This window comes from Anomaloglossus baeobatrachus, chromosome 1 (genome assembly GCF_048569485.1).
Source record: "Anomaloglossus baeobatrachus isolate aAnoBae1 chromosome 1, aAnoBae1.hap1, whole genome shotgun sequence".
Lineage (NCBI taxonomy): Eukaryota > Metazoa > Chordata > Amphibia > Anura > Aromobatidae > Anomaloglossus > Anomaloglossus baeobatrachus.
This window is the reverse complement of record NC_134353.1, coordinates 476,459,803-476,748,160: the sequence shown is the minus strand read 5'-3', so window position 1 is coordinate 476,748,160 and position 288,358 is coordinate 476,459,803. Positions and strand designations below refer to the sequence as shown.

The 288,358-nt window shown below is 43.8% G+C and overlaps 1 protein-coding gene across 1 annotated transcript; it reads left to right on the top strand.

Annotated features, from left to right (window-relative positions):
- Nucleotides 1–67,482: 67,482 nt before the first annotated feature.
- On the top strand, nucleotides 67,483–273,781 carry KCNN1 (potassium calcium-activated channel subfamily N member 1). Its single transcript, XM_075314848.1, has 9 exons — nucleotides 67,483–67,896; nucleotides 85,718–86,167; nucleotides 138,012–138,107; nucleotides 167,335–167,753; nucleotides 233,480–233,621; nucleotides 233,790–233,900; nucleotides 236,481–236,608; nucleotides 247,733–247,802; nucleotides 270,591–273,781. The coding sequence occupies exons 1-9, from the start codon at nucleotides 67,867–67,869 to the stop codon at nucleotides 270,873–270,875; spliced, it is 1,731 nt and encodes a 576-aa protein (XP_075170963.1). The 5' UTR covers nucleotides 67,483–67,866; the 3' UTR covers nucleotides 270,876–273,781.
- Nucleotides 273,782–288,358: the final 14,577 nt, after the last annotated feature.

The window sequence follows — 288,358 nt, the reverse complement described above, 5'->3', positions numbered from 1 at the left end:
CTTGGTTCCCCTATCTAAGTTGCTGTCTTCATCAGAGTTGGTGCCTTTGTTTTTTCAACATGTTGTCCGTTTGCATGGTATTCCCGAAAACATTGTTTCTGACAGAGGGGTGCAGTTTGTATCCAGGTTTTGGAGGATTTTTTGCTCCAAATTGGGTGTTCAGCTGTCTTTCTCCTCGGCGTTTCATCCTCAGACCAACGGTCAGACTGAAAGGGCTAACCAGACCCTGGAGACCTATTTACGCTGTTTTGTTTCTGCGGATCAGGATGACTGGGTTTCGTTTTTGCCTTTGGCTGAATTTGCCCTTAACAATAGAGCTAGCTCTACCACGTTGGTGTCCCCCTTTTTCTGCAATTTTGGGTATCACCCTAGGTTCCTCCCAGGGCAGCTTGAGGCGTCTGACTGTCCGGGGGTGGATTCGGTGGTCAACAGAATGCAGCAGATTTGGGGGCAGGTAGTGGATAAATTGTTTCAGTCCCAAGAAACTGCCCAAAAGTTTGCCAACCGGCGTCGGACTGTTGGTCCCCGGTTTAAAGTAGGGGACATGGTGTGGTTGTCCTCTAAAAATATTCCTATGAGAGTTCCGTCTCCTAAATTTAAGCCCAGATTTATTGGACCTTATACGATTTCGGAGATTATTAATCCTGTATCTTTCCGTTTGACTCTGCCTGCGTCATTTAAGATTCACAATGTCTTCCATAAGTCCTTGTTGAAGAAACATGTGGAGCCAGCAGTTCCTGCAGCAGCGCCTCCTGACCCTGTTTTGGTACAAGGGGATCTGGAGTATGAGGTTGAAAACATTCTGGATTCCCATCGCAGTAGGCGTCAGCTTCAGTACCTTGTGAAATGGAAGGGTTATGGGCAGGAGGATAACTCTTGGGTTGTGGCTTCTGTCATTCATGCGGACAGGTTGGTTCGCGCCTTCCATCATGCTCATCCCGAGCGACCCGGTGGCGTGGGTGAGGGTTCGGTGACCCCTCCTCAAGGGGGGGTACTGTTGTTAATGTTAGTTATGTCTTGGCTGCTGGGAGGCTCCCTCTGGTGGCCAGGAAGGGTTTGGACAGAGACCAGGTGTGTTGTGCAGTGGGTGTTTCCTTTCCTAACTCTCTGCTTATTTAAGTCCTGGTCTGATTGCAGGCTGTTGCCGGATGTCAGTTGTTCTTTGTATCTCTAGCCTGCTTAATCCTGCTCTACACCACATCCACTCCAGATAACTTCTTGCTCTTTATTTATTGCCTGGTTCTTTTGCTTATCTGGGTTTGTCATTTGTTGTGGTTGGTTTCAGTTTATTTCCTTCCAGGGATTTTCCCCCTCAGTGGATTGTTGAGGAACTCCCTGCAGTTCTGTGTGGAGTATAGCTCCTTTGGGTCCATGTGTTTATGCTTCTTGAATTTGTTATAATTCTTGTTTTCTGTTCATTGGTATGACAAGGGCACCTGGTATAGGACGGAGTTCAGATCGAGCGATCTGAGGGCCTTTTTGTACTATCAGGAAGTTGGTATTTTGCAGCGTTTTTCTCTGGCTACCATCAGTCCCTTTCCTGTCCTTTCCTATTTTAGTCAGCGGGGGCCTCACCTTTTGCTAATCCTGTCATCTACCTGTGTATTGTGTTTTTCCTATATCATCGCAGTCTTTGAATGTGGGGGGCTTGCTATTCTTGTCTATTTTCTGAGGCAGAGAGTTATTCATCTTTCCTACCTTTAGGATAGTTAGTTCTCCGGCTGGGTTCGCGGTGCACAGGATGTTAGTTCACCCCTCGGCTACTTCTAGTTGTGATGGTTAGTAAGGGGATGGCGGCCAGATTAGTTGCCAATGCTCTTGTCACCTTTTTGCCAATGATTTGTGGTGGTCTTCCATGGTTCCGGATCATAACACTCTAGCCTGTCACCCAGTCTGGGGAAAAGGGCGTGGATTTGTGTGTGTGTTCTGGTGCTGTTTTACCGGCACTGGTCTTCCAGGTTATTTGTAGTACCCTGTGGCACCTGACACTCAGGGGCACCACAAATGCAGCCCTAGAACCACTGTCATGCAACATCAGAGCCGCTGTTATTACACTACTGCAATGCTAAAAACATAGTCAGTACATGAACACAGTGCCAGAACTACCTTCAATACATGAATACTGTGCCAGAAACACAACTGGTAGATAACTGCAGTGCCAGAGACACTGTCAGTACATCAATTCTGCACCAGTACCACCGTCAATACACAGATGCAGCAGCAGAAACACTGTCAATACATGCATGCAGACTCGAACACTGTTAGTACATGATACCAGCATCAAAATCAACCTTAAGTACATAAATACAGTGCCATAAACATCATTGGTACATTAATGCAGTGCAAGAAACACAGTAAGTACATGAATACAGCACCAGAAACACCATCAATACATGAATGCAGTGCCAGAAACACTGTCAGTACATCAATTCTGCACCAATATCACCGTCAGTACATAAATGCAGCAATAGAAACACCATCAATACATGAATTCAGCACTAGAACTACTGTCAGTACATGAAATCAGCATCAGAATCAACCTTAAGTACATAAATGCAGTGCCATAAACATCATTAGTACATTAATGCAGTGCCAGAAACACTTTAAGCACATGAACGCAGCACCATAAACACCATCAGTATATGAATGTAGTGCCAAAACACCATCATTACATTAATGCATTGCCAGAAACACTGTCAGTACATGAATGTGAATGCAACACCAGAACTATCGTCTATATATGATTGTAGCATCAAAATTAACCTTAAGTACATGAATGCAGTGCCATAAACATTATTAGTACATTAATGCAGAACCAGAAACACTTTAAGTACGTGAATGCAGCACCAGAAACACTGTCAGTACTTAAATGCAGTGATAGGAACACTGTCAGTACATGAATACAGCACCATAAACACTAGCAATACATGAATGCTGGACTAGAATCGCATCAGTACATGAAAGCTGCATCAGAACGACTTTCACTTCTTTAATGCAGTGTGAAACATAGTACATGAATGCAGTGCCATAACCACAGTCAATACATGAATGCAGCACCAAAACTAAGATCAGTATGTGAATGCAGAGCCAGAAACACCATCAGTACATTAATGCAGTGCCAGAAACACTGTCAGTACATGAATTCAGCACCAGAACTGTCTATTATACATGAAAGCAGCATCAAAATCAACCTTGAGTAGATGAATGTGGCATCAGAACCATGGTCAGTATGTGAATGCAGCACCAGAACCACCATCAGTACATAAATGAAGCACAAGAAACACTAGAAGAACATAAATACAGCAGTAGAACCAGCATCATTATATAAATAAATGAATACAGCACCAGAGCTACTATCACTAAATGAGTGCAACATCAAAACCATGAATGCAGTGCCAGAACAACTGTCAGCTGTTTTTGTGTCTTTTCCCTTACGGTTTTGTTTATCAACTGTCAGTACATGAATGCAGTGCTAAAACCAACAAAGTACATGAATACAGTGCCAGAAACATAATCAGTACATTAATGCAATGACAGAAAGTACAAGAATGCAGCACCAAAACCACCATCTGTACATGAATTCAGCACCAGAACCACTGTCAGTATATATATGAAGTGCTATAAACACCGTAAGAACATAAATGCAGCAGTAGAACCACCATCAGTACATAAATGCAGCATCAGAACCACCGTCAGTACACAATTGTAGTGCTAGAAACAGCATCAGTTCAATAATTCAGTGTCAGAAACACTGTAAGCACATAAATGCAGCACTAAAACTACAATGACTACATGATGCAGCCCCACACCATTGTCAGTAAAGCAGAGCCAGAAACACTGTCAGTACGTGAATGCAGCACCAGAATCAACAACAGTACATGAATGCAGTGCCAGAAACATTATCAGTACATGACTGCAACACCAAAAGCACTGTCAGTACATGAACGCAGCACCATAATCATTGTCAGTAAATGAATGCAGCACCAGAACCACCATCACTAACATAATTACTATCAATATAGACTCAGAACAACTGTCAGTACATGAATGCAATGTCAGAAACATCTTCAGTACATGAATACAGCCCTAGAATCATGGTTAGTACATGAAAGTAGTATCAGAACCATCGTCAATACATGAATGCAGCACCAGAACCAACATCAGTGCATGAATGCAATTCCAGAAATATCTTCAGTTCAGGAATGCAATGACTAAAACACTGTAAGTACATAAATTCAGTGCCAGAAAGTTTCTGAACATAAATTTAATGCCAAAAACACCATTAGTACATGAATACAGAGCTATAAATACCATCAGTATATGAATGTAGCACTAGAACCACTGTAGGTACATGATTGTAGCATGAGAACCACTGTCTATTACATGAATGCTGCACCAAACACTGTCAGTACATGAGTGCAGCACCAGAAACACCATCAGTACATGATTTCAAGGCCAGAAACATGGTAAGTACATGAATGCAGTGCCAGAAACACTTCATGTATATGAATGTAGCACTAGAAACACCTTCAGTTCAGGAATGGAGTGCGAAAAACATAATCGGTACATAAATGCAGTGCCAGAACCACCATCAGTAGATGAATACAGTACCAGAAACACAATTAATATATGAATGCAGTAGCAGAACCACCACTATCAGTACATGAATGCAATGCCAGAAACATGATCAGTAAATTAATGTAGTGCCAGAAACACTCTCAGTATATGAATGCAGCACCAGAACCACAATCAGTACATGAATGCAGCAGCAGAACCATCATCACTAAATGAATGCAGCACCAGAACCACTGTCAGCACATGAATACAACACCAGAAACACCATCAGTACATGAATTCTGCACTAAAACCACAGTCAGTATATGAATGCAGTATTAGAACCATCATCAGTACATGAATGCAATACCAGAACCAATGTCAATACATGAATACAGTGCCAAAAACACCATCAGTAAATGTCAAAATATGAATATAGTACCAGAAATGCAGTACATGTCAATACATGAATGCAGCAACAGAGACACTGTCAAGACATGCCTGCAACACTAGAACCACCATCAGTACATGAATACAGCACTAGACACACTATCGGTGCATTAATGCAGTGCCAGAAACTTAGACTGTACATAAATCTAGTGCCAGAACCACCATCAGTACATAATTACAGTTTCAGAAACATCGTCAGTACATAAATGCTGCACCATAACCAGCATCAGTACATGAATGCAGCACCAGAAACACCGTCAGTACATGAATGCAGCAATAGAACCTCCATCAGTACTTGAATAAAGCATCAGAACCACTGTCAGTAAAGAATGCAGCCCAAAACCACCATCAGTAAATGAGAGCTGCACCATAAACAAAATTGTTACATGAATACAGCATCAGAATCAGTATGTGAATGGAGCACCAGAACCACCTTCAGTACATGAATGCAGCACCAGAAACACCGTCAGTACATGAATGCAGCAATAGAACCTCCATCAGTACTTGAATAAAGCATCAGAACCACTGTCAGTACGTGAATGCAGCCCCAGAACCAACATCAGTACATGAATGCAGCACCAGAAGCAACATCAGTACAAGAATGCAGTGCAAGGTAAACCGTAAGTATATGAATGCATCACGAAACCACAATCAGTACATAAATGCAGTATTAGAATCACTGTCAGTACATGAATGCAGGAGTAGGAGCAGAACTACCATCAGTACATGAATGCAGTACCAGAAACACGGTAAGTACATGAATGCACCACTAATACCACTTTCAGTATATAAATGCAGCATCAGAACCACCGTCAGTGCATGAAACCAGTGGCATGTTGAGCATCAGTACTTGAATGTAGTGCCAGAAACAACATCATTACATGAATGCAGTGCCAGAAAACACTATAAGTACATGAATACAGAACCAGAACCTCTGTCAGTACATTAATAAAGCACCAGAAACACCATGAGTACATGAATATAGCAGCAGAAAAACTGTCAATGCATTACTGTAGTGCCAGAAATACCGTAAGTACATGAATGCAACACTAGAAACACTATCAGTACATGAATGCAGCACCAGAAATATAGTCAGTGCATGAGTGCAGTGCCAAAAGCATAGTCAGTACATAAATGAAATGCCAGAACCACAATCAGTACATTTAAACAGTGCCAGAAACACAGTCAATACATGAACACCGCACTAAAACCATCGCTAGTACATGAATGCAGTGTCAAAACCCCACCAGTTCATTAATGCAGCACCAAAAAAACATCAGTGCATGATGCAGACCTAGAAACACTGTCAGTATATGAATGAAGCACCAGAACCACATCAGTTCTGGAATGCAGCACCAGAAAAATTGCCAATAAATGAATGCAGCACCAGAAACACTATAAGTACTAATTTCAGCATCAGATCCACCGTAAGTATGTGAATGCAGTGCCAGAAACACTTGTAGTATATGAATGCAGCACTAGAATTTCTGTCAGTACATGAATTCAGCAACAGAACCACTGTTAATACATGAATGCAACATGAAAACCATTATCAGTACATGAATGCACCATCAGGATCACTGACAGTATGTAAATGCTATGCCAGAACCAGTGTCAGTTCATAAATTCAGTGCCAGAAACACCATCATTACTTGAGTGCAGTTGCAGAACAAATGTCAGTACATGAATGCAGTGCCAGAAACACTGCAAGTACATGAATAAAGCGCCAGACACATTGTCAGTACATGAATGCAGCACTATAAACACTGTAAATAGATGAATGTAGTGCAAGAAACACTGTCAGCACATAAATGTAGCACAGCCATCCATACATGTATACGTCAACCATCTTAGCACAGCAATACAGTTATAATGTCAGGTTAGTCCTAGTTAGAATTGTACTATATGACCATACAAATCCCAGTATGTCCTTAATAATGGTATGGAAAGACTTCGAGTTGTTAATCATTCGCTGGTACATACAGGAACCACAGTACTATAGGATCACAATTGCACATTTACATCCAGGAAACTTATAAGGGACATCTTCCCTGATTGGACACCATGATGAAATGTCATGCTTCAGACTTCCCTCCTCTCTATTTTCAGCAGCAGCTCTTGCCACGATGCCCTTAAGAATAATGTGTGATGTCGCAGTAACGAGGAACCTCTCCTTACCTGCATCCCGGCTGCTATGAGGAAGGAAGGAGGTGGGCGGGATGTTCCGGCCACTCATCTCCGCCCCTCCGCTTCTATTGGGCGGCCGCTCAGTTACGTCGCTGTGACGCCGCACGGACCGCCCCCTTAGAAAGGAGGCGGTTCGCCGGTCACAGCGACGTCGCCGGGCAGGTAAGTATGTGTGATGGGTCTGCGCGATGTTGTGCGGCATGGGCAGCGATTTGCCCGTGTCGCACAACAGATGGGGGCTGGTCCCCACGCTAGCGATATCGGGACCGATATCGCAGCGTGTAAAGTAGCCTTTAGTGTGCTTCTTGCAAAACATATTCCCTCCAGACCTCTCTATAATATCCCCCTACAATGCAGCTCTCTATAATATTTCTATAATATTCTGTTACGAGGGGGACCCGGGGAAGCGTGCCAAGATGGGAAATGGACTGCTTCCGCCGGTCAAGGTCCACTGTGCGGTGTAAGGGACCGCCGCTATGGTGGGTGAAGAGTGAGCGGGTTGCTGCTAGCGATCGTCTGGAAAGTCACAGATGATCTATGTACACCGATCTGCCCTAACCCGTGAGGGTTGTATGGCACAGATCTCACGGCTCGGTGTACCTGTTGCACGGGGAAGCACAGAGGTGCCCACGCACGTGTGCCAGTGGAAGTCACGAGAATATGGCACGAGGGTAGCACAGAGGTGCCCACGCATGTGTGCTTTCAATAACCAGGTGAGTCCAATGGAGACTTGAGGAGCTCACCTGGGACAGGAACACGGCCTGTTGACGGGGGTACTGCCGGAGCAGCAAGGCAGGAACACGGCCTGCAAACGAGGTACTGCCGGAGCAGCAAGGGCCAAGCCCACAAGAGACAGTAATGCCTGAGCAGTGGCGTGGCAGCACGCTGCCAGACATCCAAACATAGAAGGACGGTCGCGCGCCGCCATGATGGCAGGGGGAGCTTTTAAGGAGGTGCAGCTCCACCCGAGGGCGGGCGCGAGGCGGAGATGACGGACTTGACCCAATCAGGGTCCACGACGTCCCAGCCTGGCCAGTCAGGATTCACCACGTCACCAACCTTGTCATCAAGCCGTGTGACGTCAGTGAGCTTATCAGGACCCACCACGCATTGCACATGCTCACCCTCCTGCCTCTGGGAAATAGAGGCGGGATCCTCGGTCTCACAATGTGCAGAGATAACGGGAATCTCACTGCTTCCCTGAGCAGTAAACCTCTGCACATTGCGCAGCCTCGCTGAGCAGGAGAGTCTGCGGCAGGCCAGGAATGGGAGACCGCTTCTCTCCTTGTAACAGGAGAACCACTAGGTGTCACCCTTCTGCTGCCTCTCTGAGAAGGTATCTCCTGCACACTGCGCAGTCTGGCAGACCTTCGGCGCTGCTGAGCAGGAGTGCTCGCGGCAGGCAAGGAATGGGAGACTGCCTCAGTCCTTGCCTCAGGAGAGCCACGAGATGTAACAATATTCTGTCCCCCACACATACACACACTGCCCCTCTACAAATTATGCCCCCATGTTGTCCCTTCCCATATTTCCTCAACAATGCCTCTTTGCATAAAATCTCCCCCACTTAGGCTGGTTTAACACTACATTTATTTAACCCCTTCAGCCCCGGGGCACTTTCCGTTTTTGCGTTTTTGTTTTTTGCTCCCCTTCTTCCGAGAGCCGTAACTTTTTTATTTTTCCGTCAATCTTGCCATATGAGGGCTTGTTTTTTGCGGGACAAGTTGTACTTTTAAATGAAACCATAAGTTTTACCATATGGTGTACTGGAAAGCAGCAAAAAAATTCCAAGTGTGGAAAAATTGCAAAAAAAGTGTGATGGCACAATAGTTTTTGGGATGTTCTATTCACGGTGTTCACTATATGGTAAAACTGATGTGTGGGTATGATACCTGAGGTCGGTGCGAGTTTGTAGACACCAAACATGTATAGGTTTACTTGTATCTAAGGGGTTAAAAAAAATTCACAAGTTTGTCCAATAAAAGTGGCGCACGTTTTGCGCCATTTTCCGAAACACGTAGCGTTTTTATTTTTTGGGATCTGTGGCTCAGTGACGGCTTATTTTTTGCGTCTCGAGCTGATGTTTCTAATGGTAGCATTTTTGCGCAGATGCTACGTTTTGATCGCCTGTTATTGCATTTTGCGTAAAACTTGCGGCGACCAAAAAACGTAATTTTGGCGTTTGGAATTTTTTTGCCACTACGCCGTTTACCAATCAGATTAATTGATTTTATATTTTGATAGATCGGGCATTTCTGAACGCGGCGATACCAAATATGTGTATATTTATTTATTTTTTAACCCTTTAATTTTCAATGGGGAGAAAGGGGGGTGATTTGAACTTTTAGGTTTTTTTATTTTTTTTTAATTTTTTAAAACTTTTTTTTTACTTTTTTTATTTTATTTTACTAGTCCCCCTAGGGGGCTATAGCGATCAGCAATCCGATTGCTGATCGCTATCTGCTGATCACAGCTATTCCGCTGTAAACAGCAGAAATAGTCACTTTCTTTCTTCCTCTGCTCCGTGCCGAGGAAGAATGAAAGTGAAACTTCTTAGCACCAGGCGTCATCACATGACCCTGTGCTACGATGGCAACCACCGAACGTCACGTGATCACTCACGTGACGTCCGGAGGGGGCGGCGGTAAGAAAAAAAGATGGCCGCGCGCATATAGATCTCGCTGCCAGACTTTGGCAGCGAGATCTAAGGGGTTAATGTTCCGGGTGGAATGCGATTCCACTCGGAACATGTAGGCACACATGTCAGCTGTTGAAAACAGCTGATATGTGTGCCGATCCACGCCGCCTGCCCGCGGCAGGGGGCGGGGATTACCGGGACACGATCCATGACGGAAAGATCCGTCCATGGTCGTGAAGGGGTTAACATCCGTCCTTAACGTTATTTTAGCGGAAATACGGATCCTGCTTTTACAGCAAAAAATGTATGCAAACGCATCTGTTATTTTGCAGGATCCTGCACTGGATGTTTAGGGGCGGGCATTGGAGTCATGTGATCGGGAGTGAGGGGAACTAGACTGGGAGCCGGCTTCTGACAGCTGCAGACGCTCGTAACCAAGGTAAACATCGGGCTTGGATACCCGATATTTATCTTGGTTACGAGTGTCTGCAGCTGCTAGGAGCAGGGCTGCCTGCACACGTAACCAACGTAAACATCGGGTAACTAAGATAAGTGGTTACGCGATATTTACCTTGGTTACGAGTGTCCACAGCTCTCAGGTGGGAGAGAGAGGAAGGGGAGGAAGGGGGAAAGACATAGATAGAGAGCGAGAGGGTGAGGGAGGGAAGAGGAGAGAGAGACAGATCACGCGAGACTGGTTCTGGGCATGCTCAGTACTTTCTGGGCATGCTCAGTACAAAAGCAGGATCCTGTCTATCAGCATGCCAGCGTTCACCTGCGTTTGCGTGCTGTTTAGTCAGGATCCGGTGACTTGCAGTATTTGGACGCAGCTCAAAAACGCTACAAGTAGCGTTTTTGAAACATGTTAAGAAACTGCAAGTCACCGGATCCGCACTATAACGCACGCAAACGCAGGTGAACGCATGTTAACGCGAGTCCATTGCAAATGCATTGAAATGAAAACGCATTTGCACTGGATCCGCTTTTCCGCTAAAAAAACGTTATGGACGGATGTTAAATAAACGTAGTGTGAAACCAGCCTTACTCCTCTATGCTATGCCCCCATTTAAAATTATCCATAATGTTCCTATTTACCCCATTATGTGCTCTCCTAGTAACATATTTCTCCCTCGCTCTGCTCGTCATCTAAAATTATTATACATTTCATCTTCAGCTTCTCCTTGTTGAGCTTACCAGGGCCCAATGTGTCTGCTGCCTCTGTGACACCTCGAGCAGTATGATGATAGCAGCAGCATGCTTATCTCATCATGCTGCTGCACATCAGTGTCGGGGCTGATGGGCGCTCCTCTGCCCCAGTCATGGTGCCTAAGTGTTCAAACATATTTGTGTCTGAAAGACGCAAATAGGTTTTAATATAGGAAGAAGGATTCTCCTGCACATCTCTGTGGGTAACAACAGCATGCAGCCCATGGATTAAATGTTGTACGGGTTAGGAGGAGGTTTAAAGGTCTGGTGGCCCCCTTTTTAGTTTAAAGGTACCGTCACACTAAGAGATGCTCCAGCGATCCCACCAGCAACGTGACCTGGCAGGGATCGCTGGAGCGTCGCTACACGGGTTGCTGGTGAGCTGTCAAACAGGCAGATCTCACCAGCAACCAGCCCCCAAGCCAGCAGCAACGCGTGGAAGCGGTGCTGCGCTTGGTAACTAAGGTAAATATTGGGTAACCAACCCGATATTTACCTTGGTTACCAGCGCACACCGCTTAGCGCTGGCTCCCTACACTCCTAGCCAGAGTACACATCGGGTTAATTACCCGATGTGTAGTCTGGCTACGTGTGCAGGGAGCAGGGAGCCCGCACTGACAGCGTGAGAGCGGATGATGCTGGTAATGAAGGTAAATATTGGGTAACCAAGGAAAGGGCTTCTTGGTTAACTGATATTTACATTGGTTACCAGCGTCCGCAGAAGCCGGCTCCCTGCTCACTGCACATTCAGTTGTTGCTCTGTTGCTGTCACACACAGCGATGTGTGCTTCACAGCGGGAGAGCAACGACCAAAAAATGGTCCAGGACATTCAGCAACAACCGGCGACCTCACAGCAGGGGCCAGGTTGTTGCTGGATGTCACACACAGCAACATCGCTAACAACATCGCTGTTACGTCACAAAAGTTGTGCCTCAGCAGCGATGCTGCTAGCGATGTTGCTTAGTGTGACGTGGCCTTAAAACAACAACCCATCCAGCATTTACTCAGCTTGACAGATTGCCAATCCGTGCCTGTACTCGAGTGCAGTCCAATTTCCATGTACTCACAAAATGGAGAAATGTTCTCCATCTTCTCCTGCAGTGTGCTGCAATTCTCTCATACGAGAGAATCAGATCACATTAAGCTGACACTCTGAGCAAACTGGGATCAGAGTTAGATTGGAGTATCATTTGTATAATTTATCCAATTCTCTCGCATGAAAGAAAATACAGTCAGCCCTTATAATGATCCTGTCATGTCAATATGGACAAAATGTCACATTGTTACATCAGTTGACTGTTATGTCATCATGCCACTTTATAAGAAAAAATCAATGGAATTAGAGATTGGGCTGCGGAATGGAATGAAAAGAATCAGACAAAAACAAAATGAGACCGCTAATTATATTAGCAGTTTTGTTGGTTATACATTTCGAGTAAGTTGGGTTTCATAAAAATGTTTTGCCCCATTTACCTTGTATAGCCTCTCTGTTAGGGCTCTTGCACACGAGCGTATAACTCAGACTAGTGGAATGCAATAAAAAATCGCATTCCACTCGGACCAATGTTATTTTATGGGGCAGTTCTGATCTGCAATGTTTTCTCAGGTCAAATTGGACTGAAAAAAAAATTGCGGTTTGCTGAGACTGGCAGCGTGTCTTGGACCATGCACACCTATACAAGTTTATGGGTGCATGTGAAACATTGGACTGCACATGGATGACATCAGAAGTGCAGTGTGATATACAGAGACCGGCGATGGAGAAATTAATCTCTCCATCATCTTCGCACAAATGCTCCAATTCTTGCATGCGAGAGAATTGGAGCACAGTAGAATGACACTGCTCATGCTAGCAGCAGAGTTTGAGCAGAGTGTCATTAGCATATCACATCCGAAGCTCTTGCATCAGATGTCATACGCTTGTGTGACGCTGGCCTTAGGACTCACTCCCATTAGCGTATAAAGAATCTCTCTGATGCTCATCCTGAAAAGTGAAGCCAGTAGCATGCGTATGTGTCACGCTCCCCGGGTCCTCACCCCCGTTCCCCGGCTCACCTGCCACGCTCTCCGCTCCCCAGTCACCGGATTCCGTCCGTCCCAGGGCTCCGGGCCCCCGATCCCGGCGCCCGACAGCTTCCCTGGACCTGGCCGGCTCCCCTGCGTCCTCCTCGCAGCCTCCTTCCCTGGCTTCTGGCACCCGGGCGGCGCGCATGCGCATTAGGGCGCGCGCGCGGTCACTGACCCTTTCTTAAAGGGCCAGCGTCCATTAACAGGAAATGAGGTTGCACAGGTACAGGGTATATAAGGGGTCATTGTCCAAGGGGGCGGGGCCTGATCTTCGTGTTCCCTGAGCTAGGAGTCAGGTCTCCTGGTGTTACTGTGCTCGTACTCACCTATCTCTCTTTGTAGAGCCGTGCCTGCTTCGCCATCCAGTCTGCCGTGTCCTGATCCCCGCACGCTGTCCGTCTGCCATCTGACAGTCCGTACCATCCCGGATCCCTGCGGTGACCCGTCATCTTGCTCCAGAGGTTCCGGACCCCGCCTGATATCACCTCGGCCTCCGAACCTGAGCTACGTCACCAAGACCACCTTCTGTGACTCCGTGGTCCCTGGGACTCCTCCGCTGCCTTCACTTGCACGGACTGTTCTACTGCCCATCAGTGCTTCAGCTGCCGGACTCCCTACCACCATCTCAGAGAGTTCGGTCCAGTGGATCCACCTCCTGGGTCTGCCCGACCGCCCGGCCGTGACAGTAAGATCAGGCCATGGATCCCGCTGCAGCACTATTGGCCCTGCAAGAGGAACTCCAACGCCAGCGTGAAGTCCAGACCCGCATGCTGCAATTTATGACCTCCGTGGACACCCGCCTGTACACGTTACAAGCATCCATGACGCCTGCGGCACCCAGGTCCTCCAATGGACAATCCACGGCTCCCGCACCAGTGGCAGCCTCGTCGGGTGCTTCCCAACTCCGGTTGGCTTCACCACCTCGTTATTCTGGAGATCCCAAGACCTGCAGGGGCTTCATCAACCAATGTTCCCTTCATTTCACGCAGCTGCCACATCTATTCGCCTCCGACCAAGCCAAGGTCGCCTTTATAATGTCCCACCTAGAGGGCGAGGCACTGGCGTGGATGAACCCCTTGTGGGAGAAGGAGGACCCTGTGACCAAGAACCTTCGAGAGTTCCTGCAGGCCTTTCGCAGTACCTTTGACGAGCCGGGACGCGCCTCTGCGTCTGCTTCATCACTTCTCCGCCTACGTCAAGGAACACTGACGGTGGGCCAATACGCCATCCGTTTCCGCACTTTGGCTTCTGAACTCGGGTGGAATAATGAGGCCCTGACAGCCGCCTTCTGGGAGGGACTCTCGAGTCGCATCAAAGATGAGTTGGCGGGTCGTGACTTGCCCTCCACCCTAGATGCCCTGATTGCCCTGGCTACTCGAGTGGACATTCGTTTTCAGGAGCGCTCTAAAGAGCTGTCTCGTGAGAGACGACCGGTACGGCATTCCTCACCTCCCCAGAAGCCCTCCGCACCTCAGTCATCAACAGCTGGGATTCCCGTCCACGAGCCCATGCAGATTGACCGAGTACGACAGTCTGAACAGCGTCGAGCAGAGCGGCTCGCCAAGGGCCTCTGCTTTTACTGCGGAGAGGGCACACACCTGCTACGCGCCTGTCCAGAGAGGCCGGGAAACTCCAAAGCCTAGGGTTGGTAGGAGAGGCCACCCTAGGTGCTGGGACTCTCTCAGACCCGGTTATGTGGACTGTGCAAGTGTCAACGGGAGAGACACGGTTCACGGCTGAGGCATACCTCGATTCCGGGGCAGCAGGCAATTTCATTCAGCAGGCCACGGTGGACAAGTACCAGCTGCCTGTTACTCCACTTGACAAACCCCTCGTGATAGCCTCTGTGGATGGGAGACCCCTCTCTGATACCATCTCCTGGGTCACCAGACCGGTCGAACTACGTATCGGTGCCCTGCACACCGAGAACATCTCTCTCTACGTCCTTCCACACATGTCCCATCAAATCCTGCTGGGACTTCCCTGGTTGCGGACACACGAACCCTCAGTCAGCTGGGGTACTGGCGAAATCAACCGATGGGGCCCTTCTTGTCATGAGAAGTGTCTGAAGTCCATACCACACATCCGACGACCTCCGGTTCCAGAGAACCTACCGGAACTGCCCTCGGCCTATTGGTCCTTCGCAGACGTTTTCGACAAGAAGGAGTCTGAGGTACTTCCGCCACACCGTCCCTACGATTGTGCCATCGACCTGCTCCCAGGAACAACACCACCTCGAGGACGGATATATCCGTTGTCCCCAGCCGAAACCAGGGCCATGTCTACCTACATCACAGAGAGCCTGGCTAAGGGATTCATCCGGAGATCCTCCTCTCCTGCGGGAGCGGGCTTCTTCTTCGTTAAGAAGAAAGAGGGTGACCTACGCCCCTGCATCGACTACCGGGGTCTGAATCAGATCACCGTAAAGAACAAGTACCCTCTGCCGCTCATCCCCGAATTGTTCGACCGGCTCAGAGGAGCCCGTGTGTTCACCAAACTGGATCTTCGGGGTGCTTACAACCTAGTTCGTATCCGCTCTGGGGACGAATGGAAGACCGCGTTTAATACTCGCGATGGGCACTATGAATACTGCGTGATGCCCTTCGGCCTATGTAATGCACCAGCAGTCTTCCAAGAATTGGTGAACGACATCTTCCGGGACCTCCTCTACGTCTGTGTAGTAGTGTATCTGGATGACATCCTTATCTACTCTCCGGACCTCCAGACCCACAGAGAGAACGTCCAGCTGGTCCTACAACGACTGAGAGAGAATCGTCTATACGCCAAATATGAGAAGTGTGTCTTTGAGCAGTCTTCTCTCCCTTTCCTGGGATACATCATCTCGGGTACTGGACTGCAAATGGATCCTAAGAAGGTGTCCTCCATACTCAACTGGCCTCCCCCTTCTGGACTAAAGGCAATCCAACGGTTCCTGGGATTTGCCAACTACTACCGCCAGTTCATCCCTCACTTCTCTGCCCTGACTGCTCCTCTCTCCGCTTTGACCAAAAAGGAGGCTAATCCAAAGGACTGGTCACCTGCGGCCGACGCCGCGTTTTGCTCACTGAAGCGAGCATTTGCCTCCGCTCCTGTACTCCACCGTCCGGAGTTAAACCGCCAGTTCACCTTGGAGGTGGATGCCTCCTCCTCGGGAGCCGGAGCAGTGCTCATGCAAAAGTCCTCCTCCGGGAAGATGGTTACATGCGGTTTCTTCTCCAAGAGCTTCTCTGCACCTGAACGTAATTACACCATCGGTGACCGAGAACTATTGGCGGTCAAACTGGCTCTGGAGGAATGGCGCTACCTCCTGGAAGGAGCAGTGTACCCCGTGATTATCTACACGGACCACAAGAACCTGGAATACCTACGGTCCGCTCAGCGACTGAACCCACGGCAAGCCAGGTGGTCCTTATTCTTTGCCAGGTTCGACTTCCAGCTCCATTTCCGACCCGCAGACAAGAATGTACGTGCGGATGCCTTGTCTAGGTCTTTCATGCCCATGGAGCAGGAGGAAGAGACTACCCAGCCTATCATCCCTCCTAGCAAGATTATTCCGGTGGCCCCTGTCACCCTGGCCCAGATACCGCCCGGAAAGACCTATGTCTCTGAGACTGACAGGCAAAAGGTGTTACACTGGGGTCATGCCTCGAAAACAGCCGGTCATGCAGGCCAGAAGAGAACATGGGGTGCGATTGTACGCCATTATTGGTGGCCATCCCTTCGCACGGACGTCGCTGCTTTTGTCTCTGCCTGCTCCTCTTGTGCCAGGAACAAGACGCCCAAACACCTGCCCTATGGCCGTCTTCTGCCTCTGCCGATACCCACAATTCCGTGGCAACACATAGCGATGGATTTTATTACGGACTTGCCATTATCCTCTGGACACACAGTCATATGGGTCGTGGTGGACCGGTTCTCCAAAATGGCTCACTTCGTCCCTATGGCTGGACTGCCCTCTGCTCAGGAACTCGCGGAAGCCTATATACATCACATCTTCCGCTTGCATGGTTTCCCATCCCACATCGTGTCCGACCGAGGAACTCAGTTTACCTCCCGCTTCTGGAGGGCGCTCTGCAAACATCTGGGTGTGACTCTGGACTTTTCTTCTGCTTACCATCCTCAGTCTAATGGCCAAGTGGAGAGGGTCAATCAAATCTTGACCTCCTTCTTACGTCACTACGTCAACGCCCATCACGACGACTGGTCCACGCTTCTACCTTGGGCTGAATTCTCACATAACCACCACATCAGTGAGTCGTCCTCCAAATCTCCCTTCCATGTAGTTTACGGACTTCAACCCTCCGTCCCGTTGCCTATATCCCCTTCATCGGATGTTCCGGCTGCTGATACTGCAGTTCGTGACTTTGCTACCATTTGGGACTCTGTCAAAGCGTCCCTTGGGCGCGCTTCCCAGCGGATGAAGAAACACGCTGACAAGAGACGTCTGGATCCTCCGTGTTTCTCTCCTGGTGACCTGGTCTGGCTTGCTTCCCAGTACATCCGATTGAAGATACCTTCCTACAAGCTGGGTCCTCGCTACATCGGGCCGTTTAAGGTCCTCAGCAAGATCAATGAGGTATCCTACAAGCTACAGCTCCCGGCCACGATGAGGATACCCAACTCCTTCCACGTCTCTCTGCTCAAGCCGGTTGTCCTTGGTCCCTTCTCCGCTGCTGCCAGTCCGGCCCCTCCTCCTATTGCCGATGATGACATCTATGCGGTAAGGGATATCGTGGCCATGAAGACCGTACGAGGTCGACAGTTCTTCCTGGTGGACTGGGAAGGGTATGGTCCTGAGGATAGGTCTTGGGAGCCCAGGGAGAACGTGGGCACTCCTCTTATCCGTGCCTTCATGTCCCGGTTGCGGGGAGGGGGGCGTGGGGGGGGGGGGTACTGTCACGCTCCCCGGGTCCTCACCCCCGTTCCCCGGCTCACCTGCCACGCTCTCCGCTCCCCAGTCACCGGATTCCGTCCGTCCCAGGGCTCCGGGCCCCCGATCCCGGCGCCCGACAGCTTCCCTGGACCTGGCCGGCTCCCCTGCGTCCTCCTCGCAGCCTCCTTCCCTGGCTTCTGGCACCCGGGCGGCGCGCATGCGCATTAGGGCGCGCGCGCGGTCACTGACCCTTTCTTAAAGGGCCAGCGTCCATTAACAGGAAATGAGGTTGCACAGGTACAGGGTATATAAGGGGTCATTGTCCAAGGGGGCGGGGCCTGATCTTCGTGTTCCCTGAGCTAGGAGTCAGGTCTCCTGGTGTTACTGTGCTCGTACTCACCTATCTCTCTTTGTAGAGCCGTGCCTGCTTCGCCATCCAGTCTGCCGTGTCCTGATCCCCGCACGCTGTCCGTCTGCCATCTGACAGTCCGTACCATCCCGGATCCCTGCGGTGACCCGTCATCTTGCTCCAGAGGTTCCGGACCCCGCCTGATATCACCTCGGCCTCCGAACCTGAGCTACGTCACCAAGACCACCTTCTGTGACTCCGTGGTCCCTGGGACTCCTCCGCTGCCTTCACTTGCACGGACTGTTCTACTGCCCATCAGTGCTTCAGCTGCCGGACTCCCTACCACCATCTCAGAGAGTTCGGTCCAGTGGATCCACCTCCTGGGTCTGCCCGACCGCCCGGCCGTGACAGTATGCTATTCAGTATGTCATGCAAGTGCTATGCACATGCATGATACGTTTTTCAAAATTGGGGACCAAAGCCTGGGAATATTATTTCAGCAAAAAATATATGCGTTATTCCCATAAACAAATTTTATTAAGATATAGAAAAACACACCAGCAGTGTAAAAGATATTTTTTTGACCATCAGGTCACAATACACATGATACAATACAATATCAATTGAAGAATAGACATTAAATATTTAAAAGAGAAAGGTTACACATATAGGGGATCAAATCGAGGCTCAGGACTTAACTTTGAGACCATATTAGGGTTTATTCAGGCAGCGCCACATAATAAGGAGATGTAGAAGGTTTGCTGTCCATGAAAGTCCAGGTGAGTATATACCGATGCTCTCCAAGTGTCCCCTTAGTTTTTATATTAACAGGAGTGAGACATCAATTTCTTTAAATTAGCAGAAGTGAGCCATCAAATTCATCAAATTCATGGTAGATTTACAACAGTCTCCACCTCCAGGTGGAGACTGTTGTAAATCTACCATGAATTTGATGGCTCACTTCTGCTAATTTAAAGAAATTGATGTCTCACTCCTGTTAATATAAAAACTAAGGGGACACTTGGAGAGCATCGGTATATACTCACCTGGACTTTCATGGACAGCAAACCTACATCTCCTTATTATGTGGCGCTGCCTGAATAAACCCTAATATGGTCTCAAAGTTAAGTCCTGAGCCTCGATTTGATCCCCTATATGTGTAACCTTTCTCTTTTAAATATTTAATGTCTATTCTTCAATTGATATTGTATTGTATCATGTGTATTGTGACCTGATGGTCAAAAAAATCTCTTTTACACTGCTGGTGTGTTTTTCTATATCTTAATAAAATTTGTTTATGGGAATAACGCATATATTTTTTGCATCTCCTTATTATGATACGTTTCTCACCTAGCATATGCCACGTGCATGCAATGCATTTTTAACATCAGAATACTCTATGTCAAGTTAATTAATTAATTTTCACGAGGGGCCAAATGAGAGAATGTGACTGGTGAGGAGGGACAAACCAATAGGCTGAAATTAAGTCTGCTCAATACTAATGTTAACATTAATTAGAATTGGTATTTTATATTAATAGTAATTGTATCACGTAATATTGAGCAGAATTAGTAAGCTGACATCCCACTATTTACAGTATGAGGCCACATGTAGCCCCCTATATACAGCATAATTCCTCCCTACATACAGAATGAACCCCCACATAGGTCCCCTATATACAATATGAACCCCTACATAGACTTTCAATATACAGTATGAGCCCCCATATAGCCTCTCAATATACAGTATGAGCCCCCATATAGAACCTATATACAGTATGATCCCCCCACACAGCCTCTCTATATACCTTTTAAGCCCATACACAGCCAGCTATAGAAAGTGTGAACACCCACACAACCCCTTACATACCGTATGAGCCGCCTCACAGCCCCTACATACCGTATGAGCCCCTCACACAGCCGCCTATGTATAGTATGAACCCCATAAAGTTCCCCTATATACAGTATGAACCCCTACATAGACTTTCAATATACAGTATGAGCCCCCCATAGCCTCTCTATATACAGTATGATCCCCAATATAGATCCTATATCCAGTATGAGCCCCCCCACATTGCCTTTCTATATACCTTATAAGCCCATATACTGACAGCTATAGAAAGTGGAAGCAACCACACAGTCTCTTACATACTGTATGAGCCCCCACACAGACCCTACGTACTGTATGAGCCTGCATATAACTTCTCCTTGTACAGAGTCCCCACATAACCCCAATATATAGTATGAGCTCCAACATAACTTCTCTATATACAATGTGAGCCCCAACATAGCCACAGTGTGACCCTCCACAGAGCACTTCTCTATGTAAGGATGAGGACCTACGGTCGTGTGCCCCCCTGATCACACCCATGATCTTAATATAAGAGTGTAATATGTTTACTGTTTGGTATTGTATAAGTTGGGACATAGTATGAGTTACAATGACATTGTTGTAAAGTATAATATGTTAGCGGGTCATGGTGGTGTAAGCTGCAGTATAGGAACCAGCCACAAAAGGTCTATAGCTCCCCCTGGTTAGGATTAGATTTGCCTGGGTGAGTGAGGAGTTAAGCCTAGTCATACAGAGAGGGAGAGCAGAAAGTGAGCCGATATGGGAAGATGTTTTTCCTGTTCAGTCAGTGTGTATTGTACAGTGAGAAGAGTGGGAAGAACGCTGGTTAGGAGCAGAGAGAGCTAGTGAGCTGCTGGAAAGTATTAGGAAGCATGAACCAAGAGAAACATTAGTGGCAATAGAAGTGAATACCAAGCATGTAGGCAAGTAGTCTTAGGGCCGCTTTATACGCTATTACATCACTAAAGCGATGTCGTTGGGGTCACAGAATTTGTGACGCACATCCGGCCGCATTAGCGATGTCATTGCGTGTGACACCTATGAGCGATTTTGAATCGTTGCAAAAACGTTCAAAATCGCTAATCAGTGACATGGGGGTCCATTCCCAATTATCGTTGCAGCTGCAGGTACAATGTTGTTCGTCGTTCCTGCGGCATCACACATTGCTATGTGTGACACCGCAGGAACGAGGAACCTCACCTTACCTGCGTCCGCCTGCAATGAGGAAAGAAGGAGGTGGGCGGGATGTTACGTCCCGCTCATCTCTGCCTCTCCTCATCTATTGGCCGGCCGCTTAGTGATGTTGCGGTGACGCCGAACGCACCTCCTCCTTGAGGGAGGGATTGTTCGGCGGTCACAACGACGTCGCTGAACAGGTATGTGCGTGTGACGCTGCCGTAGCGATAATGTTCGCTACGGCAGCGATCACCACATATCGGCCGTACGATGGGGGCAGGTGCTATTGGCTCGATATCGCCAGCAAATGCCAGCTAGCGATGTCGCAGCGTGTAAAGCGGCCTTTAGGCAAGAAGTGAGGCTAGCATAAGCCAGGAAAATGAAAGTTGACCATGGAACAAAAGATATCTGCCTAGCCGGAAACATGGAAAGAAGGTATCAGCCCAAAGAGTGCTCTTTGCAAGGAATCACTATCTATGGTAGTGGGCTGGGGACACAGTGAAACACGTTGACCCATGGGTTCTCGTGCCATAGTGAGAGGACTAATCTAAGTGAAGTCAAGTGATAATGTGACGTCATCACATCAGTTGTGCCTCACGATAATTGGTGTAAGACAAAGCCAGCAGCACCATTTTCCACCAATGTGTTCATCACTGTCTGCATACTGAGGATGCAAATAGCAGAGACATTGGGAGACAGGCAACAGCGGTGGCAGAAGACTGGCTGTGGGAGAGGGCATGATGTAGCCCAGGGTCCACTGTTTTCAGTTCTTCTGCAATCTCGATCCACGGGCCAGACTGGAACAGCCATAGGGTCGGATGTGATCTGCAGGACGCACTTTGCCCAGCCCTCCTCTATGTACATTCTTGCTAGATGTCAAAAATAATAATGCAATCAAATCAAAACAATAGATAGATAGATAGATAGAAAGATAATGGATGGATAGATAGATATCACTTTCATGAGCGATGACATTCCTGAAATCATTGCTCATCAGAGTCGCTGGGTCTCCCGGAGAGCAGAGTGAGTCTGGAGTGGCTGTTGTTCAAAGCCTATGGAGCCTTGTTCTAAGGCTCCATAGTCTTTCATCTCCATAATTGAGGAAGGCCATGGGAACCACTGGACTATGTTGCAGTTAGTAACTTTGCTTTCTAATAAATAGTTGAATGAGGTACAGTCTCTTGTTTTAATTTCTCTCTTTCTCTTAAGGTTTCCTTCCCTGGAGTATGTTGAATCCTTTGTACTATGTCAGATGTGCATTATTTTTTATTCTCAAAAATTGATGAACCAGGGAAAGTGTTGGGGAGTGTTTTTTTCAAATAAAATATTTTTATTTGTATTTTTTTTTCTTTTGACTTATTGGGTTAGTAATACCTTACCAACATCATAGCTTGATGCCAGCTGACACTACACAGCTGACATCAATTCCAACTGCCAATACCCCGATTGCCACTGCACCAGGAAAATCGTGAAGAGCCAGGGCAAAGCTCTAGAATTAGGGTGGTTGCAGGCTGATATTTTTATGCTGGGAAGAACCCAATAACCATGGAACTTACCAGCCTGATATCAGCCTACATCTGTCTTCTTTACCTTTGTTGGTTATCAAAAATAGGGGGGACTCCACGTTGTTTTTAAAAATTATTTATTTATTAGGTTAACTCTCTTCCCGACCTTGGACATACAGGGTACGTCCTGACTGTCGGGTGGAGCCCAACAGATGATGTGCCCCTGCAATTGCTGCTGGGAGCTTGGCTTATCTGACAGCTGAGCCCCAGGATCTCACAACCAGAGATGGTCTCTGCACCATCCCTGGATGTTTAACCCCCAAATTCTGGGATAGATATCGATCGCAGTATTTATGGGATTAAGAGAGGGATTGAGCTTCCTCTCCCCTCTGATCGGTGCCCCCATGATGTTATCGTGAGGATTCGATCATTGTCACGGTGATCTCTGGGTCACCAAGTGATGGAAAGCGCCAGGGATCATGTCAGGAGCACGATTCTAGATGCTTCTGTTAGTGCAAAACTGGCAGTATTATGCATTGCACTGGTGGAACATTGCAATACATTATACCTGCAATCAGGGAAATAAAATGTAATGTCTCATATAGGGACTAAGTAAAAAGGTAAAACAAAAACTTAAAAAAATCCCTTCAGTGAACACTGTAAAAAGTAAAAATGAAGAACGCAACAAAAACTATGTCTTTTCATCAGACAGCTGATATAAAAGTGGAATTAAAAGCGATCAAAAAGTCACATATAAATAAAAATGGTACAGCTGAAAAAAAAAACCAAGCTGCCAGACAACTATATGAGCGAAAAAATAAAAAAGCTATAGCTCTCAGAGTGCACCAATGCAAAAAACTATTTTTTTTCTATAAAATAGTTTTTATGGTGTAAAAGCAGCAAACATTAAAAAAATATATAAATGAGGTATCACTGTAATTGCACTATGACTCGAAAAATAAAAGTCTCTTATCAGTTTTACAATATGTATAGAGAGGGGGTGTCCTACTATGCCAAGTAAAGGGGGCTTTACACGCTACGATATCGTTAATGTTTTATCGTCGGGGTCACGTTGTTAGTGACGCACATCCAGCGTCATTAACGATATCGCAGCGTGTGACACTGACCAGCGACCTTAAGCGACCTCAAAAATGGTGAAAATCGTTCACCATGGAGAGGTCGTCCCAAACTCAAAAATCGGTAAGGGTTGTTTATCCAGGTGGTTCATCGCTCATGCGGCAGCACGCATCGCTATGTGTGACACCGCAGGAGCGAGGAACGTCTCCTTACCTGCCGCCGGCCACAATGCGGAAGGAAGGAGGTGGGGGGGATGTTACGTCCTGCTCATCTCCGCCCCTCCGCTTTGATTGGCTGGCCGCTTAGTGACGTTGTGGTGTTGTCGCTGTGATGCCGAACGTCGCTCCCCCTTGATGGAGGGATTGTTCGGCAGTCACAGCGCCGCCGCCGACCAGGTAAGTATGTGTGACGCTGCCGTGGCGATAATGTTCGCTGCGGCAGCGATCACAAACAATCGCATGCGCGACAGGGGCAGGTACTTACACGCTCGCTATCGCTACAAATTGCTAGCGATATCGCTACCGTGTAAAGCCCCCTTAAGAGTAAATAAACGCTCCCCTACGCGCCTCGCTAAGGCTTCATAAGGGGGAAGAAAAGGTAAGTTACGCACCAGTTCCAGAACTTACCTTTTCTTCCACCTTATGAAGCCCTAGTGAGACGCGTAGGGGAGCATTTATTTTACTCTTAATTAGTACCTGATGGGTGAGCATCAGTATAGTTTTAGTGCACTCCAATCTATTGGAGTTATTTATATCCCTAATTATTTAAGCACTTGTGCACTTTACATAATGGCTTTTGTCCATGGGATGCACTTCCACATCTCTCTAGGTGAACTTATTTAGGTTTTTTGCATCAGTACTACTTTATTACCAACTTTAAAGGGAATTTTTGTGCCTTTTTCTTCTCCTCATAATCTATTTTCTGATCCCATGATATTTATAGATATTTTACATGTTACTTTTTGACCCCTCAGTATTTCTTGTTCCTAATAAAATTATTTTATATGCATGAAATATGATTTGGGCTCTCTTTATTATGTTGCATCACACTTTAAGTCCTTTCTTCCTTAAGGTTTTATTCCTATTTTGTGGGGCATGCCAACACAGCCTACTGAGAGCTGTCATAGTGTCCTTTTCCTCATGGATTTGTTTATTAAGCATACATATAGCATAACATAATATGACAATTCAGAAATCATAAGGAACAATCAACAATATTGCAAGGTTCAACAAGGTGCCCTTATGTTTGGACAACAATCCGTATATCCAGTGTATCAATATAATGTGTATCACTTGATATTAGAGATGGGCGGATTTGTAGATAACCAGGACAGGCAGGTCACTGTTGTCTTTTTTTTAAATCCGGATGCGGTCCGGAATCCGGCCCCCATATAAGTCTATGGGGGTCAGAATCCGTAGATTAAAAATGATGGTAGAAGGGATAGGAGAATGGGAGCAAGTGCACTGTACTTACCAAGGCTCCATCATGGCTGTATGCTGCTCTCAGGCCTTGCCTTCACTTCCTTGGCTGCTAATTACTGCTCATGCATATGCACTGCTTTCCCCATCCACGGATGCCTGATTGGTTGTAGCATGTCAGCTGACTGCAGCCAATCACAGGTGCCAGGACAGCCAGTGGGCGGGGAAAGCAGTGTAACGGAAGAATCCTGTACACTCTAGCATCTACCGTGAGCCTAGAATGTATGGGGTAATTCCAGGTATCATGTAATTTGTCATGTGATGGGGGGGCATGTTCAAAATGTAGCCCAATGTTTTGCAGACAAAATAAACATACTTTTTCTAAGTCCATGTGGGCATGGAGTTGTTTATAATAGAAGCAGGGGGAGGGGCTAAGCCCCCTCTTATATGATTATAGTGTACACAAGGATTATAGTGGACTCTTCACAGAGAAGTGCTGCACGTCTCATGAACCAGGAGGCCCAGGAAGAACAGATATGCTCATCCTGGACCTCCCTGTTCACGAATAGATGTGCAGCAATCCTCTGTGCAAGCCCTCCTTGCATGATTATAGTGGAGAGGAGTATTATAGTGCACTCCTCACAGGGGAGTGCTGCATATCTCATAAACCAGCAGGCTCAGGATGAACAGATCTGCTCATCCAATGCCTCGTGGTTCATGAATAGATGAGCAGCACAACTTTAACAGTGAAAATGCCAGTAGGGGGGTGCGGGCTGCACTCTCCGACCGGCACTGTCGGTGTTAAAGGGCTGGTGGGGTGCAGGGCATGGCCCTGTACTTTAAGCCAGAGTGCTTCAGGTCACCAGAGGTCAAACCGTGGGAATTCGGGTATGACCTCCAGTGAACTAAGTGACATCACTGCTGCCAGTCGGGTCCTTCTTGTCAGTGTTTCCCGGAACCTGGAGTGATAATACATGTTTTTGGTCTTTTCAGGCTCGAATGTAGCAAAGCCAGGACCTTCGTGGGACCTCGTGTAGATTACGTCAGACCAGCAGGGGTGTTTTTTGGGGTTAATAAAGTGGTGATGAAGGGTGTATTTCTGTATTTTATTCCAGATAAAGGATTTTTCTCGGTGTTTGTATATTTCTTTTTACTTATAGCATTAGTGATGGGGGGTCTCATAGACTCCCTCCCATCAATAACTTTATGCTTGATGACAGTTGTGTGCTGTTATTAACCCCTCATTACCCTGATTGCCAAAGCATTAGGGCAATCGAGAAGATCCAGGTAAACCACTGATTCTTGTAGCATCTAATGGATGCAACACTCTCAGACTGCTACAGGTTGCTATTTTTAGACTGGGGATCTAATAACCATAGGCGTCCCCAATCTGAGAATACCAGCTCCCAGCTGTCGGTCTTTATCATGCCTGGGTATCAAAATTGGGGGGGGGCTATATGCTATTTTTTTTAAATTAATTAAATAGTTGAAAAAAACCCCTCTCGAATGTGGTTCCTCTTATTTTGATACACAGCCTACATAAGTGCAGGGCTGCATCCTGTAGCTATATGCTTTATCTGTGCTGGGAATCATAATATGTGGGGACCCTGTGCCAATTGTTTTATTTATTTATTTATTTATTTTTATACCATGATACTGACTCTGCAGACAGTGCCTGTGAGTGGAAACAGTCAAACGCTGTCACACAGGCTGGGGGCATGTCTGACTGCAACCAATCACAGACACCAGGACAGCCGGTTGGCAGGTTAAAGCAGTGCACAGGATGAGCAATGATGAGCGGCCCATGGAGGCTGCAGGAGCCTCGGTAAGTATGAAGTGCTTGCTTCATTCTTATATTCCTTATTGTTTTTAATTTCTTGAGTGCCGGATCCAGATCAAACATGCGGAATCCCTGGCCCGGGTCTGTGGCGCCCCTGACCTGGTCAGGCACCACTGAGTAGTGCACCCATGCTGGGACAGTGCTTCCAGGTTATTCCAAAGTGCAGAATGAGGTGTGTACGCACCGACACATAGCAACTAGGTCTCCCAGACCTTTAGAGGGGACCCTTGGGTAGTCTCCAGAGGGGGCTAGCTTTCAAATCTCAGCAAGGGGTGTAGTGGAGGGGCTGGAAGCTAAGTTGCAGAGGCTGTAAGGAAAGTAGGAGGAGTGAGCCAGTCTGGGGGTGGAGTGCAGCAGTTGCTAAGGGAACGCACACGGACACCCGAGTGAGACCCTGCACGTGTAGTAGCTGTTAGCGGTGGAAAACAGTTACCAGAAAGTCAGCCAGAAAGACACCTGAAGAGAGGCCGGCGAGTACGGGAACTGCTGGTGACCAGGCACGCACGGGGAACAGGTCCCTAGAGTAGACGTCCATTTATTGATCTGCTAAACCTGTCGGTGAGGGGACTGGAGGTACCTCACCAACGATCTAGAGTCCGAACCTCAGCAGCAACAGGGGGACCCATAAGGAGACAGAGCCAGAAGCCATCTCACCTGGTCCACGCTGCCGGCAAACGGGCCAAAAAGGGGAGAAAAGGCAGTAGCCACTTCCCTGGATAGAACCCACGGTACTTCAAGTCAGGGGTTATCCAAAACAAGAAGTGCTAGGAAGGCGAGTTAATGGTTACCCTCAGATCGGCCTGAAGGAGTTCCTGGTTCCACCTTGTTTAATCTCACCATTGCCCGGGTACCTCACAAAACATCTAACAGTGAGTAAAAACAAGTTGAAAGACTTTCCGGACTGAGACTGAGTTATTCTGGGACCTGTTGTTCTACACACCTGAGCCCTGGGGCCAGCCTCACCCACAGGAGGCCACACAATCCAACTGCAGACTCCATCAGCCCCAGACGCTCGTTAAACCTGCAGTGGCAGTCACCCATAACCCTGACTGCAAACCGTGAGTGGCGTCACGACTCCTATACATACAAAACCGACATACCTGTTGCCAGAAATACCAAAGTGAAGACCCTGTGGCGTCCCTGAAGGTGGGGTGGTGTCCCTGTGGCGACTGCTGCAGGTGGGCTCCACAGGTCCACACCTTTGAAGCTACGCGGATCCGGATTTTTACAGTCCGGTTTCACCCATCACAACTTGAAATCACTCTATAGTACAGTACAAACACAAAGCCGGACAATATCACAATTAAAACTGATATATTAAAGCGCATAATGCATTCTATAGACTGTAGGGTGCATGGTATGGCATAAATGATAAATACTGACAAGGTATGCAATTGATAAAAAAGTTGAATCAAGTACATATGTGCTTGAATAAGCAATAATACAGTACCTAAATAGGTTAGGTGAGAAAAAGGTATGCAGTTCAGGGGTGCGTGCAAAAGCTTAGCTACTGGGGGGGCAGGGGGGGCAGAGGGGGCACCTGCACCAGGCCCATTACCAGGAGGGGCCCACCAGGAGCTACTGCCACCCAGGGCTAAAGTGTTAAGACACCAGTTTTTTGTTTTGTTTTAAATCCCCATTCCCCTTTGCTGGGCCAATTTGAAAGTCCGGCGATTTTTTTTTCAATGGGGAGGGCAGAGGGGCAATAATACATGAGCGCGCTGCAGAGGCAGGGAAGCTCTATCTGCTCCTGGCACAGATGGAAGAAAATACCTGCTAGATGTGCAGGACCTGCCTGCAATGACGTCATGCCCATGTGACCCCCGTGTGGGAGGAGCCAAAAGATAAAGGAGAAGCTGTAGCAGATGAGGGCACATGACAGGTAATGAGGGAAGAGGAGGACATGTGGGTGCAGGCTGTGACAGAGGGGTGCTAGCAGTGACAGAGAGAGGTAGACTGAGACAGAGGGGGACAGAGTGTGAGAGAGGGGGGGGAAGAGTGTGACAGAGGGGTGTACACTGTGACAGAGGGGGACAGAGTGTGAAAGAAGAGTGCAAAGTGTGACAGAGGGGTGCAGAGTGTGACAGAGGAGTGCAGAGTGTGACAGAGAGGTGCAGGCTGTGACAGAGGGGTGCAGGCTGTGACAGAGGGGTGCAGGCTGTGACAGAGGGGTGCAGGCTGGGACAGGGGGGTGACTAGTTCAGGCTCTGCCAGATGGGGTGCAAGCTGTAACAATGGGGTACAGGCTGTGACAGAAAGGGACAGACTGTGGCAGAGGGGTGCAGAGTGTGACAGAGTGTGACAGGGGGGCAAAGAGTGACAGGGGGGGTGCAAACTGTGATGAAAGGGGGCAGAGCATTAAAGAGAAGGGCAGAGTATGACAGAGAGGTCAAAACAGTGACAGAAGTGGTAGAGTATGACAGGGGTGCAGACTATTCCAGAGGGGTGCAGGGTATAACAGAGGGTGGCAGGCTGTGAAGAAAGGGGTAGGGTATGACAGAGGGGTGAAAATGGTAACAGAGGGGTGCAGAATATGCCAGAAGGATGCAGGGTGTGACAGAGGAGGTGCAGACTGTGAAGAGGAGGGGCAGGGTGTGACGGGAGGCAGAGTGTAACAGAGGGGGCAGGCTGTGACAGAGGGATTCAGGGTGTGACAGAGGAGGGCAGAGTGTGACAAAGGGGAGCAGAGTGTGACAAAGGGGGGCAGAGTATGAGAGAGGGGTGCAGAGTATGAGAGAGGGGTGCAGAGTGTGAAAGAGGAGGAAAGGCTGTGATAGAGGGGGAAGGCTGTGACAGAGGGGGCAGAGTGTGACAGAGGGGTGCAGGCTGTGGCAGAGGAGTGTACAGTGTGACAGGGGTGCAGAGTGTAACAGAGGAGTGCAGGCTGTGGAAGAGGGGAGCAGGCTGTGACAGAGGGGTGCAGAGTGTGACAGAGGAGTGCAGAATGTGACAGAGGAGTGCAGGGTATGACAGAGTGGTGCAGATTGTGACGGGATTGCAGGCTGTGATGGGGTGCAGGCTATGATGGGGTTGCAGGCTGTGATGGGGTGCAGGATGTGACAAAGCGGTGCAGGGTATGACAGAGGAGTGCAAAGTGTGGCAGAGGAGTGCAGGGTGTCACATAGGGGTGGTGCAGAATGTGACAGAGCGGTGCAGGCTGTGATGGGGGGTGCAGGCTGTGACAGAAGGGTGCAGGCTGTGTGGCATAGAGGGGCGCAGACTGTAACAGAGGGGTAAACATGGTTATCTGGTTAGGGGCCCATTCAGAAGATTTTCCCCCCAAGTCGAACACTTAGGTACGCCTCTGGCTGAGTGACACTCACTAACCTATATAGATACTGTATTATTGCATATTCAAGCACACCGGTACACACTCAGGACCAACATCTGTTATTGGAAATCTAGGGGGCTTCTATGTTAATGAAAGCCTCTGGAAAGCTGCTATGATTCCCCCTCAAAAACAAAACAGAACAAAAAAAAAAAAAAACAGAAAAATCTGCCTTCTCAAATCCAAATGCTCCCATCTCTTCTGAGCCCCAAAACATGTAAAAAACACAGCTAACATCTTAATGTTTGGCCTTATTGTACTGTGGAGAGCTCGCTTTATTTATGGGGTGCAGGTTTCCAGAAGCATAAGCTGAGCACAGTATACTGGATATGACAATGTATGGGCACTAAAATGAACTGGGCACTACAGGAGTCTATTTTCAAAAATGGGGTCACTTGTGGGGCAAATCCACTGTTTAGGCATCTCAGAAGCTTTGCCAATGTGACATGGCACCCACAAAAAATTGCAACTAAATATGAACTCAAATATGGCTCCTTCCCTTCTTCATTTTGTACTGTGCTTCAGGAGAATTTGCACAGCAAATTGTACAGTCCACTACCTCCTGTTACCCTAGTGAATTTGAAAAATTTGGGGCTAAAGTAACATTTTTGTGGTAAAAAAGGATGTTTTTATTTTCATATAGCTCAGTGTTATAAAATTCTGTGAAGACCCTGGGGGCTCAAGGTACTCACCAAACATCTAGATAAATTCCTTAAGGTGTCTAGTTTCCAAAATGGGGTCAATTTTGAGAGAGGTCCATTGTTTAGGCACATCAGGGGCTCTCCAAATGCGACATGGCATTTGACAATGATTTCAGCCAATTTGGAGTTGAAAAACGTCTAATGGCGCTGTTTCCCTTTTGAGCTCTGCCGTGCAATTAAATAGTAGATTTTCAGCACAACAAATTGTATGGTGCACTTTCTCCTGCTAACCTTGTTAAAATGAAATATTTGGGGTTCAAACAACACTTTTGGGGTAAAAATATATATTTTTTTATTTTCATGGCTCAACTTTATAACAGTCAGTGAAGCAGTTGGAGGTGCAAGGTGATCACCAAATATCTAGATAAATTCCTTAAAAGTTTCATTTCCAAAATGAGGTTATACATCAGGGGTTCTTCTAATGCAACATGGCATCCGTTATCCATTCCAAACAATTTTGATCTCAAAACTTCAAATGGCGCTCCTTCCCGTAAAAGCCCTGCTGTGCACCCAAACATTAGATTTACACCACAAAGGACATATTGATGTACTCAGGAAAAATTGCACAAGAAACTGGTTGGTGCGTTTTCTCTTGTTACCTTTGTGAAAATGAAAAATTTGGGGTTAAAGTAACATTTTTGTGGAAAAATATAAAATGTTCATGTTTTCCTTCCACATTGCTTTAGTTCCTGTAAAGCACCTAAAGGGTTAATAAACTTCTTGGATATGATTTTGAGCAGTGTGAGGGGTGCAGTTTTTAGAATGATGTTACTTTGGGTAGTTTCTTGCTCCCTCAAAGTGACTTCAAATGTGATGTGATCCATAAAAAAATGTTTTTGTAAATTTTGTTGGAAAAATTAGAAATTGGTGATGAACTTTGAACCCTTCAAAACTTCCTAACAAAAGCGACATCGCTAGCGATGTCGCTTGTGAAAGCACCCGCCCCCCGTCGTTTGTGCGTCATGGGCAAATCGCTGCCCGTGGCGCACAACATCGTTAGTCCCCGTCACACATACTTACCTTCCTAGCAACGTCGCTGTGGCCGGCGAACAGCCTTTTTTCTAAGCGACGTCACATGGCAGGCATCCAATAGAAGCGGAGGTGCAGAGAGCAGCCGCATGAAAGTCACGCCCACCTCATTGCCGGAGGACGCAGGTACGGTGCTGTTCGTCATTCCTGGGGTGTCACACATAGCGATGTGTGCTGCCTCAGGAACGACGAACAACCTGCATCCTAAATGAGCAACGACATTTGGGAAATGGACGACGTGTCAACAATCAACGATTTGGTGAGTATTTTGCATCGCTGGCGGTCGCTCGTACGTTGCAAACGAGGCCGGATGTGCATCACGAATTCCGTGACCCCAACGACATCTCATTAGCGATGTCGTTGCGTGTAACGGGGCCTTTGCTCTCTGGTTTAAGGATATAAAATTCAATCAAATTGCAAAATTTTCACCAAATTTTTGATATTTTCACAAATAAAAGCAAAAAATAGTGTTCTAAAATTTACCATTAACATGACGTACAATATGTCAGGAAAAAACAATCTCAGAATCACCGGGATCTGTTGAAGCGTTCCAGAGTTATGACCTATCAAAGTGACAGTGGTCAGAATTGAAAAAATTGATTCCAGCTGAGGAAAAACTTGTAGATGGACACTGCCTTTTTAAATAAAGTTGGTGTGACTGCAATCCAATTTTTTTATTGCAATCCAATTTTTTTATCGAATTACACTCGCTGTTTTTAATTGCAAGTGGGAGCGAGGCCTTACACTCTATTACTGGATGCAGAATGAATTAACTGAACTGAGAATCCATCAGTGAGCTCATACAGACTGCATGATGGGAGAATTGGTAAATTTTATGTCTTCTTTTTAGCCCCTCTCAATGATTTCTGATCACAGACCACAAAGTTAAATATGCAGTGAAACAAAGAGCCTGTAAAGGCCAAATAGTGCAAACTTTGTAATGAAACCCAAATCTGAAAAAGATATGTTTATGCTTAAGAATACTGAGAATTTAAAAAATAAGTATACAAATATGCGTGTGTGTGTGTGTATGTGTGTGTGTGTGTGTGTATGTGTGTGTGTGTGTATATATATATATATATATATATATATATATACACAGTCATATGAAAAAGTTTGGGCACCCCTATTAATGTTAACCTTTTTTCTTTATAACAATTTGGGTTTTTGCAACAGCTATTTCAGTTTCATATCTCTAATAACTGATAGACTCAGTAATATTTCTGGATTGAAATGAGGTTTATTGTACTAACAGAAAATGTGCAATCCGCATTTAAACAAAATTTGACCGGTGCAAAAGTATGGGCACCTCAACATAAAAGTGACATTAATATTTTGTAGATCCTCCTTTTGCAAAAATAACAGCCTCTAGTCGCTTCCTGTAGCTTTTAATGAGTTCCTGGATGAAGGTGTATTTGACCATTCCTGTTTACAAAACAATTCCAGTTCAGTTAAGTTTGATGGTCGCCGAGCATGGACGGCACGCTTTAAATCATCCCACAGATGTTCAATGATATTCAGGTCTGGGGACTGGGATGGCCATTCCAGAACATTGTAACTGTTCCTCTGCATGAATGCCTGAGTAGATTTGGAGCAGTGTTTTGGATCATTGTCTTGCTGAAATATCCATCCCCTGCGTAACTTCAAGTTCGTCACTGATTCTTGCACATTATTGTCAAGAATCTGCTGATACTGAGTTGAATCCATGCAACCATCAACTTTAACAAGATTCCCGGTGCCGGCATTGGCCACACAGCCCCAAAGCATGATGGAACCAAGTGCTTTTCTTGGAATGCCGGTTTTTTTGCCTCCATGTATAATGCCTTTTTTTATGACCAAACAACTCAATCTTTGTTTCATCAGTCCACAGGTCCTTCTTCCAAAATGTAACTGGCTTGTCCAAATGTGCTTTTGCATACCTCAGGCGATTCTGTTTGTGGTGTGCTTTCAGAAACGGCTTCTTTCGCATCACTCTCCCATACAGCTTCTCCTTGTGCAACATGCGCTGTATTGTTGACCGATGCACATTGACACCATCTGCAGCAAGATGAAGCTGCAGGTCTTTGGAGGTGGTCTGTGGATTGTCCTTGACTGTTCTCACCATTCTTCTTCTCTGCCTTTCTGATATTTCTCTTGGTCTGCCACTTCTGGGCTTAACAAGAACTGTACCTGTTTTCTTCCATTTCCTTACTATGTTCCTCACAGTGGAAACTGACAGTTTAAATCTCTGAGACAACTTTTTGTATCCTTCCCCTAACTACAACAACAACTATGTTGATTAATATTTGTTTTCAGATCATTTGAGAGTTGTTTTGAGGAGCCCATGATGCCAATCTTCATAGGAGATTTAAATAGGAGAACAACTTGCAAGTGGCCACCTTAAATACCTTTTCTCATGATTGGATACACCTGCCTATGAAGTTCAAAGCTCAATGAGGTTACAAAACCAATTTAGTGCTTTAGTAAGTCAGTAAAAAGTAGTTAGGAGTTTTCAAATCAAGAAATTGATAAGGGTGCCCATACTTTTGCACCGGTCATATTTTGTTTAAATGCAGATTGCACATTTTCTGTTAGTACAATAAACCTCATTTCAATCCAGAAATATTACTCAGTCCATCAGTTATTAGATATATGAAACTGAAATAGCTGTTGCAAAAAAACAAATTGTTATAAAGAAAAAAGGTTAACATTAATAGGGGTGCCCAAAATTTTTCATATGACTGTATATATACTAGATGGTGGCCCGATTCTAAAGCATCGGGTATTCTAGAATTTATAGAATTTATTGTGTAGCTAATGTTTGATTTTTGTTATATATATATAGATGTTGTTGTGTGTAGTTGCCAAGTGTTTGTGTAGGGCGCTGTAAATGTTCTGGGTGTTGTCTGGGTGTGGGGGGGTGTGAGAGCGGTGTTGTTTGTGTGTTGCATTGTGTGTTGCGTTGTTTGTGGAGCGCTGTGTGTCTGCAGCGTTGTGTGTGTGTGGTGCTGTGTGTGTTGCGCGGTTTGTGTGGGTGCGTGTGTGTGTTTTGGGGGAGGTATGTTTTGTGCAGTGTGTGTGTGTGTGTGTTGGAGGAGTCCTGGGGAGAGAGGAGTATAATAGGAGGAGTAGTCCTGGTGGGAGAGGAGTATAATAGGAGGAGTAGTCCTGGGGGGAGAGGAGTATAATAGGAGGAGTAGTCCTGGGGGGAGAGGAGTATAATAGGAGGAGTAGTCCTGGTGGGAGAGGAGTATAATAGGAGTAGTCCTGTAGAGAGAGGAGTATAACAGGAAGAGTAGTTCTGGGGAGAGAGGAGTATAATAGGAAGAGTAGTCCTGGGGAGAGAGGAGTATAATAGGAGGAGTAGTCCTGGGGAGAGAGAAGTATAATAGGAGGAGTAGTCTTGGAAGTGAGGAGTATAATAGGAAGAGTAGTCCTGGGGGGAGAGGAGTAGAATAGGAGCAGTAGTCCTGGGAAGAGAGGAGTATAATAGGAGGAGTAGTCCTGGATGTGAGGAGTAAAATAGGAGGAGTAGTCCTGGAAGTGAGGAGTATAATAGGAAGAGTAGTCCTGGGGGAAGAGGAGTATAATAGGAGGAGTAGTCCTGGATGTGAGGAGTATAATAGGAGGAGTAGTCCTGGGGAGAGAGGAGTATAATAGGAGGAGTAGTCCTGTGGAGAGAGGAGTATAATAGGAGGAGGAGTCCTGGGGGGAGAGGAGGATAATAGGAGGAGTAGTCCTGGGGAGAGAGGAGGATAATAGGAGGAGTAGTCCAGGGGGGAGAGGAGTATAATAGGAGGAGTAGTCCTGGAGATGAGGAGTCTAATAGGAGGAGTAGTCCTGGGGGAGAGGAGTCTAATAGGAGGAGTAGTCCTTGGGGGAGAGGAGTCTAAAAGGAGGAGTAGTCCTGGGGGGAGAGGAGTCTAATAGAAGGAGTAGTCCTGGGGGGAGAGGAGTATAATAGGATTATTAGTCCTATGGAGAGAGGAGGATAATAGGAGGAGTAGTCCTGTGGGGAGAGGAGGATAATAGGAGGAGTAGTCCTGGGGGGAGAGGAGTATAATAGGAGGAGTAGTCCTGGAGAGAGAGGAGTATAATAGGAGGAGTAGTCCTATGGAGAGATGGGGTCCTATGGGGTTTCCTCCCACACTCTAAAAACATACAGATAGGGAGTTTAGATTGTGAGCCCCAATGGGGACAGTGTTCCTGATGTATGTAAAGCACTGTGGAATATGTTAGCGCTATATAAAAATAAAGATTTGATTTGATTAATATATATACACACCACAGTTCAAAAGTTTGGGGTCACCCGGACAGTTTTGTCTTTTCCATGAAAGATCATACTTTTATTTATCAAATGAGTTGCATAATGAATACTTAATATAGTCCAGACATTGACGAGGTTAGAAATGATGATTTTTACTTGAAATAATAATTTTCTCCTTCAAACTTTGCTTTCGTCACAGAATGCTCCTTTGCAGCAATTACGGCTTTGCAGACCTTTGGCATTCTAGCTGTTAATTTGCTGTGGTAATCTGGAGATATTTCACCCCATGCTTCCAGAAGCCCCTCCCACAAGTTGGACTGGCTTGATGGGCACTGTTTGCGTACCATACGGTCAAGCTGCTCCCACAACAGCTCAATAGGGTTGAGATCTGGTGACTGGGATAGCCACTCCATTACAGAATACCAGCTGCCGGCTTCTTCCCTAAATAGTTCATGCATAATTTGGAGGTGTGCTTTGGGTCATTGTCCTGTTTTTAGGATGAAATTGGCTCCAATCAAGCGCTGTCCACAGGGTATGGCATGGGGTTGCAAAATGGCGTGATTGCCTTCCTTATTCAAATTCACTTTTACCTTGAACACATCTCCCACTTTACCAGCACCAAAGCAACCCCAGACCATCACATTACCTCCACCATACTTGACAGATGGAGTCAGGCACTCTTCCAGCATCTTTTCAGTTGTTCTGTGTCTCACAAATGTTCTTCTGTGTGATCCAAACAGCTCAAACTTCAATACTGTCCATAACACTTTTTTCCAGTCTTCCTCTGTTTAATGTCTGTGTTCTTTTGGCCATATTAATCTTTTCCTTTTATTAGCCAGTCTCAGATATGGCTTTTTCTTTGCCACTCTGCCCTGAAGGCCAGCATCCCGGAGTCGCCTCTTCACTGTAGACGTTGACACTGGTGTTTTGCGGGTACTATTTAATGAAGCTGACAGTTGAGGACCTGAGAGGCATCGATTTCTCAAACTAGAGACTCTAATGTACTTGTCTTGTTGCTCAGTTGTGCAGCGGGGCCTCCCATTTCTGTTTCTACTTTGATTTCAGCCTGTGTGTGCTCTCCTCTGAAGGGAGTAGTACACACCGTTGTAAGAAATCTGCAGTTTCTTGGCAATTTCTTGCATGGAATATCCTTCATTTCTAAGAACAAGAATAGACTGTTGAGGTTCACATACAAGTTCTATTTTTTCTGGTCATTTTGACAGTTTAATGGAACCAACAAATGTAATGCTCCAGATTCTCAACTAGCTCAAAGGAAGGTCAGTTTTATAGCTTCTCTAATCAGCAAAACTGTTTTCAGCTTTGCTAACTGTGACAAACTGCTAACCGTGGACAATCACAAAAAAATCCCATTAATCAGGAAAAAACAAAACTACAAGAGTAGTTGGAAACTAAGCTGACTGTAATCCCCTATCTATCGGACAACACTAGAAGTAGCAGTGGGATGTTCCTAACACACCTAGACACCTCATCACTGCCGGAGAAACTTGCTACACCTCAAAGATAGAAATGAGGAATCCTAACTTGCCTCAGAGCAGTCTCCAAAGGAATAGCAAGCCCTCAACATGTACTGACGGTGATGTAAGAAAACACAATACACAGATAGAAAATTTAGATTAGCAAAGGTGAGGCCCAACTTACTAGATACAACAGGACAGGACAGATAACTGATTGCGACCAGCAAAAAACCCTGCAAAAAATACCAAACTCCTGATAGAAAAAAAAGTACTAAGACCACACGGTCTTCCCTCAATATATAAGGTACTCTTGTGCCAGACACTTTAAACAGAACTGCAGATATAATGGGAAGAAACAAAATCACAGAAACAAATAATATTCTAAAGTGCAAATAATCCACACATGAACAGGGAGCAAGCTCCCTTTCTTGCTGGAGGAACTGCCCTGCTCACAAAAGCAGAGAGACAGATCTTTGTATACAAGAAACCAAACACAGAACAAAATGGAATAAGCAGAAGCACCCTTAAGTGCAATTCCAGCAATTAAGCACATAAACTAGCAAACTTATCTGGAGCAGATTCAGGCACAGAATAAATGGGAGAAACTGAAGGGAAAACTCCCAGACATCTTCAGAAGCAGCAGGAAACAGCAATCACCGGCGGCCACCAGGCAGAAACTGTTCTCTTAAATACACTAGGCTGACCTGCATTAGGACTTCCTGGATTCCTAATTAAGTCCAACACCTGTTTGAGTCACAGATTCAGACTCAGCTTCATTACCATTCCTGGCCACCAGAGGGAGCTCCACACCAGTACCCACTCGGATGACATGCACAACAGCTAACATACTTGCACAAGGGTTTTCAAGGGATTTCTAAACATCCAGTGGCCTTCTAACACAGTTAGCAAACATAAGGTACCATTAGAACACTGGAATGGTGTTTGTGTGAAATGGGCCTCTATATACCTATGTAGATATTGGATTAAAAACCAGATGTTCGCAGCTAGAATAGTCATTCACAACATTAACAATCAATAGAGTGTGTTTAATTTAATGTTAGCTTCATTGAAAAAAAGTAACCCTAAACTTTTGAACTGTAGTGTGTATATATATATATATATATATATATATATATATATATATATATATATATATATATACACTGCACATTGTGCTTTTCCTGTTTTATTTAAAACCGTTACCTGCAGTGATATATTTACTGTTGTAATATTTTTCATGCTTGTCTTCTGCTGCCATCTACTGGTCAGACCTTTTGGCTCCTCAGTTTCTTTTCGTACAGCCCATGGGAGTGTCTGCTGCTCCTCTTACATCACATCCTGGCATCCATGTTCCCAGTTAGCAGCCACAGATCGTGAGCATCACACCCCTTATTTGAGCTGCTAGAAGCAAAGTCTTCTGACCTTAGTGGCTCCAGAGACAAGCATCACAAGATAACCACAATGCTAGGTACTTGGACCACTGTACTCCTGCATGTCCTTAACCTTTGGAGAAAATAAACCACCATTGTTTCATCTCCTCATTCAAAGAATGTTCTTTATTTTCATGACTTTGAAAATTGTAGATTCACATTGAAGGCATCAAAACTATGAATTAACACATGTGGAATGAAATACTTAACAAAAAAGTGTGAAACAACTGAAAATATGTCTTAAATTCTAGGTTCTTCAAAGTAGCCACCTTTTGCTTTGATTACTGCTTTGCACACTATTGGCATTCTCTTGATGAGCTTCAAGAGGTGATCACCAGAAATAGTCTTCCAACAGTCTTGAAGGAGTTCCTTGAGATGCTTAACACTTGTTGGCCCTTTTGCCTTCACTCTGCGTTCCCGCTCACCCCAAACCATCTTGATTGAGTTCAGGTCTGGTGACTGTGGAGACCAGGTCATCTGGCATAGCACCACATCACTCTCCTTCTTAGTCAAATAGCCCTTACACAGCCTGGAGGTGTGTTTGGGGTCATTGTCCTGTTGAAAAATAAATGATCGTCCAACTAAACCCAAACCGGATGGAATAGCATGCCGCTGCAAGATGCTGTGGTAGCCATACTGGTTCAGTATGCCTTCAATTTTGAATAAATCTCCAACAGTGTCATCAGCAAAGCACCCCCAAACCATCACACCTTCTCCTCCTCCATGCTTCACGGTGGGAACCAGGCATGTAGAGTCCATCCGTTCACCTTTTTTGTGTCGCACAAAGACATGGTGGTTGGATCCAAAGATTTCAAATTTGGACTCATCAGACCAAAGCACAGATTTCCACTGGTCTAATGTCCATTCCTTGTGTTCTTTAGCCCAAACAAGTCTCTTCTGCTTGATGTCTGTCCTTAGCAGTGGTTTCCTAGCAGTTATTTTACCATGAGCACCTGCTGCACAAAGTCTCCTCTTAACAGTTGTTCTAGAGATATCTAGAACAGGCTAAACCTCTGTGTGGCATTGACCTGGTCTCTAGTCTGAGCTGCTGTTAACCTGCGATTTCTGAGGCTGGTGACTCGGATAAACGTATCCTCTGCAGCAGAGGTGACTCTTGGTCTTCCTTTCCTGGGGCGATCCTCATGTGAGCCAGTTTCTTTGTAGAGTTTGATGTTTTTTGCCACTGTACTTGGGGACACTTTCAAAGTTTTCCCAATTTTTCAGACTGACTCACTTTCATTTCTTGAAGTAATGATGGACACTTGTTTTTCTTTACTTATCTGCTTTTTTCTTGCCATAATACAAATTCTAACAATCTATTCAGTAGGACTATCAGTTGTGTATCCACCAGACTTCTACACAACACAACTGATGGTCCCAACCCCATTTATAAGGCAAGAAATCCCACTTATTAAACCTGACAGGGCACACCTGTGAAGTGAAAACCATTTCTGGTGACTACCTCTTGAAACTCATCAAGAGAATGCCAAGAGTGTGCAAAGCAGTAATCAAAGCAAAAGGTGGCTACTTTGAAGACCCTAGAATATAAAAATAGAATATATTTTCAGTTGTTTCACAATTTTTTGTTAAGCATTTTATTCCACATGTGTTAATTCATAGTTTTGATGCCTTCAATGTGAATCTATATAATAATATATACTATATACCGTATTTTTCGGACTGTAAGACGCACTGGACTATAAGACGCACCCTGGTTTTAGAGGAGGAAAATGGGAAAATAAAACTTTAAGCAAAAAATGTGGTCATGACACACTGATATGGGGCGAGGATCTGCTGCTGACACTGTTATGGGGGTAATGTCCCCAAATTCTCTACTAAGTTACCCCATCCTGGTAATGATCCTCCTACCTTGTATATGATCCTGCTATAAACCCCCATCCTGCTCATATACCCCCATCCTGCTCATATACCCCTATCCTGCTCATATACCAGCATCCTGCTCATATTCCCCCATCCTGCTCATATACTCCCATCCTGTTCGTATACCCCATCCTGTTCATATATCCCGATCCTATTGATATACCCCCATCCTATTGGTATACCCCCCATCCATCCTGCTCATATTCCCCCATCCATCCTGCTCATATACTCCCATCCTGTTCATATACCCCCATCCTGCTCATATACCCCCATCCTGTTCATATACCCCCATCCTGCTCATATACCCCCATCCTGTTCATATACCCCCATCCTGCTATATGCCCCCATCATGCTCATATACCATCCTGGTATATGGCCTGTATCCTATAGCACAGAGAAAAAAATAAACGTTTATACTCACCTTTTCCTCACTCCCTCCAGCACCGATCATCTTCCTCTCTGTGCCGCTGACCTGTGTGTGTGGAGCCGTTCCCCTGCTGCATCGCGATGTCTTCCTGTCTGTGCCGATCAGCTGATCAGCACAGATCAGCTGACCGGCACAGACAGGAAGACATCGCGTGCTTCAGGGGGACAGCTCCACACACGGGAACGGGTGAGTGTACTGATTCACTGCACCCCGCGCTGATGATGACGCGGGGGGGCAGTGAATACAGCCGCACATGATCACTCCAGGCTGTAATTGCCAGGGGCGATCATGCGGCCGGCTCTTTGCTATGCGCGCGTCCCCGCTCGTCCCCGCTCGTCCTCCCGCCCACCTGTCAGCGCCGGCTTCTGCACTGAGAAATGGGCGGGAGGATAGGCGTGCATATGTAATGAGCGGGCCCACGTGGTCACGAGCAGGCGCTGCTACAGCCAGCTCGTGCCCCCGATGACCCGCAGCACTCTCATTCCCGGCTGCAGCCCTATAGTCAGACCATAAGACGCACCCCCAACTTTCCCCCAACATTTGGGGGAAAAAAAGTGCGTCTTATGGTCCGAAAAATACGGTGTATATATATATATATATATATATATATATATATCAGCTCTGGCAAAAATTAAGAGACCACTGCAAAATGTTCAGTTTCTCTGATTTTTCTCTTTAAAGGTATATTTTTGAGTAAAATCTATATTGTTCTTTCATTCTATAAACTACTGACATGTCTCCAAATTTCCAAGCAATAAATGTATTTATTTTCTGAAAATGAAAAATGGTCAAAATAACAAAACAATGCATTGCTTTCAGACCTCAAATAATGTAAAGAAAACAAGGTCATAATCATTTAGAAACATCAATACTAATGTTTTAATTCAGGAAGAGTTCAGAAATCAATATTTATATCAATGGCGTTCAGGTCTGGAGATTGGGCTGGTCATGACAGGGTTTTGATGTGGTGGTCCTTTATTCACACATTGATTGACCTAGCTGTGTGGCATGGTGCATTGTCCTGCTGTAAAAAACAAGCCTCAGAGTTGGGGCACATTGCCTGAGCAGAAGGAAGCAACTGTTTTTCCAGGATAACCTTGTATGCGTCTTGATTCATACGTCCTTCGCAAAGGTTAATCTGCTCAATTCAAGCCTTGCTGAAGCATCCCCAGATCATCACCGATTCTGCACTAAATTTCACAGTGGGTGCAAGACACTGTGGCTTGTACGCCTCTCCAGGTCTCCGTCTAACCATTAGATGACCAGGTATTGGGCAAAGCTGAAAATTAGACTCATCAGAGAAGATTACCTAACCTTACTCCAGTTCTCTATGGTCCAATCCTTATGGTTTTTTGCAAACTTCAGCTTGGCTATCCTTTGCTTCTCATTGATGAAAGGCTTTTTTCTAGCTTTACATGACTTGAGCCCTGCTGTGCACTTCACCCCACCTGCCATTTGCCATTCCTTTTGTAGGTCACTTGATATCATCCTGCGGTTGCTGAGTGACATTTGAATAAGGTGACAATCATCCCGGTCAGTGGAGAATCATTTTTGACCTCTGCCAATCTGTAACTTTGTTGTCCCTAATGTCTGCTGCTTGACCTTGTTGTAATGTACTGGCGTCTTAGAAATTTTAAGGATGGAGGCAACATGATGGTCACTGTATCACTCTGCTAGTAAAGCCAGAATTGGGCCCTTTTTTTCCTCACTCAAGACTTTTCTTTTCAACTCCTTTGGCATGGTTAAAAGTTATTTTTTCATTCCAATTACTTTTGGGATATCACTAGCACTTGTTTTGCCATCCTGCTTGTCCTATTACAAGAGGATTGTGAAGACAACAGCAGTTTTTTTATACTTTCCCTCATTAAATAAGATTTTCTTCAGGTGATCACCTAATCAGAAGCACATTAAGTAGAATGAGGTGTACTCTGTGTGGAATGCAACTGACATTAGAATGGAATGGTTGTCAACATTGTGAGGTAGCACGGTCGGCTGCGCAGCAGAAGACACGGGATCCAGGCATTAAGGTTCACAGCACACGGTTTTAATGTCCAAACAAAAGTCCATAACACAATACATGTGCCTCTCCAGCAGAAAACTCAGGGAGTTCTGTTCACTCCCTCACACCCGGCACACCTGCCCTCGTTCCTGATTCTATTTAACCCTTCCTTCAGCCTGTAGGGAAACAGCATTAACCCTAGAGTGGATTTACTTTCTATCATGGAGTGAGCACAACCGGGGCGAGACATACCGGCCATCATAGATAACCCCGGTCACAGTCTCACATACCCCCCCCCTCAGTTCAAGCGTGCGGGGTTGAACTCCCGCCATCAAACACGGGCCGCGGGACAAGGCATCGGCGTTGCCCTGCAACCTACCGGCCCGGTGTTCAACCGTAAACCGGAAGTTTTGCAGAGAAAGGAACCACCGGGTAACCCGGGCATTCCGTTCCTTGGCGGACCTCATCCAGACCAGTGGAGAGTGATCCGTCACCAAGCGAAACTGCCGTCCCAGCAGGTAATAGCGTAGGGACTCCAAGGCCCACTTAATCGCCAGGCACTCCTTCTCCACTACGCTATAATTCCGCTCGGGAGGGGTGAGCTTCCTACTCAAGAAGGTGACGGGGTGTTCCTCCCCCTGAACCACCTGAGACAGCACTGCCCCCAGGCCGATTTCCGAGGCGTCAGTCTGTACTATGAACTCCTTCCGGAAATCAGGGTTGACCAGAACGGGCTGTCCGCACAGGACCTCCTTCAGGGCCCGGAAGGAGTCCTCGGCCTGCGGAGTCCAGCGCACCATGACGGACTTCTTGCCTTTGAGAAGGTCCGTCAAGGGGGCTGATAGTCCCGCAAAATCCTTTACAAACCTCCTGTAGTACCCCACGATACCCAGGAAGGCCCTAACCTGCTTCGTGGTCAGGGGTCTAGGCCACTTCTGGATCGCCTCAACCTTGTTAATTTGGGGCTTAATCACTCCTTGGCCTATCACGTAGCCCAAGTAGCGGGCTTCCGTGAGTCCCAATGCACATTTCTTGGGATTGGCTGTCAATCCGGCTGTTCGAAGCGCGTTCACCACCGCTTGTACCTGTTCCAAGTGGGTCTGCCAATCGGAGCTGTAAATAATGATGTCATCCAGGTACGCTGATGCATACGCCTGGTGGGGTTCCAGCACTAAGTCCATCAACCTCTGGAACGTGGCCGGAGCGCCATGTAACCCAAAAGGCAAGACAACATAGTGGAAGAGACCCTCCGGCGTAACAAAAGCGGTTTTCTCCTTGGCGGACTCCGTTAGTGGCACCTGCCAGTACCCTTTGGTCAGGTCGAGCGTGGTAAAATATCGCGCCTGTCCCAGCCTATCAATCAGCTCATCCACCCGGGGCATGGGGTAGAGATCGAACTTGGATATTTCGTTCAATCTCCTAAAGTCATTGCAGAACCTTAAGGAGCCATCGGGTTTTGGTATTAGGACAATCGGACTAGCCCATTCACTCCGGGATTTTTCGATGACCCCCAGGCGTAACATTGTCTTTACTTCCTCCGATATGGCTTGTCGTCGAGCCTCCGGTACCCGGTATGACTTCAGGCGTACCTTCAGGTGGGGCTCGGTGACAATATCATGTCGTATCAGACTGGTCCTACCGGGCAGCTCGGAGAAGACATCGGGGTTCTGCTGAACCAACCGTCTGGCCTCTCGCCTCTGTTGCTTGGTGAGGGCTTCTCCAATCCTTACTTCCGGTTCGTCCTCTCCGGAGGTCGCTGGAGCCGGATGTGAACGACCCGAAGAGGAGGGAGGTGGGGAAAAAACAGCCATCAGGCTTTCCCGTTCCTGCCAAGGTTTTAATAGGTTGACATGGTATATTTGTTCAGGTTTCCGCCTACCGGGCTGCAATACTTTATAGTTAACCACCCCTACTCTTTCCTTTATCTCGTAGGGGCCTTGCCACTGAGCCAGGAATTTGCTCTCCGCCGTGGGGATCAATACCAACACCCGATCCCCGGGTTTAAAGGTCCGCACGGTGGCTTGTCTATTGTAGCGGCCGCTTTGCGCGGCCTGAGCCTCCTGTAAATGCTCCTTCACAATTGGCATGACCGCGCTTATGCGGTTCTGCATACCCAAAATGTGTTCAATCACACTTTTATGGGGGGTGGGCTCTTGTTCCCATGTTTCCTTTGCCAGGTCCAACAATCCCCGGGGATGTCGCCCGTATAACAATTCAAAAGGCGAAAACCCCGTGGATGCCTGTGGCACCTCTCGTATGGCAAACATCAAATAGGGAAGCATCATATCCCAGTCTTTCCCGTCTTTTGAAATCACCCTTCTTAGCATGGTTTTCAGGGTTTTATTGAAACGCTCGACTAAACCGTCCGTTTGAGGATGATACACAGACGTACGCAACTGCTTGATCTGGAGTAGCCGGCATAGCTCTTTGGTCACTTTAAACATGAATGGGGTCCCCTGATCCGTAAGGATCTCCTTGGGCAATCCCACCCGGCAGAACACAGCAAACAACTCCCGAGCTATCAGCTTTGCTGCAGTATGTCTGAGAGGTATCGCCTCGGGATACCGGGTGGCATAGTCAACGATCACTAGGATGTGTTGGTGCCCTCGAGCGGACTTTACGAGGGGCCCCACCAGATCCATCCCTATCCGTTCAAAAGGGACTTCTATAATGGGTAACGGTACCAACGGACTGCGAAAATGGGTCAGGGGTGCAGTAAGCTGACACTCCGGGCAGGTTTCGCAGAACCGTTTTACCTCCCCAAAGACCCCGGGCCAATAGAACCTTTGCAATATTCGCTCCTGCGTTTTCTTGACCCCTAGGTGGCCACTCATCAGGTGTTTATGAGCCAAGTCGAGGACCCGCCGGCGATGCGGCTGGGGCACCACCAACTGTTCTACCCCTGCGCCCCGTATTTCATCTACCCGGTAGAGTAAATCCTGCTTAAGAGCGAAATGGGGGTACCTTACCTGGGCACCGGGCAGCTGTGCCACCCCGTCAACTACTGTCACCCGACTCCGGGCATGTATTAACGTAGGGTCCTGGAGTTGGGCTGTCCCAAACGTATCCGGGGACGCCTCCAACTCCGGGATGGGCTCGACCGTCTCAGCCTCTCCTGCCAATACCTCTAGGGGCGACCTATCGGGTTCACACTCTGTCCCTATCATGGTGACCCCTACGGCAGGTGTCCCGGATTCAGGATTGTAGGGCTCAGGTCCCGGACCGACCAATATCTGAGGGGACTTAGGGGGTCCCCTCCATAAAGTCCAAAAATAGGGCAGATCCCTTCCTAGGATCACGTCATAAGGAAGAGTGTTAAGAAGTCCCACCTCATGTTGCACCTGACCGCAAGGTGCTGTGATGGTGACAATCCCCGTGGGATAGTCGCGGCGGTCCCCATGTATGCAAACCACCCCCACGGTGCGTCCTGTGGCCTTTACTTTAGCTCTCAAGGTGGATCGCACAAGGGTCACTAAGCTTCCGGAATCCAACAATCCTGTAACCGGACATCCATTCACCTGTATTTGGCACAAGTGGGGCTCCGTCTCTGGGGAGACCAGGTCAGCGGTACACACCACCTGAGCATACATTGAACCCCGCCGGGTAACCCCACAATCCATGGGCTCCGTGGTGAATGGACACTGGGCTTCCATATGTCCCACCCGCTGGCACCGCCAACATCTAATGGGGACGGAAACCCCCTTGACGGGTTGTCGTTTAGGGTACAGAACCTTCCGGACCTCAGGAATGGCGGCCGCGGCCTCAGACGGGACGGTAGGGGACTCCTGTACCGTTGTCAGCGGTGGGTCCTTGGCCCTAGGCTTGGAGGGGCCGGACCGACGGGCGGTACGCAAAGTCTCAGTGTCCCGTATCAAGTCCTGCGTAGCCACATGCCGCTCTACCAGGGACACTAATTGGTCCAGGGTACTCGGGTCACCCTGTCCGACCCACCGTTGAACGGTGACGGGTAAAGTGCGCACAAAACGATCCACTACTACCCTTTCCACCATTTGCGCCGGGCTCAGAGTGTCAGGCTGCAACCACTTTTTTACAAGATGCAACAAGTCATAGGCCTGGGAGTGTACGGGTTTGGCTTCCTCATAGAACCACTGATTTACCCGCTGAGCCCGTACATAGGTATTCACCCCCAACCGAGCCAGTATTTCGGCTTTCAGGGTCACATAGTCAATGGCGTCCTCGGCACAGAGGTCCAGGTACGCTTTTTGGGGTTCCCCCGTCAGATAGGGCGACAATACCTCAGCCCACTGCGGGGTCGGCAGCTTTTCCCGCTCGGCCACCCGCTCAAACACCGCCAGGAACGCTTCCACATCATCACCCGGGGTCATCTTTTGCAACGCTTGTCTCACCGCTTTCCGGACGCTGCCGTCGTCACCCGGTCCCGGGGTTGTTGCTGCCGGTCCGGCACGGATCGACTTGGCCAGGAGAACCATCTGTTCTTGGTGCCTTTTTTCCTGCAATTGCAAGGCTTGCTGCTGACGTGCATTGGCCTGCTCCATCTGTTCTTGGTGCCTTTTGTCCTGCACTTGCAAGGATTGCTGCTGACGTGCATTGGCCTGATCCATCTGTTCTTGGAGTTTTTTTTCCTGCACTTGCAAGGATTGGAGCAGGTGTGCATTGGTCTGTTGTTGCTGTGCATTAGCCTGTTGCTGCTGTGCATTAGCCTGAGCCAAATGCTTTAGTATGTCCTCCATGGCGTCGCCGGGTTTGGGCTGTAGTATAGCCGCTCGAATCCAGGACATGCGCAGCTGGGTCACCAGGGATGGATGCTACACCTCACCGGCTGTCATGCCCGCCGATTCTCCACCATATGTGAGGTAGCACGGTCGGCTGCGCAGCAGAAGACACGGGATCCAGGCATTAAGGTTCACAGCACACGGTTTTAATGTCCAAACAAAAGTCCATAACACAATACATGTGCCTCTCCAGCAGAAAACTCAGGGAGTTCTGTTCACTCCCTCACACCCGGCACACCTGCCCTCGTTCCTGATTCTATTTAACCCTTCCTTCAGCCTGTAGGGAAACAGCATTAACCCTAGAGTGGATTTACTTTCTATCATGGAGTGAGCACAACCGGGGCGAGACATACCGGCCGTCATAGATAACCCCGGTCACAGTCTCACAACATGTAAAACTGCGCAGTGGTCTCTTATTTTTTGCCAAGTAAGATGTGGTATGTGTATGCCTAAAAAGACTGAGAACATAACTGATGCAGATAGATTATTTTGATATGTTATATGGAGTTCTGTAGGACATAGATGCATTGGTTGCATGGTTGTATTTTTCCACAGCAGATCCATCTTTATTGATCAATAGTAACAATCTCCTGCTGCAGTGCTATACAGCCACAGTGCACACATGCTGGCAGCTGCACACCCACTTACCAGGCATTTCATGCAGTGTGAACACCACATAGACCTGTTTTCATTACACGGATGAATGCATTTGGTTGGCTGCCTAGCCTATACATGTCTATGCGTAGAGTTTAACCCTCAACTGCCCAGAAGCTGTGGATCTGTGAAGCTATCAGCAAGCTTTACTGCTGCAGATCATGTGTGTAAGAGAAGTGCATTTTTCTCTATAAATTCTGGGTGGAGCATGTAGTACACAATTGACATAAGGCGTGATGAGGGTATTTGTGGTGTGAGCAGCCAATGAGAACCTGTCCACTGGAATCCAACATACCCCAAGAGGAGCAGCAAGTGAGCTGAGAGAGGATTCTGTACTAGCACAGGGCTATCTCACTGCAGAGCAGCTGCACAGCAGGGAGCTGGAAGTAGCCCTTCTTTAGGACCATTTAACACAGGGGTGGGGAACCTTTTTTCTGCCGCGGGACATTTGGGGGCCGCACAAATTTATTAACTTGAAAATTACCCTGCTGTGTTTAGTGAAATAACTTACACACTCCTACTGTGGAGACTGGATCTGCTTCTCGTTGGTGTGACTGTTATATTAAGCAATATTGACCTTGTTGCTTCTCACAACTGCTTTTCCAAGTTTGTGCTGGCTGGAAATTCTGTATATACATGCATATGGAAGACGCTGGGCACATATATATCACAGGAGATGTTGGGGTCATATACATCACAGGAGACGCTGGGAAATCAATACATCACAGAAGGGGCTAGGCACATATACATCACAGTAGACGCTGGGGCATATATGTCACAGGAGACGCTGGGGCATAAACATCACAGAAAACACTGGGGCATTAATACATCACAGGAACGGCTGGTGGCATCTATACATAACAGGAGGGGCTGGGATAATCTATACATCTCATGAGGGGCAGAGGCATATACATTACAGGAGGGGCTGTGGGCTTATACATCACAGGAGATGCTAGGCCATGTACGTCACATGAGACGCTGGGGCATCAATACATCACAATAGGGTTGGGGCATCTATACATCACAGGAGACGCTGGGGTATATACATCACAGGAAACGCTGGGGCATAGACATCACAGGAGATGAGGGGGCATACACATCGCCGGAGACACAGGGGCATATACATTACAGGAGACACTGGGGCATATACATCACAGGAGGAGCTGGGGCACATATATCTCAGGAGACATTGGGGCATATACTTCACAGGGGAGGGCTAGGAGGAAAATACATTACTGGGGAGGCTAGACATAGACATCACAGGAGATGTTGAGGGCATATACATCACTAGGGAGTGCTGGGAGGAATATACATCACTATTCAAGCTGGGGGCCATGGACATCACTTGGGGGGGGGGGCATAGATATCACTGCAGGGTATATACATTGCTGAGGAGGTCACAAACATCCCTGGAGACACTAGAAGGGCACATCCAGCCCTGGGGGCCATATACAGCCCTGAGGATTCTTTGGGGCACTGACAGCCCTGGGGAGGGCACAAACAGTCCTGGGGAGGCTAAAGCGAAGGGGTGCAAAGGCAGCTCTGAGGTATACAGACAGCCCTGGGGGTGCTAGGGGCACAGACAACCCTGTGAGCACAGACAGATCTGGTGATGCTGGGGCCACAGACAGCCCTGGTGATGCTGGGGGCACAGACAGCCCTAGGGAGGTTGGGAACATACACAGACCTGGGGATGCTGAGGAGCACAGACAAACGTGGGGATGCTGGGGGCAACAGATAAACCTGGGTGGGCACGGACAGCTCTGGGGTCACTGGGGGGGCACAAACAGACCTGGAGATGCTGGGGGGGCACAGACGGACCTGGTGGCACTGGGGCAGTGGCTCCTCTTTTTTGGAATGGGAGCGCATTGCGCATCTACCTTGCCCACAAAGAACGTCCTCACTCTCGGACTGGTCAGTGTGAGGACGTAATCCTCCAGTGTAAGCATTGCAGCATTTAGGATTGTCCTATATTTGTGTATTGTGGACTGTCCTTCAGAAGCACACACAGCACTCTACCTGAAATTTGTGTACTATGGACTGTCCTACAGGAGCACATAGCACTCTACTCAATATTTGTATATTGTGGACTGTCCTTCAGCAGCACATAGATATCTGTGTATTAGAAGCTGTCCTTCAGCAGTACACAGCACCCTACTTGGTATTTGTGTGCTGTGGACTGTCTTTCAACAGCACACAGCACTATGTCTAGTTTTTGTGTACTAGGAGCTGATTTTAGGGTACTGGGAGCACTCCTTCAGCATCACAAATCTCTGTCCTTCTTTTGTGTATCACATATCATTGTCCTACTCTCTACATTCTTCGAGCACTAGGTGCGGTCCTTCAGCAACATGTAGCATTATGTCCAAATTTTTTGTGTACTTGGAGCTGTCCTTTAGCAGTACACAGCACTCTATACTGTATGTTGTTTGTGTACAGGAAGCTGTCCTTCAGTTGTACACACCATTTTGTCTAGTTTTTGTATACACACAACACTTTTTATTTGAGCACTGGGAGCTGTCCTTCAACAACATGCAGTACCGTATCTATATTTTTTGTGCTGGGAGATGTCCTTCAGCAGTACACCACATTCTATCCGGATTTTGTGTACTGGGAGCTGTCTTTATGCAGCACAAAACTATCCAGTTTTTGCGTACGACGAGCTGTGCTTCAATGAAACACAGTACTGTATCCATTTTTGTGTACTGGAAGCTGTTGTACAGTAGTGCACAACACTGTTTTCTGTGTACTTGGAGCTGTCCTTCAACACCACACAGAACTCTATTCATTGTGTACAGGAAGCTGTCGTTCAGTTGCACACACCATTCTGTCTGTTTTTTGTATACTGGGATCTGTCCTTCAATAGCACACAAAACCTTATCTGTTTGTGCACTGGGAGCTGTCCTTCAGCAGTACAAAACATTCTATCCTGATTTTGTGTACTGGGCGCTGTCTTTTTGCAGCCCACAAAACCCTGTCTAGTTTTTGCGTACTGCAAGCTGTCCTTCAATTAAACACAATACTCAATTTGTTTTTATGTACTGGAAGCTGTCCTACAGCAGTACACAGCACTCTTTCCGTTCTCTGTGTACTTGGAGCTGTCTTTCAGTAGCACACAGTACTCTAGTTTTCGTGTACTGGGAGCTATCCTACAGCAGTACACAGCACTCTTTCCGTTTTCTGTGTACTTGGATCTGTCTTTCAGTAGCACACAGTACTCTAGTTTTCGTGTACTGGGAGCTATCTTACAGCAGTACACAGCACTCTTTCCGTTTTCTGTGTACTTGGAGCTGTCTTTCAGTAGCACACAGTACTCTAGTTTTCGTGTACTGGGAGCTATCCTACAGCAGTACACAGCACTCTTTCCGTTTTCTGTGTACTTGGAGCTGTCTTTCAGTAGCACACAGTACTCTAGTTTTCGTGTACTGGGAGCTGTCCTACTGCAGTACACAGCACTCTATCCGTTTTCTGTGTACTTGGAGCTGTCCTTCAGTCCTTCAGTAGCACACATCACTGTCTGGTTTTCTTGTACTGGAAGCTGTCTTATAGCAGCACTCTATCCGTTTTCTGTGTACTAGAAACTGTCCTACAGAAGTAAACAACACTCTATCCATTTTCTGTGTACTTGGAGCTGGCCTACAGTAGCACACCCCATGCTATACGTTGTTTGTGTACAGGAAGCTGTCCTTCAGTTGTACACACCACCATGGGCGTACCCAGCGAGGGGTGGGGGGACAGCTTCCCCCCACTAAAAGCAGGGCCACGCACCTATTATGACCTGTCTCTATCAGGTAGCGTGTGCGTCAGGCAACGTGGGTGGTGAGGAGAGGACAGGGCGGCATGGTGCATTGGCACCCGCCACCCACTAGTACCGTAAGGGCAGGCTAAACGCTGCTCCCGCAGCCGCTCCTAGTAGGAGCTGTAAAATCCCATGCTCAGTGCCTGCCGGCCGCTCTGCACTGCAAATCATCACTCTGCGTCCCCGTTGTGTCGAGTCCTGCAGTGCAGAGTGGCTGGCACAGTCACAAGCTGGGGAGACTGCTGGGAGGCTGAGCTGCTGCCACAAGTAAAAAAAAATGTAAATATTAAATCAGACAGTCTCAGGGTCTGGGGAGCTGTTGTATATGATGGGGGGGGGGGCTGAATATGGGAGCCCTATGGGGGGCCGTATATGAGATACAGCCCCCCATAGGGCTCCTATCATGTGAGCCCTATGGAGGGGATGTATATGATATGGGAGCCCAATGAGGGGCTGTATATGACATGGGAAGCCTATGGGAATGCTGTATATGAGATGAGAGTCCTATGGGGGGCTGTATATGAGATGGGAGTCCTATGGGGGGCTGTATATGAGATAGGAGCCCTATGGGGGGCTGTGTATGAGATGTGTTACGAGGGGGACCCGGGGAAGCGTGCCAAGATGGGAAATGGACTGCTTCCGCCGGTCAAGGTCCACTGTGCGGTGTAAGGGACCGCCGCTATGGTGGGTGAAGAGTGAGCGGGTTGCTGCTAGCGATCGTCTGGAATGTCACAGACGATCTATGTACACCGATCTGCCCTAACCCGTGAGGGTTGTATGGCACAGATCTCACGGCTCGGTGTACCTGTTGCACGGGGAAGCACAGAGGTGCCCACGCACGTGTGCCAGTGGAAGTCACGAGAATATGGCACGAGGGTAGCACAGAGGTGCCCACGCACGTGTGCTTTCAATAACCAGCTGAGTCCAAAGGAGACTTGAGGAGCTCACCTGGGACAGGAACACGGCCTGTTGACGGGGGTACTGCCGGAGCAGCAAGGCAGGAACACGGCCTGCAAACGAGGTACTGCCGGAGCAGCAAGGGCCAAGCCCACAAGAGACAGTAATGCCTGAGCAGTGGCGTGGCAGCACGCTGCCAGACATCCAAACATAGAAGGACGGTCGCGCGCCGCCATGATGGCAGGGGGAGCTTTTAAGGAGGTGCAGCTCCACCCGAGGGCGGGCGCGAGGCGGAGATGACGGACTTGACCCAATCAGGGTCCACGACGTCCCAGCCTGGCCAGTCAGGATTCACCACGTCACCAGCCTTGTCATCAAGCCGTGTGACGTCAGTGAGCGAATCAGGACCCACCACGCATTGCACATGCTCACCCTCCTGCCTCTGGGAAATAGAGGCGGGATCCTCGGTCTCACAATGTGCAGAGATAACGGGAATCTCACTGCTTCCCTGAGCAGTAAACCTCTGCACATTGCGCAGCCTCGCAGACCTTCGGGGCCGCTGAGCAGGAGAGTCTGCGGCAGGCCAGGAATGGGAGACCGCTTCACTCCTTGTAACAGGAGAACCACTAGGTGTCACCCTTCTGCTGCCTCTCTGAGCAGGTATCTCCTGCACACTGCGCAGTCTGGCAGACCTTCGGCGCTGCTGAGCAGGAATGCTCGTGGCAGGCAAGGAATGGGAGACTGCCTCAGTCCTTGCCTCAGGAGAGCCACGAGATGTAACAGAGATGTATATGAGAGACAGTTACTATTGAATGATCTTTTAGTACCCTTTGAAATGAAAAGACCTGGCTCAGAAGTACAATGGGAGAGGACAGACTGACTGGGTTGTGTTTGATTAGCGTCCATCAGAAATTCTTCAAGGAAAATCGGGACTGGATTGAAACAAAAGTTTTGAACACGTTCTTTGTGCACTGGGAGCTGTCCTTCAGCAACAGGCAGCACTATGTCCATATTTTTTTGTGCTGGAACCTGTCCTTCAGCAGTACACAACATTTTATCCGTTTTTTGTGTACTGGAAGCTGTCCAGCAGCACTCTATCCATTTTATGTGTACTAAAAACTGCCCTACAGCAGCACACAACAGTCTACTCGGTTTTTTGTGTACTTGGAGCTGTCCTTCAGCAGCACACAGCACTCTGTCCAGTTTTCGTGTACTGGAAGCTATCCTACAGCAGCACTTTATCCATTTTCTGTGTACTAGAAACTGTCCTATAGCAGCACACATTATACTATGCATTTTCTGTGTACAGAGCCTACAAGTAGTATTCAACCCCCTGCAGATTTAGCAGGTTTGATAAGATGCAAATAAGTTAGAGCCTGCAAACTTCAAACAAGAGCAGGATTTATTAACAGATGCATAAATCTTACAAACCAACAAGTTATGTTGCTCAGTTAAATTTTAATAAATTTTCAACATAAAAGTGTGGGTCAATTATTATTCAACCCCTAGGTTTAATATTTTGTGGAATAACCCTTGTTTGCAATTACAGCTAATAATCGTCTTTTATAAGACCTGATCAGGCCGGCATAGGTCTCTGGAGTTATCTTGGCCCACTCCTCCATGCAGATCTTCTCCAAGTTATCTAGGTTCTTTGGGTGTCTCATGTGGACTTTAATCTTGAGCTCCTTCCACAAGTTTTCAATTGGGTTAAGGTCAGGAGACTGACTAGGCCCCTGCAACACCTTGATTTTTTCCCTCTTGAACCAGGCCCTGGTTTTCTTGGCTGTGTGCTTTGGGTCATTGTCTTGTTGGAAGATGAAATGACAACCCATCTTAAGATCCTTGATGGTGGAGCGGAGGTTCTTGGCCAAAATCTCTAGGTAAGGTAGGCCGTGCTATCCATCTTCCCATGGATGCGGACCAGATGGCCAGGCCCCTTGGCTGAGAAACAGCCCCACAGCATGATGCTGCCACCACCATGCTTGACTGTAGGGATGGTATTCTTGGGGTCGTATGCAGTGCCATCCAGTCTCCAAACGTCACGTGTGTGGTTGGCACCAAAGATCTCGATCTTGGTCTCATCAGACCAGAGAACCTTGAACCAGTCTGTCTCAGAGTCCTCCAAGTGATCATGAGCAAACTGTAGACGAGCCTTGACATGACGCTTTGAAAGTAAAGGTACCTTACGGGCTCGTCTGGAACGGAGACCATTGCGGTGGAGTACGTTACTTATGGTATTGACTGAATCCAATGTCCCCACTGCCATGAGATCTTCCCGGAGCTCCTTCCTTGTTGTCCTTGGGTTAGCCTTGACTCTTCGGACAAGCATGGCCTCGGCACGGGTGGAAACTTTCAAAGGCTGTCCAGGCCGTGGAAGGCTAACAGTAGTTCCATAAGCCTTCCACTTCCGGATGATGCTCCCAACAGTGGAGACAGGTAGGCCCAACTCCTTGGAATGGGTTTTGTACCCCTTGCCAGCCTTATGACCCTCCACGATCTTGTCTCTGATGGTCTTGGAATGCTCCTTTGTCTTTCCCATGTTGACCAAGTATGAGTGCTGTTCACAAGTTTGGGGAGGGTCTTAATTAGTCAGAAAAGGCTGGAAAAAGAGATAATTAATCCAAACATGTGAAGCTCATTGTTCTTTGTGCCTGAAATACTTCTTAATACTTTAGGGGAACCAAAACAGAATTCTTGTGGTTTGAGGGGTTGAATAATAAATGACCCTCTGAATAAACTTTTCACAATTTAAAAAAAAAAAAAAAAAAAAAAAAAGAAATAACATTCTGTGCATTTCACACTTCCAGGCTGATCTACAGTCCAAATGTCACAATGCCAAGTTAATTCCGAATGTGTAAACCTGCTAAATCTGCAGGGGGTTGAATACTACTTGTAGGCACTGTACTTGGAGCTGTCCTTCAGCAGCACACAGCACTCTGTCTGTTTTTGTGTACTGGAAGTTGTCCTTCAGCAGCACACAGCACTCTATCCATTTTTGTGTACTTGGAGCTGTCCCTCAGCAGCTCACAGCACTCAGTCGGTTTTTATGCACTGCGATTTGTCCTTCAGTAGCACACAGCACTCTTTACGTTTTTTGTGTACTGGCAGCTGACCTTCAGCACCACACAGCACTCTATCCGTGTATTGTATACTGGATAATGTCCTTCAGTACTAAGCAGTAGCAAACAACTCTATATCCGTTTTTTGTGTACTGGGAGTTGTCCTTCAGCAGCACACAGCACTCTTTCTGTTTTTTGTGTACTGGGATCTGTCCTTCAGTAGCAAGTAACTCTGTTTTCTGTGTACTGGGAGCTGTCCTTCAGCAGCACACAGCACTCTGTCCATTTTTTGTGTACTGGGAGCTATCCTTCAGTAGCAAACAACTCTCTCTGTTTTCTGTGTACTGGGAGCTGTCCTTCAGTAGCACACAACTCTCTTTCTGTTTTCTGTGTACTGGGATCTGTCCCTCAGCAGCACACAGCACTCTTTCCATTTTTTTGTATACTGGGATCTGTCCTTCAGCAGCTCACAACTCTATCCGTTTTCTGTGTACTGAGAGCTGTCCTTCAGTAGCAAACAACTCTCTATCCGTTTTCTGTGTACTGGGAGCTGTTACACCTCGTGGCTCTCCTGTGGCAAGGAATGAGACAGTCTCCTTGCCTGCCACGAGCGCTCCTGCTCCGCAGCGCCGAAGGTCTGCCAGACTGCGCAGAGTGCAGGAGAAACCTCCTCAGAGAGGCAGCACAAGGGTGACACCTAGTGGTACTCCTGTTGCAAGAAATGAGGAGGTCTCCCATTCCTTGCCTGCCACAGCTCCTCCTGCTCAGCAGCCTCGAAGGTCTGTGAGGTTGCGCAATGTGCAGAGATTTGCTGCTCAGGGAAGCAGTGAGACTCCCGTTATCTCTACACATTGTGAGACCGAGGATCCCGCCTCTATTTCCCAGAGGCAGGAGGGTGAGCATGTGCTATGCTTGGTGGATCCTGATTCGCCCACTGACGTCACACGGCTTGATGACAAGGCTGGTGACGTGGTGAATCCTGACTGGCCAGGCTGGGATGTCGTGGATCCTGATTGGGTCAAGTCCGTCATCTCCGCCTCGCGCCCGCCCTTGGCTGGAGCTACACCTCCTTAAATGCTCCTCCTGCCATCATGGCGGCGCGCGACCGTCCTTCTATGTTTGGATGTCTGGCAGCGTGCTGCCACGCCACTGCTCAGGCATTATCTTCTTCTGTGGGCTTGGCCCTTGCTGCTTAGGCAGCACCTGGTTTGCAGGCCGTGTCCCTGCCTTGCTGCTCCGGCAGTAGCTCCTTCTACAGGCCGTGTTCCTGTCCCAGGTGAGCTCCTCGAGTCTCCACTGGACTCACCTGGTTATTGAAAGCACACGTGCGTGGGCACCTCTGTGCTACCCTCGTGCCATATTCTCGTGACTTCCACTGGCACACGTGCGTGGGCACCTCTGTGCTTCCCCGTGCAACAGGTACACCGAGCCGTGTGATCCCTGCCATACAACCCACACGGGTTAGGGCAGACCGGTGTACATAGATCGTCTGTGACATTCCAGACGATCGCTAGCAGCAACCCGCTCACTCTTCACCCACCATAGCAGCGGTCCCTTACACCGCACAGTGGACCTTGACCGGCGGAAGCTGTCCATTCCCCATCTTGGCACGCTTCCCCGGGTCCCCCTCGTAACATTACGGTCGCGCCAAAGGTCTGGCTATGGCTGAAGAGCAGCAGCAGTTGCTGCGTTATGTGCAGCAGTTGGAATCACGTTTGGCAGCAGTGGAGCAGTCTTCCTCCGACAAGACTGCTCTGACGACAGTCGCCACCCAGGCGGCTACCCAGGCTGTGCTATTGGGCGGAAGGTCTCCTCGCCTTGCGCTTCCAGAGCGCTTTAGCGGGGACAGCTCCGAGTGCCGTGGGTTTATAAACCAAGTTACCACCTACTTAGAGCTGTCCGCGACTCTTTACGCTACCGAGAAGGCGAAGGTAGCCTTCGTCCAGTCCCTGCTCACAGGGAGAGCGCTGAAGTGGTCCACGCCGTTGTGGGAGCGCGGAGATCGGGTGGTGAATAACTTAGCATCTTATCTTGGGGCCATGAGAATGGTGTTCCTCGGGCCTCAAGTCACCCACGACTCCGCGCTGCGCCTCCTACGACTTCGGCAAGGGTCCGCTTCAGTCGGGGACTTTGCCATACACTTTAGGACACTTGCCGCAGAGCTGGACTGGCCCGATAAGGTCCTTGTCCCTGTGTTCTGGGAGGGCCTGGCAGGGTTCGTCAAAGACGCACTGGCCACGCGTGAGGTGCCTGCTACTTTAGAGTCCTTGATTGTGGTTGCCTCTCGCATAGACATCCGCCAGGCGGAGCGGAGGCTCGAGGTCTCTTCTGCACCCACGTCCTCACGGCCTAAAAAGCGTCTGGCTCCCGTATTCCACCAGACAGGTCTCCCAGCCAGCTCTGTAGGCGACTCCGTGGAGTCAATGGAGGTGTCCAAAGCGGTCTCCTCTACCCCAGGTTCTCGGTTTGGTGTCATCTGCTTTTCCTGTGGGCAGAGGGGACACATAGCTACCCGATGTCCCAAACCGTCGGGAAAAGACAGCGTCTAGTTTCCATCAGAGGGGGGTTACTAGACGCTGCTTCTCCCTCTAGGTTGACTATCAGCGCCCAGTTGCAGTTTGGCACTACTCTCTTCTCTGCTCTGGCCTGCCTGGACTCAGGCGCTGATGGCAATTTCATTTCGACCTCCCTGGCAACCCGATACTCAGTTCCCCTGGTTCTCTTACCCAAGCCACTCAGGGTTCGGGTAGTCAACGGGTCCCTACTAGTCGATACCATCACCCAGATCACCATCCCTCTCAGGATGAAAGTACCACCAGGACACCATGAGCAGGTATCCTTCCTGGTGCTTCCAGGGGGGACGGATGAGATCCTACTGGGCCTCCCCTGGTTGAGACAGCATGCTCCTATACTCAACTGGGCAACAGGGGAGATCTCATCATGGGCAGGATCCTGTAGGGAGCACCTCGTGACTACCGAACCACCCGCTACCATTAGGTCGGTTGGGTCCTCAGGGAATACAGGGGAGCCAGGTTTACCGACACCTTATGAGGCCTACAGGGACGTCTTCTCCAAGAGGGCCGCAGATACCCTTCCTCCCCACCGGCCATACGATTGCCGAATAGACCTGAAGCCAGGCTCCGAGCCCCCTAGGGGCAGAGTGTATCCCCTCTCTGCTCCAGAGACGGAGGCTATGTCCAAATATATTCAGGACAGCCTGGCAAAAGGGTTCATTCGCAAGTCTATTTCACCGGCCGGTGCGGGGTTCTTCTTCGTGCAAAAGAAGGAAGGGGATCTACGCCCCTGTATCGATTACAGGGGATTAAATGCAATCACGATCAAAAACAAATACCCTTTGCCCCTCATTACGGAGTTATTTGATCGATTCCGCGGGGCAAAGATCTTCACGAAGCTGGATCTACGCGGGGCGTATAATCTAGTGCGAGTCCGAGAGGGCGATGAGTGGAAGACCGCCTTCAACACCAGGGACGGTCACTACGAGTATCTCGTAATGCCCTTCGGACTCTGCAATGCCCCCGCCGTATTTCAAGACTTTGTGAATGATGTTTTCCGGGATTTGTATCTTTCCGTGGTTGCATACCTGGATGATATCCTTATCTTCTCCCCCGATCTTGCCACCCATCGGAGGGATGTCATCCGAGTACTTAAGAGGCTCCACACTCATTCGTTATATGCTAAGCTAGAAAAGTGCGTTTTTGAACGTGAATCCTTGCCGTTCCTGGGGTATATCGTGTCCAGTCAGGGGTTAGCAATGGATCCGGGGAAGTTGGAGACAGTGATGAAATGGCCTGAGCCCCGCTCGCTGAAAGCGATCCAGCGATTCTTGGGGTTTATCAATTATTATCGCCAGTTCATTCCCAACTTCTCGACGGTGGCAGCACCCATCATTGCCCTTACCCGCAAGGGCGCTAATCCCAAAGCATGGACACGGGAAACGGTAGAGGCATTTCACACTCTCAAAACTTACTTCTCCAGAGCTCCCATCCTTCATCGTCCAGACATCTCCAAACCCTTTCTACTAGAGGTAGACGCCTCTTCGGTCGGTGCTGGTGCAGTCCTGTACCAGAAAGACGAACGAGGAAGGAAGCATCCTTGTTTCTTTTTCTCCAAAACCTTTTCTCCGGCCGAGAGGAACTACTCCATAGGGGATAGGGAGTTACTGGCGATGAAACTAGCATTCCAGGAATGGCGGCATCTCCTGGAGGGTGCGAAGCATCCATTTGAAGTATTTTCCGACCATAAAAATCTCACATACCTCCAGACAGCACAACGCCTGAACCCAAGGCAGGCCCGTTGGTCCTTGTTCTTCTCCCGGTTCCGCTTTATTATCCGCCACCTGGCCGGTGAGAAGAACGTACGGGCCGATGCCTTGTCACGTTGTATGGTTGTGTTGGAGGAGGACGAGGAGGAGCCTCGTCTTATACTACCCCCGGACAGCTTGAGGATGGTCACTCCCACTTCTTTGGACCAGGTGCCACCTGGCAAGACCCTCGTTCCCCCTGAACTACGGAATGAGGTGCTATCGTGGGCCCATGCCTCCAAGGTCGGGGGTCACTTTGGGGTCAAAAGGACCAGAGACCTTGTGACTAGGCACTATTGGTGGCCGAGACTACCCCAGGACATACAGGAGTATGTGGGAGCCTGTATGTCGTGTGCACGGAATAAGCCGTCCCGGCAGAGACCGGCAGGTCTTCTTCACCCACTGCCAGTGCCGGATCGTCCCTGGGAAGTGGTGGGAATGGACTTCCTGGGAGATCTGCCCAAGTCAGCAGGTCACAAGGTCGTATGGGTCATCACGGATCACTTCTCTAAAATGGTCCACTTGGTGCCTCTCCCACGACTCCCGACGTCACGTGCTCTCGCCACCTTATTCATTAGGCATGTATTTAGGCTGCATGGCATGCCTGACAAGGTGGTGAGCGACCGGGGTCCCCAGTTCGCGTCTCGCTTCTGGAGAGAGCTCTGTAAGCTCCTGCAGATAGAGCTGAACATCTCCTCCGCATACCATCCCGAGACCAATGGACTAGTGGAGAGGACCAATCAGACCTTGGTAACTTACCTCCGCCATTTTATCTCCGCGCACCACGACAACTGGGCTAACCTCCTTCCTTGGGCCGAATTTGCCATTAATAATTCGGTCCATGAATCCTCTGGTCAGACTCCGTTCCTGCTCAATAACGGACAACATCCCAGAATCCCGGTTCCGATGCCCATTACGTCACCCGATCCTAGAGTGGAGGATTAGGCGACCGAGGCCCGGGAGATCTGGGATAACACCCAAGAGGCCCTTAAGAGGGCTAAAGACCGGATGGTGACAACGGCTGATGAGCGCCGCCGCCCTGCACCATCCTTCGCCCCTGGTGACCTAGTGTGGCTGTCCTCTAAGAATGTTAACCTACGGGTACAGGCAGCCAAGTTCGCCCCTAGGTACCTGGGTCCGTTTAAAGTGCTAGAGCAGGTGAACCCGGTGGCATACCGACTCCAGCTCCCTCCACGCTGGGCTATAGCCAACACCTTTCACGTGTCCCTCCTGAAACCCGTACGACTTAATAAGTTCTCGGGGTCCCTGACGCCTCAAACTGACTCCCCGCCCGACGACTCTGAGGTGGCGAAGCTTGTGGAGACAAAAGTTATACGGGGCAGGAGGTACTACCTCGTGGAGTGGGTCGGCCGTGGTCCGGAGCATAGATCCTGGGAATTGGAGGATCATATCCACGCCCCGGGTTTGATAGCGGCCTTCGAGCACGGGCAGGGGGGGGGGCCTAGACGGGGGGGTAATGTTACACCTCGTGGCTCTCCTGTGGCAAGGAATGAGACAGTCTCCTTGCCTGCCACGAGCGCTCCTGCTCCGCAGCGCCGAAGGTCTGCCAGACTGCGCAGAGTGCAGGAGAAACCTCCTCAGAGAGGCAGCACAAGGGTGACACCTAGTGGTACTCCTGTTGCAAGAAATGAGGAGGTTTCCCATTCCTTGCCTGCCACAGCTCCTCCTGCTCAGCAGCCTCGAAGGTCTGTGAGGTTGCGCAATGTGCAGAGATTTGCTGCTCAGGGAAGCAGTGAGACTCCCGTTATCTCTACACATTGTGAGACCGAGGATCCCGCCTCTATTTCCCAGAGGCAGGAGGGTGAGCATGTGCTATGCTTGGTGGATCCTGATTCGCCCACTGACGTCACACGGCTTGATGACAAGGCTGGTGACGTGGTTAATCCTGACTGGCCAGGCTGGGATGTCGTGGATCCTGATTGGGTCAAGTCCGTCATCTCCGCCTCGCGCCCGCCCTTGGCTGGAGCTACACCTCCTTAAAAGCTCCTCCTGCCATCATGGCGGCGCGCAACCGTCCTTCTATGTTTGGATGTCTGGCAGCGTGCTGCCACGCCACTGCTCAGGCATTATCTTCTTCTGTGGGCTTGGCCCTTGCTGCTTAGGCAGCACCTGGTTTGCAGGCCGTGTCCCTGCCTTGCTGCTCCGGCAGTAGCTCCTTCTACAGGCCGTGTTCCTGTCCCAGGTGAGCTCCTCGAGTCTCCACTGGACTCACCTGGTTATTGAAAGCACACGTGCGTGGGCACCTCTGTGCTACCCTCGTGCCATATTGTCGTGACTTCCACTGGCACACGTGCGTGGGCACCTCTGTGCTTCCCCGTGCAACAGGTACACCGAGCCGTGTGATCCCTGCCATACAACCCACACGGGTTAGGGCAGACCGGTGTACATAGATCGTCTGTGACATTCCAGACGATCGCTAGCAGCAACCCGCTCACTCTTCACCCACCATAGCAGCGGTCCCTTACACCGCACAGTGGACCTTGACCGACGGAAGCTGTCCATTCCCCATCTTGGCACGCTTCCCCGGGTCCCCCTCGTAACAGGGAGCTATCCTTCAGTAGCAAACAACTCTCTCCGTTTTCTGTGTACTGGGAGCTGTCCTTCAGCAGCACGCAGCACTCTTTCCGTTTTTTTGTGTACTGGGAGCTGTCCTTCAATAGCAAACAACTCTCTATCCGTTTTCTGTGTACTGGGACCTGTCCTTCAGCAGCACACAGCAGTCTTTCCGTTTTTTGTGTACTGGGATCTGTCCTTCAGCAGCACACAGCACTCTTTCCGTTTTTTGTGTACTGGGAGCTATCCTTCAGTAGCAAACAACTCTCTATCCGTTTTCTGTGTACTGGGAGCTATCCTTCAGTAGCAAACAACTCTCTATCCGTTTTCTGTGTACTGGGAGCTGTCCTTCAGCAGCACACAGCTCTCTTTCCGTTTTTTTGTGTACTGGGAGCTATCCTTCAGTAGCAAACAACTCTCTCTGTTTTCTGTGTACTGGGAGCTGTCCTTCAGTAGCACACAACTCTCTTTCCGTTTTCTGTGTACTGGGATCTGTCCCTCAGCAGCACACAGCACTCTTTCCGTTTTTTTGTGTACTGGGATCTGTCCTTCAGCAGCACACAACTCTATCTGTTTTCTGTGTACTGGGAGCTGTCCTTCAGTAGCAAACAACTCTCTATCCGTTTTCTGTGTACTGGGAGCTATCCTTCAGTAGCAAACAACTCTCTATCCGTTTTCTGTGTACTGGGAGCTGTCCTTCAGCAGCACACATCACTCTTTCCGTTTTTTTGTGTACTGGGAGCTGTCCTTCAGTAGCAAACAACTCTATCCGTTTTCTGTGTACTGGGAGCTATCCTTCAGTAGCAAACAACTCTCTATCCGTTTTCTGTGTACTGGGAGCTGTCCTTCAGTAGCACACAACTCTCTTTCCGTTTTCTGTGTACTGGGAGCTATCCTTCAGTAGCAAACAACTCTCTATCCGTTTTCTGTGTACTGGGAGCTATCCTTCAGTAGCAAACAACTCTCTATCCGTTTTCTGTGTACTGGGAGCTGTCCTTCAGTAGCACACAACTCTCTTTCCGTTTTCTGTGTACTGGGAGCTATCCTTCAGTAGCAAACAACTCTCTATCCGTTTTCTGTGTACTGGGAGCTATCCTTCAGTAGCAAACAACTCTCTATCCGTTTTCTGTGTACTGGGAGCTATCCTTCAGTAGCAAACAACTCTCTATCCGTTTTCTGTGTACTGGGAGCTGTCCTTCAGCAGCACACAGCTCTCTTTCCGTTTTTTTGTGTACTGGGAGCTATCCTTCAGTAGCAAACAACTCTCTCTGTTTTCTGTGTACTGGGAGCTATCCTTCAGTAGCACACAACTCTCTTTCCGTTTTCTGTGTACTGGGATTTGTCCCTCAGCAGCACACAGCACTCTTTCCGTTTTTTTGTGTACTGGGATCTGTCCTTCAGCAGCACACAACTCTATCTGTTTTCTTTGTACTGGGAGCTGTTCTTCAGTAGCAAACAACTCTCTATCTGTTTTCTGTGTACTGGGAGCTATCCTTCAGTAGCAAACAACTCTCTATCCGTTTTCTGTGTACTGGGAGCTGTCCTTCAGCAGCACACATCACTCTTTCCGTTTTTTTGTGTACTGGGAGCTGTCCTTCAGTAGCAAACAACTCTCTATCCGTTTTCTGTGTACTGGGAGCCGTCCTTCAGCAGCACACAGCACTCTTTCCGTTTTTTGTGTACTGGGATCTGTCCTTCAGTAGCAAGTAACTCTCTATCCATTTTGTGTACTGGGAGCTGTCCTTCAGTAGCAAACAACTCTCTATCCGTTTTCTGTGTACTAGGAGCCGTCCTTCAGCAGCACACAGCACTCTGTCCGTTTTATGTGTACTGAGAGCTGTTCTTCAGCAGCACACGGCACTCTTTCCGTTTTTTGTGTACTGGGAGCTGTCCTTCAGTAGCAAACAACTCTCTATCCGTTTTCTGTGTACTGGGAGTTGTCCTTCAGCAGCACACAGCACTCTGTCCGTTTTATGTGTACTGAGAGCTGTCCTTCAGCAGCACACGGCACTCTTTCCGTTTTTTGTGTACTGGGAGCTATCCTTCAGTAGCACACAACTCTCTTTCCGTTTTCTGTGTACTGGGATCTGTCCCTCAGCAGCACACAGCACTCTTTCCGTTTTTTTGTGTACTGGGATCTGTCCTTCAGCAGCACACAACTCTATCTGTTTTCTGTGTACTGGGAGCTGTCCTTCAGTAGCAAACAACTCTCTATCCGTTTTCTGTGTACTGGGAGCTGTCCTTCAGCAGCACACATCACTCTTTCCGTTTTTTTGTGTACTGAGAGCTGTCCTTCAGTAGCACACAGCTCTCCATTTTCTGTGTACTGGGAGCTGTCCTTCAGCAGCACACAGCACTCTTTCCGTTTTCTGTGTACTGGGAGCTGTCCTTCAGTAGCACACAACTCTCTTTCCGTTTTCTGTGTACTGGGATCTGTCCTTCAGCAGCACACAGCACTCTTTCCGTTTTTTTGTGTACTGGGAGCTGTCCTTCAGTAGCAAACAACTCTCTATCCGTTTTCTGTGTACTGGGAGCTGTCCTTCAGCAGCACACAGCACTCTTTCCATTTTTTGTGTACTGGGAGCTATCCTTCAGTAGCAAACAACTCTCTATCCGTTTTCTGTGTACTGGGAGCTATCCTTCAGTAGCAAACAACTCTCTATCCGTTTTCTGTGTACTGGGAGCTATCCTTCAGTAGCAAACAACTCTCTATCCATTTTCTGTGTACTGGGAGCTGTCCTTCAGCAGCGCACAGCACTCTTTCCGTTTTTTTTGTGTACTGGGAGCTATCCTTCAGTAGCAAACAACTCTCTATCCGTTTTCTGTGTACTGGGAGCTATCCTTCAGCAGCACACAGCTCTCTTTCCGTTTTTTTGTGTACTGGGAGCTATCCTTCAGTAGCAAACAACTCTATCTGTTTTCTGTGTACTGGGAGCTGTCCTTCAGCAGCACACATCACTCTTTCCATTTTTTTGTGTACTGGGAGCTATCCTTCAGTAGCAAACAACTCTCTATCCGTTTTCTGTGTACTGGGAGCTATCCTTCAGTAGCAAACAACTCTCTATCCGTTTTCTGTGTACTGGGAGCTGTCCTTCAGTAGCAAACAACTCTCTATCCGTTTTCTGTGTACTGGGAGCCGTCCTTCAGCAGCACACAGCACTCTTTCCGTATTTTGTGTACTGGGATCTGTCCTTCAGTAGCAACTAACTCTCTATCCGTTTTCTGTGTACTAGGAGCCGTCCTTCAGCAGCACACAGCACTCTGTCCGTTTTATGTGTACTGAGAGCTGTTCTTCAGCAGCACACGGCACTCTTTCCGTTTTTTGTGTACTGGGATCTGTCCTTCAGCAGCACACAACAATTGATCCTATATGTGTGGGCACCGTACAGCATCCAGTCTTAAGTACAGTATATGTGCTAGGATCGAACCTCGCTGACAACACAGGCCAATCCATCCCAGTTTTTCTGCAGGTGCCAGTTGCTGTCTCTGCACCGCACCACATCTCTAAGTAGCTGTGTCTTATCTAAGCCTCTCAGTTGCCATTTCCACTAGTATAACGCCAACCTACAGCCTGAATGCATAAAACATGTGACAAATGTCTATGAGCATCTGCATACTGGAACATTTCACATAGCAGCAACGTGCTGTATTACCTGCAGTATCTAATCTGCAGGACTAGGGGGTGTCTACCAAAACCTCACATGATACCCAAGTAGCAGACCGTAGCCAGCCACAGCTGCGACCTCCCCACCCATGCCAGGCAGGCACGGCATGTCTGCAGCCAGGGCACCCTTTGCAGCCTTGCCCCACTGCAGGCTATAAAGGCATTGTGTGTGCCCCACTGGAAGGCTGTGTTACCCGTTTGGATTGCGGGGGGAGGGAGGGCTGGAGAGAAGAGACATTGCAGCAGTGACCAATCTACAAGACCAGGGTGGGCTCCTCGGCTGCGGCAGTGCGGCGAGCGCCAGGAAACTACTTCTCCCAATTCCTCGCCACATTCCCAGCACAATGAGGCAACAGAAGAAGGCAATGTGATCCCATTCCCAGCCCATGTCCTGGAAAATATCGGCTGGGTACTGCTATGCCAGAGAATTAACCCTATGTGGCTTGGTTTCCAGTTCGCAGCATGGGTAAGTGGGTGGATAGCAGGGCATCGGAATGCAATTTTTCCTGGAAGAAGGGGTTAAGTTGTGTATGATTGATGTAGCACATACATTGCTGCAGGGCCTATGTGGCATAAGGGGACACTAATTGTCCCATTGGGTATGGGAACTTGATAATTATGGAGTGGGGTCATGGGTGCCCCTGGCTGAGAGGGCATTTCATTCAGGAATACAGGTACTGTAGATTAGCACTGCTGTGTGCATGATTGAGGCTCCTAATTACAGAAATTGCCAACTGAGTGCAGAAATGTACATGCCTGGAAGAATGGATGTGCTAGAAGTATGACAAGGTGGAGGCAGGGTGCTAGGGATGTAGCAATGTAGGAGATGATGCCATTTCTGTGCCTGCATTAGTGGTATATGGTGTGTGCCAATGCAGCTAATGCAGTGCAGGAATGATGCGTTTGCTGTGTGATCTGAGCCTTGCCATTCTCTTTCATGTCTTAAGTTACTATGGCTGTAAGATATTCTATACATGTAATAAAGCTGAATGTTATCCATGGCTTCTTGACTTTGTGTGGCCAATAGTGGGGTTTACAGGTGCCACAACTGCAGGGTTTCTCCACTCAAGGATTTCTCCCTAGGGCTTCATGAGTAGATCATTACCTAGAGGACATGCAGTCAATAGAAAGGCTTCTGTCTGTAGTCAAAGAAGGATTTCTATGCTATTTGGTGCCATTGGGGTCTACGATTGTTGTACAGCTTCGCAACTTCTAGCTTATTACAGGTATTCTTACCCTGCCAATGTTATTCCATACATGCTCTGCTCCTATATCCATGCACTTACCATTGAATATGAGATTACTGAGTTTTTCTACCAGTGGATTGTACTTTCTTCTAACACTTTTTCCTTCTCCCTTGAGTGTTGATACCGTTTTATCTTATTTTGCGCCTGTTCTCATTCAGACATTTCATAGAATCATATTAGGCACATACACTTGTGTGTACAGCTTCTTACGGTATTGAAATGATGTCAAGATGCATTGCTGTTTTTTCTCTAATCCATCACAATCAACTGTGTCTTTTAGTATGCTACATATGGAAAGTGGCGAGGCTTTGGTAATAATATTTGGAGAAGGCGACATTGTATTATAAGGAAATGTTAAGGAATGCTTAACCTCAGAATGAATGTCTGGTGAGATCATAACAAAAGCAACTGCACCAACAACCACTATGAAGCAATCATCATGAAGCGTTATATGTAAACAGACCACAATATGACAAGCCGCTGTCATTGTGATCGAGCACTACATACTCATTTTATCAGTGTTACCCTGTAAATATAGTAAAGAATAAATACTTTTTTATATGAAATAAAAAACAAAACCAATAGTAATTCTAGGGAACCAATAATCTAATAAACAGGATCAAGTCTGACAATTCAGACAGATTTTGAAATCTCAGCTCTGCGTACAAATGTATAGATACTTTCCCTAAATATTTTGCCAATATGTTATGATTACTAATGAGAAGAATTGGTCATATGCCAGTTATACAACGAATAATACAATAAGGCTGAAACTTGGTAAAAAATATTAAAATAGAAAAGTGGAAATACTATTTTAAAAACCATAATTGACGGCTTGTTTCCTTTTTTATATTTATCCGGAGCATTGTTTTTTTTCCTTCTTTTATGCGTGTGCAGTATAGCCAGATACATTCAGCATAATAGCTTGGAAAAAATGTACCACTTGGATTTTAAATGGATACATTTTATTTACCTAGATGGAGTGTCTCATAATTAGGAACACTCAGTATGTGGCAAAAAATAAGTGGCACAACGCCCATAATTGATACATTTCTTAATGCAACACCAAGGTCCTTAGTTTAACGACGTCTTTTTGTTAGACTAACTTACATACATTTAATTACATGATCAGGACTAATGTTGGCTAAAAAGGTTGTCTTTACTATTGGCAGCCCAAAGGTTGCTAGCCAAATTCCTCCATCTCAGGAAACTATTTTCTTGTTACAGCTTAGGGGTATAGTCACGGCAAAACAACAATTTATTTTCCCAATGGTGGAAGAACACAACTTCCTATATTGTCATTATATATAGCTTTTCAGTTTTAATTCACTACACCTAAATGGACCCATGACAAAGCCATATAGCCAAAACTACACATTAGCCAGCAAACCTTTTTGTGGCATCTAGATGACCAGATAGTGATTCATTATTGCAGAGAATGTGTTTTTGCCATGCCTTCTCAGCTATAACAACCCAGCTGCCTAGCCATGTGAATGGCCCAGCCATGTCAGCGGCCCAGCCATGTCAACTGCCCAGCCATGTCAGCGGCCAACCATGTCAACTGTCCAGCCATGTCAACTGCCCAGCCATGTCAACTGCCCAGCCATGTGATTGGCCCAGCCATGTCAGTGGCCCAGCAATGTCAGAGGCTAACCATGGCAACTACCCAGCTATGTCAGCAACCCAGCCATGTCAAGTGCCCAGCCATGTTAACTGCACAGCCATGTCAACTGCCAAGCCATGTAAGTGGCCCAGCCATATCAGCTGCCCAGCCATGTCAGCTGCCCAGCCAGTTCAGTAGCCCAGCCATGTCAGCAGCCCAGCCATGTAAACTGCCCAGCCATGTCAGTGACCCAGCCATGTCAGCAACCCAGCCATGTCAGTTGTCCAGCCATGACAACTGCCCAGCCATGTCAGCAACCAAGCCATTCCTAAGCATTTAAAATGGTCCCTTAGTCTGGATAAGTAGGCTACACAATCATGTGGAAGGCTGCTGACTTGACAGATGTCCAGAAGGCAGTCATTGACACACTCTACAAGGAGGGTAAGCCACAAAAGGTCATTGCTAAAGAAATTGGCTGATCGCATAGTGCTATATCCAAGCATATTAATGGAAAGTTGAATGGAAGGAAAAATTGTGATAGAAAAAGGTGCACAAGCAACTGGGATAACCGCAGCCTTGATAGGATTGTTAAGAAAAGGCCATTCAAAAATTTGGGGGAGATTCACAAGGAGTGGACTGCTGCTGGACTCAGTGCTTCAAGAGCCACCACACACAGAAGTATCTAGGACATGGGCTACAATTGTCGCATTCCTGGTGTCAAGAAACTCAGGACCAATAGACAACTCCAGAAGAGTCTTACCTGGGCCAAAGAGAAAAAGAACTGGACTGTTCCTCAGTGGTCCAAGGTGTTGTTTTCAGATGAAAGTACATTTTGCATTTCCTTTGGAAATCAAGGTCCCAGAGTCTGGAGGAAGAATGGAGAGGCCACAATCCAAGCTGCTTGAGGTCTAGTGTGAAGTTTCCACAGTCAGTGATGGTTTGGGGAGCCATGTCATCTGCTGGTATAGGTCCACTGTGTTTAATCAAGACCAAAGTCAGCACAGCCATCTACCAGGAAGCACTTCATGCTTCCCTCTACCGACAAGCTTTTTGGAGATGGAAAGTTCATTTTCCAGCAGGACTTGGCACCTGTCCACACTGCCAAAAGTACCAATTCCTGGTTTAATAACCACAGTATCACTGTGCTTGATTGGCCAGCAAACTCGCCTGACCTAAACCCCATAGAGAATCTATGGGGTATTGTCAAGAGGAAGATGAGAGACACCAGACCCAACAATGCAGACGAGCTGAAGGCTGCTATCAAAGCACCCTGGGCTTCCATAACACTTCAGCAGTGCCACAGGCTGATCGCCTCCATGCCACGCTGCATTGATGTAGTAATTCATGCAAAAGGAGCCCCGACCAAGTATTGAGTGTGTTTACTGTACAACATTTTCAGTAGGCCAACATTTCTGAGTTTAGAATTTTTTCAGTTGTTCTTATACAATATTCTGAGATAATGAATTTTGGGTTTTCATTGGCTGTAAGCCATAATCATCAACATTAACAGAAAGAAACACTTGAAATAAATCTCTCTGTGTGGAATGACTCTATATAATATATGTGTTTCCCTTTTGTATTGAATTACTGAAATAAATGAACTTTTTGATGAAATTCAAATCTATTGAGATCCACCTGTATAAGACAAATAGTGGAACTAAAAAGAGAATGTATGTTCACAATATTTATGCCAGGCATCTCTATGAACACTGATAATACATCTTCCCTACCACTTTATGAACTAACAACAATTTTGACAGCCTTTGAGAGAAAGAAAATCCATTAAATACCTAAATACATATAAATTGATGTCTATATATCTATATATATATATATATATATATATATATATATATATATATATATATTTATTTATTTTTATACATATATATATATATATATATAAGTATTTGATACACTGCCAATTTTGCAAGCTTTCCCTCCTACAAAGAATGGAAAGGTCTGTCATCTTTATTGATATTGATGGTACACTTCATCAGTGACAGAATCCCCCCAAGATTATAGAAAACTCACATTGTATGATTTTTAAATAATTAATTTGTATTTTATTGCATAAAATAAGTATTTAATACAATAGAAAAACAGAACTTAATATTTGTTACAGAAACCTTTGTTTCAATTACAGAGGTTAAACATTTCCTGTAGTTCTTAACCAAGTTTGCACACACTGCAGCAGGGATTTTTGCCCACTCCTCCATGTAGATCTTCTCCAGATCTTTCAGGTTTCGGGGCTGTCTCTGGGCAACATTGATCTTCAGCTCCCTCCAAAGATTTGCTATTGGGTTCCAGTCTGGAGATTGGGTAGGCCACGCCAGGACCTTGAAATGCTTCTTACGGAGCCACTCCTCAGTTGCCCTAGCTGTTTGTTTTGGGTTATTGTAATGTTGGAAGACCCAGCCACGACTCATCTTCAATGCTCTTACTGATGGAATTTGGTTGTTGGCCAAAATCTCACTATACATGACCCCATCCATACTCCCTTCATACGATGCAGTCGTCCTGTCTCCTTTGCAGAAAAACATCCTCAAAGTATGACGTTTCACCCCCAAGCTTCAAGGGTGGGATGGTGTTCTTGGGGTTGTACTCATCCTTCTTCTTTCTCAAAACATGACAAGTGGAGTTGATTTCAAAATGTTCTATTTTGGCCTCATCTGACCACATGACCTTCTCCCATGGCTCTTCTGGATCATCCGAATGGTCATTTGTGAACGTCAAATGGGCCTGGACATGTGCTGGTGTGAGCAGAGAGACCTTGCATGCCCTGCAGGATTTTAATCAATGATGGCAAACTGTGTTACTAACGGTAATTCTTGAGACTGTGGTCCCAGCTTTCTTCAGGTCATTGACCAAATCCTCCTGTGTAGTTCTGGGCTGATTCCTGACCTTTCTTAGAATCATCCTTACCCCACGAGATGACATCTTGCAAATAGCCCCAGACTGAATAAGAGTGAGTCATCTTGTGTTTCTTCCATTTACTAATAATTACACCAACAGTTGTTCCCTTCTCTCCAAGCTGCTTGCCTATTGTGCTGTAGCCTATCTCAGCCTTGTGCAGGTCTACAACCTTGTCCCTACTGTCCTTAGACAGCTCTTTGGTCTTGGTCATGGTGGAGAGGTTGGAGTGTGATTGATTATGTGGACAGGTGTTTTTTTTATATAGGTAACAGGTTCAAACAGGTGCAATTAATACAGGTAATGAGTGCACAGCAGGAGGGCTTCTAAAAGAAAAAAATAACAGGCCTGTGAGAGTCAAAATTCTTGCTGGTTGATAGGTGATGAAATACTTATTTCATGCAATAAAATGCAAATTAATTAGATAAAAGTTGCAGACCTCTCCTTTCTTTTTAGGTGGGGGAAATTGGTATAATTTGCAGTGTATCAAATACTTCTGTAGGTTATTCTGCCATGTCTGCTTGCTTCAGGTACAGCCAAGATATAAAAAGAGGTTGATGGAACTTATAATGTTAGAAACGGTTTCCAACATATTCCAACTGCTCCAGAAATCCATTGCACTACAGTGAGAGATTTTTAGAAAGTTTTATTGGAAACTAAAAATGATTTTATAAGATAGTGAAACTGTATGAAACACATCAAATTCATCAAAATGGTACAAACACAAAATTATAAATATCACACAAATCCTTTGTCCACTTCAGACTTGTTGCATCTAATGGTTCCTATTGGCCACTTTGTTGTAGAACTATTTCCAGCAAAATTTGGGTGCAATTTTAAAAAATTGCCAATGGTATGGAACAATGTATGCAGAAAATCTCAGAACATCTTAATGACTTTGTCTATGCGTCCAGAATAAGAAAAAGACTGAGAAACAAAATGGCATTAATAGAATAAAAAAAATTAAAAAAAGAATAAAAAAAATAAATACAATACTAACATTCCTAAGTCATTTTGGATAATGTCCTATGCAAATTCACTCATGGATCTCTTTGCACATAGTAGATCATATCAATTTGTGGTAATAAAATGGTGTCAGTATGCTTAATTGCCCCAGATCCCAGACAAGGAGAGAGGCTATATCAACATCTGATTAAAACTTTTTTTGATTAAACATGTCAAATTTCTAAATGGAGATGAAAAAGCTAAAATGAATATATAATTCCCAAAAATCAACTAATATGTAGTATCACTTGTGCAACTGCCCAGGGGTCCAAGAAGTAAGGGGGCCACATCTACCTCCAAAGCAGGCGGAATTGTACACTATGGTGAGTTATAGAACTGTTTTTGCACAGGGGCCCTCTTCTGTCTGTGTCCGCCAGTGGCTCCACAGTTATTGTGTGCCCCATGCATATCAGATTCAGCAGTTTCCCATGACATGACATTTCTCTGCCAAAAGAGATGATATACATATTTGCTTCGTTTAGTACAGCATGTTTTTGCGCAGATCAGGAACATGAAGTTGCAAGTATTTGTGTAAGTCATCTGCTGTAAAAGAAAAGACAGCCGTGTGGAAAACGAAGGGCCCACGTAGAGCACAGTGACCTGCAGGGTGGAATTGGTTGACACGGTTAAATGCTCAAAACAAAATGCTCAGTAAGGCCCGTTTCACACATCCGGTATTTCGCTGGATTGCCGAATCCGGCACACTTCAGTACAGCGTAATACAGTACAATCGCATCGCGGTAACCTCCGGTCACATGCTGTCATGTGACCAGAGCATGTGACCTGAGCTTGCCGCAATGCCATTGTACAGTATTAACACTGTACTGGAGTGTGCCGGATCCGGCAATCCAGCAAAATGCTGGATGTGTGAAATGGCCCTAACACATATTCCTAACAGCATTTAAAGTGCACCAATCAGCAGGATTGTCCTATATAACCTAAAGCCAGTGCTATAGTTTCCCTATCATGATGATTCTATACACACCTTTAGTTGTCAGCTAGGATGTATAGGTTTTGAAACACAAGCAAGTAAAGTTTGTAAAATGAGCAGCTTTTTGATTGGCAGCAGCTGCTGATCAATTGATAGCTGGCGTGAGTATTCATAGTTATCACCTCCCCTGTTATTTATGCTAATTCTATTATACAATTGTTTTACTGTGACCAGAAGGACCTGTGCTGATGTCATACCCATTTGACTAGAAGGAGCGGGGTCTCAGCCAACATAGTTGTTAACAAGAAGCAACATTATTTTTCTGTTGGTTGAGGCCCCGCCCCTTCTGGTCACATGGGTATGACATCAGCACAGGTCCTTCTAGTGACAATAAAAAATTGTATAACAAAATTAGCATAAATAAATAACAGGGGGAGGGGATAACTATGAATACCCACCCCAGCTATCAGCTGGTGCAGCTGCTGTCATTCACACAGCTGCTCATTTTACAATTTTTAATTGCTTGTGTTTCAAAACCTATACATCCGAGCTGACCACTAAAGGTATGCAGCGTCGGACTGGCTACTGGAGGAATTTCCTGTAATACAAGTCCTGGATTCAGTTACCTGCATTGCACTCCGGATTTCTCACCTGAGCTCCGGAGTGCAGCCTAGACTGCACCGTGAGCGCCGAGTGATTGATTCCCCGGCGATTGCGGTTCAGTTCATGACAGCTGCAGACATCCTGGGCTAATCTCTGGTGCTCTCACCTGAACTCCGGAGATCAGCCCGGCCTGTCCGCAGCTGTTATGAACTGAACCGCAATCGCCGGGGGAATCAATCACTCGGTGCTCGCGGTGCAGTCCTGCAAACTCTGAGATCAGACCAGGCTGTAGCTGAGAGCTCTGGAGTGCAATGCAGGTAACTGATTCCAGGCCTGGCATTACTGGAGATTCCTCGGGTAGCCAGTCCGACGCTGAAGGTATGTATAGAATCAGCATGATAGTGCCAGTATAGCCCTGGTTTTAGGTTGTATAGGAAAATCCTGGTGATTGGTGTGCTTTAAATGTCTTTCTCTTGCACAAGATGTCAACTACTAACTCAGACTTACAAGTGAGACCGTGCAAGAAATATGTGTGCAGTCTTTATCTAGTGCCCTGATGTCAGTAACATTCAACTATTCAGTAAAGCAGTTGATTATTAATGTCTTCTCCTCATCTTTACATATTCATCTTTGAAACAGAAACTTAAAGTGTAACTGTCATTTTAATTTTTATATCATAAATGAATAATACACATAAAAATAAGACACTTTGTAATAGTTCTTATCAGAGAAATCTGCTTTTTTTTCTCTGCTAGAATTGATCAATTATCAAAATTCTCAATTCTGAGGTAAAATCTGTATTCAGTGAAGACTTTCCCATTACTGAGCTAGCTAATGGTTGCCATGGTAGCACAGAGTCATGTGATGACTCCTGTCGCTATCATGACTCACTTCCTGTTACAGCTGGCAGAGCAGCAGGTGTAACAGAAGACGAGCATTTCTGCTAATCTGAGCTATGCAACTCTGATGAGGAGACATGAATGAGCGATCAGACTGCTGATCTTTATAGTCACCTAAGGGGACTAGTAAAATAAAAAAAGTAAAAAAAAAGTTTTAAAAAATAAAAAAACCCCTAAAAGTTCAATTCACCCCCCATTTGCCCCATTGAAATGAAATAATTAAAAAACTAAAAAATATACACATTTGGTATCACCACATTCAGAAATGCCCGATCTATCAAAGTATACAATCAAGTAAACTGATCGTTTTTTGTTATTGCAAATTTTGTGCAAAATGCAATAACAGGCGATCAAAACATACTATCTGCACAAAAATGGTACTATTAAAAATGTCAGCTGAAGACGCAAAAAATAAGCCATCACTGAGCCCCAGATCCCAAAAAATGAGAACATTATGGGTTGCTGAAAATGGAGCAAAAAGTGCACCTCTTTTTTTGGACAAACTTATGAATTATTTTTAACCCCTTGGATAAAAGTAAACCTATACATGTTTAGTGTCTACAAACTCATACCGATCTGAGGCATCATACCAACACATCAATTTTAGCCTATATTGAACATGCTGAATAATATATCCCAAAAACAATCATTCAATCGCATTTTTGTTTCAATTTTTCTGCACTTGGATTTTATGTGCCATTTTTCAGTACACTATATGGTAAAACCTATGATTTCATTTAAAAGTACAACTCATCTTGCAGAAAACAAGCCATCATATGGCAAGCATGACGAAAAAATAAAAAAAGATACGGCTCTCGGAAGAAAGGGATCAAAAAACAAAAATGATAAATGGAAAATCGCTCGGGGGTTAAGGGGTTAATCTATTACAAAAATTGACACAATAATCCCAGGGTTTGTAAAAAAAAAAAGAAATTATTTTTGAATTAGCACATTTAGTAAATCAAGTTTTACAGTACAACCATACCTCCCAACTGTCACAGATTCAGCTGGACTGTCCCAATCTGAGGGCTCTCTCCCGCAGTCCTGTTGTTCTCCCGGGTTCTCCCCCTCAATGCAGTGATCACTGAGTAAATCATGTTTTACAGAACAACCATACCTCCCAACCGTCCCGCATTCAACGGGACTGTCCCGATTTGAGGGCTCTCTCCTCTCCACCCGCAGTGCAGTGAATAAATTAAATTCTCATCTGTATTGATTACCTAGGACACAACTAGAACTCATGAGCTCTCTGTCCATAGGCAGCAGCTCTACCACCACCAAGCCACTGCCTGTACTGAAAGGTATAGGAGGATTTGGTAATCTTGACCTGTATAACAGGCAGAAGAAGCCACAAGCAAGCTATTGACTTACATAGAGAGAGAGAGAGAGAAAGAGAGATAGATAGAGGGATAGATGGACAGATAGACAGAAAGAGGCATAGATGGAAAGATAGACAGATGGATAGAGGGATAGATGGACAGATAGATAGATAGAGAGATAGACAGATAGATAGATAGATAGATAGATACACTATGTGCAGAATTATTAGGCAAATGAGTATTTTGATCACATGATAATTTGTATACATGTTGTCATACTCCAAGCTGTATAGGCTTGAGAGCCATCTACCAATTAAGTAAATCAGGTGATGTACCTCTCTGTAATGAGGAGGGGTGCGGTGTAATGACATCAACACTCTATAAAAGGTGTGCTTAATTATTAGGCAACTTCCTTTCCCTTGGCAAAATGAGTTAGAAGAGAGATTTGACGGGCTCTGAAAAGTCCAAAATTGTGAGATTTCTTGCAGAGGGATGCAGCAATCTTGAAATTGCCAAACCTTTGAAGCGTGATCACTGAACAATCAAGCGTTTCATGGCAAATAGCCAACAGGGTCGCAAGAAGCGTGTTGGGCAAAAAAGGTGCAAAATAACTACCCATGAATTGAGGAAAATCAAGCTTGAAGCTGCCAAGATGCCATTTGCCACCAGTTTGGCCATATTTCAGAGCTGCAATGTTACGGGAGTATTAAAAAGCACAAGGTGTGCCATACTCAGGGACATGGCCAAGATAAGGAAGGCTGAAAAACGACCACCTTTGAACAAGAAACATAAGATAAAACATCAAGACTGGGCCAAGAAATATCTTAAGACTGATTTTTCAAAGGTTTTATGGACTGATGAAATGAATAAGAGTGACTCTTGATGGGCCAGATGGATGGGCCAGAGGCTGGATCAGTAAAGGGCAGAGAGCTCCACTCCGACTCAGACGCCAGCAAGGTGGAGGTGGGGTACTGGTATGGGCTGGTATCATCAAAGATGAACTTGTGGGACCTTTTCGGATTTGAGGATGGAGTGAAGCTCAACTTCCAGACCTACTGCCAGTTTCTGGAAGACAACTTCTGCAAGCAGTGGTACAGGAAGAAGTCAGTATTGTTTAAGAAAAACATGATTTTCATGCCGGACAATGCTCCATCACATTCATCCAACTACTCCACAGTGTGGCTGGCCAGTAAAGGTCTAAAAGATGAAAAAATAATGACATGGCCCCCTTGTTCACCTGATCTGAACCCCATAGGGAACCTGTGGTCCCTCATAAAATGTAATATCTACAGGGAAGGAAAACAGTACACCTCTCGGAACAGTGTCTGGGAGGCTGTGGTGGCTGCTGCATGCAATGTTGATCGTAAACAGATCATGCAACTGACATAATCTATGGATGGCAGGCTGTTGAGTGTCATCATAAAGAAAGGTGGCTATATTGGTCACTAATTGTTTTGGGTTTGTTTTTGCATATCAGAAATGTTTATTTCTAAATTTTGTGCAGTCATATTGGTTTACCTGGTGAAAATAAACAAGTGAGATGGAAATATGTTTGGTTTTTATTAAGTTGCCTAATAATGCTGCACAGTAATAGTTACCTGCACAAACAGATATCCTCCTAAGATAGCCAAATCTAAAAAAAACACTCCAACTTCCAAAAATATTAAGCTTTGATATTTATAAGTCTTTTGGGTTGATTGAGAACATAGTTGTTAATCAATAATAAAAAAATCCTCTAAAATACAACTTGCCTACACAGTGTGGGAGCTAATGTGTGGGACATTATACAGTTTGGGAGCTAAGGTAGGATTCACCATATGGAGGTAATGCGGAGGTCATTATACAGCTTTGGAGCTAATGTGGAGGCCATTATACAGTTTGGGGCCCACCTTGGGGGCCATCAAACAATGTGGGGGCCGTTATACAGTTTGAGGGCTACTGTGGGGGCCTTTATACAGTGTGGGCGCTACCGTGGGGGAATGCCATAAACTTTGGGGGTCATTATATAGTGTGGGGATAATTGTGGGGGCCAGTCATAAACTGTGGGGACTACTTTGCTAGTTCCATTATACACTGTGTGAGCTAATGTAAGGGCCAAGGTACAGTTTGGGGGTTACTGTGGGGACCATTAAACATTGTGTTGGCTACCAAGGGGCTATTATACAGTGTGTAATCCATAACGCTCTGTTTTGAGTGATCTGTGGGCCAATGATGCTGTGTATAGGGTAGCTGTGGATCCATTATACTGTGTAGAGGGAAGCTTTGGGTTTATCATACTGTGTATAGTGAGCTGTAAGCCCATTACTCTATTACTCTGTTTAGGGTAGCTGTGGTGCCATCATACTGTGTAGAGGGAAGCTGTGGGTTTATCATACTGTGTACAGGAGAGGTGTGGGCACATCATACTGTGCTTAGGTGAGCTGTGAGCCCATTACACTATGTATAGGGGAGCTGTGGTGCCATCATACTGTGTAGAGGGAAGCTGTGGGCTTATCATACTGTGTACAGGAGAGGCGTGGGCCCACTATACTGTGTATAAGGGAGTTGTGGGATGCCATCTATAAAGGCCCTTTAAACTGAGTTGAATGCCTGTCCCAACAAACAAACTGTAACACCACATTAAAGCAAAGACAACATCCTAAGGCTATGTGCGCACGTTGCATTTTTTCATTCATTTACGCAGCGTTTAAAACAGCAGTGTAAATACATGTGTTCTGCTTCCCCAGCAAAGTCTATGAAAAGTCAGCAAATTCCATGTGCATGTTGCTTTTTTAAACGCATCATTTTGGATGCCAAATATTTGACAAAATCGATGCATTTAAAAAAGCAACATGTCATTTCTTTTGTTCGTCTTGGTTGCATTTTCCACCCATTCAATCGATGTCAATGTCGATGTTGGTCTCTGTCTGTCTGTTGGTCGGTCTCTCTCTCTCTCTGTTGATGTCGGTCTCTCTCTGTCTGTTGATGTCAGTCTCTCTGTCTGTCGGTCGATCTCTCTCTCTCTCTGTCGATTTCAGTCTCTCTCTCTCTCTCTGTCGGTCGGTCTCGCTTTCTCTCTGTTGATGTCGGTCTCTGTCTGTCGATGTCAGTCTCTCTGTCTGTCGGTCGGTCTCTCTCTCTCTCTATGTCGATTTCAGTCTCTCTCTCTCTGTCAGTCGGTTGGTCTCTCTTTCTCTCTGTATGTCGGTCTCTCCCTCCTTCATACTGACCGATCACTGGCGCAGCGCTGCACAGCTGTCACACAGCTCCGGCAGCTTCTCTTGCTTTTGAAAATGCCCGCCGCTCATTATTCCATCTTGTATTTACTGCTTCCCCCACCCACCGGCGCCTATGATTGGTTGCATTCAGACGCGCCCCCATGCTGAGTGACAGCTGTGTCACTGCAACCAATCGCAGCTGCCGGTGGGCGTGTCTTTATGTGCAGTGAAATAAATAAACAATTAAAAAAAAACAACGTGTGGTCCCCCCCAAATTTTGATACCAGCCAAGATAAAGCCACAAGGCTGAAGGCTGGTATTCTCAGGATGTGGAGCCCCACGTTATGGGGAACCCCCCGAACTAAAAATATCAGCCAGCAGCTGCCCGGAATTGCCGCATCCATTAGATGCGACAATCCCGGGACTCTACCTGGCTCATCCCGAATTGCCCTGGTGCAGTTGCAATCGGGGTAATAAGGAGTTAATGGCAGCCCATTGCTGCCACTAAGTCCTAGGTTAATCATGGCAGGGAGACACCCCCCATGATTAACCTGTAAGTTAAAGAAAATAAACACATACACCCGAAAAAATCCTTTATTTGGAATAAAAGACAATAAAAGTCTTTCACAACTTTATTAATCCCCAAAGAGCCCTCCAGGTCAGACGTAATGCACACGAGGTCCCACGACGCTTTCAACTCTGCTACATTGGAAGCTGACAGCAAGCGGCCACAGACCACAACCGCTCTCTGTCAGCTCCACGCAACAACTGAAGTGAGTCGCGCTATCAGCGATGACGTCACTCAGGTTACCCGCGGTCACTGCTGGATCCTCCAACTGTGACAGCAAGTCGCCCGAGTGACTGAAGTGATCAGCGGTGCCATCACTCAGGTGATTTGCGGTCTTGGGTGGAGGACTCCAGCTGGCCGTGGGTAACCTAAGTGACGACACCGTTGATCGTGTGGCTCACTTCAGTCACTCACGGGATTTGCGGGCACTGGTTAGTCCTTCACCGGTGATTGCAAATCAGGCCCCGACACACAGACAGAGCCGAGCGATGGCAATGAAGTCAGGTGAAGTTCATCAGAGTTCATTCTCATTGCGCAGCTCTGTCTCGCAGCCAATCATGCTCTATGGGGATGTAGCAGAGCTGAGTGGGAATGCTCTGTCAAAAATGCATCCAAAATGTATTCAAAACGCATTCAAAATGCATCCAAATTGTATGTGTTTTGGATGCATTTGTTTTGTCAAACGCAGTGTTTACAGTTGTCAAAACGCTGCAGTTTATTTGTCAAGTCAGAACGCAGCGTGCGCACATAGCCTAAGTCATGATCCAGCCACCACACGAAATATATGGTCTCACTACTTTGCCTGGAGTGGTTGGTGACATAAATTTCAGGTATTTCAATGTGAGATGACCAATAAATACTATAAGAACTGCCAAGATAAGAAACTTATTCATATAGTGAGACCTGAGGCGGTGAAATCCAGAACGTAGCAGATCATGTGTAGACATTCAGTAGAGCAACTTAATTTCTAAATGAGCCAATATTTATATATATACATATATATATATATATATATATATATATATATATATATATATATATAATAATAAATAATAATAGTAATAATATATATATATATATATATATATATATATATATATATATATATATATATATGAAAGCTATTAAACATAATTTAATGGGATTATAAGACACAAAAAATCTTGACTGCTCAGTCCCAAAAACCATTCCTCTTTTTCTTTGTAATTTGTCTGCTATTACATCTTATATTGTACTCACACTTCTGTGTGTTCTGGTCCAAGTATGATGGACTAGCCATGGATCTCCTGCCATGAACTTGACTGCCCCATAGGCATGTATGAGGCTGTTAAGCTTGGCCAGAAAGCCACGACCATTACAATGCATACTCCGACCGTGACACATGAATGTGTGAATTTGGCATTAGGTGCAACTGAAAATGCTGCAATACAAAATAATAGATCAGAGTGACAATGCATCTGGAAAACAAAGTAGACCCTATTTTTTTATCTGTTAATGCAATGTTTTAGGGTGCTTTTTCTGCCACTAAACTGTTACTAAGTGTAACATTCAATTAGTTTGTTTTTTTAATGTGTTTTTTTTTTACTTTTGTCTTTTTTTGGGGGGGGGATGGACTAATGGTATATTTGTACAAAATGCAGCAGACCCTCTTTACACTGATCAAGATATACAGCCTATGTTATAGTCTTGGATAAAAGAGGTATAATCACATTTTTACTGGTTGCCATCAACATCAGTGGACAAACTTGTCCTAGGCCACATCCATAACAGCTAAATTGTGCTCTTATAATGAAATGGAACGGCTTGTTTTTCAGATTACTGTGAAATGTAAATGTTACTTCCCAGAATAAAAATTACCGTAACAAGATTTGTCCACAGATAGTCACAGAAGCCCATTGTAAGATATCTAGATTTATGATATATTATAATTGTAAAATTTTCTTTATTTTAATATAACCAAATACAGAAATTAGTATGATCTTAATCTTAAATAATATACAGAGGATTATAAACACCAATACAGATAACTATTAGGCTGAATTACTATTTTCTATTTCCATACCTAAAAGATCCACCGAGTACATGCATTCTCCCACAAATCACATCTATAACATCACTTGAAAAAGTCCAGGAGTCTGAAACACGTGGCCCTGAGGCAGTTTCATGCGGCCTGCAGGCACCATAGACACCTTGACGATTACGTCCCAGTCCAGAGGACCCCTACGCTAGCGCCTTATTTCAGTTGAATGTGCGTCCTTGGACGCATGTTCAATTGAAATGTATTGTCGGCGCCGTGCAGGGACAAGCCCTCAGCACAGCTATACCAATGCCAGCCGCATGCCAATCAGAGGCCAGCAGCTGATGTTGGACCAGGCTGGACACATCGCTACAAGATATTGGCCAAAATTACTATATGAAGCTAATTGTAAGACAATAATACTTACAAGAAAGGGATAAAATGTAAAAGACTGCATGATTTTTTTTTACCACTAAAAATGGTATTTTATATATCAACTAAAATAAACAAAAAAAGTGTACATTTGTTATCACATCTGTAATGACATGAGCTATAAAACTGAACCATAAATCATACCATGAATGCCATTTATAAAAAATAAAATAAACACGCCAATATTGTTCAAAAAAGTGATCAAAATGTGTATAGAAAACAAAATAGGTTATCATCATTTTGTCCTTCAAGGAATGCGGCCACCGCAAATTTTGTTTTTTTCTTTGTGTGGCCCATATACCCAGCCGAGGTTGAGACACCTGGTATAGTGGCTCTAAATTCTTTTACAGATGGCTAGAAAATATACCCTTTAGATTAGGCTAAGTTCACATTTCCGCTGTTTTGTATCAGTCACATGCATCGCTTGACGCATGTGACTGATGCGCTGTTCAACGCTGTACAACGGATGACAAAGAACAGAATTCTTTGTCGGATTCCGTTGTGTGTGGGGGGCGGAGTTCGGGAGGGGGGGGGGGAGTCGAGCGGGGCCGTGGCACTGAGGACGTCAGTGCCGCAGGGACTGCAGGACAGGTGAGTGTGTGTGTGAGTGTGTGAGAGTGTGAGAGTGTGTGAGTGTGTGTGTGTGTGTGTGTGTGTGTGTATACACATGCTGAATGCGGGAGGGGGCGGGGCCAGACGAGGGTGTCAGTGGCAGTGCTTGTCTGCATGGCTGGGGACAGGTGTGTGTGTGTGTGTGTGTACACACATGTGCGGAGTGTGGGAGGGGGCGGGGCTGAGCGGGGAGGTGTCGGCCTCCCTGCACACGTAACCAGACTAAATATCGGGTAGCAAAGCACCCGATGTTTACCTTGGTTACCCGATATTTACCTTGGTTACGGGCCTACACCGCTTAGCGCTGGCTCCTTGCACCGTAACCAGGGTAAATATCGGGTAACCAACCAAAGCTGGTGACGTGTGCAGGGAGCCAGAGAGCATGCACAGCAAAATCCGACGGATCACGCTGCTCAAAAAACGTTACATGCGTTCCTCCCGCCCGGCGGTCAGTCGTTCCATGACTTATCAGTCGGGCGGAGGGTGCAACGCAGCATCATCAGTCACAATCCGCTGCTCATACAAGTCTATGGGAGCAACGGAATCCGCTAAACAGATTCCGTTGTTTACAAGAGCAGTGGATTGTGACTGATACATTTTAGCGGAAATGTGAACTTACCCTTAGACATTATCTGGACTGATAAATGTGGTCCTGTGGCTTTTTAAGTTATTACAAAAACCCATGCGCTTTTTCTATAAAGTGTGGTGGGCTTCAGAGATTTACCACATTTATGCTATAACTTGATGTAAATGGCAAAAATATTCTACAGCCTATAGAACTTCCACTAAGATCTACCCACTTTTCATAGCACCAAATTTGTGACTTGCACTTAAAAATATAGGATAAATAGTAAAAACCTGACCACCACCAACTGTTATATGCAACTGCATTTATATTACCATCCATCTGTGACAAATTTATCTTTATATCTTTTCTATAGGGGAACGCTGACCTACAGCCCATCAGTCATGATGGTCCAAGAGCATCCTTCAGACAGTCCAACCGTTTTTCGGACATAGCCATGAACAGCTGCAGATACAACGGGGGGATCCCAAGACCCCTCAGCAGCCTGAGCTCCTCTAGGAGGAACCTTCACGAGACCGACCCAGAAACCCAGCCCCTTCAAACACTACACAGCCCAGGAATCGAAGTTGTAGTAAGCAAAAACGACCCAATTAAAGCATCTCACCGCAGCCTACGAGGAGACGACAGTAGCCAAGGAGGTCACAAGGGCCAAAAGAAGAACCAAAACGTGGGCTACAAGCTGGGTCACCGAAGAGCCCTGTTTGAGAAGAGGAAAAGGCTCAGTGACTACGCTCTCATATTTGGGATGTTTGGCATAGTGGTCATGGTCACAGAAACAGAGCTGTCCTGGGGGGTCTACACAAAGGTAATGATACACACTTTCTGCTGTTAAAAACTAAAACAAATTAATGCATAGGATTCCTTATTACTGGTTTATCGAATATTCATATAGGAAACATTGAATTCCTTTTTTGCACACATTGTGAAATATATATCAGCACTGTCTAACCTTCATCAGTGCAAACAGTCTTAAATATGCCTTATACAGCATAGTGCTTAATGATGATGGTAAATTTGGTTCATCTTTAGACTGTTAAATCTAAGTTTAAAACCAAGTTTTAATTGCAATATATTTGTAGCAGAAATTTGCACCAGAATTTCGATATTTTTAGTGCACATTGTTGCTTATTAAGTCACTATATCAGCCTGTGATGCAACAAGGGGATTTTAAGCAGGTGAATATGGCTTTACAGTAATTAGATTCATAGTGTTTAAGGTTGAAGGTAGACTTAGGTCCATTGAGTTCAACCCATAACCTAACATGTTGATCCAGAAGAAGGCACAAAACCCCATGGGGCAGACAGTGAGCGCCACCTTCCTGACTCAACAAACAGCAATCACACTAGTTCCCTGCATGAACGCCCCATCAGAGAATCTAGTGCATATAACCAGTAATATTATATTTTTCAAGATAAACATCCAGGCCTCTCTTAAATGTTAGTAGTTAATCACTCATTACAACATCATGTGGCAGAGAGTTCCATAATCTCACTGCTCTTACAGTAAAGAATCTGTAATCATGATTAAACCTCCTTTCCTCTAACTGAAGTAGATGCCCTCTTGTCCCTGTTAAAGGCCTTTGTGTAAAAAGATCATTAGAGAGAGCTCTGTACTGTTCCCTCATATATTTGTACAATGTAACAAGATCGCCCTAAGCCATCTTTTTTCCAACCTAAATAACCCCATATTTAATCACCTGTCTTTGTATTGCATTCCACCCATTCCTTTATTAACCTTGGTTGCTCTTCTCTGCACCTGCTCTAGTTCAGCTCAGGGCTGTGGAATTGGTAAGGCAAACCTCTGACTCCAACTCGACTCCTCAGTTTCCCTGATTCCGACTTCAACTCTGACTCCGACTCCAACCCTCTCATGCAGTTGAGAGCAGCAGTTTACATCCACTCTCTATAAATACACATCTGCATGTTTTTCTCACTATCTGACATGAAAGCAGAATAAACCTTTCCCATTTTAGGTCAATTAGGAATCAAAATTATTTATATTTACCAAGTGCCAGAATAATGAGACAGAGAATGTTTTAAAGCATTTTATTACTTTCTGTAAATTCAAAAGTTTCCATCCAGTTCATTAGTATTTGGTACCATTGCCCTTAAACTGTATGACTTGGGTCAAATGTTTTGAATATCCTTGCACAAGTTTTTCACAATAGGTGGTAGGAATTTCGGCCCATTCCTCCTGACATAACTGGTGTAACTGAGCCATGTTTGTAGATCGCCTTGCTCACATCTGACTTTTCAGTTATGCCCATAAATTTTCAATAGGATTGTGATTAGGGATGATCAAATACTTCGATTATTCGGCTTCGCGAATATTTTCCGAATACCTCGCCAGTATTCGACTATTCGATGCGCAATGTAAGTCTATGGGAAGCCCGAATAGTTCTCAGTAGTTGTTATTCGGGTTTCCCATAGATTTTCATTGCGCGTCAAATATTCGCGAATAATCGAATAGCGGCGAGGTATTCGGAAAATATTAGCGAAGCCGAATAATTGAAGTAGTCGATCATCCCTAATTGTGATACTAATATATAATATTTAATCACTTATATAGCGCTAATAATTAAATAGTGCTTTACATACATCAGCAATTGTCTCTTTGTGATGTCCACTCCAAAATATTGACTTTGTTATCCATAAGCCACTTTGTAACCAGTTTAGCAGTATGCTTTAAGTCATTGTCCATTTGGAAGGCCCATTTCCGCCCAAGCTTTAAGTTCTTGGCAGATGTCTTGAGATGTTGCTTCAGTATCACCACATAATCTTCTTTCCTCATGATGCCATCTATTTTGTGAAGTGCACCAGTCCCTCCTGTAGCAAGCAACCCCACAACATGATGCTGCCACCACATGTTTCAAATTTGGGATGGTGTTTTTAGGCTTCAAAGTTTCTCCGATTTTCCTCCAAATGTAGCGATGGTCATTATGGCCAAACAGTTGAATTTTAGTTTCATTAGACCACAGGACATGTCTTCAAAATTTAAGGTTTTTGTTCCTGTGTGCATTTACAAATGTTAATGTCGTTTTTAAGTTAATTTTGGAGTAATGGTTTCTTCCTGGCAGATTGGCCTTTTAGCCTATGATGATACAGTACTCATCTCACTGTGGATAATGACACAATTTTACCATCTTCCACCAGCATCTTCACAAGGTCTTTTGCTTTTGTTCTTGGGTTGATATGCACATGTCTGACCAAAGCACATTCATTTCTGGTACACAGAACTTGTCTCCTTCCTGAGCGGTATGATGGCTGGACATTCCCATCTTGTTTGTTCTTGCGTATAATTGTTTGTACAGATGAACAAGTCACCTTCAGTTATCTGGATATTGCATCTAAGAATGAACCAGACTTGTGCAAGTCCACAATTCTCTTCCTGAGATCTTGACTGATTTTTTTGACTTTCCCATTAAGTTATAGAAAGAAGCAGTGTGTTTCAGGTGTGCATTAAAATACATCCACAGGTGTGTCTAATTAACTGAAATGTTGCCAATAAATCAGAAGCTTCCAAAGACATGACATCATCATATGGGCTGTACCATATTGTTTAAAGGCATAGTACTCTTAGTGTATGTAAACTTTTGACTCTGCAGAAAGTAATAAAAATGCCTTACCCCCTTAACGACCCATGACATACTGGGTACGTCATGGATCGTGTATGGTTAATCCCCTCCCCATGCCGTGGGCAGGCTGCGGCGATCCGCGCACATATCAGCTGTTTTCAACAATTGACATGTGTGCCTTCTAATCACGGGTGGAATCGCTTCCACCTGCAACTATTAACCCCTTAGTTTTGGCAGCGAGATGTATATGCGTACCTCCATTATGCTGACTTACCCCGCCCCATCGGGAGTCACGTGACTTCCGGTGGTTGCCATGGTAGCACAGGGTCATGTGATGACGCCTGTAGCTAGCATGAGTCATTTACTCTCAATGCCGGAATACGGCATTGAAAATAAAGCAGCATATCTGCAGATCTTAGCTCTGTAGCTATGATCTGGAGATATGGCAGAGCGATCAGATTGCTGATCGCTATAGCCCCCTAGGGGGACTAGTAAAATAAAAAAAAAGTTAAACATTTTTTTAAAAAAAATCTAAAAGTTCAAATCACCCCCCTTTCACCCCATTGAAAATTAAAGGGTTAAAAAAAGAAAAAATATACACATATTTGGTATTGCCGCATTCAGAAATGCCCGATCTATCAAAATATAAAATCAATTAATCTGATTGGTAAATGGCATACCAGCAAAAATTTCCAAACGCCAAAATTACGTTTTTTAGTCGCCGCACATTTTGGGCAAAATGCAATAACAGACGATCAAAAATGGTACAGGTAAAAACGTCAGCTTGAGACACAAAAAATAAGCTGTCACTGAGCCATAGATCCCGAAAAATGAGAACGCTACGGGTTTCGGAAAATAGCGCAAAACGTGCGCCACTTTTTTTTGGACAAGCTTGCGAATTTTATTTTAACCCCTTAGATAAAAGTAAACCTATACATGTTTGGTGTCTACAAACTTGCACCGACCTCAGGCGTCACAACGACATATCAGTTTTACCATATAGTGAACACGGTGAATAAAATATCCCAAAAACTATTGTGCGATCACACTTTTTTTGCAATTTTTTCACACTTGGAAATTTTTTGCCGTTTTCCAGTACACTATATGGTAAAACTTATGGTTCCATTTAAAACTACAACTCACCCCGCAAAAAACAAGCCAAGATTGACGGAAAAATAAAAAAGTTACGGCTCTTGGAAGAAAGAGAGGGAAAAAACAAAACGGAAAAACGCAAAATGCTCTGGGGCTGAAGGGGTTAAAAGATTCTCTCTCTCATTATTCTGGCAGTTGGTAAATAGACATAATTTTAGTTCCTAATTGAACTAAAACGGTAAGGTTTATTCTGATTTCATGTCAGATAGTGAGAAAAACCTGCAGATGTTTCTTTATAGATAGTGTATGTAAATGTCTGGTTTCAACTGTACATGACTCAGGTTTGTGATAAATTTACTATAGTAAAATGGTGACATCACTACTTATATTATGTAGCTGAAGTGCAGCACAGATTCATCTCAACTATAAGCCATGAAGCTTTGATCAGGAATAGAACAGACATTTATTGGACACTTCATAACTTTCCCAAATTCCTATGAAAAAATATTTATCGCATACGGCATTAAACAGCTGTACCCAATTTATTATATATTTTAGGAGTCGGAGTCGGTACATTTCAAACCGACTCCACCAAAATGGACACTGACTCCGACTCCACAGCCCTGGTTCAGCTATGTCCTTTTTATACAATGGAGACCAAAATTGTACACAGTATTCTAAGGGGTACTTTACACACTACAACATCGCAAGCTGATGGTAGAGATGCCAAGCGTGATAGTCCCCGCCCCCGTCGCAGCTGCAATATCCTGTGATAGCTGCCGTAGCGAACATTATCGCTACGGCAGCTTCACATGCACTTACCTGCCCTGCGACGTCGCTCTGGCCGACGAACCGCCTCCTTCCTAAGGGGGCGGATCGTGCGGCGTCACAGTGACGTCACACGGCAGGTGGCCAATAGAAGCAGGGGGGGCGGAGATGAGCGGGACGTAAACATCCCGCTCGCCTCCTTCCTTCCTCATTGCAGCTGGGACGCAGGTAAGGCAATGTTCCTCGCTCCTGCGGCTTCACACACAGCGATGTGTGCTGCCACAGCAACGAGGAACAACATCGTATCATCGGTCCTTCCGAAATTATGGAAATGACCGACGCTACACCGATCATACGATTTCAACGCTTTTGCACTCGTTAATCGTAGTAAAAACGATTCACATACTCCGATGTTGACAGCGACACCTGATGTGCGTCACTTTCGATTTGACCCCACCGACATCGCACCTGCGATGTCGTATTGTGCAAAGTACCCCTAAGTGTGGTCGCACTAGAGACTTGTATAGGAGTAAAAACTATGTTCTTCTTATGAGCATCTTTGCCTCTTTTAATGCATGCCCTTATTTTATTAGCCTTGGCAGTAGCTGCCCGATACTGGTCAGTAAAATTGACTTCACTTACAAGTGTAATTCGTTCTGTGACCTAGTTTTTAACTCAATTTGCTCCTATGTCAAATTAAATTTCCCCATTAAAATTAATTATAATGCTATTAATCTGTTCCAGCTCCTACTTATGACCCCCACATCCTGGTATATGGCCCTAATCCTGATACTGTATATATGATTCCCCAACCTGGAACTTGGCCCCAATCCTGGTACGTATGATCCCCCATCATGGTACATGGCATTCCATCCTGGTACATGACCCTTATCGTAATACATGGCCCAAATCCTGGTATATATGATCTCAATCCTGGGACATGGCGCCCCATTCTAGCATATATGATCTCTCTTCCTCGTACGTATTCCCCCACCATGGTACATGGCCTACATAATTTTATATATGACCTATCATCCTGGTACACGGCACCCCATCCTGGTACATAGCCTCCATCCTGGTACATGGCCCCCATCACGCCGCACACTGATCAGCTGACTGCTCTCATATGCTGATCAACTCACCACTCTTAAACACTGATCAGTTGCCTGCATGAGATGAGGATGCTGCGCTGCATTGGATCAGAGGGAGGATGAATATAAGCTGCTACAGCTCATATCTTGAAAAATTCATAAGTTGGTGCATTCTTAAGAAATTGGGCAACACCTTTAAATTTCTTACTACATCTAAGTGGTGAGTCCATATTGTTGATGATGCTATATCGGTTTCAGAGTACAGTGAGCATTTCCATTTAATTGATTGAACACTTACAAAGAGGAAAAAATGGACTATTCTCAAATGATACCAAACTTTTAGCAATTCAGAAATAATTCCATAAAACTGAAAGAGGTTGTTTGGGTATTTTACAAAGCTAGGTCATCAATATTTGATTGGTCATTCAAAATCTGGCACCCCCACCTATCCGCTGTTCCCGATGCCAGCGACAGGCGCATGTGTTCAGTTGCATAGCTGCACTGCACATCTTTGTCAACTGTACAGTGGCCATGGCTAGGTAATGGACACCTGCCCCCTATTCCAATCAATAGAGATTCTAAACAAGTTTCCCATGTTTGTCAGTGCCAACCTGAAGCTGTGTAATCTGACAGAAGCAGCCACAATCAACTTAGAATGGCCATTGACTGAGTCAATGGACCAAGGGATTTCCATCCAGTCTCTCATGCTGGTATTTGCCAGGTCTGATGCTGTGTTATATCTTTAATCTGACAAGGGCAGGCACATTCAGCTTAGAACGTCCACTGACATTGATTCGTCACCTTGGAAGAAGCACAAATGACACGTATGTCTGGGTAAAAAAAGCCTCTTGGGTTGGTACTTCATATTAATTGGTATATGCACTTGTCACTTTGTTGTTTAGCATCTTGTTGGTCCTTTACGCTATACCTTATGCATTCAGCCAATGTTAAATTCAGTATATGGAACCAATGAGTGGCTTTAATATTTCTGTTATATGTACTGTGTTGCTTACAAGCCAACCCTCTGGTCCTCTTTTCTGTCTGTGACTTTTTCCATCTATCTATCTATCTATCTGTCTATTTTTATATATATATATATATATATATATATATGTGTACAGTATATGTTTGCTTAATACATTTTTTATGAATATATATCTGATAAAAATTATTTATCCTGATGAATGTTTAATTCATTGGTAAAGGAACTTTTTTTTTTTAGAGGGTATATAACTCCCGTGTATTAAGTGCTCACACAAGTCATTGGCATACCCTTCCAAATGTTCAGGGCTTGAACAGCACTCTAATATGTTAAGGTGCTCATGCCAAACCTCGACATGTATCTGTACCAACAGCAAACGTCAGTGGAAATACAGGTCAAACAAACTGAATTTCAACAGATCCAGGTCTTTCTTACATAAGACGATAAGCTGCTGCCAGAAGGGTATGGTGGCTTTTTTGTCTCTTCCAGTTAAAGGGAACCTGTGACATGTAAAAACGCTATTATCCTGCGGATAAGGCATTAATCTGACCGGATGAATTAATAGCTGACCGAATGAAATTAACTTTATTTCCCTGGCAGCGTTCAGGTTACAGTTGCGGCGCCGGCGAGGGTTCAGTCACTTCTCTGTGTATGGAGGATGGCGACTGTAATCATGCCCCATCACTGACTGACAGCCACTCTGCATTTGAACCTGCTGTCAATTAGTGCGGGGGTCACGGTTAAAGCTGTCGCTGTACATACACAGGGTGATGAATAAACTTACACCGGCGCTGCCCCCATGCATGGCTGAAACGTGAACGCTGCCTGAAGGACTAAAGTTCATTTCCTCCCAGCAGTGGGTTCAATGTGCAGGTGTCGGGTAGGTTTCAAGTGTATTAACCTGCAGATTAACCCCATATCTGCAGTTTAATAGTGTTTTTACACCTGACAGGTTCCCTTTAAGAAGATATGCTTTGTCAAGCTAAGCTTGCATATGTACGGCAGGCGTTGGGAAGGAGAACATTGGGCCAACAGCTCTTTTATAGGTACATTAAAAGTGAGAGGTCTTCGCTATATGTTTGCTGTTTTCTTTTCACTGCAATGATGCTTGTTACTTAGGAATAAACTTTGACAGTCTCATATGCACCCACTGTACAGTAGTCATCCTGAAGTGCATGACCAGTCTTAGGCTGAATGGTGTCCTGTCCAAAATTGACCTTGGGTGTCCCCACATGTTTGATGTTTTTCTCAGCTTCCCAGGACATATGCATGGGTCGAAGGCTATGTTTTATATCCTAGTAAAATTGATGTTGTTTTTCTCTGCCATGAAATGACCCTTCTCAGATATATTATGCAATAAATTCTGCTGTGAATGTGTCGTTGAATCTCCACCTCATGTACACATCAAATACAACATGTCTGAACCCACCTTTATATGGGTGTTCCCATCTCGTACATTTATGGCATTCAGTCATATGAAAAAGTTTGGGCACCCCTATTAATGTTAACCTTTTGTCTTTATAACAATTTGGGTTTTTGCAACAGCTATTTCAGTTTCATATATCTAATAACTGATGGACTGAGTAATATTTCTGGATTGAAATGAGGTTTATTGTACTAACAGAAAATGTGCAATCCGCATTTAAACAAAATTTGACCGGTGCAAAAGTATGGGCACCCTTATCAATTTCTTGATTTGAACACTCCAAACTACTTTTTACTGACTTACTAAAGCAGTAAATTGGTTTTGTAACCTCATTGAGCTTTGAACTTCATAGGCAGGTGTATCCAATCATGAGAAAAGGTATTTAAGGTGGCCACTTGCACGTTGTTCTCCTATTTGAAACTCCTATGAAGAGTGGCATCATGGGCTCCTCAAAACAACTCTGAAATGATCTGAAAATAAAGATTATTCAACATAGTTGTTCAGGGGAAGGATAAAATTGTCTCAGACTGTCAGTTTCCACTGTGAGGAACATAGTAAGGAAATGGAAGAACACAGGTACAGTTCTTGTTAAGCCCAGAAGTGGCAGGCCAAGAAAAATATCAGAAAAGCAGAGAAGAAGAATGGTGACAACAGTCAAGGACAATCCATAGACCACCTTCAAAGAACTGCAGCTTCATCTTGCTGCAGATGGTGTCAATGTGCATCGGTGAACAATACAGCTGTCACGCTCCCCGGGTCCCCTGCTCTGCTCCCCGGCTCACCTGCCACGCTCCCCGCTCTCCAGCCTCCATTGCCTGCCCTTCCCAGGCCTCCTGGTCCCCGCTCCCGACGCCCGTCGGCTTCCCAGCCCCAGCCTGGCTCTGCTGCTTCCTCCTCACCGCTTCCTGCTCTGGCTTCTGGCACCCGGGCCGCGCGCATGCGCATTAGGGCGCGCGCGCGGTCATTGACCCTTTCTTAAAGGGCTAGCGTCCACTGACAGGAAATGAAGCACACAGGTACAGGGTATAAAGGGGTTTAGTGTCCAAGTGGGCGGGGCCAGTTCTTCGTGTTTCCCAAGCTAGGAGTCAGGTCTCCTTGTGTTCCTGTGAGATACTCACCTCTCTCTCTTCTAGAGCCGATCCTGCCTTGCCATCCGGTCCTGCCGAATCCCGAACCCCGAACGCTGTCTATCTGCCATCCTGACAGTCCGTACCATCTCTGATCCCTGCGGTGACCCGTCATCTCGCTCCAACGGTTCCGGACTCCGCCTGACATCATCTCGGCTTCCGAACCTGAGCTCCGTCACCCGGACTACCATCAGTGACTCCGTGGTCCCAGGGACTTCTCCATTATACTCGTGTGCACGGACTGTCCTACTACCTGTAGTGCTCCAGCTACCGGACCCCTTACCATCATCAAGGAGTTCGGCCCAGTGGATCCACCTCCTGGGTCTGCCCGTCCACCTGGCCCTAACAGTAAGAACAGGCCATGGATCCCGCTGCAGCACTAGCAGCCTTACAGGAGGAACTCACACGCCAGCGTGAGACTCAGACCCGCATGCTGCAATTCATGTCTTCTGTGGACGCCCGCCTGAACACGCTACAAGCGTCAGTTACATCTTCAGCATCTCGGGCTTCCACTAGTCAATCCACGGCTCCAGCTCCCGTGGCAGCCTCTTCGGATGCTTCCAGACTTCGTTTGGCCTCACCACCCCGGTACGCCGGAGATCCCAAGACCTGCAGGGGATTCATAAACCAATGCTCCCTCCATTTCACGCAGCTGCCGCATTTGTTTGCCTCCGACCAAGCCAAGGTCGCCTTCATCATGTCCCATCTAGAGGGTGAGGCACTGGCGTGGATGAACCCCTTGTGGGAAAGGGAGGATCCGGTGACCACGAACATCCAGGAGTTCCTGCAGGCTTTTCGTGGCACCTTTGACGAGCCCGGACGCGCCTCCGCGTCTGCCTCATCTCTTCTCCGGTTACGTCAGGGGACTCTGACGGTGGGTCAATACGCCATCCGTTTTCGCACCTTGGCTTCGGAACTCGGGTGGAACAACGAGGCCCTAACCGCCGCCTTCTGGGAAGGACTCTCGGGTCGAATTAAAGATGAGCTGGCTGGTCGTGACGTACCGTCCACCCTGGATGCCCTGATTACCCTAGCGACTTGAGTGGACATTCGCTTTCAGGAGCGATCCAAAGAGGTGTCCCGTGAGAGACGTCCGGTACGGCATTCCTCTCCTCCACAGAAGCCCGCCGTACTCCAGTCAACGGCATCTGGTGTCTCCGTCCACGAGCCCATGCAGATCGACCGTGTGCGGCAGTCTGAACAACGTCGAGCAGAGCGGCTCGCCAAGGGCCTCTGCTTCTACTGCGGAGAGGGCACACACCTGCTACGCTCCTGTCCAGAGAGGCTGGGAAACTCCAAAGCCTAGGGTTGGTAGGAGAGGCCACCCTAGGTGCTGGGACTCTCTCAGACCCGGTTACATGGACTGTGCAAGTGACAACGGGAGAGACGCGGTTCACGGCTGAGGCGTACCTCGATTCTGGGGCAGCAGGCAATTTCATCCAGCAGGCCACGGTGGACAAGTACCAGGTGCCTGTTACTCCACTCGACAAACCCCTCGTGATAGCCTCTGTGGATGGGAGACCCATCTCTGACACCATCTCCTGGATCACCAGGCCGGTCGAACTGCGTATCGGTGCCCTGCACACCGAGAACATCGCTCTCTACGTCCTCCCACACATGTCCCACCAAATCCTGCTGGGACTTCCCTGGTTACGGACACACGAACCATCAGTCAGCTGGGGCACTGGTGAAATCACCCGATGGGGCTCTTCTTGCCATGAGAACTGTCTGAAGACCATACAACCCATCCGACGACCTCCGGTTCCAGAGTCCCTACCGGGACTGCCCTCGGCCTATTGGTCCTTCGCGGACGTCTTTGATAAAAAGGAGTCAGAGGTACTTCCGCCACATCGTCCTTACGATTGTGCCATCGACCTGCTCCCGGGAACTACACCACCTCGAGGACGGATATATCCACTGTCTCCAGCCGAAACAAGGGCCATGTCTACTTACATCACAGAGAGCCTGGCAAGGGGATTCATTCGGAGAGCCTCCTCTCCTGCTGGAGCAGGCTTCTTCTTCGTTAAGAAGAAAGAAGGCGACTTACGCCCATGCATAGACTACCGGGGATTGAACCAAATCACCGTGAAAAACAAGTACCCCCTGCCGCTCATCCCCGAATTGTTTGATCGGCTTAGAGGAGCTCGTGTGTTCACCAAGTTGGATCTTCGGGGTGCCTACAACCTGGTCCGCATCCGCTCTGGGGACGAATGGAAGACCGCGTTCAATACTCGCGATGGGCACTATAAATACTGCGTGATGCCCTTCGGCCTGTGTAACGCACCAGCAGTCTTTCAAGAATTGGTGAACGACGTTTTCCGGGACCTTCTCTACGTCTGTGTGGTGGTGTATCTGGATGATATCCTTGTCTTCTCTCCGGACCTCCAGACCCACAGAGAGAACGTGCAGCTGGTTCTACAAAGACTGAGAGAGAATCGTCTGTACGCCAAGTACGAGAAGTGTGTCTTTGAGCAGTCTTCTCTCCCCTTCCTGGGTTACCTCATCTCCGATACCGGACTGCAGATGGATCCAAAGAAGGTCTCCTCCATTCTCAACTGGCCTCCTCCTTCTGGACTGAAGGCAATCCAACGCTTTCTGGGATTCGCCAACTATTACCGCCAGTTCATCTCTCACTTCTCTGCTCTGACTGCTCCTCTCTCCGCCTTGACCAAGAAGGGGGCTAATCCAAAGGACTGGTCACCTGCGGCCGACGCCGCGTTTGGCTCTCTGAAGCGGGCATTTGCCTCCTCTCCTGTACTCCACCATCCGGAGTTAAACCGCCAGTTCACCTTGGAGGTGGATGCCTCCTCCTCGGGAGCCGGAGCAGTGCTCATGCAGAAGTCCTCCTCCGGGAAGATGGTGACTTGCGGTTTCTTCTCCAAGAGCTTCTCAGCGCCTGAATGCAACTACACCATCGGTGACCGAGAGCTATTGGCAGTCAAACTGGCTCTGGAGGAATGGCGCTACCTTCTGGAAGGAGCAGTGTACCCCGTTATTATTTACACGGACCACAAGAACCTGGAATACCTGCGGTCTGTTCAGCGACTGAACCCACGGCAAGCCAGGTGGTCCTTGTTCTTTGCCAGATTCGATTTCCAGCTCCATTTCCGACCCGCGGACAAGAATGTACGCGCTGATGCCTTGTCCAGGTCTTTCATGCCCATGGAGCAGGAGGAGGAGACATCCCAACTCATCATCTGTCCTAGTAAAATCATTCCGGTGGCCCCTGTCACCCTGGCCCAGATACCGCCCGGGAAGACCTATGTCTCTGAGACTGACAGGCAAAAAGTGTTACACTGGGGCCATGCCTCGAAAACAGCCGGTCATGCTGGTCAGAAGAGAACTTGGAGTGCGATTGTACGTCATTACTGGTGGCCATCCCTTCGCACGGACGTCGCCTCTTTTGTCTCTGCCTGCTCCTCTTGTGCCAGGAACAAGACGCCCAAACACCTGCCATATGGCCGTCTTCTGCCTCTGCCTATACCCTCAGTTCCGTGGCAACACATTGCGATGGACTTTCTTACGGACTTGCCATTGTCCTCCGGACACACAGTCATATGGGTCGTGGTGGATCGGTTCTCTAAAATGGCTCATTTCGTCCCTATGGCTGGACTGCCCTCTGCCCAGGAACTCGCGGACGCCTATATACATCACATCTTCCGCTTGCATGGCTTTCCATCACACATTGTGTCCGACAGAGGAACTCAGTTCACCTCCCGCTTCTGGAGGGCTCTCTGCAAACATCTGGGAGTGACTCTGGACTTTTCTTCAGCCTATCATCCTCAGTCGAACGGCCAAGTGGAACGGGTCAATCAGATATTGACCTCCTTCTTACGTCACTACGTCAACGCCCATCATGACGACTGGTCCACGCTTCTTCCTTGGGCTGAATTCTCCCATAATCACCACGTCAGTGAGTCCTCCTCCAGCTCTCCCTTCCATGTCGTTTACGGACTTCAGCCTACTGTCCCATTGCCTGTATCCTCTTCCTCGGATGTCCCTGCTGCTGATGCTGTAGCCCGTGACTTCACAACCATTTGGGACTCGGTTAAGGCGTCCCTTGCACGTGCCTCCCTGCGGATGAAGAGACACGCAGACAAGAGACGTCTGGACCCTCCGTGTTTCTCTCCAGGAGATCTGGTCTGGCTTGCTTCCAAGTACGTCCGATTGAAGCTACCATCCTACAAGCTGGGTCCTCGCTACATCGGGCCGTTTAAAGTCCTCAGCAAGATCAATGAGGTCTCCTACAAGCTACAGCTCCCGGCCACGATGAGGATACCCAATTCCTTCCACGTCTCCCTGCTCAAGCCGGTTGTCCTTGGTCCCTTCTCCGCTGCTGCCAGTTCGGCTCCTCCTCCTATTGCCGATGACGACAACTATGCGGTAAGGGATATCGTGGCCATGAAGACCGTACGGGGTCGACAGTTCTTCCTGGTGGACTGGGCAGGGTATGGTCCTGAGGATAGGTCCTGGGAGCCCCGGGAGAATGTGGGCACTCCTCTGATCCGTGCCTTCCTGTCCCGGTTGCGGGGAGGGGGGCGTGGGGGGTACTGTCACGCTCCCCGGGTCCCCTGCTCTGCTCCCCGGCTCACCTGCCACGCTCCCCGCTCTCCAGCCTCCATTGCCTGCCCTTCCCAGGCCTCCTGGTCCCCGCTCCCGGCGCCCGTCGGCTTCCCAGCCCCAGCCCGGCTCTGCTGCTTCCTCCTCACCGCTTCCTGCTCTGGCTTCTGGCACCCGGGCCGCGCGCATGCGCATTAGGGCGCGCGCGCGGTCATTGACCCTTTCTTAAAGGGCCAGCATCCACTGACAGGAAATGAAGCACACAGGTACAGGGTATAAAGGGGTTTAGTGTCCAAGTGGGCGGGGCCAGTTCTTTGTGTTTCCCAAGCTAGGAGTCAGGTCTCCTTGTGTTCCTGTGAGATACTCACCTCTCTCTCTTCTAGAGCCGATCCTGCTTTGCCATCCGGTCCTGCCGAATCGAACGCTGTCTATCTGCCATCCTGACAGTCCGTACCATCTCTGATCCCTGCGGTGACCCGTCATCTCGCTCCAACGGTTCCGGACTCCGCCTGACATCATCTCGGCTTCCGAACCTGAGCTCCGTCACCCGGACTACCATCAGTGACTCCGTGGTCCCAGGGACTTCTCCATTATACTCGTGTGCACGGACTGTCCTGCTACCTGTAGTGCTCCAGCTACCGGACCCCTTACTATCATCAAGGAGTTCGGCCCAGTGGATCCACCTCCTGGGTCTGCCCGTCCACCTGGCCCTAACAACAGCGCACGTTGCACAAGGAGAAGCTGTATGGGAGAGTGATGCGAAATAAGCCGTTTCTGCAAGCACGCAACAAACAGAGTCGCCTGAGGTATGCAAAAGCACATTTGGACAAGCCAGTTACATTTTGGAAGAAGGTCCTGTGGACTGATGAAACAAAGATTGAGTTGTTTGGTCATACAAAAAGGCGTTATGCATGAAGGCAAAAAAACACGGCATTCCAAGAAAAGCACTTGCTAGCCACAGTAAAATTTGGTGGAGGTTCCATCATGCTTTTGGGCTGTGTGGCCAATGCCGGCACCGGGAATCTTGTTAAAGTTGAGGGTCGCATGGATTCAACTCAGTATCAGCATATTCTTGACAATAATGTGCAAGAATCAGTGTCGAAGTTGAAGTTATGCAGGGGATGGATATTTCAGCAAGACAATGATCCAAAACACCGCTCCAAATCTACTCAGGCATTCATGCAGAGGAACCAATACAATGTTCTGGAATGGCCATCCCAGTGCCCAGACCTGAATATAATTGAAAATCTGTGGGATGATTTGAAGCGTGCTGTCCATGCTCGGCGACCATCAAACTTAACTGAACTGGAATTGTTTTGTTAACAGGAATGGTCAAATATATCTTCATCCGGGATCCAGGAACTCATTAGAAGCTACAGGAAGCGACTAGAGGCTGTTATTTTTGAAAAAGGAGGATCTACAAAATATTAATGTCACTTTTATGTTGTGGTGCCCATACTTTTGCACCGGTCAAATTTTGTTTAAATGCAGATTACACATTTTCTGTTAGTACAATAAACCTCATTTCAATCCAGAAATATTACTCAGTCCATCAGTTCTAAGATATATGAAACTGAAATAGCTGTTGCAAAACCCCAAATTGTTATAAAGAAAAAAAGGTTAACATTAATAGGGGTGCCCAAACTTTTTCATATGACTGTATCATCAGGATATGACATAAATGTATCTTATTATCCTATCCATCTAAAAAGACTGGGACAAACTATTATGCCATGCTATGTGGGAAGGGTTGGTAGAAACCAGAGGAAGAAAGGAGTTAGATACAACTATTGTTCCCGCGCCCTCTAGAGGTGTAGCATCTCCAGCAGTTAGGGGTCCACATTCACGTCAGTGCAGTTCCTATGTCTCATATGCTTGTAAATTTCTAAATCATCATATCAGTTCAGTTGCAAAGAATTTTCATCGATTTTAGAATTCGAGAAGGAAATGTTGCGATATTTTCAATGTGAGCAAAAGATACATAAATTATTTATAAGCTTATCCAGTGTAGAATAAGCATATTGTATACAGAAAGCGTATTCCCAAAGCAATCCACTCACCACAGAAAGCCAATGCGATCAACACCTACCAGATTTCGGATTATAAAACATCTGACATAGAATGTAGAATAGTATGATATGAGATATTCTGCTTACTGGTGGTGCCGGAGTAAAGACTTAGAACATTTGGAAACAAATAATTAAAAGAGTAAACACTGGTCATCATTTAAAAAAAGAAAATTGGACAAAAATCTTTTTAATTAATAATTTTAAATAATAATTTGTGCATCTAATGAGATAGTTATTACATTCTGAAACTACAATATAACATATACTGAGCTTTTATAACAGATGGGAAAATAGATTACATACATGCATTACAAAACACTTGTAATAAAGTAATCAAAGTAAATCGGAATTAAATTGATAATAAAAAAATTATACATTATATTTACTTTATATTATTAGGTGCTGTTTTGCTATAACATGCCTGATAAAGAGATCTAAGTTGTCTCGAAAACTAGCTTTTTAGCTATTTTTGTTAGCCTCTTATAAGATATCATATTGGATCTGTAAGACTGTTTCTTTGAATTAAAGGCATTAAATTATTTTTAACTGACTTGACTTCAACTGTCAGGCTCTTGACCCCTACATCATGCTGTTTTCAGATTGAATAGGAAAAATCTACTGATAGATTGGCTTTAAGGATATTACCATGACACCAGCAACTGCAACACTGAAGAGTTTTTGCCCTGTTTATAAGGGAGGGAGTTTGACTATTGGAATTTTCTGGATTAATCAGAATTAATTTTTTTTACATAAAGTAGTAGTGTCATCAATTGTTGCATGGATTGTGTACATGGGATGATTCAAAACTTGTCCATGATAGCCATTCAGCTCTAACGATCATCTATGGGCCGTTCTGGAAAAACAAGTCCAATCCATAGAGGCTCCACTTCACAGCACACAAGACTTAAAGAATCTATTGCTGACATCTTGGAGCCAGGTACATTTTAAGAGGTCTTGTGGAGTCTGCTCCCCTAAAGGAGGCTTTACACGCAACAATATCACTAACGATATGTCGTCGGGGTCATGGAATTCGTGACGCTCATCTGGCGTCTTTAGCGACGTCGTTGCATGTGACACCTATGAGCGAGTGTTAACGATCAGAAATAATCACCTAATCGTTGATCGTTGACACGTCATTAATTTCCCAAATATCGTTCCTTGTTCTGGACGCAGGTTGTTCGTCGTTCCTGAGGCAGCACACATCGCTACGTGTGATGCCCCGGGAACGACGAACAACAGCCTTCCTGCATCCTGCAACGAGACCGGGATAGATATTACCCCTGAAAAGTGGTGTAATACCCTGTGGCGCCTGAAGCCCAGGGGCGCCACAATAAGAAGTCAAAAAGCACAACTCATTCTGAATATTGACAGAAAAAGCCAAAATTGGATTGTGTTCTACTGCTGTACTAGTGTTAAAGCAGATTGAAAATGGGAGTGGGTCTTGGTGTATGAATAATAAGTAAAATATTCAAGTAAGATAGGGAGGTGCTAAATCTGCATAGTCAGTGTAATGTGATTGAGAATTAATTGATCGGTGCCAGTTTAATTCCATATTTCCTAATTTTGTTGGTAAAGAAAAATCCTAATGATAGGCCTGCATTTCACAGTGAGGGAACCATTTTTTATGTATTTTATTTTATACAAATCAACTTTCTAACTCACAAAGTATCCTTGTTGCAAACAATTTACTTGTTTGAACATTTGTTTGTCATAGTAGTCCTTTAACAAACCTGTACATGCCACCCTAATATAGTGGCCTATTGATGGTGCTCACTTTTGGGATGCAAAACTGACAAGTTTACCTTGTTCTGTTCTTTTTTCCAAGTATCGGGAGTACAATTCTGGTTTTTTTTATGGTTATGATGGTGTGAATTTGTGGGTTATGTACCATTTTGTGTGGGTTAATGTTTAGGCGTGGTTCACTGTCCATTATTTGTATTGCTTGTGTGTACATTGTATTGTCTGCAGGGTTACAACTCCTTGAAGCGCTTCTGTCCCTAGGTGTGGGGGGATGGGGCCTAGGATTCACCTACTGTAAACTCTCTGCTTACCTGGGGGATTTGTCAGTCTGTTTGAGAACTTGAAGAGAGAAGGACGAAGATTGAACCTCTGGGCTGAAGGTGTGGCTTCTCAGAGAGACCTGGACATTTGTTTATCGCTTTCTGGATTATATTCATATTTCTGGACTAATTTTACCCTCTGTGTGGTGGATTATCTTGTGGACCGTTTGATTTGCTTGGAATAAATGCTTATTGGATTGTACAGCCATCTCTCGCTCTGTTAATTGTGTGATATGGGAGAAGGACCCCGTCACAATAACATACACATTATATTTTTTTTAATACATATTTTTTTAGACCAATTTATTAACCGAACATCCCAGGACTATATACTGCAGGCTGTTGCTGTATTTTAATTTCCAGGAATGAACCTACATGTACCTACTTTCAATGTAGCATTTTGGGCTACATTGCATTTTTGCATAATGGAGGGGCTAATTTGAAAAGTAAATAAAAAAGTAAGAGTTTTACATCTGTTTTAATATTCAAATTTAACAACTTTATACGCCAGAACAATACTGCTAGCGTTTGCTGCAACTTACTTTCCATACATGTACCTACCTAGTAACATAGTACTTTCCATTTTTTGAGCAGTGGGGAATAACTTAAAAAAAATATATATAATTAACAAGAAAAATGTAAAGCAAAAAAGAAATTATGGTTTTTCAACTATTTTCAACCGTAAGAGACACAAGAATACTGGTGGCTGTTTCCACAAATTACTTTCCGTGGCTGTACATACCTAGTAACATGGTATTTTAAGGTTACATATGTTGCATATTGGCAATGGTAATAGCTAAAAAATAAATAAATAATACAAAAAGTTAAGGTTTTACAACTTTTTTAGGCACTGAATTTAAAAAGAGAGCTGGACAGCTGATACCTGCTGCCTGGTCCATGGGCAGCATATATCAGACACTGGCAGCATGATTTCCGCAATATATTTTTAACTTTGAAACGTTGCGGCCTCTCAGAGAAAATCATATTTTATAAGACGATGGGGATGAGGCACACAAGAGACTAGTCAGACAGTGAGATCCCTGGAGGTTTCACCCCGCCCGCTGCCAGTGACTAACAGGTCTCTTCTTGCCTGCATGTATAGGGAGGGACCTGTCACTCGAGGGCATCAAGTAGGAGAGAAACTGCTGAAGACCCATCTGTCTAACTAGTCTCTCATTTGGCTTGGTCCACGGAAGCTTTTAAACTATATTTTTCTTTGAAATTCTGCTTTTTAAAGATTAACATACAGTATATGGCTGAAATCATACAGCCAGTGTCTGATACATACTGCCTGTGGATTGGACACCATATATCAGCTGTAAGGTTCCCTTTAACAACTGTACGTGCCACAACAATACCGGTAGCCATTGCCATTTATTATGCGTGTACTTAACAAACAACTTGTGGCTTGTGACAAATTTTGGTAAAGGACTTAACAGTTATTCTTATGGCCAAGATGTATGTTAAACCAAAGTGTGGCACTAGCAATGGACATGGTACTGTGAGAGAGAACTACTCACACCACATTAAAAAATGACGTTGCTAGCAACAGTGCCACTGGCCCTTCTGTCAGCAACTGACCCAGCCATAATAGGAAGAAACCCAGGTCACAATTGGCATACTTTGTCTTTGGAAGGTACTGTATATGAGTGAGGAGGAAGCAGAGAGTGAAATGGAATATATGAAACATTGTTGATCTTAGCCATTGGAGGATGATGTAGTATCTTACAGGGACACCATCAGCCTGAGTCAATGTTCATCCTCCACCACTATAACACTTAATATTGTAAAAAGCGGAATAACCATTCCGTCAATGATCCGTATTTCTGTTCTACCTCTTAGTTCACAAACCCACAGCACTTCAGGGGTTAAGGAAGATACCAGCCCAGAACAATATCTTCCACTGGATTTATTGGAAGAGATAAACAGTCAGCTTTTGTTCTAAGAAGATATGGCGCCAGAAGAAATGGACGACTTAATTGTATTGTATTGTTATTTTGTTTGATAACTGAAGAGAAGTTAGCAGTTGTTTAATGTCAGACCGACCAGAGCACTATTGTCTGTAAAATGTGGATTGCCTCAGCACTTTTGACTACATAATGCAGAGGAAAATTATGCAGTCAGATTAAACTAGCAGCCAATGAGAGAACAGCTTTCTACCACCTGTCCTGTAGGAAACAGTACCCTGAAATGAGAACTGAGGGGTATAAAAAGGGCCTTGTTCCTGTCAAATTTTTATTCTACAGGACAGCCTACAATCCACGGTTCAAGCTGGACCATCACAGAACTGCTTCTCTTAATTCAATCTTCAGGACTTCAGCCTAGGATTCACTGTTCCAACTGGAGGATCACAGAACTGCTTCACCGCTCTACGCTGAGCCCACAAATTTGCTTGAAGAACCCAGGTTTGAACAATTCAGTTTCCCGGCCAGATATCTTGCTTTGTTTAAACAGCTTCATAAGCTTGCCGCTATCTCCTCTAAGCGAGTGCCCACCAAAAGCGGGGTGCTGTTGGCTGAGATAGTTGGCTCTGGAAGTGCTGAAGACACAAAGATTCTATTTCCTGGATATCCAGTGGAAGGGTGAGACTTGATCACTAGAGATGAGCGAACCCGGGTTTCAGTGTTCGTACCAAACACAGACTTTACAAAAAAATAGAGTTTAGGTGCTTTATGTATGAACACCACTCAAGCGAGCATTGCTGTGCTTGGGTACACTCGGTGCTTAACCCAGAGTGAGCCGCTTGCAGAGTTTTAATGGCTCGCACTGGGAATAACAACAGTGTGATCAGATGTAATGTGCACCACCCCTAAAAAAAATGGAAAAATCCTGCCCATTCTCCCTTGAAAGTGATCTGTTTATGGCTAGCTGCATGTGGGCGAAGACCCGAACTGCCCAATTAGAGACTTTTATTGGGGTACAGGTCAAGTCTGGGTCCCAAACCGAACTTTACCCAAAGTCCAGCTGCACCCACGAAACCGAACTTCCACAGATCCGCTCATCTCTATTTGTCACTTTGACCATTTTGTGTTCTTGCTGGGAATGTATGATATGTTTTTGCCTGTTGGTGAACCAATAAAGTCTTATCAATGTGGGGTTCCCTCACCGTGTTATCTGAGTAGTGTTCTGCCCACAGGCAAGGAGTGCAGGTGTTCAGTGGGATGAGCCCTGGTCAGTGTGGTCTTTTTGATGACAGCCTGGCCAGTGGACAAGAGCACCGACTGACCCTTGTGTCTCCACAGTGGGCATAGAGTTCATGCAATTTCCCACACACAGAGGCAACAGTCTGCCGAATTCCGGGATTTCGATGATTCTGTGTGAGAGAGACCTGGGAACCAAGCAGGTGTGCCGAGTAGGTAATGTTGTCAGTTGAGCTGGATGTTGGTCTGGTGACGTCCAGCTACAAGATCCTATAGGGCATAATCTGCTCATTCTGTGGTCACCTTTGGAGCAGGTGATGCTGCACATGCTGTTGTTAGAGGAGACTCATTGGCGCCTTTAAAGTCGGCTGGTAGTGGCAAGTTGTATGTGTCGGCTTCCACATTGCTGCCAAATGACTTATTCAGCATTCTGCAGGCACTGCAAGAGAAAAATAATCTGTATATCTCCCAGCTTTCACAGACTAGAAACTATTACTCTGCATCAGCACTTGAAGCCGCATCACCTCCTAATTTTGGAAAAGCAAGACGTCTACCAATTGGAACAAACATCAAGTTGTCTTCTTCTTCATCTTTCTATCAGCCAGGCCATAGCGTCATGTATTACTTCATCAGTGTCATCAACTCTTTCATCATTATCATCCACCACTACTGCTTTCTGTACTCCGAGTACACCTCCTCCTCTTTGCTCCAGCAACTATCCATTCCTTTATTGTGTATTGAAGAAACAGGTGTATGTATACAACCATTCTCTGGTTTGACAAATAAAGTCTCATCTCTGCTGGTGGTCCAATACATTTGCTGCCATACAATTATGTGGAGATGGCTGGCTTTCGAGAAATTATGGCGTGGTCTCAACCTCGCTGGAAAATACCCATATATATATTTTTTTCTTTTAGAAAGGGGTACCTGCTCTCTGCTCCCACAGGAGAACATAAACCACTCACTCAACTCTATGAGCTCCAAAGTGCACTGAACCTGGAGCAGGAAATATGGGCAAAGACAATACGTGAGATTCATGGCTCACTGAGTGAATGTTTGTAGTGGCAGTGATGCACCACCGCAACTGAGAGATGTGGTGAAGCCTCTACTCTTGGAGCTATGTCTGTTTCCACAACCAGGTGGTATCGATGTTATTCTTTTTGCTATTGCAAGGTAAAGTGTTGCCAAGTGGTTTTAGATTCAGTGACTGAGTGACAAATGCGACAGGCGAGTTGCTGTTGTGGATCAAGTGGCAACTCTCATGCTGCCTGGCTTCCCTTGAACAACAGCTGGCAATATGGTCATTAGCAACAATGTCGGAAACATTCTGGCTGCTCTGTGGACGGGCAAGTTGCATGGCCCATGTCCTAAATGTAATAATGGAACATTTCTTTCACAAATATACCTGCTTGAGAATGGGGTGGCTAAGACCTGAAAGGTGTCAGCTCAATTCAACCATTCTTATGTAGCAAAGCATTCCCTACTGATTTTGCAAAAACAAAATGGTCTGCCACAGCACTGCCTGATTTCCGACTTAACAACCAAATGGACTTTGATGCTGTATATGATGGAGTTATTGTATAAGCAGTGTAAAGTGGTAACAGACTATATCGTTCAGCAGCCAAACTGGCTTGTAGGTTGCTTTGTGATTTGCCATTGACAGCTGTTTTGCATTCCCTTTGGGATACCTATCCTTTCTTTTCAGATATCTGTGGTTCATATACTGTACATATGGTAATCATTTCTTATCCTAGGCTGCAATATTGGGTGAGTATATATTTTTTGCATTTTCTGTATCCTCTCATATAATACACTCACAGCAATAGCCAGTTTAGGGTGAACTTTCATCAAAATATCAGACCTCATTGCCATGGTTTTATCCATGTGTGTGAATTTCCTGTTATTTTAATATTTACTATATATGCTAATAAAAAATTATTTAGCTATATACGTGTGACACACCCGCACCGGGGCCTGGGGGTTACTCGTTACCGGGGCATGGTTCCGTTTCTGGGACACTGCGGTGCCAAGTCCTGGCTCCCTAACCCCGGCGGTGTCAGTACAAGTAGGGATGATGATGGGGATAGTAGTTTGTGACGCCACCTGTGGTATGTGGCAAGTTAGGTTCCACCGCTGCTAGATGAGGATCTCTGCGACAGATGGTGACGCAGCTTGGTTGGTATAGCTCCCCACAGGCAGAGCTGAGCCCCAGAGTGGATGGGGGTAGTAGTAGGTGATTGATGGAGTGACTTAACGTTGGGGTGCAGGACTGAGGATGCCGGTAGTGACTGGACAACACAAGGGCCGTAGTTTCCTTTACCTTTTACTTGGTAGTTGGTGGTACAGGCCCGGAAGACTGATCCAGCAGGTAACAGAAGTCCGGTCAGCCTGGAAGCAATTGAGGGGATTCACTTAGCCAGGAGGGTTGTAGGCCTTCTTGCTTGCGCTGTAATGTGTGTGTCCCTGCGGCGGCTTGAAGCTACGCTGAGACCCTCTTCTTTATGTTGGTTCTGGTTCTCACCCGTATGGCAGGCAGCGCGCATCCTTTACTGGTGCCGCTTCTTCTATCACAGCTCCTGGCTCTAGTATGCTGCTGTGCGCCAGGCACTCTGTGGGCCAGAAGACCTGTAGTCTCCTGCCTTTCGGATTCTGCTATGGGGACTTCAGTACCCACGTAGCCCTCGGACTTTGATGTCCGGTTCTATGCACTCGGCCCTGAGGGAGTTATGGCGCAGCTGTCTTCTTAGCGACCGTCGTCTCTCAACTCCTGACTTGTTGTGATCTGTTAGTTTCACTTTCATGTGTCTGTGTGTTTCTAACTCCTCCTCCAGGCCAGGATGCATAGGGAAGCTCCCCTCAAACCGGGTTCTCGAGCGCCCCCTTCTGGTCTGGAGTAGGAAGTGTTGAGTGCTAATGTACCTAGCATGGGAGACCTCCCTTTTGCTTACAGGCATAGCATCACCCCCTGTGAGGAGGGCAATATTACTGTGGCAACCGGACCACTGGGGTGCCACACGTGCTATATGTTTAATTTGTACGTTTTATATATTTTCTCAGATGCATAGCTATTGTTATCAGTTTGTTTGGTGTTAATAAATTAGGCCTATAATAAATAGCAGAGGTAGCAGCAAAAGCTATTAACATGATGGACCAGGTTTTTGTCCGCCATTTATAAAACCTGACTGGTTTTGTTGTACCTGGACTGTATCTGTCACAATGTGAATGCGGGATAGCAAGGGACAGGGGGCTCCTATATTGTCCCTCATGTTAGGGGATGCTAGGCTATCCCGAATCTCTGAATTAACCCTAATGGTAGAGATGCCGGAATCCGGTGCCTTACTATTCTCCTGACCAGAACTAAATTGTTCCCCCCAGGGAAGGAAGGGGAAGGAATGTGATGGCAACACAGATAAAGACAGACAGGAAAAAACAAAACTCAGTCACTCTGCAAGCTCACAGGAACTAAGGAGAAAAGCAAGAGAATGAAGACAGCAACAAAAGGACAGCAAGGGTTAACACCACAACCACTCACAGCAATAATGCACTACAACAAAAAGTAAGTCTGGATCACAATACCTCACCAGACCAGTATAGAATAGCTATAGCTGGCATTAATTATTAGAATAGTCTAGCCAGCATGTATAGGAGGGGAGTAAACATAACTGACTCTCCCACAGCATGTAAGCAAAGAGATTAACAAGCATCCCAGCAGAGATTAACTCTTGCTAGTGTGGCGCCCCTAAGTGTCAGGTGCCACAGAGTACTACATCTAACCCCGGATTCCTGGAAGACCAGTGCCAGTAAAAACCACACACACACACAAATCCACACCCTTTTCCCCAGACTAGATAACAGGCTAGAGACGGGTTTAATGAATGGCTACCTATTGGTTGGGACTCATCCAATTCACTAGTCAGACACCTGGAAGGAGGAGGGGCTAGTTAGAGCAGTTGATGGACGACAGACATCTTGTCAGAGACACAGACAGTCAGACAGTCAGTCAGACAGTTGGTCAGAAGTTGACGTACGGAGAGAAAGTGTTAAGTGGCTCGCTGGGCTAAAGGAATATGATTGCCAGGGAGAGTACGGTGTGAGTACTCACTGGACCGAGCACCGGCGGGGTGCAGAGCCCTAGTTCAGGAAGACGCTTCAAACTCACCTGATAAATCTGCTCGGTGAGGGAATCATCACGATTCCTCACCAACGTTAGTGTCCGGGTGTGATACCAATGTGATATGACTGAAAGAATGTGTGATTAGATAGGCATAATCATAATCATAAAAGATAGGAGTGATCCCAGATATTATTTGACCTATCAATAATTCAGTATCAAAAAGATGTCCTTTGGAGGGCCAATATGATGACCAAAGAATACATGTCTTGAAGCAGTTTTCAAGATAAAGGAAGTAACATTCACAGTTCCACTTGCCGGAAACTTGTGGTTAGCTTAAAGACAGGTTTAAGGAAGCTTGCATATGAAATTTACGGCTCATTGCAATATTTCACTAACACAATGGTCAACTGTGGTCGGCCAGTTGACCACTGGCTAAATGTGCAGGAAATGTGCAGGAAGCTACTGGTGCCCACAGCAGCTTGTGGTCAAGTTACATGAACATGACTCAGCTGTCATATGCTGGTGACCATGTAAACCCAACCTACAATATTTTCCTATAAAAAATACACCGAACTCACTTAATGTTGAGGGAAAAACCTTCCAGGACATTGAAGTGTACGTACGCACTGTTCCTGTGATGCCATGCCAAGATGCCATGTTGATTCCTTATCATTAACTTGAGTTCCCTCCGATGTGAAAGGATTGCTACAACATAACGGTAATGTTGATGCATATTTCTGTTATTGTATAAGTTTCTATGACTATAGTTCTTATGCCTATGTACCATTGACTATATATATATTCATGTGCTATTAAAATAAATAGTATCTTGCTATAAAGAATATTAGTATTCGTGCCTGATTAGGATATCAGTGAGCGCTTCGTAAGTACGGGCTTTCAGCCCCCTTCTTAGTAGAATTTAGCAAGACATAAATTGGCGCAGTCAGCAGGATTACTTCTATAAGCAGTAATTAAACTAATTTTTGTAATTTGGAAATTAAAAACATATATTTGGCAAATTTCCAGATATTTTTCAATCTTTTTGCATAGTGTCAAAATGTTCAGAAAACGTAAGGATAATGTTAAGGAGGTTGTTGTGGAGATCCAGAGCTGGATTGAGGCTCCCTACAATCTTATAGCACATGAATTGGTCAATTGTGGATTGGCAGAACAATGGCAGAATAAGCTTAAGGGTTGTGTACCTACTGATGTTGTGAATGTACTCAGTGGTGCCCCTGTGAAAACAGGTGATGTAGTGTCTTGTGGATTGGTAGAACAATGGCAGGACAAGCTTAAGGGTAGTGAAGCTACTGATGTTGTGAATGTACTCAGTGGTGCCCCTGTGAAAGCAGGTGATGTAGTGTCTTTAGCACGGCGCAAACAATGGCAGGATAAGCTTAAGGGTAGTGAAGCTACTGATGTTGTGAATGTATTCGGTAGTGTCCCTGTGAAAGCAGGTGATGTAGTGTCTTTAGCACGGCACAAACAATGGCAGGATAAGCTTAAGGGTAGTGAAGCTACTGATGCTGTGAATGTATTCGGTAGTGTCCCTGTGAAAACAGGTGATGTAGTGTCTTTAGGACGGCGCATCTGGATTTTGGCAAGTGCATATCGCGAGATGCATGAGCGTAATCTAAAGATGCAGAAGAAAAGTTCCCAGATGGAACAAAAGATGATAGAATTAGGTTGCCTGAAAACAGTTCTGGAATGTAATACCAGACTGTTGAAGGATAAATTGGAACATTATCAGAATGTGGCACAAAAAGCTGCCATAAAAATTGCTCAAAATAAGTATAAGAAAAGAAGAGGAAAGGTAAATAAAATCCAAATTGCTCAAAATAAGTACAAGAAAAGAAGAGGAAAGGTAAATAAAACCAAAGTACATAAAAGTATCGTCTCAGCTTCTATAAACTGGGATCCCGATACTTGGGATGGGGATGTGTGGGATTCATCTTCATCATCTGATGAGGAGGATTACCATAAAGGGAAGATTCAGGCTAATCCTGTGAGGAGGCGCCTAGAGAGGACAGAGAATGAGATCATCCGGGAACATGTCCGGGATGGTCAGGGGAATCTGCAATATGACGAAGATGGTAATGCCATCATAAATGAGAGAACGATTCCTCATGTAAAAAATCGAGTAACCATTGAAGATTACTCTCAAGGAGAAGTTGATAGCATTTTAACACAGTTTAGACAAAAACCAGGAGAAGGAGAAATTCCCTGGTTGGTCAGGGTGCACGATCTCGGAGGAGGTGGAGTGCACTTTGACGCCGGAGACGTGGCAAAATTTGTCACCATGTCTCAGGACCCAGTAATTCAGAGATCAATAAAAAATTATTTTGTTGATCATAATGAGCATGGTACTCAAAACTTAATCATGATCTTAGCCCATGCTTTTCTGGACAAATACCCATCAGAAGCAGACTTTCCTATCAATGATAAACCTTGGTATACCTTAAAAGATGGTATGGAAAGGCTGAAGGAAGAAGCAATGAGGAATGCTCTTCCTCTTTTGGGAATGGATGATGATTATCTCCAGTACCCATTGACAGCCAGCATAAGAAATAGGCTGCTTAAACATGCTCCTCCAGCATACAAAACAGTTATTTTAACCTTAACTGTAGCGCTGACTGGAGAATCAATCGGTGTAGTTCTAGGGAGGATGAGGGAGTTACAGGATATGGGACAGTGGGATAAATCATCCCCTGGAGGCCATGTTGGTAACAGTAAGCTAAACAATCCTGATTGGAACATGTTCCAGGCTTTGCTTAAAGCCGGGATCAATATGGAAAGGATTGATGGAAAGGAGACAGGAGAATTATGGAAGTTGTACAAACAGAAAGTTCTATCCACAAAGAAAGTGACCACTACAAATGTGGAAGGGGGTTCAAAAACCCCCAAGGTAAAGAAATCAGAGGGAAAAGGGGAAAACCCCCCAAAGAATGTGTCTTGGGAAGATTTTCAGTCAGTTTATCCATGGGAAGAACTGGCTGCAGCCGTGGCCACAAAGGTCACGGAAGGAAGGGCTAATACACAGACTGAAGTCTGTGTAAATGAAAGTTCAGAAGGAAATGATTTACCATAGGTAGCCAGCCAAGCCCCCCTATTGATAAAAAGGGACGAACGTCCCTACGTCAATCTTAGCATACATTGTAAAGGGGGAAATGTTCAAAGAGTCCCAGCTTTGATTGACACGGGGGCGGAGGCTACTTTAATTCATGGAAACCCAGAAAAAATAAAAGGACCTCGAGTAAAAATTGCTGGACTAGGTGGTCAAGTGATCACCGGGGTTCAGACACAGGTAGCTTTGAAGATAGGTAATTTACCTATCAAGCAGTATACGGTGCTGGTAGTACCTATACCAGAATATATTTTGGGAATTGATATCCTAAAATGGATGACTCTTAATCTAACCAAAGGAAAATTCTCCTTTGGGGTTATGTCTTGTCATAAGGAAATGCAGATCTCACATTATATCAATGATATAATGATACAAGGACAAGATGAGCAAAGTGTGAAAGATCAATTGACAAAACTGGTTGCTCATATGTGGAGTAAAGGATGGGAAATCAGTGATGCCAAGGTTCAAGGACCGTCTCAGGTGGTAACATTTCTAGGGATTCAGTGGAACAAGGTGCACAGAGAGATCTTGCCCAATGCCAGACAGAAAATTATTAATTTTCCGGTCCCTAAATCCAAACAGGAGACTCAGTCTTATATTGGATTGTTTGATTTTTGGAGACAACATATCCCTCATTTGGGACAAATGTTGGCTCATTTGTACAAAGTAACGAGGAAAAAATATGAGTTCCAATGGGGAGAGGAACAGCAAAATGTGTTTGAGATGGTCAGGGAAGTGTGGCAAGACATTGAAGGGATTATTCAATCTACCAAGACCACTGTATTTCATGTCGATGCTCATGTCCCTACTAACTCACTTGAACGTTTGTTTAATTCAGAAGCAGATAAAGCAGCAGCCATCAGACAAGTCAGTCCAACAGTTGACAAGGCAAGGTACAGCTGTTTGGGCACACCAGAAAGAGCGACACCTTATTCCGCAGGTTTAGACCTCAGTACATTGGAAACTGTCGTGGTACCCCCAGGTAAGGTAAAACCAATTTCAACAGGATTGGGTTGCCATATACCAAAGGATCATTATGGTCAAATAGCCACTAGTTCTAGTTTAGTGTTAAAAGGAGCCATAGTGGTGGGAGGGGTAATAGAGGCAGATTATCAGGGAGAAATCAAGGTACTGATGCTAAATTTTGGAAATGAACCTTTGATATTGATGAAACACCAGAGGGTGGCTCAGGTGTTGATAATTCTAATAAACTTGTCTGAAATAAGAGAAGGAACTGCCCCGGCAGAATTAACAATACGGGGTACTAAAGGTTTTGGATCCTCTAATATTAAAAATGCAGGAGCAAAAATATGGATTCAAAACCTCCAAGGACCGCCCTCAGAGACAGAGGTAATAGCGGTCGGAAAAGATCGTACTCTCCTGATAATGAGACCAGGAGTGGAGAAGTGGGAATATGTCCCACAAGAAAAATGTTATTTACGAGAATAATAGTGTATCTTTATTTGCAGAAGGTGTGGTAAATAAGCGGAATCCATGGTATCGGTTACTGGGAAGAGCTCGATAGTGATGAGATGGAGAAATTCCTGTGTTTGATGTTTGCCTCTCTGGTCGTTGGATGGACAAGTCTACATCAGGAGGAACCTGTGGCGAATGAATTTCTGATGCACCATCACATTTTCAACACACAGATTGCTGGATCTGTACACATTCTTCGGTTAGAGCCACCAGTATCCCTTATCTGGATGTCCCGGTATCGATGGAGGAAATCTTAAAGTAGACAAGTTGTTCTGATCATCTTGCTGATAAAGACACTCGAACTGTTCGTCTATAGAATACTACAGTACCCATTTCCATAGTGGGATGGATCAATCTTCCATGGTGGCAAGGCAATTTGAATGCAACAGTCACCAATTTGCAATATCTGGCTTTTAAGGGAGGAATTTGGGTACTAAGATATAAGACTGGACTGACTAACCTGGGATTCATCCCTATGGGGAATATAAAAATAAGTTTTGGGACAGCTATAAATACTGTAGATGCTTTTAAACCCAGCTTAGTGGAAAGGACAATTCATGATATGTTATGGCCTTATGCCAATATGTTCATAAATGGGACTAGTGAAACTTGTAGTAACATATCGGGATATGTAATGTGTAATGATTCCTTTAAATATCAAGCAAATGCCAAAACACATGATGTTCAAGGGAGCTTTTCAGATAATATTGCTTTTAGTTTTAATATACATAGTAGTGAAAGTGATTATATTTGTGATTCAACGTTTATCCAAACAAACCAAGAAATCAAAATCTGTGGCAAAGTCAATGTTAGTGTCCTATTAAAAGTGATATTTCTTGGTCATGGTATGGTATATTCCGAGTGATCTTCTTCTAGTGGAATACTGATGATGGAAAATAATCCCTGGGATCAAGGACCGATTGTGATACCAATGTGATATGACTGAAAGAATGTGTGATTAGATAAGCATAATCATAATCATAAAAGATAGGAGTGATCCCAGATATTATTTGACCTATCAATAATTCAGTATCAAAAAGATGTCCTTTGGAGGGCCAATATGATGACCAAAGAATACATGTCTTGAAGCAGTTTTCAAGATAAAGGAAGTAACATTCACAGTTCCACTTGCCGGAAACTTGTGGTTAGCTTAAAGACAGGTTTAAGGAAGCTTGCATATGAAATTTACGGCTCATTGCAATATTTCACTAACACAATGGTCAACTGTGGTCGGCCAGTTGACCACTGGCTAAATGTGCAGGAAATGTGCAGGAAGCTACTGGTGCCCACAGCAGCTTGTGGTCAAGTTACATGAACATGACTCAGCTGTCATATGCTGGTGACCATGTAAACCCAACCTACAATATTTTCCTATAAAAAATACACCGAACTCACTTAATGTTGAGGGAAAAACCTTCCAGGACATTGAAGTGTACGTACGCACTGTTCCTGTGATGCCATGCCAAGATGCCATGTTGATTCCTTATCATTAACTTGAGTTCCCTCCGATGTGAAAGGATTGCTACAACATAACGGTAATGTTGATGCATATTTCTGTTATTGTATAAGTTTCTATGACTATAGTTCTTATGCCTATGTACCATTGACTATATATATATTCATGTGCTATTAAAATAAATAGTATCTTGCTATAAAGAATATTAGTATTCGTGCCTGATTAGGATATCAGTGAGCGCTTCGTAAGTACGGGCTTTCAGCCCCCTTCTTAGTAGAATTTAGCAAGACACCGGGGCACAGCAGCAAGCAGGGAACTCAAGAACAGGGACAAAGGTCCGACCCAAGAGAGGTTCAAGCTGCCTACCATACGGGCCAAGACAGTGACAACAGGAGGGGACCCCCAAAACGCTCCAGGCCACGGGGACCCACCAACTACAGAAGGGTGCAAGGAAGTAAAGCTCACCAGGTCGCTACACCGGCACTGGGACCAAGGGAATAACGGATCACCTGAGACCCAGATTGGTAGAGACCAGCACCAGCCGGGTTGCAGCTAATCCAAACAGTGAGTAAAGCACAAGTTAAACTGCAGCCCCTGTGTTGTCTGAATTCTTCCTACACGTGTGCATCACCATACTACAACCACCATCATCCTCCCCTGGGGCCTAGCTCTACTTGCGGAGAGCCATAATATCCAAGCTGCCCAATACCACCACCCCTGGCAGTGAGAGACTTTGCAGCGGCGGTGATACGTCCCAGTGAATACAAGGCCCGGGACCGAGTACCCCAAAGCCCTGTCGTGCGTCACTAGACTACGTAAATCTGTGGGTCGATATCCTGCGCTGATCACAGACATCAGAGAAATTAGGCAGAGTGCCAAAATCTGTAGTTTGCACAAAGCTTGACGCCGCCATGACAGTTGGTGATGCCTGCAAATATGTCCTTGTGACAGTATCCTTTCTCAGGCAATTATCCTGAGTCACAATTCCATGGACTTTCGCGTCAGCAGCAAGGATCAGTTGCAAAAACTGGCCAAGTTTATTATTGGTGTATCGTTATGTCCAGCCTCCAGTGCAATGCCAGAAAGGCTTTTCATTGTGGCCTGTGGCTTTGTAACACCTAAGCAGGCCGATTTATACACTGCAAGTATGGAAAACCTTACATATGCCATGCTTTTTTCTGCATTCCTGCCCACTATGTTTTTGAGTGCTAGACTGTACTGTTGTTGACTGGGCTGCCATTGCTGGACCTACACTGCCAGAAATCTCCTTGCCTTCCCCATCATAATTCTCCCTCGTGCCACTTTTGCTACAGGATATGCACATCCACACCATACACACATCTCCCGTATGCCATTTTTGAATGCCTTGTGAAATTGCATTTACTTTTTCATTTCACAAAAAGAAATGCTCTTGATGTGCTCTAGACAGTTATCATTTTTGCACCCCCTCCCCATGAAAAAGCCACAGCTTTTTATATTAGCAATGTCTATATATAAACAACAGGATGGCAGATTTAGTGGAATGAATGTGCCCACACAATCTAAAGCTGGTGTCACACATAACGACGACGACAACGACGTCGCTGCTACGTCACCATTTTCTGTGACGTTGCAGCGACGTCCCGTCGCTGTCGCTGTGTGTGACATCCAGCAACGACCTGGCCCCTGCTGTGAGGTCGCCGGTCGTTGCTGAATGTCCAGCTTCATTTTTTGGTCGTCACTCTCCCGCTGTGACACACACATCGCTGTGTGTGACAGCGAGAGAGCGACGAAATGAAGCGATCAGGAGCCGGCACTGGCAGCTGCGGTAAGCTGTAACCAGCGTAAACATCGGGTAACCAAGGGAAGACCTTTCCCTGGTTACCCGATGTTTACGCTGGTTACCAGCCTCCGCTCTTGCTGCCAGTGCCGGCTCCTGCACTGTGACATGTGGCTGCAGTACGCATCGGGTAATTAACCCGATGTATACTGTAGCAAGGAGAGCAAGGAGCCAGCGCTAAGCAGTGCGCGCGGCTCCCTGCTCTCTGCACTGACATGTAGCTGCAGCACACATTGGGTTAATTAACCCGATGTGTGCTGCAGGAGAGCAAGGAGCCAGCGCTAAGCGCGGCTCCCTGCTCTCTGAACTGTGACATGTAGCTGCAGCACACATCGGGTTAATTAACCCGATGTGTGCTGCAGGAGAGCAAGGAGCCAGCGCTAAGCGCGGCTCCCTGCTCTCTGAACTGTGACATGTAGCTGCAGCACACATCGGGTTAATTAACCCGATGTGTGCTGCAGGAGAGCAAGGAGCCAGCGCTAAGCGCGGCTCCCTGCTCTCTGAACATGTAGCACAGCGACCTTATGATCGCTGCTTCTGCTGTGTTTGACAGCTAAGCAGCGATCATAACAGCGACTTACAAGGTCGCTGTTACGTCACCGAAAATGGTGACATAACAGCGACGTCGTTGTCGCTGTCGTTTAGTGTGACACCAGCTTTAGCCTTCAAATAGAGTCTGAAGGAGGTATTTGCTATCTACGCAATATATAGTGCATACAGAGACTTGCCAATCAGAGGTGTAGGTGGTGTTATACAGGCTCAACCTTCAGAGCATTGCAAGATCTGCAGCAGAGAAAAGCATGCGGACCAGTAAGTGACCCATCGCTGGATCTGACCCTATATCATGCTGCTCTCAAATTATCTAGTAAAAGCATGGTGACAGATTCTCTTTTCCCCAGGCAATTTTCATTTTTTCCTCCCCTTCTTCCACGAGCCGTAATTTTTTTTTATTTTTCCATCAGTCTTGCCATATGATGGCTTACTTTTTGTGGGACAACTTGTACTTTTGAAGTAAACCATTAGTTTTAACATAGTGTACTGGAAAACGGGAGAAAAATTCCAAGTGCGGTGAAATTGCAAAAAAAGTTCAATTGCACAATTGTTTTTGGGATATTTTATTCACCATGTTCACTATATGGTAAAACTAACATATCAGTATGATGCCTCAGGTAGGTACGAGTTCATAGATACCAAACATGTATACTTCTTCTTTTATCTAAGGGGTTAAAAAAAAATCAGAAGTTCGTCCAATAAAAAAGTAGTGGTTTTGGTGCCATTTTCTGAGATCCATAGTGCTCTCAATTTTTAGAATCTGGGGCTCAGTGATGGCTTATTTTTTGCATCTTGAGCTGATGTTTTTAACTATACCAATTTTGTGTGAATGCTGCGTTTTGATCGCCTGTTATTGCATTTTTAAAAAATAAATTGCAGCAACCAAAAAACATAATTTTGGCGTTTGGAATTTTTTTATTGCCACGCCGTGTACCGATCAGATTACCTGCTTTTATATTTTGATAGATCGGGCATTTCTGAACACAGCAATACCAAATATGTGTATATTTGTTATTTTTTTTAGCTGTTTTATTTTTAATGGGGCGAATAGGGAGTGATTTGAACTTTTATTTTTTTTTTTTTACTAGTCCTTCTAGAGGACATTATGGATCTTCTGTCCAATCGCTTGTTCATTTCTGTTGATCAGAGCTGCACAGCTTGGTCATGGAAGGGGTCACTACTATGACAACCATCATGGAGCCTCCGATGGGGGCAGGGAATGGTGCGATCCCTGCTGTGGCCATTTAAATTGCATTTTGACAGCAAGATCTAAGTGGCAAGCAAGTGCGGGTGGATCCACCCACGCCCGTTAACCCCACATGTCTGCTGATCAAATCAGCAGACATGTGCGGGAATCACGGCCGGCTTACCGCAGCAGCCAGCGGTACTTACCGCGAAATGACCAGTACGTCATCGGTCGTGAAGCGGTTAATAAAGCTGTGGCACATTAGGACTAGTGTGAAAGTCTTTGTCAGAATCCTGTTCTTCATGTTCTTAATCTTCTGAGTCAGGTATATCTTCCAGTTTCTCCGGAGTAGCAGTCATCACTATAATTTTGCGGTTCCCTTAGATCACAGAGCTCTCTTTCTTTCCTTTAGACCACTGTCATAGTTCTTTTATACAAACAGAAGACACTACATGTTGAGCCCACGGCTTGCCTCCATCACCTAGCTTTACACCAAAGTACACACAATACACTTTTCTAATGGAGTATGTAATGTTCCTTCATTGTTTCTTCACTCCATGCAAAACAATCACAAATGTAGCAAAAGTTTTCAGGTGAATTACGACACACCCTTGTAGCCATTTCAATCACATTAATCCACCACAACCACTAAATTCTGAATGGAATCATAGTAAGCAGACCACCACACTCTTATGGACTCTGACTAAAAAGAAAATCTGTCTTTACTCCCCATAGCAACTAATCACAGTGCAGTTGTCACTTCTTATACTGCTGAGGTAAAATGAAAGCTGTAGTCTGATTGGTTGCTCTGGACACCACCACAGTGTTATAAATTGTGACCTCCCAAAAAAAATCTGGCTTTACTGACCATAACAGCCAATCACAGCTCAGCATTCATTTCTTATACAGCTGAGGTAAAATGAAAGATATGCTATGATTGGATGCTGTGTACACCATCATGCTCTTTGGAAACTGGGTTAATAAAATCTTCTCTGCCAACAGCAGCCAATCATAGCACAGCGAAAATTATCCACCAAAGGCCACGCAAAGGGGTCAAAGTATGATGAAAGACAGAGCCTATTGAGTGTTTGTGAAAAAACTGTCATAGTCAGCACAGACTGTCTTTTAAATATGGCCATACCACATGAACTCTTTTTTTTAAAGATTTCTGACACTCATCTGATACTCAAAAATCTAATATTAGGAAAGTACAGTGTATAAGATAGGGTCAGACAGTATGGCTGCTGTGTGGCTTGTGAAGAAGGGGCTCAGCCGCGCCTGTTTAATTGCTTTTTAGATAGCGTGGTAAAAACATGTGCAGAATTTACATGATAACGTTACTGTTATTAAGCAGGCAGACAAGATTGGGACTAGGCCAATGATGGTGAACCTTTCACAGGCCGAGTGACCAAACTGCAGCACAAAACCACATTTTTTTTGTGAAGTGCCAACATGGCAATTTCACCAATTCTAATATGTAATAGAATAGAATAGCTGTTACACAGAGCTCATAAATATGCTGGACTACCTGATAGCAGGCCAAGTAGTCCTCTAATGATAATCTACTGCTAATTAATCAGTGATTTTATGAAAACTACACTAGGCAGCCCAGTAAGTGAAACACAAATGGAATCAGGATCTCTGTCCCTACGTTATGCTGCTCTCAGATTAGGTGTTAAAAATCTGGTGACAGATTCCCTTTAATCGACATTTACTGTACATCTTAGGCTTTGTGCACACGTTGCGTTTTATCACATTTTTTATGCATTTTTGAGCGTAGATTTGTCACAAAACCTGAAGAGAATCCTGGTGCCAGTGTGTCGCCCAGGGTTATGGGGTACTCGGTCCCGGGCGGTGTATAACTGAGAAATGTCACTTTGGTGGCCGTTGCCCAGTTCCGTGCCCTCGGTGCTTTTTGAAAAAGGGGTATATTTACAGGGGAATTAAATGAAAGTTTATCACGTGATGCCACTTGCGGGTTGAGGCTATGTGGATGGAGCCGACGCTGCACAGTTTTCACTACTGGGGCTGGTGTTAGTGGCAGCCTGAATGTTAGGCAAGCAAGCAGGGCCAGGCCCCAGAGGATAGGTGATGTAGATGGGTGTTGAAAGAAGGTAGGCCACACAAGGGGTTGCAGTGTAACTGGTTCCTTTGCTCACAGTAAGCTGGAAACTGGTCACTCGAGGCCGGCTGGTCTCAACCGCAGGTCCCCTTAGTCCCAGTGCCGGTTTAGTGACCTGGTGGCTTCTTGCCCCTGCATCTGTCTTTGGTTGGTGGGTCCCCATGGCTTGGAGCGGCTGGGGGTCCCCTCCTGGTAGTCTCTTAACGGTAGTACATATGACTGTAGCGTGAACCCTGTGGAGTTGGAATCCCTGGTCCTGATCCCCAGTACTCCCGTTGCTACGGTGTCCCGAACTTCAAGGTCCTTAATGGTTCCCTTACTGTGCAGATTTTATCAGGTCTGCCTGGAGCCCTTGCCTGACCTAGGATTATGTACCCCGTTGGTGCGTGGTTCTGGGAGTACTCCACCGTACTCCACTGGCAATCAACCGCCTGGTCCCTTAGGTCATTGTTTCACTCTTGTCGGTGCGTCTACTTGCTTCCTCTCTCTGTCACCGACTCCTGCCGACTACTGTGTCTGACTGTCCACTGTCTGCCCCTCCCACCTGGTCGTCTAGTGGACTGGATTGGCTCCACCTCTAGGCGGCCATCCATTGGTCCGACCCTAGCCTGGTACCATTCTATGGGGGATTTTTGGGAAAAACAGGGTTTTTTTGGAATTTTGGTTGTTACTGGCACTGGTCTTCTGGGTCCCTAGGGGGTAGGCCCTGCATCCTGGTGGGGATGCAGTACCTTGTAGCTCCCTGATGGCTTCAGGGGTGCTATACCAGCAAATTCAATGAGAAACCTGAAGTGTCATGTACACGTTGCTTATCTAGTTCAGAAAATAATTTGTAAAGTGAACTTTTTCAGCATTTTTGTAGCATTTTTTCACCCATTGACTTCAATTAAGTTAGTCAAAAATGCTATAAAAACGCATAAATAAAAATGATTGCATATTTGCTGCATTTTTGTAGTGTTTTGGCTTGCTTTTCTGCATGCATTTATAGACAGCAGCGAATGCTATAAAAATCTATTATATAAAGCTGTGTGTGTGTGTGTGTGTGTGTATGTCCACTAAAGGAATCCACACCATTGCATTTACAATCACAACATTTTGCACAGACACCTCATTTGATTATGTTTTGAGGGGAAAAGTTAACCCCGCGCTTTACAGTTATTTGCCAGAAAACCAGCTTATATTAAAGTCAATGGAGCTGGGAGCTACAGGTCATTAATAGGAGCTCTGATTGGTTGCTATAGGCAGCGAAGGACATTATTAGTATAAGTAGCTTATGTGTGAGGTAATATGTCGGTGGACATACAGAAACAGATACATAGAGACAGATAGAGAGAGACACACAAAGAGAGAGATGCAAACAGAGACAGAGAGGGATACAGACAGACAGAGATGAAGACAGACAGACAGAGAGGGAGGCAGACAGACAGAGAGGGAGGCAGACAAACAGAGAGGGAGGCAGACAGACAGACAGAGAGGGAGACAGACAGACAGAGAGGGAGGCAGATGTAAAAAGACACCTGGTGCAGTTAGCAACTAAACCACAGGCTGTCGCTCAAGTACAATCAAACAGGATATACTAGCAGAAACCCTAGGAGGAGCAGAACCGAGGGGAGAGTAATCAAAACAGGCCGAGGTCGATGCACAGAGAGGTAGCATCAGGACAAAAGGGGGAACTGAGGCAGAGTCAGAACAAGCCGAGGTCAGTAAACCAAGGGAGTCGGTCAGAGGGTTGGGAAGAGAATGGACAACAGAGATTGGAAAGAAAGGAGAAGGAGGGTAATACAGCAGGGGTTCGATGGAGGAAGTTGGGCAATACACTGGGATGGGCAGAGACAAGGAGGTGAGATGGAGGGGGTCAGAGAAAGCAGACACGGGCAGAGGAAGGCAGTCAGGAGGGCTGGAGGAGGGGAGCGATAGCGGGACAGGATCAAAGAAGACATGAGCAGAGCACTAGCCGAGCACTAACCGAAGCCGGAAATATCACTGGCAGCTTGGCAGCAGGGTTGGCTCTGCTATAAAGTAGAGGAAGGTCCAATTCAAGGTTAGAAGGACCCCTCCCCCTTGGTCAGGGAGAGGCTAAAAACCCGGAGGGGATTGCACGGGGTAAGCCAGCTCTGCAGGGGGCCGGCCAGCAGAGCAAAGATAGAAACTGGCTCTGCAGGACGACAGGCTTGCAGAGCACGGTCATAACAGTAGATAGACAGAGAAGGAGGCAGACAGACAGAGAGGAAAACAGAGAGGAAGATAGACAGCCATGGAGAGGGAGACAGACAGAAAGACAAAGAGAGAGACAGACAGAGAGAGGGAGACAGACAGACAGAGAGGAAGAGTGAGAGAGATAGAAACAGTTACTATCCTGGGCAACGCCAGGTACTACAGCTAGTAAATAATAAAAACCTATTTGGCCACAGTGTGAATATGAGTGTCTAATGGCCCCTGGACATTCCTGGGACACATTTATATGGTAGCTATGCTCCTGCATTATTTTCAGGTATATTAAATATATTTTAATTGTTTTGTGTGGTTGTTATTTGATTATGCACCTCAGTCTACTCATTTCTTTACACTGGCTTAATTCTCCCTTTGTGAGACTCCAACACTGGAGATAGCAGTGGTGCTGAGGTAAGAAGAGGCTGCTCATACTGCTGTCCAGAATGTCATTCTGATCTAACACTGGAGATAGCAGGGGTGTTGAGGTAAGAAGAGGTTGCTCACGCTGCTGTCTTGTTTTCTCCAGGTCACATCAGAGGAGCTTCATTCTGCACTTGCTGACTGGCACCTGTCCTGTTAAAATTTTATGACAGGTTTCTGTCAGTCTAACAAGATAGCAGCCATTTTAATACTACACTGATTACCTCCCTAAACATAATTATTGTGATTTGGTATTTGTGAATTTATAACTGTATTTTCTTTAGTTATTATTTTTCTATTCCCTTTGAAACCCATAAAATGGGACTCCTTACTTGATACTTATTGTAATCCATCTTGCTTCATCCCACTTCATTTGCTTATTATATTGTCAGTAATAATGTCACAAATCACTGATCTATCATTCATCATTAACACAGCATAGCCTGTATATCAATCAAAACATACAGTATGTCTTATTATCACATATACCAAGCCTTTCCATCAAACTTGATGGTTGCTCACTCTCCCCAATCTCACAAGCTCGTTGCCTTGGAGTAACCCTCGACTCTGCTCTATCCTTCAAGCCACACATCCAAGCCCTCTTCAACTCATGCCGATTACAACTCAAAAATATCTCCCGGATCCGTGCTTTCCTTAACCAAGAATCAGCAAAAACATTAGTGCATGCCCTCATCATCTCCCGCCTCGACTACTGCAACCTCCTGCTCTCTGGCCTCCCTTCTAACACTCTTGCACCCCTCCAATATGTCCTAAACTCTGCGGCCCGCCTAATCCACCTCTCCCCTCGCTACTCCCCAGCCTCGCCACTCTGCCAATCCCTTCACTGGCTTCCCATCACCCAACAACTCCAGTTCAAAACATTAACAATGACATACAAAGCCATGCACAACCTGTCTCCCCCCTACATCTGTGACCTAGTCTCCCGGTACCTACCTGCATGCAACCTCAGATCCTCACAAGATCTCCTTCTCTGCTCCTCTCTTATCTCCTCTTCCCACAATCGCATACAAGATTTCTCCCGTGCATCCCCCATACTCTGGAATGCTCTACCTCAGCACATCAGACTCTCACCTACCGTGGAAAGCTTCAAGATGAACCTCAAGACCCACCTCTTCCACCAAGCCCAACCTACAATAGCCCAGTCCAGTAGACCACTGCGCAACCAGCTCTATCCTCACCTATTGTACCATCACCCATTCCCTGTAGACTGTGAGCCCTCGCGGGCAGGGTCCTCTCTCCTCCTATACCAGTCTGTTTTGTACTGTTAATGATTGTTGTACGTATACCCTCTTTCACTTGTAAAGCGCCATGGAATAAATGGCGCTATAGTAATAAATAATAATATTAATAATAATATTGAAATCTTTTGGTATTGGAAATTTTGGTATTTGACTGTCAGGTCATAAAGTCCAACTATGGACACTATAGAAATCACTTGTATTAGTCTCTTGCAGTTATTTTATACTCAAAGTATCTCATAATCTTTCAGATATCTCTAACTTAACATATAAAGTTTTTACTGCTAATTCTACGCTTTTCAACATTGAAATTGCAATACCAAGAAGGAAAAGTTGTTGCATTAAAGGGAACCTGTCAGGACAAAAAAGCATTCTGACCTACAAGCAGGAGCCTGTGTGAGCTATTAACCCCTTCCTACCTATCCCTGTGGGCGTCTACATGCTTTCCATGGTATCACACCCCTATGGGCGTGGTACCAAGGATTTACATGAGCGACGTCACTTTTGCAGCTTCAGAATCTCGCGTGCGCGCTTACCATTCTCACCGCCTTCTCATCCTGGCGCTTGCTTCTCGGTTTCTGCCGCGCACTGCGCATGACCGGAACCGCAGGCGTCTTCTGACCATGCACAGTGTGCGTCAGAAGCCAACACGCAGACACCAGGATTAGGCGGCGAGAATGGTAAGCGCGCGCACGCGGTAGATTCTGAAGTAGTGGCGGTCATGTCTCTGATGTAAATCCATGGTATCACGCCCACAGGGGCGTGATACCATGGAAAGCATACAGACGCCCACAGAGCGATGAGACGCCCATGGGGCTAGAGACCCTGTCATTTACATAGGACATATGAAAGTAATAAAACGTTATTTTATTACTTTCATATTACACAATATAACAACACAGGGATGGGTAGGAAGGAGTTAGCAGCTCACACAGGCTCCTGCTTGTAGGTCAGAACTTTTTTTGACCTTACAGGTTCCCTTTAAGGAAATGACAGGCTCAAGTATGAGTGCCATGCTCAGAAATATAGTGGTTATAAGAAGTCTTTGCAAACCTGCCAGGTTTTTGTCACTTAAAAAATGATATTAGGAACAATTACACTAATGGGCAAAAGGGTAACATGCTTTGAACTTTTCACTTTTAGGCTCCATATCTTTCCATGTACTACAGCTTCCAACGCAGCACCTTGCTGATGTCATCACACTGCTGTGGTCACCACAGAGACACGTCAGGTAGCGCTAAGCACAAGGAGCCAAAGATGAAATGTTTATCAATGTGGATGAGTAAGGAGGAGATTAGGGTAATAATGGGAGAACATTTGTGAAAGGGCCACAGCTGTGTGAGAGGCAGTGGGGGGAGTACTGTATTCAGAGGGGCTGAGCGTGTGTGAGGTGGAATATTTTACATAAGGGCAGTGTGGGGGGAATATATTTTGAAGATGGGCAATATAGGGGGGATATTTTGCAGAGTGGCAGTGTGGGGGTATATTATGGAGAGAGGCAGTGTGGATGGTATATTATGGAGAGTAGCAGTGTGGGGGAATATTATGGAGAGAGGCAGCATGGGGGTATATTATGGAGAGAGGCAGCATTGGGGTAAATTATGGAGAGAGGCAGCATCGGGGGTACATTATTAATAGAGGCAACATGGGGGTATATTATGAAGAGAGGCAGTGTGGGCGTATATTATGGAGACAGGCAATGTGGGCGGTATATTAAGGAGCATCGCAGTGTGGGGGGATATTTTGGAGAGAGGCAGCATGGGGGGTATATTATGGTGAGGGGCAGCTTAAGAAATATTATGCAGAGGGGCAGCATGAAGGGTATATTTTGGAGAGAGGCAGTGTGGGGGGATATTTTGCAGAGAGGCAGTGTAGGGGGAATATTATGAAGAGGGGCAACGTGGGGATATTTTGCAGAGCGGCAATGTTGGGGTTCATTACTAAGAAGGGCAGTGTGAGGGAATATTTTGCATAAGGGCGGTGTGTCTGTGGGTGGAGATAATTTGTTAAGGCACTACATCAATTTATTCAGGGGCACAACATGGGAGATATTAATATTTATTGGGCAGTATAATGATGCTTTTATTTTTAAATGCACTGCTGAAGAACAAAGTGGGAGGTCTTCAGAGATGAGCTGCGGGCATGAAACCTCATCATGGCATCTATATTACAGGGAGACAAAAGGGACTGAACGACTCAGATCAGAGAAGATGGCATCTATAAGGTACCTGGATGTACACTACAGTTCAAAAGTTTAACAGTTCAAAAGGCACTTAGATATTTTTTATTTTTGAAAGAAAAGCACATTTGAAAGTGCCTCAAATACCTGAAACCTCTCAGCTAAACGTCTAGATCAGGGTGCACTGGCCCTTTAAGAAAATGGTGTGGCCTTGTGCACAACCTACGGGCATTCTCAGGAGGCCTGTGTGGAATGGGCAGGCCTCAGGAGACAGCAGCATGAACCCAGGATGGGACAGCCACCGCAGGATGGCTGGGCAGGTGAGAGAACTGGTGTTCTCACACCAGTATGGGCAATTGCATTGCCCTATTTTCTTTTTCTTTTCTCTTACTGGGTTCATTATCGGGGTGTCTGATGTACATCTTTTCATTACTAACACCAGGGCTTGATGCCAGCTGACACTACACAGCTACCATTACCCCAGTTGCCACCACACCAGGCTAATCAGAAAGAGTCAAGGGTCAGAATTGGCGCATCTAGTGTGATGTTCCACTTCTGGGGCTGGTATTTTTTTGGCTGGGAAGGCCCAAATAACCATGTACCTTCCCAGCTGTCCAATAAGCTCCACAGTGTACAATTTTATTATATGTCTGGGGGTTGTGCAATTATTTATCTATATGTCTGTCTGTCTAAATGTCTGTATGTCTATCTATCTCTATTATCTATATACATTACCTATCTCTCTAGCACTCATTGGTGTCAAAAAATGCTAGAAAAACACTGATGAAAAATGCAAGCAAAAAAGCACCAAAATGCTGTGTTTTTCCTGCCTAGACATGCAGAAATGATTCAGAAATTTCTGCATCCAAATACTCAACATGTGCACATACCCTAATAATGCACCAGAAACAATTTCATGACATAGAAAAATACCATAGTTAAGCTTATTAAATGGTTACAGTGAAAGAAGAAGTCGGCCCCTGGTTGCACGGGCTACACACTCCTTTGCTTAGGGGACTCTAAGTGTGAATGTGACTTCGAGTGGGGTGCATGACACTTACTGGTTTCTTGAGGGCGGTGTCCATCACCCCACCAGCAATAGTCGTAGACAGTTAGTAACATAGAGAATTCCAGATCTCGCTTAACCAACCAAAAATGTTCACGTTTATTCTTCACACCATTATGACAGACATGGCATTCCTTTCCTTCCTTCCTCTCAGTTTGGAATACTACTCTTCGACCTGTTCCCCTCCGCTATCTTGAATCTCTTCCTCAAGCTTCGGGGTCTGTGTCTTCTCCCCCCTGACTCACCTTCATCCAATCTGGTGGCTCTGTAGCCGGACAACTGTCTAAGCCAGCTGGGGTGAGCTGTAGGCTTTGGACCTATCAAGGTTACCTCAAGGTTCCCTGACTGGCCCTAGCACAAAGGCCACGTCTTCTCACACTTGAACCCTATTCTACACTGGCTCGCAACTGTCCTCTTTCCCACACCTGTCACCTCCCCTTTAACTGTACCTTGTCCATCCTGCTACACACCTCCCCACTTAAATATGGTCGTCCCTAACCATAAAACTTTAATGTGTATATATAACGAACTACATGCGATGGGTGGGCCGATCTGTGAAAACAGATGATGGAGATGTAATTAATGAAATGTGATTATATAAATTGGAATATCTTTATATACCCGGTATTGACATGTGGCATGAACACTGTTGGAGAAAGGTCAGTTCCTGACTGAAACGTCCTGTGTTATGGGCCATTAAAGAAAGACAAACCTGAAGAAAAATGTGCTGCCTTCTGATTTTTTTTAATATACTGGACAGTAGGATGATCTTTGTGAAGGATTTTTGCACCTGACTATAATCTCTCGGGCTGCTCTGAAAAATGTATAATATATATATATATATATATATATATATATATATATATATATATATATACAGTGCCTACAAGTAGTATTCAACCCCCTGCAGATTTAGCAGGTTTGATATGATGCAAATAAGTTAGAGCCTGCAAACTTCAAACAAGAGCAGGATTTATTAACAGATGCATAAATCTTACAAACCAACAAGTTATGTTGCTCAGTTAAATTCTAATAAATTTTCAACATAAAAGTGTGGGTCAATTATTATTCAACCCCTAGGTTTTAATATTTTGTGGAATAACCCTTGTTTGCAATTACAGCTAATAATCGTCTTTTATAAGACCTGATCAGGCCGGCACAGGTCTCTGGAGTTATCTTGGCCCACTCCTCCTTGCAGATCTTCTCCAAGTTATCTAGGTTCTTTGGGTTTCTTATGTGGACTTTAATCTTGAGCTCCTTCCACAAGTTTTCAATCGGGTTAAGGTCAGGAGACTGACTAGGCCACTGCAACACCTTGATTTTTTACCTCTTGAACCAGGCCTTGGTTTTCTTGGCTGTGTGCTTTGGGTCGTTGTCTTGTTGGAAGATGAAATGACGACCCATCTTAAGATCCTTGATGGAGGAGCGGAGGTTCTTGGCCAAAATCTCCAGGGAGGCCGTGCTATCCATCTTCCCATGGATGCGGACCAGATGGCCAGGCCCCTTGGCTGAGAAACAGCCCCACAGCATGATGCTGCCACCACCATGCTTGACTGTAGGGATGGTATTCTTGGGGTCGTATGCAGTGCCATCCAGTCTCCAAACGTCACGTGTGTGGTTGGCACCAAAGATCTCGATCTTGGTCTCATCAGACCAGAGAACCTTGAACCAGTCTGTCTCAGAGTCCTCCAAGTGATCAAGAGCAAACTGTAGACGAGCCTTGACATGACGCTTTGAAAGTAAAGGTACCTTACGGGCTCGTCTGGAACGGAGACCATTGCGCTGGAGTACGTTACTTATGGTATTGTCTGAAACCAATGTCCCCACTGCCATGAGATCTTCCCGGATCTCCTTCCTTGTTGTCCTTGGGTTAGCCTTGACTCTTCAGACAAGCCTGGCCTCGGCACGGGTGGAAACTTTCAAAGGCTGTCCAGGCCGTGGAAGGCTAACAGTAGTTCCATAAGCCTTCCAGTTCCGGATGATGTTCCCAACCATGGAGATAGGTAGGCCCAACTCCTTGGAAAGGGTTTTGTACCCCTTGCCAGCCTTGTGATCCTCCACGATCTTGTCTCTGATGGCCTTGAAATGCTCCTTTGTCTTTCCCATGTTGACCAAGTATGAGTGCTGTTCACAAGTTTGGGGAGGGTCTTAATTAGTCAGAAAAGGCTGGAAAAAGAGATAATTAATCCAAACATGTGAAGCTCATTGTTCTTTGTGCCTGAAATACTTCTTAATACTTTAGGGGAACCAAACAGAATTCTGGTGGTTTGAGGGGTTGAATAATAAATGACCCTCTGAATAAACTTTTCACAATTTAAGAAAAAAAAAAAAAAGAAATAACATTCTTTTTTGCTGCAGTGCATTTCACACTTCCAGGCTCATCTACAGTCCAAATGTCACAAGTTAATTCCGAATGTGTAAACCTGCTAAATCTGCAGGGGGTTGAATACTACTTGTAGGCACTGTATAAAGATTTTTTTTTTGTTTTCGTACACGCCTAATAGTAACTTATTTTAGCATCCACATAGGTCATGGCCAGGGGGCGGAGTTTGTTTCCATTTCTCTCATCTGGATGCCAGACTGGGGTGCAACTTTAAGACCAGCAGTTGCCCGTAGGCAACAGTCCCATTCTGCCATCAGCAGCATCATCCGTGCTCCTGCCGCTCCTGGGAAGGCGCACAACAGTCCAGGGCTAAGTCTCCAGGGTCCACCATTTCCTTCCTCCTACAATCCTCTTGCGGAAACCAGTCAATTGTTGTACAACATAGCCCAGGAGCTTTGTCTAGGGTCGATGAGGCAAAGGCACGGTCCGTGGAGTAAGGGCAGTGTCCATGGACCAAGGGCACAGCACCGGACAGGCAGTTCTCTTCACTGCTCAGACTTCCACTTTCCAGCAGAGGGGGGCACAACATGCACAAAACAACAGAGTGAGGTAGAAACAAAATAAACTTTAGCTGCTCGTGGGCCGACTTCAAGGGCTGGGTCTCCTGACCCATCGCTCCCCCCCATTGAACAATAAACAGTCCTGCATGTGTGGGTGCAACAAGTCAGCTGAGTTCAGACCCAAGCATCCCACCTCTTCTCCTTGGTAAGCCAGACCACATATTTAACCTCTGCGGGATGCAAGCCGGGAACTTTTCAGCCTCATGATGTCGGACTGGGGGCCCTTTGGCTAGGGCCTCACTTACAGACGGTGCATTCGGGGGTGACCAGTGTCTCGAGGGTACCTCTAGGTCCGATATTTCTCTGTTCGGTCCTGGTTCCTTCACCAGTCTTGCCGCTTGCAGATGCTGGATCCTCTCTCCTCAACTGCAAGGCTGGTTGGGCACTGTCACCGCAACTGTCACATGGAATGGTGGGGGTGGTCCTTAGTGGCCACCAGCTAGTGCCACGGTTTTTGCTCTCTGTGGACCTCCTTCAACACCTGCAGACCTTTTGGCCGTATCTCCTTCTTCTTTGCGGTAATTTGGGCAACCTAGTCTGACCATCTGTGGTGGCCATGACCACTATGTGTGCGCAGCCTGTAGCAGCTGCCATCCCTGGTTAGAAATGGCTCCATGCTACTGTCCCGACTTATCTCACTCTCAGTGCCTACATAAATTGTTGGGGGAGTCTCCATCTTCTAGGCTGAACCCTCCAGGCCCTTTCTGGCTCCTCTTCCCATTTCTTCAATGCCGCTGCTCGTTCACCATCGGCTTCTTGGGAAGGGCGGGCTCCCTCTTTTTGGTACACCCACCAGAGGCGTGTATCACTGAACACAGGGCATTTCTTAATCCACATAACATAAAGATCCATAACTCCAGAACTAAGCTTATTAAGTGATTTTGTTACCAAAACCAAACTCATAGCATACATGTAGTACAGGAACAACAGTCATTACATATGTAAGGTATATACATATATAAGGTATATAAACTATGCTTATTACATAAATACTAGAGCCTAGGTAAGGGCAGTACATAAATACACTACTAAGACTTAAGGGGGCTTTACACGCAACGACATCGCTAACAAGATGTTGTTGGGGTCACGTAATTCGTGACACACATCCGGCCTCGTTAGCAACGTCATTGCATGTGAAACGTACGAACGACCACTAACGATCAAAATTACTCACCTAACCATTGATCGTTGACACATCGTTCTAATCCCAAATATCGTTGCTGTTGCAGGACGCAGGTTGTTCGTCATTCTTGAGGCAGCACACATTGCTACGTGTGACACCCCAGGAATGAGGAACAACACCGTACCTGCGTCCTCCGGCAACGAGGTGGGCGTCACTTTCTTTCGGCTGCTCTCCGCCCCTCCGCTTCTATTGGACGGCTGCCGTGTGATGTCGCTGTGATGCCGCACGAACCGCCCCCTTAGAAAGGAGGCGGTTTGCCGGCCACAGTGACGTCACTAGGCAGGTAAGTACGTGTGACGGGTCCTAGCGATGTTGTGCGCCACGGGCAGCGATTTGCCCATGATGCACAACCGACGGGGGCGGAAGCTTTCACCAGTGACATCGCTAGTGATGTTGCTGTGTGTAAAGCAGCCTTTAGAACAAAAACCAAGTTCAAGGTTAAAAGAAACCTCCTATGTCCCTAAACCTGCAGATTGGGATTACTGTGCAAGCTATTAGCATTTTGAAGCTGTGCGGCCGCCACAGTAAAATTAACTTTATTCCTCTCAGCAGGCTCGGGCTTTCAGTCACAGAGGCGTGCCAGTATGGCTCAGTCACTGCTCAGTATACAGTGAGCGATAGCTATAAACAAGTCCTGGCACATTGACCGACAGCTGATAATGCACTATTTTGCAGAGACCACTGACCGGCAGTGCACAAATTGACCGCATGTCTCCATGTTCTTAGCATTTGGAGACATGACAGATTCCCTTTAGTCTTACTATATAAGTTTCTACAATGTTACAGTCGAACTTTCATTATGTACAGAACAGTGGCATGGCATGATGGAAGTTGAGTCCCAAACTAGCACCACACATGATTGTTGCAGATCATGCAGTAGGTTCAGCACTGATTAGACACATTCAGAGGCTGAATACACATCTACATAGAGTGAATCACAGGTGACATATTCTCTGATTGGAGTCATTCTTCTTCTCCATTCGGCCCACGCCGCAAAAACTTTTTCACCAAAGTATCACTCATTTCTGTAGGTTTTGCTTTCAATATCTTGAACACTTTGCTTTTCTAAAATGCTCATTGTGTCACACACTCTGCATTTAAATATAATAGTTCACACCCTGTGGTACCTGAATATTTCAGTGCCACAACTTTGTCTCAGGTTTTGTAATAAATCTACATTCAAAAATGCATAAAAAAATGTGATAAAAATGCAAAGTGTGCACACAACCTAAGATGTACGATATATGTCAGTTAAAAGGAATCTGTCACCAGGTTTTTGCCACCTAATCTGAGAGAAGCATAATGTAGAGACAGAGACCCTGATTCCAGTGCTAGATCTGCAGCAGAGAAAACATTGATTTGATCAAAATGACAACAAAGAGCTCAGTAAGTGACACATCGCTGGAATCAGGGTCTCTGCCCCTACATTATGCTGCTCTCAGATGAGGGAGCAAAAACCTGGTGACAGATTCCCTTTAAATAATAGTGTCACACAGTTAAAGTGTAACTGTCATTTTAATTTTTATTTCCTAAATCAATAGTCCACATGAAAATAAGCAACTTTGTAATACATCGAATCGAAAAAATGTGCTTCTATCTCTGCCTGCATTCATCAGTCATTATGAAGGTAGAGGATAGTGAGTCAGGGAGCTGGGAGTTCCTTTCAAATGACTTACAGCTATTATATCTGTGGGGAAGTGATCTGGGTCATCATCCGGCATCTTTAGATTCTGAAAAAATACTGTTTGGGAGAACAAAGTAGAACTGGCTGGATCCAATCTCCCAGACGCTAAAGTGCAACCAAATTATGGGCATCTGAAGCCAGCCTAAATTAAAAGTGATGGCATTTGTATGGTAAAAGTGGTTACATTACAACCATTGTAAAGACTCACATGTCTAAGGCCATGTGCCCACGGGATTATGTACCTGCGGATTTTGCCGTGGAAAACCTGCGGATTTATCTGGATTTTCTAGATAAATCTGCAGGTTTTATCAAGTACAGACACTCCCCATGTTATCCTATGGGACATGGGGAGTGCTGTGTCCATGCTGCGGTATGTGCGGCTGCGGAATATGCTGCGGATGTCCCGCAGCCGCACGTAACTGCATGTCAATTATTCCTGCGGCATTACCTGCGGATGTCCAGCCTCTCCATTATGGAGATAGAGGCCGGGACTTCCGCAGGTAAGTCACACGAATGTCCGCAGGTTTACCGCAGATATTTCGCTGGAATCCCGCAGCAATGGATAGCTGCGGATTCCGGGGAGCTGCTGCTGGAAACCTGCGGACGTACCTGCGGATATATCCGCAGGTGCGAGCTCCCGTGGGCACATAGCCTAAGCCTTTCCTTTCCACAGACAGAGAAGGGCCTCTGTGCAAGTAATTCTGTCTATGAGAAAAGCTGGAAATGGAAGTGGACCTCCTTACCTTTTGGGCCTTACAGATTACAGCAATGATATTTCAGCCCCTGTTATAACAGAATATGATAATTTTATGATAGGATTGTTTTTTTTTCATGCTAAGTGTTAAGAAATACAGTGGAACATTGGATTAAGAGTAACTTGGTTTGAGAGCGTTTTGCAAGACAAGCAAAGCTTTTTACAAATGTGTAACTTGGTTTAAGAGCAATGCTTTGCAATAAGAGCAAATACTCATCGTGCACACGTCTGGTTCTGTCCTTTCACCGTGCTCTGACCCGCTCTGGAGGTAATTTTCTGTACATATGTACTGTATACTGTATACCATTGTACAGTACCGTGTATACTATATAGCATGTCTGGATACAGTATTGTACTTTCTTTCTGCTAACCAGTACAGCACATTGCTTATACTATAATCCAATTGCCTGTGCAGTATTCCTACCCCAAAGTTGGCTTAGTTCAGCCCTTATTTTGGGGAGAATAGATTTAAGGTGTGAGGTTTTTTTTGTATTGTACTAGAATAAAGGTTGTCATATTTATACATCATTTTTTCTCTCTATACTGTACCTCCCACACATCAACAATGCTATTGTAAGTTAACATGCGGTTTAGCTTGTTTTATGTTTTTTACTATACAGTACAATATTTTGTATTAGTGTACTGTAATGATTTTATATGAATACAGTACATTATTTTGTATTACTGTAATTAATTTGTATAAATGCAGTAAATAATTTTGGGTTGTGGAACAAATTGTCTGCAATTCAATTATTTCCTATGAGAAAATTTGCTTTGATGTAAGAGTAACTTGGTTTAAGAGCGCACTCCCAGAACCAATTATGCTCGTAATCCAAGGTTCCACTGTATATAGTTCTGGCTAAACATTTTCCCAATACATGAAGTTACTCTGTCATGTCTACTCTGCTGTCCTCTCTGAGAGATAAAGATGCTGAGCTGGGGGATATATAGATTTAGAGTCAAGGTTTCTCCATATACTGCTGATTGTCAGCTTGTCCTTTATCTATAAAAATTTACTGAAATTAGTATTTTGTTACTGTTTTATAATGTGAACAGGAAAATGGAAATTCGGTCACAAATAGTAACATATGAGTTGTGTAGGTTTTGTGGTGGAGGGGCCTAAGAGGCGCTGAAAAGATATCGATTGGATTATTTTCTTTGTATCTTAGCAGGAATAGCATTCATTATTAATATCTTATTTTTTTTTTTTAGGAATCCTCTTACTCATTTGCACTGAAATGCCTTATCAGCCTCTCAACTGCTATCCTACTTGGACTCATCGTCATGTATCACGCGAGAGAGATCCAGGTATTTGATTTCACTATAAGGTACTCCAGTAATACATGACACTAGCATACATCTGTGTGAAATAAATGGCTAGACTATAGAAAGCTCATCAGGTACCAGAGTGCCTTAAAGCTTTAAAGTAGATAAGAGCCCGCGTCACCGATTAGGTGCTCAGGAGAAAAATAGAAACGTAGAAGTAGAGATCTCCGGCACACTATATATCCCCCAAAGAAAAAACGAAAAACACAGGAATGCTGTTCTTTCTTTATTGGTTCAAGTAAATTCAGTGAACAGTGCTGTACAGTGTTATGTACACCACAGGTGACGTTTCAGCTTACTGGCCTTCGTCAGACCGGACCGCCACAGGTGACGTTTAAGCCTACTGGCCTTCGTCAGACCGGACCGCCACAGGTGACGTTTCAGCCTACTGGCCTTTGTCAGACCGGACCGCCACAGGTGACGTTTCAGCCTACTGGCTTTCGCCAGACCTGCCTGACGAAGGCCAGTAGGCTGAAACGTCACCTGTGGCGGACATGACACTGTACAGCACTGTTCACTGAATTGACTTGAACCAATAAAGAAAGAACAGCATTAAAGCTTTAAAGCACCACTCCAGTCGTTTTTATTATTGCACTGCTGGAGTGGTGCTTTAAATGCACCCCCAGATCCATGTCTAATACTCAACTTCCATCAGGTTTATCTTCCATCACCACCTCTCCGGTCGGTCTCTAGTGATTTGTGATCTGCCGGCAGCTCCAGTGTTTCATGGAGCGCATCGGAGGTCACAACTCAATACTACTCTAAAGAAGCCTCATTCTGGCTCTCATAGAGTTGCATGGAGATCTTGTGACGTAACTTCTGACTTCCAGCCAGTCATAAATTACAGTCACAAGGTGGCGCTGAAGCCACGGAAGGTGAGTGCATGACAGGGTGCAGGGGGCTTAGATTTAAAGTGCCACTCAGCACTGAAAAAAAAAAAAAAGCGGGATGTGGGGCTTTAAGTTATATTTTTCCGCAGATCTTGCATGTACAATAACTATCATTTAATTCAGTATGATTAGGAGCAGTTTGCCAATTAATTACTTGGATTTTTTTAAACTGGTGGTAATTCTACATCCCCCAATCCCATTTTTTTTATTACAGTGGAAACATATTGCACAAAGCTACTCTACCCTCTAACATATTCTCCATTACTTTCTATGTTCCCTTGACTTATTTCTTACTATGAACTAGAAGTTAAACATGCAGTTAGTTACTGCTAGTAAAAGCCCACCATTTACTAGACTTTTTTGGATTATGTTGGTAGAAATTCATAAATGTAATATTAAATCAAACTGATAACAATTTTTGTAGAATGGTATGTGTGAGCTTTATAAGCCCCCTTTTTAAATATTATTTAGGGTTTCTGAGTTAAATAAGTATGGCATTTATGTTGGGATATCTACAGTGCCTTGTGAAAGTATTCACATCCTTGTATTTTCAACCAATTTTGTTACATTCCAATTTGTGTTTCAATATTTTTGTAATCCGATTTGTGTGTGATGCAGCAGCACTAAATAGTCTTAATTGGGGAAGTGAGGTGAGAGAAATATAGGAAAAATTAAATTTATGGGATAAAATAAATACAAATTTCCATGTGTATATGTATTCAACCCTTTTGCTATGAAGCCCCCTTAAAACTTTCTAGTGCAAGCAATTACCTTCATAAGTCACATGCTTAGTGAAAGGACGTCCACCTGTGTGCAAATTGTCTCCCAAGGTCTGTTGGTGTATATACACACCTTTTCTGAAAGGCCACAGAGGCTGCTAACCCATTGCACAAGAGTCACTACTAAGCAAACTACACCATGAAGACCAAGGAGATCTGCAAACAAGTCAGAGACAAAGTTGTTGAGAAATACAAGTCAGGGCTGGGTTCTCAAAAAAAATCCCAATTTCTTATGATCCCAGAAGCACCATCAAATCCATTATTATTATCAAATGGAAATAACATGGTACCAAAATAAACCTGCCAGGAGCTGAGACCCTGATTCCAATGACATGTCACTTGTTAGTTCACATGCTGACATTTATTTTGATGCAGTAACTGTTTTCTCGGAATGCTGAGCTCTGTATTACCCCACCCACACCACTCATTGGCAGCTTTCTGTGTTTCTATCACACTGTACTATGGGATGTCCTGAATGTAGTACAGCGCAAACTCTACTAGAAGGCAGCAGAGTGGTAAGAGAACAAAGTAACACTACACTAATAGTAGACCAGGAGTAATACTGGAAAATCACCGTAAGGTGGTAGTAGACTAGTCAGAGAGCCGGGTCGGTAACGAAAGTTCAAACAAAGTACAAGGGGGAAAACCAAACTCAGCATCAGAAGCAAGCCACAGGGTCAGGAGCTGGTTAGTGACGGAGAATCCAGAGGGGAGAGACAGAACCAAGTTGGGGATGGAGTGTAAGTCAAGTACCAGGAAGTCAGAATACACAGGGGGATAGGTTAGGAGGGATGGAGCTGGGAGTGAGCTGGCAGACACGGGTCAGGAATCAGGAGAATACAGTAGGGAGGTTCAGGGAACTCACCAGAGCCAGCTACACACGTTGTAGGCATAGACTATAACTGGCACTGCACAGGAGTTGCAGTTAAAAGGACATTTGGACATATTGCAGTAAGGGGATGAATGACATTGTATATCTGATACTAATTCAAAACCAATCTAAAATTAAACAGAATGATCAAAACCTGGAAGACATCAATAATATAAACAGCAATAAATGCATAAACATTTTACAGCTAAATTAAATCCACGGGAATACACAACAGACCTATCTGATTAACCTAACACTAATTCCACTAGCTAAACAAATTAGAACAAGACACTCTATCAGTGATATCACATTGCAGATGACAGTTGGCGGGTTGGCGGGATATGGGATTATACTGATATGCAAAAAAGACCACCCCACAAAAGAGAGTTGAGGTCAGGAAGCTCTGAATACCAGATTCTTCTCAAAACTTAGATTAGGAAATCAGTGAGCGAAGAAAGTGCAATTTCCTAAAGGGCAAATATCCTATCAAATTGTTTAATGAGACATAAGATAAGGGAACCCTCCAAAAGTATTAACTATCTAGTCACTCAGCAGTAGTGATAGTGAGAAGTACAACAACAGAAATATTTCATGTAGGTCAGGTTAAATGCTGACTCTTACAGAAGGATTTAATGTCCGGAGATAAGTAAGGTGACATGAGTCTTACACACTGAAAGGTGACACATTCAAACAAGAGACAGAAGAAACTTATCCATAGCCCTACGTGACCTTGTCACTCGATACCTCATCTAAGCTATACAGGTCGCATCCCCACCTGTCATGCCTTCGTCCAGACAGAAAACAGCAGCTCAAAACATTAAATTACTGCATTATTCTTATTATTAAATCCCTCTTGATTAGATCTTTCTGCCTGCAGGTTAATAGAATAAAACTTCACATGTTAAATGCTAGTGCTGATAGTTTCCATTTGTGACAAAATGGAAAGAGTCGTAAACAGCCATGTTTTATACTTGTACTCTTAACAACTATGCAGCTTATTTATTCATTGATATGTACTAGTAGGAGACTCCAAAGTTGTTTTATAGTGATTCTTGTGACTCTCCATTCTGCTCAGTTCACTGTATATGCTATGTGGTTACAAGAAACAGCTCATTTTCCAGATAAATTAATTCTCAAGTGGCATATGGAAATACTGAGCGAGTCAGTCGATATTTATTTCTTATGTAAGGTCTTAAACTGTAACAAAATATTCATAAAATATTCAACTGATTACACAGGTAAACAGTGATTTTGGTACCAACGATGTCTGAACGGTTTTATATTAAGGTTATGGTGTTGATTAAGAATATGACTTCGGCTTTGCCAGTTTGGCTCTAGTTTATGAGATAGTTAATTAATTAATTAATTAATTAATGCAACACAACTGAAAAGCATTCAGAATTGCAAGAATAGTATTATGTTTCTTACAACTAGTAAGTAATCAGTCTAAAATCTTACAAAAGAAATTAAAAATATGTAACTGACAGTAAAAAGTAATGTTTTATTTGATTAATTAATAGAATAATAAGTTATTAATTGTTATTAATTCCAATGTTTCAAAGAACACTGTTTATGCGATCTCCTTTTATGTGCCATCAGGACAATCATGTTGGAGACTCCATCAGTAGTCTGCCATGATATGTATGTCCCATCTGCCTTGATATCTCTCCTCCATCACCTTCATATCCTGGTGGAACCTCTCGCTTTGTTCCTCACTGAAGTCTTCAGGCTATTTAGAAATCTGTGTAAATGGCTATAGAGATAGTGCATCTTTATGCTCATATTAACTTCCAAATTGCTGGCGTTCGCGAACATATCTTGCACCAATTCTTCATAATTGTCTGCTCTGTGATTACGCAAGTAGTTTTTCACAACAGAGACAAAACTTTCAGGCCAAAGCCTTAAGGCTGCTTTACACACAGCGACATCGCTAGCGATGTCACTAGCGAAAGCACCCGCCCCTGTCGTTTGTGCATCACGGGCAAATCGCTGCCCGTGGCGAACAATATCGCTGGTACGCGTTACACATACCTTCCTAGCAACGTCACTGTGGGCGGCGAACAACCTCTTTTTTAAGGAGGAGGTTTGTGCGCCGTCACAGGGACGTCACACAGCGGCCCGCCAATAGAAGCGTAGGGGCGGAGACCAGCTGCATTAACGACACGCCCACCTTGTTGCCGGGGGATGTAGGAACGCTGTTGTTCGTCGTTCCCGGGGTGTCACACGTAACCATGTGTGCTGCCTCAGGAACGACGAACAACCTGCGTCCAGCACCAGCAACGATATTTGGGAAATGAACGACGTGTCAACGATCAACGATTAGGTGTGTATTTTTGATCGTTAGCGGTTGCTCGTAGGTGTCAAACGCAACGACGTCGCTAACGAGGCTAGATGTGCGTCACGAATTCCATTACCCCATTGATATCTCGTTAGCGATGTCGCTGCGTGTAAAGCCGCCTTTAGTCTCATTCATGCATGTGGTAAAATTGGAATCGTTCATGAGTTTATGAATATGAGGACCATCAAAGATTCCAGCTTTTAATTTTCAATGCTCAGTCCAGGGAATGATCTACAAATGTACTTGAACCAATTACTCGATTTGCCCAAAGCCCTAACAAATTGCTTCATTAATCCTAACTTAATATGGAGCGTTGAAAGAATGATTTTGTTTTTCTACACCAGTGGCTTGTTGATGATATATGCAGCGCCAACACTCATTTCTTTCCTTGTAAGTCATGACACTTTTGTCCAAAGATCTTTGCTTTGCCCTGCTATCCCAGAGGCTCATGAAGCATAGATATTTTGTGTATCCAGATTGCTGTCCAAGCAAGAAGTTCTTTACTGTAATTTACAGATTAATCATGGAAGATATCTCGGGGAGATGCCTGACATGATTAATCTAGGACTTATTGGCAGCTATGGGCTGCCAAAAACTCCTTATTACCCTGATTTGCCATCGCACCAGGGCAAATCGGGAAGAGCCGGGTACAGTCCCAGAACTGTCGCATATAATGTATGCGGCAATTCTGGGTGGCTGCTGACTGATATTGTTAGGCTGGGGGGCTCCCCATAACGTGGGCTCCCCATCCTGAGAATACCAGCCTTCAGCCGTATGGCTTTATCTGGCTGGTATTAAAATTGGGGGGGACCGCACGCCGTTTTTTTAAATTATTTATTTATTTATTTTACTGCACAGTTTAGACACGCCCACCGGCTGCTGTGATTGGGTGCAGTGAGACAGCTGTCACTCTGCGTGGGGGGCGTGTCTGACTGCAACCAATCACAGGTGTCTGTGGGTGGGGAAAGCAGGGAATACAAGATTGATTAATGAGCGGCCGGCATATTCAAAGTAATTGTTGCCGCGTATTCTCTGCACAGCTGTTCCTCGCAGCGCTGGTGATCGGGGAGCGGTAAGTATGAGAGAGGGCTGCTCACTTCAGTCACTCGGGGGATTAGCGGTCACTGGTGAATCCTTCACAGGTGACCGCTAATCAGTACGCGGCACACAGACAGAGCCGCGGCATGACAATGAAGTCGGGTGAAGTTCACCCGAGTTCATTCTCATCGCGCAACTCTGTCTGCTGTCAGCCAACATGTATCAACGACATTGTGCAACAAACAAACGGACATTCCACACGGACATTCCACGTACACATACACGAGCATTTTACACACAAACACAGACATTTTACACGTACACATGGCTCGCATATGCCATCACACGGATGCCATACGTACCGGAGAAACGCCCCAAACGGAACACGGATCCGAAAAACGGACCGTGTCACACGGACTTTTTTTTGCGGAAGTGTGTTTTAGGCCATAGGTGCTTCACACATATTTTTCAAACCATATGTGGAGCTCAAGACTTATTTTGGCCTTCGAACTGTTCTCCAAAATAAGCCAGGTAAACTCAATGCACAAAGTCTGTGATGTTTCTTCTTTGTTTTTCACCCATGTACTCTCCACAAATGTAGCAGAATACATCGGGATTGTTAGTGCAGGCTCTTCTTGATGAAGCCATAATTTTTTCATGTATTTTTGTACTTATTAAAACAGAACTTTTTGGGTATAAACCAAGACTGGGTTGATAAACTGTTATTGTAGCTGACTTCTTTCATCAGCAAATTCACAGTAGAATTCTGACTTCAAAAAGTCACTTTTATAGCATTGTAGGTCTACAAATTGAAATACAAAATAATTATATGGGATATTTCATTACCTAAGACACTGTTAAAGAGTCAAAAGGCAGACCAAAAGCTATTGTACTTGTTATCACACACAAATTGCATTGGGGGAATACATTATTTTCATGGATGTCCATTATCTCAAAAACTAATTCAAATTCAGCAAAAGTAATGGGATTTTTTATTTCAGCACCCTCAAAATACCCTAAATCCATTCCAAAAACCTTGGCACCTGAAAATTTTTTTTATAGACCTTTATTATTTGTGGGAGTGAGAAGAACAATTCCTGAGGAATACCTAAGATATATACTGCATTAGGAGCACTTTCCAATGTATACCTAGTGATGCACAGGTTGGTCCACCCAAAAATGATTGGATCACATTTAGTCTTTTAGGTAGTCAAAATATTCCCCCTCAATATTGCAAACATTCTTGGAACCTGTCCTGACAAAATGAGACACATATAGCATACTATAGAACTTCTAGTTAGGACCAGTATTGATTAATGCAGTAATATCCAGATTTTGGTATATTACCCACTGAACCCGTTTTATTAGATTTTTCTATCAGTAAGTCCTTAAGATAATAAATGCATACCACTTCAGTTAAATATATATACACACTGCCTAGGAAAATAATATAATCCCAAGATACAATGAAACATATGCCAAATACATAATAGAAATAATCATTTTATGTAAAATGTAATAAAATACTAGGATTATTTACAGGGAACACCTCTAAGTGTGGGGCACATGACATATGTATTTTATTACAAAGAAGCAAAGAAGTAAAACACCCAGAATGGACTAATCCACAAAATAGGGACAGGAGTTATTAACACAGAATTACTGTTAATTAGTGATGGGCGGACCCACTCAGGTTAAAAAAAAAACAGTTCCGACCTAGAAATGATCCCGAATATCTGGCTGGATATAAGTCTATGGGGTCCCAAATCAGGCACTTTAAAATGGTGGTAGAAAGGGGTAGGGGGATTAGAGCAGGTGCGTTATTCTTACTGAGTGTCCCGTGCAATGGTAATACTGTTTCTGGGGTGGGGATGCGGTCTAACTGCAACCAATCGGAGATGCCGGGACTGCCGGTGGGTGGGGGAAGAAATGCGTATGTATGAAGGTTAATGAACAGCCCCGGAAGTAGTGTTACAGCCATGCAGAGACTTGTAAGTATAATGCACCTGCTTTCCCCTTTTTGTCTTTATTTTTCTTTTTTTTCTTTATTTTTAATTACTCAAGTTGCCTTATCCAGATCGTTACCCGGAGTTCTCTGAGAGCACCGGGCCCAGGGTCAGTGCTCAGGTACTTTTGAACCAGCCCGGATCTAACTTTTACAGTCTGGATCAGCCATTCACTACTGCTAATGTTAAATAGTTCTCCATTTATGATCCTCCATGTGGTAGTCAAACCAAGGTTTGAAAAAAGCAGCATATACTGTGCCTTGCGAAAGTATTCGGCCCCCTTGAATTTTTCAACCTTTTCCCACATTTCATGCTTCAAACATAAAGATAAAAATTTTAATGTTATGGTGAAGAATCAACAAGTGGGATACAATTGTGAAGTTGAACGAAATGTATTGCTTATTTTAAACTTTTTAAAAAAAATGAAAATATATTGCAGAAAATAATATAATAACTGACAGACAGCATGTATTCATGAAAGATAGGTCGTGTCTAACCAACCTGTTGGGGTTCTATGAGAGGGTAAATGCAAATCTGGATATTGGTAATGCAGCTGATGTGATTTATTTGGACTTTGTAAAGGCATTTGATACTGTACCACATAATAGCCTCATACTAAAGCTCCAGAAGCAAGGACTAGGGGAAAGTATATTCAACTGGGTAAGGAATTGGCTAAAAGATGGGAAACAAAGAGTAGTCATAAATGGTACATTCTCTAAATGGGCTATAGTCAGCAGTCGGGTGCCGCAGGGATCTGTGCTAGGACCAATTCTTTTTAATCTCTTCATTAGTGACTTTGTGGATGGGATTGATAGTAAAGTGTCAGTCTTTGCTGATGACACCAAACTATGTAGGATATTAAAAACTGACCTTGATAGTACAATATTACAAAATTATTTAGATAAGATGTCAGAATGGGCAGATACTTGGCAAATGAGATTTAATGTTGATAAATGTAAAGTAATGAACCTAGGACGGAGTAATCCTATAGCTGCATATACATCATATGGAAGTAAACTCGGGACTACAGAACAGGAGAAAGACTTGGATATTCTCATTACAAATAAGCTGAGCAGCAGCACTCAATGTCAAGCAGCAGCTGCAAAAGCAAACAAGATTTTAGGGTGTATAAAAGAAAGATTAGATCCTGGGATCCCAATGTATTGTTACCCTTCTATAAATCACTTGTAAGGCAACATCTGGAATATGGGATACAGTTTTGGACTCCACATTTTAACCCTCTGGTGGGAACAATAATAATGAGTTTGGGAATAATGTGCCTGTCAGGCGCAGGCTAGAAAAATACCTATAATATCTAATTTTTGCAATTTCAGTGATCTAAAAGAGACCTTCATAGGGATGCAATAAAAGAGACTACACATTATCAGGTGCAAAACAAACCCATTTACTCAACATAAAAGTAATAACTCTGAAATACACACATTTCAAAACTCCCACCAAATAGCCCCCAGTTATAACACATAACGATTATTAAAAAGAGAAACATTTGGCAAAAAAACATAATTTCAAGGCACCTAAAATAATCTTACACACATAATTATTCAGAATTAGATCCTGAAGTTATCCCAGAAGAAACACATTTGCAGAGCAAAGAGCAAGAGCAACCTTATAAAGTGTTATGTGTTATGGAACAATGAGCCTGAGAAGCCAGCACAGGTATATCTGCCCGCCTGAAGCTCTGCAGACCAACTGTGGTATCAGGTTTCACACAGCAGCTAGAGCCAGGAGACTACCTGGAGAGAGGGGATTTCCTGAAAATCTGGTGAGGAGGGAGAAATGAAAATAAAAGAGAAGCGCCTGTCAGGCACATTAATCCCATCCGAGGGTTAAAAAAACATACAGAAGTTAGAATCAGTTCAAAGGCGGCTAACTAGACTACTACAAAGAATGGAAGGCCTCCCATATGATTAGAGGTTGAAAAAGTTAGATATGTTTAGCTTAGAAAAAAGACGTCTCAGACAAGATCTCATTTATATGTATAAATACATGTGTGGTCAATATAAAGGACTGGCACATGACTTATTTCTTCCAAAGACAGTACTAAGGACCAGGGGGCATACACTGCGAATGGAAGAAAAGTGATTCCAGCAGCTAAGTAGGAAAGGGTTCTTTACAGTTAGAGCAGTCAGACAGTGGAATGCCCTACCACAAGAGGTAGTAATGGCAGACACTATAACAGCTTTTAAAAAAGGACTGGATGATTTCCTCAGTACACACAACATTGTTGGTTATAAATGACTTAGTGACAAAATGTAGAATTGGTGGAGGAAGGTTAAACTAGATGGACTTAGGTCTTTTTTCAACCTATGTAACTATGTAAAATAACTGAAAAGTGGGGCGTGCAATATTATTCATCCCCTTTACTTTCAGTGCAGCAAACTCACTCCAGAAGTTCATTGGGGATCTCTGAATGATCCAATGTTGTCCTCAATGACTGATGATGATAAATATAATACACCTGTGTGTAATCAAGTCTCCGTATAAATGCACCTGTTCTGTGATAGTCTCAGTGTTCCTTTTAAAGCGCAGATAGCCTCATGAAGACCAAGGAACACAACAGGCAGGTCCATGATACTGTTGTGGAGAAGTTTAAAGCAGGATTTGGTTACAAAAAGATTTCCAAAACTGTAAACATCCAAAGGAGCACTGTGCAAGCGATCATATTGAAATGGAAGGAGTATCATACCACTGCAAATCTACCAAGACCCGGCCGTCCATCCAAACTTTCATCTCAAACAAAGAGAAGACTGATCAGAAATGCTACCAAAAGGCCTATGATCACTCTGGATGAACTGCAGAGATCTACAGCTGAGGTGGGAGAGTCTGTCCATAGGGCAACAATCAGTCGTACCCTGCACAAATCTGGCCTTTATGGAAGAGTGGCAAGGAGAAAACCATTTCTCAAAGATATCCATAAAAAGAGTCATTTAAAGTTTGCCACAAGCTACCTGGCAGACACACCAAACATGTGGAAGAAGGTGTTCTGGACAGATGAAACCAAAATCGAACTTTTTGGGCACAATGCCAAACGATATGTTTGGCCTAAAAGCAACACAGCTCATTACCCTGAACACACCATCCCCACTGTCAAACATGGTGGTGGCAGCATCATGGTTTGGGCTTTCTTTTCTTCAGTAGGGACAGGGAAGATGGTTAAAATTGATGGGAAGATGGATGGAAAATACAAATACAGGACCATTCTTGAAGAAAACCTGTTGGAGTCTGCAAAAGACCTGAGACTGGGACGGAGATTTGTCTTCCAACAAGACAATGATCCCAAACATAAAGCAAAATCTACAATTGACTGGTTCAAAAATAAATGTATCCAGGTGTTAGAATGGCCAAGTCAAAGTCCAGACCTGAATCCAATCAAGAATCTGTGGAAAGAGCTGAAAACTGCTGTTCACAAATATTCTCCATCAAACCTCACTCAGCTCCAGCTGTTTGCAAAGGAAGAATGGGCAAGAATTTCAGTCTCTCGATGTGCAAAACTGATAGACACATACCCCAAGCGACTTGCAGGTGTAATCGCAGCAAAAGATGGCGCTGCAAAGTATTAACTTAAAGGGGATGAATAATAATTGCTCGCGCCACTTTTCAATTATTTAGTTTTTAAAAAAGTTCAAAATAAGCAATACATTTCGTTCAACTTCACAATTGTGTCCCACTTGTTGATTCTTCACCATAACATTAACATTTTTATCTTTATGTTTGAAGCCTGAAATGTGGGAAAAGGTTGATAAATTCAAGGGGGCTGAATACTTTCGCAAGGCACTGTAACATCCATAACAGTATAGCAGTATAAGGGTAAAATTACCTAGGGCTCTGCAGCAAGTGTCCCTACACCCCGATGCTGTTTTGTCTCATTTCTTCACCCCCGGAAGTGGTGCTACGTTTAAGTCCCCTGAACTCTGTCTTATACTCACCCTCTGGTGGCTTAACCTTCTATCAATGCTGGTTACAAATACAGCTCTATGAGAGCCTCGTTCTGACCTTGTTCTGTCTCTCATAGACTTGCATTGAGAGATTGTGACATAACTTTTGACTTCAAGCCAATCAGAAGTTATAGTCACAAGTTGGTGTCGCGAGGCTGGAGCAGCACCAAAAAAGCATGAAAATATTGAAGGGGGATTATAAAAACACGGGTATGAGGCTTTTTATTTAAAGCACCTGCACAGCACTATAAAAAATAAAAATGACGGAGTGGTGCTTTAAAGAGCTCCATGTGAATGGAGATGTGGTCGATCATATGCACTGCCACTCCACTCATTCTATGAGAGTGCAGCAGACGAGCTGAGCACTGAATTAATGGAGCGGTAGTGTACATGGTCATCCATCACTCCATTCATATGGGGCGTTTCAGAGTACCAGTTCTTGGGATCAGTGGGAGTCTCAGCGGTTGCACAATCAGCCGTTGGGAAGTTATTCCCTATTCAATGTGATTAAGTGATAACTTCCAAACTTGAGACTACCCCTTTAATTGTATACTCAATTGTCCTGAAATCATTCTCAATACCCTGTTTCATGGATTTTTTTTGAGCAGCGACCATAATCTCATCCATCAGTGAGCTGAAATGCCATCTCAGTGTATTGAAAATGAATGATCAGTCTAGGAGGAGAAAGAGTCATTTTTCTGTAGTAACATTTATTATAAAGTTTCATATCTTCTCTCTACTATTGATTTACGGGGGGGAAAAAACACTTTTGTTACTTATTAGAGAAATCCTCAACCTCGGGAGTAGAAAGTGACTATTAATTTCTAATGCAAAATTACCCTAACCAATGTCTTTCAATTGTTCTCTGCTTCCTCCTCTAATGAGATTGCCTTTCCATTCTGCTTCAGAGATAGTCACTAGTGATAAGTGAGAGAGTTTGGGTATGTTTGTTATTCAATCGAGTATCGCGGGTGATCAAGCAAAAGCTTCAGTCCCCGCCCCGCATGTTTCACGACTGTCTACTGTTTATTGGCATTATTGTGCTTGGTCGGCTGTATCGCATCATCGGGTCCTATATGAGACTTGAGGGTGCAATGCTCGGCACACTCTCCTCTGGCATTAGTTCAGGGAGAGTTGATGTAGGAAGGAGAAGCTTAGATTACATCAGGGTTTATACACTTTTACTCTTTAGTGCCTTTCCTGTGGCAATAAAAGTTGTTTTTAGCCTTGTTTAACTTAATAAATAAATTTTTTTTTTAAAAAAATGGTCCCACCTATTTTTGATAACCAGCTAAGGTGACGTAGACAGCTGCGGGTATAACCAAGCTGGAAAAGCCTATGGTTATTTGGCCCTTCCCAGCATAAAAATAGCATCCCGCAGCTGCCTCAGAATTAGTGCATCCAGTACCGTAGTTGCGCCAGTTCTGTTGCTTTGCCCGGCTCTTCCCAGTTGCCTTTGGGGTGTTGTCAATCCATTGACTTCCATTATACTTGTTACTTGAATCGTCTAAATGTTGAACCTGCTCGAATTGACTAACAAGCACTCAAGCAGTTTTTTCTTTGCTCATCACTAATGGTCACCACAATGGCATGGGGAATACAGTTATAAGTCTAAATTTCACTTCTCTTGCCTTTCCTGTACAGTAGGATAGGAAAGTCACGGGAGTCATGATTTGAAATTACCACTGTACTACGCATGTCAAAAATTGTGAAAAATTGTGAAAAACTTAAATCTACCTTTTTATGCTCCCAACACTATGACTACCCACTACCTGTGGCTGTAAGTGGCAAATGATGGCTAAATATCACAGCCATCATTTGCTGGGAAAGATGTGTGCTTGGCGGGGAAGCCAGTATCAAAGACAAGGAGGCAAGTTATCACGAACATAGTCATAAGTTAAGGGGTTTAATATTGAGCAGAATTAAGTATACTGACTAGCTGCTACTATTAATATATGTTACGATAAGGCTTATTGTAACGTGTATTCTTATCTGAAACAGCTAATGAAATCCATATAATTTACTTCTTTTTATAAAGTTTATATAAAGCAGTAAGTCAGACTGCTGTTATTCAGCCCTTGTATCTTGATCATGGCCGGCTTTAGCTATGTGCAAGTGGTGCGGTCGCACAGGGCTCCAGCCAGCAGAATGCAGAGGGAGTGCCGCAGGAATACACCAATTCACTTTAAGTTGCTGCTGCCACTCTGCACAGGCTCCTGCAGAGTGCGCCCTCCCCTCCTCTGTGCTGTGTCCTTTATTCTCCAGCTCTGCACAGGTTCCAGCAGAGGGCGCCCTCGCCTGCTCTGAGCTCAGCATCCGGTCTTCGACCGTCTTCACCAGAGAGAGAGGGGGGAGGGGCATCTGCAGGGCTCCTGCCAGAGATGCTACTTCTAAAGACCTACTGCTCTCCTGGAGACTAGGAAGGAGAAAGGCTTTTACCATATGTAGGTGAGTATATTGTGCTGTGTGTCAGTCATATCTGTAATGTATTATGTGCTGTCTGTATGAGTTATGTATAAGATACGTGTATGCCCTGTATAAGTGTGCAATATCTAGCTGTCTGACTGTCAATACATCCATTCTATCAATCCCTACATATACAGTATATATATATATATGTATATATATATATACTGATATATATATATATATATATATATATATATATATATATATATATATATATAAAACAATCTATCCTATCTATCTATCTATCTATCTATCTTTCTTTATAGCTTTCTATCTATCCAACTATCTACCTATCCAACTATCTATCTATCTATCTATCTATCTATCTATCTGTCTGATATGTATTTATCATCTATCCAGCGTCAATTTGGCACACTGAGACCCTTCTCAATGCCCCATTGAGCCCCCATACCCGACATAGAGGGAACCCGCCAGAAAGGGTTTCGGTGGCATCAAAGATCCAGCGCTTCGGCACTGAACGTCTGCGACCACCGCACTGAAGTGTGCCAGTGTCACGTTGTCCCTGATACAATTCAATCCTGTGACAGAGCATGGAGCAAGAACTCCATGCTCTATCACTGCCCGTCTGCTAAGCCACACACCGTTACAGGTCTCGTGTACCCACAAGGGCAGCGCGGTGACATCATTGCATCACGGTGTTGGGAATCAGGACTAGGTTAGTATAATCTGTTTTAATGTCTGCATGGGATATGTCAGGGCTTCTGTTGTATATAGGGGGCTATGTGGGGACCCCTGCTGAATATAGGAGTCTATATGGAGGCCCCTACTGTGTATAGGAACCTGTGTAAGGGTTCCTGCTGTATATAGGAAACTGTTGTGCATAGGAGGCTATGTGGGGGCTCCTGCTGTTGCTGTGCATAGGAGGCTGTGCAGGGGCTCTTGCTGTATGTAGCATGGTGTGTGGGAACTCCTGCTGTGTATAGCAGGCTGTGTGGGTGTTCCTGCTGTGTATAGAAGGTTATGTGGGGGCACCTGCTGTGTGTAGGAGGCTATGTGGGGACTCTTGATGTGTGTAGGAGGCTGTGTGGGGGCTATTGCTGTGTATAGGAGGTTGTATGGGGGCTTCTAATGTGCGTAAGATGCTATGTTGGGGCTCCTCCTCTATAAAGGAGACTGAATGGGGGCTCCTGCTGTGTATGAGAGGCTGTGTGGGGGTTCCTGCTCTGTATAGGATGCTGTGGGGGGCTCCTGCGTGTATAGGAGGCTGTGTGAAGGCTCCTCTTGTGTATATGAGGCTGTATGGGGGCTTCTGATGTGCGTAGGAGGCTGTGTGGGGGCTCCTGTTCTATATAGGAGACTGTGTGGGGGCTCCTGCTATGTATAAAAGGCTGTGTGGGGGCTCCTGCTCTGTATAGGATGATGTGGGGGGGCTTCTGCTGTGTATAGGGTGCTGTGTGAAGGCTACTGTTGTGTATAGGAGGCTGTGTGCAGGCTCCTGCTGTGTTTAGGAGGCTATGTGGGGGCTTCTGCTGTTAATAGGAGGATGTGTGGAGGTTTCTGCTGTGTGTAGGAGGCTGTGTGGGGGCAGATATTTGTATATAGTTGTAGTGTAGCCCCTAGAGTTAACCCCTCCTGTGGACCCCAGATACCCAAGTGTGACCCTCTATTTATATATATCTTTTACGTGAAGCTGCTGATAAGTCTTTGGCTTTGTGCTCTTTTTTTGTTTCTATGGTAACACGGAGAAAAAGCTGTGGAAAAACAAGCGCATAGGGTCTTACCCCAATATGTGAGGGGTGGGGGTGGGGGAGTGAAACTACTCACCAGATGTAGTTGTGAGAAGCCACAACTACTGTAATCGCATGTATCACACAATCCAAGGCTGCAGCCACCAAAACGGTAGATAACAGAGAGCACAAGAGAGTGGTGTTTTAATGCCGCGCCAATGGATCACTTCAGATGATGTTCAGACCAGTGTTACTTTATTGTTTTCCAGGTCAACGCGTTTCTGGGGCATCTGCCCCCTTCATCAGGACCACCAAAGAAACAGATAACATCCAATCTGTCTAGTACAGACAATGTATACAATATATAGACACATTGACATCACAGGCACATCCCCTAAAGAAAAAAACGAGCGGGAAGGACTGCCACGTTGCATGGAATGACGTCAAACAACCACTTAACATAAAAAAAAAAAAAAAAAAAAAAAAAAAAAAAAAAAAAAAAAAAAAAAAAACCAACACAACAAATAAAAATAAAAATAAAGATTCATCCATATTTGACATGTATTAACATATATTTCCTTATACAGGGATACACATTATTTTCCGTATTGTGTAAAAGAGAAATAAATATATATATATGTGCACAATAAAAGACAAATAAAGAAAAGTGTGTAAAACCATTCATCTGCAATATGTGAAATAATACGTGTACACCCATGAATATTAAACTTGTCTTATACGCCGGACAAGTCAGCGATTTCACAAGGGAGGGATGAGAACCCTCGATTTAATATGTGTAATCCACTTCAGACATTTCAAAGCCACGGCATTATAACCTGCCGCCACCTGTGCTTTTACATCTTTCAACCACCACCATGAAACAGCAAGTGCAGTGTGCCTAACGAAAGAACTAAAGAGATTCAGAAGAACCGCTTCTGATCTGTGAACTCAGACCGCAGTTCAACCCAGGACAAGACCGTGGGAAAAAAAGCAAGAGAGCATGCGCCGAAGCAAAGTACAGGTAATGAGCCGGCACAAGTTCACGGGAGTGCAGGAGCGTGGGAACCAAAACCATTACGCATGCTCAGCCAATCTAATTCATAGACGCCCTGCAACAACCTATAGAACCCGTATAACCTCAGACTTTGAGCCGACCATGAGATTACTCATGATCGCGCTAAGATCATACTAGGGTCAAAGAAACCACAAAACTAACAATAGTGATTTAAGAGCACATCGCCTGTGAACCGGCGAGAATCACAAACCCCCGTGTGGGACAAACAGATAGAATATGGTACAACCTTAAAAATTTAATGGTTAAATACCCTGATTTTTAAGGTTGTACCATATTCTATCTGTTTGTCCCACACGGGGGTTTGTGATTCTCGCCGGTTCACAGGCGATGTGCTCTTAAATCACTATTGTTAGTTTTGTGGTTTCTTTGACCCTAGTATGATCTTAGCGCGATCATGAGTAATCTCATGGTCGGCTCAAAGTCTGAGGTTATACGGGTTCTATAGGTTGTTGCAGGGCGTCTATGAATTAGATTGGCTGAGCATGCGTAATGGTTTTGGTTCCCACGCTCCTGCACTCCCGTGAACTTGTGCCGGCTCATTACCTGTACTTTGCTTCGGCGCATGCTCTCTTGCTTTTTTTCCCACGGTCTTGTCCTGGGTTGAACTGCGGTCTGAGTTCACAGATCAGAAGCGGTTCTTCTGAATCTCTTTAGTTCTTTCGTTAGGCACACTGCACTTGCTGTTTCATGGTGGTGGTTGAAAGATGTAAAAGCACAGGTGGCGGCAGGTTATAATGCCGTGGCTTTGAAATGTCTGAAGTGGATTACACATATTAAATCGAGGGTTCTCATCCCTCCCTTGTGAAATCGCTGACTTGTCCGGCGTATAAGACAAGTTTAATATTCATGGGTGTACACGTATTATTTCACATATTGCAGATGAATGGTTTTACACACTTTTCTTTATTTGTCTTTTATTGTGCACATATATATATATTTATTTCTCTTTTACACAATACGGAAAATAATGTGTATCCCTGTATAAGGAAATATATGTTAATACATGTCAAATATGGATGAATCTTTATTTTTATTTTTATTTGTTGTGTTGGTTTTTTTTTTTTTTTTTTTTTTTTTTTTATGTTAAGTGGTTGTTTGACGTCATTCCATGCAACGTGGCAGTCCTTCCCGCTCGTTTTTTTCTTTAGGGGATGTGCCTGTGATGTCAATGTGTCTATATATTGTATACATTGTCTGTACTAGACAGATTGGATGTTATCTGTTTCTTTGGTGGTCCTGATGAAGGGGGCAGATGCCCCAGAAACGCGTTGACCTGGAAAACAATAAAGTAACACTGGTCTGAACATCATCTGAAGTGATCCATTGGCGCGGCATTAAAACACCACTCTCTTGTGCTCTTTGTTTCTATGGTAACAAATGTTACCTCACATGAACGCCTTATGTGTCTCATATAAGTTTTCAAAATTTTGTGTATGTTGCTTATGGCTACAGTGTTCTACGCACCAAAAATAAAAACTAGGTGACCTCAAATAAATAGATAAAATAGAAATATAAATAGGGGAACACTATAAATAGGTGTTCCCCTATTTATATTTATATTTTATCTACTTATTTGGGGGGTCACCTAGTTTTTGTTTTTTTGCTGTTTTTCCTTGGGACTTTCCCATCAATGGGAAGTTTGTAGGTTTATAAGTGTTCTACGCATGCGGGAAAACAAAATGGCGGAGTCTAATGTGATATTCACAGCAACTGAGGAATGATAAAATTCTTGTTTCTGAAAGGAAAGTCTGCGAAGGATATTCATTGTAATATGTCACAGACATTGGGGGATCAATGCCCTTCATATTCCACAGTTAAGAACTCGGTTGCCAAATTTAAGCTAGGCCACTTCAGCACCAATGATGAACATCCTGGACGAGCAAGAGTGGTTGTTGTTCCGGAGATCGTCGATGCTGTGCACAACCTCATACTGGAGAATCAACGCATTTCAGCTAAAGCAATAGCAAACTTCATAGGGATTTCCCTTGAATGTGTTTGTGTCATTATCCATGAACATTTGGACATGAGGAAGCTATCTGCCAAGTGGGTCCCCAAATGTTTGACAACAGGTCAGAGAAGCATGTGAGTGAAAACTTAATGGTCCATTTGTCAGCATTTCCAGACTGATAAGAACTTCCTGGATCGACTGGTCACTATGGATGAGATCTGGATTTATTTTTATGACCCTGAAAACAAGGAACAGTCAAAAGAGTGGAGGCACAGTAGTTCTCCTTGTCCAAAAAAATTCAGGGTGCAAAAGTCAGCCACTAAGGTGATGACGTCTGTGTTCTTTGATGAGGAGGGCATGCTGCTAGTGGACTACTTTCAAAAGGGTTCCACCATCAATGCATTACATTGAACTTTTGGACCAATTGAAAGCAGCTCTGAAGGTTGAAAGGCACGGAAAGCTGTCCAAAGGAATTTTGTTCCTGCAAGACAACGCCTCTGCTCACATTTCACAAGCGACCACGGCAAAACTGGCAGAGCTGGGCTTCCAGCTGGTTTACCACCCAACTTATTCACCAGATCTAGCTCCCTCCAACTATCATCTGTTTCCAAACCTGAAGAAACACCTCAAGGGTACCAACTTTCACATCATTTCTGATGCCATGGCTGCTACGGATGCCTGGTTTGAGGCACAACCGAAATCCTTCTTTTTGCTAGGCTTACTGGACTTGGAATATCGATGTAAGAAGTGGAGGATACAGATACCAAGTGAGATATCATGTGTATGCCAACCACGTGGTGAGGGACTCCACTGCATAAAACATTTTAGCTCTCCCAGTCCACAGGCCACACCAGAACAGCCAAAGAGCTGCATGTGGCCCATAGGCCACATTTTGCCTATGTCTGATGTAGTTAATGCCATCCATCAAACACCATTTGTGTGCCATTGGTATTCCCTGCAGGAGTTTTTGCTAGGCTATGACTGGGGGTTTTGCCATGGTTTTGCTGCAGATGATAATAAGGATTTTTTTTTTGCGTTTTGGGAAATTTTTTTTAGACGCATGAAGGTAGCCTAATAGTAATGGTATAGATCTGTTGATAAGATTGCCAAAAACATCTCGCATAGTGGCTTAGCTCTGACTGAAAAAGCACTTGCTTCTGTATTTGTGTTGTTGCTATGGAAACCAATTATATCACTTGGGGTGGGGGGAATGCTGGGAGGACACAGTATGTTTCTTTCTTTGTATACAGATCACTCATAATAAACATTAGATCGTTATTTTGTGATTGGCATACAGAAGAATGCATGGACGACATGCCTCATGTTAGTGCTGCGACCCACGGAGCCATAAGAATGATTCATACTATCAATGACCCTGCATGATATAAATATATTTTACATGGGCATGAAGTGCTTATCAGATACTGCATACCCATCACTCTGAATCTACCAAGACATAAATTCAAGATTCTGTACCCCACTGCAACATGTTGTGCCGTTCACAGATGGCTTATAATATCACGAGTGTCATATGTTGTATGTGACAGAGCCTATGCTTTTACTAATCAGTAAAAAAAATGTAATATATAATATAAATTATAGAAAAAAAATCTATAATATAAGTAAATTTCATAGCTTGGCATTCTGTTTATTTAGAGCCTTTTTTATTCCTTACACTACAATTTTTCATTTGCCACCATGTACTTTTGCCACATAAGACCTAACTTGGCGCCTTTGTTATATGAATTAGTGTAAATATCAATGTACAGTAAATGGGTAAGTGCTGGAATAACTAGTAGCATATATCAATAGTCAATGGTGTAGCATGTGTATGAGTTTGTGGGAGAGAAGGGGCACAGCAGATAAAGCTGCAAAATTCCCCCTTCCTGTCAACACGTGCAAAGAGGGCCACTTCTTCTTGGAGTGGAGCATGGGGTACCCACCAGGCACTGTCTATATAGAGTGTAGCTATTGAGATACCTTTGTCATGAGCTACTGCGAAAGATTTTTTCTTTTCCTCATTCTCTTAGGCGGGCTTTACACGTTGCGACATTGGTAACGATATATCGTCGGGGTCACGTCATTAGTGACGCACATCCGGCGCCGTTACTGACCGCAGCGTGTAAACCCTAGGAGCGACGATCACCGATCGCAAAAACGTCAAAAATCATTGATCGTGACACGTCGCTCCTTTTCATAAGATCGCTGCTGCTGCCGGTACGATGTTGTTCGTCGCTCCTGCAGCACCACACATCGCTGTGTGTGACACCGCAGGAACGACAAACATCTCCTTACCTGCCTCCACCGACAATGCGGAAGGAAGGAGGTGGGCGGGATGTTATGTCCCGCTCATCTCCGCCCCTCCGCTTCTATTGGCCGGCCGCTTAGTGACGTCGCTGTGACGCCGAACGCACCTCCCCCTTGAAGGAGATATTGTTCGGCGGTCACAGCGACGTTGTCGACCAGGTATGTGCATGTGAAACTGCCGTAGCGATAATATTCGCTACGGCAGCAATCACCACATATCGCATGTGCGACGGGGGCGGGTGCTATTGCGCTCGACATCGATAGCAATTGCTAGCGATGTCGCAGCATGTAAAGCCCGCCTTAGTGGCAGATAAATGATAAATAAGGTCTCAATAAAGCAATTGTAATCAAGAAACATCTTAAGAACAAAACCTAGTAGAAAAATATCTAAGTGAAAGTGTAGTGCCCCACTGGGCAGGTGTTTTAACCTACTCGTCGCCAGGCTAGGGGTGCAGATCATCTTCGATGTCACGGGGTGGCCTGGCCTGGTTCCGTTGCCCCGAGGCGTACAGAAAGGAGGGTAGTGGGTGGTAGGAAGGATGCTGGCGGTAGTTGGGAGCGGAGGAAGAGGGTGACGGGGAGGAAAGTCTATTAGATGATCGTGACGCCACCTGTGGTACGCGGCCAGGGATGGGGGCGGCCACTGCAGGGTCTCTCAGCGGGGCAGATGTTGGGTGCAGCCGGGATGGTATTGCTTTCCACAGGCGGAGCGGGATTACCCCAGGGAGGATGATGGGGTGATGGTAGTCCCTGTTGGTGCCGCAGCGCTAAGCGACAGCGCCGGAAAGGGAGAGGCAGAGGCAGGGGTTGCGGTTCCAAGTCTCTTTACTCACAGGTTGTTCAGGCGCTGCCCCAGAGTACTAATCTCTGCCACGATGGGCTCCAGCCGATCCCGGATCGTCGGCGGTCACCGCCGGCGCCCGTGAAAGTCTTCTAGTGAAGTGTCCCTCAGTTGTTATCCGGACCACGGGCTGAACCTCCTGCTCTAAGCCACAGGCCCACGAAGAGAGAGAAACACTAACTCCAGTTGTCAGTGCTAGGTGTTATCCCAAGCTGTGCCCAGAAAGGTTCTGTCTAAAGGGTGATGGTTGCGCCTACTTCTACCCCATGTGTTGCCCGACCCCGATGGTTGTCCTAGCGACTGGGGAAGTCCCATGCTTTGTGATGGCTGGCTACCCTGTCTGCCCTAGTCCAACCCCCTGTGAGTAAGCACCTTGCTGTTGTATGTGTGTGTTTTGTGAAGACATCGGCAGGTTAACCCCCTCCTGACCTGGGATAGATATTACCCCTGAAAAGTGGTGTAATACCCTGTGGCGCCTGAAGCCCAGGGGCGCCACAAAAGTATCTGAACAACCCAACCTAACCAGTTTGTTTATCTTAATAACTCTAAAGGGTGATCTATTAGCTAAGGGCAAATAACCAAAAATGCCCTTTAAGTTTCCATTATAATGTCTTTTTGATACCATTTGCATGTATTGACCAAAGGGCAAAGTGATATCAGAGCACTTCATCATGAGAAAGACACTATCAATTACCGTATTTTTTGGACAATAAAACGCATCGGACCATAAGACACACCAAGGTTTTGGAGGAGAAAAATAGGAAAATAATTTGAAGCAAAAAATGCGGCCATGATGCACTGTTATAGGGGATCTGCCGCTGACACTGTTATGGGAGTAATGTCCCCAACTCTGTATTAATGTCTACCATCCTGGACCCCTTCTTGGTCTATATGTCCTCCATCCTGGTATTCAGCTCTGGCAAAAATTAAGAGACCACTGCAAAATGTTCAGTTTTTCAGATTTTTCTCTTTATATTTTTGAGTAAACTGTAAATTGTTCTTTTATTCTATAAACTACTGATATGTCTCCGAATTTCCAAGCAAAAAAATTTATAATTATTTTCTGACAATGCGAAATGGTCAAAATAACAAAACAATGCATTGCTTTCAGACCTGAAAAAATGCAAAGAAAACAAGTTCATCATCATTTAGAAACAACAATACTAATGTTTTAACTCAGGAAGAGTTCAGAAATCAATATTTTGTGGAATAACCATGATTTTTAATCACAGCTTTCATGCATCTTGGCATGATTTCCACCAGTCTTTCGTACTGCTTTTTTGTTACCTTATGCCACTCTTGGCTGGTAGAATGAGGTGGACTCTGGTTGGAATTCAACTGACACTGGAATCGACATGTAGAGAAGCTGATTGTTATAAAACTGTGCAGCGGTCTCTTAATTTTTGCCAGAGCTGTATATGTCACTCATCTTGGTATATATGTTACCAATTATGTGCCCCTTCCTGGTATAAATGTCCTTCATCCTGGTATATAAAGAAGAATAGAATCAGGCTCAACTGTTAGACTGGTGCCCCAGAGTAAAAAACAGCAACAGAAAAAAACTTATGCTCGGACACACATACAGTATATGACAGATGTCAAAGAAAAAAAATCAAGACTGTAGGTTTGTTTTAGATAACACTGAGTGAAAGTCCGGCTCACTGAGTAAAGGTGCTCAGGGGAAATTACACGTATAAAAATATAGAGAACCCCGGCACACAAAAAGTGAAACTTGAAATAACTTTTATTCAGTTTTTATTCAGTTTTTTATGTTGACGTTTCGGCAAAAATTGCCTTTTTCAAAACTAAAGAAATAAACATATATACAATTATTAGTACCATAAATACATAGGATATTATTAATCATATCCATATAAATCATGATAACATTCTTCACAAGATATACATTTTTCCATGACTTTATTAGGTATATATGATGTTATCATGATTTATATGGATATGATTAATAATATCCTATGTATTTATGGTACTAATAATTGTATATATGTTTATTTCTTTAGTTTTGAAAAAGGCAATTTTTGCCGAAACGTCAACATAAAAAACTGAATAAAAACTGAATAAAAGTTATTTCAAGTTTCACTTTTTGTGTGCCGGGGTTCTCTATATTTTTGTAGGTTTGTTTTAGCTGCTCATTTTATTGGTGCAAAGGACAAAGCAAGGTTCTGATGTTTCGGCCCCAATCCCAAGCCTTTGACAAAGAAATTAATCTATGCGAAAAGGAGAAGGGAAGGTAGAGGGTGGACTTGTGATCACTTGTATACAGGTATTAAGTAAACAACATATGCCTTTGCTGCAGCCAAAGGTTCTATATGTGTGGACGTTTGAAGGTCCTGATGCAATAAGAATATATAGACTCTGAAAAAGTCGCCCCAGCAGGAGAAGTATAGAGCACACTACTGAGATGCACGGACACCCGTGGAGCTTTGATCTAGGGGAAACCCTGGTAAACTCTATATGCTAGTCTGGGTTGAGCCGAGCTGTACGCTTGTAGCTGGAATAACTTTTAAGGAGGCTATAATATGCTCCCTCTTCAGGGATTGCTGAGACTCAATGTCGCCTTAATATGAGGAAGTGATAAAAAGGAGGAGGGGCAAGAAGCCATTTTTCAGAGTGTGCTGGACACCGCTCATTAGAAGATCTGTGCAGTGGTGGTTCCCGTGAAGGGGGGGGGGGGGGTCTGTGGTCACCACTCCTTTTTTCACTCCTTTTTTTTCAGTCTTTATATTCTTATCACTCCAGGACCTTCGAACATCCACACATATAAAACCTTTGGCTGCAGCAAAGGCAAATCTTGTTAACTTAATACCTGTATAGAAGTGATCCATGTATAATACCTGTATACAAGTCCACCATTTACCCTTCCCATTTCCTTTTTGGATAGATTCATTTCTTTGACAAAGGCCTGGGATTGGGGCCGAAACATCAGAAACATGTTTTATCCTTTGCACCAATAAAATGAGCAGCTAAAAGAAACCTACAACATTGATTTTTTTCTTTGACCTCTGTCATATATGTGTGTCCGAGTGTAAGGGGTGGGCAGACCCCTTACAAAGAGGTGCAGTGTTTCCCCTGAAGATACCCCCGCTGGGGTAGACAAAGCTGTTGATGTTTTATGTTGATGTTTTATTGTAATTGCACTGTATAGCTGGGTTTCCCCTAGTGGCCGAGTGGGACGGCTGTCCCCATAGAAACTGTGCAGGAGGGAGGAGGAGCCGGCAGCTTAGGGGGAAAGAGAGTGTGTGTGTGTGTAAAAGTCAGTTGATTCCGGGACGGGGGAGAAGGAACAGCCAGGGGCAGAGTGTGGAGCTGAGTGGGCAGAAAGAAAGAAAGAAAGAAGGGAAGAAGAGAAGAAGTGTCCTCAAGGGTGAAGCAGAATTGGTGTGGGTCCAGTCTGTGATAGCCGGAGTGGGAGCCTAGGTGAAGTGGAGTAGCCGGGCACATCCCCACTAGAGGAGACAACAAGGAAAGATTTCCCCGGACAGGAATTGTGACCGTGCGCTACAAAATCCGTGCATTGAGCTGTCTGTGAAACTCTGTGCAATAAAGATGTCATTTGGTTTATCTGATCCCTGCCTGAAGAGTCTTCCTGCGGCTGAAAGTATGCTCTTTTCCACCACACTCTGCCCCACAGAACAATCCCCTGTCTCAAAAGTGATGGCGGAGCCGGGGGTAAGCCTGACAGAAAAAGGGGCCACGACTACAATCCCCGAGGCACCCCTGGCACCCCGTTACATGTGGCGTAGTCGGCAGGATCCGGATTATATGCAAGGGGTCCCAATCCAAGAAGATGGAGACCAAGTGGTGCCTAGGGCACAGGATCCGGATTATTGGCGAAGGGTCCCGATTCCATGGTGGGAAGAACAAGTGGTGCCTAAGGCGTTGGACCGGGCACAAGATGGCGGAAAGATGGCTGCCGTCTTCATGAACACAGTGGGCGCGCAAAGAATTGGCGCCAAAAGAAAAGCCTGGGGCTGGCCGGTGAAGAAAAAGAAGTGCGGAGTGCGCCGCTCAAAGAGGGGAGGTGCTGGCCCCAGGATGCTGATGAAGACATGTGAAGTGGGCGGCGTTACAGAAAAAAAGAAGAGTCGCCTATGCTGGGTCGATTTAATGTGTGAGACTGGGGGTGGAGCGTATACAAGAGCGGGAAAAGAAGGCCCGCCTCCACCTTCCCCAGCATCTCCACCGTTCCCGGCGCCATTACAGGAAGGTCTGCAAGAGATCGGATGGGAAGAGTGTCAGTACCGGAGACGTACACAGCAGAGACCGGTGCTGGCTGAGATTTCCCGGCCGAGAAACACGCTGGCGGTGTCGCCAGAAGTCATGACAGGACTGAGTGCTGACCCAGACAAGGGGACACCGGCGGTGTTAGCGATCCACCAGAGTATGGTCACACACCCGGTGATCGTCGTGGGTAGTCCCCGTCCGTCCCGTTCAGCGACCCCGTCACCCCCGTCGGGGGTTGAAGAGGCAAAACCGGAGACAGAGGCACCAGAACCACCAGTCAACTACGAACCGTTCCGGAGGCTGCGCCGCTTGCCAGGTCAGTCCCTTTCCGATTATGTGAGGGCTCAGTGGGCCGAATGGCAGCGCGCTTACCATCCCGAGTGACCCGTAACGACCGGAGGTGATGGACATGTTCGTGTTGAAGACCGATGTTGTTAAAGAGCCGGAAAAGTTCCACAGTTTGCAACCATGTTTAAGTTACCGAGCCCGGAAGGAGCCTGATGCTGGACTGAGCCAGGGGCTCCCTCCGTGATGTTAAGGAAGACTTTATTGTTTGTCCTCCTATCTACAAAGACCGGGAGTGCCGTGAAAGCCTCCGGGCAGAAGACCAGCAAAGACCGGGAGTGCCTGCTGAAGGCCTCCGGGCACACTGCCTACAAAGACCGGGAGCTCCCAGGAGGGACTCCGGGCGCAGAACTTGGGCGCTCAGTGGTTGACTTTGTTTATGAAGGTTTTAAAGTTTTATCCAAAGTTTGCCTTGCTGCTAAATTGTGTTTTCAGGTTCGAGCCTTGCCGGGAGCCTTAGGCTTAAAGAGGGGAGGAATGTAAGGGGTGGGCAGACCCCTTACAAAGAGGTGCAGTGTTTCCCCTGAAGATACCCCCGCTGGGGTAGACAAAGCTGTTGATGTTTTATGTTGATGTTTTATTGTAATTGCACTGTATAGCTGGGTTTCCCCTAGTGGCCGAGTGGGACGGCTGTCCTCATAGAAACTGTGCAGGAGGGAGGAGGAGCCGGCAGCTTAGGGAGAAAGAGAGTGTGTGTGTGTGTGTAAAAGTCAGTTGATTCCGGGACGGGGGAGAAGGAACAGCCAGGGGCAGAGTGTGGAGCTGAGTGGGCAGAAAGAAAGAAAGAAAGAAGGGAAGAAGAGAAGAAGTGTCCTCAAGGGTGAAGCAGAATTGGTGTGGGTCCAGTCTGTGATAGCCGGAGTGGGAGCCTAGGTGAAGTGGAGTAGCCGGGCACATCCCCACTAGAGGAGACAACAAGGAAAGATTTCCCCGGACAGGAATTGTGACCGTGCGCTACAAAATCCGTGCATTGAGCTGTCTGTGAAACTCTGTGCAATAAAGATGTCATTTGGTTTATCTGATCCCTGCCTGAAGAGTCTTCCTGCGGCTGAAAGTATGCTCTTTTCCACCACACTCTGCCCCACAGAACAATCCCCTGTCTCAAAAGTGACGGCGGAGCCGGGGGTAAGCCTGACAGAAAAAGGGGCCACGACTACAATCCCCGATGCACCCCTGGCACCCCGTTACACGAGCATAAAGTTTTTTCTCATCTTGGTATATGTTCCCCTATCTTAGGCCCTTTCCTAGTAAATATGTCCCTCGTCCTGGTATATGTTCCTCATCCTGGGCCCCTTCATTCTGTATATGTCCCCCATCCTGTACCCATCCTGGTATATATGTCCCTTATCCTGGTATATATGTCGCCCATCATGGGCTTAACCTGGTAACCCAACCCAACCCAGGCTCTCATTATGCTACATACATAAAAAAGAAACAATGCCATTCACCTTCCCTCCACTCCCTCAATGTGCAGTGTCCTCTTCGGATGCTGTGAAGAAACTTCGACATGTAAGTGATGGGCAGTGCATGATGTCACTGCCATTTGCCCCAAATCAGAGGCCCCAAGTCACAGGCACCCCAAAGACAGGAGCAGGGTCGCCTCTGCAGGAAGCCGGCTATGTCAGGAGCAGTGAATATTAATTTCCATATTAAAGGAAAATTAATAATCATTGCTCTCCACGCCCATAATCTTGCCTACCTCTCAGTGTCAAGTGTCACTGATAGTAAAAATCACACAGTCATTAACTATCACTGACATCGGCGCCAAGAGGTGGGCCAGTTTATGAGCGTGGGGAGCAGTGCATATTAATTTCTCTTTAATGGGGAAATAAATATTTACTAGTCCTGCTGCCACCGGCTTCCTGCAGCGCGACACTGCTCCTGCCTCCTGAGACCCCACTCCACAGCAGCCATCACCCACCTCACAGCAAGCCAGGTACATTAGGACTATAACCTGCACCTCAATTTTCCTCCAAAATTTTGGTAAAAATGGTAAATCTAGCTTAAAGATAAAAACAAACTTCAAATTTGCACATATCCATGCCCATGATGGACACAAAAGGTACCAGATGTACCTTATTGACTATTATAGGATACGTCTGACTTTCACTTGATTTTCCGTTATTTTAGCTGAAAAAGTGGTGTAGCAGGATGCACTTTTTCTTCCTGTATGATTGATGGAACTTTCAATAGACCCTCCTATTGAATGGAGGGCCTTCTGACGCAAGTGTAAAGCCAGCCTTCAGCTGTTGGCAAAAATGTATCCCTTGAATCCAACATGTAACAGAATGATATTGACAAACTTCATATATCTCTTTCCTTTTCACTCTCTATTACTAAAATATAATTATGTCTCATATATTTACCATTTATTCTTATTTTCTTTGACCTAAACAATTCTCTTTGTTTTTAGCTTTTCATGGTGGACAATGGAGCAGATGATTGGAGAATAGCCATGACCTATGAACGGATATTTTTCATCACCCTAGAGTTGACTATCTGTGCCATTCATCCCATCCCTGGACAATACTCCTTTACGTGGACAGCCCGTCTGGCCTTCTATTATACAACTTCAGTAGCCAATGCTGACATAGATATCATCTTATCTATCCCCATGTTTTTGAGGCTATACTTAATTGGACGAGTTATGCTCCTTCACAGCAAGCTTTTCACTGATGCCTCATCAAGGAGCATTGGTGCACTCAACAAGATCAATTTCAATACTCGCTTTGTAATGAAGACTCTTATGACCATCTGTCCAGGCACTGTTCTTCTGGTTTTCAGCATCTCATCCTGGATCATTGCAGCATGGACAGTTCGAGTATGTGAGAGGTAAGTGATTAGCTGGATATAGCTTTCAACTAAAATTTTTGGTGGACAAAAATACCCATTTTATGTCCAGCATGGGTTTGGCATGCTTTTACCCTTTCTCTTTTACGTTTAATCTTCAGGTTAACTAGAAGATCATTTTAACAAAGTAAACTCATTTGCTGATCCTTGCGTGTATGACCCTATTGTCCATTGTCCATCCTTTTGCTTATGTTTGCTTTTAATTTGTGTTTGGTTACAAGACGGCAAGTTTTACTGGCACAAAACACAAACTTATCAATGCAAAGTTATGGAAACAGCATAGATTGCTGTGCTATGCTGCCTCTGTAATTCCCATTTAATTCTTTGTGACTTACAGAAACAGCGTAGCTTAGACACTCTTGGCTTTTTCAGTAGCTGCATGTCCAGGGTTTGGAGCCTGGATGAAGTTATTGAAGTTAATATGAAGTGCAAACTGAGATGGGAATAATCCTTTAAAATGTCAGAAGTAGGCGGTAAGATCTTGTGAGAGGTGTACAGCAGGGCCCTATAAAAGACATTTTTAAATTTCCTTCTGCTTAATCGTCTGTAGAGAAGTTGTACATCTGAAATGCAAGGCATAGTTCTGATGATATCTAAAAGCTATAGCATAAATTACTCCAGAAACGATTAAACACTTTCAGTCAATTGATATCAATTCCCTCATTCATTTCGATAAAGCAAGTCAAGAGTTGTAATGAATTTGAAGTAGAATTTAAGCAAAAATGGGTAAAAGCATCATTTTACATTGAAGCATACATTTTCATACATGGCAATTGGACGACTTTAAGAATAATAAAAAAATACTAATAGTATTTCAATTGTATTGATCCAAAATTCGGATCGTAAGGTGTGCACAAAACGTGATGAAAGAAGCTTTGTAAATATCCTATTTGGGTAATTCCCAGGTTTCAATATTATATAATTTGCCATTTGTAAAAAACAATCAACTTCTGATTTGAAACCATGTATGTATATGTATGTAAAATGAGCATACCTCTGGAGCATGCTGATAGCATTCACTCATATTGCTTATCCTTGTAAGCAATTTGGTAATACTGGCCACATGGTAGCATCCAAGACGCATGATATATGTATTAATCATGCAAGATAACATAGCAACCTCATACAGGCTTGAGGTTGGGCATGTATTACCTTCGAGGACCATTACATAAGCTTGCCTACCATATACAATCCACACATTTCCAAAAGATATATAGCCAAAAACAAGCTCAGATTCAACCTAAGATCAATAACCAATGTGACGCCTATCACATTTCCAAGCTGTTTGTACTTTTTGCCCATTTTTTACATGCTAAAATGTAATACATATGTAAAATACTTTTACAAATGAATATACCAAGTACTTCCATTTGTCCCATCACTCCCTAAATGAATTATTGTGTTAAATCAAGAGTATCTGCCTACATAGGTAATTCAGTCTACCATAAGTGGACACTTGAACCTGATATTTCAAACAAAAAGAGACCTTTAATAGACTGGGCTGGTTAGAATGATTACAACTCTGTTTAACAAAATAGGAAATTGTTTAGATGTTCTGAAATACAAATTAATAAACCTAAACAATACATTTCATGAATGTCCCAATTTCAGACACCACTCTCTTCTCGGGAATCTACACTTTTGCTGTTGTATCAGCATAGGCAAAGAGCTTTGTCTCTGTCCCTTTGTCAGTAATGTGACGATTGGGGGCTAATTGTCTTAAGGCCCCGTCACACACAGCGACGCATCTAACGATATATCGCAGAGGTCACGGATTCCGTGACGCACATCCGGCATCGTTAGCGACGTTGTTGCATGTGACACAAACGAGCGACCGTTAACGATGGAAAATACTCACCAAATCGTCCATCGTTGATACGTCGTTCCTTTTCAAAAAATCGTTGATTGTTGAGGACGCAGGTTGTTCGTCGTTCCCGAGGCAGCACACATCGCTATGTGTGACACCTCGAGAACGACGAGCTACAGTTTACCTGCGGCCGCCGGCAATGAGGAAGGAAGGAGGTGGGCGAGATGTTACGGCCACTCATTTCCGCCCCTCCGCTTCTATTGGGCGGCCGCTTAGTGATGCTGCTGTGACGCCGCACAAACCGCCCCCTTAGAAAGTAGGCGGTTCGCCGCCACATCGACGCCACTAGGCTGGTAAGTCCGTGTGACGGCTCCTAACGATATTGTGCACCACGGGCAGCGATTTGCCCGTGACGCACAAACGACGGGGGCGAGTACGCTCGCTAGCGATATCGTTATCGATATCGCTGCGTGTGACAGGGCCTGAAGAGTTTACAGGTAGTTAACTCCTAACAACCAGTCTGATATGCCTGGCGCCGACCTATGCTGGCTCAGAACGGTCACGGTCTGCTCCTGCCGGTAACTTTGTGGCTCCCAATGATGTCACGTTAGTGGTGCAATGCTTTTTCTTCTGCTCAACTCTGCCTAACTATTGGAAGTCTGCTATTAATCAGCATGACATCTGCATTGACGAACCATTGACAGAGCAGAAGAGGAAGAGCTGCTCCGTTGACGGTATGTGAAGTGAAGCAGGTGAATACTCAGCTGGGATTGTCCCTGTGCAGGACAGGAAGGTGGTTAGCAAATACCTGCCTGTTACTTCTTAAGGCCCTGTCACACACAGAGATAAATCTTTGGCAGATCTGTGGTTGCAGTGAAATCATGGACATATTGTTCCATTTGTACACAGCCACAAACCAGGCACTGATTGTCCACAATTTCATTGCAACCACAGATCTGCCGCAGATTTATCTCTGTGTGACAGTGCCTTTAGTCTCACACGTAAAAATAATAAAAGCCCTGATAACCACTTTAATCTCACTCTTTAGAGACAGAGAAGGTGCAAGGCCTAAATAATGAACTGAGCCAGCCCCCTTTATATAATCACCAGCTCAGAGAGGGGAGATAGCTATCTACCTATGTAGAAACAACAGCAATAGGTGAGAGCAGGTCCAAAATTGGCCAACATTGCGGTGTTCAAAATTAAACAATATTAGTATATTTTGTGTATTTCTGAATTCAGAACATCTAAACAATGTTAATTTCACCAAAACCCATTGAAGTTCAAACGTGTAAATTCCCTGCTCTTTTACAACTCACAATATGTAAAAGATGCTCATTTTAAAGCTTCTACTCCATTTGGAACTGCTTTCATGAGAAAGTGATGTTGCCAGTTTCAAGAACATACAGGTAACCACTATGCTCATTACCAAACATGTCAATTACACAACAGTTGTCTGGATTGTCAAGGTTTATATCACAATAAAATAGTGCTATAAATGGAAATGCATAACTATGTTTCATCTAAGTGACACACAAACCTTCACTGTACAGGTTAGTGGTGTCAGGGATGTGGACTGCCAAACCACTATGCATGCTACCATAGCAGAATTACTATTATTGCAAATTCATAGTCAGGAAGGAAGTAGAGAACAATGTAAAGATAAAAATGTAGAAGAAACAATATGCAGATCCATGTCAATAAAAAAAATATGATAAAATAAGAGTGAAGTTGCTCATAGCAACCAGACAACAATACAGTTATGATTGGTGTAATGGGAATTAGATTCATCATCTGTTTGGATGCTACGGCTCATTGCATACTTCCACATCTTTCATAAAAGGAAAGCATGCTTCTGTTCTTTCTCTGCAGTGACTGAGGGATATAAAAAGAGAACACATTATTTCAATGGAATATACAACAGCCAGCCTTATCATTAAAACTATCTGCCAAATATTATAAAGGTCTTCTTCATGCTGTCAAAGCACGTCTGAGCCATATAGCCTTGGACTGTGGAATGCAGCACCAAAAATTACCAGCACAATAAGTTGCAAGATGGACCCTTCATCAATCGGGGTTGTTTTTCCAGCAAACCTCAGCTTAATCAGATCTAATTCATTTTTGAATATTTTTGACAATTCAACAGATCCTACTTCCCGCTGGCCACTTAACTTTGTTTTAGTCTCTGCTGGATTCCTCAAATAACCCAGAAACCTCTTTTGACATTGTGGCGCCCCTGAGCTGGTCAGGCACCACTGAGTACTGCACCCACGCTGGGTAAGTACAAACAGGTAATCCCAAAGGCTGAGTAGGGTGTGGACACACAGGCACACTTTAATCAGGTCTCACAGACACCTTAGAGGGGACCCCTGGGCAGACCCAGGAGGGGGCGTGGCCTCCACATCTCAGCTAGTAATGCGGTGGAGAAGCTGAAAAAAGTTGAGCAGTGGTAGTGAGTCGGAGGGAAGTGTGACGCCCTGGCCGGGCCAGGTAGTCACAGATAGGGCCCCGCATTACACCTGTCCCTCATAGGTAACATACAGCCAAACATTAAAACCCTAGTCACCCCCCTCAGGGCTGGATGAACACACCAGGGGGCGGAACCAGGCGGTTGGAAGACGCCCACCGAGGAGTCCAGAGAAAGTAAACAGTTCAGTTGTATAGTTTCAGAGTTCAGGTTGGAGAGGTGTGTGGGCTGGAGCTGTGTGCAGCTCCAGCAGAGGAGAGAAAACCCAATTTGAGCAGGTGCCAGGGTACGAGCCCTGGTACCTCTGGCTAGGAGGCAGACGGAGGCCTCTGTCTACAGGACCTGGGAAGATGACTCGGTGGAACCGGGACAGGGTAGTGGCCCGCCGGTACCGACTCGGAAACCGGTTGGTACTCAGACCCTGAAGCTAGGTCCAGAAGCTACTGGGGCTAGCTAATTAACTGATTGCGGCCAGGACTAGAGGTCCTGTCCCACCCAAAATCCCGACTGAAGGCAACAGCCCAACGAGGGGGATAGAAAGCCACCGCCACGGCTCAGAGATCCCACGGGCCAGCGTCTGTGGGCAAAGGGCTCCTCAGGCAACCACAAGCCGGGAGCGGACTCCTGAAGTTGCAAGTGCAGGTAGTCCACCATCACAAGCAGGTGCAGGAGAAAGACAGAGACCACCAGCCGGGTGGGGGACCAGACTGCAGCCGGCTGCGGGTACCGACCACCATGAACTTGGTTTACCAGAGACTCGTGTATTTACTAATAGTGAGTACATAAGTGCCCTCCAGTGCCACCCATCTCCCTGCACTGCCAAACACCCTCCCCACCCAACGGGTCCCGGGGCCACCATCCCTGCCCACGGAGGGGTTAACAACTGGCTGCGCAACATCTCCCCCGGGTGCCTTGTAACTGCAGCGGTGGTGTCCACCTTCACCACATCCCGTGGGTGGCGTCACGAACTTAACACGGCTCCGTCCGTACAACTACGTCCCCAAACCACAAACCCTCCTTTTGATTGGAGTGACCGCAGGACCCCCGGGTCCGGAGACCCTCGAGCCACCCACTGAAGGTCCAGATCTGAGCGGCTTGTCTGTCGAGTACGGGGTGGTACAGAAGCAGTGTAGTGGCTGTTTGCGGGGGAGCTCAGTTGCCACACAGTCAGACTTAAAGACACCTCAGGAAGAAGCGGGGTGATTGAGTACGGGGACTCCTGGCAAACCAGGCACGCAGGTGAAACAGGTTCCCGAAGTAGGCTCCAGTTTATCTACCTACTAAACCTGCCGGTGGGGTGGACAACAAGTCCCACACCAAACAACATAGAGTCCGCAGCATCAGCAGCAACGAGGGGGCCCATAAATGAGATAGGGCAAGCAGCCATCTTTACTTGGTCCACGCTGCCAGCAAACGGGCCAGAAAGGGGAGAAAGGCAGATGCGACTTCCCTGGATGAATCCCATTTACTTCAATTCGGGGGTTATCCAAAACAAGAAGTGCCAGGAAGGCGAGCTTACAGTCACCCTTACTTCAGCCTGAAGGATACCGATTCTCCCTGCAGTTTGTCTCAGTATCGCCCGGGTTACCTCACAAAAGCCAACTGAACGTGAGTAAAAACCCTGAAAGACATTCTGGACTGTGTGTGAGTTCTTCTGTGACCTGTGGTTCCATAGATACACAACCGAGCCCCTGGGGCCAGCCTCACTCTCGGGAGGCTATACCACCAGACTGCAAACACCATCAGCCCCAGACGCTCGTTAAACTGCAGTGGCGGTCACCCACTGACCGCAAAACGTCACGACTAGATATAAAGAAAACGTGACTGACCTGTGGCCAGAAGTACCAACAAGGTGGGTCCCCACGGCGTCCCTGCAAGTGGATAGATGTCCTGGGGAGCGGTGGGCGACACAACATCATCACCTAAGTCTTTTTTGATGAACTCAGGCAGTTACAGTATGTACTGTCTGAGTATTCAGTAATCTTTGCATACACTTCCATATGTATTCCTGGAGATTGTTACACCATACATTGATCTCAGCAGGCTAATCAGCTCTTCATCAAACCCCTGCTTATTTATCATCTATCTGTCAGGCAGATTGTTTCCACTGTGCTATTGCATTCAGCCCGTGTTGCTCATCCTGACCTACGGCGTAGAGAACCTACCTCAGCAGATGAGCCCATTGGAGAATAATCAGACCTGGATTCCAAAGGTGTGGTGGCCTTAACATCAATCATTACCATTGGATACAGAGGACAGACTTATCTGAACTGGTTATGTAGCTTACTGGGAACCAACAAAGGTTGTCCAGGCTATCTGTGACATCTCAGCTTGCATGGACACAATGCCTCAAACTCTAGTGATTACACCTCTAGGTCTTCAACTCTTGCCACATCTAATTCTTACCATGGACATTCTTCTTGGGGAACATCTCAACATTTGCCTGCTTCTGCTCGTTTTTATAGAGATGCTAAGGGATGTCAGGACTTTGTAGACCAGTGCTCTGTACACTTTGAACCTTATCCACAACATTTTTTTCTGACCAGAACGTATACTTTAGTATATGTCTTTCCTAGAGTGTTTGATGAACCGGACACTGATTTTATATTCTGGCTTAGAGAAGGTACTAAGTCTGTGGGATGTTACACCATGCACTTTTGTAACCTGTCTGCTGAATCGGCCTGGAGCAATAACTCTCCTACCTATCTTCTATACAGTCATCTCAATGGTGAACCTGCTGGTAGGGATTTGCTATCTTCCCTTGAAGTTCTGATTTCTCTCAGCACCAGAATAGATGTTTTAAAAAGAGGTCAAGAGAGAAAGCTTACAATTTCTTAGGCCTCCATTTTAGAGCTTCTTCAAAATCTCCTCCAACAGAGTCCATACAGAAACCCTTGCAAATTGTCCAGAAGCAATTTTTGTTGGGCGAAAGATCCCGTCGCCATACTGAATAACTTTGTCTATCCTGTGGTGAATGGAATCACTCTCACATAAACTGTTACAAACTCAAGACCAAACAGGGAAAATTTACAAGAGAGAGGAGGGATTGCCTTGAGGTTAACTATTCCTCCACTAAAGAAAAACTGAGTGTACTATGTCGGTTTTTTTTCAGTTACTCTGTGTTCATTGGAAACGTTTTTATTGATTCTGGAGCTACAGAGAAGTTTATTGATCTGTCCTAAAATTCCTTTTGTTTTCTTATGAATAGCTCTCCAATTCCAAAGTGAAAGGGTGTCTCTTTATATTGGAGCACTACATGTTGAAGACATTTCTTTTTTAGTTATGCCACTCTCTGATACACCGATGTTTTGGGAATTGGCTAAGGCTGAATGCTCCAAGTATTCTTTGGTTGTCTGATGAACATCTTGCTTTCAAAATTGCCTCCAATCACTACCTCAAACAACCTCCCTGAAATTCTGCTCTGCCTCTATTACCTTCACTTTGCCTTCTTCTTCTTGATACTGAACCACACAAAGATAGGGTTTATCCTCTATCTGTCTCTCTCTCTCTGAAACATTTCCTATGTCTGCTTACATTGAAGATTAAAGCAAACCAAGAAAGGTTGTTCATCTGAAAATCCTCTGTACTACATCTTGGCCATTGCAGGTTTCTACTTTATAAAGAAGAAAGATGGGTCTCTGAGATCATACATCGAGTACTGGGTCTGATTAAAATCATGCTTAAAGACATTTATCAATTGTCTCTAATCTCAAAACTATTTGACAGGACTAAAGGCCCCTTTACACACTGCAACATCGCTAACGACATCGCCGTAACGTCACCGGTTTTGTGACGTAATAGCGACCTCCCCAGCGACATTGCAGTCTGTAAAACGCATCAGCGACCTGGCCCCCGCTGTGAGGTCGCTGGTCGCTACAAATCGTTCAGGACCATTCTTTGGTCCGTTGTTTCCTGCTGCGCAGCATGCATCGGTGTGTTTGACACCATTACAACGACTTTGTTAGCTACTTCCCTTTCAAATAGTTGTTTTGACACGTCCCTAATGACCAGCTAGGTCGTTCTGCAGGTCTGTAATGCTGCTGCGTCGTGGCCAGGTCTGCCTGTTTGACAGCTCACCAGTGACTCACCAGAGACTTTGTAGCGATCCCGGCCAGGTTGGGATCGCTGGTGGGATCGCTTGAAAGTCTAAGTGTGTAAATTAGACCTGTGTGGAGTTTATAACCTAATATACAGTAAAGAAGCCAACTAATGGAAGACAACATTCAACACTCTTGATGGTCTCTATGAATATCTTGCCATGTCTTTTGGATTTTTTATTTCATCGGCTATGTTCCAGCATTTCATTAATTAAATATTTTGTGGTATCCTATACCAGTACGTCAATGTCTGTCTGGCTGACATCCTAATATTCTCCAGAGATCTACACTCTCACAATCTTCATGTCAGCTCCGATCTGAAGAGGCTGCAGCAAAACCATCTTTATGCCTAGCTGTAAAAATATGCCTTTAAGTGTCATAAGCTGCTGTTTCTTGGATGGATCAACTCACCAGGAGGCATACCTTAAGATAGAAAGTTTCTACTATTTTGTATTTGCAACAACCCATTCATGTCGAAGACCTCAAAGATTCCTTGACATTGTAAATCCTTACTGTCAGTTGATTAAAATGTATTTCAAGTAATAGAGTTTCATATGGCCTTCACACTGAAGAGTGCTAATTCTCACAACTGGTTGGGCTCCACTGCTATAGCCTTGCAGGATCTTAAATCATGTTTTTCCACTGTTCCAGCCTTAAATTGTTCTGATGTTGATGAACCATTCTTCTTTGAAGTGAATGCCTCTGCTATTGGTGTAGGAACAGTACTATCAAAAATGTCCTCTAAATTAAGAAAACATCCATACAAATTCTTCTCCAAGTAATTTTCTTTGGCTGAATGGAAATATTCTGTTGCTGATCTTTAGCTATAGAGTAAAAGTGACATCTAGTTGATAGAGTTAAGCTCCCGGTAACATTTATACAAACCATAAAATCTGTAATCTCTTCAATCCATAGGCTAGGCTGCATACCTGTCAAGCTCAATAGTCACTTTTATTCTCTCAGTTTGGCTTCATCTTCACCTACTGTATGTCACGAATAAAGCAAGGCTAACACCATATCCAAAGCCTTTTAACCATGGGATGTCTTTGACAATGCTCCCTCAAATGTAATTGAACTAAATGAATCTCATAAATATCCTTGCTTCCATCTCTTCTCCCAATTCAGCACCAAAGGGCTCGCTCACACCACCTTATAGCACAGACAAGTGCCCTCTGATCATTGTATCCGGCACCCGGATACTTTTGAAACCTCGCGGACCCGGGCTTTTACAGTCCTGGTCCGCCCATCACTACTCACTATCCATTTCTCTCAGCTGTTTAATAATCTTTTCAGAAAACTACTCCTCTTTTATCCTCTACTTGCATTTACTTCTTCGATCAGACCTGCAGTAAGCATTTGTCTACTGAGAATCCACTTCATCAAAGGAGCCTGTAAGTGTTTTATTGTTATGGCTGGTTAGTCTATATTCCATTTCTCAGGACAATATAAGGACATACAGTTAGGTCCAGAAATATTTGGACAGTGACACAATTTTCGCGAGTTGGGCTCTGCATGCCACCACATTGGATTTGAAATGAAACCTCTACAACAGAATTCAAGTGCAGATTGTAATGTTTAATTTGAAGGTTTGAACAAAAATATCTGATAGAAATTGTAGGAATTGTACACATTTCTTTACAAACACTCCACATTTTAGGAGGTCAAAAGTAATTGGACAAATAAACCAAACCCAAACAAAATATTTTTAATTTCAATATTTTGTTGCAAATCCTTTGGAGGCAATCACTGCCTTAAGTCTGGAACCCATGGACATCACCAAACGCTGGGTTTCCTCCTTCTTAATGCTTTGCCAGGCCTTTACAGCCACAGCCTTCAGGTCTTGCTTGTTTGTGGGTCTTTCCGTCTTAAGTCTGGATTTGAGCAAGTGAAATGCATGCTCAATTGGGTTAAGATCTGGTGATTGACTTGGCCATTGCAAAATGTTCCACTTTTTTGCACTCATGAACTCCTGGGTAGCTTTGGCTGTATGTTTTGGGTCATTGTCCATCTGTACTATGAAGCGCCGTCCGATCAACTTTGCGGCATTTGACTGAATCTGGGCTGAAAGTATATCCCGGTACACTTCAGAATTCATCCGGCTACTCTTGTCTGCTGTTATGTCATCAATAAACACAAGTGACCCAGTGCCATTGAAAGCCATGCATGCCCATGCCATCACGTTGCCTCCACCATGTTTTACAGAGGATGTGGTGTGCCTTGGATCATGTGCCGTTCCCTTTCTTCTCCAAACTTTTTTCTTCCCATCATTCTGGTACAGGTTGATCTTTATCTCATCTGTCCATAGAATACTTTTCCAGAACTGAGCTGGCTTCATGAGGTGTTTTTCAGCAAATTTAACTCTGGCCTGTCTATTTTTGGAATTGATGAATGGTTTGCATCTAGATGTGAACCCTTTGTATTTACTTTCATGGAGTCTTCTCTTTACTGTTGACTTAGAGACAGATACACCTACTTCACTGAGAGTGTTCTGGACTTCAGTTGATGTTGTGAACGGGTTCTTCTTCACCAAAGAAAGTATGCGGCGATCATCCACCACTGTTGTCATCCGTGGATGCCCAGGCCTTTTTGAGTTCCCAAGCTCACCAGTCAATTCCTTTTTTCTCAGAATGTACCCGACTGTTGATTTTGCTACTCCAAGCATGTCTGCTATCTCTCTGATGGATTTTTTCTTTTTTTTCAGCCTCAGGATGTTCTGCTTCACCTCAATTGAGAGTTCCTTAGGGGCACTTTGCACACTGCGACATCGCAGGTGCGATGTCGGTGGGGTCAAATTGAAAATGACGCACTTCCGGCATCGCATGCGACATCGCAGTGTGTAAAGGCTGGATGATACGATTAACGAGCGCAAAAGCGTCGTAATCGTATCATCGGTACAGCGTCGGCGTAATCCATAATTACGCTGACGCAATGGTCCGATGTTGTTCCTCGCTCCTGCGGCAGCACACATCGCTGTGTGTGAAGTCGCAGGAGCGAGGAACATCTCCTACCGGCCTCACTGCGGCTTCCGTAGGATATGCGGAAGGAAGGAGGTGGGCAGGATGTTTACATCCTGCTCATCTCCGCCCCTCCGCTCTGATTGGCCGCCTGCCGTGTGACGTCGCAGTGACGCCGCACGACCCGCCCCCTTAACAAGGAGGCGGGTCGCCGGCCACAGGGACGTCGCACGGCAGGTGAGTGTGTGTGTGTGAAGCTGGCGTAGCGATAACTTTCGCTACGCCAGCTATCACCACATATCGCTGCTGCGACGGGGGCGGGGACTATCGCACTCGGCATCGCAGCATCGGCCTGCGATGTCGCAGTGTGCAAAGTGCCCCTTAGACCGCATGTTGTCTGGTCACAGCAACAGCTTCCAAATGCAAAACCACACACCTGTAATCAACCCCAGACCTTTTAACTACTTCATTGATTACAGGTTTACGAGGGAGACGCCTTCAGAGTTAATTGCAGCCCTTAGAGTCCCTTGTCCAATTACTTTTGGTCCCTTGAAAAAGAGGAGGCTATGCATTACAGAGCTATGATTCCTAAACCCTTTCTCCGATTTGGATGTGAAAACTCTCATATTGCAGCTGGGAGTGTGCACTTTCAGCCCATATTATATATATAATTGTATTTCTGAACATGTTTTTGTAAACAGCTAAAATAACAAAACTTGTGTCACTGTCCAAATATTTCTGGACCTAACTGTATTTTCCATAGTACTCTAAGTACTAGAGAACATAGTACACTGAAACGCCTGTAGTATGTCTTTTGAGCATATGAATAATCACTTCAATATTTTATTAAGTGGAAACATGCCTGTTAGGGTATGTGCAGATGTTGACTATTTGGATGCAGAAATATTGTACAAATTTCTGCATCTTTGCAATGAAAATGTGTGTTTTGCCACATTTTTGTATGCGGTTTTCATCTGTGTTTTTATACTATTTTTTAACATCAATGAATGCTATAGAGATAGATAATAGATGTAGATAGATATAGACAGACATATATACACACACAGACATATAGACAAACATATAAACACACATATAGACATATAATTGCACAACCCCCCCCAACATATAATAAAATAGCACCCTGTGGGCACCTTCTTATGCTTAAATAAATGAAAAAAAATGACGGGTCCCCCCCCTATTTTTGATGACCAGCAAAGCAGACAGCTGTGAGCTGGGAAGGTGTATTGTTATTGGGCCCTTCCCAGCTTAAAAATACCAGCCCACAGCTGCCCTAGAAGTGGCACATCACATTAGATTCTGATGCTTCGCCTCGGCTCTTCCCGATTGCCCTGGTGCTGGTTGGCAGTCGGTGTAATAGTTTTTGGGGTTGATGTCAGCTGTGTAGGGGCATCAAGCCCTGGTATTACGAAAGTAGAGATGTCTATCAGACATTCTCATTACTAGCTCAGTAAGTAAAGAGAAAAACATACACAATAATACTCTATTTACTAAAGGAGAAATGTCTATCAGACACTCCTACTATTAGCTCAGTAAGTAAAGAGAAAAACACACACAATAATACTCTATTTAAATTTTCAGTCCCCCACACTTCCCTGATTCAGCATTTTATTTAAAAAAACACGCAGGTCCAATTTAGTCCTGGGATTCTGACGTAGTCCACAAAAGGAAACCTGAGACATAAAAAGAGAGAAGTAAAAACAAAACAGTCGATCGTTCACCAATTTATTAGAAACCAAAATTCCCAGGTCCAGCAGTTCCCACGATGATCCTTGATTACGTAGACCAAAGGCTATGGAGCCTCAGAATGAGGCGCCTTAGAATGAGGCTCCATAGGCTTTCAGCAGCATCCACTCTCAGCTCATGTTGTGTGCTGCAAGACGCGGCGACTGTGATGAATGGTGAAGTCAGTAACATCATCAATCATCACTCTGATATCAGGAACTCACCGGTCATCATTGTGATGATCCATAGCCTTTGATCTACGAAATCGAGGAACGTTGTGGGAACCACTGGACTATGTTGGACCTGGGAAGTTTACTTTTTAATACATTGGTGTACGAGGGACAGTGTTTTGTTTTTATTTCTCTTTATGCCCTTCAGATTTCTATTTCTGGACTATGATGGATTCCCTGGACTACGCAGGAATTCCTGGACTACATCAGACTTGCATGCATATTTTTTATTTTTTTTTTATAAAATGTTGAACCAGGGAAAGTGTGGGGCGGTATTCCTACATGATAATGACAACAAACACACCTCCAAGACAACCAATACCTTGCTAAAGAAACCGAGGGTAAAGGTGCTGGACTGGTCAATCATGTCTCCAGACTTAAATCCTATTGAGCATCTGTGGGGCATTTTCAAATGGAAGGTGGAGGAGTGCAAGGTCTCCAACATCCACCAACTCCGTGATGTCGTCATGGTGGATGGAAAAGGATTCCTGTGACTCCTGTGAAACTCTAGTGAACTCCATGTCCAAGAGATTTAAGGCAGTGCTTGAAAATAATGGTAACCACAAAAAATATTAACACTTTGGGCATAATTTGTCCATATTCACTTAGGCTGGTTTCACACTACGTCTTTTTAACATCCGTTGAAAACGTTTTTTTAGCGGAAGTACGGATCCTGCTTTTACAGCAAATAACGTATGCAAACGCATATGTTATTTTGCAGGATCCTGCACTGGATGTTTAGGGGCGGGCATTGGAGTCATGTGATCGGGAGTGAGGGGAGCTAGACTGGGAGCCGGCTTCTGACAGCTGCAGACGCTGGTAACCAAGGTAAACATCGGCCTTGGATACCCGATATTTATCTTGGTTACGAGTGTCTGCAGCTGCTAGGAGCAGGGCTGCCTGCACGCGTAACCAACGTAAACATCGGGTAACTAAGATAAGTGGTTACGCGATATTTACCTTGGTTACGAGTGTCCGCAGCTCTCAGGTGGGGGAGAGAGAGGGAGGGAGGAAGGGGGAAAGACAGATAGAGAGAGAGAGGGTGAGGGAGGGAGGAGGAGAGAGAGACAGATCACGCGAGACTGGTTAAGGGCATGCTCAGTACTTTCTGGGCATGCTCAGTACAAAAGCAGGATCCTGTCTATCAGCACGCCAGCGTTCACCTGCGTTCGCGTGCATTATAGTGCGGATCCGGTGACTTGCAGTATTTTGACGCAGCTCAAAAACGCTACAAGTAGCGTTTTTGAAACATGTTAAAAAACTGCAAGTCACCGGATCCGCACTATAACGCACGCAAACGTAGGTGAACGCAGGTGGACGCGAGTCCATTGCAAATGCATTGAAATGAAAACGCATTTGCACTGGATCCGTACTTCCGCTAAAATAACGTTTTCAACGGATGTTAAAAAGACGTAGTGTGAAACCAGCCTTAGGGATGTAATCACTTTTGTTGCCAGTTGTTTATACATTAATGGTTGTGCGATTAGTTATTTAGAGAACACCAAATTTACACTATTATACAAGCTGTACACTGACTACTTTACATTGTATCAAAGTGTCATATCGACAGTGTTATCCCATGAAAATATATAATAACTATTACCAAAAATGTGAGGGGTGTAGACACTTTTGAGATATAATGTAAATACACCTGTAATCAATGCAGGAGAATAGTCACCATATGATTGTGTCCCAGGGACACACAGGGGGGCATTTGACACTAATATTAACCCTGAGGGCATATAGGTTTTTTTATCTATCTTTATAGCATTCACTGCTGTCTAAAAACACAAGCAAAAACGCTACAAAATGCAGCAAGTCCGCAATCATTTTTACAGTGTTTTTAACTATCTTAATTGAAATCAATGGGTGAAAAAAAACTGCTGCAAACACGCTGAAAGGTTTGACATGCTGCAGATTATTTTCTGCACCAAATCTGCAACGAGAAAATACTCAACGTGTGCATGAGACTTTGGAATTCTCATTAACGTTCCAGGCATAAGAATTCCCTTAAGGTTTTTTTTAACAAATTTGCACTCAAACGCTTAAAAAAAATACCCTAAAAATGCAATGTGTGCACACAGCCTTATACTTCCCAATAGAAAGTCCTTCTTTTAGTTACATTCAGTGATAATCTCTCCATTTGTGTTTTCTCTAAGTTTGAAAAAAAAAAAGTTTAAAAGAACTGAGATTCGTCAGTGGTTGATGCCTTTTAATGGCTAACTGAAAGAGATGGTAATAATAGCAAGCTTTCCAGACTACGCATGTCTCCTCATCAGGCCAAGTATATGATGTTGAAGAGACCTGAGTAGTCTGGAAAGCTTGCTATTTATTACCATCTTTTCAGTTAGCCATGAAAAGGTATCAACCACTGAGGACTTCAGTTCTTTGAAATATTTTTTCTTCTATCTACTGGCTAACACAATACAAACATATATTTTGCCTTCTCTAAGCCTGCTTTACATGGCACGACCGATTGTGCGATTTCACAATCGATTGTACCCGCCCCCGTCATTTGTGCGTCACGGGCAAATCGCTGCCCGTGTCGCACAAAGTCGTGAAACCCCCGTCACACGTACTTACCTGCTGAGCGACCTCGCTGTGGGTAGTGAACGTCCACTTCCTGAATGGGGAGGGACGTTCGGCGTCACAGCGACGTCACACAGCCGCCAGCCAATAGAAGCGGAGGAGCGGAGATGAGCGGGATGTAAACATCCCGCCCACCTCCTTCCTTCCGCATAGCCGGCGGGAGCCGTGGGACGCAGGTAAGCAGAGTTCATCGCTCCCGTGGTGTCACATGGAGCGACGCGTGCTGCCACGGGAACGATGAACAACCAGCGCAAAGAAAAATAAACAATATTATGAAACTGAGCAACGAGTACACGACTCACGATTTGTGAGCGATACTGCATCGCTCAGAGGTTTCACACGAGACGACGTCGTGTATGATGCCGGATGTGTGTCACGAAAACCGTGACCCTGACGATGAATCGCACGATCCGTCGTCTCGTGTAAAGCCCCCTTAAGTTATGCATTTTTAAAATAAAAGCACTAGAAAAGCACATTCAGGACGGCATTATAAAAGAAATTCACAGTGTGACTTATTTTAAAGGTCTCATGTTCAGCATGAAAAAGTCATTTGATTAAAGATAATCAAGTATGATCCTAAAGGGAAATCTGAATAATCTACCAAAAACAGATAAAAAATGAGGCTCTGATGGCTGTTCAAATGTTGCCTCTCCGATGTAAATGTTTAAGTGCTTGTCCCTTTATAACACCCTGTTGACCTTCCTACTGCTTATCTTCAAGCCTGTCAATGCTTAGCTTGTCTACAGCCAACCCTTCCATATCTCTTTCCATGTGTTCTTTCCATCCAATACTTCTACTGTCTTCTTCTACTTACCCTCTACCCCAGTCTGTTACATGCTCCTTAACCTGCCGTTGTCTCCCCTCTTTCTAATGACAAATGCTGCTCCTAGGGAGAAACTGTGAGTTAAACTATAAATGAAAACAAGGCACTTTTTCTAAATGCACGACTGCTCCAAACTCTACTAAAGAAATAGGGCTTGCTGCAGCTGTTTGGGTTAAGTGAGCGATACATGATGATGAACAATTCAAATCATTTGAAATCAATGCTCCTATCTTGAGTAGCTCCCCTCCTTTCCGTAGGTAGACCTTTTTACTGAGAAGACATCAACTTTGGTTTCTTCTTCATTGTGAAAATTAAATACTTTCACGTTATTTAAGAATTTTAGTTGCAGAAAACAGACAGTTCTTGAAAATTCATGGAGTGAAACTTCATGGATCACTAAAGTTATTGGAAGCTCGATCTAATTTTTTAAGTAAGATAAGTGATCTAGAATCATTCACAATGAAGCTCTAATTTATAAAGAGCCGCATTTCATAAATAATCACAATTTTTGAAATTTCAGGCTTTTTTTGTTGATTCTATTATTCTTTCCTGCTTAAACTACTGAAGTGAGAGACATTATGAATGGTTAGGTGCACCGCAATGTGGATATTTGGCAGATTTCTAACTATTTAACCTGGTAATGATTTCAGAATGATGTGATTCATTAGTTTTTCCATTTATTCTTGACATAATGGGAAATTAATAGCGTGTTGTGTTCTATGGCTTGAAGACTACAAAAAAAAATCAACATTAAATAGAAAATTACAACAGAGTAGGCTTCAGAATTTCTTCAATGTGCCAGAGTTGTAAAACTGGACTAGGAGAGTTCTGAAAACCTATTGTAGGTACATACTTCATATTATACTATAAGGAATAAAATAAAAAGTACAATAGACCCATATATGGGGCCAATCCTTCTACTCTCAGGGTATTGGCTCTTTGGTCCCATCTAAAGAAACAGCATTTAACATGACTCCGGAAAGTCTGACCATGAGAAACATGACATTCAACATTCTTTCGGGCAGTACTGACTAGACTAGGCATATGCATTGTTAGTGTTGGAGAATTTAGCAATAGGGGTCCTATGATCTTAATGTCAAACCTAGGATTGGTTTTACCTTTAATTTCTATCCAAATTTAACCTTTAATTTTTATCCAAATTTAAAAAGTGTAGGGAACTGAGTACCTTAAATGTATGTATATAGAATACAGTTATAGGTTTTGTTCACCTTTTATAATAAAATTATTTGTTGTCCTATTACATCTAAATGAAAATCTAATGAACCTTTAGACATTTCTACAGTTATATTCCTCTGCTGATTCATGTGGGCGCAAGTATGCAGTTTTTATATTTCTAGCCATATTCTGACTTGTCCAGCCTCACTCAATTCATTTTCATTGTGAGACGCCCTGCATGTCTAGTCTGCACACGATGATATGTATGTAAATCGCACACTTGAGGTTTCGTAACCTGCCACTCTCACAGCCGGCACCAGAGAATCCTGACAATGTGCAGTGTGTGCACTGTGAGAACTCAGAAGTCTGCAGTCTGCAGTGACACATAGTGACTGCAGATTTTCATCTCAAACCTGGACAACCCCTTTACTTATAAAATTAAACACTGTAGCCCAATCGTAACTGCATGTAATATACTCCCTGTGAAGATTTAGCTCTGCTCGCTGGTTCTAGCAGTCATCATATTGCCGCTCCACTCATATGTGATTTTTATACTTGCATGTGACAACTAGCTTTTCTCCCTACATTTCTCTTTGAACATTGAGATAATTATTAGAGCAGCTCATCATCACGTGACTGTAGGTGTGCAAATCACATATAAATAATTGGTCTCATGGAGGGGCGCCAAACTGAATTCTTGCCATGAGTGCCAGAAAGCCTAGACACACGTCTGGGTCCTGGGTAGAAATCCCACCATCATGTCCAAGGAGTTTGTATGTTCTCTCTGTGTTTGCCTATTTCCTTCGAGTTCTCTGATTTCCTCCCGCACTCCAGAGACATACTGATAGGGAGTTCAGATTGTGAGCCTCGATGGTGACCATAATGACGTTGTCCGTAAAGCGCTGTAGAATTAATAGCGCTATATAAGTGAGTAAAATCAGTCTTATGTTCCTATTCATCATTGCTGTTTCTCCAGTTTTCTGGATAATGGTTTTTTAGTGTTTTTGTATATGTACTTTAGTCTCTAAGGTTTGGGACAATTTTTTAAGTTGCCTTACTTTTTTACGTCTGACTTTTTTTGACTGTCTCTTGACAACTTTGCTTGTCTAGATGTTTTAGACAAATTCTTGGAATCTGACTGTTACCAACGGTCTATTTTTTTTACTCATTTCTTTCCAGTCCCAACATGGAATAAGGTTTCTGTCAGAGTTTTTAATATAGCATATTTTTAGTCAGACTTTAGTGGTAAAAAAAAAGAAGTATGTAGAAGTAGAAAATATTGCATATCAATAGTTTTTTATTTTTGGTTTCAACGAGTTTTTTATTGAACGCTCAAGGTTTAAAACAAGGCAAACAGGAGAAAGCTGACATTAATTTTCATGACACCATAGTAACAAATATGAAAATTTGACCCCATGCAGGGGGAGTTAATACGGCAATGTATCAGTTCTCAAAAAGGAAGACAAGGAAGCGGTTACTGAGCTTCTCGCTCATTTTCATCTTGAGCTGTTCCATAAACTATATAAAGGGAAAACAAGTAAAAACAAGGATTAACCTCTTCACGACACATGACGTACTGGGTACGTCATGGATTGTGTAAGGTTAATCCCTGCCGGCAGCCAGCAGCGATCCCTGCACATGTCAGCTGATTTGAACAGCTGATATGTGCGGCTATCAGGCACGAGTGGGTTCGGGACCCACTTGCGCCTTTTAACCCCTTGAATCTCACTGTCAAAATGTGACAGTGAGATGAAACAGCGCGCCGTGGTAAGCATTCACTTACTTGGCGCCATCAGAACTCACGTGATGTGATCACGTGGATCCGATGTTTGTCATGGTAGCACAGGGTCATGTTATGACTCCTATAGCTATCATGAATCAGAAGAGCAGCTTTTCTGCAGTTCTCAGCTGTGTAGCTGTGATCTACTGAAAGGAACAAGAGATCAGACTGCTGATTCTTTTAGTCCCCTAGGAGGATTAGTAAAATAAGAAAAAAGTAAAAAAAAAATAAATTTAAAATATAAAAAAAAAATAAAAGTTGAAATCACTCCCCCATTCGCTCCATTGGAAATTAAAGGGTTAAAAAAATAAAAAATACACACATATTTGGTTTCGCCGCATTCAGAAATGCCTTATCTATCAAAATATAAAATCAATTAATCTGATTGGTAAACAGGGTAGCGGCAAAAAAAATCCAAACGCCAAAATTATGGTTTTTTGTTGCCGCATATTTTACGCAAGATGGAATAACAGGCGATCAAAATGTAGCATCTGCGCAAAAATAGCACCAATAAAAACGTCATCTCGAGATGCAAAAAATAAGCTGTAAATGAGCCATAGATCCCGAAAAATGAGAACGCTACGTATCGCGGAAAATGCCGCAAAAAGTGCCCCTTTTTTTGGACAAACTTGTGAATTTAACACCCTTAGATGACAGTAAACCTATACATGTTTGGTGTCTTCAAACTCGTACCGACCTGAGGCATCACATTGACACATCAGTTTTACCATATAGTAAATATGGTGAATAAAATATCCCAAAAACAATCGGGCAGTCACACTTTATTTTCAATTTTTTCACACTTGGAATTTTTTGCAATTTTCTAGTACATTATTTTTTAAAACTAATGGTTTCGTTCAAAAGTACAACTCATGCCACAAAAAATAAGCCCTTATATGGCAAGATTGAGGGAAAAATAAAAAAGTTACGGCTCTCGGAAGAAGGAGAGGAAAAACAAAACGCAAAAACTGAAAATTGCCAGGTGGTGAAGGGGATAAGTAAGGGTAGGGGATCCCACCACTAGGGAAGAGCGGTGAATTCTCAAAGTGGAAATTCATGTAGTAATGGGTTACAGTTCATTGGGATCTTGAGTCTGTATCCAGGGGTCCCATATTGTATGTAAGAATTCGAGTAAGTCACCTCTTGTGCCTCAATTTTTTCATATAGCATTATGAGAGTCACTCATTGTTTAACCAAGGCAACTGACAGGGTTGTTGTTCTCCATTGACTGGCAATATATATGTATCTTGGCTGTGAACATGACAAACATGAATAACCGGTGTAATTTGTTAGAGAACCCCGTTGGTTTATCACTGAATAGCAGGATTTCTGGGGAAAAGGGCAATGGTGCCATCGCCCAATGCATTCATTAAGGAGACCACCTCACCCCACAACCCCCTCATCACTGGGCACAGCTACCAAATATCGGACATATCTCCCAATTGTCCACAGTCTCTAAAACAATGGTCCAAGACGTTAGGGTATATGGCATGGAAGCATGCAGGAACATAATAGGCTCTATGAAAAACCCTTATGGAAGTTTCTGAGGGGGCCACCCGATTACTTGATAACAGCCTTTTAGTACCTGTTCCACCAGTCCAAGGACATTGTGAACCCTAGCTCTGTCTTCCACTGATCCAAGACCTTTAATTTAATGTCTGGGGGAGGATGATTTAGTATAGAGTAGGTTAGGGAGATAGTGCCCCTACCCCCCGGGTCATATATACACGATCTTTCAAAACTCGTTGGAGAGAGAGCCTATTGCCCATGAGTAAATACACAAAGTGATATATCTGTTCTATCCCAAAGTAATAATTCTTTATTTCTATATAGTATGTAATATTATCTGGTATTCTTAAAGGGAACCTGTGACCAGTTTTTGGGCATATAAGCAGCGGCTACCACCACTGAGCTCTTATACACAGCATTCTAACATGATGTATATAAGAGCCCAGGCCGTTGTGTAGAACATAAAAAACACTTTATAATACTCACCAAGATGGCCAAAAGGGGAGGCACCGATCCCGGAGAACTGCGCCACCGATCCGACTGTTGTGCACCAGAGCAACCTTCTAGGTGAGCATTATAAAGTGTTTTTTATGTTCTACACAGCGGCCTAGGCTCTTATATACATCATGTTAGAATGCTGTATATAAGAGCCCGGTGGTGGTGGCCGCTGCTTATAGGCCCAAAAACTGGTGACAGGTTCCCTTTAATTTTGATGAGGTAGCTTGGTGTGCAGTTATTAATTTCTAATTAATTTCTAATAACATTAGACAAACAACAAAGTTGTATCCATTATTGCAGAGCTCCTTAGCTTCAGAGCCATCAAGAGATCATATTTTCAGGATTTCTTTAGTATTGCACAAGTAAAAATGTCATCACCTGTGCTATACTAAGGAAATCCTGAAAGCTTGATCTGTTGGGGAACAGTGTATTGTATATTATGAAGGAGAAGAAGAAAAATCAGCACATCCAGAATAAAATGTATTCTTGCTTTATTCCCACATAGAATTAAAAAAAGTCCAGCAAAAAATTGAATAACTAGTCGCGTTTCCGACGCAGAAGAGCGTCCTTAATCATAGGCTGATGGACGGAAATGCGTCAGGGTCTTCATTTTTTTGGATGGACTTTTTTTAATTCTATTTGTAAATAAAGCAATAATACATTTTATTCTGGGTGTGCCAATTTTTCTTCTTTTTCATGTTATAGTCCATCTGGTGGACTTTTAATCGTTGCACTCCATGTATGTGTGGTGACTCATTCCATTAGGCGTGTTAAGCTTTCCTCTAGTTTCTATACTGTATTGTATAGTGTAGATGGGTGAATGCTGTATTTATGGGCAGGTCTTGAGACATTTTTGAATGTTTTCAACTTTTTGATGTATGTTCTTGTCTTAATTTAATAAATATTTCTTATTGTTTGGTGATCCTCACTTTATACATAATTCCTTTTTTTCTTGTATCAATAATGTGCACTAATAATAATAATAATAATAATAATAATAATAATAATAATGTTTTTGTCACAGAAAAAAAACCAAGAATCATTTCAAAACTTTTTCCACCTTTAGGGCTCGCTCCCACTTGCGTATTAAAATCCGGTCCCATTCTCATTCAGAAAAGTGGGGCGAGTGAAATCCGTTTGGTGTTTTACATATCATGCGAGTGTTATACAAGTGTGTGATTTTTTTTCTCATCTAGCATCCGTATGACATGCATATGCAATGCGTTTTTATTTCTCATCAACTATTACTCTACAATCATTTACAGGACCATTTACAGTGTTTTATGCTACACAATGGTAATGTATGTGTAAAAAAAGGGCAGCATACTGATGATCCGTGTGCTGTCTGTTTTTTTTCTTGAATCTACTGACTTGCATTTGAGAATCTCGGCCGATATACCCGGTCATACGCAGGATGCTGTTTTTTTTCCTCAGGCCGGTTACAGTTGAGGAAAAACTCACAGATCAATAATGACTCATTGAATAACATGGGTCTGTGTGCTATGTGACGTTTTTCGTATTGCTCTCTTCCATTTTATACTCATGCATAAGTAAAGCTTTAATGTTATTTATACTCTGTACAAATCCATTGAAAAACAAATTGAAATATTTTTGGACAAAAAATAATAATAATAATAATATAATAATATAATAATAATAATAATAATAATAACTAAAATAATGTGGTTGCATTAAACATGCACACCCTTAGGCCGGGGTCACACGAGCATATAGCTTTCAATGCGAGAGAATCAGATGCTATATACTAATGACACTCGGCTCAAACTCTGCTGTGAATATGAGCCAAGTGTTAGTTACTGTGATCAGATTCTCTCACACACGAGAATTGAAGCAGAGGTGTGGAGAAGATGGAGAGATTACTTTCTCCATCCTCTCCATTGTCTGTATCGGCGTATATCGAACTGCACTCAGATCACATCAGTGCAGTGCGATATTTCACACGCATCCATAGTCTTGTATGGGTGCGCATGATCTGAGAGACGGTGCCAATCTCAGCATGCTGCAATTTTTTGCTTAGTCTGATTAGAGCTGAGGAAAAACTCGCAGATCTCACCTGCAACATTGACTAACATTGGTCTGAATGCAATGTGAGATTTTCTCGCATTGCACTTGTCCAGTTCATACGCTTGTGTGACACTGGACTTAAAGGGAACCAATCATCAGGATTTTCGTATATAAGATAAAGCCAGTGCTATACTGGTACTGTCAGGCTACTTATCTACACACCATTAGTGGTCAGCTCAGATGTTTAGGCTTTCAAATCCAAGAAAGTGAAGTTTACAAATTCAGCAGCTTCTTGAGTGACAGTTGCATCTGAGCAGATAATCTCTGGGTGGATATTCATATGGATTCCCACCACCCTGCTGCCTGTTCCTCCCTCTATGGTAAGTATTATACAAACTATTCACTTTTTTGAAGGACCTGTGGTGAGGTCATACCCATGTGACCAGAAGGGGCGGGGCCTCAGCCAACATAGCAGGATACCAGGTCACATAGGTATGACCTCACACAGGTCCTTCAAAAAAGTGAATAGTTTGTAGAATACTTACCATAGAGAACATTGAGAGGGAGGAACAACAGGCAGGGGGCGGGAATCCATATGAATAACCACCCAGAGATTATCTGCTCAGATGCAATTGTCACTCAAGAAGCTGCTGAATTTATAAACTTCACTTTCTTGGATTTGAAAGCGTAAACATCTGAGGTGACCACTAATGGTATAAGCAGCCAGATAGCACCAGTATAGCATTGGCTTAAGCTTATATACGAAAATCCTGATGATTGGTTCCCTTTAAACTTGTACTTTGTTTAGTACCTTTTAAATTTATGACAGTGTTCATTTTTTTGGGGGGTGGGCATAACTAGAATTGCCAACCTTTGCCTACTCCTCATTGCTGTAGAGCTGCAAATCTGTCAGATTTTGAAGGCATCTCCTGGGTACAGCCTTTTTCAGGTGAAGCCTCATAGTTCTAATTGTATTCAAGTCTGGGCTTTTCCTGACTAATAACTTTCAATAATGAGATCCCTTTTCTGTCTTTTATGAACCATGGATTTTCCTGTAAAATAAAACAAAAGAATGTCAGAAACACCCTACTAGAACAGCTAAACTTCATGTGGGGTTAATCAGAATCACTTTAAATGATGGCAGCTGTGTACAGACTACTATTTAACAAGAGTTTTAATGTGATTGACTAATTATGAATACAACCACATCCTCAATTATAAGAGGATGTTCATACTTATGCACCCACTTCATTTTAATTGTGCTAAATTTTATTTTCAAACTCTAAATTATTTCTGTGATGCTAGTCACTACTCACGGACAAGCCATGAGGCAGGGCAGTCAGACATTCCGGGGACAGATACTTAGGCGGTCTTTGCACGTTGCGACATCGCAAGCCAATGCTGCGATGTCGCACGCGATAGTCCCCGCCCCCGTCGTACGTGCGATATCTTGTGATAGTTGGCGTAGCGAAAATTATCGCTACACCAGCTTCACATGCACTCACCTGCCCTGCGACCGTCGCTCTGGCCGACGACCCGCCTCCTTCCTAAGGGGGAGGGTCGTGCGGCGTCATAGCAACGTCACACGGCAGGCGGCCAATAGCGGCGGAGGGGCGGAGATGAGCTGGATGTAAACATCCCGCCCACCTCCTTCCTTCCGTATAGCTGCCGGCGGCAGGTAAGGAGATGTTCCTCGCTCCTGCGGCTTTACACACAGCGATGTGTGCAGCCGCAGGAACGAGGAACAACATCATACCTGTCGCGGCACCGGCATTATGGAAATGTCGGTGAATGCAACGATGATACGATAACGACGTTTTTGCGCTCGTTCATCATATCATCTAGCATTTACACAGTACGATGTCGAAAGTGACGCCGGATGTGCGTCACTTTCGATTTAACCCCACCGACATCGCACGTGTGATGTCGCAACGTGCAAAGCCGCCCTAAGAGAATACGTCGTGAACTAAGGGGAAAGACAAAGGCATAGCAGGTCATAGTCTGAGGTCAAAATACCAGGAGGATAGCGGGTCAAAGCAAAGAGGCAAAGCAAATGGATGGTCAGAGATGGTGCAAGGTCTGACAGCAATAGATAAAAACACATTGAAATAAGACCAACATGCACCAAAGAGCAAATGCTACTGGAAGTGATCTAGAACTGACTGCTCAGCTAAGCAGCTGGGCAGTCACAGAAAAAGGAACACATGAAGAAACTCAGCACCTTCCATTCTCAGATTGGACAGCTGAGCTGTCAATCAACATACCAACAGCTCAGCACATCCCTGCTCTAGATTGGACTGAGCTGTCACTCACCAAACTGACAGCTAAGCAGGGCCCTGATTTCATGGGACAGAAAAACTGTCACTCACTGTGTGCAAGACACATTGAGTGAAGGAATCAAGATAATTTCCTTTTGTTTTCAATGGATTTGTACAGAATATGGGTGACATTAAAGGTGTAAAAAGTTCTGAAATGATTATTCTTGGTGAGATTTAAATCTCCATGGCATTTAACAGTTTGTGTATACATTTTAGCTCCACTTTACCTAGTGATTTAATCCCATTGTTGGGGTCTATCTTTTTACGATTTTTTATACTAAGTTGCTTTCAAGTCACAAAAATAAGGACTATTTTGTGCCAAATATATGAACCTCAAGCACCATTTTGAAAATTTAAAAAAAATAATAAAATAAAGGTAACTTAAGTTAATAGAAAATGGTGAATCAGGGACTTGGACTTTTGATATGGTTTGTGGATGCAAATTCAATTAGAGAAATACAGTGCCTTATGAACACTACGGTATCGCTTATATATTTATATGGATGAATGACTTTTATTTTATGTTAACTCCTATTGGATATATTTAGGAATATTTTCATATTTTGAAAGTACAACCGTCTTTTTAGGAAACCTGACAATATAACTATATCTGTGGGGAAAGTTGAACATTGATGTATGATTTTCTATGATTTGATTCATCATTCTCACGTAAAAAGGTGTTAAGGAACCAAGAGAAAGTTTCTCAATGGTCACACTGAGTGATTGACATCCTTGATGAGAAATGGGAAAGTTATTGATCAAAGTGTTATAACCAAAGCAAAATATTGGCTGCTGACTCAAACCAAAACACTGGAGCATATTTGTATAAATGTGCCCGAATTCTCATTTGCACCCAAAGGCTGTTTTTCATGATTTGAACCATATTTGTTATGTGTTTTAGAAACATTTATGACTTATCCAGATAGGGTTGCTGGACAAGAGACATAAGGGTACTTTGCACGCTGCAATATCGCTAACGATATATCGTCGGGGTCACGTCGTTAGTGACGCACATTTGGCGCCGTTAGCGACATCGCAGCGTGACACCAATGAGTGACGATCAACGAGCGCAAAAATGTGAAAAATCGTTGCTCATTGACAAGTCGTTTACTTCCTTAATATCATTGCTGCTGTAGGTACGATGTTGTTCGTCGTTTCTGCAGCAGCACACATCGCTATGTGTGACACCGCAGGAACGACGAACATCTCCTTACCTGCGTCCACCATCAATGAGGAAGGAAGGAGGTGGGTGGCATGTTCCGGCCGCTCATCTCTGCCCATCCTCTGCTATTGGACGGCCGCTTAGTGACGCCGCACGAACCACCCCCTTAGAAAGAAGGTGGATCGCCGCCCAGAGCGACGTCGCAGGGAAGGTAAGTCCGTGTGATGGTTGTTAGCGATGTTGTGCGCCACGGGCAGCGATTTGCCCGTGTCTCACAACCGACGGGGGCGGGTACGCTTGCTAGCGATATCGGTATCGATATCGCAGCATGTAAAGTACCATATAGTCTAATGTGGCACCCATTTCTGGCATAATTTAATCCAACTAATAAGTAGTGTAAACTTACGCTAGTCTTAAAATTCACCAATTTATCAAAGTATTTCATGCTGTTTGATAAATCTGCCTAATTATAAGACTGTCTAGACAAAAAATAAATATTTCCCATTAAGGGCATATTTAAGAAACTAAATGCACCAAAATTGTAGTCCAATTTGTGCCCAAAAAACTATCTTTTGTGACACGTACCATATTTTTTATGTGTTTGAGACACTTTCTGCGAAAGCACAACAAAGGCCAACAAATAGGTGGTGTAACTTTACACTGGACAATTGTAAAGAACGACTCCAGAGTTTTTGATTATTGCTCCCTATGTTGTCCATCAGTAATGTGTGTTTAAAATACTTATGCATTAAAATACCTGTCACTGTATTCTGCCATTTTCAGTGTTGGTCTGGTCCTTTCCTGCATTATCTGACCACAGCATCTTCTGTGTGGTCGAGAAGTCATATTCTCAGTGCAAGTGTATAAGTTTCAGAACAAGGCTCTCAGAGACCTACATAAAGAAAAGAACTAATGGTCCACAGTGTGAGCTGGAAAGCCATAGCTATGGTCATATGGCAAAGAAGAGGGACCATAGAAGTGTTGGAAATGACAGAAGATAGCAATGGATATTTTAGTTCACACACAAATGGCTAAATGAAGATACAATATAAAGAAAAAAAAAACATTGGAATAGTACTTCAAAATTAGAAACTGCTTTCATAAATATGGGGAATTTAAGACTGTCTAGGATTGCACTGTCTAACAAATAGACAATATAGAAAATAATTTATATTGCAGTATAGACTTTGAGGTAATATCTGACTACTCAAAAAAAGTCCTGAATATACCTTAAACAAATTTTTTTTAGAAACGCTATTGTTTGTCACAAAAAAGTTGAGCTGTCTTTAATTTATATATTCCTACATTTCAATTTTTATCACAATGAGATCAGTGGCCGAATGTTTTAACAGTTTTGTACAGTTTCATATATTTTTTATTTTATTTAAAATTGGGGGAAAAAAATAAATTATGCCACAAATGTGTTGGGATTAGTTCCAAAGGCATTGCTTATATGGGACACTGCTGGTGCCATATTATTATTAAGGGCATTTTCCTGGCACTGATTAGCATTTAGATTGCACATTGGTTTATGTAGATCAGGGGCATCAAACTCAGGGCCCATGGGCACAATCCGGTCCGCCACATCATTTTATGTGGCCTGAGAGCTGGGTTGCCAGTAAAAACTGGGTTAACTTTTTTGCAATCCATATCGTTCGGCAGAAAAAAAGCAACATTCATGATTTTTTTCAATTTTCTGACAGTTTGCACTGCGCATGCGCTAAAAAGGCTGTACTGCACAGAACAAACGTTAGATGCTAGAGTACATGGGTTCCTGTTGGCCGTGACCTAATTTCCACCACATGTTGTCGTTGTCACATCTGGTCTGGAGCACGATGCGCCATCCGGCGGAGTGGTCGGGACTCAGGACAGATGTAATGTGTGCTTCCCATATTTAGCCAGTCATAAGCTGCAGATGGAAAAGGGCAAAGGGTGGTGGGATTTGGGGGGATCTATAATGCTAGGGAGATGCCTGTGGTGGGTTTTAGGGTATTTGTAATGCTGTGGGAATGCCTGTAGTGGGATGTGTACAGAAATGCCTTTTATGGGATTTTAAGGGTCTATAATGCTGTGGGGATACCTGTGTTGGGAATTGTGGCTGTCTGTGTGCAATGGTATAATCATTTCTGTTATGGGATTTGAGGGGTATACAATGCTGGGAGGACACTTGGTGGGATGTTGGGGGTTGCAATGTAGGGATACCTGTTGTTGGATTTTGTAGGGTGTGCGATGCTGGGTGTGATTTTGGGGGTCTATAATGCTGTGGGTGGGCCTGCGGTGACAGTTTGGAGGTGTATGATGCCTACGGTGGAATTTGTTGTGTGTACAATGGGGAGTGCTTTTGATGGGTGTGTGTTATGTTGAGGGCGATGCCTGTGGTGGGATTTAAGGGTCTATAATGCTTGGAAATGCCTGTGGTGGGAGTTTGATGGAGATTGTTCTAAAAACATCAGCATTTAGTTTTTGACATTGAAGGGCCCAGGATGCTTTATATATCTGTGTAAGCTGTGTACATTCTGGGAAGTTAAAGGGAACCTGTCAAAAGATTTGGGGCCTATAAGCTACGACCACCACCACTGAGCTCTTATATACAGCATTCTAACATGCTGTATTCAAGAGCCCAGGCCACTGTGTAGAACATAGAAAACACTTAGTAATACTCACCTAGAAGGTCGCTCCGGTGCAGAATGGTCGAATGAGCATCTCCGTTCTCCGGGACCAGCACTTCCTCTTTCGGCCATATTGGTCCCCCTTCTTCTGAAACCAGAGTGCATGACACGTCCTACGTCATGCACATAGGCCGGTATTGAGGTCCTGCGCAGGTGCGCTACAATACTTTGATCTGTGCCGGCGAGTGTGTATGCCAAAGGATGCCCAGTCGACCAGTCTACGCCAGAGCAACCTTCAACGTGAATATTATAAAGTGTTTTTTATGTTCTACACAGCGGCCTGGGATTTTATATACAGCATGTAGAAGGCTGTATACAAGAGCCCACTGGTGGGGGCTGCAGCTTATAGGCCCCAAATCTGGTGACAGGTTCCCTTTAAGTTTTCACATAGTGGCCACAAAGCAATACCATATGCAACAGATATTTTGAATTCAAAAAGTTATTGGAATTCAAACACCTGAACCCTTTGTTCTACAGGCAGAGAGGCTACTGTCAGATGAGTCTCAGCTTAGCTGAGTGTTCATGTGAACGGGGAAGGCAAGACAGATGTTAGTCAAAAGAGAGTTCGTCCGGCAGTTAAGGTATATTGATACCATATTTTTTTTCTTTTTATACCTTTGGATCACTGTTTTTGAACGTTTATTGTAACAAATATAGTAATTTTGGCCAACATCTTGTAGTAATGTTCCCATCCTAGTCCTCATCTTTTAGTAATGTCCCCCATCCCGTTCCCCTTCTTGCAGCAATGTCCAACATCCTTGTCCCCATTCTGTAGTAATGTGCCCATTCTTGTCTCCTTGTAATGTGCTGATCCTATCTGTTACGGAATTGATGGCTTAGGAAGTAAAGTGTGAACAATCCTAAGCGCAACCAAGGGTCCAGAGGGCCAGACGGACAACAGCATATTAAAGTAAAGCAGAGTAATAATGAGCGCACCCAGACTTCACAATGAGCGCACTAGGTTCTGTGTTAACTGTGCAAAGAATACGCAAGCAGTCACAGAAAAGTAATGGAAATTCAAGCGACCTGCCTATGTGTGGTGTAAAGCACACTTAACCAGTGTACACACTGGTGCTATAGATGCAATTCAATCGACCTTCCTATATACGGTACACAGCACACTTAACCAGCGCACACACCGGTACTATAGATGCAATTCAAGTGACCTGCCTATATGCAGTGCGAAGCACGCTTAACCAGCACACTCACCGGTACTATAGACGCAATTCAAGTGACCTGCCTATATGCGGTGCACAGCATGGTTAACCAGTGCACACACCAGTACTATAGACGCAATTTAAGTGACCTGCCTATATGTGATGCACAGCATGCTTAACCAGCGTACACACTGGTACTATAGACGCAATTAAAGTGACCTTCCTGACGCCCTCACACCATAAGGCTGAAAAGAAAGAGCACCATCAGCGGCGCCCTTATATAACTTAAGCACCGCCAAAACTAAGCTAACGTCCACTCAGCATGGGTGTCATCAACCAGCCAATCCAAGGATGCCGCATCATCAGGACAGCTCACGTCCAATGGCCAATCAGATGGTGCCATGTCACGGACATGCTCAGTGGCTACTTTTCTGCACTTAGACTCAGGTAGAGCAAATTCAGCCTGAACATGTGCAGTGGCCCATTCTCTGCACTAAGACTCTGGGAGAGCAGATTCAGCCTGCACATGCGCATAGGCCTGTTTTCTGCACTTAGACTCTAGCGGCAGAGCAGCAAGCAGAACATCACGAGGTTAAGCCAGACGTTGAGACCGGCACCTAGATGTAGCAGTGGCCGTAGCTGCAGAGGGAATCTCTGGCAAGTTAGAGATAGAGGGCACCCGGAGTCTGGCCCGTGAGGAAGGCTACCTCCTGCGGATAACACTATCCATCCTGTAGTAATGTCCCCAATCTTGTCCTGTAGTAATGTGCCCATCCTTGTCCCTTTCTTGTAGTAATGTCCCAATCCTGGTCCTCATTCAGTAGTAATGTGCCCATACTTGTCCCCATCCTGTATCAATGTCCCATTCCTGTTGTAATGTGCTCATCCTTTTCCGCTTCTTGTAGTAATGTGCCCCATCCTTGTCATTATCCTGTAGTAATGTCCCCATCATAGTCCTCATCCAGTAGTAATGTGCCCCTTCCTGGTCCTCATCCTGTAGTAATGTCCCCATCCTGGTCCTCATCCTGTAGTAATGTGCCCCATCCTGGTCGTCATCCTGTACTAATATGCCCGTCCTTGTCTGCATCCTGTAATAATGTCTCCATCCTATAGTAATATAGCAATGTGCCCATCCTTGTCCCCTTCTTGTCGTAATGTGCTCCATCCTTGTCCCCATCATGTAGTAATGTCCCCATCCTGCTACTCATCCATTAGTAATGTGCCCATCCAGGTCCTGATCACATAGTAATGTGCCCATCCTGGTCCTCATCATGTAGCAATCTGCCCATCCTTGTTGCCATATTGTAGTAAAGTACCTCATCCTTGTCCCCACCTTGTAGTAATGTGCCCATCCTTGTCCCAGTCCTGTAGTAATAAGCCCATCCTGGCCTTCATCCTGTAGTAATATGTCCATCCTTGTCCCCATCCTAAAGTAATATGCCTATCCTGGTCCCCATCCTGAAGTAATATGCTCATCCTTGTCCCCATCTTGTAGTAATGTGCCCCATCCTTGTGCACATCCTGTGTAATGTGCAGGTTGTGCCCATCTTGTAGTAATGTGCCCATGCAAGTCCTTCCTTTTACTGGACCTCTTTTTGTAGCAATGCCCCTCGTCCCCTATTGTGTCATTCTTAACACACACACACACACACAATCCTGGTCCCCTGTTGTGCCATAATTCACACACACACACCCCCACACACACACCCCCCCACACACACACACCGTCACCTGTGCAGCTTCAGAGGGAAACTCACACACACACTAAAACTTTCTTCTCCCCTCCGTTCCCTCGAGATCCTCTTTGCTTCATGCGGCCTACAGGCACATGGACCTGGTAACGATCACAGCCACTGTCAGTGCTTCTTGCCGGCACTGCGCAGTGTCAAGTTCTCTATCGCCAATCAGAGGCAAGCAACTATGGTCAGTCGATTGCCTCTGATTGGCCAGCGACAAAATTGAGTTGTATAGAGAGAGCTTGTCTCTTCAGTACCAGCAAAACATTAATCTGAAATAAAGCTCTGACTGCTGTGGCCCCTGCAGTGGGCACAATCATTACCGGGTCCATGGGCCTGCGGGCCGCAAGAATCAGCCTGATGGGCCCCGTGTTTGAGACCTCTGGTTTAGATCAAAGCATGTTCATGGGCATGAATGTCCCAGTCAAAGTCCAGACCTAAATACCATTGAGGATCTGTGGCAAGACTTGAAAATGGTGTTCACCGACAATCTCCATCCATTCTCACTTTTGCAAAGAATGGGCAAAAATTTCAACTTCTAAATTTGCAAAGCTGGTAGAGACATACTTCAAAAGACTTACAGCATTAACTGCAGCCAAAAGGTGGTCCTACAAAGTATTCTCTCAGGGGGGCTTAATTCAAATGCTCGTCATCATTTTCAGTTTTATATATTTAAATTATTTACAAAACCATTTATAATTTCCTTTACACTTCACAAATACTTGCTATTTTGTGTTAATATTTCACATAAAATCCCAATAAAATATATTTAACCTTTTATCGACTCATGATGTACTATGTCCATCATGGGATGTCTGCCTGCCTTTGATGCAGGTTCGTATCTTTCCCTGCACAACCAATATCTATATATATATATATAATTGCCTTATTCTGTCTTTCTGTCTTTCTGTCTTGCTCCAAAATGACGTCATTACAGTGACCACCGTCGCCATACCACGTGCGCTAAAGAGCCTGCAACCAACGGCTCAGCTAACTGAACAGCCCAAACTACGGGCTGACAGGACGACGCCCGACACTTTGCCCCGCACCCACACGGAGCCCCGACTCCCCAGTGAGTGCTGCACCCCCGGGAGCCCACACCGGCAACCCAGTCGACACATATCCACCGCTCGCCTCCGCCCCCCGCACACATTACCCCACTCGGCTCCACCACCCGCACTCTGTCCTCCGCATGTATACACTGAACACACACCCACACACACACACACACACACACACACACACGAATAGTCACCTGTCCCCAGCCATGCAGTCCCCAGCACTGACGTCCTCAGCGACATGGCCCCGCTCGGCTCCAGCCCCCCGCACTCCAACCCCCGCCGCACATATTACCATGTTCGGCTCCGACCCCCCTGCACTCCGCCCTCCGCATGTATACACTGAACACACACACACACGAATAGTCACCTGTCCCCAGCGATGCAGTCCCCAGCACTGACATCCTCAGCGCCATGGCCCTGCTCGGCTCCGCCCCCTGCACACATTACCCCTTAGGATGGGGGCACATGTCAGGATAGTGGCTGCACCACGATGGGGGCACATACCAGCATTGGGCCACATCACAGCATCAGCCCACATACCAGGATGGGGGCCATACAAGGATGAAGACTATACCAGGATGGAAACTAGTTTTTGGCCATGGACAACTGTACGTTACGTTTTCAAGAGTGACAATGAGATCCAATGTCAAAGTGCAAGTTGTTGACACCCCTTTACAAGGAAAGTTACTTACAGATAGTGAAAAGGTCTTCACACAAAATGTGGTGTACAAAAATACTTTTACTTAACTTTACACTGTTCATGGCCTTCTTTCATTACAAGCCATGGACATCATTAAACATTAGACTCATCTATTAAATCTGTTCCTTCTGTTGTTTGTCATTTTAAAACCAATAAACAATTATAAGAATACTAAATTAAACCTAATCCATCCAGAGTCCATTCATGACCTTATTATTCAATCTGCTAACCTACATACACATTCTAGACTACCCGATACGTTAGAATCGGGCCACCTTGTAGTGTAACTATAACAGCTGTAGGTGGATCGGAGATCCACCCACGGCTATTAACCAGTTAAATCCCGTTATCAATCTCTAAGAGCGAGAATTAACATATAGCGCGCGGGGAGCGCACCATCCCCAGCTCCCATCACCACTCCTGTGAAAAAAAACCACAAAAGTTTAAATCAACCCATTTTTGCCATATGGAAAATAAAATAATAATTAAAAAAAATACACATATTTGGTATCACTGAGTTCAGAAATGTCCACACTATCAAAATATATTATTCTGATCGGTAAACAGCGTAATGATAAAAAAAAAATGCCAGAATTGCTGTTTTGTTGCTGGAACAAGAACAAAAAATTTTAATAACAAGCGATCAAAACATCATATATAACCCCAAAATAATATCAATAAAAACATCAGCTCAGGGCACAAAAAACAAGGGCTCACAGCCCCAGATACCAAAAATTGAAAATGTTACAGCTCTTTGAAAGTCATAACACAAGCAAGATTTTATTTTTTTTTTTTACAAAATTTCAGAATTTTTTTTACCACTTAAATAAAACAAAAACTATACATGTTTAGTATCAACGTAATTGTACTGAACTGGAGAATTGTACTGCCAGGTCAGTATTATGGTAAAAATTAATGCGGTACATAAGATACCCAAGAAGCTCTTGAAGAATTTCCCTTTTTTCGCTATTTCGCCACGAATCATAGGATAAATTGAGTGGGCTTATTCAAAATTACAACTCATCCCACAACAAGCCCTCAGATGGCTATATCGATGTTAAAATACAAAGGTTCTGGGAGGAAAAAAAAACTAAAACGCAAAAACGAAAAATCTCCTGGTCCTTAAGGGGTTAATTTTGTGGATGTAATGTGGAAAAATTCGTAGGGTGGGAAAACTTTTTCAAGGCAATGTACATGCAGATAATTATGAATATACAGCCCAATTTTGTAATTGTCCATTTCTGCTTTTTATTTTTGCATTCCAGAAATGAAACATTTAAAATAAATGAGGTTTAAAAGTGCCAGATAGAATGAATAGGTATGAATTAGGGTGAACATACCCGCATACACTATAGTGACGTACATCTTCCAATATTACTGCAATTGCATCCCTGCAGATCACGACACAAGGTTACCAGACATGACTAGACATCCCCTTTTAATGCAGCATCAAGCTCGCTCTGCCAGCCCGCATTGACTCTGCAGCATTTATTACCCAAAGCAACCTTTGTTGCTTTTTACTGTAGCTTTCCATTGTAGATTTTTATCCCTTGCGTATTGTAACAGGCTTTTATTTTCAGCTCTTTTTACATGACATTTTTCAAGGTTGAACTTGATGGACCTGTGTCTTTTTTTCAGCGTATGTAACCATAGGGTTTATGAAAGAGTGTATCATTGTGTGTTACGTTCTTCAGAATGACTGCTGATCAGTCCGGATGGAGTCTTCTGCAGTGATAGATTCTAGCCAGTGTCTCTTATTCTTTGCTCAGTTGTCTGGAAATGGACTGACATCTCAGGTTGATCCCGACCATGGATTTTGAAACTGTCACTTCCACTATATCACATTGGTACTTTAGCAGTTAATGCAGTGACATTGTGAATACACCCCCTCAATCTCACCTCAGGACATGGATTTGGAAGCTTACTGCAGATGAGGTCATATGACGAGAAAACATAATAATATTGCATTAGAATGATTGTTAATGGCATTAAAGGAAAATGCAGTATGTGGTCTGCACAGCTTTTTAGAGAAAAATATATTCACTGCCAAAATCTCTCAGCTTTTTCTAATATATTCATCTCTTTTAATTAACTCATGTAAAAAGGAAAAGCTGTAGATGTCAATGAGCAGACCTCGGAAGGTGCTTTTGGCCATACTGCTCAGCCAAACTTAGGTCACCACTGAATCCAATATTGATCCGAATTAGCTCAATAGATTTGGCGTGCCATTATTTTAGCTGCACCACAAACTCGGTGGCAATATTGTAGAATTACAGATAGAATTACAGTAGACAAATACCAATCAGATCTAATATTATAGCCATCTGCCTAATATTGTGTAGGACCCCCTTGTGTTGTCAGTATAGTTCTGACTTATCAAGACATGGACTCCAGAAGATCTCTGAAGACATCATCTGGTATTAGCACATAATTGTGTAAGTTGTAAGATGGGGTCTCCAAGGATTGTTTCCCGATACATCCCATAGATGGTCTATCAGATTTTCAAGAGGTTGTCACCTACTTTTACATTGATGGCAATCCTTAGGATAGTTCTTCAATGTCAGCCCAGCCAGGGTCCGCCCCCACCCCCCCTCGCCAATCATGTGTTCTCAGTGACGGCGGCCGTAGCAGGCTGTCGAAAAATGCTCAGTTCCGGAGATGCTCCATCTTTTGATGGTGGCCGCTGGCGTGTACTGCACATCCTACTCCTATTGATCTGAGTAGTTGACAACCCCGTTAAGAATCAGGAATTTAAAGGTCGAGAGAACACCTTGACATATTTGTGATGTTTTTCTAATCGTTCCTTATCAATTTTTACAGTGTGACAGAGTACACTAACTTTCCAGAAAGAGGTTACGGCAATTGAGGAGTACCACTGCCATAAAATGGCTGCAATAATTTTTCGGGGTTGCTCTGACCCAGTTGTCTAGCCGTCACAATTTTGTCTTTGTCACATTTCTTTCAGATCATTATGCCACAAACTAGTTCAATAACTCCATTGCCAGCTGCTGATTAGTTATGTCAAGAACTTTTAATGCAGTCATAGTGCCTCTTCATTTCTGCATGCATTAAACTACAGACCCCCTACCATGCACTAATTGTCATCTATAGCTGTTACTTGTTAATTGATTTAAAAGTTTCCTTTGCAAACTGGACTCCATGTAGATGTCTAAAACTAAAATTCCCAACTGTGTGTATAGACTACAAATAAAAATTGCTAATTTTAGTTAGTAAAATCTGGCTTGTTGCTATAGTCCTGTAGGCTTTAGTCAAAATTAACACCTAAACAGTTTATGAATGAGAAGAGGCCTACATGTATAGTGAAGGAAATAATTATTTTTTTCCTTGCTGATTTTGTAAGTTTGCTCACTGACAAGACATGAACAGTCTATAATTTTAAGGGTAGGTTGATTTTAACAGTGAGAGAATATCCAAAATAAAATCCAGAAAATCACATGGTATAAATTATATAAATGTATTTGCATTTTGCAGAGAGAAATAAGTATTTGATCCCCCTGGCAAACAAGACTTAATACTTGGTGGCAAAACCTAAGCAGTCAGACTTTTTTTGCAGTTGATGATGAGTTTTGCGCACATGTCAGAAGGAATTTTGAAGACACAGCCGCCTGCTATTTTTTTTAATGTCCTGGTGGAGGCAAGGAGGTTGTCACTCAGGATTTTACGGTACATGTCTCCATGCATTGTCCCATTGAATCGGTGAAATAGTCCTGTGCCCTTAGCAGAAAAACAACCCCAAAACATAACATTTCCACCTCCATGCTTAACAGTGGGGACGGTGTTCTTTAGGTCATAGGCATCATTTCTCATTCATTTCATTTCCTCCAAACACGGCGAGTTGAGTTAATGCCAAAGAGCTCAATTTTTGTCTCATTTTACCACAACACCTCCCAATCACTCTCAGAGTCATCCAGGTGTTCATTGGCAAACTTTAGACGGGCCTGCACATGGGCCTTCTTGAGCAGTGGGACTTTGTGGGCACTGCAGGATTTTAAGCCATTACGGCGTAATGTGTTACCAATGGTTTTCTTGGTGTCAGTGGTCCCAGCTGCCTTGAGATCATTACCAAGTTCCCCCCATGTAGTTTGAGTTTGATCTCTCACCTTCCTCATGATCCTGGATACCACACAAGATGAGATTTTGCATGGTGCCACAGATCAATGTTGATTGACTCTCATTTTGTATTTCTTCCATTTTCTTACTATTGCACCAACAGTTGTCTCCTTTTCATCTAGCGTGTTACTTATGGTTTTGTTGCCCATTCCAGCCTTGTGCAGGTCTATGATCTTGTCCCTGACATCCTTAGAAAGCTCTTTGGTCTTGCCCATGTTGGAGAGGTTAGAGTCTGTCTGATTAATTGAGTTTGTGGAGCCTTTTATACAGTTGACAATTTAACCTCTTTACGACGGCCATACAAATTAAAACAGCAGTAGGAAAGTCTACTAATTCCATATCGCCATTTTAAAACGGCAGCAAGAAAAAAGTGTATAGCACCCCTCCAGTGTCAGAAAATCTCTGGGGTTTCACCTACTCGGGGTAGCTTAGACCCTGGAGATCACGATTCGGGTTGTTTTTTCCAGTCCCTGGTCCCATGATCATCGTATAAAGATGTTCACATTGCAGTAAATAGCAGTGCAGGTAAAAAATAATTTCTCTTCCACCTGGCATGATCAAACATGTTAGATGGGAGATAAATCTCCCTCCCCAGTCCCCTTTGGTCCCCCTGCCACATTGATCCACCTCTGATTTCTGTCACATGTGACAGAAAAGTCCTCCCCTGGTCCAGCCAGGTCACCCACTGTCACCCACCGTCACCCCCCAGTCGTCCCTGGTAGCTGCTGCTGCTCTGGTTCCTGCAATCCCTTCTCCTGTTTCTGAAAAGATGGAGGCCGCATATGCAGAGCAGCTGTCAGCTGGCTTCTTGCACGCAGTGACACTGAGCTTACTGCAGCTCACACAGCCATGCTGTGGACCCGGGGAAAGTGAGTGCATTATTTTCAGGTCACTGCACCCACTCTCCTCACATGGAGGGTCTGCACTTCCAGAAAATGGGGGATACGTTTCCTGAGTGCACCCCCCATATTCTGGAATAAGGTTACTGCAGGTCACTCTTCCCTTGTTTGAACTCGAGCAGTGTGACTGCAGAATCACTAGATCACTGCATTCACATTTCTCACATTCAGTGCCTGCACTTCCAGAAAATGAGGAATATGTTCTCTGAGCATGCTCCCAATATTCTGGAAGGTCCAGAATCGTCGTGGGACCTCCAAAATGCATTACCGCTGACCGGATTTTTTTTTTCTTTTCAATAAATTGGTGAAAGAGAGAATGTATTGGGGAGCGTTTTTTTCAAATCCATTTTTTTTTTGTCTTTCATTTTTTTATTACTGACAGTAATGTCAGGTATCTGATAGACGAAGTGACATCTCTAACTGTAGGACTTAATGCTAGGTGATGTTACAGCTGGTTTCAACCCCATATATTACCCCGTTTACCACCGCACTAGGGCAACAGGATGAGCCGGGGCAAATCGCCAGGGTTGGCGCATATAATGCACCACTTCTGGGGCAGCTGCAGACTGCTATTTTTAGACTGGGAAGGTCCAAATAACCATGACTCTTCCCACCCTGAGAATACCAAACTACAGCTGTCCATTTTACCTTGGATGGTAATCCAATTTGGGGGGACCCCATTTTTATTTAATTATTTATTTATAAATAAGGGCCTGGGGTGCCCTCTGTTTTGGATTACCAGCCAAGGTAAAGCTGCTAGCTATGGTTTGCAGGCTGCAGCTATCTACTTTACCCCAGATGGCTGTCAGAAATGGGGGGAACCCCACATCAGTTTTTTTTTTTAAATATTTTTTTTTGTTTTTGCTAAACACCCTTTAGTGCCACATGAAAGTTACTAAATTGTGCAAGCTCAGAATATGTAGGGGAGTGGGACATTAAATATGTATTTGACATCCATCCATCCATCCTAGCTTTTAAAGCTGCCTGCGCACGATCAGGGTTTGCAGCGTTTAGTACGCAGAGTGTTTTCGCTGCGTCCATAATACTGCCTTGTACAGTACAAACGCTGTGGAAGGAGGAAGGATTTTTAAAACTGTCCTGCACACTGTGCTTCTTATCTCCGCAGCATAAACTGACCTGTGGTGCGGCTTTTCCTCATGGAAAATAGAGCTAAAGTCTACAGCAGCCTGAAGCCAGATCGTGGGATTGACACCGAAAACTAGACGCTGTGTCGCCAGATCGTGGGCACATATTGCCTAAAAGAGAGAAATTTGGCGCTACAGCAACATTTTTGCGAAGTTCCTGTGGATTCAAAATGCTCAGTATACCCCTGAATAAAATTCTTGAGGGGTCTAGTTTCCAAAATGCAGTCATTTGTGGGGGTTTCTACTGTATTGGTACCCTATGGGCACTGTAAATGTTACATGGTGCCCGCAATTTATTTAAACTTTGCCAAAATTCAGATGGTACTCCTTCCATTCCAAGCTCTACTGTTTGCCTAAACAGAGGTTTTTAGCCACATGAGGGGTGTCCCTGCACTCACAAGAAATTGCATAACAAACTGTGGGGTCTACTTTTTGGTGTTTCCTCTTGAAAAAGTGAGACATTTAGTGCCAAAACAGTATTTTTGTGAAAAAAATGAAAATTTTCAATATGACAAAATAACGTTATCAGATTCTGTGAAGTACCTGTGGGTTCAAAATGCTCACTATACCCTTGGATAAAATCTTTGAGGGGTCTAGTTCCCAGAATGGGGTAACTTGGGGTTGAGCTCCACTGTTTAAGCACCTCAGGAGTTCTCCAACCACGACATGGCATTTTTTAATGATTCCAGCCAATTTTGCAGTCAAATCTTCCCTTCCGAGCCCTGTCCGAGCCCTGTCGTGCACTCACACAGTTGATTTCAACCACATATGAGGTATTAGCGAATTCAGGAGAAATTGCACAATCAATTTTATGGTGCAATTTTTCCTCTTACCCTTGTGAAAAAAAACTATCTGGTTGAAGTAACAATTTTGTGGTAAAAATGTATTTCTTTATTTTCACGACTCAAAGTTATAAAATTTTGTGAAGCTTCCAAGGGTTCAAATTTCTCACCAATCATCTAGATAAATTCCTTGAGGGGTCTAGTTTCCAAAATGGGGTCACATGTTGGGGAGCTCCACTGTTTAGGCACCTCAGGGGCGCTCCAAACGCAACATAGTGTCCGCTAATGATTCCAGCCAATTTTACAGTCAAATGGCACTCCTTCCCTTTTGAGCCTTGTCATATTTGCAAACAGTTGATTTCCACCACATATCATGTATCTGCGCACTCAGGAGAAATTACACAATAAAGTTTTATGCTGCATTTTTTCTTGATACCCTTGAGGAAAAAAAACTACAATTTTGTGGTAAAAATGTATTTTATTCTATTTTCACGGCTCAACGTTATGAAATTCTGTGAAGCCCCTGGGGGTTCAATTTGCTCACTAAACATCTAGATAAATTCCTGAAGGGGTCTAATTTCCAAAATGTGGTCACTTGTGGGAGGTTTCTGCTGTTTAGGTACCTTAGGGGCCCTACAAATACAACATGGTACATAATCTTTTTCAGTTAAATTTGCTTTCCAAAATTCAAATATTTCTCCTTCTGTTCCGAGCCCTCCCATTTGTCCAAACAGAGGTGTCTGACTACATGTGGGGTATGACCACACTCATAAGAAAGTGGATAGCAAACCATGGGGTCCACTTTTTTGTGTTATTTCTTCTAAAAGTGAATAAATTGGGGCTAGAGCAACATTTTTAGGTAAAATGATAATTTTTGTTTCTTTTCATTCCACATCGCTTTAGCTCCTGTGAAGCACTTGAAGGGTTAATAAACTTCTTGTATGTGGTATGACTACTTTGAAGGGTGCAGAGTTTAGAATGGGGTCACTTTTGGGCTTTTTCTGTCACCTAGGCCTCTCAAAGTCACTTCATATGTGATGTTGTCCCAAACAAATGGTTTTGGGAAATTGCTGATGAACTTTGAACCCTTCTAACTTCCTAACCCCAAAAAATGTTGTTTCAAGAATTGCGCTGATGTAAAGTAGACAAGTGGGAAATGTTATTTATTAACTATTTTGTGGGACATAACTCTCTGGTTTAAGAGCATAAAAATTAAAAGTTTGAAAATTGCGAAATTTTCAACAGATTTCTGTTTTTTTCACAAATAATAGCAAAAACTATCGTGCTAAGTGTATAACTCTCCTGAACAACAATATGTCATAAAAAAACAGTGTCAGAATCACTGAGATCCGCTGAAGTGTTCCAGAGTTATAACCTCATAAAGTTACATTGGTCAGAATTGCAAAAAATGACCTGGTTATTAACTACAAAATTGGCTTCGTCCTTAAGGGGCTAAAACAGCTGTCTTCAATGCAGGTAACGAGTTGATTAAGAGCGTCTAAATGGTCTGTAGGAGCCAGAACTCTTAATGGTTGGTAGGGGATCAAATACTTATTACTCTCTGCAAAATGCAAATAAATTGTTATAATTTATATATAATTTATATAATGTGATTTTCTTGATTTTATTTTGGGATATTCTATCTCTCACTGTTAAAATTAACCTACCCTTAAAATTATAGACTGTTCATGTCTTTGTCAGTGGGCAAACTTACAAAATCAGCAAGGGATCAAATAATTATTTCCTTCACTTTTACACAGTTTTTATGGAACAACCTAATGATCTCGCTTTGGTCCTATTGATGATGCTATTATTTTACATGTTATGCCATTGATGAAGACAAAATGACTGTACCTTGACCCTTAAGTGGCCACCTGCTTTCACCTTATTGATTACTGATAGACATTTAGGGCTCTCTCACACAAGCGTTTATATATGTCAAGAGAATTTTTATTCTGTCAATGAAAAACAAGAGAGGTCTGAGCTTGCAGCAAGATTTATTGCTTGTATACAGGTAGACAGTCACAATTCACTTCTATGTAGACGGCGGTAGGAGTGTATGCTCACAATACATCTACAACTATTTAGGGTACGCTCACACGAGCGTTGAATCGGACGAGTGAAATGCTAGAAAATCTCGCAATTCACTTGGACCTATGTTAGTCAATGAGGGAGAGCAGTTGGTCAGCTTTTCTCACATCCAAATTCTGGATGCGAGAAAAGCAGCAGCATGCTGCGATTTTCTGCTAGAGCCGTATCTCTCGCACCCATTCAAGTAAACGGGTGCGAGAGAAACATCGGACTGCACTCGGATGTTATCCCAGTGCAGTGCGATATACGCGCAGGCTGACAATGGAGGAAATGGGGGGATTAACCACTCCCGCTCCTCCGCAGCGCCCGCCTTCAGCTTCGCAGCTGTTACCCAATCGCAAGATCGGGTTACAGTCGCATGACACTCGGCTCAGGCTCGCAGCAGAGCCTGAGCCGGGGGTCATGGTCATTAGCATATCGCATCCGATGCTCTCGCATCGCATGCCATACGCTAGTGTGAGTCCAGCCTTATATAGATATCCTGACCCAGCAAAAACCAATGCTAACTAATTGTTTTTCTACCATGTTATATATTAACAGTAGTGTACACATATAGAAATTAGTTTAGACGCAAGCTCTATTTTTCCATTCTCTTGTGACGTTGTCTTTCATTCAAGCTTTCTTATCTCTAGCTATGCATGAATCATCTAGACATTGGCTGAATTTACTTCAGATAAGGCTACTTTCACACATCATTTTTTTCCACAGTAACAATCAGTATTGCGACTGATGCGACGGATCAGTCGCAGATTGTGGTACAACTGATGCGACGGATCCCTGTAAAAAAATGGATCCATCGTACCAGCTTTGGAGCCTTGCAATGTGATTGTGTACATGCTGGGCATGCTCAGTAGAAAATGACGGAATCCAGCACTGGATTCCGTCGTGCGATGGATTACAGCGGAATCCTGCACCATAGACAATCATTATACCTCTTGACGGATTGTGACGGAATTCTGCGCAGTGTGTCGTTTCGACGCTAGGAAAAACGTTGCATTGTACGTTGCTTCCTCCCAGAGTTCAGTCATTCCACGACTGATCAGTCGTGCGACGGATGCAACGCAAGGCCATCAGTCGCAATCCGTTGTTAATACAAGTCTATGGGAAAAAAACAGAATCCTGCTAATTATTTTGCAGGATTCAGTTTTTCTCAAAGCGACGGATTGTGTCTGAGGGAAAATGATGGAAATGTGAAAGTAGCCTAAGGAAAAACATACATATGAAAACAAAACTACTAGATGGAATATAATGAATATACCAAAGATAAAAAATGACTATAACAAAATTGGACAAGTGCAATTCGATATAAAAAGGTTTTGTAAAAGATTAATAGCTGTTGAGTAAAAAGATGGATTGTATACGGACAGCACACGGGCAGCACATGGATGACAACGTGCAACTTTTCTAGATGAGAATTTGACCGATTTTCTTAGACGCTCATTTGACCCCAGCTTTAGAGAACTTTTTCCCTTCTGCTCATAGGCTGTGATTATCATTGATGTTCTGTTCTTCTCCAAATGACTTCCTATTCTTTGCAAGCTTATATTTAAGTATCGGAATCATTTTCAGGTCATTTTTAATAGTTAACGGATGATAATGCCTCTTTTACTTTGGGCATTAAAAATGGTCGCCACTTTTATATTAATTTTTCTTAAATTTTTCCTCTAATTTACCTTCAGTTTATGAAAACACAAGGTTTTATGGTGTTTTGAACCAAAATAACAACTGCAGCAATCTCTAACCTGCTTCTTATGACTTCCCTATTACCCCTCTTTGCTCTGCTTGGGTTTCATAGCAGCAATTAGATATGATATTCATTTTAACCCATAACTGACATTACAGAAAGATCGTATTCTTTCATTCCAAGCATGCACTTCATCTTCTGTGCGCTCTTTCTAAATAAGCATGTTAGATCCTTTACTAGCAGAGGGGACCAACATGGCACCTCTGAGAATAAAGGTTGTGGTAAACATGCAGACAACAAATAAGAGTTTCTATCATTGAAGCAGTTTCAAATACATGTTTCCAAGGGGTTTGGTATATAAATGTCTGCTCTGGAGCACTCACAAATATTTTATCACCCATTGGTGTCTGTGAATCAAGGCAATTTTCACAAAGAAACAATCAATATTTTTTGATTCAATATGTATAATATTAATAGATAGATAGATAGATAGATAGTCACTAATGCCAGTTTGGAAGAGCAAAGTAAGGCAAACATTTTAAAGGAATATAAGTTATATAATGGGAATAAGAATTCTACAAAATACAAAAAAAAGACATTCTCAGAGTAACTTTACCAAAGCATTTACCACTTCCAAGTAAATCACAAATTTCTTCTTTATTTGTCCTAAACTTATATGCCAGTTTGCATACCTATAATATATATACAATTGAAACCAGAAGTTTCCATCCACTCTCTATAAAGACACATTTGCATTTTTTTCTCACTCTCTGACATGAAATCAGAATAAACCTTTCCTGTTTTAGGTCAATTAGGAAACAAAATTATTTAGATTTGCCAAATGCCAGAATAATGAGAGAGACCGAATGTTATAAGGCATTTTTATTACTTTCTGCAAAGCCAAAAGTTTATATACATTTCATTAGTATTTGGTACCATTGCCCCTAAACTGTTTGACTTGGATCAAACGTTTTGGATATCCTTTCACAAGTTTCTCACAATAGTTGGTAGGAATTTGGGCCCATTCCTCCTGACAGAACTGGTGTAACTGAGCCATGTATGTAGGTCGCCTTGCTCGCACCTGCCTTTTCAACTTTGCTCATAAATGTTTGGATTGAGATTAAGGGTTTGTGATGACCACTCCAAAACATTGACTTTGTTATCCTTAAGTCACTTTGTAACCAGTTGGGCACTATGCTTTGGGTCATTAATCAATTGGAAGACCCATTTCCTCCAAGCTTTAAGTTTCTGGCTGATGTCTTGAGATGTTGCTTCATTATTGCCACATAATCTTCTTTCCTCATCATGCCATCTATTTTGTGAAGTCCCTCTTGTAGCGAAACAACCGCACAAGATGCTCCCACACCCATGTTTCACAGTTGGAATGGAGTTCCTAGGTTTCAAAGCTTCTCCCTTTTACCTCCAAACATAACGGCTGTCATTATGGTTAAACAGTTCAATTATAGTTTTGCCAGATCACAGGACGTGTCTCCAAAAATTAAGGTCTGTGTTCCTGTGTGCATTTACAAACATTAATCTTTCTTTTTTATGTTTTTTTTGGAGTAATGGCTTCTTTGTGGCAGAGTCGCCTTTCAGCCCATGTTCACAGAGTACTCGTTTCACTATGGATAATGACACAATCTTGCCTGCTTCCACCAGCATCTTCATAAGGTCTTTTGCTTTTGTTCTTGGGTTGATATACACATGTCTAAGCAAAGCACATTCATCTCTGGTACACAGAGCTCATCTCATTCCTGAGTGGTATGATGACTGGACATTCCTAACAATCACTTGATTGTAAAGATGAAAGACAAACCTTCAGGTATCTGGAAATTGCACCCAAGAATGATCCAGACTTGTGCAAGTTGACAATTCTCTTCCTGAGATCTTGAGTGATTTCTTTTGACTTTCCCATGATGCTACAGAAAGAAGCAGTGTGTTTCAGGTGTGCATTAAACTACATCAACAGATGTGTCTCTAATTAACTCAGATGTTGCCAATAAACCTTTTTTTTATTTTCCCACAATGATAAAGAAGAATCAAATGCTATAAGAAGCTTCCAAAGACATGACATCATCATATGGGCTGTCTCATATTGTTTAAAGACATAGTACTGTTAATGTATGTAAACTTTTGATTTTGCAGAGCGTAATAAAAATGCCTTAAAACATTTGGCAAATCTAAATAATTTTGGTTCCTAATTGACCTAAAACGGGAAAGGTTTATTCTGATTTCATGTCAGATAGTGAGAAAAACATACAGATGTGTATTTTTAGATAGTGTATGTAAACTTCTGGGTCATTAATCAACTGTATATTTTATTTTTACTTATATCCAACATTACTGTTAAAAATATATATTGAGTATATACTCGTAAAACAGCTTGGATACTAGGAAGCATGATTTCAATCAAATGGTTGATGCATTCCTTTGACAGGCATAGCATAAGCCTTGGGCAGCAAAAAGGGACACTTGCCAGCCACTCTTCTTTGGAAATATAGATACAAAGCTACACCAACAAACTTAATCTCTGTGTCCCAGGTGAAGGAAAACCCTGTAGGTCTTCTGGGTTTTGAAACTGACATTTAGTATCATCTTATATATTTACAGAGCTGTGCTGATTTCTGCACTGTCATAGTCATAGAGAAGGCCCTGAAGCTATTGGGAGACAATCCATGTTCATGTCAAGTTTTACAAAGGCAGAGTTCCTTGTTAGACATTCATACAAGAATTGAGGAAAGCAGTTGTAGTTACAGACCATTGCGCTCATAAATTATGTTCAAAAAGTGAATAACATAAAATAAAAATGGTATATCACCAGTAGACCCAGTATATAACATTAAAACATGTCTCCTGATGATTCCGCATCCACCAGCTTGGGCAGCGCATATCAAACATGCCGGGCCATGACTTCATGCTGCTTGAACCATATTATGACTCTGTCATCAGAACCCGGACTTGTCAGAGCAGACACATTCCCATTCTTCAGCAATACATGACAGCTCCGGTGTATTTGTTTTTGTGATAAAAGGAACAGAACCCAGTGCAACCTTGTAGTCATTGCTTGTAGTTCTTGCATTTGCATGTGGTTTTTACTTTTCATGGTCTCGTCATCATCCACAATCATGTTGTTTCTCAATGTATGTTCTATGCAGGGTAGTGTATGAAATATCAAATTTGGAAATTCTCAAAGCAATATATCTGCTACCAGTGATGGCCATGTCAGTGTGACTATATTTTCTTTTAGAACGACACACGTCATCCATTCTACATAGAAATATTTTCACACTTCACCACAAAATGTCATAGCCTAATGAATCTGAAAATATAACTAATAAAATGTTTCTTGCTTAGGCTGGTTTCACATCTCTGGTATTTTGCCGGAAGCCAGATCTGGCACAAATGCAGTACAGTTACATTCATTTACAATGGAAACGCGATACCATGTGGACACATGCTTCACACACAACCGAATGTGTCCGCATGGTGTCGTGCTTCCATTGTAAATGAATGTAACTGTACTGCATTTGTGCCATATCCGGCTTCCGGCAAAATACCGGAGATGTGAAACCAGCCTTATACAACTATTCGGACACGAGCACTGTGTATTAACAGACAGTATGTGCTTGATTAACTAAGGGCACATTCACACATTAGTTTTTCTCATCCATGTGCTGTCCATTTTTAAACCTGTTATCACATGGACCTGTAGGACCCCGATTAATTAAGTCTGGCGTTCTGCATGCTAATCTTATTGAAGGTACTTTTGGAATAAGATGCACTTAATTCTTTAAATGCCACGGCTACACAGCGGCTTTGGCCATGACAGCCATTGTGTGATCAAAGTTCACTCAGTGATGCTGCTACATGACAACACTATACAGGTTAATGGGGTCACATTGTTACACTTACACTAAAACGACCAAGACTAGCAATTTGTTGCAAAATAAAACTGAATCTGATTTTTTTGTAACATTCAGTCATGGCTAAAAGTGTTGGTACCCATGAAATTGTTCCAGGAATTAAATATTTCTTCCAAAATATTAATGAAATTCACGTTTTGTTTTGCACATGTTTATTTCCTTTGTGTGTATTGAAACAACACAATAAAAAAACAGAGAAAAAAAGAGAAATTGGACATAATTTCACATAAGACACAAAGATGGGCTGGACAAAAATGTTGGCAACTTTCCCAAATTTGTTTTAAGCATGTAATGCTCATTTAAACTCACCTGTGGCAAATAATAGGTGTGTGCAATATGAAAATCACACCTGAAACCAGATAAAAAAAGGAGATGTTGACTCAGCCTTTGCATTATGTGTCTGTGTGTGCCACACTGAGCATAGAGAACAGAAAGAGGAGAAGAGAACTGTCTGAGGACTTGAGAACCAAAATTGTTGAAAAATATCAACAATCTCAAGATTACAAGTCCATCTCCAGAGATCTTCATGTTTCTTTGTTTACAATGTGCAACATAATCAAGAACCCATGGCATTTTAGTTAATCTTACTGGACGTGGAGTGCAGAGAAAAATTGATGAAAGGTTGCAACACAAGATAGTCCTGATGGTGAATACGCAGCCCCAATCAAGTTCCAAACAAATTGAAACTGCCCTGCAGGCTCAGGGTGCATCAGTGTCAGCCTTCGACATTTGAATGAAATGACACACTATGGCAGGAGACCCAGGAGAACCCCACCGCTGACACAGATACATAAAAAAGCTAGACTGGTCTTTGCCAAAATGTACATGAGTAAGCCAAAATCCTTCTGTGAAAGCATATTGTGGACAAATGAGACCAAGACAGAGCTTTTTAGTAAAGAACCTCATTCTGCTGTTTACCAGAAACAGAAAGACCTACAAAGAGAAGAACACAGTACCAACAGTCAAAAATGATGGCGGTTCAAAGATGTTTGGGGGTTATTTTGCTACCTCTGGCACTTGATGCCTTGACAGTGTGAAAGGTATCATGAAATCTGAAGGTTACCAAAGGATTTTGGGTCGCAATATAGTACCCAATGTCAGAAAGCTGGGTTTGCATGGACCCCAAACATACTTCAATAAGCACCCAGAAATTGATGGAAACAAAGCTTTGTGAGAACTCAATGAGACTGGATCTAAATCCCATTGAACACCTGTGGATAGATTTTAAAATTGATTTTGGGAGAAGGTAGCCTTAAAGTATGAGAAACCTAGAGCAGTTTGCAAAAGGAGAGTAGTCCAAAATTCCAGTTGAGTGGTGCAAGAAGCTTCTTGATGGTTATAGGAAGCAATTGATTGACTTTATATATGTCAAGATGTAATACCAAATATTAAGTTGGGGAGGAAAACAATTTTGTCCGTCCCATTTTTGGGGTTTTTTTGTGAAATTATGTCCAAAGGAAATAAACGTGTATAACAAAATGTGTAATAGCAATAATTTTGTGGGAAAAATACTTCATTTTCTGAAACAATTTCAAGGGTGCCAACACTTTTAGCCATGACTGTATTTGTTATGGCTGCAGTAGTGGCACACTCCCCTTAGGCCACGTGCACATGTTGAGTTTTTGGTGAGGTTTTTACCTCAGTATTTGTAGCCAAAACCAGGAGTGGGTAATAAATACAGAAGTGGTGCCCGTGTTTCTATTATACTTTTCCTGTCTATCCTACTCCTGGTTTTTCCTTACAGATACTGAGGTAAAAACTCACAAAACCAGGAGTGGGTGTAAAATACAGAAGTGGTGCCTGTGTTTCTATTATACTTTTCCTCTGATTGTACCACTCCTGATTTTGGCTTACAGATACTGAGGTAAAATCCCACAAAACTAGCAGTGCTAATAATACAGAAGTGGTGCCCGTGTTTCTATTATACTTTTCCTCTAACTGTCCCACTCCTGGTTTTCCCTTACAGATACTGAGGTAAAAATCTCAAAACCAGGAATGGGTGTAAAATACAGACGTGGTGCCCGTGTTTCTATTATACTTTTCCTCTGATTATCCCCCTCTTGGTTTTCTCTTACAAATACTGAGGTAAAAAACTCACCATACCAGGAGTGGGTAATAAATACAGAAGTGGTGCCCGTGTTTCTGTTATACTTTTCCTCTGATTGCTCCACTCCTGGTTTTCCCTCACAGATACTGAGGTAAAACGCTCACAAACCCAGGAGTGGGTAATAAATACAGAAGTGGTGCCCGTGTTTCTATTATACTTTTCCTCTGATTGCTCCACTCCTGGTTTTCCCTTACAGATACTGAGGTAAAACGCTCACAAACCACCCAGGAGTGGGTAATAAATACAGACGTGGCGCCCGTGTTTCTATTATACTTTTCCTCTGACTGTTCCACTCCTGGTTTTGGCTACAAATACTGAGGTAAAAATCTCACCAAATACTCAAGTATGCACAAGGCCTTAATGAATTAGGCACATCTTACAACTGGTGTGCACCTTCGGTAAAAATGTAAGACTATGTTCTCACTATGAGCTTTTGATGAGTTTTTTATGTTGCAAAATTTCTACACCTATTCTGTAAATTAGGTTACTTGCAGTTTTTTTCACGTGTTTTTGTGTGCATTTTTTACATGCATTTTTATTGCATTTTTGATTCTGCATATTTTGTCTCTTGTTGGTATGTCATATGTTAAGCTGATTTGTTTTTGATACTTCCTGCTATTTGGCTCTGACAAAATTTAATTGTTAAACTTATGTGTGGATGACATGCGTCTTTGAAGGCATGTACGTTATTTACCTAAATTTTTTTACATCTAATGCAAGTCTGTGGGGAAAATCTGCACATAAAACTCTGCGTACCTACAAGAGAAATTGCGGATTTGAAACGTACACCACAGGCAAATTTATCCTGAGTAAAAAAGAAGTTCATTGGGCATGGGATTTCTATAAATCCCATCCACTTTACTGGAACTGTAAGACGCAGCATCAAAAACTCACCAAAAATGAATCTATGGCACATAGCCTAACTACCCTGACTGAAGGACATTACTGACTAAAATCCTATGCAATATTTCATTTTGTTTTGGTACCAGCAGAAAACTCCTTGATGAACAAGGTCCATAGTAATTAATAGAACATTTAGCACATCCATTTTTTAACAGATTCCTAAGTTTGTCTGTAAATTCAGTACACATCCTTTTCTCATGTAATTTCGTGGATGAGAATTTAAGTTTATAAAGAATTGTTTAAAATGGAGGAGAGATAGAAAATATCTGTTTTTCATCCATATATAGAGGATTCATTGCTGTGATAATGCAAAGCATATAGTTATTTCAGGTTTTTTTGTTTTCTTTTTAAAAATAGAAAAACAGATGTCAAAGAGAACAAAAATTGCTATTTTTTTTCAACAAGTAAAATATATCTTTGTACCGTGTTAGCCAGTAGAGATAAAAAAATTGTTTAAAAGAACAGAGAGTCCTCAGTGGTTGATACCTTTTAATGGCTAACTGAAAAGATGGTAATAATTGCAAGCTTTCGAGACTACTCAGGTCTCTTCATCAGGCATGGTATAACACAAAATCTGAAGAGTATAAATACGTGACTCTTCAGATTTTGTGTTATACCATGCCTGATGAAGAGACCTGAGTAGTCTCGAAAGCTTGCAATTATTACCATCTTTTCAGTTAGCCATTAAAAGGTATCAACCACTGAGGACTCTCTGTTCTTTTAAACAATTTTTTTATTTTTTTTCAGATATAAAAGCAAAGATTTATGTGTGAAAGGTATTTTGGTCTAATATAGGGCAATTGCTTTGTGGTTTTCTCTGGCTTGTCCTGTAAGGATGACTTTGGGATAACGTGGAACTGTGGCTCCTAAGCGGTCTTTCAAGCTTGGGGACCCTATGCTATCCCTAAGCTCAGAGATACTCCTGATGGTGGAGAGGCCTGAGTCTTCTTCCTGGCCTTCCTTCTTACCAGTCCTAGTCTGATTCCCCCTCCCCCAGGGAGGGACAGGACAGGAGTGTGTTGAAACCCAAAGATAATGACAGACAAGGGAAAAACCAAAACTCTGTCACACAACACGCACACAAAGGTAAAGACAATAGGTAATTCAGCTGAAAAACAAGAGCAGGAAGGAAGTACAGAACAACAGGGGTAAACTCCACAACCACACCAAGCGATAGGCACAACTGAAGCACAATTTTCATAAGAGATAGATCGAAAAAACTATAGCTGGCATGAGTAGAATGATCCCACCAGCATAAAAAGGAAAGAAGCAGATGTGATAGGTCTCCCCACAAAATATGTTTTCTTTGAAATTCCAGTGTCAGAATAAAGCATAGTTGTTTGTAAGAAAGGAGCCTTGATACATGTCCATAGTTCTCTTTAATGAGGCACTCAGATAAAATCAGAATTACATCCTATCTACACCAGGACAATATTATGTACTCAACTTACTAGAGATGGATACAGTATAAGGATTTAGTTACAAGCAGAAGCTTGCCATGTGGCCAAACTATGCCCACCCATAGCTTCCAACGGCCGCGCAATTGTGAAAAATATCATGCAGTTATTGGCGGGCCCAGTCATTCATTTTAATCAGTAGCAGTCCACAAAGTCTCAGGGTAAGGTGAAATGGTACCAATGGTACAAATATTTAAATGTGCCTTAAAACCATAGTGGCCAGGAACTGCTGACATTTTCAATTTGCAAATTCACTTGATTTTGCATGGGAAACAGCTTCCCCATTTCTTATTCATTAAACATTGACTAATGACTGCAGCACAACCATTCCATTTGGTCTTACCTTCAATGAAGCTCTGCCCAATTTCCTCATTTAAGTATCTAAGCAAAGGTTGGATTCACACATGACATAGTATTTTGCAGAAGTTTGTGTGACTGAAGATCAGTTGTATTCATCTGAATGAGGTTGGTTTCTGATTCAGATGAATAGGGCAGTCACAGAAATATCTATGATAAAATCTGTCGTTTGTGAATTCATCCTTAAATGAGATTTAAAGTGCTGGTATAAAATTAGAAAGGGAGTCTAATATAAAGAATATTAACAGTGTGTTAGGGTTCCACTTTTTTCACTGTTCCATCGGTCGTCACTTGGCTGATAATATGCGATTTGCAAATTTGTGGCCACATGCCGACCGCTTTCTCTTCTGCTTCTCTCAATGTTGCATTGCACAAGAATTTGTTAAAAAAAGTTTTGTTTTCAAGGTAACAGATTTTCTTGTACTCTGATTAGAGTAAATAATAAAAGGGGGTAACATGATACAAGGTGAAGAGTGAGCAACGGGGTAGATTTCACATTGATTGGCTATATAATCAATAATGATTAAGAACAAGAAAGAGAAGTGGTTTACATTTTAACAAAAAAGGAAATCAGGGTAAGTGCTTTGGTAAAATGAGGATAAACAGTTATTTATTTCTTAACATTGGCCTTCAGGGTCAGTTCAATAAGGACACAGGAAGTAGAACAAAGAATAATGGGGGGAAAAAACCCAAACCAAATATATATGATAAAGCTAATATGGTACATTTAAACAAACTGATGTAATAAGATTATATGTATATTAACAGGTATAATTCTTTACTGAGAATAAAAACAGGACTCTAAGTTGAATTCTAGGATCTTTTAAAAGAAATAACCACATTTCCCCACTTTTATCATAAACGTTAAAAAAAACCCAATCATCTACTTAGGAAAATGGTTAACTTAGGGCTACTTCACACTACCCTATAGTGACCTTGCGTATGCCCACAAGTCCCAGCCCAAGTGTAGATCTAGTGACCTGACAGCCTTATAAGGCCTCTTTCACACATCGTTTTTTTTGCCATCAGGCACAATCCGGTTTGTGCCTGATGCGACCGATCTGTCACAGATTGTGGCAAAACTGATGCGACTGATCCGGTAAAAAAATGGATCCGTCTCAACTTTTTTGTGACCAGAAGTGAATTTACACAACGTCTGCGTATGCCCAAAACCAAAAAACGGATCCATCACCTGATTCCGTCATTTGACGGATGACGACGGATCCGGTGTCCATAGGCTTCCATTGTAAAACAAGACGGATGGTACTGGATCCATCGTCTTTCGTTTATTCGCCGCTCCCAAAAAAATGTTCCTTTGGACGTTTCTTCCGGCGGCCGCACAGACAATTTTTGCCAGATTCGTTGTATGACGGATGAAACATGAGGCCATGCATCGCAATTTGGCGCTAGCGCAAGCCTATAAGAAGAAAAAACGGATCAGGCACCGGATCCGTTTTTTTTCCTAGTTTGCCGGATTGCGCCTGATGGCAAAAAACTGATGTGTGAAAGAGGCCTTACCCTATATGAAGCTGTTAGTTTGGGTCATGAGTCTCTCACTTGGACTGGCACCTGTAGACATGATACAGATGAGAAAATATGGCAGCTATATGTTATGTGAATTAGCCCCAAATGATATGTTTTTGAAGTATGATTAAAAACTACATTGCTCCCATCAACCATCTTTTGCCTTGATCAGCAGACCCTGCCACTCTGATATCAGAATAAAAATACCCATTGTTTACCCTCCTAAATAACAGGATTCCATATTTCGTTAGTGGGAACATGTTTAAGGTCTCAAATAGCTCAGCTAACAGCAACTGGTTTCATGTTACATGGACTCATTTTGAGGGATAAGGGAACTTTTTGCAAGGAAGAAAGTTCCTGGATGGTTACAGCATGCAGTTTAGCCTACCATCCATGTGCTTAAGCATGTCCCTTACATGCCACATGCCTGCGGCATGCATGTGAGGGGTAGAGTAAATGTACCTTTGCCCATTTTGCTCATGGCTCATGCCAAAGATGTTACTGGGAGAGTTTGTTTATAAAAAGCATGCAGATAGCATGGTCAAGTTTAAAGGTTCAGTCCAATGTGAGAAGGATTTGAAATATATTGCATTTTTGTTCTGCATTTTGATTGGTAGAGGCGCATGTCAGTTTTTATGCATTTTTTATATATTGTTGATTGATAATAAAAGTGTTACCTATAGGAAATGTGCCTGCTTTAGGACCAAAGTGTACTAATCCTAAATTTCTTTAATTTCTTTAAAAAGCTGAAAAGTCGTTGATCATATTCATTTACAGCACGTAACAAGAATTGTTCTCTTAAATTATAGTCCTCAAGGGGATTAAAAAATATTGAACACATGAGAATTGTATATTTAAAAGGTTGTTCCCTTTCTGATGATGTTCAGGCCTGGCTGCAGCTTATGAAGACATAACACGCTGCAATGTACATACCTTCCCCTGGTCCTAAGGCATCGACAACGCACCAGCCAACAGAACGCCCCCATGAAAGCCGCCAAACTCACTGATTGGCTGCTGTTTTGTATATGTGACATCAACTCCACCAATGCCAGACACCGGAAGCCGTAGCGGAAACTAAGCGCTGGATCTGGGAAGGTGAGTACTGTATGGTTTTAACAGACTACATCCAAGGCCAAACATTTTGATAGGGAATAATCCCAATAATCACTTTTTTGCACATGATTTTAATGGATATAGCTCAATAAGAGACAGTATACCAAATGTATATTACTAGTTAGATACGCTTAAGAATGATAACAGGAAGTGTTTTCAATATAGAATTATGAGCAAAGGCAGCAAAATCAAGAAGGAACACATGGAAACAAGGAGTAATGAAACACATGTGAAACAAGTGTGTTTTTCCGTCATATTCTGCTCTGAAAACTCATGAAAAAACCCTGACAAAATGCCCCAAAGAATGAACCTATCAATTTCTATGTAAAAATAACTGTTCTTTTTTTTTTTAGCTTCTTTTAAACGCTCCAGGCTTTCAAAAGACACCAAAGATTGAAAAGAAGTAATGTGCATTAGTCTGGTATTTTCCGTTAGGAGTGCGCTCAGTACTTTAGAATTGAAGTTGATGGGAAGGCTAAAAAGATGCCCTGAAGACACCCCAGGATCTTTCTCAGCATTTTGTCAGTGTGTTTGCTTCCGAAAATGCTTGTTTTTCATTGTTTAATTGATATATAGAAAAAAAACATCAAAGAAAATGCCAGAAAAAAGAACCCTAAAAACACTAAAATAATGCTCATTAAAAAATTGCTAGTCGAAAACAATGTTGAAAAAGCGCTAAGGAAATGTCCAAAAAACATTTAGAAAAGACGCTTCAGGTTTAAAAAAAAATGGAAAAAGCTCGCCCACCCTCCCCCGAATTGTTCTGTTTATGCTGGCTGTGTGTGGGCAGAGACCCAAACTGCCAAGTGACTTCCATTGTGGTTCAGGTCAAGTCCGGGTCCAGAACCAAACTTTAAAGTCCGGCTGAACCCGTCAAACTGAATTTCAATGGGTCGGCTTATCTCTACATCAGATGACAGTATAGATTTCCACTGATCTAATGACTTGGCCTTGTGTTTCTTGTCCCAAACACATCTTCTGTGCAGCAATTCAATTATAAAGTCCTGGACAGTTGATGTTGTAATGTGTATATTAGTTGATGCCTGGTCATCATTTTTCATTTTGATGCCTGTTATGTGAGGTGTTGTCAGTTTGCTCTTTCTGAGGCTGGTAACTGATGAACTTATCCTCTGCAGCAGATGTAATTCTTGCTCTTCCTTTCCTTCGGTGTTCCTCATGACAGGCAGTTTCATCATGGTGAGTGACTGACTGCACTTGAGGATTGACTGACCTTCATGCCCTAAAGTAATGATTGTCTGTCATTTCTTTTTACTAACAAATAGTTCTTGCCATGGCTTAGAACAGATGTGGAATAGAGCTCAGCACTCTATAGAACTGTGTACCAACACTATCTCTACAAAACACAATAGATGGTCACAAACACTTTCTGATGACCAGTGATAATACAAGTGAACACTTGATAACATGATGGCATTACTGTTCATTAGAAGCCTTTCCAGGTGACTACTTGATGAAGCTGCTTGAGAGAATGTCAAGGTTGTGTTAAGCTGTCATCAAAAAGGTGGGTTCAAGGCTTAACCGATATTTTGGCTCATTTCACATGTGTTTCTTTACTGCTTGCCTTATATGTTTCTTTGTGGTTTTGTGGCATTCAGTCTGAATCAACAAATGTGCACCTTCTAATAAAATCACCCGAAGTAGTTGCAGTTGTGCCCAAAATTTTAATCCAATAACATATACATATATATATATATATATATATATATATATATAAAATATATATAGAGAGAGAGAGACAAGTGCAAAGTTTTTCTGTGAAATATAACTAGTTATTAAAGTAGTATATTAAGATGAATGTTATATAGTTGAGTAAAAAAAGCCATAGCAAATAGTCAGGAGTAAAAACAAAAAATTTCAACGTATCTGTCATTGCTTTCTGTGTAAAAGTAGGCATGATATAGCTCCGCTCCAGCATATTCATTATAATTCATTATAATTACCAACAATCTTTTACTTTATTAGGGTATATGTGCACGCTGCATTTTTTTTCACGTTTTTGTCATGCTTTTTAGTGCAGTTTTGTTGTGAGAAAGTTCTTACTTTTGACTTCCCAGCAAAGTCTATGAGAAATCAGATTTGCTGTGCGCACGTTGAAGTTTTTTGTCACAAACTTCTGACAAAATAAATGCAGCATGTTCATTCTTTTTGCGTTTTGCCCTTGTGTTTCTCACTAGTGATGGGAGGAATCACAGATGAATCCCCTGCCAACTTGGGGTCAGTGGGGATTGATCCCCAGTTTCTGGCTGGACGCCGGTCATCATATAATCTATTGAGACCGGAATTTGGTGCAAAGGGGGTAGAAGCAAGCGCTTCATACTCACCGATCACAGTTGCGGCTGTCTCACTGCTCCCACGGCCTCTCATTCTTCTTTTGGGGTTGCTCACTAGGCTCATATATATTCATTGCTTCCCCCGCCCACCAGCGTCTATGATTGGTTGCAGCCAGATGCACCCCCTTGCTGTGTGACAGCCTTCTTACTGCAACCAATCACAGACTTCGGTGGCCGGGTCTATATCGTACAGTAATATAAATAAATAATTTTAAGAAACTGACTTGCAGTTTCCCCAATTTTGAAACCCAGCAAAGAACCCCCCCCCACAGCTGGGGGCTGGTATTATGGTTATTAGGCTGTCCCCAGCCTAAAATTATAAGCCTGCAGCCATCCAGAATTACCGCATCCATTAGATGCGACAGTCCCAGCACTTTACTTGGATTCTCCCAATTGCCCTGGTGCGATGGCAATCGGGGTAATAAGGAGTTAATAGCAGCCCATACCTGCCACTAAGTCCTAGATTAGTAATGGCAGGCATCTATGAGACACCCCCATCACTAATCTGTAAGTGAAAGTAAATAAACACAAACACCCAAAAATCCTTTATCTGTAATAAAAGACAAAAAAGCACCCTCATTCACCCCTTTATTAACCCCCCAAACACCTCTCCAGGGCCAACATAATCCACAAGAGGTTCCACAATGCTTCCAGCAATGCTACATCTGACAATCACAGCGAGAGCCATAGAACATGACTGCCCTCTGTGAGGTTCAGGCTGCGACTGAAGTGAACCACACGATCAGTTGTCTACTGTACTTTGGCTGGTTTCAGAAAAATTGGGGAGACCCCACGTCATTTTTTTTTAAAAAAAATAAGTAAAACAAATAAAAAAAAAGCTTTGGATCCCTTTTATGTTTCATAACTAGCCAAGGTCAGCAGGCAGCTGAGGATCACAGTTAATAAACAAATTTGTCCCAACTTAGAATCAAGGAGCATCACTCCAGTTAGACAACTTTAAACTTTATCTCATGATTATCATCAAAAGATACCCAGAGTGTATAAATGCAAAATAAACAATTCAATAGGCTTTTTTGGATAAAACCCAAAACTTTATTAAGCAATCAAAGTATATAAATATTAAAATAAACAGGCAGACACACCTTGTTGAAGGACGGAAAATATGCCTCTAACATAGACACACATAGGTATTAAGGTCAGAAAAAGCACAAATATCAGGGTTTTCATATCCATACATGTGTCAAGTAATATCACGACAGTATCACTGCCATTGCCAAGATTGTCAAAAAATGAACAGCATAGGCGGCAGCGCAACCTTTCATTAGTAATCTGCAGGTATAGTAAGCCAATATCAATATATGTGCATTGCCGCCAGTGCGTTCCAAATATGTGCACACAATGATCACAAGGTTAGGTAATACAAGCCGATTCTAATTATAAGCAAGTATAGTCCACAACATGGATGTGTATCACCAGCTGTCCATATTTGAATGCACCAATATGCACATAGAGATCTTATAATTGGACAATGCAAGCGATTGTATTACGTTTTATCTATAGTATACATAAGGTGTAAAAAGAGCTTTCATCTATAAAGAACAGCATTGCTGTCGTCATAAGACCATATATTGCCATCAACATGAAACATATTTAACAAATATATAATATACTACAGCTGTAACACACACCCAGGTTGTCGGCCATTTATAGATAAGGCATCATCAAAAAAACGCAAATCGCAATGTATTAGGCAACCCTTTCACCCATAAATACATGATACCTCTATCACGCTCAGACAGGAGTGTCTATAACCAACAGAGCATATGGCAAAGGTATGCTGGTTACACAGTCATAGACAGCGCAGATCGCAATATACAAAACAAAGTTTTCACCTATAAATGCATGATATAGCTGTCACACTCAAACCGGAGTGTCTGTGACCAGCAAAACATGTGACACAGGTATACTGATTGTGATAGTATTAAATATACCACTACCTGTCTGAGCGTTCAACACATCCATGTGTGAAAGGGAATGCAAATGCCCAAATGCTGATATTACGACATTCACCTGATCAATGGAGGTAAACCATGTTATAAATTCCCAGGTGCATGTAAAGACCTAATACTGCACGGTGTTAGTAAAATGCCTATAGCAATAGGTAAATTTACCCAAACGCATAAAGATAGACACATGTGAATAGAAAGACACAATAATAAAGGAGCAAATCTGACATCAAATCATTACCTAGGTGCGGGGCAGCCCGTCCTTCCACCTTTGACGCACGTTTCGCACTAGCTTCTTCAAAAAGAGGCGTGTGTCAAGGAGGGGGAACACTGCAGCTGATATATGCCCGTGCAACCAATCAAATTCAGCCATTAGAACTATCGACCAATGAGTGCATTAAAATCCAGATGGGCTTTGTATTAGCGCATAGAATAGCATCAGCCTGTCTCATTACAATGTGCTTGCCGGATGCGCGCGCCGGAATTCATGCAGAAACGCACATAGATCCCAAAAGGTACACATCCAGAAAGCACGAGCGGCATTTGGACCACACATGCGCTAAGCCCATCTAGGATATCTATATGTATCAACAAGGTGTGTCTCCCTGTTTATTTTAATATTTATATACTTTGATTGCTTAATAAAGTTTTGGGTTTTATCCAAAAAAGCCTATTGAATTGTTTTTTTTGCATGTATACACTCTGGGTATCTTTTGATGATAATCATGAAATAAAGTTTAAAGCTGAGGATCACAGTCTGCAGCTGCTGGTATTACTGTGCTGGATATGAAAAACGGGGGGACAATACGTCAATTTTTTACCCCCCAAAAATAAAAAAAAAACCAGCTAGCCAAGCTAGCTATCCCTCTATAGAGCTATTCTGTTATTTCTATCTATTCTATCTGATCTCTCTTATTATCTATTCTATATGCTCTTTCTTTCTATCTATTTTATATGTTCCATCTATCTATTCTTTCTATCTATTTTTATCTATTTTATCTATCTACAAATTATCCTGTCCTATCATATTTTCTTTCTCCTTAAAAAAACGCATTTGCAAAAATGCGACATAAACGCACCTACATTACTAGCGTGTTTTTTATTACATTTGCTGGCTCTCTGTGATGAGGTGCAGTTTTGGTTGCAGTTTGGGTGTAGTTTAAACTGCAGCGTGCGCATTTAGCCTTACCATTGAAAAACATGGTTAGAGTGCTGTCATTTTTTTCACGGAAAAAAATAAATCTGTGCCTTTATTTTGCCACCAAAGAAGCATTGCTTTTTTGTATAATTCATTGGTGATTTACTGGTATGTTTAGGGTCACTGTCATGCTTTAAATGCATTACAATTGGTATTATGCTTCAGGCTGTGCTTACACGTTGCCTATTATTTGCAGATTTTATGCCCAGTTTCTAAACTGAAATCTGCAGCAATTCTGCATCAAATATTTGTACACTAAAAACAGTACAGTACAATGCCAGGCCAGTTGTGTAGGCCGTGGATCGCCAATGAATTGAATAAGTAAAATCTCCACAACAGAAATTGGCATTCTGTGGATTTAGAAAAAGTATAAAAATTAAATTTAGCATATGGATGAGATTACGTTGAAAAGTAAATATTTGCTGGTACTGTAAAATGGTAAAATTTGACATGAGGTCAATCTGAAATAAAGATCTGCACCTACGTTAGTCTATCTTTTCTTCCTCTGGCAGAGTCCAGTAGGATAGATACTCAGTAGCCTAGATGTTCATGCAAACACAATTTTTGACTTGACATCCTTTCTGGACAGTAAACATGAGCGATCCTTTGAAGGTTCGGTTCGCTAGGAGCAAACAAACCAAGCCTATAGTGTCTGAACCTTGCGCAATGAGATTTGGAAACACTGAGTCTCATTTTGAGACTCCGCCCACATACAGTCAGCCATAAGCAGATCACTTCCAGGGAAGGTTGAGCAGGGATTTTCAAACTTTTATTTTTGGTTGCACACTACAGCCGATCATACTGTTGTTACCCCCAGTGCAAGCCGATCAAACACTGCAAGCGGCTCGCGCAGGGCTGAGCACTGAGTGTACCCAAGCACAGTCATGCTTGTGCAAGTTAAGTTCACACGTAAAGCACCCGAACTCCGAACCCCGAGCCATGTTTTTTTAGTTGGTGTTTGGCTTGGAAGCCAAACCTCAGGTTTGTTCATCTCTACTGGACAGCAAAAGCTTTCTCTGGGCACACTTCCCATATACATCTAATTTGTGCAGCTTCTAACATAGGTAGACTCACGCACTTTGACATCAGTTGTAGCAAGAGCTACAGCCATGGCCAAAATTGTTGGCACCCTTGAAATTGTTCAAAAAAATAAAATATTTCCCCCAGAAAATTACTTCAGTTACTCATGTTTTCTTATACAGGTTTTTCGGGGTTTTTTTGTGTATACTGGAACAATACACAAAGAAAAACAAAAAAAAAGGAAAATTGGACATTGTTTCAAAGAAAGCTCCAAAAATGGTCCGGAGAAAACTGTTGGCACCCTTAACTTAATATTTGGTTGCACACTCTTTGAAATAAATAACTGCAATCAATCACTTCTTATAACTATCAAAAGACTTCTTACACCTCCTATCTGGAATTTTGAACCACTTTTCTTTTGCATAGTGCTCCAGGTCTCTCATATTTGAAGGGCGCCTTCTCCCAACAGCAATTTTACGATCTCTCCGTGAGTGTTCAGTGGGATTTAGACCCAGACTTATTGTTGGACACTTCAGAATGCTCTAGCGTTTTCAGCAATGTCTGGGTTGTTCTTGAAATATGTTTGGGGTCATTGTTCTTCAGGAACATCCATGACCAAGGATGCAAGCCCAGCTTTCTTACACTGGGCACAACTTTGCGACTCAAAAAATCCTTTGGTAAGCTTCAGAGTTCATGATACCTTGCACACAGTCAAGGCACCCAGTGCCAGAGGCCTCATTTTGTTACCGTAAACAGTAGAATAATGTAGTTTACAAAAAAAAGCTCTATCTTGTCCTCATCTTTCAACAAGATGCTTTCCCAGAAGGATTTTGGCAAACTGCAGCTTTTTTTTGTCCCTGTGTCAACAGTGGAGTCCTCCTGAATTTCTTGCCACAGCGTTTCATGTCGTTCAAATGTTGATGGATAGTTTGTGCTGACACTGATGCACCCTGAGCCTGTAGGACAACTTACATTTAATTGGAACTTGATTGGAGCTGCTTATCCACCATCCAGACTATCCTGCATTGCAACCTTTCATCAGTTTTCCTCTGCAGTCCACGTCCAGGAAAACTAGCTATACTGCCATAGTTTGTAAACGTCTTGATTATGTTGTGCACGGTGGACAAAAGAACATGTAGATCTCTAAAGCTGGACTTGTGTCCTTGAGATTGTTGATATTTTTCAATAATTTTGGTTCTCATCTTCTTTTTCTGTTCTCAATGCTAAGTGTGGCACACACAGACACAAAATACAAAAATTGAGTCAACTTCTCACCTTATATTTTGGTATCAGGTGTGATTTTTATATTGCCCACATACAGTATGTTACGTGCTACAGGGGAGTTTGAACATGCCCCACATGCCTGAAACAAAGTTGTTAACCCACAAGTTTTGAAAGGTGGCAACAATTTTGACCGGCCCATTTTTGAGGTATTGTATGGAATTATATCCAATTTGCCTCTTTTTATGTGTGTTGTTCCTAAACACACAAAGAAAATAAATATGTGTATGACAAAACGTGTAACTGCAGTAATTTTCTGGGGGAAATACGTATTTTTTTAGAAAAATTTCAAGGGCGCCCACACTTTCAGCCAAGACTGTATATGTAGGTTACTTGATGAAGGTTCTTAGAAACTTATTAGGGATGTTGTGCAGTTCTGCAGTTGGCAGTTGTCAAATAGTAGATGATCTTCCAGAAGTAAATGAGGAGTAAATAAGATGTTTTCCTCTAAAGGTATGTGTATATGACGTCTTTTTCAGGCGGATTCTGTCTTGGACCTCCCTGAAGAAGCTTAAATGCTACAAATGAACATAATACACACCAATGTCCAAAGGACTTGCAGTGCATATGTTCAGTTGTCTGGAGCTTCATTGAACTACTTCAGGCTCCAAAAGCCATGAAGTGGCTACAAGAAATAACCTCGAGAAAAATTCTTGTGAAAAAAGACCGTTTGCATTTTCCTGATGAGTCTTTGCCTTAAACAACTTGACCAGTTTGCCGGCATCTTAAAAATGTTGCGTATATATACACAGTAAGACGCCCTTTGATGTATTCAGATCAAGAGCCTGTGATTTATTTCCTTTATTCCTTCCCTATATTTTCAGAATGAATTTTTAGGTGTTAATGGTTTCCTTCCAAGGATATCTATGAACCTCTTGTTAAAAAAAAAAATTATGATGCCAAAATAAATTTGCTATACTTATATGTTCAGCTACATGATCATCACCTTCATCTTTATACACTTATCCTTGACAATCGTTGGTCAATGAAAAACGTTATCAATGTTATATACTATAAATTATTAGTTCACTTGGGTCCTAACCTTAAAAGACACAAAGTTTGAAGAGTTGGTCTTAAAAACCTTACTGGTTTCGGTGTTTGAGATTTTTTATACCTGGCACTGGATAAAGTTAACAATGATTTATTTTTCTTGCCCGTAATCTAAAACTATATTGATGTAAAATTCTGCATGTTAAGACCTGTATTCTAAGACACCTCCAATACCAGACTTTCTCATTGCTTTTCACTTTTTATTCTGCTCTCCCCAATAGGTACCATGACAAACAGGAGGTGACCAGTAACTTCCTGGGTGCCATGTGGCTCATTTCAATAACGTTCCTATCAATTGGCTATGGAGACATGGTGCCCAACACTTACTGTGGCAAAGGAGTCTGTCTGCTGACAGGCATTATGGTAAGACTACAACCTCATGTGAAGTGATCTCTCTTCCTTCACCTCCTGTTGTCTTTCTGTGTACCCTACTTGGTTTCTTTATACCTGTCTTCCTCCTAAATCACATATATCCTCCAATCTTCAGTGTTGTGCATTATTCTGCAATAAACATCTACTTTCCTTCCAAAGGGTGCAGGATGCACAGCTCTCGTTGTTGCAGTTGTTGCAAGAAAGTTGGAGCTCACCAAAGCTGAGAAACACGTACACAACTTTATGATGGACACACAACTTTCAAAGCGGGTAAAGAGCGGTGGGAAAAAATGGGCACGGGGTGGAATTTGGAGTAAAAGCTCTGAATTACAAGTTTAGTGGAGGGAATGGCATAATATAGTAAAGGGAATAAAATAAGAATTCTCTTTCTAAGCATGCTTTATCTGTGCTTGTTTTCCTCATATTATACCCATATGCATGTTATGTATGTGGAAAAAAAATGTTCCTAAATTTCAATTCATTCCTTTCAGTGTCTAGCTCTAGGACTGTCTTACGCTTCATATGTGTACTTGGTCATGGCTAGTTTTAGACTGCATGGATCTATGGGCAACATTGTTATGAATGCATTCAGTGCCATATAAATGTCTTAGAATCATAGAATGATAGAGTTGGAAGGGACCTCAAGGGCCATTGGGTCCAACCCCATGCGAGTGCAGGTTTTCCTAACTCATCCCAGCTTTATGTTTATCCAGTTTCTGTGTGATGATTTCCATTGATGGAGAGCTCACCACCTCCTGTGGTAGCCTGTTCCACTCTCAATCTGCCCTCTCTGTCAGAAAGTTTTTCCTAATGTCTAATCTGAATCTCCTTCCTTTAAGTTTCATCCCATGCTTCTTGTACTTCCTTTTGCTAATGAGAATAGGGTAGTTCCCTCTGCACTATGACTAACTTTCAGATATTTGTAGACAGCTATTATGTCTCCTCTCAGTCTTCTCTTTTTCAAACTAAACATCCCTAGTTCTTTTAGCCGGTCTTCATAGGACATGGTTTGCAGACCTTCTACCACCTTGTGCAGACCTTCTACCATCTTGTCCCTCTAATGCACCCTTGGTCGGAGCCATAAAATTCCACTATGGCGCTCATATGGTGCCAAAAAGGCCACACCATTGAACTTACTTGTCCTCATTTATCACTAACTGTCTTCAACATAAGAATGCAAACACACTGAGAATAGGAAAATAATTATAAAAGGGAATCTTTGAGCATGATTTTGCTATATAAGCTGAAGATAGCATGCTGCAAGGGTTAAAACATAGAATTCAGGAATGCCTGTTTTGTCAAGGTCCGATCTGTTGTTTTTTTGCTATGTTTGTTTAAACGGCAGGACCCTTGTAATTGCTTGGACTACAAAGTCACCCGCACGGCACATGCCCTCTCTTCTGATTGGCACCTCACTGTCTGTGTACAATCTCTATAGAGAGCTTGGTGTGGGCGGGACAGCTCTTAGCTCTGCTAGATGGGTAAATAAAAAAATTGTGATTGTGTCAGAATAGCTAGACCCAGTAATCTAAGTGATACATCGTTGGATTCAGGATCTCATTGCCTACATTATGCTGCTTTCAGATGTGGTAGAAAAAACCTGCTGACAGATTCCCTTTAAGCTTTTCTATGTAGAAGTTTACAGCCTCATTCATTAGTGTTCTTACATAGACAGGACATACATGTAATAATGCTATACAGAAGCCATATTTAATGAAGAGAGTTAGATATAGTATATGATAAGTGTCATACCAACTGTAATGCTTATGTAATAACATCAGGTATAAGGTGTATACAGAGTTAGCATTGCTGAATTTGTTATCCATCTAGTTCAATATATAATACTAGACAGGGTCCGCATAACTACCATAATTCCCAAATGATAATAGCCATAAAGCTCACATAACATCCATAATACCCTGTAATATAGTACTAGCTAGTGGAGTGAAACAACAAACATCTGGTCTGTATTCCTATTAAGTTGTATGTGAGTGCCTAATAATGGCTGCTCACATGCCATTTTTTTCTGTTAAAGCCCGAATATACATTGGATAAAAATGGGCCAGCAAATGATCCTTTTCAATGACCCAAAATACATCACGCTCTATGTCATCCATATTGTATTCTTCCTGTCAGTTAAGCAGCCAGTGCTGATCATCATTCGACAACATGCCCAACCTGCCTGACCCGTGCTTTCAATGATAAAGTATGTTCATTGGTTGATCAAAATGTTTGTCGGTTGGCTAGTTGAACATTTGCTTCCCTAAACCAGTTGATGAGCATTGAACTTTAATGTGTTTGGGTTCCATTAAGTAGTTTTTCTTCTCTCCACTGCATTGTGTTCTTTGACAAAACACATTGAGCCAATCGGGTTTCATAAATGACTATAGATGAACTGATTATCATCCCATAAATTGGACAGTGCAAATAAGTTGTTCCCAGGGCATAGTGTACATGTAGAAACTGGTATCATTGTAGCATGGCATCAAAGGAAAGTATAATTTTCCACTGATCACTTAGAAAGACTGAAAGAAAATGTGGTTAGCTGTAACATATTTGGACTCACCGGTGTTACAATGTACAGTGATAATACTATAGACTAGTGTTCCTCCAGTCCTCAAGACCCACCAACAGGTCATGTTTTCTGGATTTCCTTAGTATTGTACAGATGATAAATTAATCACTTACATTGGTGTCAATTTTAACAGCTGTGCAATGCTATGGAAATTCTGAAAACATGCACTGTGGGTGGGTCTTGAGTTAAGGAACACTTCAGTCCATCACTGTTTTGTATTGAACCACGCTAGTCATTTTATGTATTTGACTTTTTTTTATTCAATTCTTTCCTAGGTGAAAAATGCAGCTGCCAACGTGCTCAGGGAAACATGGCTCATTTACAAACACACAAAACTTGTGAGAAAAATCGACCATGCTAAAGTACGCAAACATCAACGCAAGTTCCTGCAAGCAATTCACCTGTAAGTGAGACTAGAAGGGAAAGAAAGAAGTAAAGGTCAGTCAAGGGGAGACAAAGGTGATCAGGGTATCAGATAGGGAAAATAGAAGATATACTAATAGGAACAAAAGAAAAAACAAAGGTATTACAATCTGAATTCTTTTACAATATGGGTAATGACACTATGCATGTATACTTACATGCACAGTATGATTGATGACGTCATCAATGAATAGCCATTTATCAGTTCCAAGCAGGTACATATTCTGTGCCCGTTTTTAATAAAAGATACCGTATGTATTAGGACAACCATTTTTTTACCATTTAGACAATATAAGTAAATCAGAAAATCTGACTGGTTGCCAAGGATACCCCAATGTTAATCTCAGCTGTATATGAGAATAGGTACAGTCAAACCAACGGCAGGCCATGAAATGAAAGCGGTGACACTGGGCTGTTCATTAGTTTCTGCTTCCAGTATGGCAACTGGAAACAGGTAATAGAGGTGACTTCACCAGTGTAACCTGTCTAGTCTAGTGTGACCCAATCCTAGCTAAGTCCTTAGCCCTAGGTAGTTTAATGACATGTAAATCTATGCTAAATCTAATAAAGGAATTTTCCAATACTATGATATTGATGACCTGTTCATGGATAGGTCATCAATAACAGATTGGTGGGGATCAGCACTTGCAGTGATCAGAAGTTACCAGGGCTGAGCAGATGTTAACAGTGATAGCCGACCAGTGTCAGAACCTTACCAAGCTTATATTGGTGACTGAGTAGATTAAATCTAATAAAGGAATTTTCCAATACTATGATATTGATGACCTGTTCATTGATAGGTCATTAATATCAGATTGGTGGGGACCAGCACTCGCAGTGATCAGAAGTTACCAGGGGTGAGCAGATGTTAACAGTGATAGCCAACCAGTGTCAGAACCTGACCAATCTTATATTGGTGACTAAGTAGACTAAATCTAATAAAGGAATTTTCCAATACTATGATATTGATAACCTGTTCATAGATAAGTCATATCAGATTGGTAGGGACCAGCACTTTCAGTGATCAACAGTTACCAGGGGTGGTCAGATGTTAACAGTGATAGCAGACCAGTGTCAAAACCTTACCAATCCTATATTGGTGAAAAGCAAACGCAAAGATATGAACTTTATTTGTTCAATACTATCTTATATACATTTATACTGCTTTTATTATAAACTTATTGGACATCTAAACATATTAGACATCACAAAAACTGGAAGAACCTATACATTTAATGTATAATCTTCACATGGAATTAGTGGGCCAAAAATGGCAGTAACCAGTAATAGAATGGTGGTGGACAAGACACATGAGTTAGTTACAGGGTAAGTATCTCCTTTTTCATCTTCTTACAAGGAACCTGTCCTTCATGCTTCCCCAATCATGAATAGCATGGATCAGAGTCTGGTTGCACAATTGCATATTTTTCTCTGAAACCCTACGGCATTTCAGAGAATTATATACTTTAAAGTTCTGTCCATGGACCAGTGATGCTGCAGGTGTTTGAAAGGTCTCTTCCATAGCGAGAAACCTGACAATCTCCTCTGGCAACACTGGGAAAAGCCACTGGAGATAAGACTAGTTTGACAACACCTTTGGATGGCTTATCCCAGTGATTTAGCTTTTCAGAGAGAAATATATCTTGCTGTAACCTTGCAACCAGGCTCTAATTCACGCTGCCCATGGTTTGGGCAGCATGAATCATGTGAAGCCTATACTGGCCCTAAGGTTGCGGCCCCTGCGTTCACCCTAACACCCTGAGGTACCCTTAATAGTAGGGAGGTCCAGGCCTAGGTCTCCTGCCCTTGTCCCTGATGTTATGCCCTCCTCCTCCACCACTCAGGGGAAGAATGGGCATGAACAGGAGACTACACCCCACCAACAAAAATAGACAAATCCCGGCAACAACTACAATAACTCATACACACACAAAGGAGAGCCTAAAAGTGCACAAGGGAACACAAAATAAAAAGGGGGAATAACAGTCTACTGGGTAACTTCCAAAGCTAAACAAACATACCTGAATATGCTGCAGCAAAAACCAATGCTGCAGCCCAAAGCACAACTCAGGGACAGAAGCAAAAGGTCATTCCAACTTCTGGCTCAGCTTCCAATTGATAGGAAATAACAAGCACCCTCTGGTGGAAGTTGAGCGTATGGTCCAAACCGGAAACACCTGACCCGGAGTCAGGAGCTGTTGGTAGTAAACCTAGCATTAACCCTCTCCTCACTAAAGGAAAGGAAATCCATTTAGTAAGCTGAGTCTCACAAAACAAAGTGAGACTCAGACTCAGAACCAATCACCAAAACCTGCAACTAAGGAGAGTCCGTGACAGTAGGGCATTTTCTCTGACCCATCATGAAAGCTCACTAGATTTGAGTACTCCTGCTCCCTTTTCCTAAATCTGTGCACTGTGATTTGATTATCTTCTTGCACAGTTTTACATCTGACTCAAGAGTGGACAGAAGAGGCCCCTGTGAAATAAAAGTATATGGGCCTTTTGCAGTCCAGTGGCTCATCATAATACACGATATCACCTGCTTTGGAGGTGTACATTGACTCCCTAACCTCTTGGGCCTTTGTTCTGGTGCACAGGTTGCACCAATGACATGTCTGCCTTTATTCTCACTTTACCTTCAGTCCGATTTTGATCATTTTTCTTTTTCTCTCATTACACTTTTATATGAAATTTCCTGACACAAGGAGTACGCTTCATTTATGAAACCCTACACACAGTACCAATTCCATTTTTTTTCAAGCATTTCCATTTTGAATTGTTTTGAACTTATGATTTAACTATAGTAAGACCTTCGCTTGTAATCAGAGCATAATGGGAGTCACAAAAATAGCCATTTGTTGTGATGAGGCAAGTTGCAAGCTGGACTTTCTATTCCCATTGATGTAAACATTCATACTTAGACAACGCAAGGCTGCATGATAATAGGAAAATCGGCATAATAATAATTTTATTTCTATAACGCCAACATATTCCGCAGCATTTTACAAGTCAGAGGGGACACACAGTTCATGCAGTTGAAGCTAAAGTTTCAAGCCTCAATACCTAGAATGAAACTGGACAGAGAAGATCTGGGATGTTGACTTTCACATTCTTAGTCAAAGTTCACATATGAGTTTCTTCTATTCTTCTTTCTGTCATGTCTTTTGCCATTGCATAAACTGCAATGGCCGGAACATAAGGGCTCATACATACCGTATGACTCTGTTTTATAGCTCCCTACAACCCCAAAGTTTTACAATGCCGTGATACACCGCCCAAGGATGTCTACGAGGCCCTATTGTAGCGCCTTTTTCCTCTGACGGCTTACATGTTATTGTTTCATGTTAAAGGAAATGTATTATGAAAATATTATTGCGGTGAGCTATACCTCCATAAAGCACCACCAAACAGTGTTACATTGTATGTCTACAGCGTTATAGTATTAGGCCACATGCCTGCATACATGCTCATTGCACATAGCTCTACCTAAAACCCCCTTCACATGTCCATGTCACTGGTACATGTGGTGTCCATTTTCAAACGTACCAGGGACACTTTCACACACATGCTAAATAGAATCAATTGGGCTCTTCACACCTCCATATTTTCACGTGTGAATCTGGTATCTCCTTGTGAAACACCTGTGCATATGGATGATACACACAGAGGCAAGTCTATTTTTTTTAGCAAATTCAAACAGCACACGAATGTCATGCATGTGACATCCATGTGACACGTAACGGAAACAAATGGATTATACTGAAATGAATGTATTTGATATGTAAAAGATGTGCAAAGATAGAAAAATGATAGATAGTTAGATAAATAGATAGATAGAAAGACAGATGCAACCCTCAGCTGTCAGCTTTACCTTGCTGGTTATGAAAAATAGACGGGATCCTATGCCTTTTTTTTGTTTTTAAATTATTTAAATAATTTAAAAAAAAAACTGCTTGGGGTACCCTCCATTTTGCATGACCAGCCAAGATACAGCAGACAACTGGGGTTGGTATTATCAGAGTGGGAAATCCCATGGTTATTTGGACCTTCTCAGCCTAAAAATAGCAGCCTACAGCCTGCCCCAGAAGTGGTGCATCCATTATTTTCAAGTTGGGAAGGGCAAAAATAACCATGGGCCCTACCACACTAATAATACCAGCACTCAGCTGTCTGCTGTACCTTGGCTGCTTATAAAAAATGGGGGGACCCCACATCTTTTTTATTAATAATTTAAAAAAAAAACAAAATGAAAAGCATAGCAAGGGATCACCTCTATTTTTGAGACCCAGCCAAGGTACAGCAGATAGCTAAGGGTTGCAGGCTGCATCTGTTGCTTTACCTGTGCTAGTTATGAAAAATAGGGGGGACCTCACATCATTTTTTTATTTTAAGTATTTATTAATTCTGCTAAATACCTGTAAATGCTATCTATCTACCTATGTATGTATCATTTATCTATAATATGTCTAGCTTTGCACATCTTTTACACATAAAAAAATGTTCATTTCAGTATCATCATTTTTTTTCTGGTATCGGTCACACGGATGTCACACAGACGTCACACATGCACACATGGATAGCACACGATACGACACGACTGTGGCACATACTTACATACGGATGGACAAAATGGACCATGCAACACGTGCGTTTTTACACAGACGTGTGAAGGGTCCTAACGTACAGTACAAACCAAAACTTTAGACACACCTTCTCATTCAAAGAGTTTTGTTTATTTTCGTGGCTCTGAAAACCGGATGGAATAGCATGCTGCTGCAAGATGCTGTGATAGCCATGCTGGTTTAGTATGCCTTCAATTTTGAATACATCCCCAACAGTGTTACCAGCAAAGCACCCCCACACCATCACACCTCCTCCATGCTTCATGGTGGGAACCAGGCATGTCCATCTGTTCACCTTTTCTGCGTCACACAAAGACACGGTGGTTGGATCCAAAGATCTCAAATTTGGACTCATCAGACCAAAGCACAGATTTCCACTTGTCTAATGTCTATTCCTTGTGTTCTTTAGCCCAAACAAGTCTCATCTGCTTGTGGCTAGTCCTTAGCAGTAGTTTCCTAGCAGCTATTTTACGATAAAGGCTTGCTGCACAAAGTCTCCTCTTAATAGTTGTTCTAGAGATGTGTCTGCTGCTAGAACTCTGTGTGTCATTGACCTGGTTTCCAATCTGAGCTGCTGTTAACCTGTGATTTCTGAGGCTGGTGACTCTTGGTCTTCCTTTCCTGGGGCGGTCCTCATGTGAGCCAGTTCTTTGTAGCCTTTGTTGGTTTTTGCCACTGCACTTGGGGACACTTTCAAAGTTTTCCCAATTTTTCGGACTGACTGACCTTCATTTCTTAAAGTAATTATGGCCACTCGTTTTCCTTTACTTAGCTGCTTTTTTTCTTGCCATAATACAAATTCTAACAGTCTATTCAGTAGGACTATCAGCTGTGTATCCACCAGACTTCTGCACAACACAACTGATGGTCCCAACCCCATTTATAAGGCAAGAAATCCCACTTATTAAACCTGACAGGGCACACCTGTGAAGTGAAAACCATTTCCGGTGACTACCTCTTGGTGCTCATCAAGAGAATGCCAAGAGTGTACAAAGCAGTAATCAAAGCAAAATGTGGCTACTTTAAAGAACCTAGAATATAAGACATATTCTCAGTTGTTTCACACTTTTTTGTTAAGTATTTCATTCCACGTGTTAATTCATAGTTTTGATGCCTTCAATGTGAATCTACAATTTTCAGAGTCATGAAAATAAATAAAACTCTTTGAATGAGAAGGGGTGTTCAAACTTTTCGTCTGTACTGTACATGAGACTTTTATCCCTTGACTGACATTTTTCATACTGAAAATGGTTTGCTGTGTGATTTTGGCATGCACACAAAAGATGAACATCGTTTAAAGGCTACTGTCAAGTTAACTAAGTTGGGAGAGCTGAAGACCAGCCGAAGACCCAGCACTCGATTATCTCTGGAAGTACCATTAAGAGTGAATGGAGTGGTAATGCGCATAATCGGCCACTGCTTCAATCACATAGGGCCCTAGTTCTCTCGATCAATGGAAGTCCCATAAGTCGAACCCTAAGAGATCGGGAAGTTATCTCCTATCTTATGGATAGAAAATAGCTTCTAAACTTGGGAATACCCCATTGAGTGTTTTAAGTAGATTTAAGAAGTCAAATCAAGACTGTCCCAAGCCTATATATATATACCATCTGGTTTGTTTTCAACACTGTATATCCTAGTCCTGTAAATTAGTTGTAAGTCTTGTATTGTTTGTTTAGTGTCCTGTTTGTTAACAGCAACAACAAAAAAATTATGTTGTGTTTTGTCTTTGTTTTGCTAAATCATCCCCTACCAGAGCTCAGAAGTAAGTTCTACACTCCATATCCCTCCACGTCTCCAACGAGTAATCTCTCCAGATGTATTGGTGCTTGCCTGCATGGGAATTGAAATAAATGCAAAGTTGTGGTCTTCATCTCTAAAACCGTGTGGTTTTTCATTCATTCAAGGAATGAGAAAACCTGGCTGTTCTCTTTATTTTCTTTTTCTAAACATTGAGCATGCTGCTTTCTGGGATGATTCTGAGCTTTATAACCATGCCGCCTGAGAGAACCTAAGGACACAATGCATAGATTACACAGAGTTACTTACAGAATCTGCACTTTTAGGTCATCTCCCAATAAAGACAGCTTTGCCTGATCTACACGGAAAAACCTACATTGATTCTTTTACTCAAGTAAGACGCGGCAAAATATTAATACTGATCGATTGGTATGAGGATAATTTTAATTTTGCCACACAAGCTTAGAGGGTTATTCCCATCTAATTATTATCACCTATCTAAAGAATACCGCTAGGATTATGAAAAGTCCCATGGAAATGGAGCTAGTTACGACCACATCATGTGCCCCTTCCCCCGTACAAATACATCTATACTACAGTAGTAATGAAAGGGAAAATAAAAAAAAACTAAAAAAAACTACACCTAGCAAAAACTCATTGTCAGCATTCCTTCCAAAGCTGGTACGTAAATAAATGTTTGTGGAACTCTCATTTATGTCAAAATCTTACAATGATCCCCTATGAGTATGGAAGATCCCTTATGAATAGTAAGACCATGCTAATTATTTTCTTTCTCCAGAGAAGAGAATGGTCTAAAGAAATCTGTAAGCATATTTTTGAAAGGTAATCTGACAAGAGCATGAAATAGGGACAGAGACCCTGATTCCAGCGATATGTCACTTTGGATACTGGGTGTAGCAGTTCTGGTAGAATCACAGTTTGTTCTGCTGCAGATCTAGCAGAGCATAGTTGTTGAGCTATGTAAAACCCCACCTACACAGTGAACATCGTACAGTGACAGAAAGCTGCTAATCAGTGCTGAGAGCAGGGTTGGACAAGTAGGATACTTTTTCCTGTAATTATAATCTCCTGCTGATGAAACACTGATTTTATTGAAACAAAAACACAGCCTAGTAACTGACACATCACTGGAATCAGGGTCTCAGACCCTACATGATGGCCCTCTCAGAATATATAGCAAACCCTGCTAACAGATTCCCATTAAAGGTATTTGCCAGCCTTTTGCCCTGCATGATATTAAAGCAAATTTCTAATAGGCAAATCAAGTGCTTAGACATCCAACTATCTGCATACTTACAAAGTGTGAACAATTACATTTAGGGCAATCCCAACTATTAAACCCCTGCAAATCCAGTGGATATGCTGTAAAATCAATAAGCTGAGATCTTCTTAAATACACATGATCATTTCACTGTCTACAATATACAGTTGAAACCAGAGGTTTACATACACTACCCAAAAAGACAGATATGAATGTTTTTCTCACTATCTGACATGAAATCAGAATAAACCTTTCCTATTTTAGGGAAACCAAAATTATTTATATTTGCCAAATGGCAGAATAATGAGAGAGAGAATGTTATAAGGCATTTTTATTACTTTCTGTAACGTCAAACGTTTACATACACTAAAGGGTACTTTACACACTGCGACATCGCTAGCGATCTCGTTAGCGATGTAACACGCCAGATCGCACATACGATTTGCCGAGATTGCACATGACCTATGTGCGATCTCGGCAAATCTTATCTGCGATCTGGCGTGTCACATCGCTAACGAGATCGCTAGCGATGTTGCAGCGTGTAAAGCACCCTTTTGAGTACTATGCCTTTAAACAATATGGGACAGCCCATATGATGATGTCATGTCTTTGAAAGCTTCTGATAGGTTTATTGGCAACATTTGAGTTAATTAGAGACACACTTGTAGATGTATTTTAATGCACACGTGAAACACACTGCTTCTTTGTGTAGCATCATGGGAAAGTCAAAAGAAATCAGCCAAAATCTCAGGAAGAGAATTGTAGACTTGCACAAGTCTGGTTCATTCTTAGGTGCAATTTAAAGATATCTGAATGTGCCTCATTCATCTGTACAAACAATTGTATACAAGAACAAACAAGATGGGAATGTCCAGCGATCATACTGCCGAGGAAGGAGATGGTTTCTGTGTACCAGAGATGAACGTGCTCTGGTCAGACGTGTGCATATCAACCCAAGAACAAAAGCAAAAGACCTTGTGAAGATGCTGGCAGAAGCTGGTAAGATTGTCTCATTACCCAAAGTGAAACGAGTACTGTATCAACATGAGCTAAAAGACCACTCCACCAGGAAGAAGCCATTACTCCAAAAGAAACATTAAAAAGCAAGATTAATTTTTGCAAATACACACAGAAACAAAGACATTCATTTTTGGAGACATGTCCTGTGATCTGGCAAAACTAAAATGGAACTGTTTAGCCATAATGACCATAGTTACGTTTGGAGGAAAAAGGGAGAAGCTTTGAAACCTAAGAACACCATCCCACTGTTAAACATGGGGTGGCAGCATCATGTTGTGGAGTTATTTTGCTGCAGGAGGGACTGGTGTTGTGAATGTTAGTTATGTTTTGGCTGCTGGGAGGCTCCCTCTGGTGACCAGGAATGGTTTGGACAGAGACCAGGTGTGTTGTGCAGTGGGTGTTTCCTTTGCTAACTCTCTGCTTATTTAAGTCCTGGTCTGATTGCAGGCTGTTGCCGGATGTCAGTTGTTCTTTGTATTTTCAGCCTGCTTAATCCTGCTCTACACCACATCTACTCCAGATAAGTGCTTGCTCTTTATTTATTGTCTTGTTCTTTTGCTTATCTGGGTTTGTCATTTGTTGTGGTTGGTTTCAGTTTATTTCCTTCCAGTGATTTTCCCCCTCAGTGGATTGTTGAGGAACTCCCTGCAGTTCTGTGTGGAGTATAGCTCCTTTGGGTTCATGTGTTTGTGGCTTGTTGAATTTGTTGATTCTTGTTTTCTGTTCATTGGTATGACAAGGGCACCTGGTATAGGATGGAGTTCAGATCGTGCGATCTGAGGGCCTTTTTGTACTATCAGGAAGTTGGTATTTTGCAGGGTTTTTCTCTGGCCACCATCAGTCCCTTTCCTGTCCTTTCCTATTTTAGTCAGCGGGGGCCTCACCTTTTGCTAATCCTGTCATCTACCTGTGTATTGTGTTTTTCCTATATCACCGCAGTCTTATAATGTGGGGGGCTTGCTATTCTTGTCTATTTTCTGAGGCAGAGAGTTATTCATCTTTCCTACCTTTAGGATAGTTAGTTCTCCGGCTGGGTTCGCGGTGCACAGGATGTTAGTTCACCCCTCGGCTACTTCTAGTTGTGATGGTTAGTAAGGGGATGGCGGCCAGATTAGTTGCCAATGCTGTTGTCACCTTTTTGCCAATGATTTGTGGTGGTCTTCCATGGTTCCGGATCATAACAGACTGGTGCACTTCACAAAATAGATGACATTATGAGGAATGAAGATTTGTGGCAATACTGAAGCAACATCTCAAGACATCAGCCACAAACTCAATGCTTGGGCGGAAAAGGGTCTTTCAAATGGACAATGACCCAAAGTATACTGGGAAAACTGGTTACAAATTTGGTTAAGGATAACAAAGTCAATGTTTTGGAGTGGTCATCATAAAACCGTGATCTGAATCCTACTGTACATTTATGAGCAAAGATGAAAAAGCAGGTGCGAGCAAGGTAACCTACAAACATGGCTCATTTATACCAGTTCTATCAGGGGGAATGGGCCCAAATTTCTACCAACTATTGTGAGAAGCTTGTGGAAGGATATACAAAACATCCAGTTTAAGGGCAATGGTACCAAATACTAAGGAAATATATGTAAACATTTGACTTTGCAGAAAGTAGTAAAAATGCCTTAAATCATTTTTTCTCTCGTTATACTGGCATTTGGCAAATATAAATAATATTGGTTCCTAATTGACCTAAAATGGGAAAGGATTATTCTGATTTCATGTCAGATAGTGAGAAAAACATGCATATGTGTCTTTACAAAGAGTGGATGTAAACTTCTGGTTTCAACTGTACCTCCAAATAATGATAATGTAAGTTCACTGTCAATAATATAAACTGCCAAAATATATCCAACTTTTCCATGTGAGCATGATAAACCAAAGTGGCCATTCTTATTTCACCTTTACTATTGAAGTTAATTAGGCAACATGGTTTAAAATGAATCTTTGTCATAATAGGAAGCAGCATTTTCATTTTAAGAAACAGTTGCAGTGGCTGCTGCAGTTTTACCTAAAATTTTGCTTTCTACCAGAAGATGATGATGGTGATGATGATGGTGATGATGATGATGAAAAGGGTAATTCATACTGACGCATGCAAAGATGCTTAACATACTTCCAGTCTCTATCCCATTACAAGTTTTACAGGCCCATTTCACATGAAAAGGTCCTGAGCTATGCTATGACAACTTTAACTTTTTGCTCACTCATTTTCAATTAACTTTGCATGAACTGATACATGAAGAACCCTAACAGCACTGAATCATCCTACCTCTTACAAACATTTATGTGCTGCAAGGGATGACTTTTTTATTTATACAGCTTCAATTTTGGGGGTAAGGAAAGATATTAGTTGGTTTGCATGTGTCATGTGACTGGCTGTTTGGGAGATTCGTTTGCCATAGAAATCTAACTGCTTTGTCACTTTCAGGTTACGCAGTGTGAAAATGGAGCAGAGGAAGCTCAATGATCAAGCCAACACTCTTGTGGATTTAGCAAAGGTGAGCATTAGTAATGGGATCAGTAGTTATTGCTACATCATCGTCAAAGAACATCACACTCAGAATTGCGGTAATACATGCAATGCACTAACATGGCCAGTAGAGGGAGGCCTTCCCTTTTTTATTGCAAGATCTTTCTATGGGACAACATAAGCCATTTGTTCTCCAGAAGTTTCCAACCTTAAAACCTATCTAGCATTCTAAATCATATAAGGACATATGAAGTACTCCCCCCTTTCCCCATTATGTAGTAGTGTCCCCCATCCTGTAATAATGTCCCTCATCCTGACACATATGTTCTCCATCCTGGTATTCATGTGGCCCATAAACTTCAGCAATTAGAACTTATTTCTTTCTTTATTCTATAATTAAAATAACATCAGTAGGTCATGGTAGTCCTGTTGATGCGTTTCGACTCTAAACAGAGTCTTAAGGGGGCTTTACACGCTACGACATCGCTAATGCGAACTCGTTGGGGTCACGGAATTGGTGATGCACATCTGGCCGCATTAGCGATGCCGTTGCGTGTGACACCGATGAGCGATTTTGCATCGTTGCAAAAACTTGCAAAATCGCTCATCTGTGACATGGGGGTCCATTCTCAAAAATCGTTACTGCAGCAGTAACGAGGTTGTTCCTCGTTCCTGCGGCAGCACACATCGCTCCGTGTGACACCGCAGGAATGAGGAAGCTCTCCTTACCTGCCTCCCGGCCGCTATGCGGAAGAAAGGAGGTGGGCGGGATGTTACGTCCCGCTCAGCTCCGCCCCTCCGCTGCTATTGGGCGGCCGCTCAGTGACGTCGCTGTGACGCCGCACGGACCGCTCCCTTAGAAAGGAGGCGGTTCGCCGGTCACAGCGACGTCGCTGGGCAGGTAAGTATGTGTGACGGGTCTGGGCGATGTTGTGCGGCACAGGCAGCGATTTGCCCGTGTCGCGCAACAGATGGGGGCAGGTACCCACACTAGCAATATCGGGACCGATATCACAGTGTGTAAAGCCCGCTTTAGTCTTAATCCCCATCCTGTAATAATGTCATCCATCCTGGTTCATTCCTGACACATATGTTCCCTATCCTTGTATGCACGTGGCCCATCCTCGAATATATGTCACCCATCCTGGTATATAAGTTACCCATCTTGGGCTCATTCTGGTATAAATATTCGCCATCCTGGTATATATGTCTCCTATCCTGGTATATATGTTCCCCATCCTGGTATATGTCTCCTACCCTTGTATAAACATTGACGAGCAAAAGGGTAACAATATTTTAAACTTTTGGCTTTCAGGCTCCATATCTCACTATCCACTACAGCTTTGAGCTTGAGACTACCTTCATTTTATAGATATTCATGTTGCCTATTTCATACATAAATTTGATTTGCAACTATTTAACATGATAAAATATGAAGATTCTAGTCGTGTTCCTTCATTGTTAGTTTTGCACCTAAAAATCTAAATTTTAATTATTTTATTAATATTTTGTAAATCCTCCTTTGACTTTCAACATTCCCTGAATCCTTCTGGGCATGCTATAGATAAGATTCAAGCATGTCTTGACCAAAATCTGATCCCAGATCTCCTGTACATGTTCCCAATGTTGGGGTATACTGGTCAACTCATTTGAGTATGTATACAGCTTTTTCTTCAACTCTACCCACAAGTGTTTGATTGGGTTGAGGTCTGGGGACTGTGGAGGCCAATCCAGCACCTATAATTCATTGTCATTTAATCATTTCTTTGCCAATCTCGACATATGCTTCTGGCTGTTGTCCTGCTAGAACACTATGCCGTCCCTTTCATACTGTACACATAGTACAGTGTATGAAGTAACTCGTTTTGTAGGATACTCAGATATAGATCACTATCGATCCTGGTCAAGTATCCTACGTCTTCGGCTGTGAAACAAACACATATCATCAGGCTTCATCCACCGAACTTTACAGTTCCTTCAATTTCTCGTTAACCCCTTATTTCCTTGTTTCTTCTGGACCCATTTTCACCCATCAGAACCTAGTTTATTGACTTTCATCTTATTACTCCAAATCACCCGTTTCAATCTGCTACTGTCCATTTTTCATACTTTTTTGTAAACTTGAACCAATAACGATGAGCTGGATGATGCGGTTTCTTTTTTCTTGGGATATCTTCTTTATAGCTGCTTCTCATTTTGAACCTGTGACATATTATAGGAATCAACGTAATAACCCACTAAGCTATTATGGAATGTGACAACAGGTTGTAATTAGTAGTATACAAGAAGAAAAAGATTTTTCCACCACCAAGAGCAAAACAGTAACATTTCAGTGACAAGACGAGAAGCTGCATAACTAATCATATACTAAAGAGTTGCAAGTCTAATTTATGTATGAGATAGCTAATATGATTGCCTCTGAAATAAAGGTAGTGCCACTCTCAAAGCTGTAGTAGATCATGCGATATGATGCTTTAAAATATGGTTACAGTATTGCTCATCACTGTATGTCCCCCATCCTGGTGTATATATACAGTACCTTGCGAAAGTATTTGGCCCCTTGAATTTTTCAACCTTTTCCCACATTTCAGGATTCAAACATAAAGATAAAAATTTTAATGTTATGGTGAAGAATCAACAACAAGTGGGACACAATTGTGAAGTAGAACGAAATTTATTGCTTATTTTAAACTTTTTTAAAAAATAAATAACTGAAAAGTGGGGCGTGCAATATTATGCGTCCCCTTTAACTTAATACTTTGTAGCGCCACCGATTACTGTGATTACAACTGCATGTCGCTTGGGGTATGTGTCAATCAGTTTTGCTCATCGAGAGACTGCAATTCTTGCCCATTCTTCTTTTGCAAACAGCTCAAGCTGAGTGAGGTTGGCTGGAGAGCATTTGTGAACAGCAGTTTTCAGCTCTTTCTACAAATTCTCAATTGGATTCAGGTCTGGACTTTAACATGGCCATTCTAACACCTGGATGCGTTTATTTGTAAACCATTCCATTGTAGATTTTGCTTTATGTTTTGGATGATTGTCTTGTTGGAAGACAAATCTCCGTCCCAGTCTCAGGTCTTTTGCAGACTCCAACAGGTTATATTCAAGAATGATCCTGCTCCATCCATCTTCCCATCAATTTTAACCATCTTCCCTACCCTGCTGAAGAAAAGCAGGCCAAAGCATGATGCTGCCACCACCATGTTTGACAGTGGGGATGGTGTGTTCAGGGTGATGAGCTATGTTGCTTTTACGCCAAATATATCGTTTGGCATTGTACCCAAATAGTTCGATTTTGGTTTCATCTGACCAGAGCACCTTCTTCCACATGTTTTGTGTGTCTACTAGATGGCTTGTGGCAAACTTTAAACAACACCTTTTATGGATATCTTTGAGATATGGCTTTCTTCTTGCCACTCTTCCATAAAGGCCATATTTGTGCAGTGTACGACTGATTGTTGTCCTATGGACAGACTCTCCCACCTCAGCTGTAGATCTCTGCAGTTCATCCAGAGTGATCATGGGCCTGTTGGCTGCATCTCTTATCAGTCTTCTCCTTGTTTGAGTTAAAAGTTTGGATGGATGGCCAGGTCTTGGTAGATTTGCAGTGGTATGATACGCCTTCCATTTCAATATGATCGCTTGCACAGTGCTCCTTGGGATGTTTAAAGTTTTGGAAATCTTTTTTTAACCATATTCGGCTTTAAACTTCTCCACAACAGTATCACGGACCTGCCTGTTGTGTTCCTTGGTCTTCATGATGCTATCTGCGCTTTAAACAGAACACTGAGACTATCACAGAGCAGGTGCATTTATACGTAGACTTGAATACACACAGGTGGCTTATATTTATCATCATCAGTCATTTAGAACATTTGATCATTCAGAGATCCTCAATGAATTTCTGGAGTGAGTTTGCTGCACTGAAAGTAAAGGGGCCGAATAATATTGCACGCCCCAATTTTCAGTTATTCATTTTTTAAAAAAGTTTAAAATAAGCAATAAATTACTCCTTCCATTTCAATATGATCGCGTGCACAGTGCTACTTTAACATAAGCAATACATTTCGTTCAACTTCACAATTGTGTCCCACTTGTTGTTGATTCTTCACCATAACATTAAAATTTTTATCTTTATGTTTGAAGCCTGAAATGTGGGAAAAGGTTGAAAAATTCAAGGGGGCTGAAAACTTTCGCAAGGCACTGTATCTCCTATCCTGGTATGTATGTGGACCATCCTAGTATATATGTCCCCCTTCCTGAGCCCATCCTCATATATATGTCTTCTATTCTGGTATATATATGTTGCCCATCCTGGAATATATGCTCCCCATCCTGGTATTTATGTCGCCTATCCTGGCATATATGTTTCCTATCCTGGTATGTATGTCTCCTATTCTGGGTATATGTTACCCTTCCTGGTCTATATGTCTCCTATTCTGGTATATCTGTCCCCCATCCTGGTATGTATGTGTCAAAGCGGCAAACCCATATACCCCCTCAGAACCGCACCACTCACCGAGCAGCTTCTCGTGTCGATCCTCCTCTCTAAGTTGCCTTTTGATTCTCTTGTGTTTGACCCGGCCTGTTTAACCATCCTGTCTGATCTCTCCAGTCTTGACCCCAGCTTGTATTCTGAACCTATGCTGCTTGCCCCGGCAAGCACTTCCTGACACTAACCTGTTACTGACCCCTGAGCTCCCCTATTGTCCTTACATGACTCCTTCCCTTTGTTACCTAATCCCTATCTGTCCCTCCACTCACCCTGCATAGTGCCAAGACCGGTGAGTGCACTAGATGTCACCACTATGGTAATAAAACACAGGAGAAGGAAGAGAGACAGGTTGACATACAGGGCCGCCACTAGGAATTTCAGAGCCCCCATACTGGCAAAAATTTGGGGCCCCCTTCAGACTCCACCCAGGCTTACTGCCACTCTTGGAAAGACGTGTGTGTGTGTGTATAGAGATATATATATATATATATATATATATATATATATATATCTCTATACACACACACACAAGTCTTAGCACCATTCAAGTTGTTCGAGGAAATTAAGAATCTCCCTCGGAAAATTATTAACCCATTACTTGCCAAATTAGCAATTTTTTTTTTTTTTTTATTAAATGACAGATTTTTAATGATTTGGGTCCTAATGAATCAGAAACATAATTTGCCAAATTTTGAAAAAAAATCGAAAATAGGTGTTTTGAAAGCTCTCTCGGTGAAACAATATTCAATTAAAAATGACAATGACATGATTTCCTGTTTTGCAAACCTTCTTTTTACAAAAACAACACAAAAAATTAAGCCTAATTATAAAATCTTAGTTGCTAGAAGCAAAAGATTAGGCGTCCCAAAAAAAGGACATTGGTAGATAATAGGTTAATGCACCCCTACACCCCCCTCTCCATAATACACCCTCTACACCAACCCTCTCCATGATACACCCTCTACACAATACACCCTCTACACCGATCCTCTCCATAATATCTCTCCCACACTGCCCCATGTATAATATACCCCCACCTAATGCCCCTGTGTATAATATCCCCACACACACTCCCCCTCTGTATAATATCTCTCCCACACACTGACTGTCTCTATAATATTCCCCCTCACCCACTGCTCCTCTGAATTATATACACACACACACATACACACACTCTGCTCCTCTGTATAATATCACCCACAGACACTGTTCCTCTGTATAATATCCCCTACACACACTGTTCCTCTGTATAATATCCCCTACATACACTGCTCCTCTGTATTATATCCCCCCACACTGCTCCTCTGTATAATATCCCCCACACACACTGGTCCTCTATGTTAGATCCTCTACACACACTGCTCCTCTGTATTATATCCCCACATACTGCCCCTATGTATAATATTTCTCACATTCACTGCCCCTCTGTATACTGTCCCCCCACACAAGCTGCCCCTCTGTATATCGCCCCAAATACATTACCACTCTGTATACTATCCCCTGCCTGTCTGTATAATATCCTCCTGGTATATGTGTCCACATCCTGTTTTATTTGTCCCCTTCCTAGCATATATATCCTCCGCCTGGTAAATATGTGCCCATCCTGGGCCTCTCCTGGTATATATGTCCTCATCCTGATTTATTTGTCGAGATCCTGGTATATATGTCCCATTATATGTTCCTCCTGGTATGTATATCCCCCTCCTAGGTACATTCTGTTATATACACTAATGGCCAAAATTGAGGCAACACCCTCAAGATTTTTGAATCTTTTTAGCATTTTGCCAATACAAATACAAATTTCATGAATGTTTTTTATTTCACAGTAAACATTTTAAGTAAAAATAACAAATCTCATATTGAAACACAATATTAGCAGGAAATTTGTTTATTTGTCAACAAATTGGACACTATTGTCAGGTGACTGGGAGAAAAGCCATTTATTTGTCCTATTTTCATATCAAACACTAAAATGTTAAATACTTAGTAATATAGCAATTACCTGCAGACTACCAACTGCATCTGTGGACATGCAGCCTATACCATAACACTCAGAGGATGCTTCATGGTGGGTACTGTACACTCTGGCAAGCAATCCTCTACAGGGCGTTGTCGAACATAGCGGACACCATCGCTGCCAAATATGGATATGCGTGTCTCGTCGCTCCATAAAACATTTCTCCGTTGTTCAATGGTCCATTTAGAATGTTCTTTTGCCCACTGCAGACATTTCTGACTCTGTGAGGCATTCGAAAATGGCTTTTTACGTGGTTTTCTGGCTCTTAACCCTGCGTTTAGCAATCGTCGTCGAACCGTTCGATCGGACACTGTCACACCAGTGTTGTCAAGCTCCTTGTTGATGTCAACAGCAGTTGATTTCCTGTTATTTAGGGCGATTCTAAAAATTCTTCTATCAGTCTGAGGAGTTATATCCTTCTTCCTTCCTCTACCTGGTTTATTCTTTATTGAACCAGTCTCTTAAAACTGCTTGCACACTTTGAGAACGCTGGCCAATGAGATCCCTTTTCCAATTTCTTGGTAACTGTACTCTTCTTCTCTTAAAGTAACAGCTTTTTCGCTCTTCTGAGGCTGCTTTCACACTACGTCTTTTTAACATGCGTCCTGAACATTTTTTTAACGCAGAAACGGATCCAGTGCAAATGCGTTTTCATTTCAATGCATTTGCAATGGACTCGCGTTAACATGCGTTCACCTGCGTTTGCGTGCGTTATAGTGAGGATCCAGCGACTTGCAGTTTTTTAACATCTTTCAAAAACGCTACTTGTAGCGTTTTTGAGCTGCGTCCAACTTCTGCAAATTGCTGGATCCTGACTAAACAGCATGCAAACGCATGTGAACGCTGGCATGCTGATAGGCAGGATCCTGCTTGCTCTACTGAGCATGCCCAGAAACCAGCCCCGTGATCAGTCTCTCTCCTACCTCTCTGTCTCTCCCCCTCCCCCACCTGAGAGCTGCGGACACTCGTAACCAAGGTAAACATCGGGTAACCACTTATCTTAGTTACCCGATGTTTACGTTGGTAACGTGTGCAGGGAGCCCGGCTCCTAGCAGCTGCAGACGCTTGTAACCAAAGTAAATATCGTGTATCCAAGCAAGTATACCCAATGTTTACCTTGGTTACGAGCCTCGCAGCTGTCAGATGCCGGCTCCCAGTCTGGCACGTTTAGTTCCCCTCACTCCCGATCACATGACTCCAATGCCCGCCCCTAAACATCCAGTGACAGGATCCTGCAAAGTAACACATGCGTTTGCATGCGTTTTTTGCTGTAAAAGCAGGATCCGCTTTTGCAGCAAAAAAACGTTGAGGACACATGTTAAAAAGACGTAGTGTGAAAGCAGCCTTAGGTGACCATTGCTGTCTAATACTGCTGGCCATTTCAAGAATCTCAAATTTAAACGAAAAAATGGTGAAAATCACTTAATATGTCATTATATCACACTATTAAATTCCAAATTTAATTAATTAATTAATTATTAAATTAAATTGAAGCTTAATTTTTATTAGCTGGCTACCATGGAAAGATGCAGTTCATTAATGCTGCATGTGAAATAAAAGTTAATTAAATGTGTGTCAAGTTTATATCATAAAATTCAGAGACAGTATAACAGAATAAAAGATGTAATTGCTTACCTTTTGATGACAAACTGGCTTTAAAATAGAAAAAACTGCTTTTTAATCGCACAAGATCGGTCTTAAATCACACGCAGCTCACTATAAACAAACATAGAATACATATCGCAGAAGAGGGCATGTGTTCAAGTAAGTATGTCAGTGAAAACTTTAATCAAATATTGGTGATGCTGAAAAACTGCAGGTGTTGCCTCAATTGTGGCCACTAGTGTATGTCCCCATCCTGGTTTCGGACCCCATCCTTGTATATATGTCCCATCCTGGGACTCATCCTGGTATGTATATCCCCTTCCTAGTAAACACTTGGGTGTGGGAGGGCACCAGATATAAATAACATATGGGAATCAAAAAAGGGATCAAAAAAACACTAGCACATTTTAAGAAACTGGGACAATAAAAAAGGAGGAGAAAATGTGCAAAAAGTGGGATCACCAGTATAGCAAATAATATCATTTATTGGACACAAAACAAAACCATGGACAACATTTAAAAACAATTAAAAAAGCATAAGCTCATATAGTAACACATATTTGGTGTCAATGGTATGTGGCACCAAACACACCCCACACCCTCAGCAGGCCAAACCACCCAATATATAATGTTAGAAAGGACGTAACCTTGCAAAATGGTACAAAAAAATGGAACAAAACAGGTGACTGGGACACCACGCGTATCGCTACAACAAAGTGTAGCTTTCCCCTGAGGAAGCTACACTTTGTTGTAGCGATACGCGTGGGGTCACCACCCCACCCCCTCTTCTGCATTTCTCTGGCCTCCAGCCCTCATTCTTACTGGCGTCCGTCCTTGCTTTTTTGGTTCAACAAACTTCTTTCCTTTTCCAGGTGATTGCTGTGGCCCAGTTCACTTATGTGTTTTATTGCCATGTATTGTTAGCTGGTGTCTATGTCTGGGCACCCTTTATATTGTGTCCCAGTCACCTGTTTTGTTCCATTTTTTTTTGTACCATTTTGCACGGTTACGTCCTTTCTAACATTATATATTGGGTGGTTTGGCCTGCTGAGGGTGTGGGGTGTGTTTGGTGCCACATACCATTGACACCAAATATGTGTTACTATATGAGCTTATGCTTTTTTAATTGTTTTTAAATGTTGTCCATGGTTTTGTTTTGTGTCCAATAAATGATATTATTTGCTATACTGGTGATCCCACTTTTTGCACATTTTCTCCTCCTTTTTTATTGTCCCTATATCCCCTTCCTAGGCACATTCTGGTATATATGTCGCCATCCTGGTTTCTGTCCTCTTCCTGGTATATGTCATCCTCTTGGTATATATGTCCCCTTCCTGGGCTCTTCCTGGTATATTTGCATGCTGCAAAAAGAAAAAACAAAACCATTTTATTCACCCTCCCCAGCTCCCATGTCGCGCGGTTTCCTCTCTGAGCTGCAATGCATTTCAGCTGGATGTGCACTCTCCGACGTGCATCTAGCTAAAGCAAGGCAGGGGCTGGGGTTGGGGTTGGCGTGCCCCCAACAGTCCTGGCGATTGTCCCGCTCCTGTTTTCAGCTCTCCGAGAGCTTACCTGTTCCCCGCTGGCTGCTGCGTCCTTGCCACCTCCGCGACTCTGTTACCTGCAGCAGTGTGATGAGGTTGCAGACTCAGAATGATGACCTCATCACACTGCTGCATGCTGGGTCACAGGATGAAAAGCTGGTGTCCTGCTCTGCCCCACTGAACTTGCCAGCAGCACATGGCAAATTTCCATGTGATACAAATTAGCCAGTGTAGTGGCTGACGTGACACAGCCGCCCCTCTGCTGGGTCACAGTCAGGGCCTGGCTGGCAAATTTTAGCCTGGGGACAAGCACATACCAGTGGCCCACAGGTAACCTTCTTACTTCAGGCTGCAGCATAAACAGCAGAGGTAGCAAGGCTTTAAAACGGGGGTTGATGCAGTTCTCATATTAGGATCATAAACATATTTGCAATACCATAATAATATTATAGTATAATTAGTTGTCAGTCTTTGACACAGAAAATCATCAATCCAAATACAAATCTAGAAGTTCACAACACTATAGTCACCAGTGAGTGGACTCAATACATCACACTCAATACATCACCAAAGATTCAACACGTAATACGTATGTACAGAAATAGAACCAAGTTTATTACATAGAAAAGGGAACAGAACTGAGCTTACTACAGAGATATGAGATCAGTACCAAGCTTACTACAGAGATACGAGATCAGAACCGAGTTTACTACGGAGATACAAGATCAAAACCAAGCTTACTACAGAGATAGGGGAACAGAACTGAGCTTAATGCAGAGATACGAGATCAGAACCAAGCTTACTACAGAGATATGGGAGCAGAACCGAACTTACTACAGATATATAGCAGCAGAACCAAGCTTACTACAGAGATATGGGAGCAGAACCAAGCTTACTACACAGATATAGAAGCGGAACTGAGCTTACTACAGAGATATAGAAGCAGAACAAAGCTTACTACACAGATACAGAAGCAGAACTGAGCTTACCACAGAGAGACAGGAGCAGAACTGAGCTTACTACAGAGATAAGGGAGCAGAACTGAGCTTACCACAGAGATACAGAAGCAGACCTGAGCTTACTACAGAGATACAGGAGCAGAACTGAGCTTACTACAGAGATATGGGAACAGAACTGAGCTTACTACAGAGATAAGGGAGCAGAACTGAGCTTACTACAGAGATATTGGAGCAGAACTGAGCTTACTACAGAGATATGGGAGCAGAACCGAGCTTACTACAGAGATATTGGAGCACAACTTACTACTCCCCTCACACAATATACACTGTAACACCCCTGCCCAGCAGAGATCACAGGAGCACAGAGTGTACCAGGAGGAATTGATCCCAATGCCCCTCACAGTATAAGGCCACCTTCCCATGTCCTTGTTTCCAGTATGTATTGTATTCGGGGTGTTTTTATCAGATGCCGCACATACCATTTTAACCTATGGTGCTGCCCACAAGTCCGTGTTTTTCTGGCAGAACGAAGGACAAAGCCTGATACAAGTCTATGGATCCGTGAAAAACACAAACAGCACATGGATGACAGCAGTGTACAGTCTGTGTGCTGCACTTGTTTAACATTGCAAAGTATAGAAGAAACTTTGTAATTTCATTTTCTAAATCCATACCAGAAAAAACACAGAAAGCACACTGATGACACACAGTTTTAATAATGTACACATAAATGAGTGATAAAAATATTCACACAGTCAAAATGGAGCGTACCAACATACGTGTTTATATATGGATGTGTAAAGGGGCCTAACACCCACCAGCACCCCAATGTATACAGTGCAACACACAGTGCACAGGGTTTTATGTCCCCAGTAGACAATGCAAAACACAGTACACATGGTAATATGTTCTCAGTATACAGTGCAACACACAGTACATAGGGTAATATGTCCCCAGTATACAGCGCAGCACACAGTACACAGGGTAATATGTCCCCAGTATACAGTGCAACTCACAGTACACAGGGTAATATGTCCCCAGTATACAGTGCAACACACAGTACACAGGGTAATATGGCCCTAGTATATAGTGCGATACACAGTACACAGGGTAATATGGCCCTAGTATACAGAGCAACATACAGTACACAGGGTAATATGTCCCCAGTATACAGCAGTAGAGAGTGCAGCACCTCTACCCATAGGGTATAAAGTGTAACATACATCAGCTTCTCATAATTTACATAGCAACAAGCCCTCAGCCCCATATAATATACATAGCTCAGACCCCCCCAGCTCCATATAATATACATAGCTCAGATCCCCCAGCCCCATATAATATAATAGCTCAGACCCCCCCAGTCCTTTATAATAATAATAATAGACATGTCTAAACCCCCCCAGCCCATAGACATTTAAAATACACAGACCCTCTATTAGCCCTCCATCCAGCCCACCACAGTACACAGTATAGCAGACCCAGACCACTGTCACCAGATGTCACCACACATCCATCTTATCAGCCTCTGACTGGCCAGGAACTCCCTGTCTCGAAGGAGAGACGCCATGAATCACAGCACAGGAGGTGGCGGGGGCGGAGCCTGCACTGAGCTCCACAGGTCCTAGGCTGGAGTCGAGAAGATGCCAGAAATCCTCTTCATGTAGATGATCTGCATGCCAGGACCTGACCATGCACAGTGTGCTGCGTAGCCATGTCTGAAGCAGCCAGACAGGAACATTTAAAGGTACAGTGCCGCCCGAGGGCCCGGTGAAGAGGGGGGGGGGCGGCCGGGACTTAATAAAGTTAAGTAATTACCCTGGGCCCACTACACCAGTCATGGTTGTAATGTCATGATCTCAGCCCTGGGGACATAGACAAAAAGATATGCACCAACTGCTGTAGCCAAACACCAAGCCAGGAGAAGGATAAAGATCAGCTACTTCACTGCTGCAGCCTATCACCAGGGTTGCAAGAAGCACATCTCCAAGAGCTTAAACAGACTTTCTCCTTCAATGGTGGTCAGTTCAGAATTGGATGCAATTCTCATAGGACATGTAACTATTTAATGGGAATAGGAGTGGTCACAAATCGGTTGCATCTGAGATGAAGTAACAAGAAACTACCAGCAAGAAAATAGTCCTTAACACTTGCTGCACTAATAGAAAGCCAATACATTTAATATCCAGAGTCTCACAAGCCAATGTGAGACTCAGTTCCTCAACCTGTCACAAGTCTCCCCAGGAAAGGAGACCCTCATGACATAAACACTGCAAGTAGCTCGCACTAGGCCAAGTACCGAGCATACCCAAGCACTACAATGCTTGCTCGAGAGGTTTGCATACGTAAAGCACTCAAACTGTGACCTCAGATATTGATTTTTACTTTCAAGTTTGGGTTCGCTTATCTCTAGTCTCGGGGACTGCCTTAGAGTGATGCCTGGTGTCTACTGGCAGCCCAACCTATCCTCACCACTAGAGGCTTTAATGAAGACCGGGTAGAAACTTAGTCACAACCCTCCAGATTAAGCCCGGCCCATGGAGCAGTGGGTCCACACCCACCAGTGTTACAATATGTCTCCTATCTTGATATAGATGTGGCCTATGCTGGTATACAGTGAAATGTTAAAATTTGGGCGCCCCTGGTCAAAATTACTGTTATTGTGAACAGTTAAACAAATTCAAGATTAAAGGGAATCTGTTAGTAGGTTTTTTGCTACCTCATCTCAGAGCAAAAATGTAGGCATCGAGATTCTGAATCCAACAGTGTATGACATAGATTACTGGTTGCAGCCATTCTCAAACAATAAAGTAATTGAGTTTTGAGTATGTAGCTGAGCCAGGCACACCAGGCTCTCAATAGAGATTGTGCATTGACGGTGAGGTGTCACTCACAGAAAGGGCTGTGTCAGACTGCTCTATATGTGAGTTCTTTACTGTTAATCACAGGGTAATAAAGCTATTACTTTAAGTAAACAATTGTACACACACAGAGAAGAGATGCATAGTTGTTTTTAGTTTTAACATTAACAAAAAGCAACTGCTGTCCTCGGTTTACATGGCAAAAACCTGTTGACAGATTCCCTAAAAGGCGTAAAGTTAAAGATCACACATTTCCTTTTGTATTTTAGGCAAAATAAGAAATCATCTTTTACATTTGAAAAATTACAAAATAGAAAGGTTTGGACATCTTTATACAATAGCGTGCTCAGATAAACGTGACCAAGGTTTCAGACCTTAATTAGCCTGTTAGCGTTATGGTTTATTCACTATTATCTTTAGGAAATTCCAGGTGATGCAGATTTCACACCTATAAGAACCCAGCTTGCTCTAACCTTGTGCCAAGAAATAGCAGCCGTGGGTGCTTCTAAGCAGCTGAAAAACACTTTGAAAATGAAAATGGTGGATGTACCTAAAGCAGGAGACGACTATAAGAAGATAGCAAAGCGTTTTCAAGTTGCCTTTTCCTCAGTTCTAAATTTAATAAAGAAATGGCAGTTAACAGGAAAAGTGGAGGTCAAGATAAAGTCTTGAAGACCAAGCAAAATTTTTGTGAGAGCTGCTCTTAGGATTGCTAGAGAGGCAAATCAGAACCCCCGCTTGACTGCAAAAGACCTTCACAAAGATTTAGCAAATTCTGTAGTTGTGGTACATTGTGCTACTGGTCAGTGACTGATAGAGAACAATAAATTCTAAAAAAATTAATCAAATACTGTGGCCTCCTTAGCGCTCTATCAGACCGTGCTTCTATACTTTACTGCTGATCTTCCCCCCTGTGGGTTCACGGCAAGAGCTGCTTGATACGGAGGTCAGATTACCAGAGACGCCCAGTGATCTGTCATGTGACCAGCTCCTCAGGAAATTGCTTCCCTGGATGGACATCGTGGGCTAACAGGTCAGAAGATCACTGACTCCACACTCCTGCCTTATACCGTAGTTGTGCGAGGGATGCACAACCACATCAGGTGAGCAGATTCCTTTTCTTCTCCTCACCGCTATCTCCCAGAACCTTCACATGCGCTCCCTTGTTTAATTTTTATCCAGACCTGCAGAAATATGGCCTTCATGGAAGAGTCATCAGAAGAAAACCTGTCTTGCATCCTCACCATAAAATTCAACGTCAGAGGTATTCAAAAGAACATCTAAACAAGCCTGATGCATTCTGGAATCAAGTCCTGTATAGACCGATGAGGGTAAAAATAGAACTCTTTAGCCACAATGATCAAAAGTATTTGTTGAGAAAAAAGGGCACAGAATTTCAGGAAAAGAATATCTCACCAACCATTAAGCACGAGATGGATCAATCCTGCTTTCTTGTTATGTTGCAGCCAATGGCACGTGAAATATTTCACAGGTAGAGGAAAGAATGGATTTAATGAAATGTCAACAAATTATTGATGCAATCATAACACCATCTGTAAAAAAGCTGAAGTTGAAAAGAGGATGCTACTATAAACGGATAATGATCCTAAACACAGGTCAAAATCCACAATAAACTACCTCAAAAGGCGCTAGCGTAGGGTTTTACAATGGCCCTCACAGTCCCCTGATCTGAACATCATTGTAAATCTGCCCAGACCTCAAAAGAGCAGTGCATGCAAATGACTCGCCCACCCCAGGGCTATGGGACCCCCGGTGCCGGGCCGGACTAGTCCGGGGGGTCGTCAGTGGTGGCGGGGCCTGACTCCGTGACCCTGGCGGGAGTCAATTAATATGGTTTCAGTGTTGGGGGTGATTAAAGTTTGTATTCGTGACGCCACCTGTGGTTTGCGGCTATTAAGCCGCCGCTGCTGTATGAGGCCTCCGGGGCTGGTGGAATGGCAGCTTGGATGGTCCTGCTCCCCACAGGTGGAGCGGTGCCCCGGGGACACTGTTGGTGCTTGTAAGTGTCGATGTAGTTGCGGTGTAAGTGCAGGGCCGACAGGGCGGTGAAAGGACCGGACACAAACAACAGTCTCTTTACCTTTTCCTCTTTTACTTGGTAAATGGTTAGTCCTGGGAGACCGTTACAGGTGGTAGAAGGCTCCGGCCGGCCTGGAAGTAACTGGGGTGCTCTTTTTGGCCAGCTGAGTATGAGGCCTACTCCCTGTTCTTCCTTTGCTTTCATAGGACCCTGCACTCTGAGTTAGCAATGGCCCTCTTGCTGCTGGGACCGGTGGTACGTCCCTCTCCCTGTGTGGTAGGCTGCGCAGGCCCTCTCTGATGCTTCTCTGCTGGAGTCCACACCGGGCCCTGGTGATGCAGCTGTACCTTCAGGTTGCTTTGGGGGGCCAGGAGACCTGCAGTCCTCCTGCCCTTCGGATTCGGCTACCAGGGAAGGGTTTTACACCCTGGCAACCACAGACTCCGATGTCTAAGTCTCTTCTGTGCCTCTCTGCCAATCCTGCTTCACTGGGCCAAGCTATTCCAGCTCCAGGCCCCAGTCCACAGGACAGCACTACTCTGCGTCTTCACTCTCCAAACTTTCCTCTCAGACTGAACACTAACTCCTCCCTCAGGTCAGTCTTGAGGAATGCTCCCTGGAACTCCAGGTTCAGAGCTCCCTCTGCTGGCCTGAGGGAGAAACTGCATTGGATGTTGGTACCTACTGGCCAATGATTTCCCCAATTACCTCCAGGCTCAGCATTAACCCTTTGGAGGGGCAATGCTGTTGTGGCGACCAGGTCCTGGGGCGCCACACAAAACGACCCAGTGATCTCACAGAACTGGAAGACTTTTCCAAGGAAAAATGGATGAAAATCCGTCAAAAAAGAATTGAACGACTCTTGGCTACAAAAAGCATTTACAAGCTGTGATACTTGCCAAAGTGGGTACTACTAGGTACTAACCCTGTAGGGTGCCTTTACTTTTGCATGTGTCCATATTCCTTTTTTGTTCATTTTAAAATTTAAAAGTTGAAATTAAATTTAGGGGTTTTGTGCCTAAAATACAAAGGAAATGTGTCACCTTTATACCTTTTAGAGATCATTTATTCTTCAACTTGCTTAACAGTTCACTTTAACAGTAATTTTGTCCAAGCGCTCTAAAACTTTCACATGCCACTGTATATGTTCTCTATCCTGAGCCCATCATGGTATATACTGTATGTCTTGTATTCTGACATATGTATTCTGATATATATCCTGTACCCTGCTATATATGTCCCCAGTCCTGGTATAAGAATATATATATTTATATATTTATATATATATATATATATATAGATAGATAGATAGATAGATAGATAGATAGACATAATTTTTATCATAGGTATACTTCAACTGTGATAGACAGAACACAAAAAAATCCCAGAAAATCAAATTGTATGATTTTTAAATAATGAATTTACATTTTATTGCATGAGATAAGTATTTCATCACCTATCAACCAGCAAGAATTTTGGCTCTCACAGTCCTGTTATTTTTTCTTTAAGAATCTCTCCTAGCCTGCACTCATTACCTGGATTCTTTACACCTGTTTGAACTTGTTACTTGTACAAAAGACACCTGTCCACACAATCAATCAAACTCCAGCCTCACCACCATGGCCAAGACCAAAGAGCTGTTTAAGGACACCTGGGACAAAATTGTAGACCTGCACAAGGCTGGGATGTGCTATAGGAATTAGGCAAGCCGCTTCATGAGAAGGCAACAACTGTTGGCACAAGTATTAGAAATTAGAAGAAGCGGAAGATGACTGTCAATCTTACTCGGTCTGGGACTCCATGCAAGATGATTCTGAGAAAGATCAGAAATCGATGATTCTGAGAAAGGTCAGAAATCAGGCCAGAACTACATGGGAGGACCTGGTAAAGGACCTAAATAGAGCTAGGACCACAGTCTCAAAGATTGCCATTTGTAACACACTAAGGTGACATGGATTAAAATCCTGCAGGGCACGCAAGATCCCTCTGTTCACGTCAGCACATGTCCAGGCCCATTTAAAGTTTGCCAATGACCATCTGGATGATCTAGAGGAGGCATGGGAGAAGGTCATGTGGTAAGATGAGAGCAAAATAGAATTGTTTGGTATCAACTCCACACTCCATGTTTGGAGGAAGAAGAAGGATGAGTACAAACCCAAGAACACCGTCCTAACTGTGATGTATGGAAGTGGAAACATCATACTTTGGGGGTGCTTTTGTGCAAAACGGACAGGACGACTGCACCATATTCAAGGGAGGATGAATGGGGTCATGTATATTGAGATTTTGGCCAACAATCTCCTTTCCTTAGTAAGAACATTGAAGATGGCTGAGTCTTTCAGCATGACAATGACCCGAAACACACAGCCATGGCAACCAAGGAGTGGCTCCATAAGAAGCATTTCAAGGTCCTGGAGTTGCCAAGACAGTCTTCAGAACTGAACCTAATAGAAAATCTTTGGACAGAGCTGAAACTCAATGTTGCTCAACAACAGCCCTGAAACCTGAAAGATCTGGAGAAGGTCTGTATGGAGGAGTGGGTCAAAATCACTGCTGCACTGTGTGCAAACTTGGTCAAGAACTACAAGAAACGTCTGAAATCTATAATTGTAAACAAAGGAGGTGTCTGTACCAAATATTACGTTCTGTATTTCTAGTGCATCAAATACTTATTTCATGCCATAAAATGCAAATTAATTATTTAAGAATCATACAGTATCATTTTCTGCTTTTTTTTAGTCTGTCTGTCACAATTGAAGTATACCGCCGATAAAAATCACAGACCTCTCCATTCTTTATAGGTGGGAAAACTTGCAAAATCGGCAGTGTATCAAATACTTATTTATCCTACTGTGTGTTCTCTATCTTGGGTTCCTTCTTGGTATATATGCCCCAATTCCTGGTAGATATGTTTTCTATCCTAGTATATAGGTCCCTCATCCTGGTATATAAGCCTCCCGTACTATTGCTTTTTTTTAACACATGAAAAAAAAAAGATTCTACTTGCTTTCCCTCCGCACCCGCAGCATGCGGCATCTTCTTTTGATACCGGTAACTGACTTCAGCATGTAAGCGATGGTAGCAAATGACTTAAGTGCCATGCGTCCCCAGTTACAGGTGCGCTGACGTCAGCTGCCAACCTCTTATTTGGCAGGATCAGGCCCATGCGCTTGCAGTAGGAGGGCTGACCGACGCCAGAAACTATTTCAGCTACATGTGCATCTGAGGAGGCACATTTAGCTAAAATGTATTGTGTTGCAGAGACCCAGCAGCTGACGTTGGTCTGCCAGTCACAGGTTACTCATAGCAGTATTCTGAAATCAGCTGCTGGCCTCTGCACCGGCTATAGAAGAGGATGCCACACATTGTGGGAGTGAAGGAAGGTAAGAGTACATTTTTTTTTTACAGAATGAACTCAAGAAGGGAGGGACATTATACCAGGAAGGGGTCCAGGATAGATGACATTACTACTGGATGGGGACATTGTACCAGAAAGGGGAACATTATACCAAAAAGCATTATAACAGGTTGGGGAACATTATTATTCAAAAGGGCACACAATGGGGGACATATATGACTGGAAGGGCCGCCACAGGATAGTGACATAACACCATGAGAGGGGTCGTTATTACTGGAATGGGCCCAGAATGGGGAACTTTCTTACTGGAAGGGGCACAGGATGTTTGACATTATCACTGCAAGGGACCCAAGGTGGAGGACATTTTTACTGGAAGAGGCACAAGATGGGGGACATTATTACCGAAAGAGGTCTCAGATGGAGGACATTATACTTGGAAGGTGCCCAGTATGGGTGACATTAGTATAGGATGGGGGACATTATTACTTTATGGGATGCGTGGGCAATACATGTCTTTATAGGATTTAGAGAGCTACAAGTCCCCATACATCTGACCAACATTTAGGTGGGTTCCAAGGTCCAAATTTTGCACCAGGGTCCATCTGACTAGTGGTAAGGGTACATTAAAATGAGCTATTGGACTGCAAATAATGTTCTTCCACAAGGCCCTTTTTCTGTCTTTGTCTGCCCCTGAGCTAACCTCTTTTAGATTTTCAGGAATGTCCCATATCTCTGCATGCCTACTGAAAGTGCATATCTTCCCACTCAATGCCTTTTTGTGTGCTCAGCACTCTCAGCAAGTCAGACATGTTTCCATTTCTGCTGTCCAATATCGCTGACAGACAAAGAAACTGCAGCAGCATCCCCTTCCTCCCACTTACTCATTTTTTTTCATAATTCTATTTTACACCAGTGTCTGGAAAGGCTTCAGGACATTTTTAGAGAGCTAGCAGGCAAGGAAAATTAAACCACAGGTTACTGGAAAGTTCGGAAATTTCATGTATTCACATTTCATACTGATTTTGGGAAAAAAAACTATATTGATAAGTACACTTTGAGTTGTTAAGACATGAAATAGTTGTCTGAAAGTTACAAATGTCATCTGTCATGAGACTGATTTTCTGTCTTTTTTTCTGAATGTTGTTTTTCCCTCTTTCTGACTTTCTTAGAAGTCATTCGTAGCGATTTCATCTATCTCACTGCTGGGAAATGGCCGGTACAAACAAGCAGATAACTTGTTGATCGGTGGATGTCCTACTACTAGGACTCACAACAGTCGACCAAACGGGGAATTTTTACCCCTGAATTGGCACTCATATCCTAATTACAAAATGGAGTGACAAGTTAGGTGCCCAGATGCGACTGCATTTATTCTCTGTGAGGCCCCTTGAAAAACCTGATCGTGGCACTTGTCAACTCTATATGAAATGAATGGATCGATCAGCAGCTGAGCATGCACACTACACCTCCATTCTAACAGAAATAAAGGATCTTAGTTCTGCTGATCGCTATAGGTCCTAGTGGTCGAACCCCCATGGAGCTACAAGATATAACCTATCTGTAAAAAAACGTCTTTTCACTGGATAACACTTTTAAGCCAGGCTAAAACTGTGAAGGCAAAGGACACTGCATGCTACACTTAAATAAAGTTTACTATTGGCTATTTTTTTTTATATTTTAATTAAGCTCCATATGCTTAGATTAGTATGCTGTAAATATATAGCACCATAAGTTTATTTGGCTGGAATATTGCTGTAAATGTTCTTTTTTTTGGCATAAGCTGTCTATTAATTATTGACTTGCAATGTCTAAATTACTACACCTTAGGGAAGGGGTCCCTAGCCTGTAGCTCAGTAGCCACATATGGCTTCAAACCATGGTGTGTGGCTTGTAGCTTTCTGCCTGCTTGGTGCTGTAACACCACGTCTGGCAAATAACGATGAACAACAGGTTTTCAGATGGTGACTTTTGTGATTAGCCCTACATAAAAGCAAGTCTGACATACAGATGCCTTGCTCCGTAGAATGGATCTCTATGTCCAGTGCAATCTGCCTGTGGAGTGAGAGGCTGCACTGCAGCTTCAACTATAGAAAATTCTCCCTGTGACATCATCAGAGTCTGTAGCTTGAAGACTAAGCCTACTCTGTCTGAAAGCTGTTAATTCTAGTACCAGAGAGGGGTAAATATATATGTAATCTTTTCTCATTATTTTAGAGTAATTTTATAGATACAAAAAACCTGAATTTTGCTTCACCTATATAGAGATATATAAATAATCTGCTTCTCTTCTGGGTTCTTGGTCTGCAATACAGATCAAGCTTACCAAATCCTCCTCTATCTATCAGTTCAGGTAGTTGCTCAATAGTAAGGCTGCTGCCTATGGACAAAGAGTTTGCGAGTTCTAGTACTGGGGAAACCTGAAGGGAGTTTAATTTATGCACTGAGTGTTCATTTTTGCATTGCACTGAGAGGAGGAGGAGCTGGAACAAGACCAGTAGCGGGACAGTCCCGCAGAATCCAGGACAGTTGGGAGCTGTGTAACCAGTAATGTGTGCATTTTTGATTTCTGAGGAATATTAAATACTCAAAAATCCACCCCTTTATTCTTAGCTGAAATTAACTAAGTTATGTAATTTCATGTTTGATACTTATAACTCAACATGTGCCTTGACCAGCAATATTGCCCTAAAATGTGCTAACATTATCTCCCCTTAATTTTTCATAGAATTATGTTTCACGTTCTCTCTCTTTTCATATGTTAGAAATATAATTTTAGATATAGCTGTATGCATTTCACACTATCCAACAGGTTGAATTAGTAAATCCAGTCACATTTATCCCTGAGTCAGCATTTATTTAGCCAATATGTGATCTTGATCTGCTATCTTGCACCTTAGGTCCAATGGAAGAATAGCACTATCCTTCTGTGTCATGAAGTTAACATAAAACATCATTGAAAGAAAAAAAATCAACCATGTTTATCGAAACCTTTTAAAAAGGACCTGACAATAGGTCAAAAGTGTTGGGTTTTTACTCATACTTTGTTCCCTATGCTTCCCTGAGTATTGAGATTTTTTTTTTCTTTTCCAAATTCGCCAAATTCCAGAGATATGAGGTTTTTTATTTAGTGTTACTTTTTATTTATAATGGGATGTAGCTGACAGGTTAATTATGTAAAGACACATTCCCAAATAATCTGTTTACCATAAGCCCTTGTAAAGACTATAACAAGTAGCACTAAATAAAAAGGTCAATATCTTTGGAACCATATGGCAGATTAAAAAAAAACAAAAAAACGTATTATCCAAGGGAGTAGCGAGTAATATGAAAGTAAAAACTGGATACTTTTGACCTGGTGACGGGTCCTCTTTAAGCAATAGGATGGAACACCCTTTGCTTTTTGTACAGTACATTGAATAAATAGGTTGAAACTCTGCTTCCGATTTATTTATAGTCAGATGGGTCATAGCTCCATTTTTTTTCATATGAAAAAACAGATTTGCTCTGCTTTATACAGTCCTACAGTTAAATGGTCCATATCTGGTAACCTCCTGCCCCAACAGAGGGAGCTCACTGCATACAGATTATTCATGGCTGTGTTTGGATAAAATGTCAGCTGTATAAATCCTTCCACAGTCAAATTAGATCTGTAGGAACCAGACCCCCACCAATCAACAAGTGGCTATGAATACCTGTAATGGGAAAATATCAAAAGTTTGGTTACATTTTTTTTTAAGAAAAAATTTAAATACATTATGTTCACAGTAAGCAAAAATGTGTAGACCCATAAATTATAACTTATTCATTTTTAACTATAGGAATTATGTTCTCCAAAAGTAGTGTGCCAGCTCTGCTAGAATTGCATGTACTGATATTGTAAGAAGATATATGTATATATCTAAATTTTCTGCGCAATTTGTATTATTTTTTTCACAGACACAGAATGTTATGTATGACCTAATGTCTGAACTTCAAGAACGGAATGATGACCTTGAGAAGAGAATTATAACCCTGGAGACCAAAATTGACTCCTTAAATGGCTCACTTCATGCTCTTCCAGGGCTGATAGCTCAGGCTCTGCTCCGAGAGCAGGGAGAACTCTTCCTCATGCGTTCACACAGACCATTTCCCCCTTCTAATAGCTCGGACAATTCATGGACCCCCCCACGTAGACGAACCTCACCTTCCACTGCCCCGCACACCTCTTCAGACAGCGGCTGAGGAGGGAAGAGGACAGATGGAGTTCTGGTGGGAGTGGTGGAGTGAAGACTTAACAAGCTCACCTTTTATCCATAGCCACTATGTGGTTTGATTATGTCAGCTTTTTTTCTTAAAAGCCTTGGATATTTGTTAACCCCTGAGGGTTCTTTGAAAATGCTGGAGTGAAAGTTCTATCAAAAACTAAAAAAATATCTAAAAATGTTTGTGTAAACACGCACACGAGAGTACGCGCAGTGGCGCGATTATCCCTCTCTCTGTCACAGGCTGATCCTGTACAGTGATGGGGCATAGTCCAGTCTAGATAAGTTTCTAAATCAGTCTGTTAAACCCTTCCCAAATTCTATTTATTTTCTTTAAAAGAGCTTCTAGGGCTGGCTGTCATGGGTTCAGATAATCATTTCCGCTCTAAGCCTATCAGCTTCTTGTTTTTAAAAAGCAATGAGCAGTCAGCCATATTTTTTTAACAACCCCCGCCAAAGGAGTAAAACTATGTACATATATATAGGAATGAAGGTAGTAAAATAAATATATATTTTAAAGAGCCACATATGAATGGGGTGGGATTGCATGTTACCTGGTTATTGTCAGAGGGATTTGATGCATTCATCTGACATGAAAAGGTTTGTAAGTGGTCAGTCTTCAATACGTGTGTGTGTTTACATATATAAATATGTATATATAAATATATCCATATATATTTATATATATAAAGGAATAGAAAAGAAAAAAATGTATTTTTTTAATCTTTCATTGCTGGAGTGGTGTAATATGTAATATACCAGTGTTACTGCCCCAGTGGGTGGCAAACAGTTTAGTACAGTGGCTATGGTGGACAATGGATGAGATTAGCATCTGGATCTGTGATGACTGTACAACAGTACAATGGATTTTATATTGATATAGGTATACACCTAAAGGGGTATTCTATCTCCACAATCCTATCCCAATATGTAGTAGGTGTAATAATAATATTAACAAATACCTCGAATTAGAAATTTAGTATAGTGCTCTTCATATATTATTATTTATTTTTGTAGTGCCATTTATTCCATGGCGCTTTACATGTGAAAAGGGGTATATATAGTAAGGACAAGTACAAAAATCATAAACAATACAAGGCACAGACTGGTACAGGAGGAGAGAGGACCCAGCCCGCGAGGGCTCAAAGGAGGAGAGAGAACCCTGCCCGCGAGGGCTCACAGGAGGAGAGAGAACCCTGCCCGTGAGGGATCATAGTCTACAGGGGTTGGGAGAGGATACAGTAGGTGGGGGTAGAGATGGTCGTGTGGTGGCTTGTTGGAAGAGGTGGGTCCATGTTTCTTACTTTGGGTGCAGGGCATTGCAGCTTAGGTATCCATGATTATGACCACTCATCTAGTGACAGTTATTTAGTTACTCGTGGTCATAACCATGGATACCTACCTAAAATGCCCTGCACATAGTTAAGAGACATAGCCATATCAGGAGAACTATACTAAATTTCTAATTGGAGGTATTTTCCAAAACTATTATTATTATGCCTATTACATATTGTGATAGCAACTTGGAGATGGGTATTCCCCTTTAATTCCTCCCATACACATTAGACTCATGTCAGCCCAACTCACCAATATAAATGGTTTGAGCCAATAGCCTAATGTGTATGACTGGATATCAGGGAAGTTGTCGATCAGGCACATCCAATTTCGGACTGCCGATTGTATGGTTTCCCAGAGTTCTCCTGGCTTTCTCATAGAGAACACATGAGCTCTCAGCCGAGTGAGCGCTCCTGTGTAAGGCCCCCTTCACACGTCCGTCAAACACGTGTGAGTTTGGTCCGTCCCGTATATACCGGAGACACGGACAAACGTGCACCAATGTTATTTAATGTTTGAGGACACGTGCGTTTTTCACTAAGGTCCGTGTGTCCGTGTGCGTGCTACGTTTGTGTCTCCGTTTTGCACGGAAGCATGTCCGTTTTCAGCACGCAACACGCAAGCACGGACCCAATGAAAGTCAATGGGTCTGTGCACACGCCCGAGTGACACGGACGCATCTCTGTATGCTCCAAGTACGTTTTGTGCTTTTTTCATGTGATGTCGGTCTTTTTTCTTTTTCTGTTTCGTTCTCTACCTCAGTCCGTCGGTCGGTCTCTCTCTATGTCTGTCGTTCAGTCTCTCTGTCTTATCTGTCTCTCTCGCTGTCTGTCGGTCAATTCCCCCCCTCTCTCATACTTACCATTCCCCGATCTCCGGCGCGGCGCTGCACTGCTGTTATAAAAGCTCCGGCGGCTTTTCCTCTTTTGAAAAAGACGGCCGCTCATTAATCAATCTCGTATTCCCTGCTTTCCCCGCCCACCGGCAAATATGATTGGTTGCAGTGAGACACGCCCAAACGCTGAGTGACAGCTGTCTAACTGCAACCAATCACAGCCGCCGGTGGGCGTGTCACTATGGAGCAGAGAAATAAATAAATAATTTTAAAAAAACGGCGTGAGGTCCCCCCAATTTTAATACCAGCCAGATAAAGCCAAATGGCTGCAGGCTGGTATTCTCAGGATGGGGAGCTCCACGTTATGGGGAACGCCCCAGCCTAATAATATCAGCCAGCAGACGCCCAGAATTGCCGCATACATTAGATGCGACAGTTCTGGGACTCCACCTGGCTCTTCCCGATTTGCCCTGGTGCGTTGACAATCGGGGTAATAAGGAGTTAATGGCAGCCCATAGCTGCCACTAAATCCTAGATTAATCATGTCAGGCGTCTCCCCGAGATACCTTCCATGATTAATCTGTAAGTTACAGTTAAAAAACAGACACACCCGAAAAATCCTTTATTAGAAATAAAAAACACTAACACATACCCTCATTCACCACTTTATTCAGCCCGAAAAAGCCCTCCATGTCCGGCGTAATCCACGGAGTTCCAGCGTCGCTTCCAGCTCTGCTACATGGAGGTGACAGGAGCAGCAGACTACACCGCCGCTCCTGTCAGCTCCACGCACCAAATGAGGTGAGTAGCGCGATCAGCTGAGCTGTCACTGAGGTTACCCGTGGCCACTGCTGATCCAGCGGTGGCCGTGAGTTACCTGACTGACAGCAGCTGATCGCGCTACTCACCTCATTTGCTGCGTGGAGCTGACAGGAGCGGCGGTGTATTCTACTGCTCCTGTCACCTCCATTTAGCAGAGCTGGAAGTGACGCTGGAACGCCGTGGGTTACGCCGGACATGGAGGGCTTTTTGCAGACATATGATTAATCTGCAGGTTAATAGCATTCTGATACTGTGCAGCGGTCGCACTGAGAGCCCCGTTTTCGGGAGGACATGATCTTAATTTCTCCCGGTAGCCTCAAGCATTCAGTCATAGGGGTGGCAGATTTTCATTCACTGCACTGTGCATAGTAGCTGCATCTGTAATCACTCCCCCAGCACTGAGTGACAGCTGAATCTGTACTGATGCAATGCTGAGCTAGTCACTGTCAGGGGCATGGTTACAGAAGCCACTCACTATGCACAGAGCGATGACTGAAGCTGCGCCTCTATGACTGTAAGCCCAGTGCTGCCATGAAGATTATAGATCATTTTTACCAGCAGCAGGGCTCTCAGTGTGGCAGCTGCACAGCATCAGAACACTATTAACTTGTGATTAACCCCATATTTGCAGGTTAATAGGGGTTTTTGTTACATGACAAGTTTCCTGTAAAAAGGTACCAACATCATGCTTCTGCTTCAGATTTGTCCTGTCTTTTAGCACACTTATTTTTACTGCACACTATGTGTTCCCATAAAGAACTAACAAATGCGCATTCAACTCCAAACTTTCTCCTTAATTTACCATGAGGGCCACAATGGCTTATTGTCCAAGTGTTTTGAGCCTGCAAAAATGGATAGATTATATATTCACAACGCTATACTTTTGAAAATCCATTGGACACTGTTATTGAGTATGAATGAATATATATATATATATATATATATATATATATATATATATATACACATAATGGGATGTAATTAGGAGCCAGATGTAATCTTGACCTGACACCAAGCTTATGTGCGCCCCATATTCCTATTGCACCCATAGGGCAGTGTAGGGCTCTATGATGCCCCCCTTAGGAGATATTTCGTCTTCCCAAGGACACTGTTGGCTGTTGCAATGGTTTAGTCCTATCATAGGCCATTTGAATATAAAAAATGACAACATTCAGAAGTAAAAATGGTGTTTTGGATTGAGTTCACCAATAATAAGCAAATATCTAACATATACTAATAATTTGTCAACTCGGTTTACAATTCTTCTCCATGTCCCTTCTCCAGGATCCAACCAGAGAAGCACTGTGATCCTCTAAATAAATAAACATAAGTTATGGTGGATCGAATTGAATTCTGTTCCCATTTCAAGAGTAACCAATGGCCACAATTAAAAATAATATCGTAGATTTTTATTGTATTATTTCTTATTACTGTGAACTTGATTAAAACATGATCCTCAGTTTTGGGTGATCCTTTTCAAAGAGGCGATTTGTAAGAGGGTAAAAAGACTAGATTATTGGAAAGGAAAGAACGAAAAATAGGTTTAAACTTTATCATTTTTATTAACTACAATGCATGTTAAATATAACATGTAGCAACTATGAAAATAGTCTTGATTAACAATATCATGTCATTTTGTGTTGATGGCTCCTATACAAACCTAGGTGTCTCCATTGTTACAGACTACAACAAAATGCAGTATAGTCTGATTCATTTATACCTTTCTTTTATGCTTATCATAGGTATGTCAGTGTTTACATACAATGGCTATAACTACACAGGTTTGTTTTCCAAACTTTGTAACCATGGAAACACATTGTTCTGCATGGGAGCTGTAGACACAAAATAGTAGAATATTCTTATCAATTGCTTTGTTCAAAGTTGCTCCATTTTATATTCTTTTATATGCATTGAAGCAATACAAAAAGTGATTTGCAGGTGTATATTGCCTTTCAGTGGTAGGTTTTCTAGTGCACATATATAGAGATTTTACAGATACTATACAGTGCCTACAAGTAGTATTCAACCCCCTGCAGATTTAGCAGGTTTGATAAGATGCAAATAAGTTAGAGCCTGCAAACTTCAAACAAGAGCAGGATTTATTAACAGATGCATAAATCTTACAAACCAATAAGTTATGTTGCTCAGTTAAATTTTAATAAATTTTCAACATAAAAGTGTGGGTCAATTATTATTCAACCCCTAGGTTTAATATTTTGTGGAATAACCCTTGTTTGCAATTACAGCTAATAATCGTCTTTTATAAGACCTGATCAGGCCGGCACAGGTCTCTGGCGTTATCTTGGCCCACTCCTCCATGCAGATCTTCTCCAAGTTATCTAGGTTCTTTGGGTGTCTCATGTGAACTTTAATCTTGGGCTCCTTCCACAAGTTTTCAATTGGGTTAAGGTCAGGAGACTGACTAGGCCACTGCAACACCTTGATTTTTTCCCTCTTGAACCAGGCCTTGGTTTTCTTGGCTGTGTGCTTTCGGTCATTGTCTTGTTGGAAGATGAAATGACGACCCATCTTAAGATCCTTGATGGAGGAGCGGAGGTTCTTGGCCAAAATCTCCAGGTAGGCCGTGCTATCCATCTTCCCATGGATGCGGACCAGATGGCCAGGCCCCTTGGCTGAGAAACAGCCCCACAGCATGATGCTGCCACCACTATGCTTGACTGTAGGGATGGTATTCTTGGGGTCGTATGCAGTGCCATCCAGTCTCCAAACGTCACGTGTGTGGTTGGCACCAAAGATCTCGATCTTGGTCTCATCAGACCAGAGAACCTTGAACCAGTCTGTCTCAGAGTCCTCCAAGTGATCATGAGCAAACTGTAGATGAGCCTTGACATGACGCTTTGAAAGTAAAGGTACCTTACGGGCTCGTCTGGAACGGAGACCATTGCGGTGGAGTACGTTACTTATGGTATTGACTGAAACCAATGTCCCCACTGCCATGAGATCTTCCCGGAGCTCCTTCCTTGTAGTCCTTGGGTTAGCCTTGACTCTTCGGACAAGCCTGGCCTCGGCACGGGTGGAAACTTTCAAAGGCTGTCCAGGCCGTGGAAGGCTAACAGTAGTTCCATAAGCCTTCCACTTCCGGATGATGCTCCCATCAGTGGAGACAGTTAGGCCCAACTCCTTGGAAAGGGTTTCGTACCCCTTGCCAGCCTTGTGACCCTCCACGATCTTGTCTCTGATGACCTTGGAATGCTCCTTTGTCTTTCCCATGTTGACCAAGTATGAGTGCTGTTCACAAGTTTGGGGAGGGTCTTAATTAGTCAGAAAAGGCTGGAAAAAGAGATAATTAATCCAAACATGTGAAGCTCATTGTTCTTTGTGCCTGAAATACTTCTTAATACTTTAAGGGAACCAAACAGAATTCTTGTGGTTTGAGGGGTTGAATAATAAATGACCCTCTGAATAAACTTTTCACAATTTAAAAGAAAAAAAAAAAAAAAAAAAGAAATAACATTTCACACTTCCAGGCTAATCTACAGTCCAAATGTCACAATGCCAAGTTAATTCCGAATGTGTAAACCTGCTAAATCTGCAGGGGGTTGAATACTACTTGTAGGCACTGTATATTAAAACCAAAGGTTTAGGGGGTGCATTATAATGTAAGGTATAAGTGTGGGAATGATATTAATATTATTCAAATGGCATTTTCCGAAATGATAAAATATACAAGAAAAAGAAATCTGTTGGAAACAAAACAGATATTACACAGCGATTGGAAATAGTATAACATAGGAAATTGTAGCTAGAATGATTTTTCATTGACTTATTTTAACATATAGTCTGACGATTGGGAAATGGAATTTGCAGCATGATGCCTTTAATTAGACCTAGATACAATTGAATATATAAAGTACAGTAAAACATGACGATTTGTACAAATGAAAGCATTTTTGCTGGTTCAGCTCAGCATTGTGTGAAACTATATATTTCATTCGTAAAAAGCAACTTTATACCGATTGGAAATGCTACAACTATTCCTTTTTTCATTGATAAAAGCAAGCAAACTGGGTAAGCATGTATATTTGGAGAATGTTTCAATAGGGGGCACTGACTACTACAATCCGACATCCTTCACTCCAAAGAGATTTTCACTGTGCAAGATTAACCACTTCTTGAAATGAAATTGTAACAGCTGTCCATTGAGCATTGAAGAAAATATGAATACCCCTGCATTTTAGAGAGGGTTTATAACATTAGGTACCCAGCTCTTGCTAGTAATCTCTAATTTCTAATTTCTTTTTTTATGTTAATGGAGGAAAATGGATACTTAGACTCTATAGCCAGTTTTTTTTTCTTTTTTTAGAAAATATCAGAATGCCACAGATCTAGACAAAGAAATAAATTATATTGGAGACTTTTATGGCTATGTGTCATTTGTGTGTTTTCCGTGTACAGAGATTTCTAGTGAAGACGACATTGCATGATAAGTTACTCCATCGTTATACTGTAGAGCAGGGTTCCCAATCTGTGGCTCGCGAACCCTTCATATGTGGCTCAGGAGCAACATGTGGCTCGCGAGGCCTCCATATGTGGCTTAGGAGCAACATGTGGCTCGCAAGGCCTCCATATGTGAATCAGGAGAAACATTTGGCTCGTGAGGCCTCCATATGTGACTCAGGAGTAACATGTGGCTCGTGAGGCCTCCATATGTGACTCAGGAGCAACATGTGGCTTGTGAGGCCTCCATATGTGGCTCACGGCTATCTCTCAGGTTTAATTGACTAACTCCTATGAAGACTAATTCTCCAGACAGCAATGTTTGTGAGCACCCTGCACAAAAGACAAGATCTGGATGAGCATTTTCTAGCTTTGATATAGGATAATAATGCCAGATAGAGAAGGTACTTGGAGCTGGATAAGATAAATTGGTAGGAGTGCTTGATGTCAGAAGACCACATTTAGGTGAGGTGGTAACTACTAGATCTAGATATGCTGCCTCCCATCTTTGTTATTATACCAGTAATGGGTGCTGTGGGTGTCACTACTGTGGTGGGAGGAAGATCTGGATGTCACTACTTGGGGTGGGTGAAGGCGGACAGGAATGTGGCTCATGACCTCTATCAGAGCTGAATGGAACTCTCATGGTAGGAAAGGCAAGGGACGACTGCCACAGAGTAACTAGAGGTCCTTGGTCTTTGTGTTGAAATCTTCAAACTAAAATGCTATTACTAAGGACTAGAGTTGAGCGCGGTTCGTGGTTCGTGGTTCTCCAGTTCGCGGCTCGAGTGATTTTGGGGCATGTTCTAGATCGAACTAGAACTCGAGCTTTTTGCAAAAGCTCGGTAGTTCTAGAAACGTTCGAGAACGGTTCTAGCAGCCAAAAAACAGCTAAATCATAGCTTGGTTTCTGCTGTAATAGTGTAAGTCACTCTGTGAATCAAACTATTATCACATTTCAGTGTATAGTGTGCGTGAACAGCGCCTTCAGATCACTGCTGTTTCTATAATGGCGATCGCCATTTTTTTTTTTTTTTTTCTTGTCTTCCTTCCCTAAGTGCGCGCGTCTTGTGGGGCGGGCCAGCATGTCAGCCAATCCCAGACACACACACAGCTAAGTGGACTTTGAGCCAGAGAAGCAACGGCATGTGTGATAGGATCTGCATGTCACATGTCCCTGCATTATAAAACCGGACATTTTCTTCACGGACGCCATTATCTGCCTTCTGCGTCTTTGGTGTCAGACATCACTGTCGCAGCTCCGTCTTCCTGAGTCCTATAGCCGATACAGCTGTATGCGCTGCATACACAGCGTTAGACAGCTTAGGGAGAGCACTTTATAGCAGTCCTTTTAAGGGCTCCAACCGGCAGGGTCAGAGAGCCATAGGTGACAGGTCCTGCAAACAGCAACAGCGTCTGTGTAGCCCAGGTCAGGGATTTCCTACCTGCATTTCACCATTAGGAGGGAATAGAAAGGCAGGCTTCCATTCCTCTACCCAGAGCACCACAATCCTGCCACTGTACCCTCTTGTCCTCTGCACACTCCAACTGATAACTAAGCCATTATACTAGCAAACACTCAGTGTACCTAGTGGCATCCTATACGTGGCTATTGGACTTTGCTATAGTCCCACTAGTGCAAAGACATTTGCAGAGCGCGTCTGCCTGCATTGCACACTACAACTCATTCTAAACAAGCCATTATACTAGCAAACACTCAGTGTACCTAGTGGCATCCTATACGTGGCTATTGGACTTTGCTATAGTCCCACTAGTGCAAAGACATTTGCAGAGCGCGTCTGCCTGCATTGCACACTACAACTCATTCTAACCAAGCCATTATACTAGCAAACACTCAGTGTACCTAGTGGCATCCTATACGTGGCTATTGGACTTTGCTATAGTCCCACTAGTGCAAAGACATTTGCAGAGCGCGTCTGCCTGCGTTGCACACTCCAACTCATTAAAACCAAGCCATTATACTAGCAAACACTCAGTGTACCTAGTGGCATCCTATACGTGGCTATTGGACTTTGCTATAGTCCCACTAGTGCAAAGACATTTGCATAGCGCGTCTGCCGGCATTGCACACTCAAACTCATTTTAACTAAGCCATTATACTAGCAAACACTCAGTGTACCTAGTGGCATCCTATACGTGGCTATTGGACTTTGCTATAGTCCCACTAGTGCAAAGACATTTGCAGAGCGCGTCTGCCTGCGTTGCACACTACAACTCATTCTAACCAAGCCATTATACTAGCAAACACTCAGTGTACCTAGTGGCATCCTATACGTGGCTATTGGACTTTGCTATAGTCCCACTAGTGCAAAGACATTTGCAGAGCGCGTCTGCCTGCGTTGCACACTACAACTCATTCTAACCAAGCCATTATACTAGCAAACACTCAGTGTACCTAGTGGCATCCTATACGTGGCTATTGGACTTTGCTATAGTCCCACTAGTGCAAAGACATTTGCAGAGCGCGTCTGCCTGCGTTGCACACTACAACTCATTCTAACCAAGCCATTATACTAGCAAACACTCAGTGTACCTAGTGGCATCCTATACGTGGCTATTGGACTTTGCTATAGTCCCACTAGTGCAAAGACATTTGCAGAGCGCGTCTGCCTGCGTTGCACACTACAACTCATTCTAACCAAGCCATTATACTAGCAAACACTCAGTGTACCTAGTGTCATCCTATACGTGGCTATTGGACTTTGCTATAGTCCCACTAGTGCAAAGACATTTGCAGAGCGCGTCTGCCTGCGTTGCACACTACAACTCATTCTAACCAAGCCATTATACTAGCAAACACTCAGTGTACCTAGTGGCATCCTATACGTGGCTATTGGACTTTGCTATAGTCCCACTAGTGCAAAGACATTTGCAGAGCGCGTCTGCCTGCGTTGCACACTACAACTCATTCTAACCAAGCCATTATACTAGCAAACACTCAGTGTACCTAGTGGCATCCTATACGTGGCTATTGGACTTTGCTATAGTCCCACTAGTGCAAAGACATTTGCAGAGCGCGTCTGCCTGCGTTGCACACTACAACTCATTCTAACCAAGCCATTATACTAGCAAACACTCAGTGTACCTAGTGGCATCCTATACGTGGCTATTGGACTTTGCTATAGTCCCACTAGTGCAAAGACATTTGCAGAGCGCGTCTGCCTGCGTTGCACACTACAACTCATTCTAACCAAGCCATTATACTAGCAAACACTCAGTGTACCTAGTGGCATCCTATACGTGGCTATTGGACTTTGCTATAGTCCCACTAGTGCAAAGACATTTGCAGAGCGCGTCTGCCTGCGTTGCACACTACAACTCATTCTAACCAAGCCATTATACTAGCAAACACTCAGTGTACCTAGTGGCATCCTATACGTGGCTATTGGACTTTGCTATAGTCCCACTAGTGCAAAGACATTTGCAGAGCGCGTCTGCCTGCGTTGCACACTACAACTCATTCTAACCAAGCCATTATACTAGCAAACACTCAGTGTACCTAGTGTCATCCTATACGTGGCTATTGGACTTTGCTATAGTCCCACTAGTGCAAAGACATTTGCAGAGCGCGTCTGCCTGCGTTGCACACTACAACTCATTCTAACCAAGCCATTATACTAGCAAACACTCAGTGTACCTAGTGGCATCCTATACGTGGCTATTGGACTTTGCTATAGTCCCACTAGTGCAAAGACATTTGCAGAGCGCGTCTGCCTGCGTTGCACACTACAACTCATTCTAACCAAGCCATTATACTAGCAAACACTCAGTGTACCTAGTGGCATCCTATACGTGGCTATTGGACTTTGCTATAGTCCCACTAGTGCAAAGACATTTGCAGAGCGCGTCTGCCTGCGTTGCACACTACAACTCATTCTAACCAAGCCATTATACTAGCAAACACTCAGTGTACCTAGTGGCATCCTATACGTGGCTATTGGACTTTGCTATAGTCCCACTAGTGCAAAGACATTTGCAGAGCGCGTCTGCCTGCGTTGCACACTACAACTCATTCTAACCAAGCCATTATACTAGCAAACACTCAGTGTACCTAGTGGCATCCTATACGTGGCTATTGGACTTTGCTATAGTCCCACTAGTGCAAAGACATTTGCAGAGCGCGTCTGCCTGCGTTGCACACTACAACTCATTCTAACCAAGCCATTATACTAGCAAACACTCAGTGTACCTAGTGGCATCCTATACGTGGCTATTGGACTTTGCTATAGTCCCACTAGTGCAAAGACATTTGCAGAGCGCGTCTGCCTGCGTTGCACACTACAACTCATTCTAACCAAGCCATTATACTAGCAAACACTCAGTGTACCTAGTGGCATCCTATACGTGGCTATTGGACTTTGCTATAGTCCCACTAGTGCAAAGACATTTGCAGAGCGCGTCTGCCTGCGTTGCACACTACAACTCATTCTAACCAAGCCATTATACTAGCAAACACTCAGTGTACCTAGTGGCATCCTATACGTGGCTATTGGACTTTGCTATAGTCCCACTAGTGCAAAGACATTTGCAGAGCGCGTCTGCCTGCGTTGCACACTACAACTCATTCTAACCAAGCCATTATACTAGCAAACACTCAGTGTACCTAGTGGCATCCTATACGTGGCTATTGGACTTTGCTATAGTCCCACTAGTGCAAAGACATTTGCAGAGCGCGTCTGCCTGCGTTGCACACTACAACTCATTCTAACCAAGCCATTATACTAGCAAACACTCAGTGTACCTAGTGGCATCCTATACGTGGCTATTGGACTTTGCTATAGTCCCACTAGTGCAAAGACATTTGCAGAGCGCGTCTGCCTGCGTTGCACACTACAACTCATTCTAACCAAGCCATTATACTAGCAAACACTCAGTGTACCTAGTGGCATCCTATACGTGGCTATTGGACTTTGCTATAGTCCCACTAGTGCAAAGACATTTGCAGAGCGCGTCTGCCTGCGTTGCACACTACAACTCATTCTAACCAAGCCATTATACTAGCAAACACTCAGTGTACCTAGTGGCATCCTATACGTGGCTATTGGACTTTGCTATAGTCCCACTAGTGCAAAGACATTTGCAGAGCGCGTCTGCCTGCGTTGCACACTACAACTCATTCTAACCAAGCCATTATACTAGCAAACACTCAGTGTACCTAGTGGCATCCTATACGTGGCTATTGGACTTTGCTATAGTCCCACTAGTGCAAAGACATTTGCAGAGCGCGTCTGCCTGCGTTGCACACTACAACTCATTCTAACCAAGCCATTATACTAGCAAACACTCAGTGTACCTAGTGGCATCCTATACGTGGCTATTGGACTTTGCTATAGTCCCACTAGTGCAAAGACATTTGCAGAGCGCGTCTGCCTGCGTTGCACACTACAACTCATTCTAACCAAGCCATTATACTAGCAAACACTCAGTGTACCTAGTGGCATCCTATACGTGGCTATTGGACTTTGCTATAGTCCCACTAGTGCAAAGACATTTGCAGCACGTCTGCCTGCGTTGCACACTCCAACTAATTATAACTAAGTTGCATTGTCAGGGATATTTATTCTTTATTATTCTGCTGTTAATAAAGCTAGACCACCACTGCAATCTTCACCACCTCTCAATTTTTACTACCACATTTTCAGTCCACAATCTTGTCGCAATCAACATGAGTGGCAAAATGACAGATGCTGGTGGAAAGGGGAAGAGGCGTGGTGTAAAAGGCAAAAAAGGTTTTGTCCGTGGGGAAGGTGGCAAAGCTCCATTATCATCTGCTGAAGATAGACCATCTACCAGCAAAAGTAAGATGTCTACTACTTACCGTGGACAATCCGATGTGCTCCCTTTGTTACGGACACGAACAACAGGAACAAAGGTAGATGATGGGCAAAAAAGGAAAATGCTTGAATGGATCTCAAGTGGTCCAACAAGTGCCCTCTCTGCCACTTCAAGTACCGCATCCAAAAAACACCAGTCCTCTGAGTTGTCATCCCAATCAAACTTGCTTTCTCCCAGCTCTGAAGTCTCCATCAGCCCTGCACAGTATGGTGGAACTGAGATGGCTGAGTCTGCAGAGCTGTTCAGTCACACTATAGCCTGGGAATCAGAGGTCTGCTCCCAAGCTACAGTGAGTACAGAACAGGAAATGGTCTGCAGTGATGCCCAGAACCTTTGTGACTCAGATTCAGGCCGTGAGGACCAAGTTTCTGAGCATAATGTTGACCCTTTGTCACAAACTGTAACACCTGTGGTTATAGACAATGAGGAACATACTGATGAAGATGAGACGCAGATACCCGATTGGGATGACAACTTAAATATTCGTTCAGGGCAAGAAGAGGCTCGGTCTGAGGGGGAGGGGAGTGCAAACACAACAATTGATGATGACGTTCTAGATCCCACCTACTGTCAACCCCCAGTCAGGCACTCGAGGAGGTCAACAGAGGCGGTGGAGGAGGATGCAACCGACGACGAAGTTACCTTGCGCCTTCCTGGACAGAGTCGGAGCACTGGTAGCACGTCTACAACTGCATCCTCAGCCACCACTCTGCCTATGAGCATTATTCGTGGTGGATCAACAGGTCGCATGGCCTCTAAGCCTTGCCTAGCCTGGTCCTTTTTTCACATCGAAAAAGATCGCCCAACTCATGTGATATGTAACATTTGTCATGATTCTGTTAGTAGAGGTCAAAACCTCAGCAGTTTGACAACTTCTTCCATGAATCGTCACATGACTAAATATCATAAGTCCCGGTGGGAAGCTCACCGTGCTGCAATGCGGCCTAGTGGAGCGAACCATCCACCGCCCGCCCCTTCCACTGCATCCGCGCGCTCTTCATCTTCTAGGACTGTGGGGACAGCTGCCACACCTGTTTTTCCACGCAAAACTTCCACCACTGTAACCGCAACAGGCAGTTTGCTTGTAAGGTCGTCAGTTGGTTTGGAAGGGGAAACAAGTGAGTGTGTACAGCTCTCTCAGACATCGATAGCACCAACGTTGGATGAAGGCAACATCATGTCTCCGCCTGCACTTTCCTCACAAACCTGCATTTTTCCAGGGACACCCTACTCAACACCGTCTACACACAGCAGCCAGATCTCTGTCCCTCAGATGTGGTCAAATAAAAGGCCACTTCCTCCGACCCATGACAAAGCTAAGAGGTTGACTCTATCCCTCTGTAAGCTGTTGGCTACCGAAATGCTGCCTTTCCGCCTAGTGGACACACAGGATTTTAGAGACCTTATGTCTGTCGCTGTGCCCCAGTACCAGATGCCTAGTCGCCACTACTTCTCTAAGAAAGGTGTGCCCGCGCTACACCAGCATGTCGCACACAACATCACCGCTTCCTTGAGAAACTCTGTGTGTGAACGGGTGCATTTCACCACCGATACTTGGACCAGTAAGCATGGACAGGGACGTTACATGTCGCTGACTGGGCACTGGGTAACTATGGTGATAGATGGTGAAGGGTCTGCTGCACAAGTCTTGCCGTCCCCACGACTTGTGTGTCAATCCTCTGTCTGTCCAAGTTCCGCCACTGCTTCTGCATCCTCCACCTCATCTGGGTCCTCCACCTCCGCCCCAAGCCTGCCTGGTCAGGCCACCAGCGTTCTCACTGCGCAGAAGGAATCACGCACCCCTCATTACTATGCTGGCAGCAGAGCGCAACGGCATCAGGCGGTCTTTAGCTTGACATGTCTTGGTAATAAGAGTCACACAGCTGAGGAGTTGTGGTCAGCTTTGCGGTCCGAGTTTAATAAATGGTTGTCTCCACTCAAACTGCAGCCTGGTAAGGCCGTGTGCGACAATGCTGCAAACCTGGGTGCGGCACTTCGCCTGGGCAAGGTGACACACGTACCTTGTATGGCTCACGTGTTGAACCTTGTCGTGCAGCAATTTTTAACACACTATCCCGGCCTAGATGGCCTTCTGAACAGGGCACGAAAACTGTCAGCTCACTTCCGCCGTTCAAGCGCCGCAGCTGAGCGACTTGCATCGCTCCAGAAGTCTTTCGGCCTGCCGGTTCATCGCCTGAAATGCGATGTGGCGACACGCTGGAATTCAACTCTCCACATGTTACAGCGACTGTGGCAGCACCGCAGAGCCCTGGTGCAATACGTCATGACGTATAGCCTGGGCCAACGAGATGCAGAGGTGGGGCAGATCACCCTGATGGAGTGGTCTCAGATCAAGGACCTATGCACCCTTCTGCACAGTTTCGACATGGCGACGAATATGTTTAGCTCTGACAATGCCATTATCAGCATGACGATTCCAGTCATTTACATGCTGGAGCACACGCTAAACACTATTCGGAGTCAGGGGGTGGGACAACATGAAGGGGAGGAACTACAGGAGGATTCATATGCGCAAGGGACAACAACATCACGAAGGTCCAGACGTTCATCATCACCAACGCAGCAGGCATGGGACCATGGGGGACAGGGATCGACAAGGGCGCATAGTAGCAGGCGAAATGTTGAGCAAGGTGCAGGAGAACATGAAGAAATGGAGGACGAACTGTCCATGGACATGGAAGACTCAGCGGATGAGGGAGACCTTGGTCAAATTTCAGTTGAAAGAGGTTGGGGTCAGATGTCAGAGGAAGAAAGAACGGGTAGCACCTCTATGCCACAAACACAGCATGGACTTGGTCCGCATGGCTGCGCAAGACACATGAGTGCCTTTTTGTTGCACTACCTCCAACATGACAGTCGTATTGTCAAAATTAGAAGTGATGATGACTACTGGATTGCCACACTATTAGATCCCCGGTACAAGTCCAAATTTTGTGACATAATTCCAGCCATAGAAAGGGACGCACGTATGCAGGAGTATCAGCAGAAGCTGTTACTAGATCTTAGCTCGGCTTTTCCACCAAACAACCGTGCAGGTGCAGGGAGTGAATCTCCCAGTTGTAACTTGACAAACATGGGACGGTCTCGTCATCTTCAACAGTCTACCCGTACCAGTAGGACCTTTTCTGGTGCCGGTAACAGCAATTTTATGGAATCTTTTCATAATTTTTTTAGACCCTCTTTTGCAAGGCCACCAGAGACAACAAGTCTGACACATACTCAACGGCTGGAGAGGATGATACAGGAGTATCTCCAAATGAACATCGATGCCATGACTGTGCAACTGGAGCCTTGCTCCTTTTGGGCTTCAAACATAGAAAAATGGCCAGAGCTCTCCAGTTACGCCTTGGAGATTTTGTCGTGTCCAGCTGCCAGCGTTGTCTCTGAACGTGTATTCAGTGCTGCTGGGTGTGTGCTGACAGATAAGCGCACGCGTCTGTCCAGTGACAATGTGGACAGACTGACGTTCATCAAAATGAACAAGTCATGGATCCAGAAGGAATTTACTACCCCTGTGTCATCCTGGGGAGAGTAAATGCTTGTGGATTTGGAATGTGCTTGATGCAAATCAAAACATCCTGTTTGCAACTAGGGCCCAAGTGCTGCCACTGATGTGGTGGGTGTCTGTGTGGCCCAATTTTTGGAAAAAAGGGAGACTCCGCTTGGAGTAACCCTTGCTTGCTGTGTTTTTAAAAGAAGCCAAGATGAACAGAGCTGGGATCAGGAAAGACTTTGCTACCTACCCCGGTGTCATCCTGGGGACGGCTAAGAATAGCGTATTTTTGAATGTGCTTGATGCAAATCAAAACATCCTGTTTGCAACTAGGGCCCAAGTGCTGCCACTGATGTGGTGGGTGTCTGTGTGGCCCAATTTTTGGAAAAAAGGGAGACTCCGCTTGGAGTAACCCTTGCTTGCTGTGTTTTTAAAAGAAGCCAAGATGAACAGAGCTGGGATCAGGAAAGACTTTGCTACCTACCCCGGTGTCATCCTGGGGACGGCTAAGAATAGCGTATTTTTGAATGTGCTTGATGCAAATCAAAACATCCTGTTTGCAACTAGGGCCCAAGTGCTGCCACTGATGGGGTGGGTGTCTGTGTGGCCCAATTTTTGGAAAAAAGGGAGACTCCGCTTGGAG

Excerpts from the sequence above, each read along its gene's own strand:
- KCNN1 (XM_075314848.1), top strand. The coding sequence starts at position 67,867 with ATGTGGCTTGGTTTCCAGTTCGCAGCATGG. Across the intron at positions 86,168-138,011 it reads CCTGGGGGGTCTACACAAAG|GAATCCTCTTACTCATTTGC; the intron begins GTAATGATACAC and ends TTTTTTTTTTAG. Across the intron at positions 236,609-247,732 it reads TTCCTGCAAGCAATTCACCT|GTTACGCAGTGTGAAAATGG; the intron begins GTAAGTGAGACT and ends TGTCACTTTCAG.